This window comes from Tubulanus polymorphus, chromosome 5 (assembly GCF_964204645.1).
Source record: "Tubulanus polymorphus chromosome 5, tnTubPoly1.2, whole genome shotgun sequence".
NCBI lineage: Eukaryota > Metazoa > Nemertea > Palaeonemertea > Tubulaniformes > Tubulanidae > Tubulanus > Tubulanus polymorphus.
The window spans coordinates 23,775,939-24,058,210 of NC_134029.1; the positions used below are offsets into that span (position 1 = coordinate 23,775,939).

A 282,272-nucleotide genomic window follows, 5' to 3' on the forward strand; every position below is an offset into this window, starting at 1 on the left:
TTATCCCTGTCACAACAACCTTTAATAAAACAACACCATCTACGCATTTTCTGCATTTACCTACTTTTCTCTATATGTGGCTGAGGAGGCTGAGGCGTGGAAAACCTGGTACCGATGGTTGAATTGTTGAATTTACAATCAATTTGGTCGATTGTGATAATTGATCTGACAATTGGACGGAAAGTCGACATGACCCTGGTGGGCAATACGCACAGGATATAATATGTAAATTGCAGTGGCATTACAACAAAATTTCGGGTTGGTACCTAATAACATATTGAACCGTTATAATAGAGATTATACCTATGTACTTTTGATAAGTGTGCATGAGACTTATGAAGCTGTCAACAAAACGTCAATTAAATCGTACCCCAAACTGACACTTTATTCAAAATCCCAACTGTTTCTAGCGAAGATATTTCGTACAATTTTTCATTTTTATTATAAATCATCCATGTATTGATGTATTGGACACTTTAGTTGGAAAATCAGTTTTAAAACTATGGACAGCTAATCGTATTTCCCTGGGGTCAAGAAATCCATTAACTTTACACGACCTCCGTTACCACCTCAAAACAATTGTAACTTATACGTGTGTGTTTTTATCCGCGTGATGAAACAACCGTTGTTTTTTGTACATTAAGTTAATAGAAAGGACGCGGCGTGTTGTGCTTCACGGATCTATACCCGCCTGCACACGCCACACGTATCACTATCCAATACCCCATTAACTTAATTCGGTTATAATGTCATCGTGATTCGGGTTCAATATGAAAACCTTTTAAAACGGTTGCGTTGATGTAATAAAGTGCTTTCTCCGCTCATATCAATCACTATCTCGTTTGTCTCTGAAAACATTTCGCCGTCCGTTCGCGGCTCCGTCGTGCTTCACGGCTGTGTCAATTTCATCGGTCATTTTTCTAATGTCAACAGATATTTTGCCATTTCAAACCCTCGTGACACGAGAAATATGGATGATTTTGTTTTTCTTCTTAAATTCTTCATAACATTTTTCGATACTGAAAGAAAAAGTTGAATCGGGCATTTTCAAAAATGGATTTCTCAGATTATCTTGGAAATTAATCTCTATTGGCAATTTAGAAAATAAAGAAATATTTTAAAAAAAGAAATTGTGCATTTTCATAAATGGATTTCTCAGAGATTATTCTACAAGTCAAAATTGAATATCGACAAGTCGAAATACAATACTATAATCGATAAAATGCATCGTCTGTCATATTTTCAAAATGATCAACGCATCGTTAATTGTAAGAAATCATATTTGGGATTGTCGCAGCTGGTTCTACTCAGAGATGGAAACAAATGTTGTTTCTGCAAACACTCTTCCCCTCTCAGTCTGTTTCACGGCTTTCGAGGAGGTGAAGGCAATATTACGAGCAATGGGACGCGCGACATGGCTTCATTTCTTGTCTAAAGAAACTGAATTCATATACACTTGACGTCACACAAGCAGACGATAGGAATCTATGCCAAATAGACCCGCTGTAGATGAGAAACTTGATACATATTCAGATTACATTCGCGGTCCACACAACTTGGCTAAGTTCTATATTCGATATTGACAGTTCCTTGCGAGGAGGCCACACCTTTTCCCTCCAAAATACCTATCTCATATGCATGATCCCGTCAGATTCTGATAAGACAAAATAAAAACTACTCCCCAATTACTGTTTAATGAAACACTCTGTACGTGATAATCAGAGAATTGCACACTAATAATGAAATAATAAAGTCCGAAATGGTTCCTTTATTCAATTCAACAATGATTGTAAGTGTACAAATCAAATCAAATCAAATCGAATCAAATCTTATTGGCCCGTAATGCAAAGATTTACATTCTTGGGATGAACACAATAAAGATAAAACAGACAAACAGAACAAAGATTAGCGGTACAAGTACAATTCAACATTTCGACTATACATCCTAATGTTCGTAACTGAAAATGTTGTTATACACCTAAGTTGCTTCACTCCTCTTGATTACTTGATTTGCCTCTGTTCTTGATGGTAGGCCTATTTGTACGTACCGGTAGGTATTCCTGTAAATGGCTATTACGAACGATAAAGTCAAAACGTTGAAATAAAATATAGGGCTCAAGGGAAACATTTATTTTTCATTATTAGTTTGGGATTCTCTCTATACATGATCATCATGTCTTCTAGAGGAACGTGGTCATAAAGGCTTCCGGCACGAACGGTTAATCTTCTCGAAGTCGCGGTCGTTTATCAGATGTTGAAGCAAATCAACGATAGACGAAGTAGAAACTGCGACAGAGAAACATAAAACATCGCGTGTTCGCTACATATATTAAAAACGGCCGCCCAATATTCCGCGAGACCATCATTAAACCGTGTTGTCAAATTAATCCGTACCACATACAATATCGGTAAAAATCATTTGTCTTGGCGATATTCAATAAAGTATTATCCGCTTCGTTAGAAATTTTAATGAACGCAGAAAATTGATAAGTCCCGCACGGCGAATCGTGATGCCAGATGACAATAACAATCGATCGCCGGGGAATTCGTTTTAAACTGCACCTGTTTTGAGATAAATTACACGCGGAAAATAAAACTAAGAAAAATGCAGCCGCCTTCATTATAGACTGGGATATTTTTATTATCGGTTTTCGTATCGGGTTCCATCGCCGAAAATCAAACCTTTTTTTTTCGGACTGTAGCTGAATACATCGACTTCATTATTCAGTTCATTTCAGTTCGGAAAATTGGAGAGTTGCGTCTGGTTGAATTGAGAGTTTATGTCAACGACTTGGCGTCCATTATAACTGAATACTTGGTCGATGTGAACACGCGAATGAATGCATTCAAAAATATATATTGACAACATACGTGTGAAACGCATATTTTCATGTACGTTCTCGCAGTCAGTATTTTACCGTTATCAAGACATGTATACATCTCCTCTTGAACGGTATCACATTTTATTTTTTGCCTCATTCTATTTCTGTTTATTCTTTTGAGAATTTACTTCGAGAGCTACAGAGCGACGATCAAAGAGTTTGAAAATGTTTGAAAAAACGCTTTCAAATTCGCCATTGACGAAAAAAGTACCCCTTTATATCTCATTCCCTACATTGCGTCGGTTGTCACTTAAAGAAGAAAGGATAAAAAGTGGATATTTGAATAGTAGCTAGTGCGCGCGGTTATCCTCACTGATGAGGGTATCCCAGAGGTGTTTCAGGTACTGGTGTCAGTAACAGAAACTCGTCTGTACGTGAAGTGTGTCGGATAATCCATGCGTTGATTCAACAAAAGGTTGGCAAGAGAGCTTTGGTTCTTTGATGACAAAATCTCGACAATTCTCCAAACGGTGTGGCATATTGACAGATTGTGTTTTTGTCGAGGATGAGAGGAAGATGTGCCGCGGTATAGCGCGATGAGAGAGTGGTATACGTAGTTGTAGGGTAACTGGAGGCTGCGATTTGCGCGTGATGGATCGGGCATCGTGGATGACGCTGAAAAAAATTACATAATTTCGCTCTTATCTATCGGCTATTTTGGTCAATACAAAATGAATAGAATAACAACAATTAACTGAAATAGGAATAACTCTTTTTAGGACTTATCAAAGGTCCACCTGAAAAACAATGTCGCCTCGAAGATGTTCGCAGATCTGTGACAAAACGAGCTTTATTTTATTGACTCATTGGATCAACCACGGACTTCGTTTCAGCATGGACTCAGTCCATGGTTTCAGAGTCCATAGATCAACGGAACGGAACCTGGAGAAACCTCAGTTCACAAATGCGCCATCTATCTGATTTAGTCGAATTTAACTGGTTGAAGATTGCACCCGTGCCAAAATAAATATCGAATTGAATTGAATTTGTAAGTAGCTAGCCCAGGGTAGTGAGTACTCCATTACGTCATCGTTAAGCCTCAAGATGGCGGACGTGGTGCAACGATTTCGTTTATTTTGCCGAGTTTTTTGCTTGTAATTTGACATCTCTGTTGTATCGGGCGTTGTAATAGCACGAATCAAAGCGGGAACGTTTACCTTCTAACGTTACAATGATGAGTGAAGAGCGGGATGCTCTCAGTTTGACGGATGATGATGACGATGATATCGAAGATGATGGAAATAAGTCGATTTTGCAGGGTATTTTGAGTAAATGGACAAATTATATTCACGGTTGGCAAGATCGATTCATAGTTCTCAAAAATGGAATGTTGAGTTATTACAAATCAGAAAATGACACCGCGTTTGGCTGTAGAGGTGCAATCAGTTTGCAGAAAGCCAGTCTTACTGTAAGTTTAACAAATGAATTTATGGTTGATGACTTTCATTCCTGTCATTGATTTAATAATTCTCCAGAAAATTAATTTCAGTGGTTTTCTAAAATGCCTATTACAATAAATTTCACACTAGAATGTATTTTAACTCTTAGGATCCGCACTTAGAAATTTGAAGGTTGATTTGTAATAATTATGCTAAAGTCTTATTTGCAAATAGTTGGTCCCCTAGCCAGGTGGCGAGGTCGGATAATATATTTCAATGATAATCCATATGATATGAATCCATATTCAAATTTTACTTTTGTTTCGATTATGACATTTCAGATTTTCAGAAGCTGAATTAAACAGAAAATCCATTGAATGCGTAGAATTTTACAGATACATTAATTTGAAATAATTTCAGATAAAAATAGAACCCACCTACATGATTGTACGCTTAGGGGTAGGGTGTAAAGTTTTAGATTTGGGAAAAAGTATTGAGTCAGACTCGGATGATGTTTGTGGCTTATTCCGATGATGCTAGTTAAGTATTACACGTACTACTTGTCATTGAGAAATCGTATTCATTTCTGTTTACGATAAACTGATTCATAAAACGTGTAGTCTATATGGCACAATGCCACAGGTTTGTGAACGCGCCAAGTTCACTGAAAATCTTTCATCCAAAAATTATCTTTATGTGTCTTAAGTTGAAGTACAATTGATAAACGGGTCTAGCGATTATAGAGCGAACGAATTCTTATTTTCGAAGTGGTTTAAAAGTATTTACGTGAAAGCGAAGGACTTAGGCCTATTATTATCATTTCTAGTTGAGACTTAAAAAACAAACGTTCAGCGTTAGTTGAACTTTCATTGGAGAATAAGTTTGACCTACATAGTTCTAGGTGCTAGGCCTATAATATGAAAAATTTTCCTGACCAGTTTTTTGTTGTTAATATTCAGTGTACATGCACTCATTTCATAGTCAATGGTGCATTTTAATGTTTCATTAAAACTTAGTATAAATATTGAGTCAATCTGAAAAGTCATTTCTAGGTATAATGGTATATATCCGCGGGCCGGTATAGCAAATTCTTTATGCGTTCTGGAATTGATTAGTTTCCATCAGTTTGAGACACAATGAAAATATGAAATAGGAAAATTCTTTGTATGAGTTGATAGTTTATTTAGATCCTGGTTACTAAAATACAATAGTTCAGTCCGATGCAATAATATAAAGGTGCAATGTTTTAGAAAACACTCTATTCGTGACTCTATTCATTCAATCTAATATTAAATCCATAATGTGAAGGATGAAATTAACCGATGCAGAGGCAGTTTGCAGATTGTTAAGTTGACAGTTGACGAGTGCCGGGTCATTAAAAGAATTTAAAATTTTTTGCATATAGGCCTAGCACCAGCTTTATTTGTTCTTTTTTCAGGGAAGTCGCTTTTAATAGCTATTTTCTCATCTTGCACTGAATTCGATTTACATGAATTATACGTTCTTCGCTGAATTATTACTGGAAAAGTAAATGGACAGTGGTATCAACCAGTTTCTATTTCAAATTTGTGTAGAAGACTTAGTTTGAATTGGGTGGTAAATTTACGAAACTAGCTTTTTCTGAAATAGCCTAAGGCACCGAATAGGGAAATGTAGTTGATGCGATGAAACAGTTTAAAAAAAAATCTTTTTAGAATAAAGAGTGATTATAAAAGCAGTTTGTAGATCAAAGCAAACAAACTTGAACGAATACCCGTAAATCTAGGGATTGTCATCTGGCCTGTAGCCAAGTAGTGTAATCCATAGACAGATTGCCGAGTACTGGTTTAATAGCTGACTATTACAGTAGCAATTTAGATCTTATTAGCAATTATGGTAATGATTAAAGTAGTATATCATGTTGAAATGTGTTTCGGTGTCATCGATAGGACATTTTACAGGAGCAGATAAAACAATGTTAATTTAGAGTACAACGTCTTATCAGATTCAGTGACAGATTCTAGATTTGGCGTTAAAGTAGAATTCCATCGCATTAACTCGCAAATATCCCAGCCATAACATAGATAGAAATTGCTAGAATGTAGTTATGTCATGCGTGTATAAAAATGCTTTCTCTCAGGTTTTTCATTGAACATTGACAATTGAACCACCTTAGAACATGATTCTGCCGATATTCGTCGCCGAATCTAAGGACTGTAGGTGCTGTAGTTTAAGAGGAGTAGCGTGACGAACATATCCTCACCGCCAATTATAGTATGATTTATACGCGTTGCCAACCGATAAGAGAAATGAAGATATGTTTGTGACAGGTCATTAACGGTGATTGTTCCGATGAAAATGTCAACTTCTTAGTGAATTAATTCTACCGCTGTCATTCAATGCTTTCATTCGCTAATGTTAATTACTCGTTAGTAATCGAGTACAGACAGTTGAGAGACGTGCTGCGTTGATTTTACTTCGAACAAATTTTTTTGCTTTTAATGTAAAACTCGATCGATGAATTGTTAATGAATTATTGCGGTTTTTTTTTTTGTAGCCGCACGAATTCGATGAATGTCGGTTCGACGTGAGCGTGAATGATTGTTTGTGGTATTTACGAGCTGAAGATGAGGAAACGAGACAAACGTGGATCGACGCTATTGAAATACACAAGGTACTGACGTCAATTCCTTCAACTTTAAAACGGTTGTAATCACATAGTAGTATTTTAGTAGTATTTATTTATCATTTGGTTGTTACATTATTACGTGATTGATATTATATATAATATACATTGAAAAATATGTAACAAGAAAATGTGGGCTACACCTACGAGCAATTATCTAATTATCACTTAGATAATTGCTCAGGCTGCACAGAGAGATCTACATGCGTAGAACTTGTTATAACGCACTCATTATTGAACCGGCCCAGACACATCTTCACCCGTCAAGGGATTAGAACCCACTACGCTAAAGCTGTTCCCCGAACCCCTTGACCTCGCGAGTCGTTGGAGTCGTTACTAGCCGACCAGAATCCGGTCGTACCAATCACAGCGCTTGTAACAAACCGTCAGTAGACTTCTGTTGGTTTTCCCGTTAAATAGACCAATCAGCGAACGTTTTACCGAACGAGGAAGTATTTCGCAAATCGATATATGACGTCACGCGCAATAGCGCCAGTAATGAAATCACGCTTCGTGAGGCCAGGGGGCTGGTGGAAGCGAGTTCGGGAGTGATACCGGACCCCTGGCAAGCGAGGATGGCCCAGACCAGACCTGGTTCAAAAACTGTGGCTGCTATGAATTCATCTCGTGTTTTACCTGTGTGCGATTATAGTATTATTGTCCACTGTTATTCACTAATCCGTTATATCAGAGATATATCATGTAATCCACACAATAGTTCATCGACCCGTGACAAATTATAGAAAGATCCTTTTGTATTTGATTTTAAAATCCTATTGAAACCGAAAGAGATTTCGAACTGAATGCCGACTGCCTGCGTGACAAACTGTGACAAACGCTATAGTGGATTATCTTCTAAGAACAAGTTAATACCTAATGATTCTATAAAACAAATACATGTCACCCCATGAGAGATCGGACCATATTAACGCAAGATAACCGTGAATGTTCATAGACTCATAATCACAGTCTATTGGCTGTTTAACCATGGTTTACAGGGTCTACACTTGCATTTAATTCATAGAAACACTGTGTATAGCAGTTAAGATTTTAAGATCCCGACTTTGAGGATTTAGGATTTTTTACCGATAGATTAAGGAATTGATAACTGAATTTAAACGATGTTTTTTGTGGATACGTCATCTGTACCCGGGTCTACGGAGGTTAGTATCGACGACTGTATACAGGAAGGAATATCCAATACATGACAAGAATAGAAACTGTTCCTTGTTGCATGTTGGAAATAATTATTCATCATAATAATGATTTATCCTTATCACTTGAACATCCATACTGATTGTATAACAGTGTTTATGGCTCACACTCTTATCATCAATTTCCTATTTCTATCATGCATTTCTTTCTTGCAGCCTGAATTTAATTAATATTGTAGGAATTATAAATGTGTTGTTATTTTCGTTTAACAGCAAGCAGAATCTGGATATGGCAGTGAAAATTCTCTACGGCGTCAGGGTTCAATCATGTCCCTCACATCAGCCGCTAGTTTATCCACTACGTCGGCTTCATCTTTTAAAGTAAGTTGTGTTTCGCGGTTTAAGAACGAATCTCCACGTCTGAAATACGCAAAAACCTCCGTACAAAACTACGCTGACATCACATATAGTATATCTTCATACGTTGTGGCTAACACGGGACTGACTGCATTCAGTCAGTTACAGATCGATTGAAGTCTGAACAAAATCCGTCAAATAGATTTCATGTACTATTTATTTATGCTAACGATTCATACTGAGTGAAATGTGATAAAATATTTATCCTATCAAAAATGGCTTTTGAAATAAGATTTTAAAATCATGCAATTATACTTTGAGGGGTAGTTACACTTTTACGACTGTCAAGTTCAAAAACAACTTGCTATAGAACAAACATGGACATGGTACAGAAAGGACCCAAACTAAATGGCTGATAATTGAAATGTAGAGGGTAATTGGCATTGCGGTAACCCAGTGCCACAAGTGATCCTGATCCTCACTTCCCTCAGTAGCCTTGCCGGTGGTATAGCCATGAAGCCTGAACAAAGTCAGTAAACACTATATGTCTACGCAAGAGAGTGGGTAACATCGTTGAATCTGTCGGATTATCTGAGCTTTTCTTATTTCAACCATTCATAATACGAGCGAATGTTGCGAATATTGTATGCATTGTTTTGGTATTAAAATCTCATTCCCGTTGACAATGATAAATACAGCACAATATGTATTATAACTATTGATAAATGTATGTTTCTATTTCTATGAATTATTATTTCGTATGAAAGCGTATTTTCCGCAGATGTTTAAGCGATCGATTGGATTTAATTTTTTTCGTCTCAAAACGTATTCATTTTGCGTTCTCTCGCTCGGAGACCCTGGTTTTATAGAATTCTGTTAGCACAGGTGCTCATGATTCATTTCTGTATCCTGGCTATAAAAATGGTTTAATATTCAGATGAAAAACGTTACATTTTTGGAAGTTAATTGAATTTGAAAAAAATGTTGTCCATAAATTTTCTGCTAGTTTTTTGAATAGATCGAGGTCTTTATGTTCATAGATTTTTTAATATAGGTATATAGACTAAACCGTTGACAGATTGGATTCGAACAATGCGACCATGAAATGTCGGAATAAATGCATGTATTTATAGGTTTATATGTATTACTCATCGGTCTCTCGATGTTCGGCTGTCGTCCCGTGATGTAAAGAGAGCATATACGAATGAAACGATGATTTTTTATTTTGTTACAACCTGCTGTTCGAGTCTCGCGATAACATTTATCTATTAACTGAATTTATCAATGAATCCTTGTACATTGATCCCGACAACTGGACTTTGAAACCGTATTTTTGAGAGGAAATTTCAAACCCTCGAATTTTATTCGGCACAAATACGAATGATAAGATTCAATATCGTTCATTTAGAGTGTCTCAATTGGCAATCTGACAAATCATCAGTCATCTTAGTCGGTTAGAATTCCTCGCAGGAAAGAAACTTTCAATATCATCGCTTGAAAAAGATATCCGACGAAAAACGCCTGCTGAATTCGATGCAAACAAAAAATAGAGGAAATGTACTGTAAATGTGTGACCTTGAACCCGTTGAGTTTAACTAGAGCGATGTCTCTCAACATTATATCCGATATTTGCGCTGTGTGTGCGTGAATTTCGCGTGTTTCATTTGTTGTTAATTCAGACGTAGTTCTAAAAGTTGATACGCTTTTATTGAGATTGAATTATAAGAATAATTCGTTGTACCAATTTTTTTTTAACGACAGGTTTTGAGGAGTGTCAGAGTGTGAAATTGCAATCAGGGGGGGGGGGGGGAGTTCGGGACTAGAGTCTCACATCCTACACAATAAACAACACATAAACTTATATGAAGAAAATGCAAAATTGTTGTATAATGATAATACTGAGTTAGTTATTAGTTATATCAGATGATTGATAGTTCGATATGGTTTGATTATCGAGGCATAATTAACGCAAATGAAAATGGCAGGAGTTTCAATAATGATTCCAACATTTATCCAGGATTTTGCTCAATATTGAATAATGATGATTATCAATGATGTAATATTTTTCAGCGTGGTCGAGGGTTGAGAGAGAAACTCGCCGAGATGGAAACATTCCGAGATATTTTATGTCGTCAAGTCGACACGTTACAGAACTATTTCGACGCGTGTTCGGAGGCTATCGACGACGAGGGAATTCACGAGGGTACGTATTGATAAACGGATTCGGCCCGTAAGGGGTTAATACGTGATATTCCGCCCTAATTACGCCGATATTACATCAAATATTGGCAGAATTTTTTGCGCGTATGTCGCGTGTACTTTTTATATCGGTTATTCTTCACAATGGAATGAGACTAGAAAGCATAGGCAGCGTTTATATGCATGAAAGACGATCTGCTGATTCTGAGACTTCACACGTAATGACATTAACAAAATTTACCCGTACACGAATATTTCTAATTGATCAGCTCATTATTGTATACGTGTTTGCTGCTTACAAACGAACCACACCTGTCTGGAACAGGCAGCTCACAATCAGGATTCAATGTATGAAATAGATGATAAAGTAAAGCGCGTAAAAGATGATTGAATTTACTGAGTTTTTGGTGTAAATGGAAGTATATAATTCGGTGAACAATTTACCATCCTGCGTCGGTTTATTTTTTGACAGTTAATTCATATGTTTAGATCGATGAGGAAATATGTTGATGAATCATCAATTAAACGCCGGTGCGCCAGTGTTTTCTCTCGCGTTAAATGAAATGAAAATAATTGAAAATCGATATAGAAAGAAAGTAAAACTGTTTAGATTGACGGCAAAAAAATGAATGATAAAATACCGTGTAAATGATATTTTCATTGTTTGTAAAAGGTGATCACGATGATATCGACGATGTTGATGATTTCGATTCGCCGGTGCCCCTCACGAGGATCGACGCGCGAGAAACTATCAGTCGAAAACTACAAGAAAATCATAAAGATCACAAAGACCTTCGTAAGTATCTGCGTACGGTTTACAATTCAAGAGTGAAACTCCACCCTTCATTCAATAAATGAGTCAATGTTTCTCTGAGGGTTCAGCTAACCTTATATCCATAAGCGACAACAATATAAACTGTATGAATTTTTGGAGCCAGTGCATCTCATACTATTTCTCAATAGCTGAAGATTTTCTTTTTTTTTTTGCGATTTTTATAAACAGATTCGATATTCCAAAGTCATGGAGCGCAAGCGATCGATTTTAAAGGCGAATCCTATACGTTTAAAGCAACAACTGCTGGTATCCTAGCAACACTATCGCATTGTATCGAGTTGATGAGTCAGAGAGAGGACGCGTGGAAGAAGAGAGTTGAGAGGGTGAGATATACGGGTTCCGTAACGCTGCGCTTTAAACAATCCACATCCGGGGAAGTTACGTTTTTGATTTTTGTTTTATAGGAAATTGAGAAGCGTAAACGAGTAGAAGATTTGTATCGGGCGTCGATTAACGACAGAACGAAACCTCTAGTCTTAGGCGGTCCCGATTATGAGGTAAGCAATTGAAAAATACAAATTCATTGTCGTAATCCCGTCTATACATATAGTGTCGCAGCTTTTAGTCAAGATCAGATCGGCCTTTGAAAATTGTAAGTACTAATATTTGTCATGTTTTGCTGCGTTACGATAGGAAGGTCCACATTCTGTTATGAACGAAGATGAATTTTTCGATGCGGTTGATGCAACTTTAGATAAAATCGATCAGGAAACTGATAGAGTAAGTGTTTAAATCAATTCGCGCTCGATCGTTCTATAATGAATTGTTGCTGATTTCGTCGTTTATATTCGTTCGTTAGAAAATTTTACAACTGACAAAACCGAAAGTGATCAAACCTCCACAGACTTCGCTGTCACCAGTTCACCCGTTATATCAGGAGGTATGTTTTATCAAATATTATAAGCTGAATCAGGGTCCCTACAACTCCTTGAATCCTTGAAAACTCCTTGATTTTTGAATATATTTTTCAAGGTCCTTGAAAATCCTTTAATTTTGAGGAATATCCATAAACTCCTTGAAACTCCTTAAATTCTGGGAAAGTCCTATTAAAAATTTTCAAAAGGTCCTTTTCAAAAGACAGTGTATTCTATTATTCTTCATTGTGTGACTTGTGAGTGAAAGTTGTTTCACTTTGAGATTTAAAACATTTAAACATGTAAAACCAAAACGGCACACACAACAACTGATCAAAATTTGAGAAAAACATGGACTTGTTTTTGAATTTTCGACTTTTTTTCCTTATATGACCACGAAAACCTCCTTGAATTTTGAAAATCACTCCTTGAAAATTCCTTGCAAAGTCCTTGAATTCTGGATACCAGGAATTGTAGGAACCTTGTGAATTCAGGCTACGTTACTTGGAACGTTCTTAATTTAGTCCCTTCCAATTAAGAATGGACCAAGTATTCGCACAAGTGAAAAGTCATTTCTGAAATTAGTCCGTTACGTTTAAGAACAGACCAATTTAGACCGACCAAAAAGACCGATCCAGGTCCGTTCTAACGCACAGCATTGATTTAGTCAGTTCCGGGTATATGAATAAGAATGCACTAACACGGATTAGCTCCTCAGTATCTGCAGGACTAGTTGTCTGTTTATGTACTGTCTCACTCACTTCGTTCCTGTAACAGCAGACGCGGGGCTCTCATGTTCCTAACAGGCTTAAGCAGCCTTTTGGTGGACATACCTTCAGTGTCTCAGCGGTATCCCTATGGAACTCTTTGGATGATAACCTCAGAAACATTTCCAATTTTAATGATTTCAAATGAGCGCTTTAGATTTTCTTGTTCCTGCTTACGACCTGTGATAACTCGGTCCATGTGCTGATGATGATCATTGGCCACAATGAAATACGTAGGCGCTTTACAAATGTCACAGTTTATTTATGATTATAATTAACTAGTGATAATGTGAGCGTAGCAATAGTTTAAAATGTCTTTAACTGGTTGTAATGAGTAAACATGATTTCTATTGACAGATTCAGGACGTGGTCAGTGGACACATGCAATTCACTGACTTTGATCTCACTAGTTTCGAAGCTGCTGACTGGCAATTAATTGCCGAAGAGACTGATTTATGCGTTTACAGGCGAGAGTTAGAGGAAGATGGAATGATCGTAGATCCGTTGAAAATTGTATTTACGATGAAAGGCGTAACGGGTCACGAAGTTTGCCAACAGTTCTGGGATGTAAATTACCGAACCGAGTGGGAAGGTGAGATATCTTACTGATACAAACTTTAGGGGTCTGTCAACCTTTTCATTCGTCTAAGGCCTCCTAAGACAGGCTGGTTCAGACCTGACTGCAACAACTATTTGAGAGTAGAACTCAACCGCATCCAGAAATATCAAAACATCATTGCTCTCATTTTTTGCGAAAACTACTATCAGATAGTCTGCTCTGCTGGTCTGTCAACTTGTTCATCAGTCCTCCTAAGATAAGACTGGTCTTAATACGTTAGATTTTTGTATTACCGAAATGGTCTCATCAGTGGAACTGACTTTAAGGACAGATTTCACGGAATGGGAATGGGTATCTCGATTTTTATCTCTAGGTAAAATTGCTTAATCTAAGGTATGAAACCTTGGAAAATTCCCCGTATCGCTAGAGACTGTCGACTCAACGCGAGAGATTTAATCTGATTGTAGGAACGCTCGAATCGATGAAGGTTATAGAATGGGTTTCAGAAGACACGGTTATAACATATCAAACGCATAAACGTATTTGGCCATCGACTCAGAGAGATTCGTTGTTTTGGTCGCATATCTGTAAGAAACAATGCGAACACGAGGATGACTCGGACACCTGGCTCGTGTGTAACTATACAACTAACCACGTCGACGTACCAGTAAGTTTTATCACGCTATCGCAAGTTACTCCATCCTTATTTGCCCCATTCCTGGAGAGGAACTTATCAATGCTGTGCATTCATGAACGTTTTTAAATCAGCTGTAATTACTGGTCCAGCTAGACACAACACTGATTCACAATCAATTAAAGCTACCATGCACTAATGCAAAAGTTTGCACTTTTGAGGATGGTCAAAGTGCTACCTGTCTTCTCATGGTTCATTGATTTGACACCACAGGTTAACATGGCTCCTCTACAAGTCGGCTATTACACGATTATTAACAGAGTATCAGTTCTTACTGTTTGATTATTTGTTTTTCAGCCGAACAATAAATTTGTGCGTGTGAAGTTTAATATTGCTATGCTGGCTACGACTATCATCGATCCTCCGGCAGACGGCTCTGAAATCACACGAGATAATCTCACTTGTAAACTACAATATTCTGCTAACGGTAAGAAAAAAAGTACATTGTTTCTTCTAGCTCAGGGTCCCTACGACTTTTTGATTCCTTAAAAACTCCTCAATGAATTTTACTTTTAAATAGGTGCTTGAAACTCCTTTAATTTGAGCAATATGCCTAAAACTCCATTTAAACTCCTTCAATTTTTTTAGAAACTGTTTTTGTTGTTGTATTTGCAGTGAATCCTGGAGGTTGGGCTCCGGCTACCGTTCTCCGAGCAGTTGCGAAACGTGAATATCCAAAATTCATCAAACGTTTCACCCAATACGTACGAGATCGATTAGATAACGCACCAATCATGTTTTAACTCAAGACGCACTGAAAATCCAAGCCACGTGAAAATGGGAAACTCGCAACACCAGCTTCCCCCCCCCCCCCAGATGGCGTGGTGCGCACTTAGTCCACTAATCAGTTGATAATCGATCAACTTTAAACTGAATTTTTAGACTCCCGAATCCACACATAATCACAGGACCCAGTAATGAATTCATTATTCTACTCGGTGATTAAGGTATCGTAAAATCGATTGATTTGAAAGTTCATTCGATTTTTAACTAGAATGTAGCAGAAACCGTTGCCCAAAGACCGAGTAGCTCGCTGCTACCAAAGATTAGAGATCCTCGCTTGCCGAAAGTGGATTCATCATCAGTGGTTCCCTATTGCAGTTAGTTTTGAATGTCTGATCATTCAGGCAGTGATGATACGTTATATGAGGGCATTGTAAATTCACATATTGTTAATTACAGAACTAACTTCATCTGATTGTATATTCATTTGAACGAAGTTCGGTTAATTTCGTCGTCGTTCCGAAGAAGTTGATTTATTGCGTAATATCGTCACAATTATTCCGCCAATCCAAATTTTATCTGCTGTAAAAGATTTGCTCCGCAAAATTTCCCAATGTGAAACATTGTTTTGTTGATTTTGAAAACTTCCTCCCGGCGCTGTGGTGAAAGCTAGTCATGTGTTCTAATCATTCCACTCCCCCATTCAGTGTATAGATATATATATATATATATATATATATATATATATATATATATATATATATATATATATATATATATATATATATATATATATATATATATATATATATATATTGACATTGAATATCTTTACTTAGCTGTTAGCTTTAGTTACATATATAGAACTTTTTAGGAAACGTTTTACCTCAATTATTTCAGGGTTTCTTCAGGGATAATTGGGGCAGTCCAGAATTAGATTTTCTGTTGTGAAGATGAGAGACTCGTTGTTTGAGAATACGCTATCCATCGTCTAGGGAACTAGTGACCGTGGAATTCCGAGTTTGAAATCTGAGAATTCTGGATGCCCCGATCTGTGGCAGCCCTACTCTTCCTACACTATCGGAAGTAGGTTCATCGTGAATTAAAGTTGAATATTATCCTTATACTTCCCTGCACCTTCACTAATCCGTAGAGTACTATTTCATCGATATGTTTAAGATCTTTCTCATTCGTTTAAAAAGTTAAGTTAATGGAAAAAAGCTATAATTTTTTATTGTATAAATATCAATACGTACATGTGATATAGAATAATGGATGTGATACATGTGTCAGTTAGATACTCGTACTTCCCGGAATACTTGCTGGTTATTATAGCTTCCTATATACTGTATTTGTTAAACAAACACCGCTATGTGTCATATGTTCCTTACTTTGCACAGAATGAATATCCACAATGTTGTAGCTTGTGTCTCGAAAGCGATGTGTTCATTTTTTTCAAAGTTTTATTGAATGAAACCTTATCGTCGAAAATGGTTGTTTTACTTTATTGACGCAGACAGAAAAAAAATGAAAATGAGAAACTTCACAAATTTTAATTGAAATTGCATGTTTTCCGCAGCTTGTCTCTCATCGAGAAATTTTTATTTCGATTGTTACAGTTTTTCAGTACAGTAGAATAGCCACGCTCGCATGTAGAGGTTTTTCAGTTCAGTTACATGCGATACAAGGACAGATATTTCGTTTGTAAAGAATTTTTACGTGATTTATATTCTTCCGCTTGATCGGTGATGATAAATTATTCTCGTGTTGTGCACGGATCGGATATGTTGTAATTTATATTTAATATTTATTTACGTGACTAATTGATATCGATGTTAAATATCCCTCCAACTACACGTGTGTGAAGACTCCATCCATTATTTATTGTGTGCTACGCTGCTTGTCCGACGACGTTTTCTTATCCACAAATAATGCTTTGAATGTGTATTTGCTACTCGATTCTTTTTCTACTCTCGATATATTTTTTTGTTGCTACAACGCGTATATTTTGCAAGGTTATTAACAATTTGTGTCGTGATTAATAATTTCATTCGTGTATGCTCCGAGAACGTACATGTACACTCGAGAAAATATCAACCATTTCAGTGCTTATTGAATCAAAACCGAATGCAAGCCTTCTGGCAATTATTTAATTTTGTATCTGCAACCGCTAATGATTTTACCGATATTAAAGGGTCCATTTGTATTTTGCTCATAAAATGGAATGTCTTGACGTTGTCACTCATCGGGCGAATCATGGATTCCAACAAAAACCAACTATTGAAACATACTTTTTGCTGAAGTTTATCCAAGAATACACTGTATACATTATTTCAGAAACGATTGTAAAATTATTGTTTATAATATGAATATATGGAATCTTTTGCTAATTATTATTATTATTATTATTATATGTTGATAGATTTGTGTACAGTTTAAACGGATATATAGAGATATAAGTGAACTATTTTTACTGATATACATATATTTAAAACAAACCACTGTAAATACACGTTGAAAACTGTGAGAAAAACTTTTATCGTTGTGAAAAATGTTGTCGAGTTGGTTCTATGTTTATTTGCCGAGAAGATTAACGTTTATATAGTGGAACCTCGTTATAACGAACTTCATGGACCAGAAAATCTGTTCGTTATAACTGATGTTTTGTCTGGTATGGAATCCTATTTGAGACATTAAATTCCGGTCTTTTCAAAACTGATAAATTGTTATATCCAAAGTCTGTTAAACACGGTTCTGCTATAGTCAAGAAAGATTCTTGTGCATATGTGCTTCTTCACTTTACACTCAACTTCTGCGAGGAGACAAATCAAACGTTGACATTTCTTCCCAAAAATCATACGGATACCAGGTGCAACTCTATATTTTATGTTGTTTTGTTTGTCAAATTCTAGATCTTAACAGTTTTTCACGGTAAAATGCATTTGTTAAACCATTAGAAACATTAAATAAACTGCGAATAAATGATATCTAGCCCGCAGCACTTAATGTCATCTATGCAGCTTTCGGTTGAGAAAAACTAGCAACAGACATGCAAAGATTTCTGAATACTATGAGATTATCTAATAGAAATTCTTCCTTGATGTAACCCGGTTAGCTGCAGTTACAAATTGTTCTTACTATGATAGATTATCGGCCGATTGTGAAGATCCACAGAAGCCCAAATCTCACCGATATCCGATGTATGAAATCTAATTCACAATTTGTATTGGTCACAAAATATTGATAGCTATGGTTGAGATATCGAGTAGTCAGGGTGGTGATATTGCACAATGGGGTCAGGGTCGTGATTCCTGCAGAATTGGAAAGAGAATGAAGTAGAACGTACAATAGATGTCATGTTTTTGTACATATGAAAAGAAGTAAATAAACAAGAAATATCTTCTCTACAAAAATTGGTATTTTATTTTTTCCGTAACGACTCCAAACCACTAACATAGAACCAGTGGGCAGCCACTGAAGTTGGCACGATCCCAAAGTCCCCACAAGGTACATACAAGATAAGGAAGAATTATTCCAGTTGACATGTCATGAAAAACTGGGACATCAAGTGAGAGGATTTATAGTTAACATGACACAAGTACTGGCAATACAAACACAATCAACTATTAGGAGTCCTGGGGCCAGTTTTAGACTGGTTTAACTTTAGCCCAGGCGCTATCAACTCAATGGAAAATTAATTGAGTTAGCCCCCCAGATTAAAGATAATACCAATCTATAAAACTGGGCTCTGTAAGCTCTGTGCAGCACTCTGCTTCTGGTACTAATGTAGCAAAACTCAAATGATACACAGTCTGGTAAAGCATGTCTCTAATTGACGATAAAACGTGTTATCGAGATAAAAGTTACACGAGAATCATTTCCTTTTAGATTTCGCTCGTTTGTTTCTGACGACGCCGGCGTTACTTTCAATTTTCATCGGTTTCTGTTTGATTTGATTAAAACCGATGATCCGTTCGCCGGACGCCTCTAGAGTTTTCGTAATCACCCCCGTTAAAGTCGTGATGTGGTTTTCGCGTACGGTGAATCTAAACCCGGGCGCGACGACCATCGGTTTCCTTAGCAACAATCGACAAGTAGCCGCTTCGCCGGGCATTATCATCATCCGATCGTCGGTCATCTTTACGCACACTCCCATATCCCATAAACCGCTGTACATCACTTGCATGTAATTATTCATGATCGGTTTCGAGCGACCGCCTTCGGTTTTAGTCAATACGTAAACTTGAGCTTCTAAATCTGTAAACTGCGAAAACGAACCGGGTTTACTGATATACATCCCGCGTTCGATCATTTCAGGACGAACGCCTCTCAATAATACGCCGACGTTATCGCCGGCCATACACGACGCAACCGACTTACGAAATACTTGTAAATCACCGACGTTCGTCGAGATTTTATTACCGTGTCCTAAAAGTTCGATTTTATCTCCTTTATTTAGAACGCCGCGTTGTAAAGTACCGATAGCTACGGTTCCTCGACCGGGGACGGTGAATGCCGATTCTAACGGCATAAAGAACTCTCCGTCGATATCGCGATCCGGGGTCGGAACGTGTCGATCGACGGCCGCGATTAATTCCACTATCGATCGTTCTCCGATTTCGGGAGTTTTATCGTTTAAAGCGTTCAAAGCCGAACCGTAAATAACCGGAGTATTATCGGAATCGAATCCGTAAACATCTAACAAATCACGTATTTCGATTTCGACTAATTCCAGAGTCTCCACGTCGACGAGGTCGGCTTTATTCACGTAAACCACCAGATGTTTGACGCCGATTTGTTTCGCGAGTAACAAATGTTCGAGAGTTTGAGGCATTTGTCCGTCGGTCGCCGCGACGACGAGAATCGCTCCGTCCATCTGAGACGTTCCGGTGATCATATTTTTGATATAATCGATATGACCCGGGCAATCGGTATGAGCGTAGTGTCTATTCTCAGTCTCATATTCCACATGTGTAGCGTTGATTGTGATTCCTCTTCGTTGCTCCTCCGGGGCTCGGTCGATGTCGTCGTATTTCATGAATTTAGAATTGCCTTTAGCCGATAACACTTTAGTTATTGCTGCTGTGAGAGTCGTTTTACCGTGATCGACGTGTCCTATAGTGCCGATATTACAGTGAGGTTTCCTATTGACGATGATATCATCAGTTTTCTGCGCTTTAACGTCAGAAGCGGCCAAAGATCGTCTTCCCAGTTGTATTTTTCTGAACTGTTGAACGGTTTTCGGTCTCACTTCACTTTCTAGAAGTCTCCCGGTGATTTTAGGGCCGCTAAAGCGAAGAATATTCGACCCAAAAAATAAAAATTTTCTCATCGCGTACGCCATTGCTCGACGACCTTGAGGTGCCGAATTGACAACTTAGGTGGCAGCACCTTACGAACCGAAATAATTTATTTCCGGGTTCTGAGTGTTGTCAATGAAAACATGTTTTTCTGCTAAAAATATACTTCGTTTTTGTTATTATCGGACTGATTCAACGAAATTGGATAATTTTAACTAAGGTAAATCAGTTTAAATAAAAGAATCGAGAAGACAAACTGTCATATCATATATGTCAAATAAAAAGACTTTTTGTCTTCTTGAGTCTGACTACTTCCTCTCAACTAATAAGTCTCTTATTCTCTCAGCCTTGTCCTATTTTTAGAGGATAGCCATGGATCCTAATCAGAAGAAGAAAGGTGCTGTTGGTGCTGGAGCTAAGTCATCAACAAAGCCTAAGGTAGGCATTATTTTAAATGACAACGCGGGCCAGAGCCGAGGGGGGCTTGTCACAAAATCTGGGGGTCGAAATTTATTACAGCAGTGTCCTGAGAACCACCTTTAAAAAAGAAGTGCTGCCTTTTCTTTTTTCATAGGTGGTAAATCTTTGATTTAGTGACGAGTCCCTGCTGGATTACAGTCCTGTTGTCGACCGCATACAAAAAGTAGAATCCTTTACATAATTATCTCATTCTGTTGGTCAAATTGTAGACTCAGAGTAAAGCTATTGTGCCTCGTCAGAGTGGAGCTGTTGCTCAGAAAAAAAGTTCAGGTCCTCTCGCGAAACCTGGGCCTGGAGATACAGTCCTATACGCTCCAAAAGGTAAGAAGATCAATTGGGGTAAAAAATTCATCGAGCTCAATATGGATTCTACGATTAATACCGGTAGATGTATAATAATATAAACAGGGTATCACAGACGAGAAGTGAAACCAGCTGCGAATTACGATGTCGTTTCATTCGCGAAGGCAATGAACGAAGATTTCGGAAGCAAAGTGAAAAAACTGTTCGATCCAGAAGCAGAGGCAGCAATTGATGCACAGAAAACTGGTAAGAAATTAGGAAATAACTTTTTGCCCGAGTTACGGATAAATTCAATGTTCTATTGAAGTAACTGTAATTGTAATGTGCATGAACAAAAATTCATGAAGAGTTTAGTTTTTGGTATAAATGTTACTCGGTTCGGGTTTTATGTGAAGTATTTTTACGTCTAGGAATCTACATCGGCTGGAGGTGCAACGATTACAAACACGACTGTCAAAGAGTTGGAAAAAACTCTAAATGTTTCTGCGGTCATTTTCTCAGTGAACACAATAAATATAATGGTAAATATTAAACTTTCAAGAATCGGATTGATGAATTCAGGAATTTTCACATTTTTTCATATCCTTACAATTGATTTTTTTCGTGAAAAATACAGATTTTCCACAATTTTCCAAACAGTAGATCCATTTTAACAATTTGACAGCAGCAGTAATTAAGATTATGAATATTCTCTAAATGCTGATTTCTAGGTCACAGCGTTCGTGTTCCATGCGTTCAAGCCGGTTGCGTTTGTAAAGGTTTCGACTTTATCCCGGCGCGACCTGAAGACGTCGGTGAATTTTGGTTTCAGCGCAGACGTAACTTCGACCCGAGCACCTGGCGTTGTAAATGTCGTTGTAAACACACTCATGAAGAACACGATCCTAACGGATTGAGACGATGTAAAGCACGAGGTATTTCGATTAATTCAGGTCTCAGAATTACACATCTGGAATACTAAGATATTTAAATCAATCATATATTAGTAATAGAAGATTTAAGAAGCCCACGATTACAAAATACTCATTTGATGAAGATACTTTTCATTTGAAGCAAAAACTCATTTTTCTTAAATAAACTAGTTAAGATATAAAGTAATATCGTTTCTACATTTTACTGAAGTAAAACTGATAGTAGATTGACATGGCTCAAAGCATTTGAGTGATAATCATGGGTTTTTTCCAATCATATATTGTATGATTATGATAGACATTGTATTATAATGTCTATTATTGGCTCGAACTGATTTTCATATTAAAGGTTGTGGATGCAGTGTATTTGATTCCGCCTCTGTTTGCGCAGCTTGCGATCGACACACTCAAAAACATGAAACGTTCTTCGAAACGGCTGAAATCAGGAAACAGAATGGTTTTCCAGTTGGTAAGTTTGGGATGTTATAGAAAATTCCTGACTCAGAATTATAACTCCCAGGCGCGGATCCAGGACGAAATCTTAGGGGTAGCACAAAATCAAAAGGGCAGGTAATATTTTAGAAGGGCATTATCCCCTTCAGATGCAATTTCCAAGCACTTGGGATTCTATTACCGGGTAAATAAAAACATAGTAATAATTTTCGGGGGCACATAGAAAACCTAGAGGGTAGCACGTGCCCCGTGTGCTACCCACTAGATCCGCGCCTGACTCCATATTTTCTTGACGATATGGGATGAGTGTTTCATCAATGGTTGTAAAGCATTGAGAGATATTCTTCATGATTTCCTGATGTTTTCTGGTTTACTTGTAGGTGAAAACTATTTGCCATTTGCTGAAATTCCAACATTAAGAAACATGGCTTTAACGGGCGAGGAAAGCGATGAATCTCAATATTTACGTCTGGTCGAAGGAGAAGGTTCGATTCCAGAACGTAAAGCTATCACTGGTAATGATGCTCCTGTTCAAGGTTACGGAGCCTCCAGTGGATTCCGTCCCGTTTATGACTAAATCTCTCCTGATTTCAATGTAACAATCTGACCGTGATTTCAGTAGACTCCGCTTGCCTCGGATTTCATGGCACCATATAATTCTCTCCAATTTCCAGGGCAGTAAATAATCAAAGACTTCGGGGTAAACAAAGTCTACTGTAGATATTCGACCCTGAGGCCGGTTGCGCAGTCATTGCTTAGATTTAAGACAAGTAAGAGACCATTTAAATTCTTATCTAATAACCAGTCTTGGATGAATTAAGTCTTGTCTATTCAACTGATAACTTGAGTCAAGTCTTGACTATGGAACTGGCCCTTGATTCGTTAAATGGCTTAAACTTGCATTATGTGCAACTGAAATGTAAATCGGCAAAAATTTTAGCTTTCTGTTATTGTTATGTAGAAGAGTTATTTCTCTGCCATCTTATTGTAAGACTGTGATATTTACCCTAATTCTAATAAATGAACACTTTTATATTTAATAGCGATGCAATATATCTCCTCATGTTTACCTATTTCCGTCCTGAATATGAACTTTGCTTTGTTTTTCATTCAAATAATAATAATATTTTTCTGATATAAAATGAATGTCTGTTGTTGTTGTTACTTTTTGTAGCTGCGTCGACTGATTGTCCAATATAATCAAAATATCCGAATAAACGAAATAACTCGACGTCACACATGAATGATGGTAAAAAGAATTCACTATTCAAAAATATAAGCATTTTATAAAATGTTTAGATTTTGACAACATACATCATGATTGGAATAAATTAATATATTATACTTATTGTACACCTTTAAGAGTTAAGTATGAAAACTATGCATAATTCTACTACTGTGCATACAAGAGTTTATACGGTATCTTTTATATCTTGGATATGCAGTGAAAAATAAAATGCTGATCTCTACGGAATATTAATATTCAATAAACTACATCAAAATATGATGATTTTGAGAAAATTCTTCTCACGATAATCTACAAATATATCATGTAACGTGTGGTGGTCTATTTTAACAACAAAATGGTAATTTGTATTGCAGAAAAGTTCAATGAAAAAACATCTTAGAATTGAGTCGATGTTACACGCGATAGTTCAGACAAAATGAGACAATATGCTGCAGGAGGGAATGAAATAAGAGACGAATCCTTCGTTTGATGTTTTAATGAATCACATACCGGTCCTGATAATGTCATCTCTATGGTAGAAAATATTTCGGTGTACTCATATGATAGTGATGAGTGTAAGGGTAATGATGTCCTTCTTTGTACTCGCCAAACCTGTCAAAAACAACCAGAAATATTTATCAGAATTTTTCAATTCATTTTCTAGAAACTTAATGTTTTATTCTCTCTCTCACCTTGCGTTAAAGTGTAGTTTTGAATTGACCTTTGAAGGGTCAGTTGTAAGCTTCGAATTGTCTTTGTAATTTTTACGATTTTCTGGAATGTGGAATTTAGCCATCTGAACTTCGGTATCGCTGAGGCCTCCATGAGATATACGCGCGTATCCCAACCTAATCATTCAAAAATAATCAAAATTGTTTAAACAAGACTAAGAATCAGAATTCCCTGATCTGTATGAACCCTGATATCTGATGCTTTTAATGAGTTTAATAACAAACCTGATTAAATCTTTATACATGATATATTCGCACCAGCGGTCTCGATCTGTAGAATCAATGTCTTTAACTCCGTTTGAAGTTAGTTTTTTATAATCGCGGCTGAATGGTGCAGACGTCACGTAACCCAGGAAAACGGCAGGATTCTCGCTGAAATAGAAAACAACTTTCGAATATTTCCAACTGGCAATAGGAATTCCCTGGATGAATCTTCTGCAGGAGCAGGTGAATGGAGAAATTCTCTGAGCGAATTGAGAGATTCAAATTCCCTGATTATTCAGATTCCCTGTGTTCTCCAGTAACCACCCGATCTAATGAAGTAGAATACACGATCCATTCTATTTAAATTATTGGAAACTTACGTATTTTTCAGTTCGTCGGACAGGAATTCTGCCTGTAGTTTTCTATCTAAAACGTCGCGATCATTTCCCATGTGAGTGACGACAAAATCAACTAAATTTCCGGTGAAATTTACAGTCGCTGTAATAGCCGGTGCTAATTCGCCTGAAACATATCAAAAGCTTCAATGATTTTCTTTCGAATAACAAAAATTTCTAAATAACATAACATGAATCATAAATGACACAACATAAATAACATCGATCGTTTATGGATCTAGAGCTTACCATGTGGAGAAGGTAAGAGATGATGTTTAGATTTTACGATGGGATATTTCGACAAAATCAAATTCCTGAAAAGGAATAGACAATAATGTAATCTTATAAACGTGACATGTACTACTACGGTAAGCCTAAATGGAATAAGATGAAGAAGTTGACATTCATATTAACTAGTGTACAATAAAAAACAAAATCAAATTCCTGAATGGAAAAAAGATTCAATGTGATGAATATCGGTAGTGATTCGAAGATGACATGACTTGCCCACATGTATCACTTACCCCCATGTATGATCTTTCGTAGCTGGTCCGAAGTCGACGTACATGCCCAGTTTCTCACCGAGCCACATTCCTAGATCATTGTTACCGAGGAAAGGTTTCGAGGCATCGCTCTCTAACAGCGTAATGAAATCAGCGCCGGTAGCTTTCAATAACGAAGCAGACCGATCTAAACTCGGCCAGCCCTGGTTGTCGTAACCGAAATGATACGTCCAAATAGCCGCGCTGAACTGACGAGGATTCTCCTAGAAAACAAACGTTAAATAATGAGCAATTTATGCATGAAACAGTAGACTCCGCGCTTGCCATGGATCTTGCAAATTCCTGACCAGTCGGAGCGGGGATGGGTCACTTACTATTACGATGATTATTTGAAGAAAATTTGGAATATATTGTCAGACGGGACAAGCGCAAAATCTGAGGCTGCAGTTGAAACTCATATCGAAAAGCAAAACTTACCGAGGTGTGGTTTTTAACTTGCGCTTTATGTCTCATCCCAAATCCGGCAACTCCAATCAAAAACATCAAAAATATTCCTGAAACGTAAAAAGGACAAAGGATTTATAGAAGACAAAGTGTCGGAGAATTTACTTCACCTTTGAATTGATAATAAACGGTGGGCTTGTTTTTACCAGTTCTTGCTCCAGATACGACTTTCTTTACTTTCTCCGAACGATCTTCTTTAACTGTTATTTTTGCTGAAATCAATACAAATGCAAACAATCTTATGACAAGTTATGTATCAGTGCACAACGCACAAAACTGTGTGTATAGATTATCAGTGATGAAGATAATGAATAATCCTAAATCAATGATATTTCAAACTTTTTTTATCTAGACTGGAACTTCAAAGAAACATTTTGCTCACGAACCATTTCCAAAGTTGTGAGTTAAGATTTGACTCGGAGTTAACTCATTGAAAATGAACTAATTCTAACTCAGATGATATTTCAAAGTTGCTTTATCTAAACTGGAACTTAAGGGAAACATTGATCTCGGATCTCTATGTACGTTAGATACTCACACGTGAACAGTCCGAGTGCTATTGATAACATGACTATCGCGATCAGATAATCAGTGTGTTCTCTGGTATAAACACCACCGGGTACGAAGTTATACGCGACGGTCCACACCCAGAAAAATATCTCTACTAAATAAACGGCGATTGATAACACAATGGTTCTAGTCGGAGGACAACCGCTCAAACGTTCAATCATTTCGGGCCAAATCGACATCGTGTAAACTCCTAAGACAGCGCCACCTATTGATGAATTGAATAATTCAATATGAGCTGATATGAAATTCAAGTTAACAACCTAATTCTATTCAGGGTTCTTACCGATCAGGGAATTCAAAATTCGCATGTATTTCTTTCAGCCTTGGCCAAAAATTCCCTGATTTTCCCCGATCTATAAGAACCCTATTTATTTTGTTGGTAATGATGAAACTAACCAGCGTATGCTTGCCAGCTCGGCAGATAGTAAAGAGCAGCGAAAGACAAGGCACCGAACAACCACCAGACTTTACTCTGAGCGTAAGATCGTGGAATGAAGCAAACCCCGAAACAAATCGCGAATAATATTCCCAATCTGAAATCAAACATCACATAAACCTTCGATAAAACAACACATCCGAGTCTGTTGTGATATTATAAAATCCCAGAAAGAGAAACAAGTGCGAAATGTTTTCAGCATTCATGAAGATGACTATTAACAATGTCGTTGAAACATTGTATCAAATCAACAGCTCAAGAAGGAAACATTTCCGACCTCATTTTCTTACTAAATCTTATTGTCGGTTTTATATCAACGTTTTGCATCATATAAAATCATCGTAGTTGGTGGAGATGATTTCTAGCAGAGATCATACATACCCGTACGGATAAGGCTGTGGACCGGGGTCAGGATACCCGGTAACTAACCATCGGCTCACTAACGATACTTCACCAAACACCCAATGTGTCAGATACAACAAACTTCCAAACCCGAGACCGGTGAAAATCCAATAGGATTGTCTCTGTTTCACCGGACGGTCATCTTTCGGCGCATCATCACCTGAATCAATTCATCAAATGTTAAAAGTTTCGTTTTGATTTGGTTTAAAGTAATAGACATCAAATAATAATCAGTTCTTTTTTTTTAATCACTGACCTGATATGATTTTATCCAATGTTGCTATGAGTGACAGTGTTAATACAACCGAATTGGAGTGATTATTCCACCAGGTTGGAATAAATGTTGTATACCAAATACGCCCAACAAGAACACCTATGAAACCTAGCATCAAACTCCACAATGAAGTAGTCCTAAAATAGAAAACTGGTGGAATAACATCTACGGTTGTTTCAATAACTGGTGGTTTCACATTGTGTGTGACACTATTGTAGTGTTCTCCACGATAGGTTTAGAGGGGCGGCCAACCCTGTTCAAAAATCTGCTGCCTCTGCACATGAGTTGTTGTCAATGTTCTATCACAACTTACAATGAAAACAGTGAGTTAAAATTATGCTTAATAATCCCCTGACTTTTCTGAGTAATTACACAAAATTCCCCGAGTGAATCAGAGAAATTTCTAGGTTTAAAATGTTTCAATTCATTCATTTTTCATTGAATCACGTACTGATATACATGATCATTACGATTATCTAAATTCCCCCAGTTTCGCAGGACTGGCCACTCTGAGCTCTCCCTCAGGTATTGAGAACACTACACTGAATGAGAGACATGAACAAACCTCTGAACGTTGGATCTACTCCAGAAAGTCGCCGTGAACACGAGCATCGCTGCACCATTTCCAACAGCTAAAACGACTAATCGATTCAACGTGGTCGGCGCCTGGAACGACGCAACGCTCGCCGCTACAATCAATCGTAAAACACCTAAAAACCATCGATTCTGAATCAGTCGAAAAACGAATCCAAACGCGGTAATAATCGGCATGAACCAAAACGCAGCGTACGCCTCATAGCCGGATATTTCTAATTCATTCAGAGGATAGAACCAAATCATAGGCCCTAAACCTTGAAATAAACTCCAAAATGTGAAACCTGCAAAAATAAGACAGCATTGCGTACATATGACGATTGAAAAGGAAGGCGTTGATAATAATTGCCCAGTTTCGACGATTTAGAATACATCACACTAGACAACATTATTAGTTTCAATTACCGGCACCAGGTGGCCGAGGAGCACTAAAATGACAGATATCAGCCACTTACCCAGTATTGTTTCACGTAACAACAAACGCGAAGTCCCGATCATTGTTACAACTATCTATTCAAAAAATGATCTACAGTCGAATTACTCCGGAAACGGTTTATTTCGGCCAAATTCCAAAGCGCCTTCACTACAAAGTTGCTTGCGTGGTACGACGCCGGTGGCTCGACGACCTCTAGAAAACGCCACGTAGTCACCGAAATACTCACTTGCCACAGTCAGCATGACTTAGTAGACTGGTTACAGGTCTACTCCTATCTTCCATAGAACAGGCAACCAGTCTAGACGACTCACTTGCCACAGTCACCTCAATACTCACTTGCCACAATCAAATTGACAAGTAGTTATGCCAGGGTTTTTTTCGTCTTTTTTCACACATCGAGGCCGTTACTGCTCATGGTAAGGGAAAATGATTGATCGTTTCGCTTCAAATATAACAAATTTAATTCCTCTAAACACTGAAATAGACAGCAGTAGAGGAAACAAAAATAGACGAACTGTCATTCAGTCGAACTAATTACCGAATAAAACCTACAATGAGTTGTTGACTGTGGTGTAAATGAATGCTGTTTTTTTCAGATGGGATACTGCTGCTGCTGCTGCTGCTGCTACTTTGTGGAAAATGGTTCATGAAACGGTGTTAATAAAATGGCGTGTGGTTGCACGAGTCGTCAGACGAGAAAAGTGTTACCGGAACCCGGTGCCGATCACGACGACGATATCTACGCATCTATAGAGGTCCGCGCTAATCGATATTTACGGGTTATTCGTGTAAACGATTCATCTTCAAACGGTGCTCCGTCGCGGCAAACACCTGAAAAATGCAGTATTATCAGCAGCGGAAAAATCAACGAGTTCGAAGAATCAACAATAACCACGGCAACTAGTAGTAATAAAGACACTGTGATATATTTCCTCCATGGAGTTGGTGGTTGCGCCGATGTTTGGCGTGGACAGATCGCGTATTTCTCAAATCTCGGATACGATATAGTAGCTCCGGATCTGATCGGACACGGTCTCAGTATGGCGCCCGATGATAAGGATGCGTACACCTTCGAAGAGATATTTGATGATATGTTAGCGATGTTTGATAAATTCAGCAAAAAGACTAATATTCTCGTCGGCCATTCCTACGGGTGAGTATTCACCTGAGAGGTGCAGTGGCCGAGTGGGTTAAGCCGCCGGTTTCGTCAATCCAGGGTTTATGGGTTCAAACCCTGGTGGTGACTGAGTTTCTTGGTCGAAGGGTTCTTCTCTGGTCTCTCCCCAAATTGGGCAAAAGAAGCATCGAACCCGCTTATAATGCCCTGCGTGTTGCTCAGTGGGTTGAGGGTGTAAAAAAAAATGAAATTGATTTGCCTTATGATGACTCAGTAGCTAAAACATTGCTAAATACAAATCACTTCTAACAGAAAACTTCATGGTTTCTCGATGTATTGCAGGATTTTCTACTTATACGGGAATTGTGCATTGATCTTATTGATTCAAAAAGTTAGATTTATTTTTTCAGAATTTCGAATTTTGGATTCTTTTTCAGAACTGCTTTTGTAACGAAACTTGCCGAAATGCGGCCGTTACTCGTGAAGAAATTGATACTGATTAGCGGAGGAGGACCTACAGCACTGGCACCTCAACCCGGGATATTCACTTTACCTATCTGTCTCCTCAGTTGCGTTCAACCTGTGATGGTTTGTGGATTCATGAGGTAAATATGAAGAACTTACAAACTGAAAAATGAATGGAAGAACTGCTGGGCCTAGTTCTACATTTAATACAGATTAAACCCAATCGAAAATGAACTGGTTTATTTTTAAGTTAACTCGGAATTGGGCCGTGAATGTTCAAAATTTTCATATTTTAGGAGTGCATTTCATAAGAAAACTAAAGACATTCCGATGTCGAAAGCTTTTGACGTTCCGACATATGTGTTGAGTCATATTATGCGTGGTCAGAATTGGTTGGAAGGAGATGAAGAATATCACAAACTCATATCGACCTCAACTTTACTCATTTACGGCAATAAAGATCCATTAGTTACGTTGGAGGATGAGTTAGAAATGGAAGATGTAAGTTTGAAATATGTGTAATCAATCAGTATTATGTTAGTTAAGTAGGGGGTCAGGAGTTGATCTAGGGGTCATTTCAAACATAGTACCAATATAATAGGCACAAGATCTTCTATTTATTCTGAATCCTCTGTGACAGTTTTATGGGAACTTTCTGGGGTATAAATTACTTAAGTTTAATGGCACAAAATGGGTTGAGTAAATTTGTGATTAATTAATTGAAAAAGGCTTGGCCGATATCTCGACTATATGTACTACCCGCTGGTCATTCAGTGCTGTATTAATTTCAGACATTACCCGAAGCTAAATTGGAAGTCATACAAAACGCCAGTCACATGGTCATGATCGAATATCCGGAAAAAGTGAGCGAATTAATTCACAGGTTTATCACCGATCGTGAATCGACGCGGCGCACGCTATCGCAGGATTCGATACAGCTTTCACCGAGACATCGACGTCCGAGTTCTTCAGCGAGATCGCGTAAACGTATCCCGGCACCCGGTAGTCTGATACGGGGTAGTCTTACTATGTAACACTGCTATATGTTAGTCCAGCGTGGAGGCACCGAGAAAAGCAAACCGAAGAACTTCACGCGCTGAAATCGGTCGCTATAGATAATATGTTCGTATTGGAAGAAAAACCCACAACGTAAAGAAAAACTAGAGAATTTTAAATTTTAAAAAAAAGGCGCAAAAGAATTGAGTTGAAACGTCAAATACTCCGTTGACAGTTTATCCGCATATTTTGGGTTTTTCTTCAATTGTGAATCGGACAGTTACTCATGTAGGAAAACTAACATTGTGTAGTTTGTATTCAGTGGATCAAAATCTCAGCCTCACAGCTTCAAAAAAACGAAATTACAAAAATAAGCGCTGCATTTGGCAATTTATGTTCCTAGTGAACAACACGGGAAAGTTTATTTTGTACGATTGTTTATAGTATATATTATGAATCTATTTATTACGGTTGGGTAAAAGTGATTACATTAAACCTTGCCTAGCTCAGAATTAACCAACTTTGGAATTTACCTCCCTGTGACAAAAACGAAATGATAAGCTTTCACGATCCTGAACTCGGACCAATTTTACCAGAGTTAGGCGAGGCTTACTGTATTGGCGTTTCGAGGAAAGTCTTCTGTTAATGAAGGATTAGTTGAACGTAGATAATTAGAAACTGTTGTATTAATTGATATTGTATAGATTACAGTATGTTTTTTACATGCGTTGTTATATTCATTCGTGCTGGTCATGAATCAATGAATCTCTGTTGAATATTTGTCGTTAAATTAAATTGCACTGCTGATCGTTTATTTACATTTTGATACATACAACATATAAATCAAAAATAACGTTCATTTCAACTTTTTCTATTGCATTTTCACGTATGAATCATCATTTTATAAAATCGACCACTGTTGTGGTATATTCGTATTTTCTTCACTTTTATTTTTCGAAATGAATCTCCAAAATCAGATAGAAATTAGTCTTGATTGAATGTTTAGATTTTTGCTGGCTAGTTATCCGTCCTCTTTTGTTAAGTATATTTTACTTAAACTAGTCAGTAATCTGTCTGTGGTTTGGTTTCACGATCGGATATTTTCACAAACCACATATTGTTGCGGCCCATCCAATTAATTAGGTAACTAACTATCCTAGCAGTCACTGACTCTGTTCTTTTATTTTGTGTCGTTTTATTGCTAATGAAATGGCTTAGCAAATTTTGTTGTTCAGAAAATAAATCAAGGCTTCATATGAAAACTGGTACTTCTTTAATTATTTTTTTGAAATATCTTTGGGATTCGAACACCCAGTGCTATTTTCCAAGATGGCCGCGCCCATGGATAAATTCATCCCGTCCGAAATCCAAAATCTAGAATGAAAATCCGATAAAACAATGTCACGATTAAGAGGATCTCTAATGCATAGCACTCTAATATCAAGATTTAATCTAGGTGTTGTGAGGTCGTCCTCTCAAAACTGTGGGTTTCATGTAAATTGGTTTAAAGTCGGTCGAAGGTAAATTTTCGTGTGCTCAATTAGCAAATTCAATACAAATCTATCGATTTTATTGATACAATATCTTACATATTCGTTATCTTTCTTTATTTTCCCATTAAAGACTGTCTTCATCATCTAGTCATGAATATATATTGAGAAAGAAGGTAGGTTTAACATAACTAACCTAGGCTTGGGTGTGTGGTGATCTATTTATAAGAGTAGAGCAATCATAATCCAAGAACTTTCTGCTCTATTTCCAATTCCAGGAAACTTTGGATATTTCTGAATTTCCAGTTGAGCGTATCAGAAATTTCAGTATCATTGCGCACGTAGATCACGGAAAAAGTACATTAGCCGATCGACTATTAGAATTAGGAGGTGAGTAGTGAATAAACCTGCGGTCAGTGACAGTGGTAGTTAGTTACCTAATCGTTGGTGGCAAGCTTTTTATAATTGGTTGGGCTTATACCAATCTACTAGACCAATATACTTATACCACTTTATATGTGGTTTGTGAAAATATCCGATCGTGAAACTAAACCACAGTCAGTGGTTGCTAAATTTATGACTTCCAAAATAACCATCAACATTTATGTCATTAAGCAATATGTCACTTTCTGTTGCAGGAACAATTTCGAAATCAACGAAAAATGAACAAGTATTGGATAAATTACAAGTTGAAAGAGACAGAGGAATAACTGTGAAAGCTCAAACCGCTTCAGTGATATATACGTATAAAAACCAACGATATTTACTGAATCTAATTGATACACCGGTAAGCAGCGCTTTACATCACAGTCGTCAGCCATCCATAGACGACTTGATTTATTAGTTCATTAATTCTGTTTTTAGGGTCATGTGGATTTCAGTTATGAAGTATCCAGATCATTAGCTGCTTGTCAAGGTGTTATACTTCTAGTTGATGCCAATCAGGTGAGTGAACCAGCATTAGTTATTGACCTAATCATTGGTGGCAAGCTTTTATAATCAGATTGTGTATAAATTGTATAAAATGACAGTTTTTGTTTTTTTTTAGGGCGTTCAAGCTCAAACTGTTGCCAATTTCTATCTTTCATTCGGAGCTGATTTAACAATTATTCCAGTTTTAAATAAGATCGATCTAAAAGGCGCTCAGCCGGATGTTGTGGCCGGACAAATGAAACAATTATTTGACGTTCAACCGGAGGAAATAATCAAGGTATTCAATGAATCATCAGTTTACACGACCTCTTGAAAGTTGTTAATCTAATTAGTCGGTTATCGGTTATTAGGTCAGCGCTAAGAATGGAACAGGAGTTGAACCACTGTTTAAAGAAATCATTGAACGTATTCCACCGTAAGTAAATGACCAAGTTTAAGATATGAAAATTCCACCTGTTGTTTCATATAGTATACACAACATGTCTATTGTGTTTCAGCCCTGATTCTAATCCGAATGAAGATTTCAAGGCATTATTGTTTGATTCCTGGTTCAACAGATACAGAGGCGCTTATGTCAATTTGGCAATTAAAAATGGATCAGTGAAAAAGGGTATCGTCTTGTCAAATTTTAACCACTTGCTTCACATTTAGTCGCAGAACATTTTTCGTGATCTGTTCTTCTCTCCAATGTAGGTGATAAAATTGTGTCTGTTCAGTCGAAGAAAGTTTATGAAGTTCAAGAAGTCGGTATTTTGTACCCGAATGAAGTTCCAACCAAAGCCCTGTACGTCGATAATAGATTGTAATCTATGAGATGTATCGGTGTTAAGTAATTTATCCCGATGTGGAAATGTTTTATTATAGATATGCTGGTCAGGTCGGTTATCTTGTAGGTAACATGCGCACTCCTCAAGAAGCTCAAATCGGCGACACTTTGCACCATCAAGATAAACCAGTGGAACCATTTCCTGGCTTCAGACCAGCTACTCCTATGGTTGGTTTATCACTCATCAAATCTATATGATTATTGATATATTAGTAAATCAGTTCAGTTGATTGTTTTGTATCGATTTGTAGGTTTTTGCTGGTGTTTATCCGGGAGATCAGTCCGAATATCCAGCATTGAAAAAAGCAATCAGTAAATTAATACTCAATGATTCTAGTGTTTCTGTGAACAATGATTATAGGTAAACAACTCAGTACTGTATCCTGTTCATACCGCTATTATCTAACATTAAATGTATATCTTATTATACCCTAGTCCAGCGTTAGGGCAAGGTTGGCGACTAGGATTCCTTGGATTATTGCATATGGATGTTTTTGGACAAAGATTGGAGCAAGAATACAACGCAAATATCATCATGTCCTCACCAAATGTTCCTTATAAAGGTTCGATATATTCACTTACATTTACTTTGAATATAACTAAATATAATCTTCAGTGATTGGATTTTGCATTAATTTTATTTTTCAGTCACTATCAAAGGAGCAAAGAACATTAAGTTTTATGGAAAAAGTGAATTGACAATATTGAATCCCACGCATGTAAGTTAAACGTCACGTATCGCACTGGTTGGAAGATTGTTCGAATTAATCGCAAACCAAAATTTCCAATTATATACTTCAATGTAGACAAAATATTCTATAAGTTCGATTGCTGATCACAACTATATCACTACTTCAATTTCCGTGTGATGGGTTTGTAACGGACACCAAAGCAAAACAATCTTCCGATCAGACAATCCCTCTTTCAAGATCGATAAGTCTTGTATCGTAAGCAGTTAATAATATTATTGATATATTTTCAGTTACCAGATCGTGATATTATAGTGAAATATAGAGAACCAATGGTGCGAGGTACGATCATATCACCAGTAGAATACAACGGCAGCATAATGGCTCTTTGTCAAGTAAGTATCCTTCAATAATCAGTTGTTGCACCATTCATTACCCTCCCAGTATCGATGATTGCTTTGATTTTCTAGGAACGAAGAGGTGATATTTTGAAGCAGGAATACATCGACGACACCAGACTCATGTATACTGTTAGCTTTCCACTCAATGAAATTATTATCGATTTCTTCGATGCTTTGAAATCAGTCACGTCTGGTTATGCTAGGTGAGAATTAGGCAGGTTTCGATTGGTCTCTTTAGAATTCCAGAATTCTCTTCTGGTCCCTTAGTATTCCAACAAAACGTTCAATCAAACCCTGCCTCAGACAAATTTCCTCTTTTACAGCATAGTTTGTTGTTAACGCTTATTTTTATTTTTAGTTTTGATTATGAAGATGATGGATATAAAGATTCAGATTTAGTTAAAGTGAATCTGTTGTTGAACGGTAAAGAAATAGAAGAATTAACTAGTATCGTACACGTTTCGAAAGCAAAAGAATTCGGGAAAAGTATCTGCGCGAAACTGAAAGATTCCATTCCAAGACAATTGTTTTTAATCGCAATTCAAGCAACGGTCAACACTAAAGTGATCGCACGGGAAGATGTTAGACCATTGAAAAAAGACGTTACTGCCAAACTGGTATGCAGCCCATCAAGTGATGAGTGTTTTGAATCTTCTGCAGTCATTTAGGCTAAAAAAAATTGATACCTTGTTTCTCCGTTCTGCTGAGCTTAAATGTTGACCCGGCCGGCCGCCTATCTACCCCATACATTACTTTTTTTAAAATCGTGATCAATTTTACCATAATAGACCCGGCCGCTATTGAAATGAACTGTTTATAAATTTTATCATATTTTACTAAAATGACCCGGCCGCTGCGGAGAAACAAGGTATCATTTTTGTTTAGCCTTATATCAGGTGTTTTGATTTCTATATTTCAGTACGGTGGTGATGTAACTAGACGAATGAAATTGCTTAAACGTCAGTCAGAAGGAAAATCTCGCATGCGTAAAATAGGAAATATCGACGTCCCTAAAGACGCTTTTATCAAAGTTCTCAAACGAACTTAACACATCGAAACTGTGATAGTTATTCATATGTAGACATTGAATCTTGTGTAGAATTTTGTGAATATTTACCTTATTTAATAAATTGTATGAAGAAAATTATTGACTATTGTGCAATTTCTGACTAAAGAGACGACGATTGTTGTGGAGGCAAATATAATTTCCAGCCTAAACCGAAAATATAAAGAAACAAATTGTAAATGTATATTTTAGGAAGCATCATATATTTACACAGATCTATATGATAATAACGAATAAAGCATTGAAATAAGTAACAAGTACATTCAAATTACAGTCCAACAATAGACTCGACACCAATCCTCGAGAAAGTGATTGAACTACTGATTAATAGAGACACTTAAATCCCTTGGAACATTCTATCTCGTATTCAGCTGTCGACTTTCTTAGGAAGAGCTTTCCTCTCTGATTCTGTGACCATCTGATCCCACATGACAAATTCTTTCGATATTAGATTTACCTGACGGTGCCATCAAGGAAGACATTGCAGATGTGATATCAGCTACTGCAGTTACAGGTTTTTTCTTGGGGATTATTCTACATTCTCGAGTACCAGTTTTATATAAATATTGTGCGTAAAAGTTTTGAGAGAAATTTCAAAAGGATACAACACTTTGATATTGGTTTAGCAGATCTTTGGTTTCTTCAGAAAATTCTGCAACTCGATCCTGGAATAAGATGAAATAAGATATAAATTTAGTTCTGTTTTTAAGACACCGAAAATGACTAATATAATTTTAGCCGGCTGCCGGTAGATATCCAGGGTCGCTGCTTGATATATGGAGAAATTTTGCGCATTTCTTTTACAAGAAAATTTAATGACTTTTGAATGTGTGATACTGAGTCAACTGCGGTGTACAGATGGACGGAATTGCAGAAATGACTAAAGATAATGTGGACATTGTTTACATCGGGCAGACGCCATGCCACGTATACTCGGGTAACATGTGTTTACTATAGTGAAAAGAACATTGTTGTAAATCAACAAACACAGGTGTTACTGAAATAACCACTCCAAAAATAAATGCGTAGTAACCTGAATTAAATTTATTAGTTTGGCAATAAAATTAGTACCGATCCTTGGACACATTTTGAATATTTTTTTCCACAAAGGATTGGTTTATTTACTGTATTAATCAATCTAGTTGGTTCAGCTCTTTGATAATCTATTCTCACCTGTTGCTCAATATGTCGTTTGGTCAATTCTTGGAATTTCTCATTAAGACTAGGAATAACTGGAATCGAAAAATGGTGGCTAGAATTTAGCGCAAATCCTTACACCGAATGACCTCAAATGTACGAAAAAATCCAAATAAATCAGAAATCTAGAATTTTTCAATATTCAGTAAAAATTCTCTAAACAAATCAGGATTTTATCAAGTTGAATTTACCTTTAAGATGTTCACTATCAAGAATTTTCTGAAGTTCTTGTAGCCTCTCTAGGTCAGCTGCCTGTTTCTTAATCCAATCTTCCTCTGAATAAAATAGCAATTTTCAGTTTTTTCTCCCCCGGAGGAGGCTTATGAGCTAATGGGATAGAAATGAAAACAAAATTAAGAAGTCTGGTAAACTTTTCAGTAACTCACCTGCTAAAAGTATGTCTAATTTAGCAGGATCGGATAATGTCAATCTGTCGGTGAACCCATGGTCCATGTAACGCTCTACTTCTGGTACTAGAACAAAATCGAGCAAAAATTCTAACATGTAAACTTAAGCCTAGCGCACATCGACACTGCGATTGGAGACAACTAGTTGCTACCGAACGATTACCCCGCGCACATCGAAATCTAGTTACAACCGGTCAGTTGCAGCAACTGCATGGCGCGTGTCGATCGTCGAGATCCAGAGCGCGCACATCGACGGATATGACTGCGATTGAGTACAACCAGTTGCTCAAAAGTAGAACATGGGCAACTGGCTGGAACTGGAGATAGATCGACGCTTACCAATCGTAAGCTCGCTCACATCGACACATTCAAGCAACTGATCGTATCCAGCCAGTTCCTCTCATGCGCCGAAAACTGCCTTGCAACTAGTGGTCTCCAATCGCAGTGTCGATGTGCGCTAGGCTCTAGTAATCGTTATGCACGAATGCAAGATGGCTATAATAACTTTCAACAATAGTTCAATAACTTGTTCTTTTGACTTACGTCTATTGAGTATCTTTGCAAACTTTTCTTTGCCAGTCACTCCACTTACAAGTTTTGTATTTATTGCCCCCAGTGTATCAATACACTGAAATAAACGAATAATTGCTGAATTATTAAAGAATCAGAAAAAAATGTAAATCAAACAAAGAGATTTTTCAGAAAAATTATCAAATGCTGTTGTTAGTGTTAAACAAATCAGAAAAAGGAAGGCTTTATGTATTATAAGAAAAAAAGTGTATGTGATGTTTCAGTTCAGTCGAGCAAGAACAGAAAACAAAAAGAAAATTTTGATGAAAAATGGTGAAATGGCATAAAGAAGAAGAATTATGTTAATATAACCCTCAACCAGGTTCATAAATGGTGAAATATAAATGCGTATATATCGTATTTTTTATTTAGTGCAATATCATATGGAATTAATATATATATATAAAGCATGTTGATTTCACCGAAATTGGATTAAATAAAGCAAACTGGATCCCCTTTAGCACTGAATGCGGTATGCATGGAATCCCAGAACCATCATCCCTATAAAACCATTTTATAAATAACTAATGTTCTAAAACATTTAAAAAGAAATTACGACCCATTTGTACCAACGAAAATATCTAAATTCTAAGACCTTTTGAATGCATCAATTTGTGACCGCATTTAAAAATGGCAAAATATCTAACACCTCATTTTGAAAACACCTTGGTTACATTGGATATGATCAACAAACAAACATTGGACGCATCAACAAACAAATAACATAGTCACTGCTTAAGAATTTTTAAAAATTTCTTGACCAAAACTAAACCAGCAAAATGATGTCTGTCATTTAATGTATTACTTGAAAGATCCATAAATTGTTTGTTGATGAATGTTAAATATAGTTTTCATAACTATTCTAAATCAATGAAGTAGAAAGAATTACCGGCTCAAATTCACCCATCTGAAATAAATCACTCACTGTGTTATCAATAATCAAGAAAATGAGATTCCGATGCCATTTATTGCATTGCAGTTTATTTTTACAAGATGGAGGGATAGTAGGCCTGCTGTAAAAAGAAATGACCTAATTTGTTTTAACATACTAAACATTGGTATTTGTGGAATTGAACAGAGGAATAAGGACAAACATTCCATAAATGGTAACGAGATCCAGCTGTAGATCGTTTCAGTCATGAATTCTCCTTACACTTCCGCGATTTGTGGGTTTTACCGAACCCGGAAGTAATTCGCACACCGGATTCTCGCTCGATTCTCTCAATTCCTGCTCATCTCAACATTTTTAAAGCGACTCATTTTGATAAATAATAAATCGATGCTTACGCGGGGGTACATTGCATCCTTATCATTGTCACCAAAGATGAATTGTTCCAGTTTTGCGACGCGGTCCTCCACTGTTTCGAGCCACACGTCCGCCATTTTGAGATCTTGGTGAGGGGCCGTCTCAGTCCGAGTGTACTTAACCTAAAATGCTCCCTTTTCAAGCATTTATAGTTTAACGGTCCAAGACTACCGAAAACATTATGATTTGAATATTACAGTAATTTATTCGAGAAAAAACCGTCTATGAATAATGATTTTTGGTCTGGGGATTTGGGATTATTTAAATATATGACATGACCCCTTCGTCAATGACCTGAAATTACTTCCGGGTTGGAAGGAAAATCCTTGACGGCGGCGTGACTTCCCGAAATCGGGTCGTTTTCCCACGATTAAAAGCTTCAGCGTTGTGTTTGCAGTTTCGCCGAAATTGTAGATGTCCAATGAGTGAAGTAAGTGGCGAAACATCCGTAAAAATGGCGTCGAACAACGAAGAAACATTTAAAAACTTGGTAACATCTGGCGCCGGAGAGAGCGGTGCAGCGATGACTCACAGTCATGAATCGCATGACAACGCGGCCAATAATGATGATGCAAGTGCATTAGCAACTGTCAGTGACAGCGAAAAGGCAGTTATAAAAGAAAGATCACCAGATCAAGCTCATCACAGTAATAAGAAGACTACAATCATGGCACCAGTTCTCAGAGTTGAACAACATGAAGATGGTGTTGTTGAGAGTTCTGTCTATTATGATAATGAAATCCCTACATCGCATGAGGTCGAAGTGTCGCCATCGGTTTCAGATCAAGAAAGTATTCAATCTGGTAAGTAATTACGTTAAATTTAAACAGTTGAAAAATTAAGCGATAGGGGTTTGTGCATCAAGTTTGGGAATTTTGAAATGGAAAATTTTGCTTTGGTCAAATTCAGTCAATTGAATTGATTCAATTTTGATCTTTGTGGAGTTGAATTTAGCCTAACGCATTTATTTCATTTCTCTTTTCAGACCATTCAGCGAAAAAAGACGTCAAGCAAAAAATCCTGCCCGAATTAGTTCTGCCTGACGAAGAGACGAGAGACAAGATCATCGCTCAGGTCGAATTCTACTTCTCCGATGAAAACATCCTGAAAGACGCGTTCCTTTTGAAGCACGTTCGTCGTAACAGACAAGGCTACGTTAACATCAAACTGATCACGTCTTTCAAGAGAGTGAAATCGTTGTCGAAAGATTATCGCGTCGTCGCTTACAGTTTGGGTTTCTCGAGTAAACTATCGGTGAACGAAGAAGGCACGAAGGTCTGTCGTAATCAACCGCTGCCGGAATTCGACGAGACGACTCCGTCTCGTACGGTCGTCGTCGTCAACCTTCCGCTCGAGAATCCGACCATCGAGAGCGTCGCCGAGATATTCAAAAACTGCGGCGAGATCGCGCTGGTTCGAATTCTACGTCCGGGAAAAACGATCCCCGGCGACATCAAGAAACACAGCAATAAACACCCGGAGATCGGGCAGACGATGTGCGCGGTGGTCGAGTTCGAACAGCACGACTCGGCGAACGAAGCTTGTAAAATGACGGTGGAAGGAAACGATATGAGAGTCGCTTTATTAGCGGCGAAACAACCGAAGAAAGAGAAAACACCGAATAATAACAAGCTCGTCGCTAAACCGAACCACGGTAAGAAAATACGAATTCCGACTAAGGAGCTGGACGCCAGGTCGAATGAGTTCCGTCCCGGTTACAAATGGAGGGACGGTAATCGATCGGATTCGTCGGACAAAAGCGAAGGCAAACCGGCGAAGAAAGTTCTCGAGAAACCAAAGATTAATAAACCGGACGGCGATAAATCGGACAGCGACGCTGAATCGAAGCTCGCCGGATGGAAGGACGTTCCAGCATCGGGGAAGAGAAATAAAAACAATAAGAAACGCTGGAATAAAGATCACCTGACCGAAGCAGACGTGACGTGTAGTAGCGGTTCAGAGATCGAGATGTCGTCTTCACCGAGCGAACGCGATAATAACTGGAGGTGTTCGCTGAGTCCGGGAAAACCCGTCGATAGAAATCACCTCAGTCCCGCTAGTACGCCGGCTTCCAGTCCGCGAGGTAGTCCGCGTTCCAGTCCCGGTCAGAAACGCAAGACTATGCCGCAGAAGTCTCCTCTGGCAGCCGAAGGAGGTCTCAGTCCGCGTCAAAGTCCGAAGCCGAGTCCGTTGAGCAGTCCGGAGTCGATTAGGCGTAACCGCGCCGATTCGAACGAGGCCGTTTCGCCTGGTGGAAGTCCGTGGGTCCAGAGACGTCTGAAAGCCGCTAAAGAGATCAGTCCGCTCGTGTCGGCGATTAGTCCGTCTGGTAGTCCTCTGATTCAACGTAAAGGTTTAGACGATACAGCGCGTATTACGAGACAACCACGAGGTCCCGATGGAACGAGAGGGTTCGCGTTCGGTAGAGGTAAGCCTTTATTGACCGTCGAAGCTTCTTAAATGAAGCGTTCGATTTCATAAATGTTTTGAATTCAGCTGGAAACTTTGATCGCTCGAAATAATTGTGAAATAATCTGATTTGTCGTTGTCTGTGACACTGCAGTTTAGATTAGAGTTGTAGTATACATACTATAGTTGCACTAGTGATGAATTTTACTCGGTCTATTCAGGCAAGCTATACTACCATACAGGGCATGAACAGCCCAATATTTAGATCTGCTCTATCAGAAAAAAGCCGCAATCGCGTAGCGCTAATTTCGATCTGGACCCAGTTCCACAGCTGTGAGTTAGGGTTAACTCTGAGTTAAAGTTAGTTCATTTTCAATCAGTTAACTCAGAGTCAAATCTTAACTCACAACTGTGGAACTGGACCCTGGTCTTTTCATAAAAAACCAAAACCTTAGGAATATCTTAGTGAATTGAATCTTATTGAATTATCGTAAATGTGGTTTAATAGATTATTATGTATACTTGAACTCGATTGCGGTGAATCGTTGGTTTCCCCTGAAATTCATTCGTTCTCGTAGCTTTTCGTACGCGACCATAAATCGTTTGTAGTTCGTTTGGTGGCAGCCATTAATCCATCGTTATTGAAAATCAATGTGTGTTTTTGACGCGCGTACGAAAAATTTGCTTAAAAACTGGAAGCTGGATTTCTTCTTATAAACTCGGTGTGCGTTCATCATCTTGTATACGATATTTATATATTTATAATGAATTTCATTTTATTATTGATTCTCAGTCTTAATCGTGTTACTACTATATCGGTTTTTACCGTTGTTTGAAGTGGTTTGGTTATATTTGATAAACTCTTAAGGGAAACACCGGTCCGTCGGGGGTTCCGTCGCTCGAAATGTACCGACGATATTCTAGAGATGATTCGAGCGTGGAATTCCCGGCGCTGCTGCTGCTGCTGCTAGCATTGCTCCTGGTTTGTGATTGATTGATTATACATACATAGTTTAAATCGTGTAATTTGGTGAATCGTGTAATTTGGTGAAATGATATTTTTTTTTAAAGGAAACAGATAATTTATAATTTAATACTTTAAATCATGTCACACGAAAGTATCCACCTTTTTAATGTGTATTTGTTTTACATTACGTATTTTACAAACTGTTTATGTATAGGAGAAATGAAGATATTTGCTGCCTGGATAGAAATTCATGAACCTCTTTCTCGATTATCATTTAGCAATTGTTATTTTTGTACTTTGTCGTGCAACAATTTTATCCGCTTATCGTATTAAAATCCATTCCGACTATACTATTTTCAAAAAAGGCTCATGATTATTCCGGTGGCGAGATCTTATTTCGAGGCTATTTTTAACCGAGAAAAAACCAAATCTGCGAAAGAAGCGTTTAATCAATTTAATAGACGAACTTCGTAGCTTTATATAAAAATGATTGGCTGAGATAACGATGTTTAAAATGTTGACACGTTATAAGCACAAATACAGTGAAGTTTTTAAGATGGATAATTAATTAATAATGTGAGATGTAAATCTGCCCTTTGTCGCGGCTTTTCTCGTTTTCAAACTGCCGAAATATCGGCAAAATTTCGAAACAATGAAACGAAACTTTCGCGTAGACGGGGAACGCCGCCGCTGTACAAAGGTTGTGTTATTTGAGAATCTAGGAATCTTCTTAGAGAAAATGACGATAGATAACGATCAAAGCTAAACATGAATCACCTGCGTTTTTGTTCTTCGAGTTGTTTTTTTTTTTCTCATTTTTATAACCGAAGCCATGAGCAACTTTTTCAAGCTTTGTACGTCTGGTATTTTCGCCATTTATCTGCACAATTAATAAAACTGTGCGCAGAGAAGAAGAGAGGGTTCAGAAAATTATGTGTATTTTTTGTGTCACTTTTTACGGTTTACTATCGTAGACTTTTTTTTACAAGTGGAATGTGCATGCCAATACTTATTTACGATGACAGAATATGCATTTTAAGTACTGGCTCGGAAAATGTGGTATATTTTACAATGTTTACAATGTTTATGTGATCAAAGGACAAGGGTACTACTATATACAGTGCATTTGCGATTCAACCAATTTACAAAAGTGTTTGGAGTCCAATTATTCATCTGCAAAAATGATAGAAAAATTGCATTTTCTCGATTAAACTTTTATCCATATTTTCCTGATGAATGAATGCAGGTATATGACTTTATTTGTAATTAGGTGAAATATATCGCTGAAATCTAATCAACGGATATGATCAAATATTGTAATATTATTACAACGTTTATTACTGATATTTATTATCAGTTTATTAATGAAAGTTTTAAACGATTAGGAGTTTTTAAAGGTGATTCTTGTTACGCGCTATTAAATAATTATTTTCGTCGTCAGTTGAACATCGTAAAATGAATGATAACACTTATCGCAGATATTGTTCTCTAAGACGGCTTCGCGGCTGCTGATCCAACCAAACGATAAAACGGCTCTGATTTTTAGAGTTGACGAACAAATGCTCCACGTTCCTCGGATCACTGGCAGCTGCGATGAATCTAATATCAAATCTTCCTTGTCTCATTCGGTGTTCGGTTGAAATACGAATTGCTCGGCTCGAAGCTGAACTCGACTTTGTGTTGCGAGACAGACACACAACGTCAGTCCATTATGTTGTTGTTGTGGGTGTTAAAAAAATCTTTTTATAAGGCAGCATATTATCCATAAAAATCGTACATTACGATCGGCGATAAAAATTGATTTTAAAATGTGGCAAATTCTTTCATCGGAGTAAAATTGTGCTTGTTTTTGATGGGATATCCGATCACGATTGATGTACGTTCGATGTTTATATATCGCCTGGCTAAATCTATAATTGATTTTTACATCTATTACGTAAATTGCATTCCTCGTTAATGATTATAACGATCTTGTATATAGATATAATATAAGCTAATTAATTATATTATTAATGAGCAGATTGTTTATTGTAATAATGTTATATAATACTGTGACTGAGTTGTTTGTTACGTAAAGAAGAGACAAGCATGAAATCCATCGTCGGAGAAAGATTATTCTGTACTTGAAAAAAATTATGAAAAGAAAACAAACAAAAAAATATTGAAAACGTTTAAAAAAAAGAAAACAGCAAAAAATTGTAAAATGCTTTTTGCAGTGAATTGAGTGATGGGAACATTTTGGTTTATTGTTCGCCTTAGCCCTGTCTCATTATTAAAAAAAAAAAATGTTTTGATCTTGTTGAATGGAATTATGGATTTGGGATATTTTTTTGCATTAAGAAGGTCAACAATAATCTATGTATGAAGTTCCACCTGATAGATGATGACACTAATTCGATACTCGTTATTTTTAAGTACTCAAAGATGTGGACTTTGTTATGTGTGATTATTTATGTCTCATCATATTATAATAAAATGTTGATGTTTTGATGTTTGGAAATTTTAAAGGTTTTATTTTGTTGTCTATGGTTTTTGTTTTTCCCAATCAGGAGATCAGTTCTCTTGTAGGAAATGTCCATATCAGGTTTCGAACGCAGTCTCACAGCTTAAGGCCAAACATTTGATATCGAACAACAGAATGGAGTGATGAATAATGACAAGAGATGTGAAAATGAGCTCTATTGGAGTCCGAAGTGATACTGTTAACCTCAGAACCTAACGACTATCTAATGGTGATCTCAGATTTTATGTCTCGCTACAGAATGTACCGGTAATTTAAACAGTTATTTTATAGTGCTTCAATCAATTCTGGACTTATTTGCTCGGATTTATTAAGGAAACTGAATTTCACTGGCTTCAACTGGACACCTTAATATTTTAATTGAGTCTGGAAACTGGTTCTAAATACACCGACAAATTCAGCAGAATGAATGACTGTTTAGGAGGAATGTGAGGGGGGCCGGGAATGGACTGAGCTAATGCGGTCCGGTCATGCGTTAAGTTGTTATCTCGGATGAGGTGGCTTCATACATGTTAGTGTATAAGATGGACAACGACATGTCGCAACATTTTAAATAACGGGTTTCAATTCTTTCATTGGTCGATACTGGGATCGGAAAAGAATGAATTTGTGAGGTAAACACAACGAAACCAAGTTAACGAAACCAAGTTAACGAAACCGATGTAATGCACGACAATAGAATTATTTATTTCTATTTGAACTGTACAATAACAATTGGATGATAAAACAACTTTCATACTATAAATATGTTTTACAATCAATTAAAACAACAAATACAAAGCAGAGAAAATTCTGCTGAAAACTAACACGTTATACAACATTATTACGAGCAAGTTCTTTAATCACATATAAACTGATTGTTAACACAAACTATTATTTCGCTCATATCATTCTTCATCTAATTCGCTGCTTTCATTGATAAACTTGAACATTAGAAATTGATTATCATTAAAAATTAAATTTGTGCAGATATGAATCTATATATATCATATACCCTTAATATTCGTTTTCGTTGATTATCATCAAAAATGAAGAAATTAATGCAGATATAAATCTCTATATCAAACCCTCCAGTCGTAATCGTTCTTTAAGATACGTTCTCATAATGTCATCAACGCGTAACACTTCAATCACTGAATACTGAAACTCGCTCAAGTCGTCATAGCTGCAACAATCATTATTGTTGAAGACTTATCCTAACGACGACTTACGATTAGTAGGAAATACCAATTCACATCTCAAAATAGAGTCAACTGCTGCAACAAGGTGATGACTTATTCGGTGGTGATATTAACCGAGTTTGACTTTATCTTGACATTAATAAAGCTAGTATTTATCATTGAGTAACGGTAATAACTTAATCTGTATCAGAAATCACAAAACAGAATCAAGACCAGAAAGTCTCGAAATAGGAAACAATTTTTAATAATGAAACCGAATATGAAAAGATTTTTAAGATAAGATGAATTAAATGCAACAAGTTGATTGGACAGATTAATGATTGCCGTGATTAATTCTCAAATATTACCATTTCAGTGAAATCAACGTACGACGTGTTTATTTCGGGAATTTGAAGTATTGTCCTGCGCCGGCGCCCCCGCGTGGTGAATTATGTCGTTGTTGAGGTGATGAATTATTTCCTCGTTGTAGAATGACGACGTTCTGCTGCGGTGAATTATGGGATTGCGGAGGCGATGGGGAATTGAAATTCGGCATCTGCCGAGGCCCGTACGGAGAATGATGCGGGTATGAACCCGGAAACACAGCGGCCGGCGGAGAACTCGAATCCGACCCGCGACTCTCGCAATTACGTTCAGCGCCTTTCGGTGGAATGTTCGGTAGTCGGTCCCACAATGCGATTAACTGTTCCCCGACTGTCGGCTCAATTTCCTAAAATTAATGAAGATCTATTCAGCAATCATCTATTCATAATGATGTGACCCATCGTAGCTCAAATTCGCGCAGTCCTGCCTGGCAGTGGCTGTCTCCACAGTGTATCTACGTTGCTCTACGATCCTGTGTAACCACCCACCCAGACACGTTCATTCAAATTCGCGTGACTTTTGCCGACACAACTACTAGCGGCATTTTTGCCTATGTTCAAACTGCGATATCTCAGCAAATAAACAACCGATTTTGATAAATAAACTATCTACACTAACCTGGTTTAAAGTCACAGTGATTTAAAAGTATTGAGAAAATGTCGTTCGTGTCTTAGTGTCTGTGGTACATCAGACACTAAGGTTCTTGGTGAAAGCTCAAACTGCCTCAGAATTTGCTGTATTCTAATAAACTGTAATTCTTACCTGTCCATCACGACTCACTTGGACACGCCTATTTTCATTCCAAGGATTTATCAAATAATGCGTTTGTTGAAATGGTAAATTTGCTCTATGACGAAATAAAGATAAGATCAGTTAACTGTTTCTGGGTCAGATAGATACCGAACGCGAATCATCGATCATTTGAATACCTCTTGATCCATTCGACGACGAAATTTGAACCCTGTCCGGAGCCGCTGAACTCTTGCGATCTCTCCTTCCCCGGCAGGGATATCATTCGTGCGTAACCCTGGAAATGACCGCTGCCTTGAACGGAGAATACCAGATAGACTTCTTTACCTTCCTACAGAAATAGAAATACATGTTAGAAACATTTCAGTACATGTAGCATCACTACTACAGGGTGGCCACTCATTATCTTTCCCTGACTATTCCCAGACATGTAGCGTATTTTCTCAAACTCAAGAATTCACATCAACTAACACAGTCAAATACGTAAGACATAGGCAGAAACTGTTTGACTTTATGCGCGATCTAGCATTCTCAAAACCTCAAATTCCCTAACTAAAAAGAATTTTTCTAAGAAAATCTTTTCTATAAACATTTCCCCGACTTTACCCTGATTTCCAGTGACCACCCTGTACGACATAGTACTCGTAAAAATGTTTGAAATCTTGCCTTGTAATATTTGATAAGTTTAGCCTCTTTAGCCTGCGGTACTGCCCAGATACCCTTCATATAGGAAATATCCAAACTTTTGTGATTGCTGCTTTTAATCACGAAAAATCTACAAAACAAAACGGAAATTCATTAATACGAGCTACAAATAAAAGGTATTCGTCGTAAATAGAACAACTTTCCGGCTGGAACGAACCTAGAAGGATGAAGTAAACTGCCAGGATCGGCAAATCTTCCCGGTGAATTCAACGGTTGTGGACTAGTACACGGTGTACTAGAGGCACTACCTCGTAGACTACTCTGACCACTTCCACCGCTCAACGAACCATGACCACTCCCACTACCTGATCTAACAGACGACATATCAAATCTCTCATCGGAACCACGTTCTGTAATATCACAAATTATTAAACTAACGCCCGAAATGAGTCGGTCAGTTGTTAGATACTTCAATAGAATATTGACATCCACTTGAGTAGAGGCAGCAGATATTTTAGAAGGGGTGGCTGATTTTCAGAGGGGTGGATGTAGAAATGAAAGGGGTGGCTGCCCCTCTTAAACCTACTGTGGAGAAAACTGCAAAACTTACTGAAAAGTAGATCCTTGCGTTTCGGAGGAGTTGCAGATCTCCACATTTTGCTATTACTATCCGAATATGGGCTGCAACGCCAGTTTTTACTGCCAGACGATGAGGAATCATCAGATGTAATATCTCCGTCGAACGACGCACGCCAATTACTATCACCAGCTGCGCATTCATTAGCTGAAACAAAACATACATCATAAGATAAAAAACCCACTGTTTACAAATTAAAAGAAATCTACAATCGAGAATTTATTTGTTGAAACAATCTAGAATGTAAAAATGTTTTAACAAATAAATTCTCGATTTTAGATTTCTTTTAATTTGTAAATAGTGGGTTTTTATCTTATCATCTGTTCACCAGTTTGAGTGTGGTTATCATTCTAAAACATACATCAGTAATAGTGTGTGATTACGTATCGATTAGCTGAATTAGTTTGGAAGACTTCAATCAAACATCTCCTGAAGACACACTTACACATAGGTCTTGGTCTCTGTCCGATTCCGGCTGGTTGCTGTAATCCGAGCGCTTGTTCTTCGTTAGTTAATACGTTAATTACCGTACGAATAACGTTCTCATCGACCGGCGACCACGGTTTAGCCGGAGCGCGCATCCTCCGTAAGAATAATGAATGCCATTTCTGTCTGAGTTGCAGCGCCAGTGAGGCAGCCTATTAGAATCATACAACAGCTCTTTAGTAAGTTACCGGTTACATGGAATACATCAGGGGCCATGTTTTATAGACTGGCATTAGGCTTAAGTTGATACCAGTCTTCTATAAAACCAGACCCAGGAAAACAGGGTCTCATTGCGAAACAGCGAGTTAGATATAACTTATAGAGTCAATTCTCAATCATTTTCAACCTTGGAAACTATAACTAGTGGTAAATATAATTTGGACACAGTTTCACCAAAATAATTAACTGAACTAATCAAGGAATTGAGAGTTTATCCTTATTGTGAAACTTGGACCTTGTTTTCACTTTGAGTGGAATCAGTTCGTTTCAAAATCTTAAAAGAGTCAAATCTATGTAGAATAGGGTCTGAAGGTTTTACGCACCTCTGAGTCAACTTTGAAAGCGATGAAGTCATCGATTTTGATCGTAGTTTTAGATGAAGTTCCTTCGATTTCGTTTTCGCCATCGCTTTCACTACTCAATACATCACCTGTATAATAATCACCACTTCCATCTATAAAACACATACAAAACCAGTTTATAGTTTCAAATCATTAAATCTACAGTGTAACAAATGAAGGGAGAATCAGGGTGACGCCACTTTTATTTGACTTGCTTGTTCCCTGACTATTCCCTGACATGCACGTTGTTTTCCCTGACTCGATCTGCTAAGAATCCAATCAATTAACACATTCAAATACCGGTACTTAAGACATAGACGGAAACTGTTTGATTTTTTACAAATTTACTTTACTTTTTTCCTGATTTTTAGCTTCTTTACAAAATTCCCTGACTTTTTTAAAGAAAATAAAATTTCGTGACTTTTCCATGGATTCCCTGATTCGCAGCAGGTAGGTGGCGACCCTGAGACTGACGATTAAAACATGAAAGAATGATAAAATGATAATTACCGAATCCAGGAGGAATATGCGGAGGTAAAGGCATCGATTCCGTCGTATTCACGGCTTCTACCGGTAATTTCGCCGGTCCGGTAAAAATACAAACGGCGATCGGAGAAACAACCGAACAACACCTGACGTGAGCCATCCTGTGAGATCGTGTCATTTCCTCGAATAACAACCAATCAGTCGGTAACGACTTCACGACGTCTCGATACGAACTGTCGACTCCTGGATGTAGAACTGATGAATAATGCAAGCGAACTTTACTCTCCTTCCTGAAAATTCATTAAATTTCTTGAAAGTTAAAAGGGTAAATAACTTGGTTAACAAGCAGGACCCAGTTCCACAGTTGTGAGTTAGAGTTAACTCTTAGTTAAAGTTAGTTCATTTTCAATGAGTCAAATCTTAACTCGGAACTGTGGAACTGGACCCAGGTTCTACTAACTACAACAGTTCAAAATCATCTTTCTCACAATTACTTACAATGTTGTCAGTTTCTTTTTGTCCTGGTCGACCCTGATCAAGTTCGGGTACATGCCCGCTAACAACGCCGCTTTCACGACGGCCCAGTTTTCAGAATTCGTATTCAAATCGCGTATATCGCCTCCTCCGCGGGCGCGAACGAACCCGGACGCCCTCAGCTGACCGAGGAGTTGAGTTCTACGAAAATAAATATACCCTCAAAATATCATACGGGTAACATATTGAACAGGGCAGCCACCTTTCCCCGAATTTCGATAGAAATCGATATTCATACCTCATTCCTAGAATCATCTCCATCGTAGCGCCAGAAATGAAGTTCTTGTCGCAGAATGATTTTTCCCAGCCGTCTGCGCGGGCTTTCTGCCACGACTGGAACGCTCGTAGTAACGCCATGTGATCGCTGAAAGTTCCCGCCGCGAAGCTCTTGCGGGAAAGCATACTGGCTCGCTTCTGTGAGGGCTGAGTGGCGAGATTAACTGTAGGACAGAGAAAACTGTTACATCATAAGAGATCGTTAAAACTCGATTTAGAGATTGTTTAGAGCTAGCGAAGTGGAGTTATTTATCAGTGTTTGATAGACAGTGCCTGGTAGCCGGGCCCAAACATTGTGCATTCATTGACCAGGTACTCTTGATTGTACCGGACATCAGTTAAGGCACTTTAATCAGAATTCATTCGTTACAATTCATTCTCATTTTGTGACCAGTCGTTTGTATTGAATTCAGAGATGAAGGTTAAGACGACTTACACGGGTCTCGGTACGCAAGAGCACAGGATATCGTGAGAACTGGATCGAGACACTTCAACACAACCGAGTATAAAACCATTTTACCGTACTGCGGTTCTACGGGAAGGTCAGCTAAATGATGTCCCAACTCGGTTAAATCTTCCCATTGATCCAACGCATCGATTTGCTAGAATCAGAAATATTCAAATGTATTCGTCATGTTCATCTAATTTCACGTAGCCTAAACTAACGGTAATCGTACCTTCAGCAACGTGACAGCGTTTCTCGTCAACAGGAACGCAGGTGGTTCGGGTGCTTTCGCTAAGAAATCAGCAATAGGAACCCCAGACGGAGTTAATAGTTTAGTGTGTAAACAGAGCTCCTGAAAATATGGATGAAATTCATCTCGAAGATTCACGACAAAGTTTTAAATTCATCAGAATTTTACAAACCTGCAGCGGATATCGTAAGATTTCTGGTTCAGGAAATTCCTGCATGATTCCGAAACGCACTTTACTGAACAGATGATAACAAACTCCAACACGACATCGGCCGGCCCTGTTTATAAAATATCAATTATCGATATATCATCGATTCACTCAATCTAAGATGTATCAGTACGTGTACAGTATACTTACCTTCCTTTTCTCTGTATCGCTGATGCTTTCGTAATCCACTGTTTTTTCAACATAGTCACCGAAGTCAAAGCGTCGTAAGATTTCTGTAACGGAAAATAGAATAATCGAAGCTTTACGTAGTAGCGCTTTGAACCGGATACAAGAACGGGCGTCGTTTTAATTTTTCTACCTCTTTGACTTTTCCAGAGTCAATAACGAACACTACATCGTTGATAGTGATACTCGTCTCAGCGATGTTTGTAGCGAGAATCTGAAAACACGACGATCAAAATCACATGAATTCCTGTTAGTCGAGATTTGATCTCCACGGAATATTCACAACTTACAATTTTTCGAACGCCCGGAGGAGAAGTTTTGAAGACTTTCTTCTGGTCCTGAGTCTGCATCGCGGAATGCATCAGAAATAGTGAATAGCTCCTGTAAATACAAACATCATTTAATATCTATTTAAAACATTCTTTAACAGTCTAAATTTTTTACGGCAAATCTTACCTCGAGTTATCGCCAAAACATTTTTCATCGTAGATAATTCGATTGCGAAGATTGACAATTTCCATATAACCGGGTAGAAAGATCAGGATGGCTCCTAGAAATTCAAAAACATCGAAACAGCTTGAATTGTTTCAGTAAAATTTCATCGAAATATGAAGGAAAATGTTCAAATCAATCAATAATCAACAGTAAGACCCTCAGTAACATCTTTCATATATCTGTACACATCAAACAAATCAAACCAGTATTTCTTGTTATAAAATAGTAACAAATACTGAAAATCAGGATCCAGTTCCACAGTTATGAGTTCGAGTTAACTTTGAATCAAAATCAGTTCATTTTCAAAGTTTCGAGTCAAATGTTAACTCAGAACTGCGGAGCTGGGTCCTGGTTACTACGACACATACCTTCACCCATAAACTGATGAATTTTAATGAGTAAAGTCATGATTAAATCTAAATCAACTTCTTCATCATCGAATGAAAGATGATATGCGTTTAACAGATCTTTTTCTTCCGGAGTCAGAGCTTGCGACTCTTTCTTAACTAACAACGCTTCATCGTGTGAACTGTCTGAATTTGCGGCTCTAAAAATACATGAAACCGTGAAGTACAATGAGAGATATTTCAAATTTCTGGTAGCCTTTCTGCCGTTATAGACTTACAAATGAGCTTCTAATAGTTCCAGTACATCGGTGCGATCCATTCTCTTCGCCCAGTCCATAGCCGTCCAATCATTGCGAGCTCGGATGTTCACGTTAGCCCCGAGACTCAACAACTGTTCAACGATCGTGTAAAACCCGCGACCGGCTGCGACCATCAGCGGAGTAACTGTCGTCTCAGTCGACTGATAATCAACTAATAATCAATATGAGAAATGAAATACAGAATGAAACCTGAATGAATGACAATATGACAATATCCGTCGAGTCCTAGGTAAATGAGAATCCAACAATTACACAACCATCTGAACAACACTTCACTCCTTGTCTCTCAGATTGTATCATCGGAATTGATTTGGCTGATGTGCATTTGATAAATTGTCCTCCAGGGGCCGGTTCCATAGTCGAGACTTAAGCCTGAAAGTGGTCTTAAATCTTAAGACTGGTCTTAAGCTGTTAGATTAGCTATATAACTAAAATAGTCTTAGACTAGTCTTAAGTCTAAACCATGACTATGGAACCGGCCCCAGAGATGTAAATGAATAAAATTCCCGCAGACCCATCTGATCTGGCAGACGTGCATTTGGGACATTAGCTAGGGTTAGGTTTAGGGTTAGGGAATTCCTTAACCGCGACCGCAACTCATTCACAAATACACAACTTACCGCTGACATTCTCACTCAATATCAGATGAAAAATCTGATCGAATCCTTCATCGTTTCCGGTCAACCAAATATTCGCCAGTAATTCGTCCATCTCGGCGACGATCCACGGTTCCAGTTCGTCTTTTTCCTCTCCCGCGTCGGTAACGCTGTCCTGTATGGCGGCGCGATAACTCGCGATCTCCGGCTCGTCGGACGTACGATCGGTGATCGTCATACGAGCGCACATCGCGTTTAACAATCTCTGCTGATCGCCGAGACGGTCAGCCTCTTTCTCGTATTTCTCCATCGTTTTATTCGTGTATTTCGTCCACTTTAGAATGTCGCCGAGGAAGAATTCTTGTACGTCGAACAGTTTACCGGGGATATTAATCACCGGGCAACCGGCGAAATAATCGACGAACAACTTAGTATTCAACGCGGCGCTCATTAGGATGATTTTAATGTGTTTGAATCGAACGACGATGTCACGAATAGCGATCAACAAGAAATCACAAAATCTATCTCTTTCGTGAACCTCATCCTGGAACGGAAAAACATCGTTGAATTTTGAAATTGTTGAAAGGAGTTTCTCAAAATTAGAGATTTGTTGATAATTCTTCGATTTAGATGCCGTTTCAAGGAATCAAGTAGCACGCATTAGAAATGATTAAGGCAGTGTTCCCCACAAGAGGTTTTGGAATGGTGGCCTTTACATTCACCTTTCTGAAAATCAGCCAGCCCTTATGAAATATGTGCTGCCTGTACATTTTCATGTCACTGTTCTATCAATACCGATAATTACTTTGTAAAGTATTGAGTAGATGTGAAAAATAGAAAATTGCACCAAAATTGGGTTTAACTTTGTATATTTTTGGGGTATCAAAAGCTTTGCTAGAATGAACGCAGTAGAATAGAACGATAACCACACTCAAACGTGGTGAACGGATAATAAGATAAAAACCCACTATCTACAGATTAAAAGAATTTAAAGACAAGAATTTATTCATTCGATCTAAAATATATAGAATACACGACGTTTCGATCTCACCCTGGAGATCATCGTCAGGCGTTTAAATTCTTTTAATCTGTAGATAGTGGGTTTTTATCATAACGAACGCAGTCTGTCTAAAATTCTCTGAGAACGCTCTGTTAGGTAATTATTAATGGTGAGTTAATAAAGAAATAAATACCAGTAGAATATGAGTGACAGTTGACATAGAGTTCTCTCCGCCTCCCATTAACGTTCTCAACAAAACTCCATTCGTACAAAATGTCAATAATGTCTTCGGAGAAACTCTACAATTACAAACATCAAAGCGTTCGACAAGTTTTCTAAATGATGTCTATAGAAAATACTGAATAATAGACACACGAACCTGCTCTCTAATCTAATCTGATATCCGACTGTTTGACCGATCTTTTCACCTCGCTCGGCAGCGACTCTCTCCGCTACCGATAACGCCGATATTCTCCTCGGTTGAGTACACAGTATACGACATGGTCGGCCATTCATCGCGCAATCGTCTAAAATCAACTGAGGAACCTATTGAAATAATTGACTTCATTGTTTAGAGTTTTCGATCAAGTTCTGACTGTATTTGCTGATTCTAGTACCCTGCTACAGCGCTTTGAACTGCATGAATCCAGAATTAAGAACGCCCAAAATGAAATGAATCAAATATGACAGCATGAACTAGATTTTCAAGATTTTCTGGGACAACACCTTAATGGCCCCTTGGTTTTGCATTGACCCCTGTATGCGTCGAGGAAAAACAAATGATTTACTCTCCAAGATCGATTGCTCCTATTAATGGGGTAATTTTTTAGGAAAATTTATAACTGCAACGAATCCTAGTGACCTGTAAATTTTAAGTTAATTAATATTCATTCTCCATAAGTTTTAATTTACTATTTCATCAGCTCATGTTCATCTTATACTGATGTAAAGTGCGCTTATTAAAATTTGTAGGAGTGCCCTATATAAGAAAATAAATCATTATCTATTATAAATTACTGTCTAGTAAGAACAGTGATATGAATATTTACCTGTGTAGTTTTACCGGAGCCAGTTTCACCCGATATCAGCATCACTCGATTATTGTTCAACGTCGTCAATATTTCATCCTTCAACGCCATTACGGGTAAAGTCTCACGGAAAACGGTCAGGTCGGATTCACTACGTTTAGGAGGAACCTGCGGCACGCCATTATTCAACCGTCCCGTCGTAGTTTTATTCAGCTCTTTGGCGACACCTATATTTAACAACAACAACAACACACTGACTGTAACATAACAAACTAACGTATCATCAGTGTCATGGAGAGGTGCAGTGGCCGAATGGTTCAAGCCACCGGTCACTGGTCTCGTCAATCCAGGGTTTATGGGTTCAAACCCTGGTGGTAACAGAGTTTGTTGGTCGAAGGTTGTTCTCTAGTCTCTCCCCCATTGGGAAAAGAAACATCGAACCCGCTAATAATGCCCTGTGTGGCGCTTAGCGGGTTGAGGGTGTAAAAAAAAAAGAAAAAGTTTTCAAGGGCTTTTCAAGGAGAACATTTCAAATTTCGAGTAGTGTCTGCATCACTTTCGCATCTCAATTACTGGCGACTCGTTTCGGTTATTTTTGGTTTAGAAGGAGTTTTCGAAGAATCGAGGAGTCGTAGAAAATAATGAACAATGTTGCACAGATTTATCTAAATCCCTCATCTTCACAGAAACAGTTCTCATTACTGTTTCTGTGATGATGAGATTTAGATAAATCTCGTAAATGTCAGAATAATACACTTCAGATAAAATCATCAATTGTAGAATTGTTCATTACACTTGCAGACGTCATTAAAATATATCGGTTAACAAATGATGACTTACAATCAGTAATCCCGCGTTCAATTCTCGGTTGTAAATCCTGGCGTTCTTTGTTCGTCAGAGGGAATCTTTGAACTAACATGTGAATTTGATGTCGGGAATTACGAGCCAGTTGAAACGACGCCGATGCCTCGACGATTTGACTGCCATCTTTCTTACTAACAGTCAAATATCTGTTACTCCCTTTCCTGAGACAATAAACATAAAATCAGACATTCAGAGAGAGAGAGAGAGAAGTTTCGATGATTTGATTAAACTGGTTTTGATTGATGAGTGGATGGATGGGGATGGCTCAAGGGTGCCTGCCTTCCCATTGAGTTTTCCCTATTTGTCAAGACAGGTTTCGTTAACACCTACAAATTTGACACTCATCTTTTCAGCGGGAAATTGCATCTTTGCTTGTGGCCTTCAGCGTGGCTGCATTATTCCAGATATGCCTATTGATTACGTTGATCCTGTTGATCATCCTCCCCCCGCAGGGATTCGAACCTGATGGCATCGAGATTGCCACGGCACGAAACCCTGCCATAATCGACCGTGTGCGCAGATACATGCGCAGTTCAGATGATGTGATTTTTAGCCAATCAGAAATCCCGTTTTATTTTAGCCCGGGTTTACCCATTTATAGTTCTTCCTTGAAATTTGCCTCAACGATTATACAACGAGCAATCTGATTGGTGCCGCCAGTTTTCGTTCGGAAAGCTGCGCATGTACCTGCGCACCCGGTCTTCTGATGCAGGGGTTCGTGCCGTGGCTGAGTGTAGCGATGCCATCAGGTTCGAGTCCCTGCAGAGGGAGGATGCCTGTTGATTGGTATGAACTCACCCGTGACTACGTGATTTCAGGCTGTATTTCGTACACAAACAGTGAATGTACGCTCTTTCTGTCGACGTCAAAGAAGAAGGAAATTCTAATTCTGTAAATAATTCGCATCGATAAAGTGGCATGATTTTTGTAAATTTAGAAATCGCCCACAATAAATAAGATGTAAAAATAAAATTAACGATAGTATCATTGATTAGGACCCAGTTCCACAGTTCTGAGTTAAGATTTAACCCCGAGTTTACTAATCGAAAATGAACTAATTCTAACTCAGAGTTAACTCTAACTCACAACTGTGGAGCTGGGTCCTGGGTTAGACTTAGGTTGAGATTTGAGACCACTTTTGGACTTAAGTCACGACTGCAACTCGGCCCTGGATTTATTGTCTATTTCTAGTTTATTTTTTTACCTTTTTGTTCTTCGTTTAGTCGAAAACGTTCTAACGCGATATGAACGGAAATTTTCAGTTCTTCGCCGACGCAAATGTCCGAGATTCTCGGACGTTTACCGGTGCTGCGGCCGCTGCTAGCGTTACTCTGTACACTGCTTACACTGGATGGTCGCGGTGACTCGGCGCAGCCTCTCTGCTGCTGCTGCTGCATCATCATCATCACTGGAATTAAACAACATGAAATTCTGAAAATCTTCGAATCAATTGTTCTATCTTTGGTTGTCCGTGTCATAGTCAGTAACTAGTTAGTTACCTAATCGTTGGTAATTTTCACAAACCACATATCTGTTGGTATAAGCCCATCCGATTATAAAAAGCTTACCGCCAACAATTAGGTTACTAACTATCCCTGTCAGTGATTGCATGAATAACCAGGCAAACTGTAGTTTTTCTTCAACTTGTTTAGCTTGGTAACAACTAGTTAGTTACCTAATCGTTGGCGGTAAGCTTTTTATAATCGGATGGGCTTATAGGCCTACCAACAGATATGTGGTTTGTGAAAATATCCGATTGTGAAACGACAACCAGACAGGTTATTGACTAGGTAACAACGGCCCTGGCCTAGATGCTAGCATAAACCAGGGCAAGCAAATTGGGCCAGCCCAGAGCCAAAGGCAGAGCAGGAGGTCAGGGGCACGAACGTCAAAACTGTGCAGTCAAAAGACAAGACAAGTCAGTGCAAAAAACGGAAAATTTCACCCGTCCCAAGCCCGTTCTGTTGTCAGGAAAATAAACTACTATTCTATGAAGCATTCTCAGTGGCTATTGAATAAGTAATGCATGCTAACAGGTAACTTTAGGGGAAATTCTACCTTCAGGACATTTCTATCTATTTTGGAAATTTCATGTATTTGGAAACTGGTTAATTAAACTGCAGTAGTGCAGCATGTTCCGTGAGAGGACCAAGTCCCAATGTAAAATGAAAAGTTTGCATTTTATAGACGAAATGTCGAAAGTAACTGAACTCGATTGTTTTACTATATACACTGAAAATAATGTTAAGAACATGTCAATAATCTAAATTTATTCGTAATTTGATTATAAGATATAAGATATCGTCAAATCGAAACATTAGATGTAATGAAGATCGGACCAAGAGAATACAGAACAGCTATCGATCGAAAATTAAGGCCGTGAATGTATCTTTTGGTGCCATTCACTAACCCAACCGTACGAAATATTCCAAAAGCTTTAAATGTGAAGACTTGTGTTGGTGTGAATTTTTAAATGAAGAGCTATCGGTCGGTATAGATTATGAATTATTCTAAGATTTAAGAACAAAAAACAGGTGGCGCCTAAATTAGGTGGGGAGCTGTTGGGAATCAAGTAATTTATTTTCATGGCCTTTTCTAAAGTTCCACGTTAATGTTCAGCTGGCTACTGGCGCGTATTCAACTGGGCAGTAGAACCTTTTCATTCAACAATAGAGACACAATTGCGGTTTTTCAGAGTTATTGATATCATTTATACGCGCCATTGAATACGTCACCGGCTGACCACGGTGTACACAAGCATAGACCATTCACCTCTGCACACTCACACTGTGAACATGCTACCGTGGATTCTCCTCCTGGCGATTTTCGCTGCGCTCCCGCTCCTGCTCCTGTTCCTGCTTCCTGAGGAACGACGTCTTTATGTTTTATGTGTTACTGTTCGTCTCCGTGCTGTCCTGTACTGTTCCGTGTTTATTAATCCATTCTATTTTTCAGGTTCTAATCCGTTTAATTTTTCAGGGCCGATTTCTCTGTCGAATTTCAACGTTTGCTGGAACAAAACTAATGTCCGAAAGCGTCAGCTCTCCTTCGCCGGTCATGTGTCGAGGATGTCAGACAAAGAGTCGGTCAGGAAATTCTGCCCTCTTCACGCCCTCATACGGAACACGAAAACCAGGATGACGAGGCCTCACTGCCCCCACCTATCTACAAAGTGTGCTGAGTGATGTCAATGACGGGCATATCTGCGGGATTGCGCGGGATACAAATGGAGCGGTTATACTGGATTGTCACGCTACTAGCATTCATTGTGTCCTTGTGACCGCCCGGATGAGGGATGATTCTACTGTCACGCTCTTTGTTTCTGGTATTCTGAGTCGGCTGAGGGATGATTCTACTGTCACGCTCTTTGATTTCTAGTTTGAGTACTAGTTTTCATTGTGTCCTTGTGACAACCTCGGTCAGTGGATGAAGTCTCTCGTCGGCTTGTGAGTGCTAGTTTCATTGTGTCCTTGTGACAACCTCGGTCAGTGGATGAAGTCTCTTGTCACGCTTTTGAGTGCTAGTTGAGATCCTGAATCTCAACCCGGTCAAGCTGGTTGTACTGCGCTATTTGTGTTTCGTGCAATTTTACAGGTGTGTCAGTTACTGACGTCGCCCAGTACATCCTGCAGTTAGATGGGGAATGTGAGGCGTTGTCATTCTGGTTTTCGCGTTCTGTGTGAGGGCGTGTAGAGGGCAGTATATTCCTGGCTGGCTCATTGTCTGGTGTTCTCGGCATGTGACCGGCGACGGAGAGCTGAAAAGCTTTCAGACGTTAGTTTTGTTCCGTACCAGGTTTTCATCGCTCTTCTCTTTTTTTCATTTCAGGACTCCCAAGATGAAGAAGATGCTGAAGGTGACTACAACGAAGACGATGCCAAAAAAGAACACTGAACTCAGCAATATTGAAAGTTAAGTTGATACACATGTAAATTACGATGCATGATACGGAAAGGATTGTGTAACTACAGAATAGCATTCTTTTACTCATTTCAGGTTAATCCGGAAAGGCCCATCTAAAAACTGCCCACCAGAAGTGACCACAAAAGACTCCACCTTGAAGTACCACCAAACACCGAAAGACCTGCCGCAACCGAAGCTGGCAGTCTTGACCTCATCCTGCATGGCAACAGGAGTACATACATAAAGCTAAGTTGATTTTTCATATCTGGGGTAGAATGCATAGGCGCTGGTCAAGCTCACCATCTCCGCACTACTTTATTGAAGCTCTGTGGCCGGTAGTGAATTGAAATATAGCTAGGCAATGATTGCTTGAATATTTACAATATTAGACGAAATGATTGAGTGAGGTCCCTTAAATATTCTTTGGTCTGATGATTAAAATGTAGATTGGTCAGTTATTGATTAAAAGATTTTGTAAGTACGTACAAGTAAGGTAAATTCAATATCTTATGTGACATTTGAAATTATTCGAATGTACCGTAGATATTTCAGGCCTCATATGACTATTGTTTAACTGACAATCAAGATATAGATAGGACAATTTACTAATTAGCAATTCAATATCTTGTAATGTTTGATGAGACATTCTTTTGGTGTAGATATTTCAAGGCCCCATATACATTTAGGCTGGCTTTACGTAAAGATATATCAATTAAACTTTATCATCGGTTAATAGATTTTTCTTTACAAATAATATATTGATAAATTTATAAAGATTGAGGCCATACTTTATAGTATACACTGTGTGCTGCCTCACACATAACAGTAATGAATTTCATAAGATAGTGTCCAGGGCTCTATCGAGGTCTGGTGTTATATGGGGAAAACTTTGGACTACGGGTCTTTATGAAACAGTGATTTGGTCGCAACACTTTGATAAATCCAGAATAAACCAAAGCTTTAATTGATTTAATTCATTCCTGAAACACTGCGTCTTGTTTTGGGCGATATATGTTTTGGATGATAATTGTTGTTTGACTGACATACAGCCAGGAAAAATGGCTTAGATATTCACAATTAAGATGAATTCAATATTTGATGTTAGATCAAAAACTTTTTATATCATAAATATTTATTGAAATATAGCTGAAATATATAATATATTGAGCACATCTATAAGTGAATCGGTCTCATTGACTGATTAGTTCTGTATCGCCAACTGCTGCGCTTACGATGACTAGCCATGCTTTTCATTATTGGCAAAATTTACTCAAACCTAACTGATTCAATTAATATCTAAAAGCCATACTGTGTGTCAAGTGACGCATATTAGATATAGTTTAACTGAAAATTAGAATCTAAGATGAATTACTCATTAGCGTTTTACTTAGATCGATTAAGGTTAATTCAATTGTTATGTGAAATTATTTCTAATTCCATGGACATTTAAAATGTAGCTGATACATGTGTATCTGAGCACATTTATTTATCTGTATCTAAGTGAACCTATGGTGTCTTCATACAGCTGTATTAGTTTTGATACATATTGCCAAAATCATTTAACGCAGATTTACTTCTGATCGAATCTGTGCACAAATACATTCCTGGATTTGGAAGGGGGAATATTTCAATTTCACTGTGTATGTCAGATTGAAAGCCTTATTCTGACAGGATATCCTAAACTTAGGTCTTATTCCTCTTGCTAATAGCTCTCTTTTTCTAACCCCTCTCCTTCAAACTATTTTCTAGCATCATGACTCGCACCGCACCAGGGAGGTCCGGTCATAACAAGGTCTTTTGGTCCTTATACACAGTGTACTATATAAGGGAAATAAAGATTATATAGCCATTCGGCTAAGGGAATTTCACCACTAAAAATATGTTTTTTTATTTTTAATTTCTGATGAATTCAAATAGTGACGAATTCACCACATCTGAAATTCTACTCATGTAGATTTTCAGGCTCCATATAAATATTGTTCAACTGACAATTAAAATATAGCTAGTATGATTACTAATTAATGGTTCGCTTAAATACCTAGAATTTAATTAAAATTAATTCAATGTAATGAATATAAGTGAAACTTATTCAAAATTGCACAGTGGATGAGACGACTGTATCGTGCAATGTCGTCTGCGTCTAACCGGGCCACATGTGTGTGTGTGTGGGATCTGTTGAATCAGTTAGGTTTTGGGGGATTCTGGGTTAGTTAAGCTAGGTATCAAAAGCTCTGATGCAAAATTAGCAGTTCAAATAGTGATTAATTCAAATTCGTACCGGATCTGAAATTCTTCTCATTAGTTATATTATCATAATTACAAAATCATTGTATATGTTAGGAGCAATATTTAGAATTAATGAAATGGATTAGAATACCATTCACTGGGTACAGATGTCGCCATCTGTGGGTAGAAAACATCTCTTAAGTTTAATAACTGACGATGAAGTAAATTTGATGATACGAACATGGTTTAGCTGACAATCGAAATATATATATGCTAATATTACTAGCAGGTTTGCACTGTATGATGGGCCTGGGTTTCAATAAAAGACACATCAAGAATTTCAAGAAGATAGAAGAGAAAACAGTTCAAAAACGATTTGATAAGATTGATTATGCATTACTAAATTTGTTGTAACTCTGGTATTCCTAGAGATGACTATAGATGCTTTAGTTGAATTGTTGTTAAACTATAATAATCAACCATTGCTTAGATATTTAGAATATAGATGAATTACTATATGAGTTGAATTTCATAAATATCATTTAAGACTATTACTGAAATCTATGTATCGATCTACATTGCTGATCTTATATATGAATTGACATGATAATTATGATCAGTGATATTCGAAAGGATTTTCTGCTCAAAAGGTTCTGATCTTTTCTTCAGCTTGCCGTTTCAGACTGATTGGAAGATAGTTTGAATGAACCGGAATCGAAATTCCCAATTATGTACTTCGATTCCAGACATAATCGAGAAAAACTTTAACAATAAACTTTAAAGAATTAGACAAATTTAAACGGTGAAAATGACAAAAAAATTAAAGTTAGACAAAATTCTCCCACCTTGTAAACTTTCGGACTAGTTACATGAAAAAAAGACCAAATATTGTAGAATATTGTTATTTCCAAAATCTCGATGTCTTAAATTAGGCAGAAAAAAAATAGATAAAATTATTCAACCTTGTAAACTTTCGGATAGTTACATGAAAAAAAGATCAAATATTGTAAAATATAGTTATTTCCATAATTTCGATGTTTTAAATTAGGCAGAAAAAAAATAGATAAAATTATTCAACCTTGTAAACTTTCGGACTAGTTACATGAAAAAAAGACCAAATATTGTAAAATATAGTTATTTCCAAAATCTCGATGTATCAAATTAGGCAGAAAAAAAATAGATAAAATTATTAAACCTTGTAAACTTTCGGACTAGTTACATAAAAAAAGACCAAATATTGTAAAATATAGTTATTTCCAAAATCTTGATGTATTAAATTAGGCAGAAAAAAAGTTAACCCAAATCAGTCACTTAATATGTGCTTCGACTATTTAAACGGTGAAAACGACCAAAAAATTTGAAGTTAGACAAAATTATTAAACATTGTAAACTTTCGGACTAGTTACATAACAAAAGAAAAAATATTGTAAAATTATCTTCACCCTTGTAATATAGTTATTTCCAAAATCAGAATTAGGCTGAATAAAAGATTGTTTGAATGAACCGGAACCGAATTACCAATTATGTTCTGGGACTTAAAAAAAAAAGATCTGTAAAAACGACCGACGATCACGCAAGTATATCTGTACTTCGATTTCTGATTTTGAAAAAAACCGCCGTTTCGCTCCCGGCAGGTGTGGTAGGTTTGTAAGGGACGCCAACTCGAAAAGTCAAACGAGAGTTTGAGGTCAACAACTCATCAAAAATCTGCCGATTAGAGAACAGTGCACAGAAACCAACCGACTTAGGAGATCCTCGTCAATGATGAAACCAGCAATCATAAAAGGTAACTTGATATACATGGAGTTATTACGATGATTTCTAAATGTCGTGATTACAAGATATATTTATTTACTCATTGCAGCTAAGTTTCAACTATTAGAAAGAGACCAGCTTAAAATCAACTACTCATCTGAAATCTACGGATTTGAACAACCCACAGAAGAATCAAACTCATTAGATGGAAATTACCGGTATATAGAAATTTCAGGCCTCATATGATTATCATTTGATAAGTAATTATCATCGAAATCTATTTACCTGTCCACATGGCTGATCTTAGAACTTTTATCTTTACTAGTCTTACACCTTGGAGTAATGAATTTTTCAAATGATTTCTCCAAGCTTAAACATTAATGAACTAGTCCTACTACTGCAATTGTTTATTGGGGTTTAAATCGGCAATTGACGTCAATGAACCTAATTCTGATTTTGGAAATAACTATATTAACTAAGTGAAAAACACGGTGGCTTGTAATTTGAAATGACATGTAAGTTATGATAAATCTGTCTAAAATGTTTTGCTTTCTTCACTTTGTTTCAGTCAAACTACATCCCGGAAATAATGGCCTGAAGAAGACACAAGTAGACAAATACCCATGGACCCATTTGCTGATGAAAACTGCCGAAGCCCAGATGAGAAGTTTAGGAGCCAGCGACGGATTAATCACTCAACGATGGAATCTTCTACAATCGGTGGTTGATTTCTATAAAACATTTTATCAGGAGCAGCAGAGATGATAGTGTATCTTATAAACACTGATCCGCGCAGCAAAGACAATGGATTATCTTATAAAATCTGATTCAGGATAAACACCGAAGCAGCAAAGACAATGGTTTATCTCATGAACACTGAGATCTAGCAGCGGCAAAGACCTCTGTAGTAAAGTATTGATTTTTTTACTAATATCACCCTTTTTCAGACCAGTCTGATAGGTAACATAGTTTAAAATATTTACCTGATTGCGTGGAATGGAGTATGAAAATAGTTGTTGAGTCGAATATTGAAAATAGTTAGATAATTAGTTAGATAATTAGGTTCCTTCAGCCTGAGAAAGGTTTGAATATTTCAATATAGAGAAAACTATTTTATAATGAGTTAGTAAAAAGATGTGTCATGTGTTTTGCAATGTGACAGAAAAATCCTTCTTAGAGTGTAATAAAAGCTAAGCTCCATTAATTCACGATATTGGTCTTTGATCTTTGGTTGATAGATAAGTCGAGTTAGGTTAGGTTGATATTTTCGAAGGCCCGTGTAACCAATTTGAGAAATGAATCATATATGTCGATTTTCACATGGAGTTTTAACTTTGAGCCTCCATCAATCTGTTCGATGCTACGTATTTGAAAGCAAAAGCTTTATCTAAAAGGAGACCATTATTTACATTTGAGAGGTAAAGCTAAAGTTAAAGCTAGGACTAATTTTGAACGTTTCAACATTGTTTATAGCTGTTTGAACTTCTTTTATTGTAATGGGTAAATCGTTTAAACGAGATGGCTCTCGTGAGTTATCACTTAGCTTCAAATCGGGTGTATAATGATTATTAAGAAGCGGCAGTGAATAAGTAGTGCTTTTTTAAAATGGGCCCAGAACTTTACTGTGAAAAAATGCCTGCAGTTGTAAATAGAGGAGTATAAATAATACATGATACAAAATACAAGTACATGAATAAATAAGAAAAACCAATAAATGAAAAATTATAAATAATAGATAGTAAATAATACAAAATACAAGTTCATAAATAAATGAATAATATTTTTAAAAAAAATAGATATAACAATAAGCAACAATACAAACAAACAACAAATTAATACTCTATTTACATGAAAAGGCATTTTTTCAAATATTTATCGAAAAGGTTTTCTCATTTATCGAACAACCTTCCCTAAGTATAGCGAACACCCGAGATCTTTTCTGTTGTTGATTTTAAGCATTCTATCAACTCAGTTATTGTAATAAACAAAACAAATAACCATAAACCTTAACTTAATCAAACACACTAAAAAAATATCTGTTTCGATAGAATGCTTCTAATAACTGATGAAAGATCATGCGTCCATTTACCTATATATCACACCCTATCACTACTGTAACTGTTAATTGTTTTAGGGATAATATCTGGGACATTTTATTCTTTTTTAGAAAGAATGTTGAACAGCCATAAACGTGATTAGTTATCGTTAGTAAAATTATTGTCATGTTTTCCCTGAAATAACGTTGTATTAAATGAGCGAACTGATAATGTTTGAAAATCTCAGGCAAAGTTAGAAAAACTCTAGTTATCTTGTAAAACTCTAGTTATCTTAAAAATAATTTTAATGAAAATGAAAATAAAGATTGATTAGCTAATCTCAAGCTTTCCAGAGTTAATATTTAGGTTTATCTCTGATTTTAATGCTTTTATGTTGAACTGTTTTTTTTTTTCAAATACAGTTCACCCATTGGTTAACGAAGAACTGATAATTCCTCGAATCCAAAGTAAAGTTTGCAACATTTCAGTTTTCTTGTAAAAATAATGTTAATGAAATGAAATTAAGACTAATTAATTGATACTAAGATTTCCAGAGTGAATCTGATTTTCTCATTTCTAGTTTTAATGCTTTTATGTTAGAGACTGTTATTGTAACACAGTTTGCATGTTTGGAAATTAGGAACATGCATGATGATTCCTCGATTAAGATATTATTGTTGTGTGAATAAAACGATGTACATTTTCATCATTCGTGTTGAAACATTTCAGTTGTTAAGTTTTATAGCAACAATTTCACCTGGTTTTGATGTTTTTATATTGGATACTGTTTTTTGAAATACAGGTCATGTTTTTGTAAATGACCGAGGCACTTCCTCAAGTACATAAATACTTATCATTTAGGTATAACTATTGTTGTGGGGATAAAACGACATGTTCATGTCAATCGTTCATATAACACTGATTCAATTAGGCCCTAATCGATTCTAGTTGAGCTTTTTCTTGATAATTAAATGTCATTTGAAAAGTTGACATGATAGATGCATATTTCATGAAATATAACTAAGTGCGGTTATATTGACCTCATGAATTGTCAAATTCATAATCTTAGACTTTCAGACTAGTCCAATTTTCGGTGTTTTATGGATCAAAGTTTACAATTGTGTATTTTTGTTATTTTTCTATTGATGCAAATTGTATAAATCAGCTGTAGTGGAAATGTATCATATATAAAGACTTATAAATACCTTACATGTAACTTTTGTGGTTTTTTAAAGTTAGTACAATTTCATACATAGTAATAGAAATACAATTACTATTAAAATTTGAGAAAATAGGCTAAAAGTTAACAATTTGATATGTGAAAATAAAATGATGTAAAAATGTAAATCAGATTGATAACTTAATCTTACGCTTTCCAGAGTATTTGGTCAGGTTTATCTCTGGTTTTAGTGCGGGGGCCATGGGCAATTGAGTCCATGGTTGGGCCATAAGACTTTTTTGTTTTAGAGTATATGGTTGCACCATGGGCGTATAAACTCTCATATATAGTTTATATGGTGGTTGGACTAGTTGTTTTTTGAAAGTCCACGTGTTTGAGGAGCTTACATTATAATTCCTCGAGCACTCCTGGTATTGATTGATTGATTTTGTATGATTGTTGTATGAGAATAAATATGATTGATTTTGAAATTTGTTAAGTTTTAATATAGCAACTCATGGATAAAGGCCTAAATCGATTTAAGATAAACTGAATTAATAAAGAAATTAAATCGATTCAAGTGTTAAACCTTTTTGTGAAACTGGGCCGTGGGCATTGTTGTTGTCCAATCAGTTTCACCCAGGGATCCCAATGGAGTTTTAGAAAGTGTAAAAACGATAATCTGTTAATCCAATGTCTGTTAATCAACAGTTTTTATACTACCTACAACTCTGATACGAGCCCCTGTGTTTTATTCTTGCGATGTACTTTTTCAACCCAATAAATAATCCCAGTAACTGCATAGTCCACCAGCAAACTTTTACACGTTCAGAAGACATGATTATGTTTGGACTAGTTACATGAAAAAAAGACCAAATATTGTAAAATATAGTTATTTCCAAAATCTCGATGTATTAAATTAGGCAGAAAAAAATAGATAAAATTATTCAACCTTGTAAACTTTCGGACTAGTTACATAAAAAAAGACCAAATAATGATTATATATGATTCAATGGCATAACCAATACGACTTTGCACATTACACCGGGCCCGTTAACAGTTGTTGACGGAAAAAGTCGCACAATTCGAATTTTATATGAAATGATTTATTAAAACGAAACCAACCGCGTTTCGACTGTTGACAGATCAGGTGGAATGACCAGAAAACGGAAGTAACGTAGCATATAAACTGACAGGACATAAACAAAAGAAATATGTCCGAACAAATGTAAACAGAACAAGTGAGAAATGAAAACAACCAGCGGTACCGTACCGGAGAAACCACAAAATATAAAATACCTGCGTGGTGAATTCATATCCCCTATTGTCCCCCCTGGCCCTGCAGTAAATAAGAATTTATCGGTAGGCCTTTATCTATTTATAAATGAAATCAAATTGGAAAATGTAATAATTACAATCGATGGTTGAATTTATTTATTTATAATCGTGAGAAATGTTACTTCATTTTTCTCTTGAAAGACTTTTTGTGTAAACGCTAGAAATCCCACAATAAATACAGCCAAAACGAGATGATGGCTGTGGCAGTCTTCAGCCGAAACGTTATTACTCTTTCTAACTGTCAGCGGCGGATGATGGTCTACCGAAATCAAATTTCTGACTTTTCGATAGAATTGTTGTTTATATAATCTTCTATTTGTATATGATTTTTATGTAGTGAGCTTTTATTAATAGTGCTATATCTATTCACCACGTCCGATTTGAAGGTGCGTAATCCACTTTTCTCCAGTCGTGGATCTACTGCCACCAGAACGGCCCGCCCGGCAGTTGGAACTCGGCTTGTTCGTCTCGGCTGGATCTGATTTCGAAAAACCAATTTACGAAAATGTTTCAAACATTCGTCCGTCCGTGAAGTAATGACTTCCGTGATCGATACGACAGCAGTAAGAAGTGTCGCATTTCTTTCATTGACAGCTGTTTCTCCAACCTTCATTATAAACTACTTCACTACATTGCATTACATACTCGTGCTGGGGAATATATATGTATTTCCCTTTTTCAAAATGAAGTATCTCTGGTTTTATAGGATTCCGTCCATAACTGAAGCCAAAAAAATACGCAAACAGTCCTCTTATGTAGGAGTAAAATCCTAAAATAAATAAATTGATGGCTATATAGTATATTTTTGAATAAAATGTTTAGCTATCAGTTCATTTATTGTGGGATTTTACTCTTATCGTTTTATCATCGGATATTGTGATCTACAAAAGATGTATATTCTTACAGAAGTGTCTAATTCATTGCACGCACCGGTTTATATTTCATCGAGTTAAACCCTTAGTACCCGTAGTAGAATCAGAAGTTCTTGCCGGACACGTTTTCAAGAAGGTATATATCAAAACTTGACATGAAGCATCGCACAAACGGAACCCTTCAACGAATAGGATACATCGGGAAAGTCAGACCGCAACAAGCGCTGAAATATTATACACCTAACGTTTTGAAATATTTACTCTTGAAAGAGGCGCAATATTAAATTGAATGTCACAGTAGCATCAGGTGATCAAATAGCATGAATTATACGCGGATACGCAGATCTGTTGCGATAGGAGTTAGTCAGGTGATAGGACAGAGCACTTGCCACATGACGAGAGTGCGTGTTTCCATGAAAACACACACGCATGCGATAAGCACTTGCACAGTTTTTCAATTTGTTTAAAACGTAAAAAGCCACGATAACAAATATATGATTTATGGCAGTGATTTTAATTGAAGTTTTGTTTGTTGTACACGCGAACAACTTTTAATTGTGGTGGTAATTTCCAGTCATCGCAAATTCAGTCGTCACCAGTTGAAAAAGCGCGATGTGAATATTGCGTACTGTTTGAAGTTGGTCACAAGTCGCGAAGATTTCATTTCTGTGCGTGATTTATGATATTCAAAGATGAAAAAAATCAAAATGTGGGTAAGTGAAAATTTGTTAATTAGCTGTGATAGAAGTGTGATTATAATTTAGCTTATGATATTAGTAATTTGTTTTAGTTAGTATCATATCCTTCATATTATTCAGTGCCCATCTATCGAATATCTCCTACACTCTATTTTCATCACATATTTTTCTATAATGGCAAGTAATTAATTACAATAATCACGTGTAATTAATAATTCATTAGTGATCATTAGTAAGTAGTTTGTTAGGTAACATCTCCTCTGTCACATATGATCCATAATTATTCATTCACAGTTATTCATGTTTTGCTCGCGAGTCTGACACACTAGACCCCCCTCCACCACCCCGCGTCCCGCTATTTGTTAACCTATACTCGGCATTCTGTGAATAAAATTTTTAAGCCATCCGCTTCGTTAAAGACTGGAGTTAACCCGGGTTGCAGTTGACCAATCTTGTGAGTTTGAGAGTTAAAATCATTTCATTGTCAGATCTTCATTATTTGGAAATATATTATAGATAAGTCGATGCGGTCGGTGTGGTTAATAGCTATAGTTCCCGCGGCGCCATTTCGCTAGATCTCACCGGCTGGTTACACTTGGAATCAGGATCCGGTTCCGTATAGTTGTAGCATATATGCATCAAACATTTCAATAGGCCCCGGTAGCCATACCGATTCTATAGTCAAAACATCGGCAATGAATAATTACAACTCGATGGTCAAACACGGTGGAACTTGGTCTAAAAATTCCCCGATTTAAATCATTCGAGGGTATATTTGTTACAACTGGTATAAGCCACAAACAGCCGACAAAAACAGCTGGACGTAGAGAGAACATATCAATCAATAATATTGAAATATTGAAGTATCATCGGCCTTTTCTAGGTTTCTATGATGACTACATTCTGATGATTTTCGATCATTATATAAAATAATTGAAAATATGAATATGAAAAAAATTAATGCCGGTAAGGTTTTTACGATACCGTACAAAAATAAACCATAGGGGATGTATTTTTGATGTCACGCAATATCTCGTGTGAGATTTTTATTGTTGGTAGCGGACGCTCAGTCAAAGAAAAATCATATATAGAATTCAAACTAAACTCGTAATCTATGCCGGTTTTCGTATCGAAAGTAGCTCTTTTGATTCACTGATTTTCATTTTCAAACGCTGATGCGCTTCGAAACAACGATTAGTCCGAGGTAATGAAATATGGACCCAATTTCGCTAAAAGGTCTAACTTCTAAATCGATTTTAACATGAACTGAATTATTGAAGATAATTTAAATTGTTTTTATGAAATTCGACCCTAGAGACTATACGGTCTAAAATAATGTCATGGGATTTATAGAACTTTATAGCTGGGTCTGATTTGATAGAAGTGCTCACATATAATGCGAAACAGCGATGTATAAGTCAATAGGAAATTGGAACTAGTTGCCTTGATTCATTCGAGATAGAGAGTCCCTATAAGGCATTTAGGAAGAGGCTGAAATCTATGGCTCGACATAGTTTTATATTTATATAATCTTATTGCTTATTTTGTTTCATGTAAAGCGTTACGAGTCCGTAAAGGGAATAACGCTATCTTTAAACATTATTGTCATTATTACGATGATTATTAGCTGAAAAAAATGACATTCGTTTTAAAATTTGATACAAACAGTATCAATATTTGGCGCCGAATCGGCTCGTACGGGATAGATGTAGTTAACCTTTGTATACCTGTCTGGTGGATTCATTCAATTGCGCTATAGTTGTGGTTTATTAACGCAGTGTCGATATAAACGGGGGTTTTCTGTTCATCATTTGTCAGATTGTTTTGTTGATTTATCAGTATTGAAAACACACCAAACTTGCACTCATTACTGAATACAGATCGCCGCAGCTGAGTTCAATTGTCACATTCTGCATTACAATGATAACATTTTCACGGTATAATATCCCGTTGAGGCTCAGCAGTTACATTGTTCTGATACACGAGAACAGAGAGGAAAAGTTCATTATCTAACGATGTTTCCAAACAAAACTCTGCGATTGATGTAGCGATTATGGGTATTTGAATGTTATTCAATCACTAGTCCTTAAAAATCAGCTGCCACGATCGTCTATTTTTAATAAATGGTGTCCATTCGAGTCCCATAAATGGATGAATAAAACTGAGTGAATCACTCAAAACCAGGCGACATACCACAACGGTGTCCATGGAAACTGTTAAAATGTTCACCGGCACGCGACCAACCTGTTGTTTTTATGTGGATAGACATTCAATTACCGAGGGGCATTCAATATAGTTGCAAAACTCCCAAATGTATGGTGTAATCTCCGGTCCGCAATGCGATTATCATATTGTCTGTGTTGTTTAAAAATGCAGCGCTGAATTATGTCTCAAATATTACAACGTTACAGCAAAGTTTCCGTCAATTGAAACAAAATATTAAATGAAATGTTTATTTAACACTTGTCGTCAATATTTGCCTCGGATAGAGTCATCGTTATTAGGAACAGTCCGTACAAACAATACGTAGAATCAACTCATAGAATATGAGATTGTGACGCTTTCGAAAAAGTACCATATTTTTTTCATAAGAATTATGGACAATTCCAAAGTTTGATGTCAGGGTCAAATTTTAATTCGCTTCCGTGATTGAAACTAAGTCCACAAGACTGTAGTGAACTTATGTAAATCTCAGTATAGTTAACGAATAAAAACTCATGATCTGAAGATGAGGTTTAGTTTTAACCTCGAAACCGTTAGGAAATAAACTGTTTCTACAAATCTACGGGTTTTTATTCGTTAGCCCACATGTTCCATGTTCTCAATCTTCCAAAATCTTGATATCTTTTCCGAGTGAATTAGTGCATATACGTACATCTGTTAATGATCTAGTAATCAGTTGTGATCTTCTAATTCATTTTCAGACAGCTATAGCAATGCTGATTGCTTGTTTTGTAGGTAAGATTCGTGCGATATGAGAATAAAAATATAACCGAATGTCGATTCAAAGACAAGACATGAGTAAAACTAGTTCGCGAAATTATTTTCTTTTTTTGTATAATATTTCAGTTGCGGTTGAGGCGGCAAATTTCACAACTCAAGATCCCTATGTAACTAATGAAGCAACGACGTCAGCGGAAAGCTATCAGAGTTCAACACACGCCACTACATCTGCTACAAACACTACTACAGCTGCAAACACCACTACAGCTGCACCAGATACAACTCACGCCACTACATCTGCTACAAACTCTACTACAGCTGCAAACACCACTACAGCTGCACCAGATACAACTCACGCCACTACATCTGCTGCAAACACTACTGTAGCTGCAAACACCACTACAGCTGCACCAGATACAACTTACGCCACTACGTCTGCTGCAAACACTACTGTAGCTGCAAACACCACTACAGCCGCACCAGATACAACTTACGCCACTACATCCGCTACAAACACTACTGTAGCTGCAAACACCACTACAGCTGCACCAGATACAACTCACGCCACTACATCTGCTACAAACACTACGGTAGCTGCAAACACCACTACAGCTGCACCAGATACAACTTACGCCACTACACCTGCTACAAACACTACTGTAGCTGCAAACACCACTACAGCTGCACCAGATACAACTCACGCTACTTCATCTGCCACAAACACTACGGTTGCACCAACAAGTTCAGTCGCCCCATCAAGTTCAGAAACCCCAACAAGTTCGGTGGCCCCATCAAGTTCAGTAGCCCCATCAAGTTCCGTCGCCCCAACAAGTTCTGTTGCCCCAACAAGTACAGTAGCCCCAACAAGTTCAATCGCCCCAACAAGTTCAGTTGCCCCGACAAGTTCAGTAGTCGCAACAAGTGCGACTTCCTCAACAAGTTCAACTTCCTCATTAACAAGTTCGACTTCCTCAACAAGTACGGCTGCAACAACAACTGTATCGACGACAGTTCAAAAACCACAACAGACGACCACGGCATCTACGGTGACATCTAAACCTACAGCCAGTAAAGAAACTGAACGTCTAAGTGGCCAGTCACAAGCACTGGTTAATGTAAAAAATGGCGCAGAATTAGCTACAAAAGTTAACAAGATCATGAGTGAACTCAACATCAGACCTCCATCGGTATGAATACACTTGTATCTATATCCATCTCAATGAGTGTTTTAACGTACGATTTCTTTACGAGACTACAATATAAAATCTAAACCACCATCTTTAAAAATTGTGAGCATTTCAAATTTTATTTTAAAGCATTAACGGGGATCAATTATCCGTTTTTAACACGTTTCTTTGCATCATCCACTACTATTGTAGAATACTACCACGGATAATGGACTACAGGTTGATACAAATGCTGAGCACTCCTTGCGGGAAAAGGTTCGAAGAAAAAGTTTATTCTTTTCAATAATTTAGGACATGAAGGGGCCTTCTTTCAACAGTTTGAAATGATTATGCATGGCTACTTTCAGATCAGATTAGATGCTGTAACAGCCATCGACAATTTTGCTAAAGTAAAAAAGACTGATCTTAAAATGATAAACAAATTATCTATTTCATTGGGAAAAACGACATCAAAACAAGAGGAACTTTCATCAGCTATAATGGTAGGTCACACTGTGCTGGTCTAATAGTTTTAGCCTGATCGTTTTAATATCGAAATACAGTGCTAATTCATTCTAAAGAAAAATGAAGCAATACAGTGCTAATTCTTTCGAAGGAGAAATGAAGCTTCAACCTTCAGCAACTCAAACCGCGCCTCCAAACTTTCAATTTTACAAACTAAAACCAGACTTTTAGACTTTTATCACTCATTCTTGTCAGGGAAAAGGCATGGATGCATCTGACACCTTATATGCAAAAGGAGCTGCGCTTGTGAATTCAGTTCAACAAGTGGAAACTTTAACAAACGGTAACGATTTCACTTTAACCTCTTTACTATCAACTTCAACGCATATATCTTACATAAACCAACCATGTTAATATCAGAGAATATAATTGGCCCGCCGATTGTCGCACCGCCTTTAAATCACTTTAAATACGACGTTTTTTATCATTGTATATTGTTCTGTCCGTGTTCTGAATGTGAATGTACACTGTATTTTCCAGAAGTGGCCGCTACACCGGATAATATCATCGGAGCATTGGTTGAAAAACAGAGTCAATCGATTAACAAGAACAGCGTCATCGATCAACAAACAAAAATAGAGGTACAGAATCATTGGCCACACCGTAGAAAATAAAAGATCCAGTTGCTGAGAGCACAGTGTATATAGATTGCAGTATGAACACGGAAAATAATATCTGTATTTGAACATGCGAGATGAAAATAGAATACACAACTATACATATTTTGATTAATATTTACACAGCGATGACGATATTATTCGCGCACTTGTTTATCGTCTGAGCTGATGATTCATGTTTAATTGTTTTCTGTTCTTTTGAATTGAGATTTTTAATATGGGAAATTCCCTACAAACGAGTATAACATGCTATTCTATCGAGCCCGGTAACTTCTTCTATTTGGCTTGTAGGCGAAAAACGTGATGGAAAAATCGGAAAATCTAGTGAACAAAATGCAAGATCTTATGCTGTCGAAGATTGAGACCGCTACGGAACGAATTGAAATTGTTAAGTCCAATTTTGCTATCACAGTCGCTAAAATGGACTCGACGTCATTGACGAAAAAATCGTCGTTTCCCGCAAAAGCTGCGACATTAAAAATGCCAAGTGACTTATTACAAACATCATGGAAAGGAAAACTTCATATAAAGGTATCAACTTTAAAATGAAATGAAGATTGATTTCATTTATTTACGTCAATGTCTCATTTTCCTACTTGATTGTTTAGGTTACATCGTTTACCAAGAACCCGTATCTGTTCGTAGATAACTCCGAACTGGTCAACTCAGCCGTACTGGTAGCTGACGTTAGAGATGAAAAAACTGGACAGCGCCCGCAGCCAGACCTGTTCCGTTCAGATTCTGGGGTTTGTGGCGGCGTGCTTTCCTCCCAGGGTGACAATTCAAAACCGATAGTAGTACCCGTAAACGGCAGCTTCCCGGCATTAGGCAAATTACACACCTTCACATTCTCCAGTCCGCATCTGAGTTTTCGCTTCACGTACACGAGAAAATTTCAAGGATCGTTCGACTTGATTGGAAAATATACGACAAACAGCGCGCTAGCGAGTACCGGCCGACTGGTACAACCGTCAGAACAGGATTACGACTTCCATCTGGTATCGGTAACTGATCGCATTCAGAACAAGAAAATAACGACCGGGTGGCAGGATATGATAATATCATTCAAAGATGATAAAAATCTCGTCATTTTTATTCCATCATCAGTGGTCAGAAAACCCGGTAAACTGCTTATAATAATAAAGGTCAAATTGATTCAAATAGGTTTGTGTTATACTTTGCTGGCCACTTTATCAATTATAGTTCCACTTTCCCAATAGTCTTGAAAGTTAATCTTTTTTTTACAAAAAGGTCAGTTGCGGAAACGCCGGGCCGTACCTCTTGATCCCAGGTATATCATCACTCCAGTTATAATGCAGCTTAGAAATTGGAACAAAAAGACTAATAGTTGGGAAACAGCAGATTGGATTCAGGTATAGTCAATTTCTTTTTAATTTGGCTTACGTGATTCGTGATTCAGCCTGATTCATTTGATTCTGTTGTCTTTTAAGTTTCATTTTACAACAAAAACAATCAGTAAATAACTTAATGAATTGATTTCTGAAAACTTCCAATGTTCCGATGTAAATAAAAAAATTTATGCCGAACACAAATTGACGAAATGTTAGTAAGAATTTTTCTAACTCGAACCATAAATTACTGAGAAAGAATGTAAAATGTGGAAATGAAATGGAACCGATGCTGATTCCATGATTTCTAAAAAGCACTGGTTGAATGGCGGACATTAAGTTGTAGATGCATTTAACTGCAGCTTGTGGGAAAACTAGTAAAACATACACAATAACTACAACAAGAAGAGTTTTACTGGCTGAAGATTGATGATGATCTGTTCTCTTCGCTCTCATCTCAGATCTCTTATTGCGTAATACAGCAGTTAACACTGATAATATTACAATCATTACAGAAGGAAATATATCTTGTAAAAATGTTTTTACAGCACTCAATGATTCTCTAAACCAAACATTTGGATATCTCATTGTCTGATCACATGTTAAATGGTCATATGTTTCATTGTATCTGCGATTTTTGTGGAGGTTAACACGATTGCGTATGATTGCTGAATCCAAGTTCATAAAATACGCCCAGAAGATGACAAAACCTACTGCAAGTTTACGCCGAGTGACGGTGAAATGTTTCATATGAAAGAAAGGAAAACGAATAGAAACAAATCTCTCGATAGCAATCACTATGACTGTGTAGTTTGATACAGATATTGCCTGGTTATAAAATAGGTTTGAAAATATACACGAAGGAAACAATCGTCTGGGCAGATAATAGAAATACTTATAGAAATAGTAAAGTGATGGACATAGTTTACTGTGTTTAGCGAATGTCAGAAAAGTAGTGCGACATTCTCTATAAAATCCTAGACGAGAAACCAAAAACGTTTTCAAATGTCGTGGAAATTTCTCTAACTCAAACAGCACGACAAGTTGATCTGAAACCGCCAGAGTTATGAGATAGGGGAACGTGTAACGAACTGACTGATATCTGCGACACTTTATCAGTAAAATTATTGTCAGAAAGTTAAGCACACTTCCCGGCGGAAGCAAGAAAACATATCTGAATATTCTGTTATATTTATAAATGAAGTCGGTGAATCTTCTAAAAGCTATGATATAATCCGGTGTCTTCACAACAGTGCGGTATATTCTACGAGTTGTAGTGGTGATAGTGGTGAAATTATCCATGAAGAGAACAGAACAGTTTGATGCGACGATCTGCGTGGAGTAACTGCTTCTCTCACATTGTGTGTTACTGCGGAATCACAGAACAGAATTTCACACTCTATAATCATCTAAACATTTCACACGATGCTGTGTTGAAATTACTACTTGCATATTTACAAAAAAATCAATCTAAAATTGCTGTAGAAGTTACATACGAAAATGTTGCAATTTTTAGACGCGAATTTATATACATATATATTCATTGCCAACTGTAGTTTTGTTGTAAGTACATCGCAGTCGTCTCTCCTGTCTTTACAAGGATACATAAGTTTCGAATTCTGAAAGTTGACCAAGCACCAATTTGACTTTCAGAATTTGACTATGTGTCAATCTGCTATCTCCATCTACCTTACTTAGTTACATAATCTGTATTCATTCTGAACCATTAAGAATTTCTGTGGCATCTACGGCACCCCGTGATGTTTTTATTGCTTGGTCTGTCTGACATATAGCTTCTGTTTAATCCATCATCCTCATTCAGCGAGTTATTATATTTTGTTACTTGATTTTCTGGTCATCCCGCCTGATGATGGCTCTTGAGTCGACGGCCGAAACGTTGTGATGTAAGAACCAGGGACCACAGGAATCCCACCAGGGACCACAAAAAGTGACCACACTAAAGCGGTCACTTTTTACAAAGAAATATAGTTTAAAAGTTTAAAGTTTGGTCACTTCCACCCGTCGTCAGTCTAGAACCACCCGGAATATCTTAATTAAAAGAAGTTTCAAATGTTGGATTTTTACATTTCTAATAATTTTTCAGATTTTACCGCCAAACAGTGGTTCAGCTGTGCAGTTTAAGAGTAATTTCTTCGGAACGTTTACGGCCGGAATGTTCGCACCTCCAAATACGATTGATTTTGCGAAGATATTTCCGGATTTTTTGACGTTGCTGTCGGACAATCCTTACGTACTGATAACAGTGTGCATATCATTGAGTTTGTTTTTATTATTATTGATATGGGCTCGTCGTGCTGACCGCAACGATCGACTAATGGTGAGTATCGTTCTTTTCATTCTTATCTTGTTTTTCTTTATTTTGGGAAATCAAGTATCCGAATCCAGATATATTCGAAACTTAACAAAATTTGTTGAAGAAATACCACTGTATACTCAAGAAATATACCTCCTATTGTACATTTTTCAATTTTGTATATATGACATTCGTGTAATCTATGATTTACTTATTCAATCAGTGGTTGGCGGCCCCGTTATTGGACAACGAGTCAGTTGATCAATACTCCTATAAAATAACAATTCAAACCTCGTCATTAATGGGGGCAGGAAGCACTGCGAACGTTTTCATTATGCTGATCGGAGACAAGAATGCTTGTAGACCACATACTCTTTTTGATGGTTTTCGAGAAGTAAGATTCCCAATATTATCCTGTTACATTTTTCTTCGTTAACTTGTATTTGTATTTGTAATAAATCTAAATTTAAATTCCAATAAGTTTATCTTGTCAACTAACGTTAGATTTTCCATAAATTGTGTGTAGGCTAGATGTAATAAGTGTGGTTAATATTATGTTTCAGAATTTCAAAAGTGGTGCGATGAATACGTTTATATTGAAAACTCCGGAGGAACTCGGTCACATTCAGTACATATTCATCTGGCATGATAACACCGGAAAATCGCCGGCCTGGTTACTGAGCAACATCACAGTCGAGGATATTCATACTAAAAACTCGTAAATATACCATATTACAGAACCCATTAACCAATTCATCAACGCTGGTCTAATCGCGTTGTAAAATCTTTATGATCCATAAAAGTCATTGACGCAATAAAGATTGAAATGAAGTTATGACTCTGGTGGTGTCTCCTGTTTCATCCGTTGTGAAATTTATATAACATCATTTGATTTTCAACTGAAATAATTTTGATTTGGTTCTAGTTATTTCTTCATGTGTGGCAAGTGGCTATCGGAGGAAAGAGACGATAAAAGAACGAACAAACTACTAAGAGTAACCCATCCGGGAAACTTGGGTCAAGTGCAGAAGATTTTCGGAAAACATTCGCAACATTTTTTGTTCGATTCGCACGTTTGGTTCTCGGTGTTCAAAAGACCAAATAAGAGTCGTTTCACGAGGGTTCAGCGCTGGTGCTGTTGTGTAGCCTATCTATTTCTGGTAATGGTGACCAACGCTATGTGGTTTGAAGCCGGTACGACTAACACATCGTCAGGGTTGACTATCGGACCATTTAGAATCTCGTTCCGAACTGTTTTCGTGGCGCTGATGTCGAGCGTGATCACTTTACCTCCGTTGATTCTGCTGATTGAGATTTTTAAGAGACTCAGACGACGGAATTATATCAAAACGTCCCCGGAATTCGATTCCTTGTCATCGAAAGCGACGAAAAAGCGCAAGAAAACTCTAATGCTGCCCTGGTGGTTCATCTTCATAGCATACGGGCTCGTGATCATCTGTATATTTCTGGGTGCATTTTTCAGTCTTTTCTACAGTCTACAGTGGGGCAAGCAGAAATCGTGCGACTGGCTGGCGGCGTTATTTTTGTCGTTTGGTGAAAACGTATTTCTCATCGAGCCGTTGAAACTATTGTTTATCGCTGGTGTGATGACCTGCATCCTGAAATTACCCACGCACGAAGACGACGATGATCTCGACGAAGATTTTTTGAAAGTAGAAACGGCACTTTTACCGAGTAAAACTGACGAAATAAATAGTAAGTCTGCAATCTCATACATTGACCAATCATAGAGGTATTAGTTGTACCCACAGTGAGAACGATCTTACTGTACCAAAAACACTGATATCAGACATTATAAAGACGAATTTATCGAAAAATACATAATTCTTGGAAAGTTACTTGACAAGTTTAGGGTACTCAATTCCGGGTATCCGAAGAATAGGGTATTCAATTTTGGATATCCTTTGTGAGTTATTGGGTTTAGTTGCAACAAATAAGACCGAGATGCATACGAATGGCCGCAACATTTTTCTCGGGTATATTCGGGTATATTCAGGGTTACCGGTAAGGCAGTACCCGAAGTTGAGTAGTACTACCTTGGATGAATGTGCCGAATATTATACTTGAAGAGTTGTTGATGTTTCGATGAATTCGCCTTAAAGTTCTTGGTAAAATATTGACCACGTTTTTGCACTGATTATCAGAAGTTTGTGTATAAATCCTCAACATTGAATTTTGAATTTAAATGAAAAATCATCAACATTAAATTCAGATTTCGCAAATTGAGTCGATTTTTAAAGCCTCCCTAATTCACCGTATGGGACTGAATTATTACTTCATGTTGTATAATTACAGTACCGAAGCCGACCGAAATTCCCGATCTACCTGACGACTTGGACAATTGCTACGAGAACGAACGAACGCGAAAACAGCGAGAAAAACGGGATAAAGTGTTGTTTCATTCGGCAAGACGAACTGGTTTACAGGCTGTATTTCTGTGCATGGTGATCATTCTGTGCACGAGTAATCGTAGCAGTCAATTTTATCATCAGAACTGGGCGATGACGAATGTGATATCGCTTCAATACGAAATAAACGGCATTAAACACACGGTAAGTCTTATCAGAGACACAGCGTACAGTGTCACCTTTGAAACCAGAAACGGTTTATTTTTGCTATATTCCTAGATAAATATTTATTTTGAATTTTACGTTGGGTTTTTCTATTGTCCGATCTGTGTCAATATTTGGTTAGTTTTCATTGCAAATTTATAACTGCAGTTGCTTAAATTCGAGAACCGACAGCCCATTTTCGGCGGTTCTGTCAAATAAGACTCTTCGAAGTTTTAGCGTTGATTTCGCAAATTTACTTCTTGTAGTTAAGCAACTTTGATGATATCTGGAATTGGTTGAATATCAATGTTTTGCCCACAATTTACCCGACCACGTGGTACAATGGTCAACCGATGTCCGCCATGGACCGGCAGTTTATCAGTAATATGGACGGCTTACGGATCGGACCAGCTAGAATAAGACAAAGTCGCGTTGAACACGGTCAGTCCTGAAATTACACATACAACTGCGGTAGTTCTTTGGAGATTCGCAGAGGAGACGTGTTTAACTGGTGTAGAATAAACACAACGAGACGGATAGCACTTTATAGGTTAACTAGTTTATTAGACGCACAATGAAAAGCTCGTGATTCTAAATAGACTAGTTAACCTATAAAGTACTAATCGTCCCGTAGTTCTTCGTGAAGTTCTTTGAGTAATAGTCATTAGTTTAAGACATATTTAATTCGAATAGCTTTCTAAAAAATTCATTATTGTCCATTAGATATTCCCATACGTATTTGTTTGAAATGGAATTTGAAAAAACAAGCGAATCAAATCATTTTTAACAATCTATTGCAGTAAAATGCGTGCCGCATCTGATATACTCATATATACCGAACTGTAGAATGAATTACAACTTGTTCAACAAGGAAACAAATAACTTTAAAATCTGTAAGTAAAAACTACAGAGCATTTTATGAAGCCTATGAAGGTTTACTTTGAATGTTGTCCTCGTGAAGATCCCAATAGCAATTATACAAATTATTTGAGGCTTCCTTTTCGTGAAACCCGACTTTGTACTTCGTAATTTTCGTTTTTTATTCTATAGTCTGGCGACCCATGAATGGATCACCGGCAGGAAAGACGCCTTTCACATATAGCAACCCGGCTACAAATGAGTTACCCATATCGGGCAAATTCTCCACCTACGATGGAGGAGGATACGTAGCCGAACTCGGTCAGAGTGTCGAATTGGGTCTTTTAGTTGTAAATCAATTGAAACAAACCAACTGGTTAGATCAGTACACCAGAGCTCTCTTCGTCGAAGCTACAATTTACAACGCGAATACGAACTTATTTTCTTCGTTAAAATTGATGGTTGAGTTACCTGCCGATTCTGGTATTTTTCCCAGTATCTCGAGCTGGACATTTCGCCCATACCCGTACGTCAATGTGTGGGACCTAGTACTACTAGTACTTCAGATAATCTGGATTATAGTCGTTATAATAGTAACGATTATGCAAATACGCGATATGGTTGTGATGCGTAAGACGTATTTTCGCGACGCTTGGAATTATGTGCAATGGATGAATATTCTGCTATCTTTCACCAGTTCGGTTCTATATGTTCTGCGTACTGTTAAAACAGTGAAAACCGTTGAGGCCACGCTTACTAATACCGGTATGTAGCGGTACAAAGGAACAAAACCTTTCTTTTTCAAAACTTTGTTTTGGATTTTGTAACCATTTATTTAGTACTTTTGTAGAGGAACCGGGTTGACGAGTAGTACTATATAGGTTAACTATTTCATATGACGCACGAGCTTTCGCTTATATCAGCTTCATCAGGTGAATGAGTGAAATGTAGTGAAAGCTCGTGCGTCAATTAAAATAGTTAACCTACAGCACTACAAATTTAGCACTAAGGGATTCGTGTTTTGGTAGTCGAATCTCTCTTCTTGCGAAATAAAAAAACAATTTGTATTCTTTTTTTTCAGATAAATTCGTGTCATTTGATGAGATCATGTTGTATGATGATCTGTTCACGTATATGCTGGCGGTTGTCTGTTTTATCTCAATACTACAGCTTCTGCAACCGCTTTCTTATAACTATTTCTTCGCGCTATTCAAAGTTACGATCAAGCGATCATTCCGCACGATCATCTCGGCGTTCGCTTTCATGATGATCTTTATCGTAATGATCGGTCAGGTGATGGTGATAACAGTCGGGTATTCGGCACCGGGGGTTCGTACGATCCCGTTGGCGTATTGGAATCTATTCCGCCTAATGCTCGGGCATATCAAATACGCCGAGATGATGGTCGACGTGTCCGATGTTTTCCGCGCTTTCACCTTCTCCGCGTCGCAGCTAATTTTGAACCTGGTGTTTTTCAACTTGTGTATCTCGGTGTATATATCAATGTACGATGCGGTGCGACGTTCGACCGAGGATCCCGATGGCTACGACCGAGTAATGAACGAACATTTCTGGTCACGGTTGCATATGTTATGGGCCGCGATCACGAACAAAGATCCGTCCATGTGGTCGTATGATGTCCAGAGAACTCTACACGAAGAGCACGTTCCCGGACATCACGGTAATACCAGAAATACAGCCGCGTGAAGTCTTACAATTATGACACTGATTAAAATATGAAATATGATTTTGACAGATGATACCATGGCTTTGATGCCAGAGCAGCGGTATGTCCACGAAAGTCCGAATATTTCGGCCTTTGAAGTCGTCAGGCTGACCAACATGGTTTGTATGAAATCTACATTGAAATCTTAACGCTTCCCAAGCGTTTGAAAGTTCTTAAACACATGTTTATGTTTATGTTGTTACGTTTAGATCGACGGAACTTTATCTCAGTTCATTAAGACGTACAGATCGGATATGGAAAATGTAAAGAACGATGCCAAACAGGCTCGACGAATGTCTGATCTTGTGAAGGAACAACTTAAACATACACAGGACGAATTGGCTAAAACCACGCAACACGTATCAACATTGAAAGCAGTAGTGAAATCCGCTGTGAATAATACAGATCTACTCGCACACCGGGAACTCTGGAATACAATCTGGTAATTTATTTCAGGTCTTTTAAAAGCGCTCGAGTATCTTTTATCGGTCTAGTTTGGGTCATTGTTTAGATTTTCTGTCAGTCTCAGATATGAAGAAGATGATGGTATAGCTTGTCAGATGCGGAGTATGTCGGATGAGATGTGCGGTGATGGTGCTATTGCAGTAACCAGAGAAGATGTCATTACACCGCAAACACCTATCATTTCTCGTGTATACGGCCCTGCTCGCAGATTCAGTTTGAAGGTTTATCACGCGGCTAAAGAGGTACGCATAGACAAATACGAATAATTTACCAAAATTTTCATAACAAGAAATGATAGCCAAAATGTATCGTCGTATTCCTGATCTATTTATGATCCGTAAAGAAGATGCCTTTTGTAGTAACATTGCCACTTAGAAATCAAAACCTGCCCTAGCAAATCCGTAGTGGAAACCAGAGTCCCGGGTTCAAATTTATGGTTAGAACAAAGTTATACAACGTCAATCTCATTGAAAAGCATTCGAAGTTTTTGGACGACGGAGCTTGGAAATTCTAGTCTGCCGATCTGGACAAGCCATGCGCATTTTTCTATTCGAATTATTTTGCCTCGTATTTCAACAGGAGGTATTGTACCTAGCGATACCTGTATCCAAAACACCAATATCCGATCATGAAGAATTTGTTATAATGGTGAAAAATACGAATGAAATTGACCACTGGCAAGAAATGCCATCGACATTGGAGAAATTTGAGCTAGCACCTGAGGATCAAGAGTTGTGTGATGTAAGATTTTCGGGATTTTGATTTTACTCGCTACTTTATCTGCTGGAGTTCGTATGTGTTATTTGTTATTTGATGAATGCTTATAAAGATAAATGGACATTTTCTAGGACGAATTTTGCGTGCTAGCTGCCTTGAATAACCTGCCCCTTTTAGCCGTACCAGTTGCTATTTGGAAACGTGAACTATTCATGGCGGAACCTTCAGGAAGCGTGTTCGATTCATCCGTAAATAAAGGAGTCAAAATCTCAGTACCCTCAAATTGTTTTGATTGTCCGACACCGATCACGATGCATGTATGTACTTCTCCTAGAGAATATAGATATTGTATTATTGAATATTCTTTTCTTACTATTAAATATTTGCCTTGTAGGTGATTCCAGTCGATAGAACTATCAATCGTCTCACCCAGGAGAATATATGTATTTCACCAACTGTTATTGTTCAAATCACAACTACATGTAACCGAGAAGTCCAATTCATTTTACCTTTCTTTCGTCCAGCAAGTGATACAGGTATATTTCTAATCTAACTGCTTATCACTTGAATCTTATTATATACTTTTCATCTATAAACATGTATATATGTGTATATCCAGGAACCAACTTTCGGTATCCATTTTTACTCACGCGAAAAGAATGTGGTGAATGGATCGATGAGGTTTCTACCGCTGGAGTGACCGTCATCGCTGATTCGGTTACTATCAATCTGAAAGTGCCAAGTTCGTACGTAAACCGCCAAATCTAAACGATATTGAATATGAAGATATATATTCGGTTTTTTAAAGGTTTCGTTACTAACAGAGGTTTCCATTACTGTTACAGCGTGACGTTTAGTTTCTTTGTTAAATGTCGTGATGGCGGCTCATGGGTATGTACGGAAATGCAGTACTCGTTCTGGGAATCTGCTTTTTTGGCTCGGGTAGGATTCAATTTTGCTAGGACGTATCATCGGCTCTATTCTATCGCCTTCGTTGTAAAGTCAAGGTTTCAGTTAGTTAGTTATCTGATGTTTTTAACGTATTGTCTCGCACTGATGATTCACCTTTCATACACAATTTGCTTCAATGCTGAGTTTTTATAGGAAAAGAAAAACATTCTAAAAAATGTTTATTTCATTTTAGTTCCGTGATGATAGAAAAGGACACCGTTTAGGTAAATGCACCATGCAGTGGCCGGTTGCACAGTTTTAGCTTAGATTTTAAGCCTGTCTAAGCCAAACTTTGTTTTATACCCAATCTAACAACTTATGTCGAGTAGTCTAAGATCTGAGACACGTTTTGGACTTAGGTCACGACCGTACAACTGGACACAGTTTTCGAAAACGTCTAAATTAATACAGATATGAGATTATATGTAAACGTTAAGGTATGAAATGATACAGTGAAATGTTTCAGATCCGGTAACGGCAGCATTTCTGGCGCATATCGGAAGTGATATTGGCTCATCGTGGCGTGAGATGGGTGTTTACCTTCAAGTCTCTCAAACGTTGCTGAACACGTTGAAAAGAAATAGAACGATGAACAATATGCAAAAAGCAAATGCTGTCTTATCGAAGTGGCTCGGTACACAAGAGATGTCATCTGATAAAGTAAGCTCTGATGAATCGATTTCATACCATATACACAATACATTAGAAAATCAAAGTAGAAATTTTTTTTCTAAAATGTATTTGTATTTATTTGCAGTTGACTAAATTGAGACAGAGTATGGAACTATGTCGAAGATATGACGTCATCGAAACTATTGACCAATACTCGAGGGAATTCAAGAAAGTGACGATGAAAATGACCACTGGTTAGTGCCATCTTTGGGGTCTAAAATAAGGGAGTTATACGTCTCAATTATGCGCTATCACATTTTTCAGAATCCAATCTAACGAAATCAATAAATGCCGTCATAAAAAGTAAAAGGGTCACAGATAATTGGAGATTGCTAGCCGAAGGGCTAAACATTTCTGAAACATTCGTCAAATCTCTGGATGACGCTGTTCCGCCTATGGCCACGACAGAGAAATGCTTCGCCGTGTTGATAGAATGGAAAAATAATGACCCGACAGCTAATATCCATCAGTTACAACATCGTTTATCAAACATGGACTGTAAAACGATCAGCAGTAAGCATTCGCAGTAATATTTAATGAGGGTGAATCCACCACACAATATGATAAAAGCTATAAACTCATCAATCATTTATTACTGTGCTATTAAATTCATACGATGAAATGGAAATATTCATTCTACTTTTGCAGACACTATGAACCGATTCACCTGATCAGAAGTCCATTCAGAGTTGTGATCAACCGCGCGTGATTTATTCCGTTAATTTGTATATTCAACATATCTTTAGTTAGTTAAAATAAATATCTTTTCAAACGAATTCTGTACAAGTTCAATATTCTTAGTTGTTGGCAGTTTGGCAACCTAAACACCGGACAAAACGGAGCAGATGTTAGAAAATTGCCAAGGCCGGCCGGGGTCTAGCGGATACGACCTCGGTGAGACCTGTTCGGATGCGGCCGCCGTTGGAAGCCGTTCTGGGCTCGGTGTTAGATATTTTAGAAGAAATCAACGCTTAACGATGCAATTTCCGGGAGTATGCGTGTCAAATAGGCTGGGACTGGTTTTTAGACTGGTCTACCTTTCAACCCCCTGGGCGCTTACTCGAATTGTTGAGTTTGCCCCCGGGTTAAAGGTACCGGTCAAAACCGGCCCCGGGTTTTTATCTCTCCTCCGCCCGTTCACAAGTCTGGTAGATCTCAAGACTGTCCACTAGTTTCTGATTTTGACTAGTTTCTAAGTTGTGCACCGAGTTCCAGGTCAGTCACCCCTCATTATTGATATTGACTGCAAGTCGCGGCCAGGGATGATGCCAGGCAAGCAATCTACTCACCGACCCCCAACCACCAGCAAAATCCGTCCTACCACCGACTCGACGCATGGTACCCTAGCCCTGTTCGTAAAAAGAAAAAATAAATTCTGTTTTTATTTTCGAAAGTTTTGCGGTATTAACGCCCCGCAAAATAATCGTGTCCGTGAATATTGTTACGCTAGCTGTATTCGCATTCCGCGTCTGAATCCGCGTTTTTATCTGCAATAAGTAAAACATGGTTTTGGAATTTACGGACCGGACTATGAACCGGACTGATCAAACATATCCTATGTAAATAGCAACAACATGATGACATTTGATTCGTGAACACACGTATCCCGCCACAACTACAGTTATTTAGACAAAACGGGTAATACAGCATGCTAGATGGCTGGCTCAATTTTAATAGTTAATAGAACTGCTTCTTGGGGTGCAAATCGCAAGTGTCATTTCCACCAGAAACTTTTTTAAGTCCCAACCAGTCCATCCACGGTTTCGCCCCCAAACAAAGTCCTTAATCTGTCAGTGGTTTAGTTTCACGATCGGATATTTTCACAAACCACATATAACCACATTGGTATTAGCCCATCCGATTATAAAAAGCTTGCCACCAACGATTAGATAGCCTAACTATTTCGTCCCTATGCCCTGAATACGTCAGTCGTTGTTACCGGTTCCCTGTTGTTTGTGAAACGACGGCTAGTAGGTACTGGGGCGAAATAGTCTAGTACCTAGCCGTCGTTCTACAAACAACCCGCAGGGAACCCGTAGCTTGTAGGGAACCCATAACAACGACCGGTATTCAGACTAACTCCTTTCCTGACACTGACAGGTGCTCTATTGAAAAACAGTATAATGGAAAGTGCAGCTTTTAACTTGACTTGTAAAGCTAGTTTGTTCAGTTGAACAGATTGTAGCTGAGTTGAAAAGTACAGAACACCGATGAATCCACAATTGCATTTGCGTGTTTGAATAACTAGTTCAGCATAGTTAAAAATCTTTGGCTTCCTGCTGTTCATTTCAAGTCACGAAGAGTCAAGAAAAGATTGATCTATGATATGAATAGTCACTATAACCATTGATGAAACACTATAGGCCGTGTTGTAATGATATACATAGAGAATCTCACACTAATAAAATGAGAAAGATGAAGTCCGAAAAATTTCCTTTTTCAAGCTCTGCCCTAATAATTTATAATTGATTCGTCGTTTCGACTCTAACCTATTAGTCATCTTAACAAATCATCTTAACAAAAAATTAGTTCAGTTTTAAACGATGTTCAAACATCCGTGAGGGCCTATTCACCCTTACTTTTAGGACCGTGGGCTCAGTTTTACTTCTCTTAAAATAAAATCTAGATTAACGTAATTAATGTGGTACTGGTACTGGAAATTGTTTTTTGTAAATCTTGGCCTAGGATTTGAGTTTGAACCTTCTATCATGAACACGTATTAACGGCCTGTCAAACATTCAAACCTGAGCGAATGCTTTATGTAATCGATACCTTAATCTATTATTTTTCTGATTCCGCAATATTTTGATAGACTTTGTAAGAAGATGGCTACGAAATCCAGAGCTAAAAGGAAATCACGGGATTCATTGATACAGAACTCTACTGAGGATAGCGATGTTATAAGTGGTAAATGTGGCAAAAACCTCTTGATATATGATATGATGATATGATGTATCTATATGTGCTTTCTGTTTTTGTTAGGCACCAGAAATGAAGGCCTCGTTTCATCAGCAAGTAGTTTGATATCAGTACAAGAAGCTGAAGAGAACAATAAAACTGATAATGCACCAGTGAGTCAATCCATCATACCAAATATTCATAAAGACTACTTAATATGATGGTTAAACAAAATATCTCGGAGATTCTCCATCATTGGTAGATATGGCTATGTTCTCAAATTGGCAAAGCTTAAGCCTTTATTTTCAAAATCTCTGGGCTGGGACCCCCAGTTACGTTGAGTCTTCGGCCGGGATCAAAATTTGCCCTTAATAAGATCTCTATCTTCCATGTCAATGTGAAAAATACTATTAAAAATATTGTCTAGAAAATCCCTGGGTCTTCCCCCAGGTATCGAATTGGAACTTTGGGAATCTGAATCTGCACTTTGATCATGGTTGGGAAAATCAGTCTGTAAGATTTCCTGTTTTACTTTTGACAGAAAAATGCCGAAAAACTATCGAAAGAAGGGGCGAATGAGGCTGAAAAACGAGAAAGCCAATTACGAAAGCAGCAGCAGAGAAACGTAACGGAAAGTGTAGAACTATCGGAGACACCAAATACTTCTAAAACTATCATGGATGGTGAACGTTCAAAACCGAGCACGCCTATCGGTAGTAAGATTGACTTGTTGAGTGGATTGAGAAAAAATGTCGTCCATCCCGCCCCTGTTGGTAGCTCGGTTTCTTTGAAATCAGACGCAAACTCTAAATCAGGTATTGTAGATATTATCAGAGCTGTGGCAAGCTTATTTCACATACAATTATTTACATTGAATAAAAAATATAGTTTGAAGTAAATGAAATAAATGCAATATATGACAAGTAAGATTTGGAATGAAGTCACCTCTCACTACTTTAATGCAGTGATCCAGTTGTAATAGCACCAGGAATTATGTAAGATTATATATAGTCAACAGGTTGGCGCCATTTTCCTGGAAATCGGGGAGATTTTTTCATTAGCAGTCGGGTAATAATCAGGGAATTTTGTAAAAAAAGTTTTAATCATGGAAAAGTCAGTGGAAAAGTCAGAAAAGTTTGTTGAGATTGCTAGATCATGCGTATCGTCGAATAGTTTCAGTTTATGTCTTATATATTTGACGGTGTTAATCGATCGGATTCTTAGCTGTTCAAGTCAACGTGCATAATAGGGGAATAGTCTGGGGAAAACAAGTCAAATAAATGGCCACCATGATTAAGTCAGTAATCATTTTAAGAAATACAATAGAAAAAGTCAATTTTTAAGAGAATTTAAGAAAAATAAATCTACTAGGCCCAGTTTCACAAAAAAGTTAAACTCTAATTTTTGTGTCATTTCATAGATTTGAGGAGTTTATTTTCGACGCGATCGGAGACGGAATCGACGTTGATTCCTCGCGGTGGAGATCAACACGCGTACGTTCCGTATTTATACGCGAAGAAATGCGTCATCACGATTCTCGATGATATGCAGAACATGAAGACAAAACACGTCGAAATTATCCGCGACATCGAAGGGAATTTTCGCACGATCGAGAAAGAATCGCAGGTAACGCATCAGTTTTAAAAACATTGTCTAATTAGAAAATATATTTTATTTAGAGTTTGATGTATAATAGATTGATAAATAGATTAGAAAATATATTTTAGCGTTTGATTTATAATAGATTGATATGACCCTGTTGAATAAATTATGCAACTGTTAAAAACTGTTCAGATTGTCAAGATTGTAAAAGAATCTAAAAGCAATTCTACGGTTGTTGTAGCTAGGCCTTAGACTTTATAATTGATATTTACATATGTCCTCTAAAAACTAAATCAGAAAACTTCAATTTTCTTTCATCAGCAATTTAAACCTGATCTTTACTGAGAAAACTAAGAAAACAAGAAATTCTTACATATTGAACGTATTCTTGAGTTAATTCTCGTGATTTCTCTTGTAAGAACCAGAAATTTGAAAATATCTGTTGCTACAAATTAAAACCCATTAACTGTTAAATTCTGTTAAAGTGGCTCGGCCAGTGTTCAATTGATTTTGTGAAATTTGGGCTTGCTTCAAAATCTAAACAAAATTCTAACCAGTGAGCTAAAAGGTAGCTCAGACGAGTTAATTCCTGCGATACGGTTCGGATTGCTCTTCAAATCTTAATCAATTAAATCTATTTTTCCGTAATAAATGAAGCGAAATATTTCACCGATTTCGCTATCCAATCTCTTAATCGCATCGGGATCGAGCTGCGCTTCGTTGTATAGTTGATTATACGTGTTGAGACAATAATTATTCTTCCAGTCGAATTCCCGGACACAACTTGCGTTACGTTGATTGAAGTCGCAGTGATTCGGGAAGGTTATCATGTTCGTTTCGATGTGAATGAGTTCTGGGTGAAATAACGCTACGCCGTACGGTAATTTCTCCGTATAATAAGCCTGTTCTTTCATATCGGCTTCGACCTGATTCGAGTCGCACGATCTGTATACGAGATCGATGAATCGCGATTGCGGCTTCGCGATGACGATTCCGTTGCTAAGATACTCGTCGTATTGCATTGCCATTGTTGTATCGTACGTACGAAGCGCGGCGAATGATTTTAAAGTCATCACGTTCAAATCGACGTAAATACCGCCGTATTCGAATAGAACTTGCAAACCCATAAAGAACGCTCGATCAACGGCGCGCAGCAGTTTCATTCCGAGAACTTCACGCGGCGTCTTTATCCGTTTAACTTTTAAATTCCGTATCCACAAAACCGTTTCCGACCACCATTTCCCTCTGGGAGGTTCTTCGCACCAGAAATAGATCGTCTCCGGTTTATTGAACTTATACGCGCTTAAAACGCTTAAGAAATGAACGAAATGAAACTGTCGGTTACTGGAATCATTCGGCCACGTGTAATGCATTATGTTCGGCACGATGTATTGTTTATGCGGAGTTGGTTGATAGAAGTTGTAGTAGATCAGATGAACGGCTTTGATTCGCTGTGACCTATACGCCGGATTTACGCTCCAGTTGATCACGTAAAAGATCCCAAAAACTGCACAGAATAGTCCGATATAATTCACCGCATTTCGGTATCTTGTCCTCATCGTCAGCGTCGAATCCTTCATCTAGAAATAGTAATACACGCGGAAATGTGATATTTCACAACCTAATTTATGTTAAATGTGTAAGAACAACTAAAAAACTGATCCTGATAAAAGTTAAAATGAGAAAAATATGCTAACCTGTTTAAATCAGAGTTTAAAAACGAAATACCCGCTAAGTGCCTTTCAGGCGACAAAATAAGACAGGAAGTAGAAGATTATCGATATCCTCTCAACCTGATTACATATACATGACATATAGTAACTGATACTAACAGTGTATTACACAATTGACATATATTGCCACATGTTGCATTCTAGGCTTCTAGTTTGGTCATCATTGTCATTTAATGAAATGAACCTATTGATTATGCTCATAGTGTTTATCATTACTGAGGCTTCTAGTTTGGTCATCATTGTCATTTAATGAAATGAACCTATTGATTATGCTCATAGTGTTTATCATTACTGTTTGAAGTGAAGTGGTGGTCTAGTCAGTTGATTTTACTCTTTTAAACAAAGCTATTCGTAATAATGCAGTCACAATAGAGAATGAGGTTTTAATCCAGGTACAGATTTGAATTTTATCAGATAAAAGAATTTTAAAAAACTCACGGTTTCAGACATTTTAAGCTCCTCTGATGCATTCGAGAAGAAAAAGACTTGCTTTGAATTATTGAATAAGAGAAATTGATTTCAAGGAGTTTTTCCATTTTTTGTAGAACCAGTTTAATCAATTCATACTGAGTTTAAGACAACAATATGGCAAGAAGGTGACAACGTTCCGACAAGTAATCGAAGCTCACAGGACTGAATTGCTGAGAAAGGAACATTATTGGGATGAAGCTTTAATTGTAAGTAACTATATTTCTATTTCAATATCGGTTTCAGTTTACCAGTTGATAGTTGATGGAAAGATACGTTATCTTATGAGCAACTTATCATCGAGTGATCCTTTGGTCCGGTTCCATAAAAAGGTTAATCTGGAATCAAATTTTTAAATTTCAACTTGAAGAAAAACGATACCAACTAAATCAAACATTTTAGTTTCTCACGGTGGGGAAGCTGAAATATCGACCTTACGTATTTAAGGCAGATGAGCCGTGCTCAAATTAAACAACAGAAAAAAAAGAATATTTATGACTTTCGCTTATTCATGAATATTTTTTTAATCAGCAGACTGTTATGATGATAGAAGTAAGAATGTATTACCTTTCTTTATATTCGCACACAGAGTTTGAGTATGAGAAACAAAACGCTATTGGAGGAAAAACGCCGGTTGTTGCTGTACATACAATCACTTACTGCACGCGCGCTCATTGAAAAACAGGAGGCAGTCAATAGTTTAACGTCAGACATCGATGACAAAACTCAACAGCTGAATAACGGTGTGTACTGTTACAGTTTTTGGATATACAGATTTTTGTTACGCTTTATGATTCAATTTCCTAATCACGATTGCATTATGTTAATTGAGATTGTTCTAAACGAAATGTTTCGTTATGTAACAAATGATTTTTTATCAGCGCTTGCCAGGTTCAACTTCGTTGTCGGATTCGATTTTGTGATTTCTATTTTTCAGTTTAATCCTGTTTAACCTACAGGATCTAGTTCCACAGTTGCTGAGTTAAAACGTGGAAAATGGACTCAAAGAGAAAACTCACACTCACAACTATGGAACTGGGTCCAGAAGCAATTCTTGTCATTAGTTTACTGAATTAGTTTGATAGCATCCCTGTATTGTTTAAAATATTTTGAATACATTCTTCTGCTGGTTTGATTTTTCTGGCAATATGGGGCACCACTGCTATATCTTGCGTGCTGAACTGAATAACTTTCCATTAGATAGCAGTTACAATTCATGAATTCTGAATTCAAATTTAAAACGTGCCCAATAACCAATTCTTTCCTCATGCATCTGATATACCGGTACAACTGCACTGTTGTAGTTAGAATATTATACAAACATTGCCATAATTTATTGATGCCATCTATTCTAGTTACACAATCATTAAAAGAACGTGATGAAGAACTTCTGGCAAAGAAAACTGAAATTGAAAATTTCACACGCGATAAAAAAGTAGGTATTTTTGCAATTCAATTTACTAGTAATGTAAGTGATCATTTTTCATTAGTTGTCAGCAAAATGAGGGTCTCAACTATGACTACATCGAATCAATGAATTTCGTATCCACATACAACTAGACACATTTTTTTAAAGTATGGAAATTGTCCTTAAACGATAATCTAATTAAGTTTGATTTCTACATACATCGGTTGCATACATTTTTTAGTGGAAAGTCGTCATGTTTTGATTGCAATCTCTATAGATATTACAAGGTGAACTCGATGCTGAAAAGTCTGAAGTTGCCCGCTTGAAATCCGAGTTAAATGAAGCACTAAATGCAGTTACAGCAAACAAAGTAGAAGTTGTCTCTACGACAGCTGCTGTACCTGTTCCTGCTGATGTCGTAATTACTGCTAGCGATGAAGTAGATACTGGTGCTGCTGCACCTGCTGCACCTGCTCTGCCTGTAGATACAGGTGCCGCTGCACCTGCGTCCGTAGATACGGGTGAAATAATCAAACCGGTTGAACTCGTACCTATACCGGCTGTTGCTCCGACGGTCGTGAAGGTTATCGACAATCATCAAATCGATGAGTTGACTCAACGCTTGGAAGATTTAGAGTCTGATCACGAACAATTGTCAGAAGAAAAAAATAGAATTCAACAAGACTTGAACAATGCAAACATGGTACGTTAGTTAAAGATCTTTGAAATACGTGTAAATGATTTGAAGTAACAGATAATTTTAAGTACCGTACGATTCTGTGAACGTGGTGAGTGGTGATCTAGGGGTTGACGGTTGTTTGGGTGGAACACATATTGCTATTTTCTAAACTGAATATAATTTCAGTTGATCGCTACGTTGGAAACTAAGAATGAAGTATTATCTGAACGCGTGTCAGATTTCCAAACTCTACAAGCTCAAGTAACGGTTTTAACAGCTGCAGCTGCTATCGTTGATCAGGAGAAAGCTGATGTAAGTACTGATACATTTCAGCTTTATCAATAGTTTCCATTATATCGTCATAATATCATATAGCGTTTTTTTCAATTTAGGAAAAGTTAAAAAAAGTTGAAAACGACAAAGCGTTGATGAAAGAAGAGCTCGAAAATATCGATAAAGACTTAGACAAATGGGAAAGCGAATTTAAAGATAGAGAAGGAAGGATGCCAACTGAGAATGACAGGTAAGTGAAAGTCATGAATAAAACAGTTAAAGTTATCCTTCTTTAAATTCTTAGAATTACGCTTAAAATGTATGATGTATGTATGTATGTAGGTCTGAAGGGATACAAGAGATTTACACACAGAAATATGAAGTGGCCGGGATGGTAGAGAATTTGAATAAACAAGTTGAAACACTTGAACAACTGAAAAGTGGCCAGGTCAGTACAAACTGCACTGTCATTATAGTTATAGTGAATGATAATAACTGCATCTACAGTCTGTACGCTTTATAGAAAAAGTAGCTGTTTTCAGACTGTGTTTAAATACATTCAGATCATCAATTGTTTGTGTATATTGATTGTAGATCCCCGAAGCACCGAAACCTGAAATTGCTGCTCCTGAAATACAAGTGAAAACAGTTGAAGTATGTTTTAAACAGCGAGTGAATGAGTTCATTTCTCAAATATATAAACATAAAGTATAGATACCAAAACATTTTATGATTAATTGCGTATTAATTGAAAATTTACATATTTGTCGTTTGAAATGTATGAAGTGAGCTGTGAATCACTGTTAACTATAAATCACTTTCGCAGGTTCTGGTACCCGATCCAGTTGTTTATGAAAAACTGATTAAAGCTAAAGAAAAGCTGTCCTCGCAACGTAAAGAAATCTCGAATTTAAAGAATGAATTGGAAGTTGCTAGAAAATCAGCTCCAATTGCTGATAGTGTTGTGGCCCCGCTGGTTAATCCTCCCATCTCAACTGCTTCTAGTGACAATACAAGCCAGGTAAAATAGTCAAAAAGTTGAGCAATCAAGCATACCCTCTAGGGCGTGTCCAAGGAGTCTGGATACCCTTTTAATTTTTGATTGACCTTACCCATTGAAAGCACTACGTGTATTTGCAATTTGTATACCAATACATGTTATATTACCTGGAAGCCTGTTTGAATGCCTACTTGTACCAAATTTTCGGGTACGGATCCAGATACCTTCCTTTAACCTCTGGAAATGCCTTCATCTTTTCCTAAATCCACCCTCACAATCGATGAATATAGATGTATAATTTCAGGAAGCACGAGTCGATGATAATCGTATAATCGAGTTAGAATCATTGCTCGCTGAAGAGCAGGCTGCACACGCCGCCACTCTAGAGGAACTGGAAATTCTGAAAGCTCAACAAGATCAAGAAACTGTCGCTGATAGTGAGGAGGTTATAGGGGTTGTAGAGAAAAATCACCAGCAAGAAATGAAAACCAAGGAAAAGGTGCATACCTGTGTATATACGCTGTGATCGTCTGTTCATATTTTGATTTATATGGTTTTGTATCACGACTGACAAATTGTTTATATCGAATATTTCAGGAAATTGAAAATCTTAAGAATGAGATCACTCAGTTGGAAGATGAACGTCATAAATCATTACCAGCGAGTGCTATAGCTGAAGTGAAGAAACTAAGAGAACGTGTGGTAGGCTTTTATTACGAGTTTTGAATTAATGTATATGGTTCAGTACTCGCAAGTAACTTGTCGGATTTTTAAGGCTATACAAAATCAATCCTTTAGTTTCACAAGTAACGAATGTGATGTCAGAAAAACTTTTGAAATCATTTCTTGTCAATTTTTAAGGCTAGACAATATTGATCGTATCTCAAGTTGTTGAAGCTTAATTGAAAATTTTATATTCATATCTTAGTCTAAGGTTGAGAAAGAAAAAGCCGCAGTCAGTGCGTCGAAGAATGCTTTGATCAATTCTGAGGCACAGATGCAAATGAGAGTGAAGGGCCTGGAAAGACTTCTGGAAAAACAGAAAAAAGATGCAGCAGCTGCACCTGTAAGATTCGATGAATGATACTTATAGAGGGAATCTTTGTTTGAATTCATAATCGTTTTCAAATATACTCCAAATATACTCTATTCTTTTGCTATATAGAAAGTTGGCAAAGATTCTGGAGCTGGTAAAGATCAGAGTGCTGGCCTTAAACGGGAAAATACCGAACTTAAAGACCAGATTCGGCAGCTGGAAGCGCAACTGAAGAGAGCGTCTGCACCTGGGGCAGGAGCTGGTGGCATGGATCTAGTAAGAACTACATATAATAAACAGCGAGTTCTCTGCGATAGATTGAACATTGAAATGATTAACACTATTTTCTTCCATTGATAGAAACAACAGAAAAAGCAGGAGAAAGTATTGAAGGAGTTAGAGAAGAAATATGAGTTGGAGAAAAAGAAAGCTGAACGAAATGATGATAATTTCAAAAAACGTGATGAAGAATTTGTGAATTTGAAGAAGGTATGATTTTTGAAAATCTTTATAAAAAGATAATTTGATAATAATTGAAATTTGAAAATGTTTATTAGTTGTAAATCGGTAATTAATCGAAAACACTTTTTGTGACTTTTCTTTATGTAGGAATTCGATGATATACAGAACAAACTGATGAAATTAACGACCGAGATGGCCGCCCTCGGAGAAGCAGCCCAAGCCGGACAGGACGCCGCTGTGAGGTTGAAAGAAATAGAATCGGAAGCAAAAAAATTGCGACAAGAGAACAATGAACTGGTTGAAAACTACAATAGTGAAAGGGTGATTACAAACACTAACAGCAGCTGTTTGAAAAGTATGTCAAATGTTAGTTTCTGTTAGTTCAATATCTCAGTGATGTATTCACAGGTATTGAGAAAGAAGTATTACAACATGGTTGAAGATATGAAAGGAAAGATTCGTGTATATTGTCGAGCTCGTCCGTTGAGTAAATCTGAAACTGGTCGCGTAAGTTTCACGGCGAAGTTTACATCAATGGGCAACCCGCATAACCAGCTATCCCACCAGATGGCGTGATGAGCAGCAGGGCGAAGTTTACATTAATTTGTTCGTCAATCTCATATTGATTTAATCGTTTATGTATTTCAGGGTAATGTGGCGATAATCAAATCTCCCGATGAATACACTATCAACATCAATTCAAATCGCGGTCTGAAAGAATTCCAGTTCGATCAAATCTTCATGCCCGAGTCATCTCAGGAGAAAGTGTTTGAGGATACAAATGTAAGTACCGATCGTGATGATGAAATTAGAACGTCAAACTGATAATAGTAAAAACTGAAAAATTTAAAAGCATCAAAAATTTAACAAAAACTCTGAATTTTGAGGTATGTTCGTCATTCCTTGAAAATGGTTTTTAGTTGAACGCATAATAGAAAAAACCGAAACTTATCAAGAATCCTAGAAATAGATTAAAGAAAATTTGGAGTTCTTAATAAATTTTTAATATTTCCAATGTTTTGAGACTTTTTCAGTTTCGTGTTTATTGTGAATTTCTACCGTTCCATTAATGAGAAATGGCTGTAATGTTTTAATTGTAGAATCTGATACAATCTGCAGTGGATGGATATAATGTATGTATATTCGCGTACGGTCAAACCGGATCTGGTAAAACATTCACAATGATCGGAGATCGAGAAGGCAATTTCCCGGGTATCGCTCCGCGAGCTTTCAACAGAATATACGATCTCATCGAAGAGAACAAGTAAGATTGAAAGCGTTATTCATTCGTGTGCGTTTGTATTCGATACTTTCATCGATTAATTCTCTCTGAATTTCAGGTCAAAGTTCACATTCTCGGTGTCTGTTTACATGATGGAACTTTACAACGATAAACTGCTCGATCTGTTTAGTAAATCAGGAGCTCATGATGTAAGACTCCTTTCATTTACTAGTGACTTCTCAAAATTGATCCAGTGTAGCCTCTGACCTCTTGGGAAACTCTTGAAATTTGACATGCTTTTGACCACAGCTTTCTTTATCATGATTAATTTTAAACCAAGACATTTCTGCTGAGATATTTGATGGAAAAATCGGTGAAAACTTAAGGAATAAGGAATCTGTAAAAGGAGGAAAGAGGCTAATCTATCTATACATTGTTTTTGAGTTTAAGCTGCATGTTCATTCCTCTTGGTTTTAGGATCGTATGGATATTAAGAAAGACAAAAAAGGTCTCGTGTTCGTTCAAGGTGCCGAAGTTAAAATTGCTGCCAATGCAAAAGAACTGAATTTCATCTTTGAGGAAGGGTCTAAAAATCGTCACGTCGCGTCTACTAGTAAGTCATTCTAACTTTTTATCATCACATCACTGCTATTCCTATTCTCAGTTTGATAATTGTTTTACCATCGTTTATTAGAAATGAATGCTGAAAGCTCCAGATCACATTTGATTATCGGAATCATCATCGAGAGTACTAATAAATCCACTGGTGCCGTCCTTAGAGGAAAGGTCTGTTAATAATGCACGTCGTCATCTTTTTTCAAAATAATCCAGGAATTTTATGAGGCTCTTTGTTACTGATGTTTTACTGATATTTTCTATAGTTGAGTCTGGTTGATTTAGCTGGCAGTGAACGTGTGGCTAAAACAGAGGCCAGTCCTGAACAGCTTAAGGTAATGAGATTGATTAACTAATGTCTTCTCAGTGTAGAAAGTAAAGAACAATTCCACAATTGACCGATACTTAACGTTTATCATTCTAATGGTTTTAAGATTTATCTAAATCTCATCATAAGAGAAACAGAAATGATAACTGTTTCTGTAAAGGCGAGATAAATCTCAAAACTGTCAGAATGACAAACATTTGGCATCATCTCAGATCGTTCATTACATTCTACACTGAGAATCGATCAGTTTATTGTGTCGTTGTTCGTCTAAATCTCATCATCAGAGAACCAGAAATGATAGCTGTTTCTGTATGAGGATCAGATTCACTTAAATCTCAAAACTGTTAGGATTATAAATTTAAAAGATATCATCAATTGGCCATAAGCTCGAGATCAATATGAAGAATACAGTATTCAGGGATTATCAATCGGAAACTAATGTTTATTTTGTTCGATATTATTTCAGGAAGCGAACTCGATTAATAAATCACTGTCTGCTTTGGGAGATGTGATTTCGGCGTTGTCGAGCGAACAAAGTTTCATACCTTACAGAAACAACAAGCTGACGATGTTAATGCAAGACTCACTCGGGGGAAACGCAAAAACATTGATGTTCGTCAATATATCGCCAGCTGATTATAATGCAGATGAAACTGTCATCTCTCTCACGTAAGTTCCTTTAACTATAGTAAACTTCGCCTAACTCCGACATCACCAACTCATACTTATGTCCGATGATGTTGTGAGTTAGTATTGTGAATATAAGCTGTCCTGTCAACTGTATGACATTTACTGTGTATTCAAGTTTCATGATAACATGATCATAACATTTCATATGACGTGCATTTTTGATTCTTGAAGTTTGTGAGAATAAATGAAATGTTTTGGTTATTTTACATATTATATGTTATTCTAAATATTATACGGTTGAAGGGTCAACTAACATTCATAAAACCTTGCCTAACAGTACTGCACGGACCAACTAATCACTGATCTCAGTTTATCCTGAGTTAGGTGAAGTTTACGGCAGTGAAAATAAATCGTTTGTCGTTGAAAGCCATTTCTTTGAATAAAGCTGTGAATTAAGAGAAGGCAAAACAATGTTTTCAGATACGCTTCGAGAGTCAAATTGATCACTAATGACGCTTCAAAGAACGCCGACAATAAGGAAATCGCTCGATTGAAAGGGGTAGGTTTACTGTTCAGTTGATGAATATTGGAGTAGGTAAAATCTCTTGTCAGATTTACTCATCAAGTTATGATATTTCTTTGCAGATAATTGACAAAATGAAGAAAGGAGAATCTGTTGACGAAGAGCTTTAGTTTGGTAAACGCACAGTTCAGACCTTACGCAGACTACGAGTGGTTTAAAATCTCTTTGATTTAAGAGCTGATAGCCTACAGTATATGTTATGTTATATTCCTAAATGTAATCACATGTTTACTAGGAAACACACTCTGCCTATATGTATCTTTAGCTGATCTCACGCTTCATTTAACCGAAGTACTGATAGTAAAAAAATGATTATATAAATATTTAGCTGATGATTCATGTGCAATATGATGGTGCCAGATTTATATGAATTGGTTAACAATTCAATTCTGCAGTAAAGCTGACAAACATTTACTATTTGAGCAATCAAATCAATTCCGTCCACAATTATATGACATGTTGTAGTATTACTAATTTTAGATCAAGTTAATGTTCTATGATTGATCTCTTGATTTTATATCGATATCTTTTACAAAATATCATGTGCAATAATCATATGTGAAATGAGCCTAAAAGTATTGAAAACTGGTATTACAAATAATGCTTCAATTAAAAGGTTTATCAGAAAGTGAATCTGCTGTGATGATTATTATCTGCTAGATGCAGTACATTTTCTGTATAAAATTGTTTAACTAAATCTTATGAATAAAATCAAACACAAACCGCTGGTCGGTTTATTATTAGTTTAGTATTATTGTACACACAAACAATGTTTTAGTCTTCTAAATTCTTTGTTTCACAGAGACTCGACTCATACATTTCAGGAAACAAAAGGAACTTATTTCTCTCTGGGAATTTGATGAAACACTGGCAAATGGTGTGTATGTTGCCCGCAAATCGTCTTTTTTTCTCTATGCCTCTTGTCTAGTTTCTGTTTGGTCAGAGCTGGTCACTTGGTATGCAAATCATCCACATTCTTAACCCAAATCCTAGCCTCTGATTGGTCAGAGCTGGTCACTTGGTATAAACAGACTCCACATGCTTAACCCTAACCCTAGCTTCTGATTGGTCAGTGCTGGTCACCTGGTATGCAAATCATCCACATTCTTAACCCAAATCCTAGCCTCTGATTGGTCAGTGCTGGTCACCTGGTATAAACAAACAGATTACCACATGCTTAACCCTAACCCTAGCCTCTGATTGGTCAGAGCCGGTCACTTGGTATAAACAGACTCCACATGCTTAACCCTAACCCTAGCTTCTGATTGGTCAGTGCTGGTCACCTGGTATGCAAATCATCCACATTCTTAACCCTAATCCTAGCCTCTGATTGGTCAGTGCTGGTCACCTGGTATAAACAAACAGATTACCACATGCTTAACCCTAACCCTAGCCTCTGATTGGTCAGAGCTGGTCACCTGGTATAAACAGATTATCACATGCTTAACCCTAAACCTAACCCTACCCTCTGATTGGTCAGTGCTGGTCACTTAGTATAAACGAACACTTTACACTGGGAAAGCTTACTGCTACAGAAAACTGGTAATTGGGTTGGAAATGGAAAAGATCGTGATTGCCGTGTGTAAAATCCTTCAAGCGTTCATCATCTAAACCAAAAAGTCTTGCTCATTATGTTTACGATAGATTTTTATTTTTTTGACTTTATGTTAAAAACATTCATATATACATTATTTTTACCTCTTACAACATAATCAAATACAATTCCCTTTTCAACTAACTCCCCCCGAGATGCCGCTAGAGATATTTTACACTAATCATTCAATTCACTTTAATAAAATGCAGGATGAACAGAAATGTAAATAGTGTTCACGGTCTCCACAGTTTCAGCAAACCATCTTCCGAGAATGTGGCTATCATATTTTGATGGGGATGATGGGCGATACCGATAACATCTTTTTCATGAATCTGGAAAATTACAAAAATATTCCTCGTAAAATGACTAGATATTTTGAAACGAGGTTATTGTAATAATAGCATTAGTTGTCGAATAAACACTATAATCCGTGTATACTGTGGATAAATGAAGAAATCCCACACTTCGCATTTAAAATTATACGATCAAATTTATTATTATGAAACCACAACATTTCGGCTGTTGACTAACATTCCACCTGATGATGGCCGTTAGTCACCAGCTGAAACGTTGTGGTTTCATAATAATAAATTTGATCGTATAATTCAAATTCGAAGTGTGGGATTTCTTCATTTATTTAATAATAGCATTCTATTCTAGTCCAACTCACAGTCAGCGTTCTTTCTAGTTTGCCAGTGGTAACACTGAAACAATAGAGCACCATATCCTCTCCAACGCAGTAGATCCATTCACCTCTCGGTGACAATGTACACGAGACGAAATCACCACCTTCACGTTTACCACTAGAGAAACTCCTGACAATCTGAAACAAATACGGCACGCATTATTATATAGATCTTGGAACTAAAATCGCACGATCAGTACGGATTTAACTTACTTGGCCTTGCATGTTCATTATAGCGACGATATTAGATCGATTACAAACGACGAATTGCTCGACGTTTCTCGGAACTGGATGTATGCTATGAACGGTCGTATCTCCGGTTCCCGTACCTCCCAGAGACTTAAACGTGTTCGTACATTCCGTCGATTTTATCGACCAAACTTTCACCGTTCCGTCTGAACTAGCGCTGTAAAATAATAACAGAAAATTAGTCAGTAACGGTATTCTACTACCGGTAACTCATAATGACTTTAAAATGCCACTGTTCAGTCCTTTATCATGCCACTGTTGGGACCACTGAAAAAGATGGCATTATCACAAATGGTGGTATAAAGAATGGTTGTATATTTCCATTGATTTGAGTAAGATTCGGCAAATTTGTTCTCTGAAAAATGGTGTCATTAAAAGAGCAGTGACATTAAAAAAGATAGCATTATAACAGACTTTGACTGTATACGGTACCTCATTATATGATGACCATCTGGTGCGAACACTACATCATTAACAAATGACGAATGACCACGAAATTCTTTCAATATTTTTCCCGACTTTAAACCGTGTATTCTGTAATAATTAGATGAGAGTTTTGTTTGTTAATTGAAACTGAAATTGAAGACTGATTCACATCGTGTTTGAACGGAATCTTCTACTACCTGATATTCTGATCGAACGAAGCGCTCAACAATTGACCGCTGTCTTTGGAAAAGTTAACGCAGGTGACTCCTTTTGTGTGAGCTTTCTCGTAACGTCGTAAACATTGACCGGTCTGTATCTTCCATACCTAACAATTAATCGATGATTTCGAGCAATTTATGAATTTATAAAACAGCAACTAAACTCTTTCGTTTCCTAAACGCTAAGATTGACCGTATCGCATTATGTAAACTCAGTGGATCTTCATAGACAGTAAGGTGCTGCCCTCTTTTAAATACTAATTGCATAAACGGTAGGTGGTTTTTTGGTCGAACATCGTAATTTCATTGAAGCCCACTTAAAATATGCTCCCAGCATAAATTAAATCGGTACCTTGATTTTTCCATCCTGTCCGCCGGTTGCTAACATCTCTGAATCGCGACTGAAACACATACACAACACGGCATCGTCCATCATCATGAACGACTCTTGCGCCTGGTATTTCAAATCTTTACGTATTTTACCAGTCGTGAAGTTCCAGACTTCGATGAATCCATCCACAGAACCGGTGACTAAATATTGTCCGTCGGGGGAGAATTTTGCGCATTCAATGTGCGATTTCTGACCAAACTGTGAACAAAATCACAACATATTGTTTACTGTCAACTTGAGGCAAATGACAAAAAATTTCCATACATATTTCTCAAATTTCTGAAGATTATTAATGATCCAAACACAAATGGCTTTTGCAGTCAGGGTTTTGACGGATGAGTGAATCCAAAATTCGACCTTATTTTTCCTGACCAAAGTATTCCCTTGATTGGATGATTGAATTATCCCCAGCTGGCTTTTTTCTTAGAAATAGATTCCTTGTATGCGAATCATCAGTCAGTAATTGCAGCATTTACCAAAAATTTGAATTCCCAAATTTTCCCCCCTGATTTTCGAGTGTCAGAGAATTCTCTGATGTTCCCTGATCAGTAAGAACCCTTTGATACTGTACCTTAATCGTTCTATTGAGTTGTGTTGGGTATTTTTCATCCTCTTGTTCGCGTACGGCTGCTTTACCTCTGAATACATCAATAGTTGTTCCCGGTGGTAACAATCCTTGGTGCTGTTGCCATTTCAACGCTTGTCCTAATAACGCTAGGAGACGAGCTGGCGGTACAACATTTACTTCTCCGGATAACGCTTGCGCTATCGCTGCTCGGCGCCTTTCCTTCGTTTGTCCCTCGGGATACGCCTACGAATAAATACACAACGCCCAATTATAAGTACCGGTAAACATCAGTTAAACAGGTTGACCACATTCACCCATTTACAAATCCCCTGATTATTCCATGTGATTACACAAAATTCCCTGAGTGACTGTAGGTTTAAAATGAAGCAATTTAATCATTTTTCATGAATCATGTAATCAATAACATTATCCACATTTCTTCACATTTCGTTTTCCAGGTCAGTGGCTCTCCGGTTAAAACAGAATATTGATCGCCGAACTGTTGATGGAACTTACGTACCTCACGAGGATCGAAATACGACCTCGCCAACATATTCTCGAGGTGAACGTAGCGTTCGGCTTGTGTGGATTTCATCATCAACATCGGATCCGTTTGACGTAATAAAGACCTCGCCGCTCCGAGTTCACGTAACTCTATCAGTTCTATTACAATCTATATAAATAATACAAACAGTTTATAATTCATTCGACCGTTTCACTGCATCGGAAACAATGTTACTGCAAGTTAGGATCCACCAGCTACCAGCGTTCTATCCACATACGTTTTTCCACATTCTCGTTAAAATTGAATAAACTTATCGCTTTAACAGATCAGTTAATGAAACTTGACGAAGTTCATCTTAAGATCAAACTATACTTCCATCAACACACCCGGGAAACTTTCAAAAGATTTTGAATCTATAACTTCTCAACTGACCATTATCATTGAGTTGGAAGGGAGGGCGCTATTTATATTCGTACCTGTTCGTAAAGATCAATTAGTTTAGTATCGGGAAGTTTAAGACTCTGTATAGCCTGAAGTACTGTATCCCAATGACCATTGTTTATATCTGATACGAAACTATCAACAGAATCGACTGTATTCAGTGATATACCACTCTCTTCCTGTAAATAAAAATACATCAACGTACAAATAGAAAATGATTGATGAATCAGCAGTGTGGAGTATTTGAACAGACTTTGGGTGCTTCAGCTGAGTCAGGTTATGGAGAAAATAGGCTTAATGAATCAATACTCAAAGTTAACCCTCCTTTTAAGACCCATATCATCTGGTTTTGTAATGACTGGGCTCCTGAAATCTGTTCAAATAAATAGAAATAAGAGTATTCGATAAATGTAGTTGGGCATAAATACCTGTAAAATGCTCAAGGTTCTGAACAAGTTGTTTTCTTTTAGATACTGTTCGATTAAACGCACCACACTGAAAATAAACAAAACAATACATAAAATCAACGAGATCATCATCACTCACACGTCCACAGACACAGGTCCCGACGTGACCACAACAACATACGCAGCTGGCATGCACCCACAGAGGGGCTTGTCACATTAGCTGGGGGCCAAAATAAAAAATTCGACCCAGTTACCCTGTGCAGTGGAATGCTGGCTTTGATTATAGACCGGAGTTTGTTTCAGTAGACGCTATGCTTGTTTTGCCTTTTAGGCGATTTAAACTCAGACTACCCTAACCCGAAATGTTTGCTCGATTTCCTCAAAATCTTCGCTAAAATTTCACCTAAAACGTATTTCACACTGAGATATTTATTTGAAAAATCGTTATGAATCCTTGAAGAAGGGTATCATTGATAAAATGAAATAAGTATCAGCAAAATAACATTAAAAACTTACTCTGTAGACTCGATTTCCACCGCCATAGTGTTCGATTATTCCGCCAGATGGCGAGTGGAGATACGAGTCATTTAGTTTTGAATATTAACGAGTTTATATTTGTATATTCTTCTATTTACATACATTATCGTATGAGAAACTATCAAATGATGATGATAGAAGAATTAAAATGATTTTAATATATCTTCAAAGGAAATATGTATTGATGTTTCAAATGAATTATTGAACTATTTTGACCGAGATAAAACGGACTTCAGTAGACTGGTTCCCTTGAGATTCACTTGCCATAGTAACCGTTGCAAGGTAGCGACGACCAAGGACAACGTTACGGACGGCGCAATACACCATCATGGCAAATGAAAATCCAAAGGAAATTGTAATAGCAGCAAAAGAACGAGGTATTCTTAAAAATAAACTAAATAGAGAAAGGCTCTATTGAAATTGATGTAATTCAAAACATAAATTTCATTAAAAATTAAGTATCCAACTTCGGGACTGGAGGACTAGTCCACTGCGCTACGCCGGTCTCGAGGGCAAACTCATTTCAATCTTTTCATTCAGGGGGTATCGCCTCTTAAAACAATTATTCTTAAACTTTTAAGACAGCAAGCGCCCGAGGGAGGATTTTATTCTTTGGAAATCTTTTTTCAGGTCCTGGTCCTGGGCGATATGGCCTTCCATCAACCTGTGGTTACAGTGATCATGATTCAACCAAACGAGTTCAGCCGGCTTATACCTTTGGTCAACGAGTAAAAAATCTATGTTAGTAATTACTTATCGTCTTGCTTTCTGCATCACAGTGAAAATGTTTTTCTAATGTATATTAATGAGTCTTATCGTGAATAGGCCCTGTCGTTGGTATGATAACATTTCTTTTAAATATATTTTCGTTGTCAGATGCAAACGACTGTAGTCCGGGACCAGGTTATCACATTGAATCTTCTATTACTCGACACGGCAAAGACGGAACTCCTTCGTATTCTATTCTCGGTCGTCCAAAAAATCTTAGTAAGTTAAATAACGGTTTGTAGAAATCGATAGATAATTAATTTCAGTTTATTAACGAGGTCACGAAGGTGGTAAATTCAAAACCAGAATTCAGGACGAATGATAGTTTTTGGGAAACAGAAAATGCTCAAAAAGACTCATAGAATTACTTAAATCAACTGTGTGGGTTTTGGCTCATTAAATTCTGCTTGATCAGTCACTTCTCGGTACGATGAACACAAATATCTATAGAGTTGCAGTCTTTCGAAGTTACCTCAAAAGTTTTAAAGTTGTAAATTATACTCTTTAGTAAAAATCTATAAATTTCTCAAACTTATTTCCAGGATATGATAAAACTCCGGCTCCGGGCGCTTATTCACCCGAAAAGGTTCATCCTCAAGGAGAAACCCATGCGCCTGCTTATTCCATGTCAGCGCGTACTAGGTACCGTAAACGAGACGCTAATCCGTCACCGAATATTTACCGTCTACCTCCACTGGTCGGTCCGTATCAACCGAATCGTCGTTCAGCGCCCAGCTATTCTATGACCGACCGCCCGATTGTCGGTGGTTTCGCCGAAGATCTCGCTAAAACTCCCGGACCAGGACGATATAACAGCATCGAACCGAACACGATGAAGAGTCGAGCGCCGGTCTATTCGATGCTCGGACGCAGTTTTATGCCCGGCGACAACACGAAGAAACCGGGACCAGGCGCCTATCGTCCAGAATGCGTACATATCAACCGAGCTGCCCCGCCGAAATTCTCGCTCGGAATTCGCCACTCAGAATACGTCACGCCGTTAATCATCGAAGTCTCCGAATAGAAAACGAATGACGTCACTCATGCTGAACTTACAGAAAAAATTACATATTTATTTCATTCGATATTTATCATTTATACAGTATTTTGAGCTTTATAAACATGTACCGATACCCGAGTTAACTTTCATCCAACGTACTATGCCTTATTGTTACACGCAATTTTCTGCGCTTTCGAATAAACAGTAAATTATTGAATAAATGATGAAAAATGAGATATTTCACTCCTTCAGTCGGATATAGATTCTCAACGCTCCAACGCTGCAACACAAGTTTGGAAAATCCTCGCAATGGTCCAAATAATGTTTTTATTGTTTGCGTGGAATAGGTGAAGGAATCATAATTAGTGAATATTACTTATTTGAATCAATACAAGGCCGGCTGTCACTGAAAATCCATTTTATTCCGGAGACACATTGTGCGCATTGAAACCGATTGATCGATGCATGTTTTGTCCATTTCGGGACGTAATAACCTCATAAATTATCGTATCGTATCAATCGTTATTTCATCGAGTCCCGGTTTATATTCAAAGCTTTGATTTGAATCGACGATGCGAAGGCGATAAGAATATTCATCATCGTTAATAAATATATGATTGATCTTTACACCAGCTGGGTTTCCAGAAAGCTGAGAGAGTGCCGCTTTTATTGCATCGCGCCAATGACCATAAACAGTAACGAACTAGGGGATAATCTATCAGTGAGATATCAGTCACACGGTCGATTCGGCTAACATAGTTTTCCTCAATTTATCTTTACGATTACAATTGCGTATCGATAGACAACAGATTATCAACAATATCACCGATAAAACGCTTCCTACAACATAACAAGAACTTATCACCCAAAACGCGTAATTATACAACCACGGATCGCAATAGATCGGGTCGCCTGGTTCATCGCGAACAGCGTTAAATTTATTCTTCAAACGATATACCCACACATTACCTGCCAATAGAAAACAATACAGGCAACTATCAGGAAGAACCTCATTTCCAACTGATATTCTATGTATCCAAACACACGAAGTTAGGCCATGAAATATCCAATATATAGAATCGTTTGATAATGATCAATTTCAATTTTGCTTTTTGGATGAAAATCTGGCAAGCGGAAAATCTTTCTTTCGTCACATTGTTAGTCATATAGTCTTATGTAAATACTGAGACATTTACTGATCGTGTATTTGTAAGTAAACATGTGTAATGGTCAGAGAGATTCAGGATTAATTCCGTATATAACTCACCGGCCACGAACACCATCAAACCGAGTATATTTACGAATGCCAGTAAGGGACACATTTTAAAGATGCAATTCGTCAGCGGAGTCGCGTGAGGATCGTTCGTACGGAGTGGTTTACATTCGAGTCTTTGCATGATAATCAATGTTATCATCAGTACAGACGGAACTAATGTGACCAGTATTCCTGATATTCCTGCCACCAACATAAATATAGGAACGAACTTCTCCGCTGGACACTGGTCGAGATATGAAGTACCTACAACCAAAAATGAAACATGAAGATGCATAACTCAAAACTCAAAACGCAGCATTTTTTGACTACGTATCTTTTCACTTTTCAAACTATTTTTTAGTTTTTGTAACCAATTCATTTTCGCGATTGAATTGTGGCCCACTCACTCACCTACGATAAACATTGATATTGGTAATGCTGATGATAGACCTAGAGGTATAATAATCCAAACTGAAATATATAACCGTATAACATATTATTAGCGGTATGGATGGATTGTATCCGACTAAATGTATTTGCTTTCGGTGCTTCCTATTTACTCACAAGAAGTACATAGAATAGTTACACATCGTCGCAGGAATTCGCCTTTATCTTCCGATTCTTTTAGCGCTACCTTTATTCGTCTGAATATTGACTTGGATTTCGTCGCTTGATCTTAACACGAAGAAACAAATGGAAAACGTTTATATAGATTATCGATAGAAAAAGACCAGCACCAGCAGCAGCAGCCGAGAGTTCCATCTTAGTTTGAATCATCGTTTGGATCTAAACTATGTATTTTGAAGAGAAATTAATTATCTAACTAACTGTACCTTTAGTCAAGGAGGTATATGACTGTCGAGTCTTCATGTGCTGCATAATATGGTGACCATTTCCTAAATGCTGACTGTATCTCAACTGTGCCATATCCTCCAATCCCAGTTCACTTCTGCGACCAACTAACGGACTTTGCTGCTGAAATTGTTCGCTTGTTGGTCGATAATCCCGAGGAGACAAATTCTCGGCAGTTTGATGGCGATATTCACGAGGATGAAGATAATTCTCAGCCGGGTACTGACGATACTCTCTCCCGGAGCTGCTATCTGACGATAATTGATGCATTTGACGATATTCCCTCGTGAGGCTATCCGGTAATCCAGGCCGATACTCGCGTCCCAGGCTCGAACCTCTTACACCGCCAGCGTAAGCCGATCCGTAACTACTACTCGACATCGTTGGTAGCTGTAAGATGATCGTATCGAAAAATTAAATTAAAGATTGTCTGAAGTTTGAACGCAATCCTGAGGTAGATATATACTAGCAAACGAGACTGCACAATTATAACTTCCTCCGTGCTTGTGAATTAAACTCGAAAGTGGTTTTAATAAGAGTCAATAAAGAGTCGCTCGAGACAAACTGGTTTTAATAGTGACTTTCCTAAATAATTCTCGCACAAAACAAGTTCCCACCAATAGCATGAAGCGCATTAGGTCGATAGGTAAAATATTCATTTTTCAGAAAATCATAAATCATGGAATATTTCGGAATAGCTGCGCGCTGCGAATATTGCAGTTTCTGTTTAGCACGAATAGTGCAAATATATACAAGTACTTCGAGCTGGAAATCATTTACTGGTGCGAGAATTATCAAACAAACTACAGCTCCTTAGAGGCTTTCGAACAAGATTAATTTCCAAAGTTAATCATCTTAATTTAGCTCATCTCGGTCATTTCCAGTTCCGTAAGAAACACGTTCCGTATTCACATCATTCAGTTTTAGCTTACCTTGTCATTTTGTTTCGGCATCGAGGGTGGGCTGCCGTGCACTTGCAGTAGTTTTTCGCACTGCTGTTGATCCTGGTGTTCCCATAACGAATAATCCGGAATCATCATGGCACCACAGACCATTATATTACACTCCTAACGAACCAAACAACCGGCTACATAACACATAACACACGTACGTGCATAGTGCTAATTTCGATCGTCAAATTGAACATCTAGAGACCAAATGTTACCATTTAATTGCTACAGCACACAATGATTATTTGAAAGTCGAAATCAGTTTATCAATGTATCCGTTGGTGTGAAAATAATGTGTCAGATCCCATGTGTAATAAGCGATCTATTTGTTTTTTGAGGACTTGTACACTAAACTAACATAAAGATTAATGTAAATAATTGACCAGCTTGCGTACAGTGTATTAAATAGCGAAAATAACAAGTCAGCGAAAATTGTGAGTCAGCGAGATTTCACTGTTCGTTTCGAATACTACTTTCATAATTTTGTTGCCAGTCAGTTATGCTTTTTTCAGTGAACGTTACAATTACTTCTTGATCAATGGAAACAATAGAATTATTGAGGTTTTTCTCGTTGAAATTAAAGTGCACAAGAAAATAAGCGGCCTGGTCATGGTTAGGTGGGCCTGGGCCTTCTAACTGTAATAATGTGGCTAGTTAAACAGAATGCACCGATATGCTATGCGGGGGTCTGTAAGTCATCCTAATTACTTTTAACGCGGACATTAAGGGACGTCACATATCATGATTATTTATTTGAAAGCCAAAATTGATAGGAATCCCCTTTATTGTAGCAGGGATTAAATTTCTACATGTATAACGTTTAATGAATACATCGTTAAATCGAGTCATGAAAATAAAAGGTGATTTCCAGGACTCAAGTTTTTTGGAGTGCCCTTTTTCATTTTGTTAATTAACATGGATGATTTGTGCATTTCAGTGCGGAAGAAGCCGGACTGATATTGCCCTTTTGGGACTTGTCAAGTTCTTCATGATTAGCCCCTCTGTCCGAGAGTACACATCTAATGGTTGGCGGTCGGTTCAGCTTTTGATCCTTGATTTCAGAAACTGGATTTCCCATGTTGCCCTGCAGCACACAGTTCATCCTCCAATACCATCAAAATCTTGCTGCAGTAAATGAATGACTAAAAAACGAGGCAATTCTTTTTCAAGATATGTTTATTTCATAAAATTCATAACTACAACTACTCAGTGGATTCTAACTGAAACGCACCCTCCCCCGGCTGGGATTCGACCCTGATGAGGCTGTCACTTTCGTGCCGAGTCCAACGATTCCATCAGGTTCGAATCCCAGCCAACGGAGAATGAACTAAACCATATGCGCCGTCCTATATTTCAGTTTAAAATATCTTATTTTTTGTCCAGTAGTGATAGATAATACATGTATATCAACACTGAAAATGTCGATTAGTTTAATATGTGTTGAAATAAATAACTGCTAGTAACAAGACGGCTTTAACTCTATTCACTTCTATTACTCGTCGGATGTTCGAAAGTCTTACATTATAAATTTAGAAACACAAAATACATGCATTATTCATCTCATCATTTTGAAATTAACCACGATTAAATCGACTTTTCATAAACAATTCAAATTCTATCCTATGATTCAAGATCTAGACATTCGCCTACGAAATGAACTATTAGATGATAAGTGATATATTTCATCTTGGGTCAATATAAATAAAAATAAAGTGTATTTCCGAATTTTTTTCATTTGAAAGAACCTTGGTTACATTTTGTATATAAATATAATACGTACAAAAATATTCTTTAAATTTAGACGTTTACCATCAACATAGAGAACATACGATACAGACCGACCTCCCCATCTATGAGATATCAAGCATTACAAACATAGGGAGAAGTAGCAAGTATTGATCCCTTCCCCACGGATCAGTAGGCTTTCCATTTCATTATGAACGGTACTATATCAGATTTACATAAAATGGACAATCGAAAATTTTAGTTCTGAGGTAAAATATATGAACGGTTAATTTTCATATTCGTCAAAATTGCACGAAATAAATTGTCCTTGTTTACAAACAGTTGAAAGAATCTACTGTAATCCCGACTATCCAGTATCAAATATAGTAACATGGCCAGAAATTTTGTCAAGTCGGAAAATCTCAGGTTTCAAACGCGTTTTAATCGCAATTAAATCTTCAAATACGGAGTATGATCGCACGACATCTAACGATCAAGTTCAATCATTTACGAAAATCATTCACATCTAGAAGAGATTTATAGAGAAACGCTTCCCATTTTAACAGGAGGATAACATGCATAGGTTTTCATAGTTTCACGACAACATTCCAGGAAAAAATCTCACGCATTGAAATATAGGTTGTATATATATATATATATATATATATGTAACATGAAAGGTATTTTCATCATTTGCAGCTCGATGTATTTGATTTTTAAGTAAATCTCATTCTCACTAAAATATGTGAAGCGAGACGAGTTTAATACGACAAAACCTCAAACGCACCCAAGATATAAACATTTATATAAAATAGTGAATTAGACATTTTGACGTAGACTACCTCATAGCAGGTTCAATTGAATGAGGATCTATTGCGACATGTCATGATCTATAAATTTCAGCAGCGCACGAGACAAATATTTAATTGAATACGGTATTTAGCAGTTTTTAATGCACAGCAATGAAGTAATCAAGGGTCGATCATAAAGAACATACGCAGATTGTGCTGAATTCAATTAAGAATTACGTGTTAAATCTTGTGTTAAACAAGTGTTAAATCTTGATCCCTCATCATTGGATGCGTATGTACTTCATGACCAGCCCCTCGTAACGATCATTCATATATCGGGTGTAGAACAATGGGGAACGATGATAGGATCAAAAAGCGTTCTCGAGAACTCTCTCGCTAAAATCGTGTAATTTCTAACCCATAACTGAAGCGATACATCCAGCACAGCACATACAGCAGCAGATGAACGCTAGCATAATATAGGTGGCAGTAGTGATCCAGAATGCGAACCAGTACAGCGTCGGATGACAATAGAGATTACCGCTAGCAGGATCGGGTGAAAATGTCCTGTGTACTCGATAGATCCACACGTTACCTGGAAAAAATGAGAAAAACATTTCTTTTTCGTGCCAATGAATGAATCGCTTTCATATGTTACTCATCAGAATTGTGGATTACATGAAAAACACTTTAAGCGTATTTCAATCGGAAACAAAATTGTGTCACTGGACCACAAGATAACAAACAATAAACCAGTGTCTCGTAAACACTGATAGTTGAATCTACAGGTTTTTATATTCAAGCCGTTTGTAAAGATTAAACCTGTACGACGTGATTTCAATGTGAAAAGTAACGTCTGGCGATTAAACGAGATTTAAACGCAATAAGAGATAAACGACAGTCTGTTACTGACGTACTCACTGTCTACCTGTCTGTCACGTTATATAGTATACACATATGATGTAAATAGGTTTGGAAGGAAATTTTACACTTCTGTAAATCTAACAATCAGACATGTACTAAAATTTTACCAAAATGGTAGAGCAATTTAGGCAAATGATACCAACGTCAGTTCTCCCTAATAATGACTAATTGACAGTCACATAGATCCATCCAGTCTATGGTTTATGATACTCATTCATGAGATCGTAAAGCCTAGCTGGATTTAGTACTATATAAACCTCATCATTATTACAATTAAAATCAAAATAGTTCACGAGTAAAAGCTTACCAGCGATAAACCAGGCCAACAGGAAGCATGATATGAGTCCATCAAACGGGTTCGACTTCGCATTTTCATCGTCATTTTTTTTCCGATGGTTAGAAATTCTTTGCGCTGTCGTGGAGAGATTTTTGATGACGCCGAATACACCACCGACGATCAGATAGATCGGTATATAAGGCTCGATCGTACAATCGTGCAGATATATACTACCTGTAATACAAAATACCGCTTAGTTACAAACAAAACAACAACAGACAGTAGAACCTGGTTTATTCGGATCATTTGGGACAGATGTAATTCATCCGATTCACGGGAAATCCGAATTAAAAATGAAATTTCCCAATAATTTATGTAAAGATGGATTGTAAATAATACACAGAGGGAATAATAGAATATCGAGGTGCCGATGATTGTCATGTATAATGAATATATAACTAGTTATGAATCTATATTTGTTCTTTGATAATTATCGAATAAATCAAATTGAAATATCCTGCTTAGAACAGGAATATGAATTAAACTGATTCAAAGTTAAACGGGTTTCAGTGTACTAAATATAATTGGAACAAAAGGTAACAAATCACTAGAATCGTTCTTTAACTAGAATTTGCATACAGTAAGGAAAATTGAATTTCAAAAATAGCAACCACACTGGGGCAGGTTGCAGTCACGGCTTGGACTTATGAACAGTCCACTTAAGACCAACTTAGTTCTATAGCCAATCTAACAACTTTAAAACCACTTTTGGACTTAAGCCACGACTGCGCAACTTGCCCCTGGTGATTTGCACTGAGTAAATCTTTGAAAATATGATTAACAGGGGTCTTTTGTATCTACAAATCTAACAGAACTACAAAAAGTGTACCGAACTTCTCCAGTTTTCAAAAATTATCCCTTAACCACAGGGAAATTAGAAATTTGTAATTCCGTGGTAAAATCAGCTTTGAAGATAACGAATTCACCGTTCGTTCAATAATCTATGAATTAATCATCAACTACGACTCATCTTTCAAAAATTTCAGGGTATACCAGATGGTCATGAAACAACTGCAATATGCTTACCAATAACTATCATCGCTATAGGGATCGCTAACACAAGTGCCACCATGATTGTACATCCCACTGAAACATTTCAAAAGAAAATATTTTTCAGAATTTATTATGAATCGATGCGTTGATGGTGTAAACTAGAAAGAATACTTACATGTTCCAAAAAATATGACGATGAAACTCTTCACAAAATCGAGGCAACTATTTGAGTTTTTCTTAGCATCGCGAACTCTTCCAAATAATGAATCATACGACGGCGGTTGATCTGAAATTAGATAAAATAATCGATCTATTATTTACACGACGGATTAATGAAGAAAAAATTAATGAATAATTCATTTTCATCTAGGCCAACTCGGATACAATAAAAGGATATGCAAGCTTGAATACAGGAACAAATCAACTTCGATTGATAAATATCAAAGCTATCGATTAGAATGTTATAAACACAATTCATTGTAATATTTCATTTTTTTTAGATCATTACAATTTACTGGTTAAAAAAATACAGAATTTTCGATTAAATTTCTATTTATAAAATGTAGAAGTGTTTTATATAATAAGAAGTGATATGAAATATTTGATCTCAGTCGCGATAAAATGAGGACGAGCAGCAGATGTTCTCCAGACTATCAAAAAAATGGTTTACTCACAAAATAGGAACTCTATAGTTTTTGGAAAAAAAATCACCAGAATTAAAACATTCCGCAATAAATGTTTTTATTTGAAGTTATGAAGTCAAATATTTCTGAGTAAAATCTGCATATGAGCTGCACTCAAACTATACCCTAGAGCTGGAGTTAGATTCCAAGAATGCCCAGCTCACTAACCTGTTGGGTCAATGACATCGTTATAGTTTGGAGGTGCCTCATTGTGCGCGCCATATCCAGGAGCGGGATCTGTGTAAGATGATGGTGCTGGACCTGGGTTTACTGCCTGTAATAACAAAACATATATCAAAACATGAAATAAACCATTTTCGCTTCAAGGTATTGGTATTTTACTTTGAAATTGAAACTCATATTTGTCAATTTGGACTAAACAAAAAAAGATTAGTGAAATTGAAAAAGTGCAAGACATTGATGATTATTTTCTGTGAAATAATACTTGTGACATTAAAGATTAAGAAATACGGTCAAACTTGTTGAAAGTCCTCATAGTGGGGACGATCAATCATTACATTCACAGCTCGACAACTTACATTTAGTAAATTAAATTAGAAATACAAATTGGGATGCAAAAAAAGTGATGACTTTAATGATGATGACTTTAAGTTTGACCTTGTGAACGAAACAATTAGAATTACATTTGAATTGATATTAAATAGAATTTTTCCACCGCACTCTATTGTGAAATACCGTTGATTAATCGTTAATAACTAAAACCATCAATAAAATAGTGACAGTACTGACGAGATTGTGGGTACTGTTACCAGCTGTGTTCATAAACTGTATTTCAATCTGAAAATCATTTAAGTAATAGATCTATTACAGTATACACCAGTAATATACACGGTCATTGTATTCCATACACGGGTTACCCATACACCTATACCCCCATACACCCAGCAGTCAGTAGCAACTCTCACTGATTTTTTCTGAAATCATTTTTCAGGATTGGTTTTAACGCGAGTTCACAGATTCCTACTGAAACTTGAATTTATGTTAATTAGGTTTTTTCCTAAGATTGAATCCTTTGAATTGATTGCTATCGTAGATATTTATAATCAAGCGATTACAACAATATTTGCTACACTTTGAATATAATTCATTTCACATTCATTGCATAATTTATTGCACAAGCTTTCTATAGTAATGTATCCAGTTCACAGTTCAATTTGCAATACCATGAAACCCGCATGAACCCCATGTTAGTAGGCCCCTATAGACTAAACAATAAATGCATTCAGCCCAGTTCAACCAGTTACTGGGTTAAAATAAGATCATTGCAAATGATTGAACCGTAATAAGTCTAATTGTGTCTATAGACTTTATTGTGTCTACCTATTTTACCGAAATTAGTCCATTTTAGATTTGGGTTAAAACTCGAATGTAGAACCAGGTCCTGAATCTCATGTCACGTATACCAACTAGGATATAGCCTAAGCACTAATTAATCAAAAGGTGATAAGATTGATTAAATCTTAATGAAGCAAAGAGGTGATTATGAATTAAAGGCCTATCTCTATAGGCTGAATACACTGTACATCATATACATGAAATACCTCATCTTGCGGTAATGGAGTAAACATCTGGAAAGTGAATTACAGAAATCTATGTACAGTCAAACCTAAAACTGACAACGTTCCAAACTTACCGCCGGTACCGGTACTGTACTATCCGATTTACACTTTTAATTATAAAAATAAATCAGGTCATGACATGTCTCCGACAGGCATGATCAACTGAAAATTACAATTAGCCTAAGAGGTTTTTCGAGGCAACATGATTTTGAACAACTTTTAGGACAATAATTTTTCATTATTATTGGAACCAAAACTTAGCACCCACTAGAACTAGAAAAAGAGGAGTGCTCCAGCTATGAATCGTAGGTAGCCTTAAATTCTGGATGAAATTAAAATACTTTCCCAAGTCGTATTATTTTAACTCTACAATAACTAACCTGTGATTCTACATCCTTCTCTGACGATGCCATGTTTGAATTGAACGAACCATTAACTAAATAAGACCAAAAACGACGTTTAACTTGACACTTCCGGGTTCATTCAACACAGTTGGAGCAGTCCTGGAAATGTCTGGGAATGAGGAACGTACCGGACAGTAACCCGGACACGCTACACGTTTCGGACTGTGCCCGCCGCATTACGCGGCCATCGGCGGCACAAATCGCATCATAAAAATGTTTAAATATAGGATGAAATAATTGTGAAAATCTTATCATTTCAATACGCAATGATCGTGCCGTGAATAAAGTGCGGATTCGAGTTCACACTCGTTGGGAAGCTTGGCGTCGGCCTTTTAAGTCTTTCGCCTGGACATGGCTACTCTGCCCGGCGCGCGCTGGCGCCGTCCGGGCCCGGGCTGACCAAAAAGCCGTCGCCGGTTCGAATCTTTGAATAGTCTAACATCGCATCATCGGCCTAGTTCAAACTGTGGCCACAGATATAAATCAAATGACGTCGAGAGTTTAGATAAACTGGGCCCCACCCATAAAGAGTCTTGTTGTGACGATCAAAGTCAAATTTGCGGAAAGTCTACAAAGCCGGCCACACCGTCGTCAAATTTCATTTTGAAGCGTAGGCTCTCTGCATTGAATTGGCAGGTCCTGTTCAACCGCGCAACTCAGTGCCGTAGCTGTGGCAACAGTTGCCAATTCCTCGGGAATTATGTCTCAAAAACCTTACGGCGTTTTTGGGAAAGCAGAATCAGTCGCAAAGAAAAAGCGCATTGCTGCATCCCGTAGCCTTTCCGTCGGACTCAAAGCGGCTATAAGTCTCGGCAAAACCATAGCTAGTAGTGGTAGTTTAGCTAGTTTGGAAGATCACGCAGAGATCGTGGAATTGGATGAACATGCTGTAAATATGCTGACGGCAATGTACGCGTTATGGCAACAGAAACTGGGATGCGACATTGTTATCAGAGTTGCCAATGTACGGTTTCTAGCTCATAAAACCATCATGGCTACATGTTCGGGTTATTTTCACGATTTGCTTCTTCGATTCAACGATCGCCCAGTGACTGACCGCGACGGCCGCTGCGACGTTACTTTATCCGATATTTCTTCAGGAGCATTTCAGGCTATTTTAGAGTCGATATATTCCGGAAAGATTCACGTCGATGTCAACAATATAACCGAAATATTAGACGCAGCGAATAAATTAAAGGTTTTGCCGATTATCAAAGTATGCGAACGTTTTCTAAGAAAACATTTGAGCAAAGAGAACTGTTTGCGACTAGCGTCACTGGCTTATCGCTATAACATGGTCGAAATCGAAGAAGAAGCGATAAACCTCGCCGCTGCTAATTTCATGGAAGCGTCCTCCACAATCGACTTCCTCGATATCTGTTGCGATCAATTATTGAATCTTTTTGGTCGCGATGATCTTCGGGCTGAAAGTGAACTGGACGTTTTCTATCGCCTGTTAGACTGGCTCAGACACGACCAATCGAACCGCATGAAAAACGCGTCGAATTTGCTCAAAATGGTGCGCTTGCCACTTTTACCACCGAGCGTTATTGTTGACCACGTTGAATCCTCACATTTACTGATGGGTATTCCGGAATGTCAGGAACTAGTGAAGGAGGCATTACATTACCATTGCCTTCCTGCTAGGCAAAGTATATTACAGGTAAAATATTCCTATCACTTTAGATCCATGGTAAAGTTAGCATAATCTTATGCAAATGATTAATTATCTTACAGTCGTCTAGGACGGTTCCCAGATCAACCGTACAGTTTCAGTGTATTGTAACAATTGGAGGAGCACCGAGACTGAAGAATCAACTCATATCACGCGAAGTTAATTATTTGGATCCAACTGATTCTAAATGGCACCGTTTAACTTCACTGAACGAACCACGGCATCACCACGCAGGTAAAACTGGACCATCCGAAATCAGAGAAAGTCTAATTCGTACGCCTGGCCAATGTTCAAGGCCTCCAACGATTTCCATTAATTGTAAATCTTTGATTGATATTTTATATTGGAGGACAGTGGCAGTTCTTGGAGGATTTATCTATGTAGCTGGAGGTGAAATGACTAACGATCAGCGGTCGCCGTTGAATACAGTTTACCGTTACGACCCCAGATCCGATATCTGGCTACAAGTAGCTAGTATGAAACATCAAAGGGAAAGTTTTCAACTAGCCGTATTGAACGGCCATCTTTATGCTATAGGTAATTAACGATAAGGGTTTCATCGCCGAACATGTTGTTGATTTTGTTAGGAAGTAAACATATTGTCATTTGTCCATCATAAGGAGGACGGGTGAACGAAAATAAATCGTTATCGACCGTGGAATGTTACAACCCGTCGGTCGACTCGTGGGTGACAGTGGCTAGTTTATCTTCCTCTCGTCGGAGTATAGCGGTCGCGTCTTACAACGGTCGCATATACGCGGTCGGTGGATCTGGTGACGGTAAAATATGCGGCAAGGTATAAAACTTACGGATATATAAACCGAAATTCTAACCATCTTGTCCTATACAACTGTAGTTGAATGTTTTTTTTTCAAGGTTGAAAGGTACAACCCGCTATTGAATAAATGGGAAAGCAGGCGACCTTTGAAAATTCCGCGTTTCTTTGGACTTCTGGCGCCCGTTAAAAACCGGCTATTTCTCATCGGTGGCGCAACTCTAGACTCAACTGGTAACGTATGAAAATGTACAAATATATGAATTTTATTGAAATGCATTTTCTTATTTACAAAGCAGAACGATTCGATCCATTATAGGTAATGTCATCTGCGCTTCTACAGTTGAATGTTATACGCCACTCAACGATACGTGGACGACCGTGAATCCGATGCAGGAGCCGCGAGCCGAGGCCGGTCTAGCCGTACTCGGTCACCATATTTACGTAATCGGTGGCTACAGTTGGGACAAAGGAAAGAGATTGGATTCGGTCGAAAGATATGATGCCGAACTGAACAGCTGGGAATCCTGTACTGGTTAGTTGATAATTGCCAAGAGACGCTCATCAACGATTATCATATCTGTTACAATGAGTCGAGAAGAAAACACAATATCCGTGTATGATGAATAAGCGCGAGAAATCCCGCAATAAATTCAGCCAAAGAAACTTGAATAGAGGAGTATACATTTGCGCAACTATACTCTTCTGTTTAAATTTCTCGTTTTTGTTGTTTTTATTGTGGAATTTCTCGTTTATCGGTACAATGTTTTAGACTTATTCAATAATCTCTACGTACAATATTTATTCTCTGTTTCTATATTTCAGCTATCGATAAGCCGTATACAGGAGTTGGATGTTGCAGCGTGAAACTATATCGACGAAAGATTGATAATAATATGTCATGTCCCGTACAAGACACGTTTATTCCATTCACACAGTGGGAATCGCTGGGAATGAAAGAATCTGCCGTTGCATCGGATCCCGATAATAAACCGACTACACAGCCTTACAAACAACAAACTCGAGAGAAACCGCCGCCCAGAAATTTAAAACCAGCGGCAATCAATGCGAGATTAACTAAGTCTAAAATAACAGCGAAACCATCCGATTACGAACAACCGTTTAGAATCAAATCACAACCGACGGTCGTGAAAATAACCGAACAACAAGATTCTGATTCAACCGTTTCGTTACCAGAAAATATTCAAACTGATTTATCCTCAGAGTCAATCGTCAAATCTACGACTCAAAGTGAATATAGTAAAACTTCAACCGGTGCAAACAGCTATGACGTAATCATGAACACATATTCTCATTCATCAGACGACATTTTATCATCGACTGAAAGACGACCAGACGAATCAGCATCAGCAGCAGCAGCAGCATCTTCTACTTCTAGCCATATATCAGACGTTGACGATAAGATTTCGCAAACATCCTCCTCGAAAAACGCAGCTATCGGGAAGAGTATTTCGGGCGGATCAGTATCGGATACGCGCGAAGAAAACTATTCAGAAACATCAAAGCGAAGCATTAGCGCCGCGGAAAATAAAGCATCCCCAGACGGCGAGACTGAACCGCAGCAGCAGGAAGTTGCGAAATTATCGAGTTCCGAAGCGTTCCAACAAATTCCCGATGACGAGAAAAACAAATGCGGTATTGTTTAAATAATTTAACAATAAATACATTTATTTATCAATCTTATAATCATTTTACACATAAGAAGAAGTCCCAATTTTATCTTTTTTTCTGCAGAGATTTTTTCGTTTAGAATAAAACGTCTTTACATTTTCGGAATGTTTTCAATGTTATAAGGTTTTGTTTGTCCCAAGTATTCACTGATCGGTGTGCTGAAAGCAGCATTCTTCCTGAATGGAGAATCATGCGTTTTCACTTGGCTTACTCCTGTTACACAGTCTTTATGATCGGACCAGAATGTCACCGGTTGCTCGCTTAAATTATGACTCTGAAAAAAATGTAAATCACACGGTCAGGACTTTCTGAATAAATTTTTTTTTCTAAATAGATGAAATTCCGAGTTTCATACCCTCGTATATTTCGCCTCTTGGGGTACGAAATCATCGATATTGAAGTCTTTTTGAGTGACAGATTTAAACTCAGTAGGTTCTGGGGGTGGATTAAATTCTTCATGTACTTCTTTACTGAAAATAGATGATATTTTTTCAGATATAGTGTGACCAAAAAGGAAAGACTTGAGTGTCTAAAACAGAGATAACATACCTAGCTTGGTCGTATATCATTTGCATCAACAGTTCTTTCTTTTTGCCTAAAAAATACAAAATATTCGATGATGGTCTTTTTTTCCTACTTCTATTTCTGAATTTTTACAGGAAAAATTTCGATTTTTTAATGTCATTGTATTAATCCTTATCAGGATATCTCAACACATAATCAACTTAACATCAGAGGCTGTTATTCAAAAATTGTATTCATCACTATTAATTTAACTTCAATCGTCATTTTAAAGCAAAATAGAATGAGATTTAAGTCACTACACCTACCCATTGTTCGTACTCCTAGTTGCGCAGGAGCTTTGTACGAATCTTGACATGTTGATATTTTTTCTGGTTCGGCATCAAAATTTGTCGATAAAATGCCTTTATGTCCCGCTTTAGTGGTTTCATCCAGACCAGGAGATGGATCAATTGTCATAACAGCACGCTGTCCAAAAAGAAAATCATTCCAAAGGCTTGTTAAGATGTAAACAAAAAACAAGATTTCAACAACTGCCTTGAATCCTCGATGAAGAGAATCGAAGAAAGCAACTGAGGCGAAAAATGACATTATATGTTACCTCTTCAACCCAATTTTCCAGCAGACATTTTCCATTTGAATTATTGAATCTAATTTCATTGCGTCCTTGATTCGACGTCGACATGTTAAACTTTGAAATGGGCAATAAATCGCAAAAATAAGCAAATAATTTACAACCCGGAAGTAATCGGTATCTATGGACGCTCCCCACAACACTCGCTTACCAGAGCCGAATACAGCGCGGGCACGGACGTACGGAACAGATTGGGACTGCGAATCGGACTATCTAGCGCGACAGCGTCCGGCTGCGAAGCCTTCCATGTTTTACTCGAGGCGGGAAATACAATAGATAACACGTATGATATCACCGTTATCGGCGCATATTCACATACCGGGTATCCTTTCTCTGGTTTTGAGACAGAAGCTTACGTAAACGTACCTAGATCGGCATTATACGGGTGCGCGTGTCCCGTGCTTGCTGCGCGGCCACATTAGCTCTCACAGAAAAGAGCCGCTTTACGGCTGAAAACTAAGTGTGGACTGACTGGTCGACTGACCAGTGAAACAAGGGCGATCAAATGGCGTATCCCTAATCAAAGGAGGCAAACACTGACTGGCCAAGCGATTCAGTCGGTGCGGGTACTAATATTTCTCAATTCGACAAAGAGCTACACAAAACCATAGCAACCAGCCTTTAAGCCTGCCGTCTGTCAGAAGATGAATCAGGCGGAGATGTTCATTACTCATCGGCTTTGATCGTGACGTCACACAAGACGTGACAAAAATAACGCGTCAAAGCCGCCCGATAGTGATGCTGTTACATCTCGTCTGAAACAACGCGACCTTGAACTTTCCATTCCAGTGGACACACAGAACGATGAGCATTAAGACCTATTTTTAGCGAAGAACTGCGCACTAACTCAACTTCAAAGTGAACAAGTGTTTTTTTTGTAACGTTCGATTTCTTTTTAGCCCCGACTAACAAAGAATTCAGATCCAACTTCACCGCGATTGTCGGCGCGCTTGTAGTTAGAACTGTGAAGCGATTGCTGCTAGAAGTGGTAGTGTCTATTAGAGAGGAAAACACTGTATGCCAATGAATTAGATGGGAAAAAATTAATCCTAGCTCTTCGATAGCAAGACCGTCGCCATCCCAGGGGTTTACTTAATTTGCGCGAAATACAGAATTTATGTGCTTTTTAGACGCTTCCCGTCCCCCAAAATTGTCTCCAATATTATATAATATAACACTGCATTAAATCCCATGGCATTCAGGATTCTATACATTGCGACAATCTCCGAGATGATAGACGAGTTTTTTTATGAAGACAGGCGGCGCAATTTGCGCTGTAAATGACGTCATATACGGCTAGCGTCTGCGCCACAAACAGCGTTTTAACAGCAGGAAAATGAGCGGAATTATTATCGGTCCGGCGTGTTCGGTTAGTAAACCACAATACCCTAAAAGTGCCCGCGACCAAGGCGTAGATGCATCCTGTATGCACGCAGGTAAACTATATTCAAATTTATAACCGTTATTTTATTTTTTTGAAAACATTTTTAAACATAAAATACGAGCAGCGGAAGTAGGAATTTCTTTCCTTGGACGCTCGTTGCATTCGTTCTAGAGCCACTTTGTCTTCTTTGTTTGATTATCCTAACTAATTAACTGCTTAATCAATTAGTAGCTCGTTTCAATATCACTGAGGCTGCGTCATTTTAATGAACACTGTCGCAGTATAGCGATAAATAGCGGAGGTGGCGGCGTTTAGTTCCAGGGTAGCGTTATTCACGACAGTCGTGTAATCTTCCTCACACGAATTATTACTTTTTTTCTGTACCGAATATTCGAAAATAAGGAATAGAATCCTCTATATACCGGTTTGAAACATATTCAGGTGAAGAGATAATTGATAAAATAGGGAGAGTCCAAGTCTTAAAATGTTCGAAAATATTCAAAAATGTAAATCATTTTTTTTTCAAATTAGCATTAGCCGAATACCACAAAGTAGTGCCAGCAATAACGAAAAACTAATTTACGTAAACAGTTTGACGTACTTCGATGACGTATTCTTGTGTTGCGAATAGTTTCGTCTCTTTCTCATTATCATATCGATCTTTAATGCACTATTTACGAATACACCGATGTATTTATTTACAAGTTTTCTGAAGAGTATCTGTAAACAGACGATCAGTAGTCATCGATCCGTTCATTACATTTCATCTATATATGTATATAACCGAGAGCCCTACGGCTCGAAATTAAATGTCACAACCGATAATATGTGGCAGAAGACGCAACGTAGAAAGCGATAAACAAACACTAAAACCGGCGACAGAGTTCAGTGAATATATAGAACATGTATATAGTACAGTGGTTATAATTCGTTTATCATACAAGTATAAATAAACCTACTCGAATCAAACTTATCAGATTCGTCGTTGAGTTCATCGTACCTCGACAAAATTTTACATATATAATTCGTTATATTATAGACGCCGACTAGGAATGACTAGTATATGTACAATCAAATATTTAATATATAGCTATTCGCTGAGGGCATTTTATAATTCCATACCATGTAAATTATATAATTGGCTAGTTACGACAATATGAATAATTCAACAGTTCATTCGGTCAGACAATAAGACCGCTAAGCGTGAGGGCGCCGTGAGGTGATGGACACATTAACCATCAATACTGCATATGGTCGGCACAGGCGCTAGGCATTCTGAGAATCCGTTAATCGAATGTCTTCCGGGGTAAAAAGTAAAAACAATCCCCCTGTTTCGTTTCGGCAGATTCGGTGGGTTTAAACGGAAATTCAGTCGACGAGGTGGTACAGACAATTCCTTATTTCAAGATTTTAAAAAAAGTTGAAAGCAAATAAACTTGTTGATATGATGAGTAAACGGCTACTCGTTATAGATATGGTTTTAAAGCATCACATTCTCCAAATATGTCGCTGATACATAAAATGAATATATTAAAATCAGATCTTGGTGGATTCTGAATTTCGATTTTATTCCGTCGAACAAAAGCAATCGGTTGAATCTTGTTGTTTATAGTTTTGATATTACTCAACTCAGCAATGATGTGACCACGTTTGAGCCAATCTTCTTCTGTCAAACGGCAGCGCGCATCAAGTGATACGATAGATTTACTTAAGGCCGTCATAGTTTCATATAACGTATTAGTCATAGACTATTTTATTTATCGCTTGATCACTGGAACGAAGGAGAGTCATATACACAACAGTTGTGCAATAATTATGAACACGTCACATACGACAAAATGAACCTCTCATCGAGGAAGGCGGCGAAATTGCCAAATCAGATAAACCCATTAGACATAATTGTAATTTATGAATCGATTTCGTAAAGGGCGTGTGATGAAAACAGCAGGGGGATAGCATTTAGTCCGTTGCCTCGATTTTCAGTATCTTGAAAAACTTAATCAATTAGTCACATTAATTCAAACATCCCTAGGAGGCAATGCGCAGCGACTTATTTACAGAAAGAACAACCTATTTTTTACACACGTTTCGCAGATCTTTTGAACATCAGCAGCGAGATTTCACTGCGACTTTAGTAACATCGATATCGCCGCACATATCACGGCACAAACTGTGAGATCGATGAACAATTTCTCGACCGATTGTGAAATTAATGCAGAATATCACGATATCATGAAACGTATATCAAAAGAAATGGAACATAATGGAAACAGCTGCAGTAAATGACGTATACAATAAATGTGACTTAAGATATTCATGATATTGACACCGAAGAAAAAAGTCTTGTTTTCTTCTGTCCAGGTCACAAGAAAACCCCGCAGATTGCTGGCAAGAAATCTGACGAAGGCTGCTCTCATGTTCATGTACGTATAGAGAAGGTCTGATGCAAATACGTAATTTTCGAATAATTGCAAATGAATCAGAAAAAAAGTGAATGACGTAAAAGATGAAGCAGGCGTCGACCGATAATATTTTCGATGCACAGAAATTTATGATGCCATAAAATATTTTCTTTCGGTCGCATATGTGGAGTTTATAAAGCGCTTTCTGTGCGTTACTTTCGCAAACGAGATCCAGGCACTTGATTACTTTTTCGTGGAAAGAATATAACATCGGATTAAGTCGGCGATGTCTGCCTCTTCATCTGTTTCGAACGTTGGAGAAATCCGTCTTTGTTTCGTTTCAAATTTAGAATTGTGACGACAACGTTCGTAACGCATTACATTAATTCGATATCTGACCGCGCCGTTAATTATTTTCTGTTTTAATTGCAGGTGAAACACAAGCATCTGCCAAAACAGGACAGCAAAGGAAAATCCGGTAAGAGAAAAGCATGGTGTTACCATGGTTACTGTATGTAGCGCCAGTACGAGCTCAAGTGTATTATCACATTCTCAATCAACTGTTTCAAGAATTCCGTGCCAGATATTGACGACAACCACGACGGAAATGGACTTGTGTTTGTTTTATTTCGAGTATACTCGGCGCTTCAGCGTCGAATGCAGCTCGATGTTTATAGTCGGACCGATTTATTAGCGTAATAATCATTCAAACTCAATTACTGTTCCGTAGTGAATATAAATAGCCCTCGCAGGCTGAACGAGTCGATATGCATTTTATATTAGATTATATTAGATTAGTGCCACATGGCAAATAATCATTCATAGCCTATGGTTGTTGAGTTTTTTTTTCACAGACACTTATTAAAAACCGAAAGAATGGAACCGAAAAAGAGAGATTTTTCAATGATATCAGTTCGATTTTGCAACATTTCGCCGTTAATCGGAACATGATTTATTGCACCACGTGACCCCGGGCTGCCACCGAGAGTTATTTATTTCTCAAAACCCCTCGCACACGTTCTGTTGATAAAATTCCTTCAGTATCTCAATGATCAGGAAAGGCAGACGATCTGCACCTCTCCGCGAGATGCGATTTATTTTCGCCCGTGGTAGCATCTCACTGCAGCAAGCGGTTTTTTTCTAAACAATCATTTATAATCATATCAGTATCGTATCATATGTAGAATTCTGATTTTAATCTTTCTCCGAGGAATTCAAAACTCTTTTCTGTGTCTTTTCTCTCGTGGCATTTACGGAATGAGCACCATTTCGCCCTGACTGTTCCTCTGCTTTTTCTAGCTTAAAGCTAAAATGATATTGCAAAAAATTACTGGACTAACTAAGAAAAATTCATTGATTTACTTTCTGCCATACATATTGAGTATTTCTCTGTGTTTTATCATAAAAAGATGTATTACTTTTATATACGTCCATAATCTAATAATCAAAACGTGTATTTTACTTCCAGGTGCGGATAAAGTCAAGAAGAAGTGAGAAATTTCTTGAACTCTGAAGTCGGACGAATATAGCACGACGCTGTATAAACAATGCTGCTTTATAAATGCATAGTCAAACTGGCTGTTCTTAAAGTTAATAAATATATCTTACACATTCGGGTTGTTTCGGGTTCTAATTAACTATAAAATCAAATCGTTATTTCAACCCGATAATTCCTTTCTTCTTTGAATTGTGAGATTTACTTATCCAAAAAGTCATAATCCATTCGCAAAGCTTCCTTCTGAACAGCCAAACTATGTAAAATATCACTATACTTTATCGGAACATATTTTCCTATATTTATTGTATGTATGTTATATTAATTGGACAATATCTTAATATGCAATATCATTCTGATTAATGGTTCTCTCTCTCTCTTCTCTTCACTCTCCTCCTCCTTCTCTCATTATTGAAGCAATGATATAACACTTTTCATAAAAAAACACCAAGAGCTATGAGAAATATCGGTGTTATCAATTTCCGTTTGAATTGTAATTGTTCTTCTTGATAAATAATTTATTTTGATTTGTATATATTTAAAAAGGAAACTCTTCCTGATTCTTACTATTGAATAATTAATGGAAATGAAATATACACGTAATTCGGTAAAATGAACATAAATATATTATATATATATATATACCTTGTGCAAATTGTCTCTTATTTCCCTGTGTTACGGATTCATATTCACTGAATTCTTAGACACCCCTCGTATCTTCAGGCGCGGCCGGATCTAGGGTCTGATACAGGGAGGGGTGCAGCCCAAAATAGGACGTATAATTAAAAGGGCACCCCGAAAGAAAGCTCATCGGAAAACGTCGAATTGTTTGGAAATACAGAGTATAATTTCATGAATCTTTTATAGGCATCAATTTAATATTTTTCCTTTTCCAGTAAAATTTCAGGGCAACTTAAAACTGTTAAGAGGGGGTGCGCAACCTCCCCTTGGATCCGCCACTGATATTGAGCATCGGTTGTAAATTTAATGAGATCTTCAACCCCGAGGTTTTGGTGTCAAGGATTACGTTGTAACGTTTGACTAACCGATGGTAGATGGCAGCACCTTCTTCGAATCTCCATGTTTCTCACAGAGGCTCGTATTTGAAGAAGTTTGGTAGTCAATTACCAATATTACTAATATCATTTTTTGGGGATATAGGATGACCTAAGTTACTATACATCCCCATACACGAGCCCCTGTGATGCCTCTGTTCAAACAAACAAGACTACTCACAAAAATTCATTCAAACTCCATCTTTATTTTAACCATTTTGATTCCGATACAATAAATTTGTTGGTAGAATTCATGTTTTCAGTCAGCGGTAAAATTAAATCATGAGTCATGATTGTTAAATTATAAATCCACGCGACTTTTGAAGCCGTATTTCAGATAAAGTCTTTGAGCCGGATTCTGTAGTTGTGTAGTAATCAGTTGAACGCTATCGTAAGAGTTTCTGCGACAAAAATTCACCGCCGTTTCAATCAACATAAGCCCGATTCCCATTTTACGACGACGTTTACAGACGGCCATCCGTCGTAGGAACGCCGTTTTACCGAGGGGCGAAGTGTTCTCGGCTACAGCGCCGTTAATCGCGAGGACATCCTCGCGCGCAACAATCGCTACCGTGCCGACGATATCGCCGTCGAACTGCGCTACCCAGAAATTCGAATAGGCGTCGCGCTGATAACATTTCTCGATGTCGTTCAAATCCGAACACGAAGCGTGAAAATAAGCGAGCGCCGCTATTCGAATAACCAGATACACGACACCGAAATATCCGACGATCGCCGCACCAATTATCATCAACCAGTCATCGATAATCAGCGAAAACATCGAAAATAACAAACTCGCGAAAATCAATGCTTCTCGACGTAACAACGCATTTTTATACGCCGGCCACATATTTGTATAAACTCCGTCTAATAATACACGTTTAACAGATTGTTGATCAGACGGCTGATACTGTCTGATCAATACTTCACAAATAACAACCATTATTGTTCTGTTTCATTCGCTCATGCAGTTTTATATATACGAGAAAAACACGTTTTTTTCTAGGGTTTTATAAATATTTCTAAGCGGTTGTCGACGTTTCTTCGATAACCGGTTTCGGAGCGGTATATTTGTCTAAGAACTCGGATAGATCTCGTCTCATGGCGTACGCGTCTTCACCGTCGGCGTAATACTTCGGTTCGATTTCGCTGATCGAGAATTTCAGCGTGCTCGTGTAAAGATGCAGCGCGGCGCGGTTACTCTTACGAACGTGCAACGAAACGTATTTCGCGCGGAAACTTTCGACCATCGCTCGCGACGCTTGATCCATGAGTTTCTGAGCGAGGCCGAGACGACGATGTGATCGTTTCACGGCGAGTGACGTGATGTGACCGTGCGGAACCGAGTCTTCCGGATCCTCTTCCATTTTCGCCAGGACGTAACCGACTATTTTTCCGGATTCGTCCTCGGCGACGTACGATAACTGCGGCCACGATAATCCGTGATAGAAATAGTATTTCATCTGATAGTTTTCAGGCAGGCAGAGTAAATTACAATGCTGCATATTCATCAGGTCTTCCGGACATGCATTACGGATATTCATCGTCGATACTAGAAAAGAAAAATATAATTTATAGATATGTTCTTAAATACCGAAGCCAACCTTATGGGTTACCCCTAGTGACCCAGTGCTTCAGAAACACAGCCAGGTAGTTCGGCAAACGTTTGTTTTGTTTATCTTACTTATGTAGTGTAATCTAGATTTGTCCTATTGTTTTGATCATTTACAGGATTTCTCGGTTTTAAAAGTATTTACAGCTTAATTTTTGACACACCGTCCGATCGCAAAAAGTTACAATAAATGAAATGCATTTGTATTTGAGTTTATAGCGTCAATTTAACGTTTCAGCGATGTATTTCATTAATTATGAATAAAAAAAGAAATCAATCGACTTGAAAATGAACCCATAATCATCATAGAAAATGAATAAACTCACCAAATATTAGATTTCAGACAAATTTAAACAAAAAACTGGTAAATTTTACAAAACAGGAGCCGGGTGGAGCATGTTTTACTCAATCACATCCGTCATTTCCCAGTGCTGCGGCAACCAGTCTATGTTCCGCTAACGTTGGGAATCCCCGTTGAGGGCGCCAGCGGCTAAATTACTTCCGGGTTTGTCATATGATTTGAAATTAGGCCGGAGAATGAATAAAATAGGCGTGTTTTACGGAGTTTTCTTATTCGTTTGTGTATTTCATACACTCACAGTCTCACAGGTTCCACCGGTAAGTCGTTTGTACAGCTGTCATATTTTTTTACTGTCTAAAAAGTAGGATTTTCGACATGAAATGTCGACTCGTAGTAGTTTCATATTTTGCCGCAGGAGGGCGCTGAATGCAATTATTAGTCTTAATTTTTTGTTTCAAAAACCTCACAAGATTCATCTTAATTTTCAGTACGTTGAAAAATGTGAGACTGGTTTGTACCCACCACCTGCCAAGTAAGTATCGAAAAATAGCATGTCAATAATTGCCTTTGTATATGGCCTATGGATAAGACTGATCGATAAGATTTTAAGATAAGATGAACTTAAACAGTTTAATCCCTCCCTGTTTAAGGTACACAATCAGATACTCATTCAATATAGAGAAACCAAACATAGAATTAAAGTTGTGATAATGATTTCCAGTACAGTGAGGGTTAAAAATAACGAATGGACCCTATCCCTCATTGATTTATAAAACATATTCATCGTATCTCGCACTTAAAGCTTTAAAACTATATTTACCCGTTACAACTGATTGTTTTCAGACATGCTGTTGCTTCGCATATTGTAAATTTAGATTTAGCACCGGCTGAAAGATGGAGAGAGACACTAAAAGATAAGACACCGATGGTAAAAACTGATATTCAAAAAACTTCTTTTCAAATTACAAAATGTTTCAACATTTGATTTTTAAATCCATTAATTATTACATTTTCAGTTGAAGAATCTGATTGCGAAATTCAAGGAGTTCATCATTGATTTCAGCGGTGGTTCTCATTTCTTAATTGACCTCGTTGACAAAGATTTTGTAAGTGAATTAACCTTTCACACCTTGTTTTCATATGGGAGGATGAATATGAAGATGTGTATCTCTGTTTTGCAGGTTGTGTTGGTGGACACTTTACCATCACCATTCAAAGAAGAAATTAAAGGAATAGCCAATATAACGGGAATTCCTTTGGGTAAGAGACAGTCGATGATAAACCTTCTGTGGAAATAGTTCTATTGATATTCGTAAATCTGTAAATTCTACTAAATACAAACGACTGGAGTGATGCATAACTTCTCTATTATCTTTTCATGCATTGTGTATATTTCATTTCCTTCAAAATAAAGCTTTTAGTTATTTCTTGTCACCTTCGATATTGAAATGGTATCTTGGTTTCTGTTTTTCAGGAGAAGTCGTTCTGTATAATGTGTTCTACGAGATATTTACAGTTTGTACCTCAATTATAGCACAAGATAGCAAAGGTTATTACAATTTTGAGTTATGCTTCAGTATATATACCTGTACTAGTATTGTAATACGCATTTGTTTTTCTTCTATTTAGGAGTCATGTATCATGCCAGAAATCTGGATTTTGGTCTCTTCCTCGGGTAGGCTCTACGTTACATATCAATTAATAATAAAGAAATTTATGAAAATACAGTCACACTCTCTAAAGTTGTTATTAACTGGGACGATCATTAGGTTTATGTCTTATATATTCAAATGATGACTTACACTTAGTAAATTAAATTGGAAATATCTCGAAAATAGAGATGACTTGTCATGACTTAACGAATTAAGATAGTTTGACTGTATACCTTGTTTCATGTAATTTTAGATGGAAGAATCACAGTTGGGTGATTACGAAAGCTCTTCGTCCTGCCTTAGTCCAACTGGACTTTCAATCAAAAGGAAAAACAGTATTCAAATCTGTAAATTTTGCCGGATATATCGGTGTTTTAACAGGCATGAAACCAGTAAGTTGTTTTTAAAGGATCATTTATTTATTACGTACACAGGAAATTTGAATTTTCCCTCCCCTTTCCTCCCCTAATGCATTGTAATAAGGAATATTAATATAGCACCTTTCCATGTTGCCATGCTCAAAGCGCTGTTTCTCCTCAGTGTTTGTGGAACAACCATGTTTTGAGCTTTGATTTGAAACTATTGATTGAGTCCGGTGATTTCAAGCTCGCAGGAAGGGAATTCCAAAGTTTGGGTCCAGAAGCCGAAACCCCTAAAGAGAATTGATGTTGTAATTAAATGTGTTTATTGATTACAATGTTTTACTACTGATTTCAGGGAGTATTTACACTGACAATGAATGAACGATTCAATGCTGATGGAGGTTATATCGGAATTCTCAAGTGGATACTCGGTGATCGTAAAAGCGTATGGATGGGATTTCTGACGAGAATGGTTCTAGAAACGGCTTCCAGTTTCGAAGAGGCCAGATTTAGATTGGCTAATACTCCGATGTTGGCTCCTGCATATTTCATAGTCGGTGGCAACCAGTCTTACCAGGTCAGAAGACTAGTACACAACATGACCTAGTTTCATAGTTTCGAGTTGACACTGAATCAAATCTTAATTCAGAACTGTGGAACAGGGTCCGGTGTGTATGAAAAATTAGAATACAGAGTTCACGATAATAATGTATTTTTCATTTGTTTACAGGGTTGTGTGATAACTCGTGCTCGTGATAAAGCTCTAGATGTTTGGTGCATGAACAAGACAGATTTCTACATTTTAGAGACTAATTACGATCACTGGGAAAAACCGTTTATTCTGGACGACAGACGAACTCCGGCTCATAACTGCATGAACAAACTTACGGCAAAGGTGAATAATTTGGACTGAAAATGGATACTGCATTGATGGAACTCTCTCTCTCTCTCTCTCTCTCTGTCTCTCTCTACAAACATCTATATTTTCTATTAATTTAGGGTGTCGGAATTCCTGGATTGTTTAATGTCTTGTCATCAAAACCTGTTTTGAACAAGGTGGGTTTAAAATGCGTCTAACAACAGGCACTTGAATACCGGACTTCGTTACTGTGGGAAGTATTGAATAATTCACGAGCTATAACTTATTTGTGCTTCAATCACCCACCATTTCTAATAATGAATTAAACTATGACGCAATTTACACCCCTGTTCTATCCGTACATTATGGTATAGGTAGAACTATGCATTGCATCATTGGTAAAAACAGTTGCATCATGTATCATTCAGAGGACGAACCATCATATCAATGCGCCAAACACTGTCAAAGCCCATATTCAAGTGCCCGTGTCCTAACATGGTAAAGCAGTATTAGCTCCATCCAATGCATTTTTGGATGAAATTTTGATTTTCTGTTTTAGTTGACGACTTATACAGCATTGATGCAAGTAAACAGCGGCCATATTGAAACATACTTACAGTATTGTCCGGAACCGTGTTTCCCGTGGTAAACCAGACTGTTCGTGAAACATTCCCAAAAAATTCTAGATCTTGTCAGAAACTCATTGAAACTATTGGTTCATATTGTGTAGATGTTTATAATTATTTGAGCCCTTCTTTATTTATGATTGTAAATTTGTTAATTAGCACGATTTGATATGTTCGTTTTACACATATATATAATATTGTGGTAAGATAGATCTAATGTCTCTAGAAACTGTGATACATTATTTTGAGTTGATGCTCAAATGTTTACTGCTATTTTGTAATTAAGAAAACTTGAAGATAGGACACGATACATGGGGGTACTGTTATATAGCGTCTGTCTATTTGGGCTCAAAATGTTCATGTTTGAAATGATTGGCAAGCCTGCTTTATCTTTGCAATTAAATGGAAATTATTTTGTAATCTTTATAAATGAAAGAAGAAAATAAAACATTTTGATTAAAAGACGTGTTGAATTTCTGGACTTAGGAATGATGATTGAGCCAGTTAAAAAGCTGGCGGCGACCCACGCGTGCTTCAATAACTACGACACTCCGGCTAGCATCGTGCCTAATAAGGACAGCCTAATCAATGATATACACATACGGACTTGATGCGCTAACAGAATATTCGGGATTCGAACCGCATCGATTGCTTATTACAGGCGCCCACAAGAAGGTAGCGGAACCAGTCTACTTAACTCGGGGAATCCCTTACATGAAATTCGCCAATAAACTTAATTTTTAGTCCAGTTTCTGATGTCAGAGCCGTTGCAGAATCATATTTCAAGGATCAGAACATTCTTACACGTTTATCGATGGATTTCAGATGCGTATATATCGGTGAGGGCTTCAGAATTCACTGAAATATGTCGATTATTGCAAGTTCTGATACCGGTACACTACAGTGAGTGGGTTCGAATCCCGTATTGTCAGACTCATTCACTATGTCAATATTCGTTTTAGGATTTTTATGTTGACGATTTATGGGGAAAAATTCCTGAAAAATGGAGACCAATCCTTGAAACACTTGATACTGTAGCTTTATCAAAGTTGTTGGACAATAATTGTGGGGACTGCGTTCAGTACGGGTAGGTCATATGCGCTTCCACAAACCACTTATACAAATGCTATTATGTATGAGTATGAAGTAAAATGAAAATAAATTTCTATTTCAGGGATGTGTGGCCTCTATCGTTATTGTGTTATAAGGCTACGGCTTCTAGTTTGTCTTTACCTCGGACTCACTACAGCAGCAGCAGCAGCAGCAGCAGCAGCGCTGATGGAGATGCTGGGAAACAACATGTAACCTCACTTTCACACTGTTACAGAAAACATGTGAAACCTAAAAAACAACATGAAATCAAACAACTCGCGAAGGTTCGTCATAGCTTTACATGTATTTGTAGCTTACTTGAATTTTGTGCTAAATTCTAATCAAATTCGATGAATTTTCAGGAAATTAAGAAACTCAGCTCTGACTTGAACCGATCTCACGTTATCGATATCGGAGCAGGTCAAGGTCATTTATCTCGTCTGTTGTCATTTGGATATGGATTACCGGTGACGACTGTTGAAGCTGCCGGTTGTCACGCGCCAAAAGCTGAGAAATTTGATAGGTAAGGATTCAAACTGCACCGTCTAACAGTTTTACGAGTGCCTGTTCGAGAATGGAAATACTGTAGTTGAGTCTATTATCTATTTTCAGAGAGGTCAAGCTTGATATTGAGAAAGGACAGAAAAGAAAGGTATTTTCTACTCAAGTATACAATGGAACTCTTAATTTCGGATAATTGTTTGGACCAATAGAATTAATCAATTTTAAAAGAATTCCGAATAAGATATATATTTATTTATAGATGGTACTGAAAGTAATATCTGGATTAGATCGAAATCCGGATTAAGTGAGTCCGAATAAAGTGGGTTTGATACGTTGAATAACCCCTTACATAATTTGACTATAATATGAGTGTGTTTGAAATAACCAAATACCAACTCCTTACTTTGAAAAAAATATTTTGAAAGTATGCAGTTATATTTCGGTAGTCATTTTAAATTATTTGCATTGTCGTTCTTTCTTTTTGTAGAAAGGGAATAAGCAGGTTTTAAATGGCGAAGTTGGCGCAGAAGATCCACCGAATGATAGATCAAAAACAGCTCCAAATCATATCATCCACACAATCGAGCCTTCAATGGCTGTAAACGAGTTCATCTCAATAGTAAAACAATCGCACGCATCACAACATAATCAACAACAACCCATCAACTCAAAACCTCAACATCATCAACTTATAGATAACAATACTCATCATTTCAAATCATGTAAGTCAAATACTGATAATCGATTGAATAACTGTACACGACATGTATTCAAACGTGAATACGATATTTTACAACAGTCTATGATTAATCAGAGTTCATTTGACGAGCCTGATAAATCCTCAAATTTCAGACAATCACTCGTGAGAAATACAAAAACAATCACCGATAAATCGGGCAAAGCGACAAAAATAGATAATCGAAATATGTTGAAAACTGATGAAGCTTCATCGAATGAGACGATGATTTCCATAAATAACAATTACAACTACTGTAGCGGTGATTTTATATTGACTGGTTTACACGCCTGCGGAGACCTTACACCGACTATCATACGTGTTTTTACTCAGTCTCCACAGATGTCAGCACTAGTATCAGTTGGTTGCTGTTATATGAAAATGACCTGCGGCGAGTAAGTTGATCGCGTACTGACGCCGTATACAACAGTTTCTATTAACGGTTACTGTACTGAGGTTTCTTATTGTAGAGATTTGAATGGATTTCCTATGAGCGACTTTGTGAAAAGTCTTCCCGATCATGATTTGAGTTTTGAGGCTAGATCTTCGGCTTGTCATTTCAATGAAAACTATCAACAAAGGCTAATAGGTGAGTATAGATAATGAAGATGAGTTTTTAGTCCTCGATTGAAGGGATCATTCATTAATTACGTACGCATAAAATTTGAATTTTTCAACCCCCTCTGTACGGAAAATTGGCAATTTTTTCATTTACATTAAGCATTACAGTACGCAATTGCACTGACCCCTCCCCCTCCCCTAATGCGTACGTAATAAATGAATGACCCCTTAACTTTGTACATGTATTTTACCTCTCTATTTCTAGACAATCTTCCGGAATTGAAATTGCACAGTTACAGAGCAGCTTTACAGGTAATCATTCGTAACAGAGATTCTGATATGATTCACGGCGCCGTGAAAATCTGTGCCAAGAAATATCAACACGCTTCTTTCACGGAGTAAGTATTGTCAGGAACGGATCGGCGGATTGCTTTCGAAGTTTTTTGAATGCATTATGGGCATTTGTCAGTTGAATCTTTGATTTCAGATATGCGAATATTGGCTTGAGGAAATTAGGTATGGATGGTGAAATAAATGAATCCGAATTGAAGATCGCTGAACAGAATTTACTGAGTTGGAAGAATGTGGTAGCTTTCAATGTACTTCATCTCATGTTGACACCAGTCATTGAAACTTTCATTCTATTGGATAGAGTTCTCTATCTTCACGAACATGGTGAATAGAAATATATTTCTCAAATATAATTTTTCATGAGCTTTTTATAAAGGCCTGCTCAGTCTGTGAACTGTGCCATAATGAATTAGTTTTTTTTTCAGGGATTGCTGCTATTTTAAAGCCGATATTCGATCCAAAGATATCACCCAGAAACTTTGTACTCCTGGCAATGAAATCAAAGAATGACATGAGTTGACTTCAAAATGAAAATCCCTGAGATAGGAGCGTGCTGCTTTGGATTATTTACTTATTTTTTTAATTGATAAACTGATATTTACTTGGAAAACTTACTTAGTGACAGTTTGCTGTGTTGGTGATCAGCATTTGTATTTTTTTTGTTAACAATATTTTTAAAAATCTCATTTTCAGTGAAATACAGATTTTATTGTAAAACATTAGTTTGTTGTTGGTCAGACTGGTCCATGCTGGGCTAACCAGGATACAAGAGAGTCTTTACTTTTGCAGCGAGAGATACAAAAACAAAGAAACTCCATCGACAATCTCATCTTTTTATGAAACTCTTTCTGTGTTTTATTCTTGCGATCTACTTCTTTGTTTCAACCGAAAAAAATAATCCCACCAACTGGTCTGCCGACAAGCTTAGATGGGATTATATCAACAGCACAAAACCATGTTCCGACGCTGCACATTATACTGGGCCCGTTGACATTCAACTCGCAACTGGCAACTACTAAAGCAACTGGCAATGTCGTCTCAGGGCTTCCATAGATGAAACCCTGGCAAGTGAAGAAGATTACCCTAATGTCACCGCTTCACTGGCGCTTTATTTGGGATTCGAACCTCATTCTTATCTACAAGTGGATGATCACTGCACCTTGTGAATAAGTCACTCCTATTCTCGATAGCGCTGATTGTATGGAGGAAATTTCTGATTGAACTCGTCTGACAGCTGGAACTGATTCCGAATTTAGTGACTACTAGACATTCTTTATTTTTCAAAAGTTAGTAAGCTTTAATCAATAGTTCATGATGCCCTATTTGCGGATTTGTTTTACGTGAAATCGATTTTGAAGCGAATTCACGTAAAACAGCACGAACGGCCTAGTTTCAATGCAATGAACCAGAGGATGGTCGTGCATTTTTGTATACAATTAATTTTATTGAAGCTAAATCTAATATAATATAAGCTTGTTGATTAACAAAAGATGGATATTTAATCTTTTTTTGTGTATACCACGTCCTACACCACGTCTTTAATGAACAAAAATGGTAATGTCTTATAGTCGAGTCATTATTGGCCAAGTTTAGTTTGGTAAGAAAGATTCCAGGATCTGGTTTCACACAAATCACAGACAGTGACAGTCGCGTGTTAGTATTGAGTTAACTCTGAGTTAAAATAAGTTCATTTTCAATGTATTAACTAAGAGGAGTCAAATCTGAACTGTGGAACTGGGTCCGACCATTATTACACGGGTTTTCAGAACTCTGATTTAAACACTTATAACATCCTAACCAAGAAGAAATGAAATCCTATTCCAGATTGTAGATCTTTACCTTCCATTAGCGGTAACCAGTTAAAAACATTAGGATTGATTCTGATATCTTGCAATGTGCCTCTGGCCTCATTTGATTTGCTTGTATTCCTTTCTAACCGATGGAAAAACAACTTTGGTTGCATTTTTGTGGCGCACAATTATAAATTAGTTTAAGCCAGTGGTACGTATCCTTGACGCTTTGTTTTAATAAATTCGTATTCACTGCGCTGATTTTGGATGAACATGAAATGATGATGACAGAACTTGGAAGGTTTTTATTCATCAAAAGGTAAGATATTCCATTAGTTCGTTTTTATTTGCAAATTTGAAGTTGTTTTTCCGTTTCGAGTTAGGCCTAATACAATTTGCCAAGATTTTGAGTAAATTTTGGGATAAAATTTATTTCTGTGGTGTTTTTGTTTTTCAGATGATTCGACGATTGCCGAAGAAGACCGCCATTTATGATATTCTTCATAAAACCGTTGTAACGTCTCTGATCGGAATTACCGTGATTGGAACCGGGGCTCTAGTCTTCCGCGCTTATAAATTTTTCACAGGTAAGCTCATTGTTTTCAGAACTGTCTGGTTCTGTAGTTCATGTAGTAGCTGTTTCAATTTCGATTAGATAAAGGTGTGAGGTGTGATGTCCTGGGGCTGGTTCCATAGTCGGAACTTAGACATTAGACCAGTCTAAGACCATCTTAGTTTTAAAGCCAATCAAACAATTTATCAGTCTTTAGATCAGTCTTTAGATTTAAGGCGACCACTTTAAGTCACGACTTTAAATGTCTTGAGAGACTAATGACTCGGTCCAGAGCTCCAGTCAGATTCGGCCAATATTCAACCAGGTTGAATATTGGCCGGATCTGACTGGAGCTGATGTTGTATCGCGATGATGCTGTTCTGACTGGAGCTGATGTTGTATTGCGATGATGCTGTTCTGACTGGAGCTGATGTTGTATCGCGATGATGCTGTTCTGACTGGAGCTGATGTTGTATCGCGATGATGCTGTTCTGATATTCTAATTTGTTGTTTTAGTTTCACGACCGGCGTTGAGAGAACGAAAGCAAATGATCGCCGAGGAAAAACTAACGCAAAAACAAATAGAACGAGAAGCGGAACTTTTAATGCAACAAAATGAGGCTGAAAATCTACGCGGATAATTCGAAAATATCACGGGTTAAAAAAGACTTGAAAATCGTTATTGTAGGATTTAACATCGTGTGGATTAATGAATAGCTTGAAAAAAGTTGTAAATTATGTGTGAATAGTTATAAGTATTTGATCAATGATTATTGATTTATTAATAAAAGCACCTGTCTGCTGAGATTCTGCATTTCTTAAGTTTATTTTTTCACTCTCTACGATTTGACGTGAAATGAGGAATTCATGAATTGTAGGATCGAACCTGAAATATTACACGTGATGTCATAGTTTGTTTGACTGTGCATGATAACAATAACACACCTGAATACGGCTACTATTTGAGAGAAGTTACTACTCCTCTTTTAAGAGCACAACTAGTCCAGAAAATATTAAAATACTCTCAAAATCAGAATTATTTCTAGTTCAATTTCAATAAAACTTGCCATTTTTTATATTAAATTTCTCTAATTTTTGATGAATATTACTTGTACTGCAATTAGAGATTTCAGGTTGTTTGGTCTACAATAATATGTGGATTTACATACATACTCTCATTCTAAAATGGCATCGTAATACTTGTAGTTGAACCAGAATGATATGTTTCTATAGGCAGTGAATTCTCTAACTTACAGACATTCAATAAACTATGGCCGAACTAGACGCGATCAAAACAATTGATGAAATCCAAAAACTGACGGAAAATACGCAACGCTTGGATGTGGCGAAGTTATTCGATCTCGATGATGCAAACCGGACTGATGCTTATTGGATGAAGTTAATTCGATGTTTGATTAAATTGACTGAAATTCCGAAGTTTAAAAGCGACGATAGGGAATACGACAGGGATGACTTTATCGATGTTCCCGAGAAAAGTGTTTCCAGTTTCGAACTGATTCTCGTAGTCATGGATAAGTACAAGCAGTATTCATCAACCAACAATGTTTATCAGAATCGTACAAATCTGAATCAAATTCTGCCGGAATTATTAGTGTTTTGTGCTGTACATTCAGATATGAGATTCCTCTGGACGAATGAGTCGGCTGTGGAACTGTCTCAGAAACTGGAATCAACTCTCTGTGAGATTCAACGCGTAGATTCTATTGAGAATCTGTTGATGAAAAGTATCGAAGGTTCTGATACTGTGTATGGCCTTATAAATACTTTATTAAAACCATCACTGACGAAATTAAACTGGAAGAAAAATCCATCCGTGAAACACGTATTTTATCATTACCTACTGAAGGTTCGTCAGTTGAGTGAATATTTAGATTTTCTGCTACCGGTTTCATTAATGATGATCGATGATTATAGATCGGAAAATAAAGTTCTCGGAATCAACAGTTTGAGTCACATCGTTAAAAACAGTTCTAAAGCCGAGCTCGGTTGGTACGGACGCGTCGACGTTATTTACGACGCTTTGCGACATCAGATGTATACTCACGAACCACTGGTTGTTAACGCTCTTCATCCGTGTTTACTCGATGTGTTAGCCGTCGTCGAACCATCGCCGAAAGAACCAAAAAATCAAGCGCGGAAATGGTGCCGGTAAGTGTAAAAACGGTTCAATTGATTCATTAAATAGAAATCCCTGCACACTAAGAATGAAAAGAGAATCCAAATGTCTCCTTGAGCTAGTACTAATTTGACATACCGGTATCAACTATATCCTGATTTTCATCTTTAGGAATACAAATGTTGTGACAAAATACAGTCCAGAACAAAGAGACTAATTTAGTACCCGGTAATAAGATGTGATACAAACTAGGAATGATTTGCGAACCCATGGACACTTTTCGGACTTATTGTTCATTGTTAGTGTGCTACAGCATGGATTCAGAGTGATTCATATAGTTTACATGTTTGATATATTTTTAGGTACGACGATGTATTTGAACAGTTTATGCAAGATATGCGTTTCGAGAATAAGATTATACTGCGTAGAATGTACAGCGAATACCTAGGATTATATATTGAACGTATGGGTATAACAGTTACCAAACATACAACACACCTGACACAGGTAAAATACTCTGATTTCATTGAACTGATTTTAAACTATAGTTTTAACGTGCTGATCTGTGAAATGATTTCTTCTTCTAGGTGATCACCGATTACCTGGAGCAATTTGACGGATATGAAGAGATCGCCAGATTCAATATTCTTTCCTGTTTGAAATCTTATATTCGTCATTGTTGGCCGGTTCTCGATTGTCGGCAGACGGCGACCATCGCGAAATCGTTGTTACAGTTTGTGTTTGATTTGTCGGTCGATTCGTCGCTTACGTCGTCAGAAACTAAGAGGGATTTAGCTTCGCGAGCCGCGGAATGTTTATCGTCGCTCGATCGCGCTAGCTGCGGAAAAGTTCGTGAACTTTTTACCGAATTGAAAACTGTGACGGATATGAATGAAATGTGCAAAACTTTCATTAATTCAGTTTTTACTACGAATTCAAAACAAAATGGACGCAGTGAGAAAAAGGCTATAGATATCTGAGCATTTATTTTTAAAAACTCCTCTACAGAAATTTCATTGAAATAAAAATGGTTTTTATATTTTAATGATGATGTCGTTCAGTGCTTCAGTTTGTAATTATTTTATCTACTTTTTTTTCGCGAATAAGGTATTTAGTAGTGCAGGTGATTCTTGCCTTTGGTTTCAATAACATGTCATTCAATTCATCCAGTGAATTTCTATTTTATCTCTTGTTAAGTTCAGCTCTAAAAGCTCCATTACAGTTTTTCCTGTAGTCTGGTAGGAGGGCTGTGGGTCTTTCCAAAAATAAGCATTCAATACAAGTAACATTTGGTGGAAATAACCGGATATTTTGTTGTTGTTACAGTTTTAAGAGATGTTCGATGAAGAGGCGTCTGCTATGAAACAGTTACCGGCATCAACTGTTCGTCTGATAACCAGTACGCAGGTTATAACCTCAGTTTACAGCGTTATTAAAGAACTCATTGAAAACTCACTTGATGCCGGAGCCACAAATATTGAAATCAAACTCGTAAGTTGACGATTTTCAAACTTGCTCTCTTGAATTCATGCTATTCACTGCTTAAAGATCAAGTGTAGCCTATTCATCAAAATGCTTATTATGATCTCATTCAGTAGTTAACTTACCCATATATATATCAGTAAAACATTTTGGGGATTTCAGATGTTAGCACTTGCTTGTTCCCTGATTCACAAAAATTACCGTTATCTAGCAATATTGTCACCGTTTCTCTTTTTGGGAGTATCTGTGACACATAAACCACACACCTTTATTCATAGGATGTCAAATCACATGTATCAATGCGAATTACAAGATAAACATACCACTGGTACTACAAAGTATTCTTGAATAATCGTCTTCGTGGGAGAGAATGAAAAATTCCCATATTCAAAAAGTCACAGAAGGGTCTGGGTTGAGGAGTATTCATGTTTCACTATCTGTATCTATAGGAGAATTATGGACTCGATAAGATTGAGTTAAGAGATAACGGATCCGGAATAAAGAGAACCGACACTAAATGGATGGCGCAGCCGCATTATACGTCTAAAATAACTGATCATAATGATCTGGATAAACTACTGACGTATGGATTTCGAGGAGAGGCTCTTGGTAAGAGCACGTACACCACATGAGGAGTCTCTACTGATCCGTGTTTTTGGTATCGATGTTTACATGATTTATTTACAGGTGCTTTAAGTGCTGTATGCGAACTGGTTATAACTACTAAAACAACCGATGATGATCTGGGAATGACTTATACTTTAGATAAAACTGGGCAAGTAAAATCATCGAAACCCTCCTGTCTAGGTGAAGGTATGACTCCCAATTGGTTCCCTAATGTCAGGTTTTATAAGGCTAAAAAAAATGGATACCTTGTTTCTCCGCTCTGCTGAGCTTAAATGTTGACCCGGCCGGCCGCCTATCTACCCTATACATTACTTTTTTTAAAATCGTGATCAATTTTACCATAACAGACCCGGCCGCTATAGAAATGAACTGTTTATAAATTTTATCATATTTTACAAAAATAACCCGGCCGCTGCGGAGAAACAAGGTATCATTTTTGTTTAGCCTAAGTATGGTTAGTTATGATTGAATTCGAATACTGAATGTGTTTGTTGTGTTTTCGTTCACACAGGTACAACTGTCACAGTGAACAACCTGTTTAAAAATCTACCGGTGCGAAAACAGTTCTACAGCACGGCGAAGAAAAAGAAAGAGGAATTGAAGAAAGTAGAAGATGTTATCATGGCGTTCGGTATAATTCATCCCGGTATTCGGTTTTGGGTACGACACAATAAAGAGACGATCTGGCAGAAAGGATTCCAAACCAATCATCGGAATGTTCTCATGGGAATACTCGGTATCAACGCTGTAAATAGCCTTCAATACGAATCATTATCAAATAAACAGGTCAGAGAACCTTATCATCAATTAGTGATCTGTATTTTGTTGTATGTGTTTCAATAGTTTTCACCGGTGTTTTGGAATTATTTTCAGAATATGACGATAGAAGCGTTTCTACCCAGTAAAGATTCATCTTCGCAAGTAACGAGTCGAGCTGTAAACGATAGGATGTTTTGTTACATCAACAAAAGGCCTGTTACTGTAAAACAAGTTGAAAAGGTACCTTCATTAGAAGCTTAGAAATTCCCTTAGGCAGGTTTCGATTGAATGTATTCCAGTTTCAGAGTATCCATTACAAACCCTCTACTGACCGCTTCTATCAGGTTTACAGATTATGCTGTTCTGGAATAGAAAAATAGATATTCTGGTCGAAACAAACGAGTCAGTAGAGAATTCCGGAATCGTGGTATAGAGACCGTCAATCGAAACCTGCCTTAATTCGTCGTTCAGATGAAATTTGATTATGAATCGTTTGTTTGTTTTGTAGTTATTGAAGCAGTACTACGTGCACGGCATGCGATGTGAAAATAATCGACATCCGATTGGGTTTATTAGCATAACTGTGCCACCAGAGGGCGTTGATGTCAACCTCGATCCTAATAAACAAACTGTGTTACTGCATGATCAGGTATATTCACTATTCATACATTCGTATTCGACAAACTTTCTCAGTCTGCAAGCTGTTTATCCATTTTTTCCTGCAGGAAAAGGTTTGTGATTTACTGGAGAAGATCCTCCTAAAAGTTTACGGTCCCCTAAAGAAGCCTGAAGAGGATAAGAATCTTGATAAATTACACGGCGTGAGTTGTTTGGATGATACAATAGAGGGCAGTACCGCCAGTGAATCAGAGTGCGATTCATTCAGTAATAAAACTGACAAACGTCCTAGGAATGATAGGCGTGAATTTCAGATACCCAAATCCCGGAACCGTGCAGATTTCTCTGCTCCGAAGAATTTGGAAGTTGCTGAAAATAGTTTAGAAGATAAGAACGATACTATTTCATTGATCAATGAAAGCAATAACAATAATTTACGTTCATCAGAGCAAACCGTACACCCAGAACTCGATGCTGAATCTTGCCCTGATATTTTCGCTGATGGGTTTTTCGATGATTGGGAGCCGTCTTTGAGTTTTGATCGTTTAAAAACCGACGACAATACATCGAGTACCGGTATTACTGATACCGGTGGAAATAATACTGATAGGAGTTTACACATAAACCAGAATGAAAATAATCAAAGTTTGTTATCGAAAGAATTACCCACAATGGAGAATACAGGACGTGCAAGTCAAAACTTGACTACACCACCGCTGATAATAGTGAATCATCATTCAGAGGACAGCGATCGCTCAGATCCTGCACCAGTCAATATCGTACAATCATCTCGCATTAACCCATCATCTCCTGTATCAAATAATTTGAGTGTTTTAACACCAGAAAATTCAGGAGCATCGAACACGTTTAATGTAACAGCAGAAACTTCATCTACAGTGTTTGACAAATCCTGGAGCACCGGGCGTGTATTAGATAAATCAGTTCAGCCGGTTAAACTGTTGACACCTGGATATATTCCTCTAAAAAACCAAACGTATCTCTCACCGTCTGGGTCGTGTATAACTCCTACGCCGTCGTCAGGCGAGAATAATCGGTCTAAAAAACAGACGAAATCCGCGTCTTCTGCGAAACGGAAATCATTATGGGACAATTCAACGAATCAGAGCAAATTATTCGATGTAATTCGTGAGAAGCCGAATAGAAAACCTCTGACAGCATTTGAGATATACGTGAAAGAGAACAAACAAAGAGGTAAACCGATTGGTTAACACGGTTTCAGTGTAAAACTTCTGTTTCAGATTAAAGTCTTATTTATACGTATTGTCTTTTTAGCACTGGCAGAAAATCCTGAAATCGGCGATGATGATGATTGTTCGTTGATTAAGATGATGGAAGACGAATGGAGGATATTGTCTGCTGATGATCGATTTGAGTTTGAAGCCAAAGAAATTAAAGAACGAGAAATGTATGAAGATGAAAACATCTATTCATAGTTAGTTATCTAGAAATAACGTATTTCTGTAGATTAGTGTTTGATTGCAGGTTTTGGAAGCGGTCGATGGAAATTAAGAAACCCGAAATCAGAGAACGGGAAAAATCACCGGGGATAGACTATCATATAGTGAAAAAACGAAGAGTGGAAGATGTTGAGATTCCTTCGAAGTCATCAGCGTCATATCTGTCAGAAAAACCGATCCAGTTTTCGATGAACGACTTGAGAAGAAAATTCAAAATAGGTTTATGCAGTCAATATACTCAGAGGTAACTCGTTTTGGACTTGAATAAAGGCTGTCATTCTTTAATAAGTATTACCCAGTGATTATAATGAGTGAAAATTATTCCAGCCGATGTATCGACAAACAGCCGGGTCGGAGTGAACCAATCGGCGATCTGAAATCAGTGAATTTATGGGCAGTTAGTCACGGTGATGAAGTATTCGTTATAAACCATTGGCGCGTTCAAGAAACGATCACTTTTCAACATCTTCTGCTCAACCACAAAATAGTTGCAGACGTCCTCCTTGATCCTATAACATTAGTGAAAAGGTAAACATTCAAACTCGGTAACTGTCGTCATCGGATAAGTCATTACTGAAGTCATCTCTTTCTTGAGTCCCAATTTGTATTTTCAATTCAATTAACTAGCTATTACTTTTATAGAATGTATGGTGATAAGCCGATATTATGGGATACATTGTGTTCACTTCCGTGTCGTTTGTTACCCGGGAAACCGTGGCCGATGCTGATCGATGACCGGTTGACGAATAATGGATTCATTATTCACAAAATATCCGGTAAATGAAAAAAAATCGAAGAAAACTACGTCCAATGATAGGTTTTAAATCTAGAAAATACGTATTGTCATTATTACAGGAAGCGGTTGTGCGAGTGATGTAGAAACTACTTTTCAGATTACATCAACTGCTGGCTGTATTCCCGGTTACGGCGTCAATGATCTAAATTCAATTCTTGAAGCGATCAATCGTTCAGAATCATCCACTGGTTCGCAGTGTAGACCTCCGAAAGTTATTGAATATCTAAAGGTGAATGAACTTCTGTGATCCGTATATTCTTAGAAAATTAAATCGGTTGTATTGTTAAGTTAATAAATCTGCGTATATTTCAGAGTGAAGCAGTAAGAATGGCCCGCCAGTTACCAAAACATTTAAGCAGAGAAGATGTGCGAACATTAATACACGAAATGGATTCTGTTTTGCCGGCAGGAGTTAATAAATGCCTTCATGATAAACCATTATATCAACAAATGTATGACATGTCTAATATCCCGATGTCTCAAGTGCCAAAATAAAAACCTCATATTTTTACACCTTCAATAAGTCTTGTAGTATCTACCCCAGTCATTCCTGGATATAAGTAGTTAATTCAAGGAGCTTTAGGCCTGAAGGAGAATATCTCAAATTTCGAGGAAGCATCTTCATATCCCATTACAATAGACTACTGTAGAATCAGCATTGTTTATCTCAGTAAACCATTACAAGACATGTAAGCAAATTCTTAGCCTTTACTCGACTAAACTTGGTTTCTAATTCGGGAACCTCCTAATCGGGTAAGAAAAAAAAAAAACAAACACAAAGAAATGATTTACAGCCCATTCAATGATTTAATTCATAAAATACTTTCAGTACAAAAATCACAATGTGCAAATGACTTATATATAAAATAGTTTGATCGTTTCATTCAGAATTCTGATCATCGTCGACACGATATACAACACTTAAAACTAGCGCTGTGGGTTTACCACGATGTATATATTAAAATTTATATGAATAACAATCTATACTATATTTATGTATATGTGCGAGAGTGATTGTGGTGTAAAAGACGACAGGTCATTTGTCTAAACATCTTTGCGTTAAAAGCCATTGAATATATATAGCATTCGATTGATTAAATCACACTTCACCTGCACAGCACTGAACATGGTTCATTAAATTTTCTCGTCAATCACAGGGGCCGGTTGCATAGTCATGGCTAAGATTTAAGACTGGTCTAAGACCAACTAAGTTCTATACTCGATCTAACAACTTAAGATCAGTCTTAAGATTTAAGACCACTTTTGGACTTAAGTTACGACTGTGCAACTGGGCCCAGATGACCATGACATTAGTAAATTCACTTTTACGAATTACATGTGCAGTGGTCCCAATATCAAATACTGGTAAATCATAATCTCCTACATAAAATACATAACTTATTGTTACTGCAGCTAAATTCCTTATTACACAGCAGACACATTGGTCCGGAAAACTGTTTAATGATATACTACATGAATATGTATAAGACTATGACGATATGCAAATGAGTGTCCTGTCTACATAAGTAATAAGCAGAGTAATAAGCAATAAGCAGGGCCCGGTTTTAGAGACTGGTATCAACTTTAACCCGGGGGCTAACTCGATTCATTTTCAGTCAAGTTAACCCCCAAGGTGAAGTTAATACTAGTCTATAAAATCAGATGTATATACGCATATCACATGATATTGGGATGTGAATTTCCACGCTCGTATTCATAATTATACTCATATTTTCGAGTAATTATTTGCTGCATCATTTTTAAGTTTTGCAACTTCAGAACAAGTATATAAGATGTCCTGTAATAATACGTATACATGTATGGCATATCTGATGCCGGAATCAAAAAGCAGTATACAGTGGAATCTCAAAGATTCATCGGATATAACAAACATAGAATTTTGTCCCAATAAGACAATTTCAATCATTTCATACTAGATATAACGAATTACCGGTTGATGAAAATATTTGCTGGTCCTGTGAAGTTTGCTGTAACGAGGTTCCACTGTATCTGACTATACAAAATAAGTATCTGTTTTTTTTAAGTACAGCTTTACAGATTTTCACGATTACTATGAAGTTCTCAAAACTAAAAAGTCAAACAAAATCCCATTAAGAAACTCAAAATCTCCACAAAATTCTAAATCTACGAACTTCAAATAAAATATAGTATCAAAATTAGTTTTGATTGGTGGCCGGGGATTTATTGAATGTAGTTACTGATTTCATAGTTTGATTTTACCCGATACGATGTGATCGTATATTTCTGTCGTCAATATGGAATACGTTGAATTGTTTCCGTCGAGGAAATACAAAGCACCGTTAATTTCATGCGGATTAAAACCTTCGTCGCGTAGTTGCAGCTTGATGTGTTTAAACGTACTCGTCACTTGAATTTCTTTGTTGACGCGTAGAAACATCGGACGCGCGTAACTCGGTAAATATTCCACGCAATGCTTGAACAATTTCACGAGTTCAGCGTCGCACAGAGTCAACGCATTGTTCTTCGTAACCATAGTGACCATACCGGCACGACCGTCGCAACCTAGATTGAAAAACCAATGTTAGTTTACTCGAGCCCAAAATTACAGTTTAAAACCATGCTTCTCATAGTAAAATGAATTCATAATTCCCGAGTATTTCAAGGATGATTTTTCAATTTTCCCAAGAAAGGATGATCAGGTTAGCAAAATTTTGATGAATTGGCTGAAGTATTATGTACAAATAGGGAGAAGTGGTTAATTTCGACCCCTTCAAAATATCCTAGATCTGCTCTTCCCCATTGCGGATGTGAAAGTCAATAATGACTGACACCTCAAAGTATTTGTAAGAAATTCTAAATAACCACCTGGTACTTCGACACCATAAACATTACACTCATTTACAAATTCCAGTTCAGCGATGAGATTTCCAACTTCAGTAGTCGACACGTTTTCACCTTTCCATCTGTTAAAGAAATATGAATTCATGCTATCAATAAAACTTCGCAGCAGAACGAATCATCAACAGTCAAGATCCAGTTCCTCCATCAGTTCCGAGTTAAATTTGACTCTCGACAATGACCTAATTTTGACTCGGAGTAAACTCTAACCGGAACTCGATCATTATCATGATCTACGTAATTAAATGACTTAGTTTTAGTTACTGTGAGTTTCACTGATACACACCTGAACGTATCACCTAATCGATCTTTAAAGAAGACATTATAATTTTGGTCCATGTAAAGCAGATCTCCAGAGTTATAGAATGCGTCGCCGTTTTTGAGCACATTGCGCAAGATCTTTTTCTCATTCATTTCCTTCTTTCCTTTATATCCGTCAAATTCTATACCTTTTTTCTGTTTCAGCATACACGTATATATACCGGCTTCACCTATCATACAATAGCAAACATACAGTTATTAGTTCCGTAATGACAGACTCCGAGCTCCTTAAAATCAGAGATTCCAAAATTCTCTAAATTGACCAAAAATTCCCTGATCCCCATTGAGGGCTGTTTCAAGAGGTTCCTTGTGTCACTCGTCACCAAGACACCAAGAATTCAAATTCAACGATTAAATTATAAGATATCATCAGTGGGGGCTGTTTCTTATCAAAAGGTTCTTAGTGTCACTCGTCACCAGCGAGAACAACAAGACACCAAGAATTCAAATTCCCTGACTTCGAGTTCTAAGATCAGAGATTCGAAAATTCTCTGAATAGACCAAAAATTCCCTGATTAAATTGAGATCCTCACTGAGGGCTGTTTCAAGAGGTTCCTCGTGTCACTCGTCACCAGCGAGAACAACAAGACACCAAAAATTCAAATTCCTTGATTAAACTATAAGATATCCTCAGTGAGGGCTGTTTCTTATCAAAAGGTTCTTAGTGTCACTCGTCACCAGCGAGAACAACAAGACACCAAGAATTCAAATTCCCTGACTTTCTGATTAGTAAGAACCCTGATTGATTAAGTACGTACCCGGTTTAGCTAAAATACACAGGCCATTCTGATCTCTGGCTGGTTCTTCAGTATTGTAATCGTATTTCACTAATGGTGAAGGGTGAAGCATATTCTGAAGTTAAACGTATGAGAAAATGACTAGATACTTGAACGACGTAAACTTCATAAAGTTCGACTGAGTAGAAATAATAACTAATACTAACCATAATACTAGATTGACGTCCAACAGATCCAAAAACATTGTTAAGGTTCATGTAAAATCCGACACCTTCAGTCGCAGCGTAAAACTCACGAATCTGTTCGATTCCGAAGCGATCATTGAAAGTCTTCCACACGTCCGGCCGTAATCCATTACCAAACGCCAGACGGATGCCATGTTCACCGTCGTTTGGTAACTGAAATTAAACAACAGGGTGGTTCATCGTGGCGTGTTTTCGATCCCTTGAAATTAGTCTGGTTTTTCAATGCACATTCATCTGGTTATGCCATTACATCGGACCATTCAGGCAAAACAACCAAAAAGTGCTGAGTGGAGATTTGAGATCCTACACAAAGATATTTTCATATGAAACAATCTGGACAGCCTATTGAATGAACATTTAGTTCACTGGCCTCCATTTTTCCAAGAGCTTTCTTAAAAATTCAAAGCCTTAAAGATTTTTTTTCAATTCCCTGCTTTCAATGCCTGTAATGAGCCCTGCACAATTAGGGGGTCAATTCACAAAATTTGTCTTGTATCTATTTTTTGTTTTAGTATACTTTACCTCTGGTCGAGCGGCCAAATAACGACATAATTCCCCAATGTATTGTATTACTGTGACATCATATTTACGACAGTCATCCAGAAACTGACTAGCTGAGAATTTCCTTCGAAGCACCAATGTACAGCCTGACAGTAGATTCATATTGAGTAAAGATAATTCATAATACAGTCAGTTATACTACCAGACTTGGTGCGAGTAGATTTAAAGCCTTGCGTACATGAGAATAGCAAAAACTGATCTTATGGAGTTGCTAGTGAGCCAGAGAGTACCTGGTGCACATCGAAAAACTGGAGAAAACCAGCAACTGCATGGCTGTTGCCAATCTCTAGATCTACAGTGTGTACATAGATGGCAACTGGGATATCTTATCTAGCAAATATTTATGAGGACATCCGAGGCACGTGTCATACTGTTTTATTCTAGTCAGTTCCACCAAATGTTGTTATGGAGCGCGTGCATCAGTAGATATCGCCGTAACTGATTACAACCAGTTGCTCAAACCACCATTAATCCACAAATTCAAGCAACTGATCGTATCCAGCCAGTTCCTCTCATACGCCAAAACCTGCCCCGCAACTAGTTGTCTCCAGTTATTTCGCCGATGTACGCTAGGTTAAAACCCGCTACGCTATATATACTAACGAAATTATCTTAGTAAGTTAAAATGATTTAAAGACACAACATGTTGGTCTCTCACTATCGACCATTGTCAGGTGGTCACAATTAACGAAACACTTACCACTATCTATACAAGCTCCGAGTGCTAACATAATGGCAGCAGAATGGTAGAGAGGTAGAGGTGAATACAACACATCGCTCTCTTTCAAATCAGTTCCGTGTGAAACAAATATACCAGCAATGCTTCGGAATTGTGATATTATAGCAGGTTTCGGCAGACCTTTAATCAAACAAAAATCATCTGCACTCTAAGAATTTGGAGTTCAAGACATGGAAGCATTGAGCATGTTACTATCAATACTTCGAAAGTAAACTCTGCATTACTTACAGTGGAACTTTGTTATGACGATTTATCAGTTTTTACAAATCTAGAATTTTGTCCCGAATAGGAAAATGTTTCAAAAATTTCATACCGATACAAAGAACTATCGGTTATAACGAACAGATTGTCTATATGTTTAGTCCACAGAAGTTTTGCTGTAACGATGTTTCGATACTATTCGGAAAGGCAAATTATATTCAATATTTCGATGACATTTTGTTCAAGTACCTGTTGTTCCTGAGGTATATATGTAAGCAAACGGTGTACGAAATGTTTGTTTATTTCGATGAATAGATTTATTAATAGGAGTTTCCTCAGCTTCATCTATCGTTGACTTCAAGTTGATGAAACCTTCTTTTGCATCTGAATCGTCTAAGATATAAACATCAGCTTCCTTCAGCACGTCATCGCGTATTTCATCAACTGCTTCGATCAAATCCTCTACAAATCGGAACATAATTTCTACAATTCACAATCCAATCAACAATGAAGACAATCATTAGAATAAGATAAAAAATAGGCAACAGTCGAAAATAGAAAGTTGTTAAATGAAAATCTAGCAAAGTCAACTGGATTATATAACAAAACTAACAACTTTTAATACATGCCATTTTAACAAATTGAAGCAGAATTGAAATTCTTCTAAAACTTTGGAAATCCACGTACGGCAAATTTATAATTCAATATCTATGATAAAATCTATCCCAACCAAACCTTTAAGTGACTTTCTTTCCATGTCAAATGAATGACAGTGCGTATGAATATTAAATATAGTTGTGTGCGCACAAACTTTTTGTACAAGAACTCATAGCTTCACTTAAAAAGTCTATGAATGATGGGTAGACATAGTTTTGGAAGTTTAACAGAAGCGCCCGCACGAATTTTATACCAAAGCAAATATCTATATAACTATGTAATATCATAATATTGCATAACTTTGGTTAAAAAGCTGTAATAAGAAAATTGTTCTCTTAAAATCAAAAAATAATGTAGGCTATCATAATAACGAAGCAAAATAAACAGTGTAAGCACAAAATAGATTCTTTTATAACAATTGGACTTTGATCACTCACCGGAACGTCGATATCTCTAAATTGAATTTCAAAAGTATAATAGTAATACATGTTGTTTGGCTGTTTTTAGAAAGTTATAAAATACAATGCTCGAAGTTTTCTCGGATAACAAGTTATCAGGTCACGTGAAAGGAATTAGGAAAACTTTTGTGAATCAAAGTTAATCACTCTATTTTTAGTTTATGATCGAGCGATGAAATTGAGAAAAGCTACGAGATAAATAAATAATTATGGGTTAGGCCTGTTATTCAAAAGAAATCTATTTTTTCACAGTGTACGTACCATGAGCAACAAACAGAGCACAGGCTTCAGCAGACTTGAAACAATGCAGCAACGTTTTCATACGTAGATTTGTATTCAATAATGCAGCAGCTATTCCGAGTTTAGCAAAACCTGTTTAGAAAATAAATCACATCTTCAAGAATCAGGGCAGCTGTACTTGAAGGATTTACCAGTGTTGGCAGGATTTTACGTAGCATATTTTTCATTATAAGTCTCTTGTCTACACAGAATATGCATCCTTCAGATTATTTTGCTGGGCATAGTGAAAAACGGGTCAGTTGCATAGTCTCAATACCAGGCGTTGTTACGGTCCCCTTGTTTGAAGAACAACGGCTAGGTACTAATAGACAATAATTAGACAAGTCAGTTGCACAGTCATGACTTAGACCAGTCTGAGACCATTTTAGTTCTATATTTAATCTAACAATTGTAAGATTATTCTTAATATTCTAAGACTGCTTTTGGACTTAAGTCACAACTGAGCCCAGGGGCCGGGTTCCATAGTCGAGACTTAAGCCCGGAAGTGGTCTTATGGAACCGGCCCCAGGTGGCTAAACTCCTTTGTACTCCGTAGGGGTCAACCCTAATCAATTAACTAATTTTGGAGCAATCTGCAATTTTTCATCTCAACTCCTAGTTTACATAGCAATACTCATTGTAAGCATCGATAAAATTTACTTCATCTCAATATGTGAGTTTCTCGCGTTGATATATCGAGGGGCAGCAGATATTTTAGGGCGTGGCTGAGTTCAGATGTAAAAGTGAAAGGGGTGTCTATGTCCGCTCCTTTAAAGCACCTTGTACAGATTCCTGTGCGATAGGCCTATCACAATTTATGTTATAAACTTACCGAGTAAAATCCAGATGAAAGCGGGATCATTATACATCAACAGGGTCACCGTATCACCTTGTTTAAACCCCTTCTTCAATAAAGCGTTAGCGAATTTCGTCGCGCGTCGATCGACTTCTTCAAACGTATACGACCGGTCCCCGAAATGTAACATCGTTTTCTTCGGGCATTTTTTAACCGTTCGTTCGAACAGATCGATCAGAAAACATTTCTTACCGACCAAATATTGACAACGCCCCAACAGAGTGATCATTTTATAACTATAATACAAGTCAGACCAGATCCACGGTTTGAGGTACGTTAGTAATATTGGCACAGAGCCAACTGCAGCAGCTATCACCACTGACCAGCTCATTGTCATCTCTCTCTGTCACTCGCTGTACAGCCCACACCAGCAACTGACGACTGTCTCTCCCGTAAAATATCAATCACATGAATACCACGGTTACAAGCAGCTCCTAACTTTGAACAATTTCAATGAGGCTATGAAGTCGGTTGCCTTGTCTTCAGGAATTCGGGGTTGCGACTAAATATAGGCAGCAAAACAAGTTTTTTCATGAACCCGGAAGTGAACAATAAATATATTGAATTGAATTTGTGAACGATATATCCAATCCAGCGTAGCCCGCCTGGTATTACGCAATGTTTATTTGGATTGCGACCCGGACCGTGTACGGCACCGGACCCTTGAGCCGGTTGGTGGCGCGCGTTACGAACTGACTTCGGCAAGAACTCATTAATGAACGATGTTAAAACAGGGATATTTTACGTAGAATTTAAATCATCTCACATACCAGAGTTAGGCCACTTTCCTCCTGGCCAACCGCAATCCCCAGAATTAGAACCACTGGAATCTTCGGTTCCGGGCCGTGTGCCGTGACGGCAGGCCCACGTTCAAATGTGGCCCACCCAGTTCCTTCCACCTTTTAAGTAACGATGTTTAGAATGATTGAAAATAACCTTTCAATTTTTGCGTGTTTTTTTCTAATGAGAAGCAGGTTGTTGCAGGTTGTTGCATTGATTAAAATGATCAATCTCGCACCACAGCAAGTGCTTCACCTAGTTTTCCGATCTTTGATTTATACATGTGTGAATTTACATTGATACAACATCTGTCGCACTGGCGAGTCGTTAGTGTGTTTTATGGGCCCGTTGGCCGGGATCAACCGGGCTCTTATCACCCGAGGTATTACGATAAATCCGTGCGCAGAAAGGGCATTCTCGAGATGCTGATAACAAGTGCCTGTGCGGTGTGGTATAATGCGATTTGTAGCGAGGCTGTCGCGCGAGGTACCGCCTGTTGATGATAGATCAGCTGATTTCTAACAAGGATCAAAACCGAAACTTCGAGTGCATTGATTAATATCAAAATGATAGAATAAAATAAATCGATTTCTGTAGATTATTTTACTTTATCTGTAGCGAACGAGCTTTAGAAAAAATGATGCGTGCGCAGCATAAGATCGCCGGGCGGCTGATTTTTAGCCAGTAAAGGCGCAGATTCAGGAGGCAACAACAAAACTCAGTTGGAAGTTTTTCTCTTCAATCACTGCTGTTTCCGAATGATCACCAGTAGTAGTCGTAGAGACATGATCTTAGCCGCGCGGCGTAGCCGAACGAGGTCTCTCGGTATTTACATAACTGGTGTTCCTTCTCATCAGCCGTAAACATCTTCTATTTGTATTGAAAAGTGATATCGCGTGTTGGTTGCGTCGAGCTGTCGATGAAACCCCACGTAATCTTCAAAGTTATCAACTAGTAGAGTTTATCTTACATACGTCTCGGATAGCGGCACGCGAGAAGGATTCTTTTTTAACAGGTAAAGTACACTGTTTTTGTTGAATATTGAAATGATAAGAGGCCGTGTGCTGTATGTTATTTCGGGTAGGAATTCCTCATAAATGCTATTTGCAGCTTTACTAAATTACTTTTCTTTTATGAATGAATTCTAGGATTTCTATTTTTTCTACTATAATTACTGACAGCCTTGACACTTAATTTGCGTTACGCTTGAAAGTGAAAAAATTGTGCTTTAGTTCAGTTGAATCAGTTCAGTCTTCACAATCACCGAACACTAACGATTACATCAATTTATATGTTGGATTGTAATTTGACATCTATTTACTTACGCTCCAATCAAATTATTTGCGGTACTCTGTCATTGCGGCAAACTTCATAGCAATTGATCAAGTAATGAAGTCTGATCGAAAAGCTTGAGGTGACAGTGAATTACGGTTCGGGGTTTAATGAGTTTCCCAGGTCCAGTTTTAAGACTATTGGGCTGAGATAGATTAGGCAGCCAATAAGACACAAATCCCACTAGTCGCTTGTCCGATGAACGAGAATTTTCTTACTCGATCTAGAACTGAAATTTCCATTTATTTACTACGATTTAAAGCATTAAATTCCGATAAATTCTATATTTTGTACTCTGAAACCTAAGCCCCCTATTTCGTTCCCAATTTGACGGGTTTGTGAGACGGAGCACACAAAACGAACATGAGCATGATCCTGTATACATTAAATGTTACTGTCTACCACTGAATCTATGCCGGTAATTAACCGGCCAGAAACATCCTGTCGGTAAATCGACATTATCATTTTAAAAGTGCTCGCCAGTGTCTCCAAAGTGGTTACGGGATATCTTGTGAAACATGGGGAATGTCCGCAATTTGCAGACACAGGAAACCGTGTAGACTGGATGTCTATATACCGCTCGCGTTGAAATGTAAAACTAAACCGACAAAATCCAGATATTCTAATGATCAGACAAGATTTATTGAGCTACGATAAAATTCGAAGAATCTGTTAAATGATTTAGTATGATGTTGTCGTCTGGGATCAGAACACTGTTTGTTCTGAATCTTTCTCAACACGCAGTATGATGAGTTACACCGCGAGTATATAGATAACGAAAACAACATACGTCATTCGAGCAGGATTCGATGTATTTGCGCTAATTTATGAAGGTCATCTTTATCAATCAGATTTCCTCGACGTATAGCTAATTGTTTCAGGCAATCGAACATCGATCATTTACTGCCACGAGTCCTGTAAAACGACGAATACATTTTCACAACAAGAGATGTCACAGCTCTTCCTGCGGTGCGACGGAAGCACGTGACTGCCTCTCCTGTAAACTTTACTTTACTTTACTTTATTTGACAAACTCTTGGTCTTAATACAAAGACAAGTTGAGTGATATATGCAGTACATAAAAAGATACATTTCATGCGACGTACAGTAGGTAGATACCTAATTAAATGTTGGTTTACATGCGAGCTATTTTTAAGGAAAAGTGAAAAATCTCATTATTTTACCGATCATGAAAATACACAATTTACGAAGTTCGGCTCTGTCTTTGGTTTGCATTAATAACTTATGTTTGAAAAGGTTGGGGTTCGTATAAAATCTGCTGCCTACGTATAATTCGCTACTATCATTTAAATATTTACGCGATTTCGGCAAATTAAGCAATGTGACCCCTCAATCGAGTGTTTCATCTGCTTTTATTTGTCTGTTTGTTTTGTGACTTCTTTCAAACTTTCGGTAATGATTTCACAAGATATTGAAATCGATTTTCGTCATAACGGATAGATAACGGTTCCGATCATCTACAATGATTTATGGCGTTTGAAACATACTGTTATCAACGGCCAATTTATCATAAAACAGACTTTAATAAATGCGTGACAACGCATAAGATGTGTAGACATCCGGAATTGTTCAACCATTAATTTTCCGCTTCAGAGAATTTCGAAACCGATGTAAGTCGTCTCAGTTGGGACAATCATCATGTTGACTACTTACTGGTTTTCATATATCGATTTACACTTAGTAAATACAAATTTGAGACTTAGAAATAGATACGACTTCAGTAAAATGTGACTCTATGATGATTTGGTCGAGTTTGACTGCAACATGTCGATCATGTTCAAACAAGTGGAACTGATTCAGCAAAAATGTCGACCGTTATGTTCACATTAGCCATAATTCCGAACTGCACTTTGAAGTATAGTGTCATTTTGCTTGTTTTTCGAAAATAACTCACGGGCGTTTGTACATAATGTATTAGGAGGGGATGTTTGTTGCAGAGATATCACTTTCCAATATCAACACGAGAAATGTTCACGCTATTTTTGAAATACACGCCATAAATAGCAATATTGATCGATTTACTATCATTTTAGCGAATTTCTGGCTATTAGATCGACGCTTAATGTTGCCAGAGAAAACAAGCACAAATCACAAACACAACGCGTAAATGGAATTGCGGGTGAAACCATCCAACTCTATTCGGTATTCAATACGTATTGCTTTTTCGATGTTTGCGTCGAGCAAATAATAACATATTCAAGCGAACTTCGGTTTGCGTGGTTCTGCGAAAAAATGCGACGAAAAACAATTCAACAAGAAAATTATTGAATTGATCGAGCACCGTGAAGTCATTTAGATTATCGAATTGAAGCGTAGAACGTGGTTGAATAGAGTGTTTCACTGCATAGCGAATAAATATCACACTTTTTGAATGGTTGAGTTACGAAGAAAATAACATTCGCGCAACATCTGTTTTCAGTGTTAATCAAAGCAAATCCGTGGACTCGTACTCTATTGAAATCTCGAGCATTCGACGATTCTTTTCGCCAATACATACATCAAACCAGGTCGGTTTTTCAATTATTCGTGCATTTGAATAGAATAGTGAATTCAGATATGCTGTCAACGCTACATTTCAGACCAGTTCTCGAAAATTCGATTGAATCTGATTAAATTCCAACACGTATTTTGATTAAATCGATGTGTCTGAATAATGCGTATAAGCAGAAAGAATGTGTATCTCATTAAATCATTCTGAGTATAGGAGTGATTTGGCCTTCAGTACAGGTTTCAGTTTTGTAGACTGGTATTAGCTCCCGGGTTAAAGTTAATACCAATCTATAAATAAACCGGGCCCTGAGGTTTGACGTCATATTGGCCTCGTATTGCCCGTAAAGCGAAAGCGGCTCTAACTGGAGTTAAAAGTCACAATATGACGACCATTCGATGTCCAATATGACGTATATATGTAAATGAGGCGCGTGACGTCCGTGCATAACCCTCTAAAACCATGATTGTTTTATCAGTCAAATTTATATCTGATGAAGACGCATAAAATCATTTAGACGCTGTTGTCAAATGTTGTGATAGTTCATCTACATGAAACGTGTATAGACCTACGTATAGGGGTGGACGTCACACGTATTGTTCATGTGCGTCATGTTGGCCGTAAAATGGCAGTCAGCTTAATTTTTTCTGTGGAAGTTCACACAGAAGAATGCAATCTCTCGGATTGATGCTGAACGCGGTGCATTTTTTGCGAGACCAAGTAAATGAACCCGCTGTGATTAAGCGTGTGATTCTGGTAACTCTGCGTGTGTTCAATCAGATGATGATTACCATCAACATGACGATTTATCGAATCCGTCTATTACTTGCTGTTCAGTCGTGCGTATTGTTCAGTGTCCCCTGCGCGCCATCGGTGAAAAATTGAGGAATTCAGCGGACAATATCGGCGAACTGCTATCAGATGAGAGGGGGGGGGGGGGAGTTAATTAATTCTTGCGCCGTCTGGTCGGTGGTAGAGGTTGACAAGGTGCGCGTGCGCGGCGCAACAGAGGGTGATAAACATGAATGATTGAACCAAAAACACATCGTGCACCATTTACAAACGTGATCGATTACTACTCATTACCATCGTATAATAAATCATTAAAAACGCATTTCAAAACAATTAACGCATGCGATTAAATGATTACTACAGCTATAGTGTATTGTGTGAGTAGTGGTACTGATGGATCGTTCAGGAGTAAGGTCTATTTACTGAAGGACACGGGGACGGATTCTGTGAAAATGGTGAGATCTCTGTCAACTGAAGGTCATCAACAAATATCCATCAGTTTTACGGGTATGATTGATATAGAATATCGATCAACTAGCTGTTGATTAATCCTTACCGTATGATTAATCATTTTCACATTCACGTGTTAATCCGATAAACCAAATTAACGCACAGAAAACATAAAACATGGTAATAAATGGATTTACGATATGTTTTTTCTTCATTGGCGGATCCAGGAGTAACGGTGGCCCAAAACTTCCTGTCCAAAGTTTTATACACCTCATGGTATGTGGAGAGCCGCAGCGCCTTAGGTGTGAAGCCCTTGAGGAAGGTTGGGGCGCAACCTTAGAAAATTTGAAAAATGTATCATCAAAAGTGATTCTAAAACAAAATTACCACGCAGTTTTTGTGCTATCTTGGCAAAAATAAGAAGTTGGTCTCAGTCCAGGACTCGCACTTAATCCGTCCCCGTTTTTTGATCGCCGTCAAACAGCCGTTGTTTAATCCTGGCACGTCTGACCTGTTTTACCGGACGGAGTCTATTGGCAATCAATTAACGATATCGAATAAAAACCATGTTTTTTGTTCCTCTGAAGATGAGGTTTAGTTTTAACCTCGAAACCGTTAGGAAATAAACTGTTTCTACAAATCTACTGTGGGTCTTTATTCGTTAACTATACTGAGATTTATATCGGTCCACAGTCGTACTAACGATATCATTTTCATTTCAGGATGTTGATTTCGTCATAGTAACCACATATTCACCAGTAGCTATGGCAACGACGGTCGCATCAACCGGAAATGGGTCCTCGGTTTCTGGAGGGCCCGTCGTGTCTGCGGTTGACTATGTCGAAACGAAAGTAGCCATTGACATATACAAGTATTTCGCCCCTATCATTATTTCTGTCGGGTTAATTGGTAATTCTCTCGCTATATGCGTTTTGTCTCGCGGTAAAGTAGGAAAGCTAACGACATCGACATTATTAATAGCTCTAGCGGTGGCTGACACATGCGCACTATTGACCGGACTCTTGCGCTTCTCCATCAAAGCACTAACAGATCCGTCTATTGACGTGCGACATCTATCGGGGCTTTCCTGTCCGATACACACGTTTTTCGTCTATTTCAGCGTACATATGGCCGTGTGGATTCTGGTTCTGGTGACGATAGAACGTTTCATTTCGGTCATATTCCCCGTAAAAGCTAAAACGTTGTGCACGCAACCGCGCATGTTGGCTGCATTAGCCTGCGTATTCACAATACTGCTACTGGTGGACGGCCACTTGCTATACGGCGTTCGATCCAACGTGGACGAGGTGACACAGAAAGTCACATCGTGCACTCACGTTGATGGTAACTATCGCGGATTTTGGAATCAAGAATGGGTTTGGATCGATCTGTGCGTGTTGTCTATCGTGCCGTTTTTCGTAATTTTAATCTGTAACATAATGATCATTTCCAAAGTACGCGTTTCGCAGAAAAGCATAAATAAACTACGGTCAACGAACCCCGGCCACGGAAAACAGCCCGAATCAGTTTCTAAAGTTACAAACATGACCGCCATGTTGTTAACAGTAAATTTTGTTTTTCTCATAACCACTTTACCATCGTCTATATACTTAGCATTTTGGACGGATTTACCCGTAGATTTAACCGATCACGAATTAGCCATTCACGATCTCGTGTTTAGTTGCGTTAACGTGTGGACCTACGTTAGCAATGCCATCAACTTCCTCCTCTATTGCGTCAGCGGTCCGCGGTTTCGCGAACAATTCGTCGCCTTATTCAAGAGAGCTCGTGTACAACCGAGTAACGAAGAAACGTACGAGAACGAACAACCGAACCATCGACCACGATCGGCATCTAGCGACGCGTTTACAAAAGCGATCCCTAATGGCATCGATAGATCTAATACGAGATCGGTGTTTTTAGTAGATTCGTCTAACGTTTAGTTCAATCCTGGAGATTACGACAACTACTTGTAATTCGAGTGATTGATTAATTATTATTTTGGTCATTAGATATAATATCTTCAACTCTCTCCCTTCTCAATTTACCTCACCAACCCGGACATTAGCTTCACGTGTTTTATGATCACGCTACTTTACAATAAAATCAGCAAAATGCGCACAAGTAAAAGCTATAAGTTTTGTCGACAAATCTCCGGGCGACTTGTGAGAGACAAATCTCCGGGCGACTTGTGAGAGACAAATCTCCGAGCGACTTGTGAGAGACAAATCTCCGAGCGACTTGTGAGAGACAAATCTCCGAGCGACTTGTGAGAGACAAATCTCCGAGCGACTTGTGAGAGACAAATCTCCGAGCGACTTGTGAGAGATGAATCTCCCCGCGACTTAAAAGATATATATCGAAGAATTAGCGTGTCAAATTCTTTCCAGTTATGTGATTTATTCTAAAATCATATTTCTGATGAGGTCTATAAAATCACTATCATTATTCAAACGTTGATAGTAAATATATAAGTGTTTTGTACTTGGTGGATTATATATACCTTACTGTTTGTGTGGACAGGTCGTAAGATAAGTAACTACATATTAGAACTTGTTACATAGAAATCAGGCGGCCGTGATAGTACAAAATCTATCTTACGTAATTCAACAAGACGACTGTCACACCGACGACCAGCGCACCCACAGAGAACCCAACCGATCTGCCCGAGTTACAATTATTCTTGTCATCACAACATATTTTCATTGAATTGGTGATTTGGTTTACCCCGGAAGACGCAAGAGATTCTATTTCCTTTTGATCTGAATCATTAGCTGTTTCTCCCTTATTCATCGCACTGCAGTGACCGGCGGCTGCGGCTGATGCCCCGGCACATTTCTGAATATAAGCTTTTTTATCGTTGAATTCAAAGTAATATTTCTGAAAAAGAATAAGTTGCTTCTGTATACATTGGGTCTAATTGTGAATTCAGCTCACAGCTGAACCATTCCAACCGGATAGAAATCGTGTCACGTGACGCTTACCAGACATGTGGTACATTGAATCATCTTCGGTTGCGGACAAACAGGGACGTTCTTACACACATTCTCAATACAACCCAACCCCTGCGTGCCTGAAAGCAGTTTCATATCATATACTTTTTGTATCCGGTTCCGCGTTTATTCGTTTTTCGTGGAATAGATTAAAAGAATGCACAACAAGGCGTTAGATTGAAACTAGTTGTCGCACTGTTAGTAGTTTATTCATGATTAATGAAAAAACCTGTTTATGCAGCACAAATATATTAAACTTGATACAATGCCAGAAATCTTATTTTTGTGTTAAGATTCTTCGAAAAGCTTTTGTATGTTGAACTATTTTTCACTTTGATCTGTATTTCATCTCGGTGACCATAAGCAGTCACTCCACCGTATTTGCAACACAAGCGTTTCCACTATTTTCAATCTATTTTAGATTTTTCGACGATTCGAGTCTGATTTCCGATATCGGCGATTTTTAATCGAATAGCCCTTCCCCTTAATTTGGCTCGAGTCGTCCATCTCCCTTTTCGTCACAAAGATTAAAGGTACGTATCGTTAAAAAGGTGTGCCCGATTGTTGCAGCCGAGAAAAATGAAATAAACACCATCAGAAAATAGGAATTGTCACCTTTAACGATATATAAGTTTAATTGTTATTGTGGCAAAAGAGACATGGGCGACAATAAATCGCGCTTAAAGTTTGACTATGAAAAATGTTAAAATCTGTCCAGCAACGCGGGTTCTTACCTTCATAACACAGAGCTGACAAAACTGTAAGGATGACGATTCCACGTACGAGCGACATTTTGACTGTTTTCAGTTCTCTTACAAAAGATCGAATGTCACTTTCACTTTGTTCAAAAGGGTATTGTAATTGTTAACAGTGGTACGTATGAACTATTATGATATAAAACATATATGCTGGTATATTGAATATAAAATATATATGCTGGTATATTAGATAAAAATTAAAGAGATTCGACGAATAAAAACTGGGGTGAACGCATTAGAAACTCCGATAAGTTATCGGAGTTGTCGTTAGCGATAAAACTAAAGACGCGGAAGGGAAATAAAATCACATTTCTAATCAGCAGGGCCCAGGATTACAGTTGCACTTTCCAGTTTAGAGTTACAGCCTTCAGGCTCCGGGCAGTAGTCCATCGTAGATAATTATCTAAGAAGTTGTTATATTATGTATTAAAAGTGTCAATCTTGTAATGTGCATAAAGAAATGTTTAATTTTGTATTTGTATAATGTATTGTTCTATGAAAAATAAATCAATCAATCAAAAAGTACACAAATCTAAACTGTTATTGAATTGCATGATCGGCTAGTGAACCCGGAAGGTCTGATTGTACACCGAATAAGAGACCAGTCACTATTCAAATGTGTAGTAGGCCTCCATGTATATAAAATAAATGTCACTATTTCTGAATGCAGAATGGAGGAATACCGGTACGCCTTTGTTACTGAAACCAGGGAAGTGTAATGAAGCGTCATTACACTTCCCTGCTGAAACCAACGACTGTTAGAACAATAAGGAAGATCATCTGCTTGGTCGGCTTCCGACCGGAACAACTGCGTAGTACAAACTGCAAACTAATAGTATATCTCATGTGTCCTATTCTATCTCAACTTTGCCTTATATATAATATTCCCACATAGTAACAAAACTTAACAAAAGCTTAATAGACAATTTGAGCAACAACAAGCATTAAACAAAGAGAGTGAGGCATATGACTAATTACTTTACAAACACGACTGACAAATACATTTCTACACAAAATAAATAACAATAAATAAATAACAAGTCGCTATAACTGCTTATTCATGTTTTCAAGTGGCATGCATTGTCGGTACAAAATACTATAGAACCACATCTGAGTCGGTGTCGGCGTTCCTGCACACTCATAGTTAGAAATACCAGGTAAAACAGTTCGACCTGTAGTTTAGTTAAAAAATCACAAACAAACATCAAATGAAATACGTCACGGAAAACAAATACACCAATTTTGATCTTTTTTGGACGGTTGAAGATGTGCGCGCGTCGCTCCGTTGAATGATGTCCTCCCGATGTATGACAATGAATAATAAATATGAGCTCGTTATAATCTAGTGATTTATTCATCATTATTTTGGTCATTAGATATAATATCTACAACTGTCTCTTCTCCATTAACCTTATAAACCCGGACATTGTCTTCACGTGTTTTATGAACACGCTTCTTTACAATACAACCAGCAAAATGCGCACAGTGAAAGCTAAAGTTTTGTCGACAAATCTCCGAGCGACTTGTGAGAGATGAATCTCCGAGCGACTTGTGAGAGATGAATCTCCGAGCGACTTGTGAGAGATGAATCTCCGAGCGAAGAAATATATCGAAAAATTGGCGTAACAAATTCTTTCCAGTTGTGTAATTTATTCTAAAATCTTATTTCTGATGAGGTGTATAAAACCATTATTATTATTCAAAACGTTGATTAAAAATACATGTATAATTCACTAGTGTTTTGTACTTGGTGGATTATATCTAACTGTTACTGTTTGTGAAGACAGGTCGTAATAAATAGGTATCTACATCTATAAGAACTTATTACTTACAAATCAGGTATTATCATCATAGGTGTGTGCGTATATTATTTTACTACTAGAGTGACTTCAAAATCTATTTTATGTAATTCAAAAAGACGACTGTTACACCGACGACCAGCGCACCCACAGAGAACCCAACCGATCTGCCCGAGTTGCACATTTTCTTGTCATCGCAACATATTTTCATTGAACCAGTGATTTGGTTTTTCCCAGCAGACGCGAGAGTCTCGATGTCCGCTATATCTCCCACATTAGCTTGTTCTCCCTTATTCATCGCACTGCAGTGACCAGCGGCTGCGGCTGATGCCCCGGCACATTTCTGAATATAAGCTTCTTTACCGTTGAATCCAAAGTAATATTTCTGAAATTTAAAATAGGTCATCATCTTTCAGCTGATTCATTCCAACCGGGTAGAATTATAATCATGTTACAGAGATGGCGCTTACCAGACATGATGTGGTACATTGAATTGTCTTCGGTTGTGGACAATCGGGGACGTTCTTGCACACATTTTCCATACAATCCAACCCCTGAGTGCCTAAAAGTAGTAATGTAATGTAATTTATTTCATCATCAATAAATCACAATTACAAATAGAATAGTTTAATAAGTTTTATGACTTATGGACCTCCCGAAAATGGCACCGGTAACTGGAAAGTTCGCTATTCCATTTTAGTGACCGGAAAAAGATTTTCGAAGAGGAATCAGAGACAATTTCTTCTCGTTTTAGATTTTTGATTTTCTAGCAACCTCATTTGCATATCAGGAATTTTACGTTATGGTCCGATTCAGCCATGTTCCCATTTGATATCAATACACTTTTATACTATTTGTCTGTTGGACCATTCATTCATTACGCACGTATAAGATTCCGATTTTAACCCCCCCCCTCACCCCTGTACGCAAGCATCCGTTCAGAGCCACCCCCTCCCCCAGCGTCTGTAGGTACTATCAACAACTCGTGTACAAATAAATATATACAGTATAAACTATTCATTCGTACACTGTTGTCTCATCAACCAGTTGATGTTGACAGTGAATCGGAAGAGAAGATGAAGAATCTGTAACTTACCTTCATAGCACAGAGCTGATAAAACAGCAAGGACGACTATTCCACGTACGAGCGACATTTTGACTGTTTTCTGTTCGTTGTTGAATGATCGAATGTCGGTTAAGTATAAAGTTGGTATATATAGTATCGGAATGTCAATTCCAAAACTAGTTTCTGTTAGGCCTACTACAACACTCTGTGTATATGCGCTGAAGAACTCCTCAATTGGTTTTAGGAGTGTTGCAATTATTGACAATGGCAACGATTGATTTGAAACACTTAATGTAAAAAAGGTATCTCCTTGGAGATAGAGTAAACATAATGTAAATAGACTCAATGAACAAAAATGCTAATAATGGGATGAAGTGAGGACGTGCATGGGAAATAAAATCATGATATTTCCTATCAGCAGGGCCTCAGGACTACAGTTGCAATTCCAAGTAGGCCTACAAAAATTTCAGCAGTCTTAATATTCATACGGGTCTTGACTTGTAAGATTGGTCTCTAATTGGTCCTTGGGGCTGGTTGCATAGTCATGGCTAAGACTTAAGACCAGTAGTCTCAGACCAACTTAGTCCTATAGCCAATCTAACAATTTAAGACCAGTCTTAAGATTTAAGACCACTTTTGGACTTAAGTCACGACTGTGCAACTGGCTCCTGATTTCCAAAATATAAGACAAATCATATGACGCAAATATGATTTATATTTTCTCTCTCGATTTACATTGAATAAAACATGATTGTATATCAGAATTGACGTCAGAAACCAGTCACAAGTAAAAGCTATAAGTTTTGTCGACAAATCTCCGGGCGACTTGTGAGAGACAAATCTCCGAGCGACTTGTGAGAGACAAATCTCCGAGCGACTTGTGAGAGACAAATCTCCCAGCGAATTGTATGATATTCACACTGCCTGTGTGCATCCTCCAGAAATATATGAATATGGGAAAAACCGGAGCCGCCCAAGCGACGGCCCAAACACTCCGAAAAGGCATTGCAAAAAACCCGAGAATAGTGAGAGAATTACATCGAAGAACAAGCGATAACAAATTCTTTCCAGTTTTGTGATTTATTCTAAAAGCATTATCAATATCATTATCATTATCATTATCATTATTATTATCAAAACGTTGATTGTAAAATATATATATTAGTGTTTTGTACATTGGTGGATGATATTTTACCGTTATTGTGTCAACAGGCCGTAATTAATACGTGACTACTACATATTATAGGAACTTGCTACATAAAATCAGCATGCAATCAATTTAATGAACAAAACCCACAGTTTATCTTCATGATATAACTAATTATTCTCACGGTTGCGAAGTTTAGAATAAACGGACAATGTTAGTTTCTCTGATGATGAAGTAGTCAAGATTTCGAGACTGTCAGAAAATATATTGTTTAATCATCAACTGTTGGTTTTGTTCATTAACGCTGAAATAAGATTATATCAGTTTATTACCAATCATGTGATACATTTTCATATGGTGAATACACTATACTTTACTTCTACTGGCTCAGAAATCTATCTTATGTAATTCAAGAAGACGACCGTCACACCGACGACCAGCGCACCCACAGAGAACCCAACCGATCTGCCCGAGTTACAATTATTCTTGTCATCACAACATATTTTCATTGGATTGGCGATTTGGTTTGCCCCGGAAGACGCAAGAGATTCTATTTCCTTTTGATCTGAATCATTAGCTGTTTCTCCCTTATTCATCGCACTGCAGTGACCAGCGGCTGCGGCTGATGCCCCGGCACATTTCTGAATATAAGCTTTTTTATCATTGAATTCAAAGTAATATTTCTGAAAAAGAATAAGTTGCTTCTGTATACATTGGGTCTAATTGTGAATTCAGCTCACAGCTGAACCATTCCAACCGGATAGAAATCGTGTCACGTGACGCTTACCAGACATGTGGCACATTGAATCATCTTCGGTTGCGGACAAACAGGGACGTTCTTACACACATTCTCAATACAACTCAACCCCTGGGTGCCTGAAAGCAGTTTCATATTATGCCTTTCATTTCTAATATCGTGTTTATTCGTTTTTTCCAGGAATAAATGAAAATAATGCACAACAGCACGTTGAATTGAAACCAGTTGTCACGCACTGTGAAGGGGTGTATTCATGATTTATGAAATAATAACTGTTTACAGTACAGATATATAACCTTGAGACAATGACATTATTTCAGACATCGAATTTAGGCGCAAACAGAAAAGCTCAGTTTAGTCTTCTTTTTGGAATTGTTTAGATTTTTCGCGAAAAGCGTTTGTTCATCTTCAACTAAAGTTCGATCTAGATTTTTTTTCTCGGTGTCAGGGCGTTTCCTAAATGGACACGTTTTCAATCCTTTTTGACCGGATAAAACAAAGAATTGCTTTTTTTATTATCAGAGTTTCCAGTTACTAGGTGCCATTTTGAGGTGGTCTCGTGGGACCCGCGTTGTTGGATAGATCTATACATGTTTTAAACTAAAACCATATGCACGAGTCGCCCATCTCTCCCTAGTTAAAAATAGAGTTATGTGTCGTTGGAAAGGTGAAAATTTCTATTTTCTGATGAGGTGTGTTTAATTTTTTCGGCTGCAATAATCGAACACAGATATACAGTTTAAAAGAAATGTCACTTTTAGTATAAGAAATTGTTTTTTTTTTGGGTAAAAAATGTTAAAATCTGTCCAGCCAGTGCGACCCAAAATGGCACAACGAAACTTTCCTATTTCATTTCAGCTACCGGACTAAATATATATTCGGAGAATCATTTTTCCTTGTTTTAGATCTAAAGTTTTCTAGCGTCCGGCCCGTAACGGCCCGAATCAACCACTAATACATTCCAATTCAGTGTATGTAACTTACCTCCATAGCACAGAGCTGATAAAACTGCAAGAATGACGATTCCGCGGATGAGCGACATTTTGGCTTTATTCGGTTCTCTCTCGAAAGATCGAATATCGGCAATGTGGGTATAGGGCAACCATTCACTAAACTAGTTTCATTCAATTTCAACACAATGCACTGTAGAATTCACTTTCAGAAGGGCTTTGTAATTGTTAGCCGTGGTACTGACGGTTAATTTGAAATATGTAATGCAAAAAAGTATTCGCTTGAGATCGAGTAAACATATATAAATAGATTCAATGAACAAAAACCGGAAGAGGGGCAAAAGTAAGGAGGTGGTAGGGAAAGAAAATCATATTTCTAACCAGGCCTCAGTTTTACAGTTGCGACTTCAAGTACATGCATTGTAAGATTAGCTATAGAACAAAGATGGTCTTAGGCTGGTCTTGAAGTCAAATTTTGGCTATCTTACAGGTCCCTGAGTTCACAAAAACGAGATTGACAAAAATGAGGCAAATCATATGACGTAAATATATTCTATATTTCTCTCGCGATTTATATTCAACAGAAACGTGTTTGTATAGAAATGAATCGCCAGAAGTCAGTCAGAATTCAAATGTGTATGAAAAATAGATGTTACAATTTCCGAATGAAGAATAGTAGTACGCCTTTGTTACTGAAACCAACGACTGTAAGAACAACTTATTACAAGGAAGAACCCTGCTGGCCTTCAGTCCAAATATTGCTACATTACTGACACACAGTCTGATACGGAATCATTTCTATTACGAATCCAAAATCAAAACAAAATTAGGAAAGGCGGACATGAATTCATTAATCCCAACCGACTGGAATACCCCTCTTCTCGTTATGGCCTTGTAGCCATTCATGAAGAGGAGCAAAATAATTTAGAATTGCGGATGCATCTAATTTTCCACGTGAACTTGGGTCAAAGTCTTGCATGGTTTCTTGCCACGGAAGAGCAGCTCCTTTTGACAGCATTTCTCTGGAAAAGAAAATAGCACCAAACTGTTTCCTGAAGAGAGTCGGATCCAGCGCCGGAGTTGACATACGACGCAGAGTTAACTCATTGAAAATGAACTAAAATCTAAACTCCAAGGTAACTCTTACTGGCGGCCCTGGAACTGGATCCTGATTTGTTAGACAATCGTTACAGAAGGACACCTGGTATACTTACAGAAATTTATTCCCAGCCGCTTCTGAACCATATATGTCGCAATTGTGAATCGGGCCGGTTTGTCGGGCACAAGAGCAGAGCTTTTTTTGGAATTGGAATTGAATTATGAAACTGATGAAGTATCTGAAAAAGAAACGATTCTTGCTTTTCAAATGAAACCAGGGTAACAGAATATACTTGATATGGTAAAATTCCAGTTTCTTTATTTTCAGGATATCCATCTTTACACAATCTAAATGCGTGGTGTTGGAAGAATAGCCGAACTCTGACGTGGAAACAGTTTAAACCCAACTATATAGGTGTGACCTGACGATCGAGAGTTCTCGTAACTCCATTATTTTGGTTTATTGAATTTTGTTTTTTATCTTTAAAATTCTCTGAATAGTGGGTTTTGAACTTATTATACGTAATATTGTATTTTTACCTAATATATGGTGTAAATTGAGCCACATGATACTTAGAAATGGCGTCAAAATCGTTTTCAGTGCGTTCCACTGGTGGACCTAATCCCTGAAAATATTTCCTGCAATAAACCCAGTTTATATGTTATTATCCATGCTGATACCTTTCATGCATTCATTTTTCAATATGCAATAGAAAAATTCGTAATCGTTTTCTAATCCAAAGGAAAGAAATGAAATTTTAACGATCAGAAATATATCTTCAGTTGCTATAGGCTAACCTGTATTCCCACCAAGCTTGGTTGTAATTCTGCTCAGAAATACTACCGTTAAATACAGCCCAGCGCCACGTCTCAACAGTCAAACTATACGGTAGGAAAATAATTTTGGCCATAGCTTGACGGAACAGATAGTTGATCATCATACCATCTAATGAAGAAATTTAATAAAATCAATTTAGAACTGTTAGCGTTCGTTTTTAATCTCAAGGAGCCGGTCCCATAGTCATGGCTTAAACTTAAACACTGGTCTAAGATCATCTTAGTTCTATAGCCAATCACTTTCGGACTTAAGTCTCGGCTACGGAATCGGCTCAACATGTTTTATAAACTATGCAATATTAACTTACAATCGTCAAATCTATCGGTTTCAGCTAATAAGCCAAGTTTCTTTAGGTGTTTAGGCGTTGTAACAGATAGCGCGATAGTATCACCGACTGCCTCGTGAAACCCGGCGTTGGCTCCCGATCGATATAAAGCAGGTAGATTACTGTACGCCATATAATACTGAACGTGGCCCATCTCGTGGTGGACGGTCTTCAGGTCATCCATGTTGATTTTTGTACACATCATTATCCTGAAAACATTGACGACAATAATATCAAATTTATGTGTATTATGTCGATGGGTGTGAATGGTGGTCCGGAAAGTGGTTGTTAGATGGAAACGGCGGGGTCTGATGTGATATGTAGAAACCTGCAAGTGAAACGCGACAGTTTCTTTTATTACCATTAATAAAACATGAAGGCGATTCGTGATGACGAAGACGAGCTTTTCAAGTAGAGAGTAAATTAGAGAAAACCTATTGACCTTAACCGTTGCGCGTTGGCCAGGTGTGACAGTCCCACGCCTGGTGGTGGACACTTTTACCAGACCTATCTCTGTTTATTGCGGTTAGAAATGAATGACTGGGATGTTCTTATCATTCGATGAAAAGTAGTTGTCGGCTCGGTTTTTAATTTCACCAGTACTAAAACGTATTTGGAACTCGTGGGAATCAATTTAAAGTCAATATCGCGATGAAGTCTACAACGCGTGATATATGCTCGAGATGGATTCACACGAGTCCCAAATACACCTGGGTTCCAGTTATGTATCCAATGCATCGGGGAGAAGTGAGTTACTATAGGTCTATACCTGTAATCATCCCTATGCGGAGAGTTCATATCCCATGCAGTACCGTGACAATTTATCCGTCTGTTCTTTGGTTTTTGGATATCGCTATTTTTCCAAAACTTGCTCGTCATTTCGTTCATTCCGATCGATTTGTAGAAGTCTTCGGCCATTTTGAACATGCGCAGTGGAGTGTATTTCTTCTTTTTCATTGTATCGCTTACGTCTAGAGAGGGGGCATTCGGATAGGGCCACATCAGGTCTACAATATCCTGCCAATTTTGAGCCCACATATTACCTGAAAGGAGGATTCATATAAACACATTCATACGTCTTCGGAACAGTAAAGGTTATTCAAAACAGATAGAAATAGATATGAAAAATGAAAAAATTGGTCAAGGAAAGAAATTCTGCTAAATTACTTCATTTCGATTATATTTACCCAGTAAATGAGCTGGAATAAGACCTCGGGCGGGGATCTTATGCGGATAAACCTGACGTAGTTTCCAGCGTACGAATGCGTGCAGCTGTTCGTACAACGGTTTGACCTGTCGCCAAATATTCAACGATTCCGTATCGAAACGTTTGTTAGCGGTATCGCTCTCGCGCCAGAACTCACCGTAATCCGCGTAACCTGAATATCAGAAAACATTTATTAAGATGAATAAGTTTATGATATCAAAAAGTACATTTTTGTATCATACAACGCAAACACATAATATTTTAGGACGGGTGGAAAAATCTGATAGAATTTACTTAGATATTCAAGTTTCCTTGGAAGAGTGATTGGTTCTGGTGGAACGGTCAATGTTTGCACAAAGACAAGTGAAAAAGTAAAAGATTTTTGAAAACGTGGACAAGAGTTGACGAGGAATATGTTCAGCATTGACCATAATCATGTTGGACTTTCCTCCAGGCGAACTAGTGTAATTAGACAGAAACTCTTAGCTATCCATCGAACAAAGTTAATTAGTCAAACGCCTCCAGTATCGAATTGATTCTTTGATTCAATTAGTCAAACGGGTGTCGTTGATAAGGTCCCGTTCTCTGTGTCTGTGTTCCCTGAAAGTCACTGAAACAGTTACATCGAAATCCAAGCAAAATACCGAGAAAACCATGGAAAACTCTCATATATGTGGAATTCATAAAGACTACAAAAGTAATTCCTCTTCAGGATACAATATTTTCTTTTTTGTCGAAATCATGTGCGGATTGCAGTTATAGCGCAGGTTGTTTATTTAGTCGCCAGCTGTGTAAGTGTAAATATACCGTCTCCGTTGACAAAATAATGGCCTATTAGAAAGCACATCAACTCACCAGTAACACAACGACAGAATGACCGCACGCTGTTTAGAAACGTGTCATCGCAGAACAAGCATTTACTAAAGGGAGCCATATATAAGAAGTTTAGCGTTTGACTACAATTTAGCCTCCTGTGAACACCGGGTATCTAATCACAACGATCTTTTCAGTTTACATATTCAAATTTTCAAAAACCGAATTCACTACGTAATTTCCGGTAAAACCGGAAGTGAGCGTACCACGTGATCTTAGCCAAGAACAATTACACGCCTGCACAATAAACACAATTGAACGCGCTTGTGTCAAGACAAACCAATCTCATTGGTTTTGAGAGGAACACGGCGATGATGAGTTGATTGCGTGTCAGCAAATAACGCTATTTAGTTAATTGCTCATACGGCAAAGACTGCAAATATCTAGTCTGTTTCTGAGGAAATATTCCACATTTCTCGGATTCACCGTTTTCTATATACAAAAACTTAAAAGTCTTAGATACTGACCATGTTCGCGCGCGCCTTTGTTCAATAATTGAACAACTTCTGGGAAGAGCTTCCTTGATTTCGGTCCGGTCGCGTCTCGCCAACCTTTCCAAACTTTCAGCAGCTTATCATAGTCTCGAGAATTGGACAAAATGTCCGACAAATGGGTCAAGTGTAAGCAATCTTTGGTCCCGTCGTCATCGTCGACGCAAACCGTTGCGTCATTATAAATGACTTCCAACTGTTGCGATAGTTCTTCCACTATCCTGTGCAAAAAAAACGCAACCATAAAATCGTAACGCACTTAAGTGTGAAATATAGAAACATTAAATACCTTCTAAACGGGTGAAACTTACTTGACATCATTTTCACTATGCAATGCAGCTGATAGAGTGATGAGTTTGAATTGTCTACGGACATCATCGCTTAAATGCATGAAACGAGTGGTGAAGATCTGCGCTTCGTTGACTTTTCCCTTGCACCATTCAACAAACTGAACTCCTACATCCAAACTCTAACAAAAGCGAATCAAAAATTAATTAATTATATGAAATAAACTACAATTTACGGTAGATGAATTCGCTAAGTTTCGAATATACATTCGAAGTTCAACGTCCTATTTTACAATATTTTGTACTAATTCCTACTACTTTAAATTTTCATTTAATTCGTAAATAAAACATTATAAGTTACAATCAAAATTAATTAATTATATGAAATATACTACGATTTACGGTAGATGAATTCGCCAAGTTTCGAGTGATTTATGACACTTTCTCTATCCAAACGGTGTTTAGTTAGATTCGATTGAAGATATCTTACTATTTTTCTTAGCTCTTCATTACCGAGATCGTCGTCGGCGTTAAAATCAGCTATGGATTTTCTACGCTTCCAATTGGTTAGACCTTGGTCGTATTGTCGCAGCCATTCCTCGGCACCTTTAAGGTGAAATAAGACGTGAACGCGATTGGAAGTTTAGAAAATTCGACACCGAACAGTTATTTTAAAGGCCTGCTGTTAAGTAGCACCGATAGTGCAATGAGCTTTATGTCAAATGAAATAGATGGACTCGATTTTGCAGAAGAAGTTCTTTGGAACTGCAGGAGATGCGCTCCGCTGCGGTTTATAAGAAAACACCTGCTACTCGGTATAGACAGGACAGATTAGTTATTCAACTTCAAGACTTCCAAGTGGAAAACACCTGGAAGCTACAATAATTCAATTCTTTACTCAACGATAGTTTCACCGAGGTTTCCCGACGTGATCACTCGAATATCACTAATTCTTGAGCGCTGGTTTAGGTCACGGAGAAAGGGAATCGCGCACACTGGAAGTGTCTCTGAATCAACTTACTTTCCTGCTCACGTAGCACTCTTTCAAGGAATTCATCTTCCAACCTTGTTAATTGGCTGCATCGTATTTCCAGCAAAATCAACGACACACATAACAAACCAATGGTTAATCGAATAAATCCATGGTTCATTTTATAAGTTCGAAACTTCTTTTCTTAAAAGTAGATCTCTGAAAAAAATGAATTACGATAATATGATGTTAAACTATTTCTATTACTATGATATAAACGTATCATTAAGCCTTTTTCTCTCAATAGGCCTGAACGTCTTAGTGATTGTACAGCCTTGAGGGCTCTGTTCAGGTCCTTATCATCAATCTACTAATTCTGTCTGTTATTTTGTAATCGATTTAATTGATGATGAAATACATCATTATCATTATCAATACTATCATTATTATTATTATCCTCAAAGAAAACGATACCGACTCGAACTCACTGAAGTTACGCAAATAAGAGGAGTATATTTTGCTGCTGTATTTGGTTTCATGAGTTCGGAAATGTGTTTATTTCAACATGTGGTATCGACAACTGATTCGTCGAACTCGTAGTTGTTCAAATCTCTTCATACGCGTTCGATGCGCCCGAAATGCACGTAGCTATCCACCGAGAACCATTTATAGGACTTCTCCGAAATCATTGATAAGAGACAGGATTTCAACCGTTTCTTTACGCGGATTTATTTTTAATCACAGCGCTGCTGAATATATATACACGTATATACAACTATCACGACACGAGCTGACAAAATAATCTTTGTTCTAAGGAAGTTGTGACCGCCATCGAATTGCTAAATACGACACCGCTCCGCAAACACGTATCGCTAAAGATTTCTGGCACGAAATAGCCTTCAGACGAAATCGTGGTCCGATTATCGAGAGGTGTCGGATAATTCTTCAGTGATGTACACACACACAAACACACGATGTTTTTGAGGGAAATGTTTATTGCTTAGGCTATACAGAGAAGATGACAGGATCTGACGATGAAAGGGATTTACCAACATAGCGCGCCTTTAATCTGACATTGTTTTTATCTCCACACCGACTGCTGACCGGCCGACGCGACAGAATCCTATCATCGACGTGTAGCTAGTTCTACTTGTCTAAGAGACGAAGAAAACTTTGAAATGAAAGCAAATGTCGCCTCGAAAATCGGTTTAGTAAAGATTGTGGACAATCTATTTATAATTCCATTTAACAAATGAAATTACGAGATGAAAGGAAATGCGCCTATTTGATTATTAGAACGGACAGTAAACCGGATAGATTCGCTTTATCCATATCTCTATTATTATCATATAAACATGCAGAGGAATTTATTCTAAGAATTTTCCCACAGGTAGAAACGAGATATTTACGAGTAAAAGATGGCAATATATATTCTGAATATCAGATACAGATAAGTAGGCGACCGTATAGATTGACACAGAACGCGAACGAATAAAGATTGCTGGAATCAAACCAAGAAAAAAAAACATTTCTGGAATTTGATTGGTTTCATTTCCATTATATGTGCAGCTGATATTTGGATATAATGGTGAAATAGAGTAAAATTCTAACACAAAAAGTAAAGCCGCATAATTAATCGGTCAAATCCGTTAGAATATTATTATGTGGTAAATATTCTGCATCAAATTTTCTGAATTATCAATTCATTTAATTGTCAAAATGGCAACTTGTGCGCGGTTTCATACGCGTAATTAAACTATATTTCATATAGTGGATTTGCATTATTTTTCGTGTGCGATCGTTACTTTGTCATCGAACCCACGACCGTAAACTTTCAACAGTATTCGCAAGGTCGAGGTATAACACAAAAAATGAAAATTTTGTTTTTTTTTCTTCATAATTATAGATTGAAAATGAAAATTTCGGTTATAGTTAAGCCTACGACTCACTCATTCTCATCACCATAATCATTATCATTAACAGTATTTTACAGAAGCTCCATATAAACATTAGTTATAGATTAACGACTTCTGGTATTTATTCGATTCACCTGTTTCAGCTGTGTCAATATTGGAACGAACAGCTATTGCTAAAGTGTATGACCAGCAGCCAACAATCATAAAACCATGGAGAATTTGATATCTAACGTTAGAAACGTGCAACGAAACGAAAATAAATCTCTTATCATTGTATATTACTAGGTTTACTAAAATGGGATATGAGCTAACATCCGTAGGAGAAAGTTTCTCGAAGTCTCAGAGTTATCAATCCGATATATAACGAATACTTCACTAAAACTATATTCAGAAATGAAAATTCTTCGACTGAAATTTTATAGATGATTCAGAACTGTACAAAAATTACCCCCGAGTTTTAGATCTGCGGATATACAAATCATTTACATTGCGATCGCTGATAAACTACGTACCTCATATATACGAAACGTTCTTCACGTTCGTTCGAAAAATCTCTTAAACAACTAAAATCCACGAGAAACTTTCATCAAACTGATCAGAGAGCGAAACAGTATTTTAGATGTCAATTATATCCAGAATGAGCGGCGTTTACAGCTGTGCTACTGTTTAACGCGCCTATTACGAGCTGTTTATATGATGAACGCGACACAACCAATGATGATCGAGCTCCACGATTCAACTTCAGTTCGAATCACAAGCAAAAGAAAACATTTCCATATTGAACCATCGTCGGTAGATGATTCTCAATTACTGTCGTGTAATTTGGATAAAACGTAATTTCTAATATCAGTTTATGATATGATATGTGATATGATATGATTAATTTTTTTCATATGAAATCTTAACAGAATCAATGAATAAACAGTATATATGTATATATTGAAAATGTAATAATATTAGATGAAAGACTGCTTTGAAGCAACAGTTAGCTTGTACGAGAAAGCAGCCCTAGAAAATAAGGAAAATGCAATAAGATAAAGAGAAGAGAAGACAATTGAATAAGAAAAACGACATATAGTTTAATACGAGCAAGCTTAGACGGGCTGAAAAGGCTAGAACAAAAAGGGCAGCGACTACAAACAAAACAGGATGAACTCGAGATACGTACATTTATTTAATTATGATGATTGAAAACATTTTTAGAAGATAGAGGATTTTAGACAAAATCTAACTGTGAACATAACTATAGAAGGATTCAGTATACCGTCATTTGTTTATTTCATGGGAATTAGAAAGGACTAAAACAAATGTGCATTCATTCATTTATTCTGACTGGTTCACATCAGGAAATGTTTACCTTGACCGGAAGTAATAGCCGGGTTTTGTCTTCGTTGTTCTCAGTTGACTCTCGACTATTGCTGTGGTGAATATACGCAATACCTCCAGTTGTATTATACCAGACGCGTAGAAAATCATTCTTATTCATGATATATTCTTATCAATCTCAATCGTGAATTATTTGATTCCATGACAAAAAATGACGTGGAATGCGAAATTTCCTACGAGACCCCAAATTGATTCTTCAGATTAACATCAGAAAAATTTCAAAAAAGTAAAAAGTACCAAGTAAAAAAAAAGCTTTAAATATTTTAATTAGTAAAGGCTTCAATACTCAAAATGAAACTAAAACGGGAAACTCGTTTAACGGTTATGCGGTGTACGGCACCAATACGGTAATTCCGGTTAAATATTTGGACTGGTTAATGGATGCATATCAATATTCATCTGGCGCTGGCCGTCATTTTATCAACTGATGTTCGAGATATCCCCATCACGTGGCTAAAAACGTAATATTTACCGAACTCTTATTGAGTAAATGACTCTCGCGAAACTCAGCCGATGCCCATCGTCAATCTCACGGGGATCGAAACGTTTTATAGGGAACACTTCGGAAAATATCACAGCCGTTAAAACTATAGTGCGTTCTCTATATTTGACTATAAAATATTATCTTATCGGTTGAATTGTTTTGACGGAATATTATTACAAATGTTATTGGTGATTAACAGGCATCGTTGATGCAAACGAAATAAAATAAACCCGGATATTGCTGATTATTCGTGAAGCAAAGACTCGATGGGATACAAAAACGACCAAATCGGTCCCGTAATGAAACGACGTTACTGTCGAGTGAATATATCATGTAAATATTAGATTTACACAATTCTAGCGAGCAAAATTTCATTACTTTAATCCATTTATTGATTCAGCCAGAAGGCGAATAAATACACGCGAGACTAAATCATCTTTAAAAATGAGAATCGTTGATTACGTAAGGTATTCAGTACTTTAATGCCGCAAACTCATTATTCAGTTCACTCCCGCATTAACGAATCGTAGTGGTTTTTTTCGGCACCATTTTCCCGCCTATGTAGCGTTACCAACGGATACTGACCCGATTCGGTCGTGCGCGCGAAACCGTGAAGCGTAAACTTATCTTAGAGACCTTCTATTTTCGTAATGCGTATTAGCAGAAAAGTACCGAATCATATACACGTAAGACACATAAGTCTGATATTGACCGAATTGTCGAGGAAACACGGTTTAAGCTCAACGAATAACATCACCCACCAGTCATCATATATATGTAGGATCTTACGAGAGCGGCTTATTTCGGATCAACCGATTTTTTCTTTCTCGGAGAGTCTCCCTTCATCTGGCTGTCTGTTTGCGCGATTTGTGAACATAAGCCAACCTTAAATATTAGATAAACAAAGCGTAGAGTGCGTACGTTTCTCTACCGGAGACGGTTTCGATTTTTGTAGCTTAGATTAGTTTCCTGTAGTTTCTTCATCGTTAAAACGAACTAAATAACCATCATTTGATCGAAGGTTGCCACTAATTCGTTCATCGATATGTTTATTCGGGTTACGACGGACGGAAATAGAAAAATCAGACGACACTGTGTAAATTGTTTGCGCAGTCTTCTTACTTTGACTTGAAACCGTAAATTTTTCATGACTTACTGAAAATTCTACGTTCATTTCTATGATATCCCCACATTCATTTTTATGGACTTTTGCGGAGACTGTTTCAACCAGTACGGTGTATATGGTGTAGGACAGAAGACGAATTAATGGCGATGTGAGACAATAAATAATCAGGGGTAGATTTAAGGGGATTTCGAGGGTCGGGACCCACCTTATTCCAAACTGACGTCGCCCAAGACAGAAATCGTTATAACCTGCCAGTTTGACTCTTATACTCTCGAAAATTGCATCTTTTCTGACGCATTTCATCAAAAACATCTACGTTCACTTCCTATTTTCCTGCACATTTAATTTTTGTAGATCTATCCCTGATAAACACGTTACTAAATGTTCACACACGTGTACGATTTTCCGATGTCTTATTTTGAGATTTGTTCGTCTGACTTTCCTATAAATAGTATCATAATACGTATATCCAATGATAGCTCATTCAAAGCGGGACGAAAAGCTTTTACTCTAATCATCATCGGAGAATTCATACATAATAAACACTATCAAACACGCTGCAGCTCCCTCCGTCATGCGCCAGTGTCCGCCGATAATAATAATGATCATAGATTATTAACTGATTCTCGTTTGTGAGGAGAAACTGTGGGTTTTAGTGTAAATCTGTATAATTGATACATCGTGTATTGTTTCGCTATATTGTGAATACTCAGTTTCTCACAGAATCGAAAACAAAGGAAATCATTGTATTTGACAGTGGAACTTCGGTGGAACGATCTTCAGTCACTTCAGCCGGTCCAGGCTCGATCGAAGATTGTTTACACAAACCGAAATTTCCACTTTTTTAAGAAGAAGGGAAAACGTTCGAACTCGACCATTGACGTAAAGTCTCTTGATACATTAATGATTCGACCAATCGTACAACTTTATATGTACTTCGATTTCCAATTTCAAATATCCCGTTTAGTTTCCGGTAGGTGTGGAGGATTTGTAGAGGACAAAAATCCAAACCGAATCAAAATTCGGTCAATCATCAAATGTAGAGGGGCAATTCCCGCTCATTCAAGATCAAATCTTCACCTTTTCGCACAATGCAACGCTACTAGCTGAACATGGTCGACATTTCTTGGAAAATCATTATATAAACGTTTTTTGGTAACGTAGTGAAAACTGGTGGAATAAATTGAACGGATATTAGCTCAGTGACTATCCGTACACTCGCATGATAAGCTTCATAATACAGTATACCAATTGCAATTGGAATCCAAAATATCAACATCGATCGGTAACTGAAGAGGTTGGATATTACACCGTTCTATTTACTGTTGTTCGATCCGGTAATGTACATATATACATATTTCCAGTTTATTCGAAAGCTTCGAAAGCGTGATCGTTTTCACTACATTTTATCAGAAGAAATAAAGATCGTATTAGTAATTTCTGATGTTTTACCTTGTGGTAGATTATTCGCTGAACGAAGTAATCGAAGTATATCATCCCAGTTCAAGCCGATATGAATTCAATTACTAGCGCTTTAATATCGAAGAACGGCCGAATCGACAGGAATAAGTAGCTCTTCTGTGGAGCCGTAGATTCGGAAATGTTGACCTACCATGACAGACACTTCAGTCGCTGACTCGAGAAATATATATTTATACGTATATAGAATAGACATATGTTTCGTTACCACAGCGAGCGAGTTGAGTATTCATTACGTAACACATTGTGTATCATACAGACAAAGGCATTGGATTAGAGAATCGTGTTACAGCTTATTTTCTGATTCGGGCGACAGAAAAAAGCTCGAGTTGAAAAGGAAATATAACCTATCTCTGCTGCGTATGTAAAAAGTATATATTAGGTATAAGTGACCAGAGAGCAAAGTGACGATGGCCAATTTGTTGGATACCAGTCATATTTTGAAGGAAGTTGAATCCTACCTTTGGGCAGGTACCACACTGACGAGTTATCGGGTATAATTCCATTTACAAGTTCAGTAACGTCATCAGTACAAGTCACACGGGCGATACTGCAGAGAGCGGAAACGCTACCTTCTGGCAATGTGTCATTTTCTCTTCTCGATATTCACAGCTGATATCAGTAGATTAGCAAAATGAAGCCAAACGAAATCTAATTGGTTTCTCTATCGCAAACGAAGTTGACATTAAGCATCGAGGAAACCAATTGAAAATCGTTAACAACCATTCATTATTACTGTTTAAGTCACCAGTGCGTAAATGTTTGAAGTTGAAAAAAATTTTTTATGTATCAATTGTTTTAGCCTAATGTTTATTTATATCTAACTCGCCGTTGATTGACATCAAAACAATTTACCAATATGACTTATTCATTTCAATATTCGGATACTCGACCTGACTTATCGAAAATGTACGATTGTGTAGTAGGATAACCGACAGCGAAACCTTGTTATAACGACTTCAATCGGTTTAGAACGATTTATCTGCTTTTACAAACCCAGCATTTCGTCGCAAACAGAACAATTCTAATAGTTTCGCTCTAGATCTAACAAACTGTCGGTTATAACCAGGGGCCAGTTGCACAGTCGTGACTTAAGTCCAAAAGTGGTCTTAAATCTTAAGACTGGTCTTAAGTTGTTAGAATAGCTATAGAACTAAGTTGGTCTTAGACTGGTCTTAAGTCTAAGCCATGACTATGCAACCGGCCCCTGCAGTCTCCTGAAGTTCGTTGTAACCCGGTTTAACCGACAAGTTCTTTCCTCGTTTTTGTTATTACTGAAACACCGAAAAGCATCTTATTCTACCGTGGAACCTTTTCACGATTCTTGTTTTAGACGAAATCCGAAATTCATCACGACGATTTCCAGCATCTCAGCTATGTATCTATATCAATCGAGATTTGGATGTACATTGTACGACCATCGTAATAACGAGCTAGTTCCACTGTATTTGACGATAGAAAACCTCTTACTGAGAACAGAAAGATCCAAAGCGACGTATAACGTAAAATACCGGACAGTTTTAGATTTATTAAAAATAAAATTCATTCAAATTTTATACATTTTACATCATTAGATATAATCATTTAATAATACGATAATATATTGTTACTTCAGGGTTATCTATATAATACATATTTACATCGTGCTTAGGGAACACAAGCCTATCAAAATTCTGTTATATATGAAACTTAAACCAGTGTTCTCCGTATGCTGGAGTTTTGAAGCATTTATTGATAAGTCTAAGACATTCGTAGCTGCTGAAGTAGCGAGGCTATCGATCCCCCTAAAAATATAGAAAGTTCGAGCTCAATGTTTGGGTTATCCGCTACTTTTCGCATAACCTCAATATATTTCCAAGTAATATTATCAGCACTCATAGAATATTGACCTCCACGCTGGTAGAGGCAGAAGATATTTCTTTAAGGGGTGGCAGATTTTCAGAGGGATGGAAGTGAAAATTGAAGGGGTGGCCGCCCCCTCTAAAACCTGTTGTGGAGAACACTGGCAAGCTGAAACTGATAGTGATCAAATCACCGGATTATTAGATTTTATACAAGTATTTTTGGTGCGTCTTCGGGAAACGGTTTACTGAATTCCAGATATAATTTATTAGTTCTTAAAAAGATACGTACATTTTAAACATGTAACCGTTTTTACACATTCTTAGCTAAGAACTCAAATGAAGTATACAAAAAGATTTTCAAGCGCTTCGTAGCGCGGTTCATCGGAAAAAATGATGGAAGCCACGAAGACCTTGTACCTGTATAATCTTGATGAGCTGTTACAATAAACGCGTCTGAAATATTTCCTATAGCTACCAGTTCATTTCGACGTATCAACTATATCCTTGTAGTCAAACAGAGAATTCCTGATGATGACTAAAATAATTGAATATAATCAAAACATCGAAATAAACTACATTTCACAGACTCATTTTTTCTTTGCGGTATTCTATAGTACCTTGTACCCAGTGAAGGCTGATAGCGAATTTATTTCATCAGCAGATATAAACAAGCATTTTTTTTCCATTCACAAGCAAAATCTACAGACAACTCGAGGAATAATTCTACCAAACCGTATCCAATACCGTCTCAAAGCGCCACAGACACGAACGAAATTATAGGACATTATTTATAGGTAATGGAATCTATTTGACTGTAGAACGTTTCAAGCAGACGAACTTGGCCCCAAGTAGCACATGAATCACACGTACGATTGTAATCGACGAATTTGTTACTTTTCATTAGCAGCGAACACAATAATTGATATTCAGTGATATGAATTTTCTTTTTTTAACCCGTGGAAAATATGGAATTTTACAGTTAAGACTGGATAAACTCGTTTATAATATATTACGATCAGGTGTTTATACAGTACTACAGTGGGTTGAATAATCGTAGACAAAGAATCACTCTGAATTTAGCGCGGTCAAATAAACCGGCCCTGAACGATATAAATTCTCTAGATCAAAAGATACTAAATATCGGGTAAACAGGTCCGTTTTCAAAATATCTCCGTTAAAACGACAGGTCGCACATAATTGACCGATTTATTCGATTTCGATCAAAGCTTATCAACCAGTGCACAATAAGCCAATCTGAATACGATGCAAGAAGCAATTCAATTTCAAAAGCTTGCATGCACATCATATATATATATATATATACACATACATGTATACCGGTACATGTATATATATATATATATATATATACACTTCATATACATATAGAATGCTATGATAATAATTTTTTAAATAGTAGTGAACTTATCTACACAGACATCTATACACGTGTTCACATCCATAGCTGTTTAAATAATAACAAGTAATGTTTATTCAAGGTCTATAATTTAATTCAATTAGCGTTTCATATATTCATAATCACTGAACTGCATATGGCGCTTCTAAATAGCCATGATTATACGACATTTCAGTGTCGCATGCAATCAGGGCTAAAATAACTCCAGGGGCCTAGCTTTCCCAAAATGTATCATTCTTATCAAATTCACGATATATTTGTACGGTTATAAGCTTCAGATTCACATCCAGTTATACTTTACTTTACTTTGTTAATTTCTTTACTTTTTCTCGAATTTCGATATAGTTTTATTAACTTAGTTTTCATAAACGTACAAATGTACATGTATGAATAAATGTACATGTACTCTTTTAATTTCTATTCCGGTTTTCCTCAAAGCAATTCTGGGTACCGGGTATATACGATTTAATACATAATTGCATATCTTTTTTTCTTCCATACAAAATAAATAAATCCGCATCATGTCGTCCACCTGTTTATCGTATATTTGCCTGGTGATTTAAGTATGATGTTGCAGGTTTCAGCCTTGAACATTATATGTGCATCAGCAAGAATTGGCCAATTCGGCCGCAGCGTAAAATCTGGTGGAACACAGGAGTATGAAAATATTCCATATGAAAGTTGTGCCGTGGTTCCTGATATTGATGCCTATTTCTACCATCCCCATCTCCCGTGAATGCACATTTTACTGAATGAATGGCCCAAACACCATCAAATTACAATTTACAAAAATCTCTTCTTAATCAGGCAAGAAAATAAACATCATATATGCGCAAGTGTGCATGCGACTAGTTCGCGCGTTAGAAACATAATTTTCTCAAAGTTATCACAATCGAAATTAATGAAATAAGCTGCAGTTTTTTAATCCTAACTAACTATGATGAACAGGTCTAGATTGGTGTATAGTGGAATTTTCAAATCGTTGACAGTAGTTGAGGCTATAATTAATGATTATCCTTCACTGTAGGGACAAATATTAAGCTTGCAGATCATCGAGGGTTCACTGTATATCCGAGATTAAATTTACAGTTGATTCGATATGGAATTTTGAAATGTACGAACTTCATAAACACGATATAGACTAGGCACAGTAAACATCATAACTAAATTTGTAGGAAAATTATGCTAGGATTTTCCAGTAATTAGGAAATTATACTCGATACTCAACACTTTCTAATAATTAGTTATAGTTTTTAATACTCTTCGTTACTCGTTTAAAATATTCTAATCATTTTTGGATTTATTTGCATCGGTTGATGTTTCGTCGTCGATGTCAGAATATTCGGTTGGAGATTCACCCGCTTTCAATAACTTCCCAACGTAATCGTACTTTTCTGGAAAAAAAAAGATAATTAAAATAAATATCAAGTTGGTCAATGTTCGAATTTCATCGAAAATGAACCAGATTTTCGTTTAGGAATAACCAGGCCAGGGTTACATAGATGTGGGATGATGTGGAAGAAAAATAGTCCCTGGGAATGTTTTGAAATTCGTCAGTTAATGGTTAATTCATGGTTTCTCATTGTTACTACGGAGGTTGTCACCCAAATTGAGGATTTACCCCTAAGAATAACTTTGATACTCAGTCTATGAAACCGGGCCCAGGTGTTTTGTTGCGCCATCTGGTGAGTGCCAGTATCACATTCAACTGATTCAATTCTTCTACTAAATCAATTCACACCCAGTTTTACGTAAATCTAAATCCAATTAGAAGCAGTTATCTGGGGGAAGTTGCACGCTAAAATTTAGTGTAGACCCTAGATGGGCTTAGACTGGTCTTAAATCTAAACATTTAGAATGTTTAGATTTAAGCCCATCTCAGGTCTAAATGCAAACATAAGATTTAAGACTTCTTATGGACTCGAGTCTCACCCTAGGGTCTAGTTTTGAGTGGAATTTTCAAATTTTTGGTATATTGCGATAACGCGATGGAATCTCTGCAAGGAAATTGTAATCGAACCTGTAAATTGCATTTCCCATTCTCGAACGCTTTCCATCTGCATACTGTTGAGATCGCTGAGATCATCGATATCATCCTTCAATACGTCAGGAGTTAGAGAGAATGTCGCTAGACCTCTGGAAGCATCGCGTCCAGCAAAAACACCGTACGGCCCACCTGTATATAAACAAACAATACCATTTACAATCAGTGGTCAGTGACTGGTGTCTAACCATAACCTAACCATAACACTAATATCACTTAGGCCTATGACACTAGTGTAGTGGGAAATCAACCCAAACACCAGTTAGACAAACTTAGCTAAATTCGACCAGCTTATAACTCAATGCATTAATCAGAAAAACCTAAAGAAAAGGAGCCCTGAAAGTGCACCAAATATGAGTTAAGATTTCAACTTAATATTTCCTGGGGCAAGGAAAGATATCTCCAATAAAACTGATATTAAAACACTTGTTTGAAGCTTAGAATTCAGTTGTAATTTAATAACTCCTGTAGTTTTATACTTCAGCTGATCAGGGGTCCGTTGAAATAAAAAGCATATACAACGCTGTTGGATGGGTGAACATGACAAATTTGTCCAAAAGTGGGTAAGAGTTAACCAATGGATAGTTGTCTTGGTGACAATATTGTAAGCTCACTGTTCTATGATATTCAACCATTGGTTGCCGTCTTTGAGCAACTGGCCCCTGATTAGAGATGCACGTGCCACTACAGATAAACTGAAATATCTATGAATTTAAATCGTCTGGCATCTGTCGCACGTATTTTGACTGGTTTGTTGTGAATATTGGTAACAGGTGTTTGAATGTTTATCACACCCCGGCCCGGGCCTGCGCTGCGCTCCAGGACCAATTAACATTTAAACAGAGATGCAAAAATAGGATCATCACTAACCTGGTCCGTAAAATCGTTTTCCACGAGTTACATCGAATACTTTGCCGTTGACAGCCATCAGAATTCTGCCGTGTTCACCAGTGCCGTCAAACTGACGTAATTCGTTCAAATAGAAATCCCGTTTCTTCAGTTTCGGTATTTCTGGTTTTACGACCGGTTTCGATCTGTTGCGGGAAGAGAAGATTTTATAAATCAACACGAGACATATTACTAGTAATATTACGTTGATCGGAGACGTCAATAGTTCGGCGAGAACGTCCGCAACTGCTCCGTTTTCTGACGTGTCTTTCTCGATCGGTTTCGCCTCGTCCGCCATGTTGTTTTATTCGATGACGCTAAGGGTTAGTTCACACCTAACAGCGCAGGATCGATGAGTTGAGTTCGAGTCCCGTTATATATTATGACACTATTCCGATTCCGCCGATTAACGGTACGTATCGAGTTTGAGTTAAATAAGTTTAATTTCACCACGCCGTATAACGTTGCGGTCACAATTATTAAGTCTGAATCTTTGACAATAATCCTCTAACGTTACCAAATATAGGAGCCTACTCATATATTCAGTCCTCCCCTTGTCCCTCGCGCGGCTGTCCTCGAGATCAGCCGACTACGTTTCCCCGCCCAAGACACGTGACTGTGACAAATCTATAGTGGTTCTAAACTGCAGTATACTTTAGTGCTCGCTTCGACAAATTTTGAAAATCTAGCCATGTCCATAAAAGGATGGCGGCCAGTTGTATCCAGTGTGCGCAGAAACTTGAACTTTTTGCAAAAAAACAAATGGATTCGACCGACCCTAATCCACAAAGATACGTCCATAGGATACTCGCGTATACTTACAAATCCTGCATAAATACATATATACTTACGCCATCACTTTTCTGGGATTGAAAATTGAAGAATCAATCTACAGAGAGACCTAGTAGTTCTATCGACAGCGCTGTGGTAACTGAGATGATACGCGAGAAGATCTCATCGTGTTGCCAACCGTTCAAGATCGATAGCTACGTGGTATACATAATTAGAAAATTCCCATTAAGTTTACGGTTTTTGTTAATGTCATCAGAAAAGGTGATTTATTTCTATGAAGCAATTTGTCAATTTTATGGTCGTCTAGTTTGTGAGGCACGTAGTTTTTACCATATTCTGCTGTATTTCTACTCAATGGAACCCAGTTCGAACTTCGGTGACTCGATAGTGATGACACCATTAAATCATCAAAATATTTCACTACTCTAATTTATACGTCCATGGATAAAGCAATGCCGGTGTGGATTTGGCCAAACCTGCGTACTAGGGTACCTAGTCCTATAAATCAGTGTTCAATATGAATTGTTTTCTTTTTGGATCTATAAGTGTACTGATATACTTATAAGTCCATTACGTACGCATAAACTTAGGCCCAGGTTACGTTCGCCACAGATTTTTTCGCATTCCCGAAACCTACGCGCTATGATAATCAAAACACAAATAACCCGCACTGAAAGCTTCCGTGTTAATGTCTAAGAAAGTGTAGACCCAGTGTAGCTGGGCGAGATTTTTCTGATTAGCTGTTTTCCTTTCATCAATCATCGACAGTAGTAATTACTACGTCATCTCAACCAGCCTTATTAACGTACCTGTATATATATATACCTTTAATGGATTTCCTTTCATTCTCAGCCGGGTATGAAACAACTGCAACCCATTCAATGTACATTTCTTGCTATTCCGAATAAATTCGTTGAAGATTCATTGATCAGTGTATATCATTGTGTACGAACAAAACATGGTTGGATAACTTGATTATCGTCCGTATATTTTCCTTTCACTCCGAGCGTATGAAAAACGCATAGTTTTTTTTCTTTGGGGCAGGGTTTGCGTCCACTCCATCCACTGAACCGACTTGGAAGGGTCTATTGACGTGCAACTTTCGGCTGAGTGTAAAATACAGGTGCAAGATTGTAGGAACATATTTCATACGTTAGTAGTGAATCGGATCTTCATTTTGACGTGATTCGAAGATTCGCCGACTGTGATACCACTGGTGGCTGGGTGACTGGGTGACTGTGTGACTGGGCGACTGAGTGACTGGGCGACTGGGCGACAGGGTGACTGGAACTTCTTAACCGCGGATTCTAACATTTGACCGTTTCTTGTGTTCAGAGTACACCCATATGAAGAAACATCAGAAACTTTTAACTATCACGGACATCTCAACAATCTAATCATCAATGCGAACTTGTTGAGCAACTCATATGAACTTTTCATATCAATATTGTAACTAACAATGTACCTCGTAGGCCAGACTTTTCCCATCTTGTTACCGAGTTTTACAATCAACTAATATTGATATCTATTTATGCTCGTGTGATTTTAAAAAGTAGCGGTGAATCTTGAAACAGTTTTTTTGTCGCAAGAAAATAGTGGCGCCGTATTGGCTGCATACAACTAAATCGTTATCGCTAAATAATTGATTATGGATATCTGATTCATAATAATGGGCATTATGGATTATTAATAGTTTTTTATTTGCTGAGAATAAGGTTAGAGGAATAATGATGTCATCGACATTTCCGAATCAGTCGTCGAATAGTGGTAACGATTCCACTATTGCTCTCGTCGACCCGACCTACTATGGCTTGCCACTTTACACGTCCATTGTACTGGACACGCCGCGCAGTCAAACTGCCACTTCTTCTATGCGTTATTACAATCTGATCGTGCTACCAATCGTCGCTATAGCCGGGATATTCGGTAACATTTGCAGTTTTCTCGTGATGACAAGCCGTAAATTCCGCGTTTTCTCCTACTCCCAGTATCTCGCCGGACTGGCTGTGTTCGACATGATCACTCTGTTCGCCTATACAGTTCCCTTTCTGAACTACGTATCTTTGCCTCGCTTCGTTATGACATACTCCAGTAATATCTCATGCGCCGTTCACGAATATATCTGCATGGTGAACGACACTATCAGTTCTTGGATGGTAATCGTTATTACAGCCGAACGTTTCGCTATCGTAGTCTGGCCATTTTCGGCTAGAACTATCGCAACGCCTAGCTTCTCGCGGAAAGTCGTCGTCGCCCTGGCGGTCATCATCTATTGCGTCTATATCTACTTATTAATCATAGTCGAATACAAGCATCATATCAACAGAAAAACGTGCGTCATGGCGAATCGATGGAGAAGCGTTCATTTTCAAATAGCGACTGTTATCACGGTTTACTTTCCCACATTCTGTATCCTTGCTCTTAACGCTATGTTGTCGATTATTCTGCGACGAAGCCAGTCTTTTGGTGCTGGTGCCACGAAGGCAGCTTCGACTAGGAAAGCGACGGTTATGGTAATGACGGTATCCATATTATTTGTAATTTTCACCTATCCAACTGCGTCGTTTATGCTTATTTCAACATTTATTAGTATTTCACCCGAAGCGATCATGGTCGGATCTTCGATTACCGGTAGTCTATACGCCGCTAACAGTGCCATCAATTTCTACGTGTATATTCTGGCCGGGGATGAAGTGAAAAACTTCGTGGTCGAAAAAATCCGAAGTTGGATCGACTCAATGCGACACTTCTGTAATCATTAGAAAATGTACACGAAACATGAAATCTATGTACAACATATAGATACACTTTTTAAGGAGGAAAATAGCCCCAGGCGATGTTTGGATGTTTTTGATATTCACAGCTGGTATGCTTAGGTTAAAATATCCCGAAAGTTGGAAAATATAGATTTGATAAGTAAATTACATGCTATTACATGTTTACAGTAACGACAGGAGGTTCACAATTATGTATCATTACACCGCGAGATTGAAACATCGGACCACAAACATAGACACGCGAACTATCGATTGCAGAAATGGATTCTTTTTTAATGTTATTTGAATATTTGATTAGGAGTCAGGTTAGTGCATTGTGAAGATCAATAGGTGTTTTACATGCGTACATGAAGTACATTTGGACAACAACTAAATATCCGATATTATACCAGTTCTGTACGAATAAAAGGGATTGTCTACTTTATAATCAAGTTGAATAAAAGAAAAAGCCCTCATTTTGTGAAATTTCCATGCTAACTATATAAAGTTGTGGGGTCACAGCAATAAAATCAGGGTGTCTGCGTCGGTAACATCAGATATAAAGGTTCGTGGTCAATGTCCGCCATACTTGCTTCGAATCTTTAAATGCAAAAATTGCTCAATGGAAAGATTGAATAAACGAAGATTTGAAAAAAATTCAATAGAACTGTTTATATTTTGATCAAAATGATACCGTCATGAGAATGGTGTTCACCTCAAATTGGGTGATCGAATCATTTCGCACGAAATTCATCTAAGTTGAGAGACATGTGTTGGATACATATCATAAAAACAGAACGAAATCGTTCGTATTCAATTAAACCACGTTTGAATCCGTATCTTGAATACAGCCTTAGACCTGCTATTTGTTCGGTCACCGCGGACAGGTGAATCCTGTCATAGTTATTCTGTTTACAGAACTCGACGCAATGATCCAGTAATTTACGACCTATTGATAAACCTCTAAACGATACATCAACCACCATTCGCTTCAGTTCCGCTATTTTTACATCGCTATCGACATCGGAATCCAGTTTCCCGCTGGAGACGTTTCTATATTTCGAATATTCCTCCAACCGTTCGTGCAAAGAATCTTCATTTACGATAGCCGCATAACCGACAATTCTACCGTTTATTTCAGCTACGAAAAAGTTCGAGTCCGGTTCTGATTGATAAACATTCTCTATATCTCTCAAATCGCCGCAACAGAATCGAGGAAAAGCACCGAAATACAAGCAATAGTATAAAGTTCTTACGAATAGAAATATCAGCGGTGCAGCTAACCCCAGTAGAAATGAACCAGTCACCGCAAAAGTGACCAGCGCCAAAGAGAGTAAAATCACTTGAATATAAGTTTGTTTCACGGCATTCGGAAGTCCATCCGTGTAGCCAGTTCGATAGTTATTAGCGTCCAATATATGAACTATCCGTTTTATATCGTCGTAACCGTGTCGATAAGGACGTACTGAAACTTCCAATTGATCAGAGGCAGACATTAAGCTTTAAATCAAAAGCAGATCCTACTACAAGTGGACGGTTACTCTTCAAGCCTTTGTGCTTCTATAATCTGTGACCGAAATAAAAACAGCACCAACGACCCTATACCAGAACGGAGCTTTATCTAGACTCGTGATCTAGACTATATATCTATAGATTCTAGTCGTGATCTAGACTAGTGTCACGGCCATATAGTGCCATACAAATGTCAGTGTATGCACTTGACGTCATAGTGCACCTTATTGGCAAACCGCTATCCGAGACAAAGGTCAGAATAACATCAACTCAATATGAATGAATTTTCCGTATTGTTACTAGTCTAAATTTCGAGTGAGTCAAATAACTATGGCATAGATATCCTGTCAAAATTAAACATCAAATTCACTCGTCAAACTTTCATATTTTACCCGTCAAAATTAAACATCGAATTTTCTCGTCAACTCAACATAAAATGGTCGTCAAAACATCGTATTTGACGCGTCAAATATGATCTCGCATTACCTAGTTGCTATCGTAGATATACTGTCAAAACTCGTTATCATTTGACGCGTCAAAATCGCTATCGTAGATATACTGTCAAAATTCAAACTTCGTATGTACCAATTACCCGTCAAAATCACCGTTTTTACCCGTCAAATTACGCATCAAACCACGTATTTGGATGGGTATTTGGACCAGGTTTTGCACGGTGGCGCATAATTAGGAAGGCAACCAGTCTATTGTTTTAGCATACGGCGAATCTAGAAACATTAAAACTCGTCAGTTTTGTATCATATCAACGATATTCCGTGATCCATTCGATAGATTGTTATTCGTCGATTATTGAAAACATTTTGGAGTGATAAATTCAATTGATTCAAATACCAAGATATTTAGCATTTCGTTACTTCGATTTTACAGCAAGAAATATTTTTGACCTTTCAACTTCGGACCAATAGAATAATCTAAGTAAAAATTCAAAAAACGTTCAAATTGCTTGTTTTTGTTTTAGTTTTAGTTTTGAATTTATTTTGCATTTCAAAATTCCATTACAAAATAGAAAAATTGACAGGGTTTCGTGTGAATTAATTACAATATAGAGTAATAGTGAAAATGCAGGAGACCCAGAGAAATCAAAAAGTGACTTACACGAATCCGGGCCCCCTAACTCGAAAAAGACGCACGCACGCACTTAATAAACTTATTCTATTCAAACTATACTAAACCTATGCGCGATAAGACTGACGGCTGCTACCGCACGAGGTAGAACGAATGTAAGACAAATGAATCAAGTTGATTTCGTGGAATTGCTTTGATAAGAAGAACACTTTATTTCCTTCGAACGGCGAGAGACGTAAATAGTGCAACTAGAATAAACCAGAATTCATCATGTGATTTCCATAAACCGGTTATCAATATTCAAACAGAACAAAATAAATATGAACGAGTTGACATTTATTGTTCTTGTAAATTTCCTGGACGACGACCGCATGGATTGTAAGGAGGGATCATTCTAAAAGTAAATGATATTACGCCAGAAACGATAAGAGAAATGTAGAGCACAAGTTTTGCACTAGAAACGAGACGCGATATTCAAGTATCTTGTGACATTACAGATAACACGATCATCTTTGGAATCTAGTTAATTCTACTGATAATCTAAATTACTATCACCACTGTGAAGTATTTGCCGGTAATTTTCCATTTAACCTCAAAGCTATAAGTATCTGAACACATCAGACGCTTTCTTCGTGCTTTAAGATTTATCAATTAAAGATAAAGACATGTGGTGCATCCATACCATCAGTATGTGGAATCTCTTTTCACATTCAATAAAGTCTAGTTTAAATCCATATTTTGAATAAAGCCTTATGGCTGCTATTTGTTCACTGGATGTAGTTAAATGAATCCTGTTATAGTTATTCTGTTTACAGAACTTGACGCAGTGATCCAGTAATTTACGACCTATTGATAAACCTCTAAACGATACATCAACCGCCATTCGCTTCAGTTCAGCTATTTCTACATCGTTATCAGAATCTAGTTTTCCACTGGAGACGTTTCTATATTTCGAATATTCCTCCAACCGTTCGTGTAAAGAATCCAATTTCGTAATGGCCACACAGCCGACAATTCTACCGTTTATTTCAGCTACGAAAAAGTTCGAGTCCGGTTCTGTCTGGTACAAACCAGCGATATTGTTGAAATCATCACAGTAATATGTAACTAAACAAAGAAATGATAAATTTGTAAATTGTTCTCACGCAAAGGAACGTAAGGTACGCTTGCTATTCCTAAAATAAGTGAACCAGTCATCGAATAGATAGATAACAATATGATGAAAACATACGCGTGTGTAGAAGTCCTTTTCAGCGCATATGGAAGCCCTTGTGTGGACGGAATTCGACAGATACTTGTAGTGTACATAGGAATTAATTCGTCGACATTGTCACTATTGTTCCCGTATGGACGTACCACCACATCCGTTTCAGAATACACTAATTCACTAAACAGATAGACGCACCGTATTTTTGGTTTTGAACGAGTGATTTAGAAACGAGTATATACAATCACCTGGATTAGCTTTCATCATCTCAAAATCCAGAACAGAGAGGTCGGAAATAGTTGGCAAACAGGTTTTGTACACATGCCACAAATAGCTGATTACATAAAAAAGCTATTTAATCTGCACCCAGAAAAAGTGATCAACCAGGACATAAAATAAATATGGTTGATTCCGATTGTGCAGTCTATGTACTTGTTGGTCTTGTCTAGCTGAAATTACTTCAGCTAATTACATGACATGAGACTGACTTGAATGATAATGATTTCTCAAAATGGTATTTTATCTACTAAGAGATAGAGACATGCGATGTGCATATACATGTAATACTGATAAACTGAATTCAGTTTTTACTGAGTCCAGTTTGAATCCGTATTTTGAATACAATCTTTGGGACGCTATTTGTTCACCAGTTGTCGTTAAATGAATGTTGTCATAGCTGTTTTGTTTACAGAACTCGACGCAGTGATCCAGTAATTTACGACCTATTGATAAACCTCTAAACGATACATCAACAACCATTCGCTTCAGTTCCGCTAATTTTTCATTGTTAACAACATCGGATTCTAGTTTTCCATCGGAGACGTTTCCTTTTCCTTGTATCGAATATTCCTCTAATTTTCCAGGCAAAGATTCCAAGTTTACGATGGCTGCGCAGCCGACAATTCTACCATTTATTCTAGCTACGAAAAAGTTCGAATCGGCCTCTGTTTGGTACAAATCAGCGATGTTCCGGAGGTCATCGTAACAGTATTTCATATAATAAAAGTAAATCATGGATTTATATAAAGTTCTCATGCACAGGAAAGCGAATGTGGCTCCTAATACTAAAATGAATGAACCCGTCAACGCGTAGGTTGATATTGATAGAATAAGTAAAATCACTCGAATATAAGTGTGTCTCAGTGCGTGCGGAAGCCCCTCGGTGAAAGCGATCTGGTAGTAACTTGTTTTGAAAATACGGATGATCTGTTCAACATTGTCGCCTTGTCGATAAGGTCGTATCATAATTTGCGAATCTGTAGACATGTTTAGCAGGGCTTATGTTAATTGGCTTTGGCACCAGCAAGCAGAAAACAGGTCCGTTCGAATCTAAAATGAACAGATTAAGGCCCGATGAAATTAATACCTTCATATCCAGGTAACGATGGTTTTCTCCTAGCGAGGAATTGATATCTCCATAAATTGGGAGAGTATTATTTTATAGATTGCAGATTGTGCGCTATATCTACGCACAACATTCATTAACAGAAGTTTATATGCTTATCAGGATCGAGTTATAGGAACAGTGTAGTAGTTGGCTTGCATATACATGATCACTGTTGGCAATATGGCAGTAAAATGATTTGGTATCATGCACCAGAGTTTGCTATGCTCGGAAAAAAGTTCAAAACATGCCATTTGACCAGTAAGTAGGTCATCAGTTGGCCATCTTGAATCGCACCTCCCGTTAATGGTTCAATTACAATTAGTATCACTGTTTCAGATTCAGAATGTCATCAGGAATTCATTACAGTGGTTTATTTTATGAAATCTCTACTAGAAGGTAGATTTTTAGCCTGGATTTTGTCTCGAGATTGTTTCGACCTTTGAACCAGACACCATATTGGATGGGTCAATCTAAAGTGATAGAATATTTGCTGAAACAATGTTTCATGACCCATTCAACTTGAGGAAGAAAATAAAACTTTCTTGTCAATTTCAACAATTGCATCAGACAATTTGGCTAGCATCAATAACCCCGGTGACAGTTGACAAACATTGGATTAGTTTTATGCACTGATTACCCTCACGTCGTTTCAGCAAATACTGAAGATAAATCATCACTTCAGATTTCCCAATCCAATATGGCGTCCTATTGAATGATCGTCACGATTCTGAGATAAAAACCGGGCCAAAAATCTACTTTCTAGTGAAAGTATATCATAATATAAAGCAGTGCATAGGATTCGGTGAGACTTTCTGAAGCTAGAACAGTGATTGATAATTCAGTAAATTGCCTCAATCACGAGAGGTGCGGATCTGCACTTTTACACACAGCGATTAAAAAACACATCGCACGAGTAAACGCACATTTTTGAAAGTTTGACGGTCTACCACAGTGTGTGCCTTTATCACTTCATCCTGTAAACTATATCACCAGTACTCAACGTTATAAATAATTACTTACTTCGTAAAATAAACGCTTAACCAAAAGGAAAATTGGCCCAAAGAATCGGCCTGTTATAAGTCGAAAATAGTGCCAGTATAAATGCGCGTGTGCTTCGCCCAATGGTAAGTGTATATAGGATAAGAGACATCTTCACCTGTCAAGGGATTCGAACCCACTACGCTAAAGCTGTTCGCCGAACTGGTGGAAGCGAGTTCGGAAGTGATACCAGACCCCTGGCAAGCGAGGATGGATAAGAGAAGAAGGGGACAGACACAGACAGGTAAACAGGCAGACAGTAAGTATATGACCGGGTATACGTTTGCGTGTCCACTCTACTCCAGTCAAAACAAAAAATTCAACGTATTTGCTCTATTGAAGAAAGGTAAAGGCTCTAACAAAACCAAACCTGCTCCTGAAGTTTATTCGTGTGTCCAATATTCTACCCTGCCGTGATGATTTGTTGTACAACAGACTGAATGGGGAAGGCAGACGTCCTGACTGAAAAATTATATCCAAAAAATTACCTACATTCATCAACGTCTGAACGATAGAAAACTATTTTATTTGTGCCGGACATACCAACAAGAAAAATAAAAGAGGGAATTGATAGAACAAGTTTATAACTGAGTGAAAGAGCTTGTAGTGCGCATATACCTATATAAAACAGGCAATATCCTATTAACTCAAGTTTGAATCCGCATTTCTTATGCAACCTTTGAGCTACTAACTGTTCGCTTGCGGTAGTTAAATGAATCAAGTTATAGTTGTTTTGTTTACAGAACTCCACACAATGATCCAGTAATGATCCAGTTTTCCACTGGAGACGTTTTTACGTATTGTGGAATATTCCTCCAATCTTTCGTGCAATGAATCCAAGTGCACAATAACCATTCTACCATTTATTTCAGCTACGAAAATGTTAGTGTCCGGTTCCGTTTGGAATACACCAGATATATCATTGAAATCGTTACAAAAGTATAATATATAGAAGCTATAATAGCTCATCTTGTAAATAGTCCTCAGGAACAAGAAAATAAGCGCAGTTGTCGATGCGAGAAGAAATGAACCGGTCGCAAGGTAAGTTACTAGCGCTAGTGCGAATAAGATCACTTGAGTTCAAGTTTGTTTCAGCGCGTGTGGTCCCTCAACAAAAGCGATTCTGTGGTAAAAACTGTCATTAAATATCTTTATTATTTGTTCAACGATGTCTCCCTTTCGTTAAGGGCGTATTGTAACTTCCGTTCCCGAAGACATCTTATCCGACCCGATATAAACCCAGTACCTCATAGCATGTAGTAAACCACTAAAAATCACCTTATCCCAGCACACGATTTCACGAAGAGAAAAAATCAGTTCTACGCAGTTACGTATATTCTACGCCTGGATTCAACGACTCATACAGAAGCCAAATCATCCAAGACATAGAGACATGTGATGCGTGTTTACGTATAAAAGAGGCAATAGTCTTTCACATTCAATAAACTCAAGTTCAAATCCATTTATTGCATAAAATCGTCGACCGACTACTTGTCCAGTTGTGGAGGTTAAATGAATCTTGTCGTAGTTGTTCTGTTTACAGAACTTGACGCAATGATCCAGTAATTTACGACCTATTGATAAACCTCGAAACGAAACATCAACCACCATTCGCTTCAGTTCAGCTATTTTTACATCGCTATCGTGGTTCCCACTGGAGACGTTTTTACGCATCGAATATTCCTCCAACCTTTCGTGCAAAGAATTCAAGTTCAAAATAGCCACATAACCGACAATTCTACCGTTTATTTCAGCGACGAAAAAGTTCGAATCCGGTTCTGTCTGATACACACCAGATATATCAAACAAATCACTAGAACAGTATAACACGAAGAACAAATAGATACCGAATGTGTATAATGTTCTTAGGAGTAAAAAGGCGAACGCGGATGTTAATCCGAGAAGAATTGAATCAGTCGCCGCGTAAGTTATCAGCGCTAGGGAAACTAAGATCACTCGAATATAGGTTTGTTTCAGTGCGTGTGGAAGCCCCTCGGTAAAAGCGATCTGGTTGTAACTTGTCTTGAAAATACGGATGATTTGCTCGACATCATCGCCTCTTCGATACGGACGTATCAAAACCTCTGTTCCTGAACACATCCAGACAGCGTGTAACCCTGCTAAGTCGATTACAATGGTTAAAGGTTATGCTTACACAGCAGCTGCTATGTTTTTATATCGAAGTCATCAATATGAACTAAGTGCAATGCACACTGAGTTATACGTATGATAAACAGGTGACCCTTATCATTCAATCACTGATGTCATTTTGTTCACTGATGAACAATATCAATATATGTCAAATGGAAGTTCGTTCCAGGGTGAATGAACCCCATTATGGGCTCATTATTGGCTGTAATATCATAAAGCTAGAAAGAATAAATGAGGTCCTGTGCGTATCTTGTTTCAGATAATGTTTGGAAGTTCTTCAGTAATGGCAATCCAGTTAAAACATTCATTTCAAAAATGTCACCTTCGACAAACTAAAACTTTTGAACATATTTTTCCACACTCGAGTCGTGAATGACAAACAATAACACGAAGACTATTAACCTTTTTCACGAGTGGTTTTATTTTACTGCTCAAAGTTTCACATCTAAATTATACTGAACCAAGAAATCTGTGGGACGAAACGTTTATTGAAAGTAAGCCTAGCCGGAACTTCGCAGGTTGCTAAGTCTTTAAAAACTTGGAGATAAGTTGAGATAAATTACTCGTGGCCTTGTCATTTCTTGGGACCGAGTTCTTGGGACCGAATACTTGTTTCTACTGTGTTTGGCTGTGGGCTTAAAACTCTCTTTCAACGTGGACTGTTTATCATGATACATACAGTCAATGAAGCATCATTAATAAATATGAAACGATCAATTACTACAAATCAAAAGAACATTGGATGAAATTGTAACTAAATAAGTTATCGCTGACGCGACTTTACTTTAGTACAGATTATCAGTCGCTTGAGGTTATTGAATAAATAAAGACATGTGATACACGTATACGTGGAATAGATGCATGAAAATATCACTTTCAATGAAGTCAACTTTGAATCCGTATCTAGTGTACAATCTTTGGGCAGCTATTTGTTCACCTGTTGTGGTCAAATGAATCCTGTTATAGTTATTCTGTTTACAGAACTTGACGCAGTGATCCAGTAATTTACGACCTATTGATAAACCTCGAAACGATACATCAACCGCCATTCGCTTCAGTTCCGCTATTTTTACATCGTTGTCGACATCAGAATCCAGTTTTCCAGTGGAGACGTTTCTATGTATTGAATATTCCTCGAATCTTTCGTGTAAAGAATCCTCGTTCACGATAGCCGCGCAGCCGACAATTCTACCGTTTATTTCAGCTACGAAAAAGTTTGATCTAGCGTAGGGTTGTTGATATACCCCGGCTATATCATGAAAGTCATCGCAACAGAATTTAGTGTAGATTACATAAGCGATACTCTTGTAACAGGTTCGAATAGCTATACCGATCAATATGGAGAATAATCCAAGAATATACGAACCGGTCGCCGCGTAAGTGACTAAAGCTAGAAAGAATAATATCACTTGTATATAGGTTTGTTTTAAAGCGTGTGGAAGTCCTTCAGTATGAGCGATTCTGTAGAAACTTTCATTAAATATCTTGATGATTTGTTCAACATTGTCGCCCTTTCGATAAGGGCGCACTAAAACTTCTGGTGTCGGAGACATTTTTACACTGTAAAATGGAAATAGACTGAGGTATTTATTCGTTGCGTAATAATAATTGACAAGAATCAACAGATGATAAACAAACGTTATTAAACACTAAGTAATTACCTCTGGTGGATGTAGTCCTACTGCATGCAAAGGCAATGTGAGCATTACGTCCCAAATCAGCAGACAAACGGTAAAAAACAAGGTTTAGGGTAAACAAAAATGATACCTTGTTTCTCCGCAGCGGCCGGGTCATTTTTGTAAAATATGATAAAATTTATAAACAGTTCATTTCTATAGCGGCCGGGTCTATTATGGTAAAATTGATCACGATTTAAAAAAACCTAATGTATAGGGTAGATAGGCGGCCGGCCGGGTCAACATTTAAGCTCAGCAGAGCGGAGAAACAAGGTATCAATTTTTTTTTGCCTTATCACTGACGAAACTTAAAAAATGCAGACAAGCACGTGATAGTTGTGTCTAAGTGTCATAACTTTATACAGTCGGTATAGATTAAGTACCCATATCTAATCAATAGGCAATATCGGCAAGATAGAAAGGGCAAGTGAGTTCAAGGATATAATGAAATCGTCAGAAATATGAGACTTTAATTATGATGATCCTCCATCTTTATTTGAGATTTAAATACATGTTATGTATGTACGCAAATGCGATATAAACTCTTACACGTACAATGAAGTCAAGTTTGAATCCGTATCTCGAATACAATCTTTGGGCAGCTATTTGTTCACTGGATGTAGTTAAATGAATCCTGTTATAGTTGTTCTTTTTACAGAACTCCACGCAATGATCCAGTAATTTACGACCTATTGATACACCTCGAAACGAAACATCAACAACCATTCGCTTCAGTTCCGCTACTTTTTCCACCTTCGCATAAGAATCTGCCTTACTACGGTACAACGAATTGTTTTCTAATTTCTTGTGCATAGATTCCTTATTAACAATAGCCAGACAGCCGACGATTCTATCATTTATTTCTGCTACAAAAAAGTTCGAATCCGGTTCAGTTTGGTACACACCAGATATATCATCAAGGTCACCAAAAAAACAAAGAATGTAGAAGACAAAGCCACCGAATTTGTAAATAGTTCTCAGAAACAGGAATACGAGCGCAGCTAATGAGCCTACAAGAAACGAACCAGTCAACGCGTAGGTTGATATTGATAGAATAAGTAAAATCACTCGAATATAAGTTTGTCTCAGCGCGTGTGGAAGCCCCTCGGTGAAAACTATCTGGTAGTAACTTTTTTTGAAAATACGGATGATCTGTTCAATATTGTCGCCTTGTCGATAAGGTCGTATTACAATTTGCGATTCCGCACACATTTCAACTCCTAAATAGAAAAATGTACAATGAACTAGGATTCTGATGACGTGAGACATTAGCGAACTCTTCGAACTTCGTCAAAGATATTCTGAAGACGTTTTTATGTACTTACCTGTGTTCAGTTAAAAAGTGGGTCCTTGTGTGACGTTATAAATCCCTAGTATTGATGATTTTTAAAGCTTTATCGTATTGTCAGATAATGGGAAGTTAGTAGTCAGTCGATAAAGATGGACTTTGATATGCTCAAAGTTCAGATGTCCAGAAACGACTGTTAGAATCATTCCATGGTTTCGTGATTTTTTTCACCCGGAGAGTAGTAACCTATTCTAACTTCAGCTATACATCAAAAATATCTTATATAAAATAAAAATATCTAATATTCTGAAACAAAGACGAATTGTTTTATTCGCTTATTACTATCAGGTGTTGCTTACGAACCGAAGATAAAATACTGACGGTAGAATACAAGACCGTCTCGGAACTGAAATAACAAGTCGTCAACAACGAAGATTTGTTCATAATCCTTTTAAGTTTATGTAAGGTTTAGGTACATGTCATGTATGTATACAAACAGCACGGATAATCTTCGGCTTTAACAAATAAAGTCAAGTTTGAATCCGTATCTTGTGTACAGTCTTTGGGCCGCGATCTGTTCACTTGTTGTAGACAAGTGAATCCTGTTATAGTTATTCTGTTTACAGAACTCGACGCAATGATCCAGTAATTTACGACCTATTGATAAACCTCTAAACGATACATCAACCGCCATTCGCTTCAGTTCCGCTATTTTTATATCAATATCAAGATCATCAGAATCGAGACTACGGTACAGAGTATAATGTTTGAATTTTCCACGCAAAGATCTTTCATTGACAATAGCCGCGCAGCCGACAATTCTACCGTTTATTTCAGCTACGAAAAAGTTCGAATCCGGTTCTGTCTGGTACAAACCAGCGATATCATTGAAATCATCGCAGTGACAGGAAATAAAGTAGATATAGTTGCTAAATTTGTATATAGTTCTCAGAAACAGGAACGCGAGTGCAGCTGTTAATCCTACAAGAAATGAACCCGTCAACGCGTAGGTTGATATTGATAGAATAAGTAAAATCACTCGAATATAAGTTTGTCTCAGTGCGTGCGGAAGCCCCTCGGTGAAAGCAATCTGGTAGAAACTTTTAGTAAACATTCGATATATTTGCTCATTATTGTCGCTACGTCGATAAGATCGCACGAAAACTTCCGATTCTGGAGACATCTTTAATTCTGCCAGGGAAGTGTATCACACTTCCCTGATTCTGCAAAAGACGAAAAGCGCACTACTGCAACACACGCATCTACCTGGTATCCACTAACGCCATTGGTTAGGTCTTCTTTTTTCACCCAGAAAGCTGCCGCGCGCTGATTCTTTGTAGCTGTCTCGGTATTACAAGCGGTATAGTGAACTACTTCCAGACTGAATTTACTCAAGCCGATAATTTAGAAAACATTTGTCCACCTACCTGTGTTAAATAGGTCTACGCGTAAATAATCATAGCACAATCCCACTGGACATTCGTTATCTGTCATTTGACCTTGTTTATGAGTTCAAAGATTTAACACTCAGTGCCCAAATAGGTAGGTTTATTACCAGCACTACTAGATTAACTTCTTTATTCTCATTTTTTAACGGATAATGACCAGTAACAGTGACCTTTTATCTAGTTTCCTAATTGTTATCTTGTGACGTTATTTGGCTTCTTTTTAGTGATTATTATGATTCTATCCGATACATGTATTTATTGCTGAACGGTTGTAAGACTAGATGCCGCTCTGAGCTTTCGGGTTCCACCTCGATCCCTGTCACTGACCTCTGCGGGCAATCGAATCAAAGTTCAAACGTCGTGCATTCTCTCCTATTCTAAAAGGTGGCGCACTATGTACAGCTCGAATTGGGACTTTTGAAAATACAAAACGATGCATTAAAATTATTGCGAAAAGCTTTTCCGAGTTCGTAGACGAATCGGTCGTGTTTGAGCTGTTCGATATTCGAACAACATTTTCAAACATTTTCCATCGTAATTCATCTGACCTTTGGCAATAATGTTCACTTTTGCAGGCGCGCCATGTCAAAGGACGCGTTCAGAATTTGCTGGTTGATTTTCCTGTTGTTTTATTAGTATCCGGCTTTTATTGTAGCAGAACGTGATATCGGCTACATAGACTCGTCGCCAATCTGAAATTAATGTCCACATATTCATCGGCGGTCGACTCCGAGATTATGGTATTATTTGATGGACGATTTTGGCGATGATTGCAACATCCTGTCGACTGGTGCCGTAACCCGTCCAACTTCGTGTGATCTACGGCGTCAATGTCCGGTATTGTGTATGTTATTCATCGACGTACATTTCCCGCTCAGTACTGGCGCTGGATTATAAATGCGAATATTTCGGAATAAACGCGATTTGTCCGTGATTTATGGCGCTTTGAAAAGCGATTATTCGCTTGCGCTGCGCCGCGAGATGAATTCCGTTTATGACAGAGAGACGACCATTTGTCGATTTACCATTTACAGACTAACTGTTTTAATCTTCTTCGGAAACGTATTTGCATATTGTTGAAAGATGTTTGCCAGAGAAAATGTAAAGTCGGCTCAAGCAGTGAATGATATTTTCTGATTAACCGAGTCGTTGTGATTTATTACAGGCAATACCGGTGTTTGTGCGCCGGATTTTTTTTGTGTGGCCGTGCACAGCCACTGATCAGTGACGTCTCCAGTACCATACATCTATTATATCCCTCACAATATTTCAACCAGACGTTAAAAATGAAATACACAACACTTCGCTCAAGTCTAATCTTTTGAGACCGTAAAAATGTGTCCGATTTCAGACTCGTTGGATGTTATGTATTTCATAAATAGTGTCACAAAAAATATTTAAAAAAAACAACCGAGTTGAACGGTTAACTCCGAGTTGAATGGTTAACTCCGAGTTGAACGGGTAACTCCGAGTTGAACGGTTATCTCCGAGTTGAACGGTTATCTCCGAGTTGAACCGTTAACTCCGAGTTGAACGGTTAACTCCGAGTTGAACGGGTAACTCCGAGTTGAACGGGTAACTCCGAGTTGAACGGATTCGACTTGAACGGAGTCTACCGTAACTTGTAAACTATAAAAACAAAAGAAAGTTGCGCAATGCTCATGAAATATGAAACTCCGCGCGGGCAACAAAAATAATTTTCGACTCGACATCCATTAATACAACAACAAGTCTATATGTTGGAGGCTATTTATCATCGTTTTGCGAAATAAACGTCTCTAGTGCACTGGACCCGCAGAGACAACAATAAATCATCAGCGGTGACAATATATCATTGTTGATGAGTTATCTTAAAACGCTATCAATAACTGATTTGTTCGCGAAAATTTCCTGGACACATAGCTGGACAAAACGGTAACGCACCAGGTATCCGAGGCGATACCGGTCGCTGCCGAAATCATCATCGAGCTTCCGCGACTGTTTCGGGGCTTAAAACAACAAATCCATCAAATTATAGTCACTGTCACCATCGGAGATGAATAGCGTGTTTTCATTATGCGCGCTTCCTTTGTGATATTTTGTTTTGTCTTGTACGTTAGTTTCTTTTTAGACAGTCGCTCGGTCCGCGGGAAATATTGCGGATTGTTCCTTTAAATTCTATCTAAATGAGGCGTAACTGATCGCGTCAGAATAAAACCACACGTTTCATACGCGTAGAATTTAACGTTGTAATAGTTTGTCATTCGATAGTTTGAAAATACCGATCATCTAGCAGAACTATATTTGAATAAAAATGCAATCCCCACTGGTCTCACCGATTCCACTCGCCCCGGATCCACTGGTTTTACTGGCCCTACTGGCTCCACTCGATCCACTCGATCCACTGGCCCCATTGGTCCCACTGGTTTTACTAGCCCCGTCGGTTTTTTTTACTGGTTTCACTGGTCCCACTGGCCCCACTGACCTTCAATGGTTTTACTGGCCCTGCTGGCCCCACTAGCCCCACTGACCCACACTGGTTTTACTGGCCTCCATCTTTAGTTTGACCATCTATTCGAATGTTGATGGATATGATTTGTTGTATACAAGCAAAGAGCCAGTAGTGAAATATACCTTACCTTATGCGTGTACATTCACATATAGATGTTAAGTAATGTACCGTGTATCAAGTTTGAAAACAATTGGATGAGAAAGAGGGATTCGATTTGTCGATGTAACTGATGGTAAGACACGGCGGTCGCTGACGCCTGCGGTTTATATTTTACCGGCAAAATGTGAGCATCCTGTTTTGATATATCACCAGAACATCAACTAGAGAAGGACTAGCCCGCAGACATGTAACCAAGTCCATTCGTGAACAGCCACAAACAGATCGGATGAAACTCACTCGTTAAAAATGTTCCGTTCGGACAGTAATTTGTAGGCCCTCCAGTAAGTCATTAGATGCACGATGTTACTGACGGGCTTCAGTACTGACAGCTAAAACTAAAGCTACATAATGAAAGGCAAGATTACATCGGAAACAGTGAAACATCGCCAATATGCCCGATAGGCATTCTTTCCATTTTCCCGGTCTGTATGGACGTAAATGGATATCTCAGAATTGAAATTGACAATGTCAGTAATAATCCCAAAGTCGGCAAACTTGCGCAGTAATGCAATCAAATGCCAATGTGTTGAAAACTTACTTCTTTCTTCATACGTACATTGCGTATATATATATATATATATATATATATATATATATATATATATATATATATATATATATATATATATATATATATATATATATATATATATATATATATATATATATATATATATATATATATATATATATATATATATATATATATATATATATATATATATATATATATATATATATATAATATATATATATATACATTTTTTCGAAGAAAGGTGAGGAGCAAAACGTGAAGAAAGACAGTACAGCGAAATCACAGATAAATGAAAACGTGAATAACTTTCCAGTGAAAATAAGATTAAAGTATAATTTTATATCCTTTCGTAAGCTATCGATAAGTATAAAGAAAATTCACAGTTTTGAATTAAATCAGATTTTAATTTGGAAAAAATTCCGAAGACTCATTCTGCGTGATCGGTATAGAGTGCATTGTCTGAATGATTTAATGAATCTCTTGAAGCGCGGCTGTCTAACGGCGAATGAAATATCTTCCGATGGTCAATGAGAAAATCGTATTTATCGCCGATACTAAATCTTTCCACGTCGATAATTACCAAACCCGAGACAGAAACACGAAAGAAAAATAATAAAACGCTTTGGTCGCGTCGGCTATTGTGGGAGCACTTTCAAAAAACAACGGTGAACGGATTCCTGCGCGTCTCGGCACAAATGAATCCAAGACAAGCAGCTGGTCCAGTTGAATATTATAAATGCATCGCGTATGATTTGAGATAAATCCTGACTATTGTCAACTCGTAGGCCGAAAACGTCGAAACAATTCCAAACGGATATTTTCAGGTATCACAACCGCTATTTTATTTCCGATGGCCTTTCATCATTCAATATACTTAGGTCGGAGAAGGTCTTCGGGCGGGAGAGGTCGTCTGCAAGAAGTGCCGTCGATGTATAGCCGATAGAAAATATGCGATAGACTCGAATGAATGGAAATTCAATATACAGCATCGACAAAACAATAAATTGTACCCTCCCTCGACGACGTCGTTGTCAAATTTTTCATTCCGTCAGATATTTTAATGAGATATAAATAAGCTTTTCATACATCAAAAAATAATCGATGAAAGGAATTTCGCCAGATGCGCCACATCTGAGCTGTGATTGTGCGTAAAAATCTGAGACCCGCCGATGATATTATTTTTAGAAAAGCGATTCGAATTTTTTGAATCATGAGAAAATGATTTTCCCGATTCACGTTTGGCCGGTTTTACATATGAATCGTAAAATTTTTCATACATAGCCAGATTTTAAAACGATGATTAATTCACTGTGAAAGGGTGTGGGCCGATGAAATTCACGAGATACCTAATTATCTGACGACAACGTGTAATCACTTTTCACCTTTAGATAAACTTTATTCGCATTTTCTCATCAACACTTGTATCTTCATGAATATTATATTTGCTTCGATGAATAATCAGCCTTTTGTTTAAGTCAATTCAATTTCGATTCAATTCAATTTATATCATATTAAGAGAAAGCATGATGTTAAGATTTTAGATTTAGTATAAACGAACACATAATCCAAGTGATGAAAAATAATGACATCAAAAAAAAATTAATAAAGAGATTGGAAGTAGATTGAGAAGGCTTTCTCGTTAGCGCCGATCAAAAGCCAAAAGGAAACTGCGCAAAATAATGCAAAACACCCCCTGGTGGCCACTGCATCCAAAATGTCCCTAATGGCTTCATCCGAGGAGTAGGAAGTGGGATGAAGCGCCCCCAGTTAGTCATCATGCGCTAGTTACACCCTAAAGTCTTTTAGAGCAGGTAATACGCATATCACAAAGTCGGCCATATTGGAACTGCGTCCGAACTCAAGTGACTGTATACTCATTCGCATTTCCAGGTTTTAGTTCGGACTAGCTGATATTCGATTTCACTTAGTTCGACTATGGTCGACTCGACTAACGACGAAAACCGAAGATCGAAGTTCATCCATTCTGTAAAAACAGAGTCAGAAAAAGACAATGATGTATAAAATGTTTCGAATGAATGGATTTGAGAGAAAGATATTCATCATATTTCCATCTAACTGAGAATTAGCGAAACCTCTGACGACTGTCGATCTCACGACTGTCGATCTCACGAACACTTCTGCGGTTTCTAATTTTTACTTCAATCGATGCCGCAGCGATCACCGAGACAACAGCAGCAGCATCAGCAGCAGCGGCAGCGGCAGCAGCAGAAATAAATGGCAATGTTTCCAGATTAGACACTGTTTGCAAATGAAAGAGAATAATAAATTTGATTTGATGTATTTTCCGATATCGTAATTGCTTGAATAGGATACGTAACGAGTAGTAATCATATCTATCCATTTCTCTTAATATCCATATTACACACGGTCTCCGCCATCGTTACCGTCGTCGCTACCGCAATCGCTTTGCAATTGCTCTCTGAAACCCGGGTCTATGATTGGAAACGTTAGTTTTATCATTGATACGGACAAAAAGCGATGAATCCACAACAAGCGCCGTCAGATCGAACGTCGAGAATTTGAATCCATGCACCGATAAATTTGCCATAACGCAATAATCAGTGTCGTTTATCAGTTCTCGATTTGTTTCTCGTTGTCGTTTTTCTTGAGAAAATTGCTATCACTGATATTAATAGATTTATATAGTTTTTGATATGTTTCGTATGGAATTTCATTTGTCAATTTATGAATGATAGAAGATCTGTTTGGAAAGGATGTAAAGAATTTCATCATCGAAGTCGAAGTTCTGAACTTTCTCTCAGAAACCTCTTTAATGAAAATGATTACAATACTTTTATTGCTAGATTAGTGAGCTCGGTGGGTTCGAACCCAACACCTCTAGGTTGTGAGTAATCCACGAAGACAGGGCCTTTTAGGTGATCCTAAGGTTATTCGATTAATCCGATTTCAATTTTTTCAGGAATTTTCAAATGCAACCCAAAGCGCAGTGAAGTGATGGAAGAAGATGTGGTTTGCGCACGTGCATCGCTCGCGCCCAATTCAATAGTGAGTTTCTTTTGTTAAAGAATTATCTTCCTTTGGATTCTCAAAGAACTGAAGAAAAACTGTCTTTGTAACTCGAGGGGACTGGTTGAAAAACCACCTCGTCAATGAAAAGTACGTACTCGGTGAAAGTTGATCTGAAGTTGATTTCATTGATCTTAATCATCGGGGTGAAAGTTCACGAAATGATAGCTGTTTTGAAATGTAGTTTTTTGGCAAATCGCTTACGAGTGATTTGAAGAATTCTGGATCCCGTTCGCTCGTATTCAAAAATGGCGATGAAAATTTCGGATGACGATGAACAATTTGAAAGTGAAATTTGAAGTCGTTGTATAGATTGGACACCCGTAAACACGAGAAACAACAGGCTCACCATAACACCAGGGGCCAGTTGCTCAAAAGTTGGCTTGAGTTAACCAGTGGATAGTTGACATAGTGACAATTGAAATTTCATTGTTGCTATGGTATTTATCTGCCGGTTATCTTTAACCAACTTTTGAGCAACTTGCCCCAGACTTGCTGTTAATGTTACTAAACTCGTTTGCTCCAGGGATTTTATGTCTTACGCACGTGGAATTTCCTTCCCCAATCGTTATGCGAATGCCTATCATTGTTTTAAATCCGAACTTAAAACTTATCTTAGCTTATTTTCAAACTATTTCTGCTGATTGTGTGGTGTGGTTTGTTTTAGAATATCGTCTTATTTTCTCATAGGATGTAAAGTGCAGAGATTATTATCATTATCATTTTTATCATTACTATTACTATTATCATTATCATTTATTATCGTTGGTTTCCGTGTTTCCCTGCGTCATGAAACACGCGCCGAGAGAAGTCGTTGCTATTTTCATGCGGAAATGTGCCCTATCGTCTGGAGTCATGGGACTCATTTTTTGTGAAATCGATAACGAAGCCCGATAGTTTATTGTGCGGAAACCAGCGCTATTTTCCGATGTAAATGGCAAAATTAATGAATCATGAAAATGCTGGTCTCTTTGAATGGCCATTACATTAATAGCAATGCTGGTGCGGTTATGATAGAAGCGTCCCGGAGGTATTCCTCGCTATACGCTTTCTTGGGCTGCGGTATTTTAGTCGTTAACTCGATCACGTGTTCTCTTAATTAACCGTATTCACCCTAGAACTGCAGTTTTTAATCTCCGATGAAAAAAAAACCCGATATGATGCACACTCGCGTGCCGGGGTCGGAATTTCATTCATAAGCGCAAAAACGTCACGATCGAATTGAGAATTTTTTTCGTGTTTATGTTTCATGGATAGCAAGGAAAGGAAAAATATATATTGGCTGTAGGGAACAGTGCGAGAGCGCCCCCCCCCCACGTGCCTTACTGTCTCAAAAATCTGGAACAACCGTTTCAGCGCATTGTGTCTGATAGCATCAAGATGCCATCAAAATGCATCGTGGATCATTAGATTCATTTTCAACTGACAAATCGACCCTGTTTTGTTGGTGCCCCTGCGTCCGACCCTGTATGGAACTTGATGATTCTGGAATTCGCTGGATTCGATTCCGTACCTATGACTATTACAAGACAGACAACTGATTCATTGAGTAGAACTCGGTCATAAAACGCCCAATGGACTGCGCTAAGGTCACGAGCGTTGAATTCACCATTATTTTTATCGGCAGCTCATGTGTCATAGGTTTAAGTAGCGCACTTGTCACATACAATCGCCGGTAAATACAATAATACCAGTAACTGCGACAGTCAATGCTGTTAACAATACAAACTGTATAAATACCCTACTGCGACAATTGGCCGTAAAAAGAAGCCATAAAACGGTATCATTCTCGATGCCAGTCAAGATGCGATTTATCGAGATCGCGTTGAGCGTTATTGTTGCAATTGGCACTCAATTGCCGTTCAAATAATAACTCGATTGTTGCCGCTGTATAGAGTTAGCGGCGGCGGCGTTTGCGTCTCGTAGTAAAACGTTGTCGTGTGTAGTACTGACACCGGATTCAGCGCTGAAGTTAAGACGGTGCAAATCCATTACGCTTCGCTCAGCGGCGCTATACTAATAAAACAAGTGTTTCGCTCATCGGTTTCTCTCTTTTTTCACCCTATTCGTCCTAACGTGGAAAAACGGTTTTCAAAAATAAATACTAAATATCAAACAATCTCTCTTGAACGTATTTGTAACTGTACGCATAAACCCGAGTTAATACGTCCGCGAATGATGTACGTAACGTTACGTTTCTTTTAGATCTATAAAAATAAGCATAAACTATTGTCTGTTTTAATTCGCAATACGATGAGAGCTGAGCATCATTAAGAATCGCAGCGCATAAAAATATACACATCTATACGTGTTAACTATGTATAATTGACTGAAACGAATCTTGTTCACGCGAAAGACATTTTATCAATCAGTTTCCGAAATGGAAATAAATATAATGTGACCGAGTGCATTGCAGTCTTAAAGACACTTCAATTGCAATTATTCGCGCAGTGACTAAAAGCCATGCTTCACCGAGTAACTGATGAGTATACTTTGGTAGTGAAACGTTGGAGAGATCTGCACCCGATATCACTCGAAATGACACTCGAGCCGAGTCAATTTGAAATAAGTATGAATTCCAGTATCAATATTAGTGCAATGCGCGACAACTTTACATTCAGACTTATTACGTATGTTACTAATTTAGAAATGTTTCAGTTGCAACAAGTGACGATGACGATGACGATGAAGATGACGATGACACCCGGATTTATAAGACTGTAATATTATCAGTCATCGTGTTTTACAATAAAGTATTTCCGAATGCATCATTTCGTCAATAATTTCCTCGGTTCAAGAAATTCTATACTCTCTATATGAGAAACGCGACGAGAAACATAGAGTTTATTGGTGTAGATCGTGAATGATATTCTGCTGCGGAGAAAGATGAAAAGGAGAAGGTTAAACAGTTGTTGAGCCATAATTCTTCTTGAGAAAATGAATCTTTTTTTTATTACGTGGCATTGAAGTCCGGAGCATTCTGATACTTCACCCATGAACTCTAAAACGTTCGTTGGTTTTTGAGTCCATGGTCAACCTTAGAAAATGCTGGGTGACTTTTCGTAAGATGGTTGGAGAAAATGAATATCTTTTCTATAATCACAGTGACTGTCTCCACCATGTCTTCAAGATAAACAGAAATAGAGCGATATATTGCATGGCATTGAAGTCCGGAGTATTATTTACATCGCCGACTCTAAAAAATGTTCATTGGTTTTTAGAGTACAGAGTCCACCTAAGAGAATGCTGGGTCCACCTTTCCTAAGACTGTTGGTTCCTGTGTGAGTTTAGACAGCAGTGTATATACATATATGATGAATTTGCTAATCAGTGCTGTCTCTCATTCTCAGACTCTCCTGTGATCTAGCCAAACGACACATATCGATTTGTTCCGCAGATAGAAGAACAAGTCGGTCGACTAAAGGAATGGGATTTACTTGCTAATGATAGACAAACATTGCACAATGCTCACAAATGAGCAAAATTAAAGAGCCGAAGATTCTGTCGCTTGTAACGATACATGAATGAAGTCAGCGTGTTACATTTGATCTTCAAACGAAGAAACGAGCTTTATTAAGACTGCCATTCAATTAGAGAAATATCGGGGCTCGCGACGGGGTCTTTTGACAGACGGTTTTGACGTCTTTTAAGAGTTGAATAAAAGGTAAAAAGACGTAACAAGGAAATGTTTTCTTTGATCTGAGGACGTGTATTAAGGACGCATCCTGAATGCTTACTTTATTGTATTCCCCCGAGCGCATTTCTGGTTGTAAAACCTCTTTCCTTAATTTGCCATCGCAGTGCTTTCACAAGCTATTTGCGACGAGATCGAAAATCCTGACGGCATAAACTGAAAGATACAAATAAGGAAAATTGGTACTTTTCATCTAATTTACTTTCGATGGTTCAGATTATAAAACATGAAATGACAACGATGAAATACCGTTGGAGATCAGGTATAACCCTTATCTTTATTACCTACTCGACGGTTCAGCCGAACGAAAAGCATCCATTTACAAAAACATATTGCGGTGAGACTGGCGAGGCTTAGAGGTTAGCCGAGCTTTTTAAGGCTTATAACTTTACCTGGAGAAAGTACGCAGACATTCTTATTTCAATTACTGTCGGTTTGATAACTTTGATAGGATTGCATTCTTTGGCGCTCAAGAGGTATTCGATTAAATCCATTTTTGCTCTTCGACGTTTCGTCTAAGCCGCCACATGTTCTTATTTTCATTCCCCATTATGTGATTTGCCATGCGCGTTCTAAACGATGCGTCTCTCTTACTTCCAGTAATCCGAAGATGCATTTAACAATCTAATTCTACTCGGCTCTCTCCACCGCGTAACCTTTGGTCGTCGTCATCGTCCGACTTAAATAACGTTCCCGGTTTCTCGGAAAATATTTCTATCATTATCACCGACCCATTTTTTTTAAATCTTAAAATAGGGATTGTCCCTGTTATTTATTTGGTTGGTAAATTTCGTTGGATTTTTTTGATTAAGTGTCCCTTACAGACCCACCACACCTGCCGGGAGCGAAACAGGGGGTTTGATTTTGAAATCGGAAATCATAGAGTAGATATTTTCTGGTTTTTCTTTTTTTAATATCAAAAACTGTGTTACACAAATACGACAAGCTTTACAAGCATTTTCAAGTGCATTAATTTTATTGGTCTTCTTCGGGTGTTATATCAAGTACGAGACCCCGGGTTCGACTCCCGGTGAATGCGCGTTGTAGAACCCAAAGTTGATCTCACGGTAATACCTCATCCCGCATGGACGATAGGGAAGGTATCTGTTAATGTAATAATGATACATATTGATATAAATCTAGTGAATACAGCTGGAATTAGAGTGTAGGGCTGTAGTATAACACATCAACCTGTTCTATCAACCATCGCCTCTAAATAGTTACAACTGATCGATCTTTCGCGCCGTGGACATAAATACGTGCGCGCGAATCTTTTGAGACGGATTTTATCTTGAAGGGAATTGGACCTCACAGAAAACTAGCCACCGCCGACACTGCCACCGCTGCTGCTGCTGCTGCTGCTCCCGCCGCTGTTGTTATCAGTTGACCACTGAGACACATAACATATAAATTATTCATTATTTCGCCATGTGATCATAAAATGACTGCGGTTATGAGATCGAGAAATGACTGTTTATTCATCAGCGACGGTTCCTGCGACGATCTGAAGCAGACGTTTCTTTATAGGTTCGCGACAATCATATAAACCTCTGATAACACGCTGTCACGATATCAACCGGTTCGGTAACGTCTAGATAACGTTAAGGATGAACCAGTCTTAATTTTACATCAATAGTCACGAATTCTATCCGAGCTCAGGTAATATTTCTTATGTTTGTTAGTGTTTCACTTGTGTATCACGCTAAGACTTTCTACTGTATCCGGGGCCTGCGAGGCGTGGAATGGACAGAGATCAGCGCAAAGGGCGCTTCTCTATATCAGTGGAAATTAGTTGCCCGTTTCAGTAAATCCTCGTAAGACGATTGTCAACTGGGAATCTAGTCCGATCTCATCCATTTGTTTTATAATTAATGGCGATAATAGAAGCCAATCGATCATCCTCAGTAACAATTCCACAAGAGGTCAAGAAGAACTCGCGTCGCCACATTCATTATATCAAATGAATCCTGCGCATAATCGAGCGAAAAACAGACAGTTTCCAAATATATTTGCCGCAATATCGTTCGTTTTGTCGCCGAAATGCAGCCGTTTCTCGGGAATTTCAGGTCGACCTATCTGGTGAGCGTGTCGGTATAGTGTGTCATCCATCACAGGGTGCATAATCCAGAAACAGAGCAGTTAATAACATTCCTTTAACCTTTATATCTCATTATATCATGTTATATCATTTTATATCATATCATATAAAACGGTCGCAATTAATTCTAATGAATTCTTCAATACTTCCTATTATCGCAATATAGAGTAGAAGAGCCATACTCAGTCGTGAGGAATATATCATATAAAGTTTAAAATTCACTATGTACAAATCTAAAAAAACAATTTTTTTTCAAATTAATCACTCAGAAATGAATAACAAAAGACACACGGACGTTCTTGGGACATTTTGAATTCAAAACGACTCTCTAAGTTCCCCGGAAGATATATAATCGGCTAAACTAATTTCAAATATTATTTCGATAATTCAGCTCTTCATATTTTCAAATATGTTTCTAATGCGGTTTTGAATGAACTTTCATCTCGATGCCTGTCGAATGAACTCCTGCGCGCGTATATTTCTACTACTTTTAGTGGCCGTGAATAAATAGGGCACCGGAACATAAACCGGATTAAAAATAATGCGCGACAGGCGTCATCGAATTTGCAACCGTTTTTTGTCGACTCTGAATGTAACGATTCGAATATAATGTGGAAAACGGTGATTTATTTCTCAGCTTAACTCCACTGTGGTCCCCTCGTATTGTGACAGTTTGAATTGTGACTGGAAAAAACGATTTAATTATTTTGACTACAATGACGCGACTGAGCCGCGAGCGTGACTAATTATCTAAAATTTCGCATAATGACGCAACTTTTGAGGTTATTTCTTCTCGATTTGAATAGCGAGCACTTTTTTCATGCAACGACGCGACTATTTCTATGGGTAATTGAATCGTCATAATGGCTTCTTTTATTGTGCGATGCTCTTTTTTTGAGAATCTAAAAAGACGCAATTCCGAAAAGGTGACATCTGTGCCGAGAAATCGCGTAACTCGTATTCAAAATCGTGGATTGTGGGGTACAGCCTGACCTCGTCCGGACTGAGGCGGCGACGTCTTCGAAGACAAAGTCGTATAGAGCATCGCCTCGAGGATATAAATCTGTGCGCGTTGAACACACCCCGCGCGCGGATCGCCGCTTATTCACGGATCGACAAAGTGCCCGTCGTTCCAGCTCATCAAATCCAAAAACTCTTGATAATATCCAGCAGCTGGTGTCATTTTTTATCGGATACACGTTCAACCGCAGTTATTTTTTGGGCCACAATAACCACGCGAACAATCGGTTACTATTGTACGGTCGGGTCAGCGCCATCTTAAAAACGATGAGTGAATCGCGGCGCTATCCTCCCTGTAAAGAAGAGACTCGCTTATAAATAACTGTAATATCAATTTTCTTTGTCACCGCATTTTTTCTATTCGTGTCGTTATTACAATGGCTACACTCAGTCACGCGAATTATTGTTATACTATAAGAAGGACATTGACCGTTATTCGGGATGATCCTCCGCCATCTGGCAAAGATTTCTTCCATAAAACTCTGTTCTTGCTCATTAATTCATATATGCACTGATTGTGGAGTTCATTCATTTAAGTGTAGTTTAATGGGTATTTGTGGCGATTGTCTGTTTTCTAATTTATGATCATTTATGCCAGATATTTTTGCTTTGAATTTTTCAATTGAAGGTTTCTTTAGAATTTGACATTCCCATTCGCTATTAATGCTAAGTATTATGAACAGATCAAAGAAGAGTCGCTTCGTTCTAATTATCATAATTTGTTTTAATCATTGAAAATATTGATCAAAAATGTAAGACTGTTTTTGAACACAATAATACCGATATTTTTCAAATGAATTTTTGAAAATTCTAACAATATGATTTACTAACGTTCTGAGATCAAGGAACCTACGGTAGGTAAACCGACGGAAATCACATTACAATCTCGTGTATTTCTCCGAGATCTGCCAAACAATGAAATAAACCTTTCCGATGTTATTCGTTCTCGGTTACATGTAATTTGTAATACGATACACTCAGTTAAACAATGGATCTTATTAATTCTTGACAATTTGAATTCGAAACTGCAGCATTTCCAGTGCTGTTTTAACAATTAAGCAGCATTAAAACGAGATTCACTTTCTACCGGTTAACGGACAAAAGACATTCCGTGTCTTATATGCGAGCTTTTGTCAATGTTTACATCAAAATCATTCAATGTCGCCCGCTGACAAGAGAGCACGTGCACACAATCATTGGGAAATGGTCCCTCCTCTTCAGTGTTTCATTCAGTGATTTCGACCAATAGCGCGAGGCGGCTCTGCTTCTACTTTGCTATTACATGCCAGCACGTCCATGTGCAAACACAGATGACTTGTCACATGCGTGCTATGAACATTATGAATACAATGTTGAACGGACGTACGGCGCTCAGCCCTGGGGCTTCGCCTCCCCATCACGCTATAAATCCGGCCCTGTACCGCGAAGATATTCAGCCGCTCAGTCTGAAGATGGAGAAACCTAGTTACAGCAGTCCTCCGCCGGTCGCTTCGAATCACCCGGATAACAATGTTTGTAAAATGATCGAATACCGGGGCGCGAAAGTTGCCGCGTTTTCAGTGGACGGGCGCGAGCTTATCTGTCTGCCCCAAGCTTTTGAATTGTTTCTAAAACACCTGGTCGGCGGACTTCATACGGTTTACACAAAACTGAAACGTCTGGAAGTTACTCCGATCGTCTGCAACGTCGAACAAGTTCGAATCCTGCGGGGATTAGGTGCCATACAACCGGGCGTCAATCGGTGTAAACTCATCTCGTGCAAAGAGTTTGATATTCTTTACGACGACTGCACGAATTCAAGGTAAGACAATATTTCCATATTTCCTCTTTCGAGCTGACTTACAAAACAAGTAACGAGATGATTCATCTTAATGAAGGTGTTCATTAGTAAGCAAAATATGTGTATAATCTTAAGGTAAGCTGGGACCAAAGTTAGGAATAATTGGAGAAATTATCAGGTATTCTATTAGGATGAACTAATATTCAATTTAAACGACAGGATGATAAATTACGTGTGTTAATAAATGAACTGACGGTCGCCCAGCGCGTGTCGGGTCAGAATAACCGTTCGGTAATGAATAGCTAATTTTTAAGCGCGCGACACCGCGTATACGTATCGACTGTCAACGTCGTTTTATTAACATTATTATTAAAGTCGAACGTTTTAACGGCCGTGAAAACTAACAACAAAAACTAGATGGCAAAATGTAATTACACGTTAAATCCTGACTAATCGAGTTCGGTAGGTGTCGATTCATATGGAAATATCATTCGCGAAGAACAGTCGAAATATAGATTAACCGAGTGAATAAGAGAAAATCATTTCTATTATTTGGTTATTAATGGCGTCGGAGGATGTTCATTTATCATGATCTATGTCGTATTAGCACTATGTGGCTCGTTTCTTTTGTTGATAATTGTCGGTTGCCTAAGAAGATTAAGTCCTAAAAGCGTCAACGTGCACCTCTACCCCGTCCCGTATCGACGATCTACGACACTTTTTCTTCCTCAACTCGTTTGTCGGCTTGCGTCACATTCATTTATCTTTTTAGTACGAACATTTGAAAAAATAGCGCTAACAGATTGACGGTTTTTGAATGTTGCTCACGAGAAGATGGAGATTTTAGAAAGGTTTCCAGTTGATGACTTAAGACTGAGGACGAATGACGAAAGTATTAATGACTAAGTTTACCTTTGATGATTTGGCATGGATTTCAAATACACTAGATTTGAGATTTATTTACCTATTTACAGCAGGTGATAGGTATCACGTAAAACCAGTTCCCCGCAGCACTATATAATGCCTGAGCGCCAACGAAAAAAACTTCACTGGGAAAAAGTCATAAACATGATGATTACAGCAGTTTGAGATGTTATTTCTTAGTGCGAACTGAATGAGGCGAGCTATTATTCTTTTTGACATCTCTAGTATCAAGTTTTCACAGAAACAATAAGTTTATTTCGCCTCGTCGACATCTTTTCTTTATCTCAACTATTTGTTTCGTTTTCCGGTTGGTTTTGTGGTTTTCTAACGAGGAGCTTATAATATAATAAAGAGTTTCTTCAGTCGGATTTTTGACTTCCTCAATCTACAATCGTCCACTATAGGCAACAGGTTTTCTGAGGAGAACACAGCCCATTTCGATTATTTACAATTGTTTTAATTGTAATTGTGGATGCGATTGTGGTTCTCATTTGGATGGGAACTCGATGTGAACTGCATTTGGCCTATAGTTGTCATTTTATTACCCATCAAAAAGGGAACCTCAAAATATAAGACACTAAAATGATAACATATTCGACAAGTTTACTCACAAAAGAACATTCAACCAAAAGTAAACTCTGTATACAATGACGGGTTTCTAATTATCTTTCTCTGCATTGCGCTGTTGGCTTGAATAATTTCCATAGATATTGTTTTTCGTCTTTTAGACTTGGGTAAACATTTTTTTCTAGATTAAGTATATCTTAAGTATTCTTTTCTTTCGCGAAGCACCGAATACTTATCGGCTGGCAGAAATCAATGAACACGGATACTGCAGAATGGATGCTCGTTATTATTCGTATTTTCAACTCGACATAATTATATTTTCAATAATTCTTATTGAAGTACTGCTCTAACAGCGCGAGCCTGCTGACTATACATAGCAGTGCTTGTGATTTCATTAATTAACATTCCGCGTCCTGTCACCCCTACCGACAACGACTGCAAAAGTAATCTTTAAAATCTTCGGCATCGAAAAATTCAATCCTCTCTTAAATTTTCATATTTCAGTCCTTTGTTATAAGTGGTGGTAGTTGCAACGGAGTGATAGGCATAAATCATGTCAAGTTTTGTCGCATATTAGAAGGCAAATAATAATTGTAAACATCGCCTGATAGACAAAACGAAAATATTGTTCTAAGTATTCAGTTTTGAGTGGGATTTGTTGTCTTTTCTATTGTGAATGTAGCGCATTTTGAACAGTACTTAACGCGCGATCAGCTATTTCGTTCAGTTTGTCTTGTTTGCAAAGCACTAGACAACATCGACAGAATAGCAATGTAATGTTCATTCGAATTCAAATTGAATTTTACAGATTGACGTAAAAATGTTACTGAAGGGCCTATTTATAAAAAAGAGTTCGAGTTACAATGCCGATGAACTAAACAGCGTTCGTTGTTTGGCCAAGTTTGAATATAAAGGAGCTGCGCCCGACGTTACAACATCTGTCGTGAAAAAAAAAAAAACAACTCAGTCGATTAAAGGAAGGAAATCCGATATATTTCTTGTCGCGGTGAAACATCCGCGTAAACAATCATAGATAAACCGAACACACGCCTATTTTCATATACATTGAAAACAAACTTCGTTCCAAACATTCGTGGAATGAGGCTCGAAAACTATGGCCTGATTTTCCGTGAAAAAAAAAAACAAACATTCGAACAAATCAATAGCGATTCAATAGAATATCAACACATTATTCGTTTTGAATTCTGACTAAAACTGCGGATAATTTACTGTCGAAACGTTTGAATTGTAACAGACTGTAATTGATATTCTTTACGTCGCTATTTCGTCTTAAAAACGATCGTCGTTATTAGTTCTATTTAAGGATAATTGCACGAATTCGAAGAATAAACTCGAATTCTCGAAAGAACTCAAAATACATAGATCAAAATATTCGTGTGTTGTGTGAACACACACATCTCTCGCCGTCCTTGCACAATAAAACATACCTGAATAACCAGAACATGCCAACGACGTTATTTGCTAAAGAAGATTTATTTTCCTTTTGCACAAAAGTCAAAATTACTTTGACTGACTTTTTTATCGCATAATAAAAGTCATCCCGGTGCAAAAGTAGATTGCCCGGGTCGTTTTAACATTTGAATGATCCCTGTCCAACGAGCGCGGGCTTGACACTTCAGCGCCTTAGAAACACTTCATTTCGCGTTATTCGAACTTATTCCAAACTAGGTTAATTGTCATAAAATGCATAAATATGTAAAGTATATATTTATTTTTGTGTGAATAAATCATGATATGTTTGATTGTAAGTAAATTGAGGTATCTCTTGATCCAGTTTTTACCATACTGCGTCATCGACTCTCACACGTTTTAAGTATGATATACACCGTTCAGAATTGACCTCTTATGCAGCCGCCAAAGCTTTAAGATTCAGCCGAGCCCAAAGCGAACTTCGGATGAATAAAAATAAATAGAAATGTGAACGAGTGAATAATCTATTTCGTCGAATCGGTTTAAATATCGTAAATTTTTCATATGAATTCCTTCGAATTGACTCGAATATCGTTATTTGTAATTTTCGAATGGAAATATTTCAGTGCTTTTATAAAGTGCTGATATTCTGATTCGCTTAATGATAATAACAATACTAATAATGCAGTAACAATAAATTACATCGATCTGACAACATTAATGAAAAAAGAAATGTCTTCAAACCGGTTCTATGGAAATAGATCTCGTTTCGCGTTTGACTCATTCTATTTTTCGGGCACGTTTCAATCGTAAATTATGATTATTTTCGTTCAAAGGAAAACAAATAAAGAAATCAACTCGAACAATTGCTATTTGATATAGATAAACCTGAAAAGATATGCAATGACACAAATATATCATTGACTCAGGAATGAAAATGTGTTCTATTCAAATCTTTAAGGCATTCGTAGTTCGTGACATTTTGCTCCGAAACAAGTTTCAAACAGTGATAATATGATTAGTTTCCTGCAGGGAGGATTTCTAATCTGATAATCATTCCGTATTAATCTTGTCAATGTCCAGAAAGGGGATTTCAGTTTTTAGTATCGATCGTCAATATTTTAGTTTTTATATCAATAGAATTTCCATTCACTTATCGCCCATTCATAGTCTTCAGTTTACGTGATGCGTGAATCGTCGATAATTTTCCATTCGACTTGAGACCTGAGCGCTAATTCTACACAAGTCATGTCTACAGTTGAGCAAACGATTCTTCCACCGATCTGCTAAAACGTTAAAACCCCTTATTTATAGAATTACTACAATAATGTCCCTTGATGATTTTAAATACGCAGAAATGAATATAAATACTGACCGATTTAGTGTGTGTTTATCATCTGAATGACTGAGCATTCAGTTCATTTATATATAATTCGCTCCTCTTTCGCGGGGCTCATTAATCTCTTCGAAGTCACTGGAAGCACATTTTGTATCAACAACTTTGCCGTTCTAGCCTCGAAACTTAAACACAAATGAATAAATTAATTTCACTGTCTATTTGTTTACGTGATCAATAATATCGTAGCGTATCCGTCATTAACCAACGGTGCGTCGGGTTCGGAACGTTAAAACAGGATGCCACAAGATTATTTTGAGAAATAAAGATGAAAGGTCTCTGCTTAAGTGGCTTCGAGTGTAAGCTGTATGCCGTGGAAGTTTTTGTGTCTGTTGGTGGCGCTCAGTGAATGCGCTGTAATGATCGAATAAAAATGAAATAATTGATAGAAGGAATGTCCAGTGCAATGACAGTGAAGTGGTCACTATAGTTGGTAATTCGGTCACACGATTCGCTCTTCGCTGTTTAGTGGTGAATATCATGTGCACTTTCTGAACCTGCTCACTCGACATAGGACACCTATTTCTTATACTCTCGTCTTTTTCATTCGTATATTTGTTGATTTGTCATTACCGGTATAAGGGTCGACGAACGTTCACTGAGCTGGTGTTAAAGATGCTCAGAGACAGATGCTCGAGCTAAAACGCGGGCGAACGGTTAGAAAGCATTTCAATGTTTGTAAATCAGAAATTCGCCTCGGTTTCTATTGCCCGATAAACAGATGAATGTTGATGCGGGTTGGAGTTATTTGTTGAGTCAATTTGATATGTAAACAATGATCAAACCGGTGACAATTCCGAGTCAATACGAAAGCCGTTGACTTTGTCGTTCAGTTTCGGTCATTTCTTGCTAGTGAAAGCCGACAATTTCGTACTAAGTTAATTGATGAGTTTCGACTTTGTCACGGAGAGCTCTTTGTATTGTTTCACTGGCTTTGTTTGAAATAACTAAATAGCGGCAAAGACGAACAAAGAAACTCGAAATCGTTCCACAATTAACAGAAAGCCAGTTTACCTTTCCATACGTTCGTTTGCTTAGATAAACAAATACACACGGCTCGCTAGTTTCTCAAACTCACGTTGTTGTTTTGAGAGTAAATTTTGTGCTAGTGATTTCTATTTGTTTGAAATCTAATGATAGTGTATTTACGTAGGTTAATAATCCCTAATGGATATATGCACGAGAGGCTTAGTAACTTGTGACACTTTGTGTTAATGAACCCCACCTTGCGTTTGTTGATTCGGAGGGATTGTTTGGACCGAGCGTTCACATGGCGACTCGATACTCAACATCACCGAGAAGTAAAACCCATATCGAAAATTGGACACTCATTTTAAGGGGGTTTTGTCTGGGCTGACCAGAGGGGTCAGTAGCACAGTCATAGACATCTAAGGCCAGTCTAAGACTATATTGGTTCTATAGCAAATATAACAGCTAAAGACCAATCTTAACCATTTTCGGACTGAAACCAGGACTGTGTAACTGGGATCTGAAAAGCGTCTAGATTTCGTTCTCATTACGTCTGCTGACGACGCTGCATCATTGATGACGTCATAGAGTGGCGACGGATGCAAGTGCACACACACCAAACGTCTGCCCGTTTTGTCAGAACGAGGCGTCGACGTGCAATTCAATCTTTTAGCAATATTATTATTAATTTCAGTGGATGATGAATGCGATTGCGTGAGCGAAGCCATGCACGCCCGGTCGAGTTTACCGAGATCGAAATCGGAGTAATTTATATCAAATCGAATTACAAATAAAAACGAGGCCATTATAACGTATATACGCGTAATAATCAATCATATCGCGGTCTATAATGGAATTCTATATCTTACCGCATTGCCATAGAAAATGACTTAAGAGTTTGTGTTTCAAACGGCAATAAACACACGCTCAATAATTTCCTCGGTGTATGTCGTGCAGATCTGCAATGTTTAATTGGATTGTTATTTTCCATCTGTTTTCGCCGGGGCCATGATTAATTAAATCTAAACAAATGAAATATCACTCAACCGATTCTTATTCATTATAAATGAGTTCGGGCCATGAATTGTGTTTGATACGCGTGCGCCGCGCGCACACCGAATACTAGAAGAAGCGCGGGTGTGTGCTTCGAGGCGCGCACCGTGCCCGCCGGAGCGCGGAAATAGAAAATATCCATTGCTTTAAGATTGATTAGTAATAAAAGGATTGGCCACGCGTTTTATTCCAATTCATTTCTGTAGATTGTGTAAATAATTAAACAGCGATAAAGGTACAAATATGGCTGCAGCGGCGACGACTGGTGCGCGGAAGGCTGCTGCGCTTGTCACTATTAAAGATTGATTTTCTCTCGGCGTTTAAAAGCTTTTTGAGTCAACATCAGGAATCAGATTTTCCAATTTGTTCATTCGAATTGATGACTGTTTGATAACGTCGGATTTCATTTTTACGCGTGTCTCCGTAACCAATCTATCGAAATTATTTACCATTTAGATTAAAGAAAAATCCCTATTTATTATTCATTTCGTGCTTTGTGAATTGTAGAGTCCTGAGTTGTTTGAGATAGAAATCTAGGATCAACGAAAACAATTATCTAGCCTGCGGTCTGCAGATTATGAAAGTTCTAGAAAACGGACAATCATTCATCTCATTTTGATAGCGGCGGATTCTGTAGACACGGAAAAGGCTACGTGTCCACTCGTGTTTGCGGTTCAGAATATTTGAGAATTCGATTGTCGAATTCTAATCCTGGATAACACGTGTTCTATCTCTCTATCTCTCTATCTAGTTTTCTTACTTCTCTTCGTTTCATGAGAAATCATCGTTATATACCCGGCGCGCACCTCAAACCCCGATAAGAAAGACGTTTTTACAGTTGTTATTTTCTTCGTTTGAGCCGAAAATTTATCTTCTCTCGCGCGGATTAAGCAACGAACGAATCGACGGTATGAATACGATTGGCGCGCGGCGTTATCCAAACCACTGCGAGATTAGAAGCTGCGGTCATTAATGACTATTTGATCGTCGAGATAGAACTCGAATTCTAGAGCGATATCGTGTCACTGATGCGTGTGATATTCACTCGAACTGCGCTCTCTAATCTTCGATCTAAACATCGACTCCTCAAAACACGTGTATATAAAGAAATCAGTAATAGTTTTTATTCGTCAATTAATCAAACGTTGAGTGAACTGTAAAGCGCCTATTGCCGCAAGTATCTAGATAAAAACGACCGATTTATGTTCCGATTCCACCTGTCTGTGTTATAGTAAAGCGTTATGATAAATGTAATAAACCACGACTGTTGTTATGTAATTACCACCAACTCTCAAGATTTTCAGACGTGAGCAGTTTTTTTTAACGTTCATTTCTGGTCTGTATCAGCAGTCGATAGACGAGTGAGCAAAAATATCACGTCTTCTCAGTGTCACTCGGTGCACGATAAACTTCACGTTAAAAGTTTAATGTATAATATCGAATAATCTCAATATGTATGTGAGTGTCTGTATGTATGTGAGTGTATGTGTGTATGTGAGTGTATGTGTGTATGTGTGTGGAATGGACAGATGTGTGAACGGGTAATTGCTTCAATTACTGTAAAATCTTAATTTGGCGGTGAACAAAAAACTAAAACAGATGGGCCGTGAGTCGGCTTTCCAGTTAAATGGCAATTAAAACGGATAGAAATCTTAAGAATTTTTCAGAACTATTGAAATTGAATGCTAGAATAACAATGAATGCGGTTTTCGGATTTTGGATTTTATTTTTCGCGTTCTCGTTCGAACAATGGATACATTACTGCTAGGCTACTTTACAATAAGTGATGCCGCGGGTTTATACACAGACAAAGGCGTGATCCTGTTGGAAAAATCACAGCATCTGACAGATTCTAAATAATAGCTATTTCGTTTTTTTCGTCGATTTATTAATGTCTACGTAGCCAACGGTTTACTGGGACAATTGCGGTTTTTAGACGGCCCAGTTCCACAGTTGTAGGTTTACAGTTAAATCAAGATTAGTTCTTTCAATGTTTTAACCCTCGAGTCAAATCTTAACTTACAACTGGTGGAACTGGTTTGGATAGAAATAACCGGTCTGATGAAACAATGACAAGCCTTCGCACGATTAGGGTTAATTGAAAAACATTTCTATGATTTAGTCGTTATATTTTCTGGGTTGGGTCTGTTAGTTCTAGGTATAGTTATAACGACGTGACTTCTTGTCTTTCTTCATTGGCTTAGCATCGGAAACAATCGAGTCGCAGTTGAAACGAATTGACAGTATGATTCCTGTGTAAACAGCAATCAACGTTTTTCCTGTCGAGCGGCATTCATTCAGTCACATTTCCTCAATTAATTCGACATTTCGCCGAATCATAAAATCATATTTGCTCGAGTTCTGTATCTGATTTCGCGACGTCGCGCACTTGATGGAATCGTTTATCAATCTTTGTAAATGTAGACGTGTTTGAGACTTGACAGCGAATATCTCTTAATGGTATTTAGATGAGAAATTTAACTATTGAATCTCATCGAATCGACTTCCGCGTTGTTCCTTGGTAATGGAATATTCAAATATCAAAACATTCAGACGTTTCTTTTTTGGTAAAGGTCTCAGTATAAGAAATCCGTATGATTTATGCAAGTATTCCTGACGAGCATCGAGAATATTTTTACCGCGAAACACTTTGTTCTTCTAATAGCAAAGCGATGTCACGACACAATACACAACTATTCCGACTTCAGACGAAATCTTTTAACAGTAAAAACAACCGCCAAATCGCAACATTTATGGCTCTCAGTTGGAAAAACTGTTTTCGTTTGGTTTCTGAAATATTCTCGGAAACGCCGCGCGCGGCTCATGCAGATTAATTCGATTCGTTGCATTAGAAAAATAACTACTTAAGACTTCAACTTCGGAGTGGCTCAGTTTGCCGCGGCGGAGAAAATATTGTGTTACATTTTCTGCAAAGCAAATGGATTAAGAGAGGTATGCTTTAATGGATCAATATTTGCATTTGATAGAAACCTTACTATCTTTCTCTCGCTGTGATTCAGCATTTTGCAAATAGCTTTACTGATACGGATGCTATACGCGCTTATTAATTGCCTGTCGAGTGATGATATTCGTTTGATTCGCGAAAGCTGTATTTTTTCCGAAGTGACAAGATGAAGATACGTTCACCTGTTCGGTGTTCACTAGCGCGTAACCGTATTGATAAAATGATCCTTTCACCGGCGCCGAATAACTCTTATTTCAGACGCAGATTTGATTTTGATCGTCGGATAATGATCACGTGCAGCGGGCGTGATCCGGTCAGTTGATCTCATCCCATTCCACACACAATCAACAGTAATTTTGACGTAGTAAAAACCTGTACAAAAATGTTCCATTTCTAACTACTCTGCGTTATTCAAGGGATTGTGTGTATGTCGAGTTGTGCATTACGTCATCAATATTGGCTTTTCAAAAACAATTACGATTGTGGAAATTGGCGTTAATTTCACAATTGATTAAATCTCAGGACACTTTTTTCCTATTCAATAAATCTTCATATTTTGATAATGAATCTTGAAAGCAATGGAAATATTGTGGATGTGCACTATACGTCATCGATATTGGGGCTAGGCTGTTTGCCAATCAATTCAATTGTCGATACAAATTCAAAAGTAATTTACTGATCTTTTATAAGATGTTATCCATTTTTGACGAGGTGTGTTAGTTTTCAAGGCGTCAATAGACTTTCAGGTTTTGTTTTTTTGTTGTTTATCACATTTAGGCTGAACAAACAAAGACCGAACTGCACCAGTGGAGAATTATTAATCACAATACGAGCCGCCGAGAATTATTAACACGACGAAAATGCGGTTTATATTCAGTGATTTATGTTTAATTAAAAAAACTCCCAATCAGATATACGATAATAAAAGTCATGAAATAATTCACCGATTCTACGATATTACAGGTAATAATCAGACCGTCGACACACCCCTGCACATCAGAACTCTTATCTTTTGCCATCTAACGCCATTGTGATATTTCCGAGTGGCTTTTTAGTGGCAAATTAATCCGCCATCGTCATCATAACAATAATTTACAGGGTTTGGAGTTATTGCTCGTGAGTGGTGGCGTAGGCCAGATTTAGCGGAGTTAGTGTTATTATTATGCGAGGCCAGATGACCGTTCTCACGATATCACGCGTGCTAGTCGACTATCCGAATCGAGCACAACTCGCAACCAATCTGACATTGCGCAGTTCATTTAGCAAGATTTATGGCGAAACGACCAGAGAAGTTATTATATTAAAGAAAAGAAACAATAACGGCTATTATTACGTTTCCAGGTACCAAATGCCCGTGATGTTTGGATTGGCCATAAAAATAGTTCGAACGCGAATAATTGGCTGCCGGCGATGATTGGCGTAATATACCGCCGAAATATAGTCTCCGTGGTCAACGTCAATGCATTTCTACCCACTTACGTTATCACGAAGCTTTTTCTAGATCTAAGTCAAAGTTCCATCTTGTTATATTCGCGACTCCAATGCGGCCATTTTGAAATCGATTATCAAACTCGGAACGTGACTTGTCGCCGAGAATTTCATATCATATTATGAAGCATTACATTCGAAATTAAGATTTATCATTTATATCATTTATACTTCTTAGAAGTTGCTCGTGAATATCGCTGAGCAGATATTGAATTTTCGATGCCAATCTTGTTATTCTATTATCTCGCATTATGGCGTTTTACGACGCTATAACTACGTGTATATTTTGACCTCGGCAAAATGGAATACTTTGTAATGCGCAGTGCTAATAATTATATCCGACGACATTTATTTCTCGAGGCATATGATTTGTTTGTGATAGGGAACCGGATTGCCACATAACATCTGATTTAAGTGGAAAATTTATACGCCGCCGAAGCCCTTGGAACGATAAATTAATGGTCCGACTACAACAAAGTTGACAGCCGAACGCCGAAGACTGTGCGTCTCTTTGAACTCGTAGCCGACAATCCTCCGGAATCCGAATTATTGCGCTTTGTAGTGCGATGATTGACTCTGCCTCCACTAGTTCTCGCTATTCGACGCTTATTAAATATTTTAATTGAATTTCGTCTGTCTTGTCGTTTAATGGCGTAATACGATACGGCTTAACCAACGCCCCACAGCATCAGACACAACCGGTGTCTGCGAAAACAAACCCAACGTTCTTTCATTATTTCTCGAATATAGCCTGTTATCAAAGCGTCGTCTTGTCTTCTTTAGGAAGTCTGATCTGCAGGTTGCGAATAGTTCTTTCGATATCGAATTTCTTTGACCGATTTCGGATTCTCAGGTCGAGGGGATGCGTGTACTGTCCGATCAAACCTTTTCCAATATCGTATAGCCTTTCTAGTTTTCCTAAATGTTTTCGGCTTAAAAAAACAATATTTTCCACGTGTGGCGTTTTATTTCTTTTCACAAAAAACTATTCGATACTAATCTGAGATTATGAATTGCGTGTTGAAATAATCTGTAATCTTGAGATCCAATTTCTGAGAGAAGCAACTCGAAGATTAACTCACTGATTGAAGGCGCAGTTTTAGTCGCTATTGTTCGTACGGATTTCTTTGTGTAATCCGAGAGACAAGATTTATTTCTTTTCATTCGACGATTGAAAATTTGACTTTCATTTCAATAGGTTTTAAAAAAGATTTCGGGTCGTGCGAGTTGCGTTATTTGTTCAATTTAGAGTCCAAATGTTACCAACTCGTATCCGATTAAGGATATTTTCGTTTCGATGCTCGTACGAGACTGAAGCGATTTGATGAATGGGATTTGAAGCAAAACCGGTTTCTCGAATCTGAAAAATAACTGCCTTAAGTAGCTTTTTATCTACACGACCACGTTTGACAGAAGCTATAATTCTTGCAGCAAAACGCGAAATAGGACAAGACAAAATTCATAGAATGCGCAGAAGCATCAAACGTTGTTTTTTTCTATAATGTTTGCCGCAGAAAATTTAGATGACTCAAAATGTAAACAAAATGAATTCGAAAAATTCAAACCCTAAACGTGACGAACAATAGAATCATAAAATTAATGTATTTCTGGTATCGTTGACACGCCAATTCATGTCGACACTTGAAAAAACCCCGACGGTGCGCTTTCTTTCCACGCAAACTCATATCTACGCATTCGAACACAGAATACTAGAGTACACGTGTAAAATACTCGAAATCTATTGTATATCATGACCGTTGCTGACTATTATTTACGATCTTTACCCTTATCAGCTATTCAAACCGGGAAAAGAAATAAAACTAAAATTCACGAACGAGCCGGAATGATTTTTTGTTATCATTATCGGCACTCGGGGTTTTATTTGTGAGCCATTAAATTTCATGTTTTAATGGAACGGCTTTAAAAAACGCCAACAGATAACGAATAAAAAGCCTTCTGTTTGTTGAATGCAGTTGATTTGCAACTGATAAGAATTTATGGACAAATGTTTTTATTATAGCCAGGCGTCGGGAGATAAATGTCGGTTTTATGAATTTCTGTAACTAAACAGTTACACTAACCCAATCACAAAATATACATAAAGTTCTGTTCTCTACTTTTTAACTCGTACTAGAATATCTAGGATAGGGAATTTATCCTATATCACCAGAGCAGTGAAGATCAGATCCGTTGTACACATGGCCCGGCACTCGACCATTTTGGCCATATTTAATGAATTATGACTTGATACGATATGAAAGATTTATCAATGATAAATTCAGGCGTGAGTTTTACCAGATTAATCTTATTTAGAGTTGAATTGACGTTAATAATAAACGTTGCGATGGTCATTAGTATGAATTCTAATCGCTGCAATCATTCATATGCTTATTAGAATCTTCAATGCGCGTAGTTTTGAAATTATACGGCGACAATTCCGGTATAAGCCGCTTCCATCTGAAACACGGTAACTTGAATGATAAGCAAATAACATTTGTAGTTACGATAACGAAATAGAAGACGCGTTTGAATAGCATTAAATGCGGCTGTATTTAAGACATTAAGTGTTTGATAAACACACCAGAATCTTTCCTCCACATCCAACGTATTTAATTGCTATTTGCCATATTCAGTTCGTCAATTATCAAATAGTAAATATTAAATCGTTCTGTATCTGTGTCATTGAAAGCTTTGACAGTTAGTCGCCAAGTTTTCCTGACTTCTAAAAGGAGTTTGAGAGTGTCACCTTTACCAGTAAAGACTTACAAGACGCAACCTCTCGTGTTGATATTCATGGCAAGTTACCCCACTGTGAGGATGCCTTTTCAACAGAGATACAAATATATCTCATAGCTTTACAATTTGGTAGAACTAAAATTTTCTTTGTTTCGATTTTTGTTAGGGATGTAATGAATCGACCTTGACTCTATTGAAATAACCAATAGTGGACGACCCCGAAATTTTCCTCGAATTTATAGTGATAGGTATCTTTCTGATTTGGATACAAACTGATAAGTTTCGCTCGCATTTAGAGCCACGTACTCAAAACAAATGCGACGTTACTCGTCTCTGTCTCTCTCTCTTCGTGTATTTCATATTTCAAAGCAATAAAATAGAGCTACTCCAAATACACGGATATTTAATTATCGGAATAAGACGAACGTTTTTCACGATATAAAGAAGACAAAGTATTTACATTTATACTCGACGAAATTGTTTCTTCAAACATCGCGCTGTCAATATACAAAAACTAATTCAATCACCAATTGGCTCATTCGTGAAGAAGTTTATTTACTTCTCCGGCGAAAGTAACTCTTTACGAAGACACTCGCGGTTTTAAATTGATAGCAAAGCGGTGTTTTAACGGTTTTCGCGTCGCTACTCAATTGCTGATAGATATTAAGCGAGGCCACACAATTGAAATCCGTGTTTCTCGTCGCATTTTTCCATGATATATCATAGTAAAATTCGTTATTTGTGCTCAAATGTTTATTGCAAATTATTCATGACGTTAACATTGAGAGATATTCTCAAGTTGTTTTCTGATGAGAAACACTTTAACGACGGTGTACATGCCATTTCGGAAAAAAGGGAAACGCAAATCTACGATGCGTGGCCTGAAAATTTTGAAATTAAAACAGCACAATTTTATTGGATAATTCCTGATATTTTGAGTGTCTGTTTTCGCGAGATTTGATACGACGTTTGCCGAACATGAATTGAAGAACTTACATTTCATTAAAACGTGAATATCGATCATCGATTGTGACGTCTGCCGCCGAGCACTGACTGGCGCGTCATCGCGGACGGCTCCGTTTTAAATGAATCTCGTTTTTCCGACGCGAGAGTTGCTCTGATTGCATTTCAATCGCTCAAAATCATCTCGTGTCAGATGCGCGTCGATACAAAAGCACATTGAGAAACATTGACAAGATTAGAAATTGTTTGAATTTCTCATCATTAATTTTTGCCCGTGATTAAAATCGATTTCGACTAATGATTTGACACGAGAAGGCACCGGTGACAATCAAAAAGAGACGGCGCCTTGTAAACGATTTTTCGCGAGTTGAAGCTTTGCAGTTTTTTTCTAATTGAAAGAAAATGACTCGACTTTGCGTCGATTCACAGAAAATCCGATAGGCTTTGATGAAAGAACGAGGTAAATTTTCTTTAGTTCCTCGCAAAGATTTATTGTATCGTATTTTAAAAATTCTGTCAAAAGTCGAATAGGGGTATACGTCTCCCGGGTTTAAACAAATCGAACATTCGTGAGAAATGCTATATTTCAATTGTACAATCTTTAAAAACTAAATACAAACGTTCGTTTCAATTTGATTTAAAGAGGAATTAAAAATAACGAGACGTTTTTACAGCCATAACCGCACTCGAAATGAGGCCGCAATAATCATAAAATGGATTGAAAACCGCGCGATCCGTTCAAAGAACGATCATCGAAATAAGGCGAATAAGAACGTTAACGAACAGTCGTCGGGATTTATTGGGGTCGTTTTTGTTCGAGATGTCTCGAAACTCTTTTCGAATATCTGTCTCTGTGAATAGCTACCAGTCAAACAGGCGCACGATGCGACCTCGTTTAACTGCTATTAAAAAAAAAAACATTTGAGACTTTTTTACGACTTTGTGGCCGGGCTGTGACATATCATAGAACCGGGCCCGGGAATTTTTAATTCAAATGTAACAATTTAAATTGTAGTTGATTTACGCGTAGACGATGACGTTTCTATTGTAGCGAGCGTTGTTTGGTGTCCTTGGTTGCTCTAAGAACCCGTATACGTGGGATGAATATTTGTTGCGGTTCTTTTATCCGCGTGAAAAGAAAAGAAGAACTTTTGATGCAAAGCCAGAAAATAGACTTTTGACGTTATTTATGAATGGTTGTATAAGTGGGTGTAACCGAGAGCCCGGTCACCGACATTTGAAGTAGTTATTTTGATCTCAATTCACGACTGAAGTTTTAACGGATATCGTAAATTTCTAAAGAATTCAATTTTTAAACGGTCGTTTTTGAAATGCGCCGTACTGGAGACCGGTCTTATTTCCGTGCGAGTTGTATCTTTGCGACAACAACGAATCATCAAACTCATTTTGCGTTCGTTGCTGTTCTTTTGTATGTAAAGTGTAGCTATTTAACGTAGTACAGACACAATCGTGCGCGTATCGTCGTCGTGTGTGAACTGGAATTTTCATAAACCGACCAGATGTGTCTGATAGACGGAAATTAATTAGTTTTTAATATTGCAAATTAAGAAACACCAAGACATAATTTCTGAAGCTCATTTATCAAATACGAGTCAATTAATATAAAAGCGTAGCCATCTGCATGTTAGCAATGAATTGGACTGCTGACTATAGGAGTTTTTCAAATGATTGTTTCATTAATGTATTTAACCTCAGTCACACATCGTTATGACACAACACCACCCCCGAATGTGAACGAACTGAAGCCACGCTGTCGTCTAATTCTTTCTAATTAAGGACGACCTCGTCTCTGCGCATTTTACTCTCAAAGAATGACGTTTTTCTCGCGCGTTCTCCATTTTCTCGAAACAATTATTGAATACAATTCACCAGCAACCTGTTTCACTTTCTATACGTCCTATTCTAATGTGGCGACAGATTGCCGCCATTATCTTATAATCAACTAAACTTATTAATTCAAGTTTAAAACGAATATTTAAAAGAATACAGATTCGGAAATATGTCGTAGACGCATTTGCACTTTTTTCATCCGACATTACTAAGATTTTCAGGGCAGTCATCAACTGTTTTTTTATCTACGTCAACATCTAAAGCCACTGCGATTAATTCTATTAAGCCCGAATGACCCTTAACGATCTATATTAAGCACCGGTAACGCAATCAGCAAAATTCCTGGCTAGCACAAATGATAATTGGATTTTCAGTCAGCCGGATGGTCGATACTGATCATTACCTCTGACCATCGGTTGTTGATTACGAATCGCAATTAACGTCGACAATTAGTCAAATATGTGCGTATATTTGTTACTTTCATTTGTCGATTTGTGTTGTAAGTCTGCAGGACGTGTCAATATCTATTCGTGCGGCCGCATGTCTCGGTATAATGGCGCTCCTCGGCTAATGAGAATTAATACAATTACATCGATGATCATCCTATTTACTTATTACATTTGTTCTGATTTTCTATTTCTTGCCTTCATTTTCATTTCTGGTCCTAAATTACTACACGATGCTTGAATGATGATCGGTCAGATCAGATTTATAGAATCTATTTCTCAACTGTTCGTCATAAGTTCCCGGTTTTTTCATGAATACAAATATCGTTTTGTTTTTGCAGTGCTCGTCCTGGTCGTCCTCCTAAGAGAAGCCCGGCAGTTCACGCCAGCCCCGACACTCTGGACAAACTGAAGAAAAGTCGACTGGATACAGATTATCTTTACAGTAATCGTCTTTTAGGTGAGTAGTACACGCGAACCCGATATTTCTTCTCGCCCATCGTCAACAACGCTCTTCACTGAATAGTTCCTTCTGAGCGGCGAGGAGATTTCCTCCTTTTTCTCCGGTCGCTCCTTAAGATTAATTGGAGAAAAAGACGTGTAAATTCCCGATAGGACGAATTCGCACATGAGTTTTATCGTATTTTCTACAACGAACGGAATCATTGGTGCGGTCTGAGATCCGATTACGACACGGATGCCAAACACAATTTGTTCGCGGTTACACAATAATATGGTTTTGTGTGCGTAGCATTTAGCAAACCATCATTCGCGGACAGATCAAATCATATGGTGCCATAAGTACATCTCAATAGAGCTACGGATTGAGTTATTGGAGGTGTCATCTTTACACGGGTTTACACGGGTTATCCATCGCGCTGAAAGTTTAATATCGCATTACTGCCACAACCTGTAATAAACGAAATGGACACGCCGTGACCATTGATGCTTTGATTTGCTGTGTAATGCGTCTTTTTTATCAGAAGTCCATTTCTATTATCGTCGACAGTTACATCGCCGCCGGCTGCGGACGCCGGACACTTTCCGTAACATCGTAAGATCCATTCTGCGACCATCAATTCTGTGATCATCAATTGATTTAATTATATCTGATATAATCAATACACGTCGATGTATTCTTCTCGCTGCTCTCAACCATTTCCCGAAGTGTTTCTCTAAAACTGTAAGAGTTGTAGATGAGGAATCGTGTTAACCCGGTTATCAGTATATACGTGAAGACCGATAGTTCTTTGTAGACGAGGTTGATTTTATGAAAAATATAAGTGTTCGGTACAAGTGTATGGTATAGTTTATCAGGTAAATGACTCATTCACCCGATGAAGCTTCTATAAACTAGTAGCGAAAGCTCGTTAAGTTAACCTGTAAAGTACTGTCTTCGCGATTACAGATCTTAAACTTAAAAACTTCCCTTTTCACCTTCGCTACGCTATACTAATCTGATGAAATAGTTTTTGCAAAAATGATGATCATTCACTCACAGACTGTGCTCGATAGCGCACGTCTAATACATCAGATCCGTCTCTTCTTTTGCTTGCAGCCGAAAAGACGCACGGGATTCCGAATGGGTATCATCACTATCCTCCTCATCTGGGAATGTTACCGTTTTTGCCGGTTAGTTATTCGCACATGTCGTCTGCCGCGTCGATGGTTATGAACCACCCTCATCTGGGAGTCAACATCGATCCGACGCTGAAAGAACGAACCCGCGCCGACGTAGATTCTATTTCACCCAGGTAAATATCACACCGGTCAGAATCTGATAATCAAGGGTCGTCGGTTCTACAGCAGTGAGTTAGAGTTAACTCTCAGATTGAATAAGTTCATTTTCGATGTGTTAAATCTGAACTCACATCTATGTGGAACTGGGTCCTGGACTTTATCTCAGGGTTGAAATTATTTCATTTTCAATCAGTTAACTCCTAACAGAACTCTTTGGTCATTTACACCAATTTCAAACTCTAATATGAAATATAACTGTGCAGAACCGCTATTGATTTCAGTCGTCAATTTTCTTGTAGTTCGCACGGTGAAAATCATCCGTTCGACGAACATCATCATAGAGAGGATATTCAACATCATCATATCAGACACGACGCTTTACCAACTTATAGACACAGTCCTATTGATAAAGAATCCGGTAAGAATCAGCAGTGAATTAGTTTTTAAAATCAAATGAATGAAATTAGTTATATTGAATACGATTTATTTATTGGTTTTGTTTCCAGGTACCCCGAGCGATCTATCAGTGAACGGGCCTATCGATTTGAAGAAACACGTGACCACAGGTTCGGGAAGTAAACAGGAATCAGACCGAAGCGATGACGATGATGATGACGATCACGATGATATGGATGGTAAGTGTGATCATCTCCATCGTGTGGAGGAATCGTTGTTGAGTTGAAGTTTGTGCAGTGTTTCACGTGATGATATCAATACGCATGGTGCTAGCGGTTTTAGTTATTTCTTCACACCTGACGATTGTCTAGAGAAAGAGAGAGTCTGAAACCTTGTGTCTTTTGATTTCAATTTCATTTTGATGTTTTATTCACGAATTAAACTACAAAAGAAAGTAGCATGAGTAAATACAATATATTGTAAAATGAGATGAATCTCATTTTTAATTCATCATTGTATATAAATGTGTTTAAATCCTATAGTCAATTCTGCACGTCTCCACGTGAGTGTACCGACTGTCCTACTATCAATAATCCATTTTTTTGATATCATTCAACACTTTCAATTCCCCTGAAACTAATATGAATATATCCAGCTATTTTTACGATTTTGTATCGATGGTTTTATCGGTATAATTATAGTTAATTTAGTCGCGCGCGTGTGGTTCACATCGATTTCCAAAGGTTGGGTCCTCGGTTCCCGCTGTGGAGCTGCGCAAAATATCGGATCGGAATACGAACGTAAACTTCCCGTCGCCGCATCGCGAATCATCCGAACAAAAACGACCCGCATATTAGTTCTTATTTGTAATCGATGACAACAAAAGCATTCGCACAAACATTTATGGATAAATCTCAACTCAAATATTTCTCCACGTTCTGTGGCGTATTTGAGGTAGTGAAGACGTGTTTACAATACCACCTGACAATAAGCAGGAAGCCGACCCCCTGAGACGCGATAGAAACCGATCTACCGACAGATCAATGCGATTTGTTGAAGAAAACAAATGTTTATCATGCATTCGTCACGCGAGCACTCTTCCCCTCTCTCTTTCTCTTTCTCTCTTTCACATATGGATATTGAACTCGTTTATTGCTACGGGGATGTGGTCCAAGAATATATTGGTTATTTTACCTTTGTCAAACGAACCAATAAACAACTTAATCTAAACAAAACATACGCGACCTGCACATAATATATAATTCATGTATGGACACTTACTTAGAATTCTCATCCTTACTGTTCACAGTTCACTGGCTTACCGGTCAATCCTACTGGTCAATCCTACTGGTCAATCCTTCTGGTCAATATATAAACTCGTCATATCTTACATAGTAATCCCTTGAAAACAATTTGTTTTAATAAAAAGCCAAAAAGCCAAGGAATTCTTAATAATCTTCTTTTAAAATTTGTCGGTGTTTTAAAACGTTTTCGTGTTCTTACGGTAGTATTATATCATTTTTGTAATGTGTGTATTAAAATTTCAGCGTCACCCGTGACGGTAAATCCTATAGTTCAATTCGATCTCTTCAGAATTATTCATTTTCATAAATGATTTTCAGATGATTTAGATCGGGATTCGACGTCACCGAACAGAGATAACAATAATGGCGTCACAAACCACGAATCTCATTCGGTGCATTCGCAGCAAAAACAATTTCCGCAACCGACTAGTAATATATCCGCCGATGACCTGCCTCAAGGACCACCTTCTTCGTTGGAAGCATTGCTGCTAAACATTCAAGGTCTTATGAAAGTGGCGCTAGAACACTCGAAACAATACGACAGACAAGTTCACATGGAAACAGGTAGGCAAAACAATACACTTAACGATTTCACCGGCGAATACGAAGGGGGGGGGGGTCAGTTGCTGAAAGGACGGATACCGTTAAATAAATAATCTTTCAACTTTTGATTTTGATTATTACGATTTCAACTATCCATTCGGTATCTCTAACCAACTTTTGAGCATCGGATCCCTTGATTTATTTTGGCCCGTTCCCAGGTAAGAATCGTCTCCCGTTTATAAAGTACCACTAATGACAAATCCAAGCGTGTTTTCCACAAAATGATCTTGAAAGATTACGTTGAACAACGACAGCAGCAGCACCAGCAGCAGCACCACCACCACCGTCACCACCACCACCAGCAGCACCACCACCACCGCCACCACCAGCAGCAGCAGCAGCAGCAGCTGCACCACCACCACCACCAGCAGCAGCAGTATATGTGGAATCTTATATTGTATGTTTAATATTAACAGGGAATTTATTCGAATCCTTCAGATATCACATTGAAATAATAATTCTAAACGGCGTCCCCCTCTATCTCTCTATATCTCATTGCTGAGTTAGTCATTAATTCATATCGAGTTTTTACTGAGTGGAGTCTTCTTGAGATTGTCGTCGTGACGAAGAAGCGGTAAACGTTATGTAATTACGGAAAATCGAGTGATGTAGATGTCGGACGGGCTTTCAACGAATAATTTGACGCTCGTATCGACTACCGTTAATTGTATGCTCTGTTTGAATTCAGTTAACACAGAATGTTGAATTTGTCAGCTCATCGATTCGGCGCCGTATTACAAAATGCGGAATATTATTTTACTAATCATTCGGCCGTGTTTTTGTCGCGCCTGGAGAGAGGCCTGCGCGCCTTGTGTGGTCCGAATGGATCATTCGTGTTATAAGTAACGATTACTGATGAATCGACGTCTTTATGAAACGTCTTCAAACGCGTTTCTGGTTTCAGAATAAATGGATAATCGTTTTCTGAAGAATTCACACGAGTCCCATTCTTACGACAAAGCGAGTCGGTATTCTAACAATATCGGGTCAAGGATTCACAAATTAGTTTCTAGTTTCAATAAATTTGCCAATATCCCCGAATCGACATTCATTTCATATAATCACGATACACAGTGGCTTAATATTGTTATTAAACCTACACTGGCTTATTGCTGCTAAGTCTGTGTTTGTTTTAAAGAATCAAATGAGATATGTGCAGGTGGCAGTTGATTAAATTGCTTTTGTTTTATTCGCGATGTCCGTAAATCGACGATTCTGTCAGATTTATAGAGTCTTTTTCAATACATATCAGCATTAAAAGACATCTGCAATCCCTATTTTTACAATGATTGAAGAACTAACTGCCTATCACGCGGATCACCGGCGTTCGGTTTGCCTCTGATTAAAACCGTCTGATTTTAAAACGCCGAATAAATCATATCTCGAGCCAATAATAAACTAGGAATCACTTATACACAGATGCTGCTATCAAATGGGAGGAAATAGAACTAACGTTCAATTTCGAAGTCCGGGCGAATCGGTTTTTGATGTATGATGATTGATTTGAATCGGGATATAAATTTTGGATTAGGCTAGCTTCTGATGTAATAAGAAATGGAAAATGGCGGTAAGCCTAGTGACAGATGGTTAGTGGCCGATGGTTCATAATTCGCTCGCCTTGAGTCTCCGCAGCCGTTTGGTGATTCTCTTATCAAGATCGACGACGACCGGGTTTTTCATTTTGAAAAAAAACTACAAAAGAACTATTGCCAGAGATTACGCTGTTTCGTGACAGATATAAAAATCGTAATTATTACGGTGAATGTCTGAGAAAAAACAGATGCGAATTAAAAAACGTAGCATTTCGCCAAGTTTTCTGCCTAAACCACAATTCGACTGACTGACTTACCGACTGACTTACCGACTGACTGACTGACTGACTGGCTGGCTGGCTGGCTGACTGACTGACTGACTGACTGACTGACTCCCCCTGTATTGACTGACTGACTGGCTGGCTGACTGACTCCCTCTGTCTTGACTGACTGACTGACTCCCTCCTGTCTCACTTCTACATAAACCCGCTTTCAACTCGACGAAAAATGGTTTATCATTTTTTCGATTGAATTTCGTAAATTAGATCAGTCGGTATTTTTACATTACGTGGTGATAACGGCGCTTTTTGCGTTAGTCGGAAAACATCTCCCAAAAGAATTCGCGCTTACGCGACACAAGAGACGTAAAAACGACGCCTTAAACGCACTGGAAATGACCCATTAGTGCAGAGTGAGAGAGAGAATATTGCATTACTTCACCTGCGAATTGTCGCTGATACAAAATATGATCAGAATAGAGGGTCATCGGATGTGATAGTTTATTCTTTCATCTTCAATTGCCGAGATGGATCTGACGAGAAAAACCATTTACTAAACGGACAGAAGAAAAACCAGGAAAAGATATTAGTTACTCATGACTTCGTTTCGAAATCCCATTTGATGTCAGTCAGTTGATATTTAGAAATTAGACTTAGGAAGTTAATGGTTCTTACCGATGAGTTCGTAGAACACCCGAGCGATTTAAGATATTTCGTTTCGTCTATTGCTACATCATCTCGGATGTAACTTACCCGGTTTGAAGAAGGTACGCATCCTAATGCAATTCGATCATATTATAGTTATGTGGATGAGAAAATGAACGCCTGGTAATAGGGAGGGTTTCCATTTACTGGGCGATGATTTCCAACGAACGGAACGAGGAAATCGGATGAAATACAGGTATCAGATTTGACCCGTTCGCCGGTACTAACCTTAACGAGACTTTTGAGAATATATTCGTGTCAAAACGCATCGGAGAAGAAAGCAACGAACGAACACGATACCGAAGCATTATGAATTGATAAGTTCATCGGCTCTGAATCCGATTAATCGAATGTCCGTTTCTGTTTCTGTCTTTGTAGCTGAGCTGAAAATGGAGTACTTACGACAACGTGAGCTTCGCGAGAATCTTGAACGAAGATTAATGGAAGAACAGAAATTAGCCGGTCAGTATCAATAGCATTTTTATCATATTGATGATTTCTTTATTTGCTTTGATATTGCTTATTGAAAAAAACCGTACTACCGACGGGAAAGATTGTTTAGCGCGCGGCACTTGACATTCAAGACGCATCGAAGCTCATCCAGCACTTTTACGATTTTACTTATTGCACATTTTTAACACAGAAACGTTCCAAAAGCGATGGAAGAAAGAGAAAAAGACACGAAGGAAGTTACAAGAGCAAATCGAGGCGAGGAATAGCGTAGCGGCGAATAATGTGGTGCTTAGAGAACAAAATGGTGCCACGCCGACCCCTAATACAGACGAGCCCGCTCGTATGCCTTCTCTATCTCCAGAAGACCATCAGCGATTTATGATGAATGGTGAGTATTGATTCTAATAATGAAAGATTAAAATGTGAAATCGACCCAAAACTGAACTGAAATCAATATTCAGATCATTACCGATTGCGGATTACACACGGAACTGTGATTCATGAACTCTGTAATTCAAGACTAGTGAATATATCTTATCTTTTAATTTTCGTTTATTGACAGTTTTCTCGGCGGGAACCAGCGTCACGAGCACGACCTCGAATACAGTTCAAACAAGTACTCACAGTCCGTCAGTGATACAGGCCATCAAAACTAACGGATGATTGACGTGGCCACAATGGCAACTTTATCATACGTGGAATACAGTATTCGAAAGTGAGTATATCATTACCGATAAATACATAAGAAACTAATTACAATCGATATATAATTACACTTATTGTTTTTACACTGATGCAATATTTGCTAAATGATCTGATATGTCTGTTAGCCCTATGCCTTATTTGAACTGATAAACCAGTGCAGTCATTGTAGGTAAATCTTTGTTGATGATCTTTTTCAGAATGATGAGAGTCATAAATAAGATCTGTCGTTGGTTATTGCGATACAGAAGGTCGACTTAATAGAAATATTACTGTCAAGCTGCTCTTCGGATATCAATTGGTTTCTCAGGGACTCAGTACAATAACATCCCAAAGCTTACGACAATAATGGACAGAATTAATTTCCATTCAAAGAAAATGCTAAAGCGAGTATAGAATCGTTTCAGTCGCTACCTGCTCGCTAAACTTTTAAAACATAATCGGTGACCGAAGAATCCCTTGTGTGACTCCAAAACTGTTTATATCAAAATGCTCATAATAATAAAAACAAGCGAAGAGAATGAGACATATCATCGTGTAGGGTATTCCTGAATGTAAATAGATCATGTAAAAACTTAAGGAAAAAGTTATCGTTGAAAATCTGTACAGTTATATTATATTAATCGATTGAAATTTAATTAAATGGTTATCGAGTACGTCATTGTGTATGATAATAAATCGGTTTTGTAATTAATAAACCATAATGGTTAATAATTTAGCGGAAATGAGAGTTGCAATAATGTGTATATATATGTACAATACTAATGAAAGAATAAGGACTGGTCGGTTTTATTATCTCTTAATACAAATGACAAATTTAGAGAATTCTGAATGAAATTTTGAAGAATTACTCCCACAAATCATGCATGCATATCAATATTTTTGCGCGGATATGAATCCGTTACGTGGCAATGATTCGTAATGAATGCCGGTGCTTTTTAGAAATTGTACTAAACTTCGAATGGTTCACGAAGTCATCTACCTCTGAGCCAGATTTCGATTAGTTTTATCGTCATTTCAGTTGAAAACACGAATGAATAATTGATCGATTCTTAATTTCCTGCGCATCAGCGGCAGTCATTTCAATTATTATATAGTATTATGGAATAGTGTTCGCTATAGGCATATCTCTATTATAAAAATGGTATAAATCAGTTAAATGTCTACAATTATGCTGTTCTTGTGAAAAGATTATGAAATTTTTATAAAAATCAGACACGATATGAATTGCTTGTGTATAATAAATTATAGAATATAAATGTATTGAATATCTGTGTATTGTTTTTGTGCGTCTGGGGAAGGTTTTCTGGTATTCATGATGTGAATGGTGCCGTTACAGGGAAGAATCCCACACGAAAAAGAAAACAAAGTCCGAAGTGTTTCCTTGAAGTCAGTTTCGACAATACTCTGATTGTCATACCGACAATGACTATTAGAATATAGTCGTCACAACACGGCCAGTGTATAAAGTGAAAACCCACAATAAAATTAACAAGAAAACAGATCTTGAAAATGGCTCATAGAATTAAGTCGAAACGTCAGATTATCATTTAGTTTTTTCCATGTTATTGTTGGGTTTCGCTTTATTGATATCAGACAGCCAATGTGTCATTCAGTGAAGAATATGCCTTGCTGCGCTAAGAATAAATTAACTGCGCGCGAATAAAAATTAGTAAATTAACTTTGAAAAGAACGAGTCTTAACGAGAAGAACACATTGCGTGAATGAAAGCTTGTCTTTAGTCAGACTTTATGCGGTATAAACCTTACACTGATGATTTGTGGTTTTGTTAAAGCGCCCGAACAACATAACTCTTGCTTTATTTCTGCAAAATTCAATTGTTGTAGACGCCAATTAAAGACGTTAATCCGACGATCTGGAGATTCGATTCATCAGTCGAGCGTGATTCATTCATCTTCTTCACAATTCTACTGATTTAATGCCGAATACAAACGTCATTGGGTGAAAACGAATTGCAATAATATCAACATCAACCGTGGTCGTTTGTTTCCGAGTTTGCGCGCAATCATTTTCCAGAGATTCGTTCATCGCGCGAGCGTCAAGTCTGTCACGGATGACAAATGTAATCCTTCCTACCGTGGAATCCCGTCGCCTTTATCTGCTCGAGAAATCGCTATAAACTGTGACAAGAAATCATTTTACGCTTCGTCTTATTTAGAGAAATTATAGACGATTGAAGTAAATGTGCTGAATCGGGAATAGAAAATAGATCCTCGTTCGAGGAAATGAAACCAATGAAGTGCGTTCGTCACAATTCTGAGCATCTTTATACCGCGAGGCTGTAAGAATATGTTTAGAGAACAGACACAGATATTCGAAAGAAACTTTTTTATATTCTGGTCATTAAAAACTATTAGCATCCGACAAAGAATTGTACAAAATTGAAATTCAGAAAAAACTAAACACGGTCGCTATGCGGCAACAAGAAACAGGAATTTGGACATATTTATGAATGCACGAAATTTATGATTTTACAACAGGGTTCAACGTTATTGTAATTCTTTTGTTCAGAAACATCGCTTTTGTTAAACAAAGATCAAAAAGTTTCTCGTACGAAAGAATTCAACGATTAAATTCATATGAAAAGTTTCCGAATGCGCGAAGGTAGTTTTACATCTTTTTAGAACTTATAGTTTTCGCCACATGGCAAAACAAAGGTTCGAGTCTTTGAAGATTTACCACGATCCGGTTTTCAAAGCGCCGCCAGCGGTTTAAATCAAATTAATGAATTCATTTTAATTCACGACGATGATGTTTTCTCTACTGTGGAAATAAAGTTATTTAACCGAAACCAAATTTTGAATAATACCGCCATCATATTTGACGATACGATTGTTAAATACAAAGCGAGTCACTTTGTAAATGGTTTTTGTTCTCAACGATTCTAAAAAGGTCAGACAGTACACTAGAATCTTATCGTCGGAATGAAACCGATGTTTATCACTCAACCGAATGATATCAACTTGTTTGAAATGAAAGTTTCAGTGTAAGATACTGTGATACCCATGAGTATGAAATTAGCATCGGAACGTCATTAGCTTTGAATCATCGGTCATTAGCACCTAAAAACCCGTGAAAATATCTATCATATTTTGACATGCTTTAACTTATGGAATATAACGATGATTTTAATTCGTCTTAAACTTTCATATGAAAACGACTTCAATCATTTACGTGGTCCAAAGATTTGAACAAGAACAATCATGATTAAGGCGTGTTGAATTTGCAGAATAATGTGGGTGTACCGGGGTAGGTGCAGTCGTTCACGTGAATTGAGTATTTCAAAAATTAAAAATCTTTTTAACGGAAATTGTTGCCATTTCTTCGTGATGTTTTCATCAACGTGGGTTGTTTTTAATATCGAAATGAAATCGAAATGAAATCGAACGAGGCGATGCATTCGGCGCATGATTCCTGATTCAACTCTTCAATGTAGTTCTCGATTCTCGCTCGTTTAATAGTGATTAGCGGTCGACGCGGATTGTCGGCTCCGGACAAATCCGGTGGTCAGTGAAGGCTTGACCTCAGGGGCGGATCGTGTCTGTGTAACCTAACAAACCCAACGGCTTTGTCCTTTTATTCTATATCTCACGCGACTCGCTGCCTTAAGGGGTCGGCTCAAAAACTTCGACACATTAGAAGGGGCGGATTACCTGAGATCTTTCTATGAATTCTGCATCTATTGCTGACCCCTAAAATCTAAAAGCAATTTATTCGAATGAAGTTTAAAATGGCTTGGATTTCATTTATTTTCATCACTCCATTGAAATTTTCTTAATTTATCTGGAAAAGTCATCAGGCATTCCTCTTACCAATACCAACCGATTTTCTACTTCTAACGCGGATTACCATTTAATTCTAAAAGTTTATAGTCTTGGTGAAATCAATTTTGAAACTGCCCCCTTTTGCTATACGCGGGGCTCAAGAACCACTTTATTCGAATCCTCTGTCATTTGCAGGAAAAGATCAGTCAAATCCGGAGCGAGCTGTTTAAATCAGCCCCAACTCAGCGAGGATACAATCGGACGTGATCTTTCATTGTATTCCGTGATAATCGAGCAATCCTTCCCCGACCGAACAGATCTAAAAAATCGGCAGATCTGTCAAACGAAACGACGTGCGATTCTTGAGCGGCTGGCCGATTCAATGCAGTCTAATTTGGTTAATGTAACTTACGGTCGGACTGAAAAACAGCCGAGATCTCGCCCAGCATAACTTGTTCAAAGTCAGTCGGATTTAACGGGATTTAACTGCTCAACCGGGTTGATGATCCAACCGTGCCGACCGTGTTGGTAAATCGTAAGAAAATCGTGTCAATTGATGACACTGGTAATTAGTGTGTGCAGTCTAAGTATTCACGAGAAAGTCGAGAATGATCCGGTGAGATCCCCGTGTGTGTGTTTACAGTTTATCAGCGCTGTTCGATTCAGACAATCGATGATCCGTTATTCCACGGAAGAAATAACCGAAAAATATATCGCAATCTAAATTAAGGTTTTTGAAAGCGTATTCAGTGATTGTTTACGAAAGTCGCGTTTTGGTTCTATTTCACAGGACGCAGGGAAACACGGTAACGCAGAACCAAACCTGTTAGATCTCGGAAAAATCATTTCCCAGAAATCGTGTTTCACGTTTCCTCGTGAACGCACACGACACGGGGAAACGCTCGGAAACATGTTTCCTCGTTTTCCTGCGTGCGCCGGGTGCGTTCGGCTTTACAAACAAGACGCCGGGAACTTCATCTTGAAGTCGATGAATTTTTGAAACGATTCGTTCGCGGTTTTGTTCCTTGTCTTATAATTTGTTTACTCTGCGTAAGATTGCTGAAATCGTAAACTGTGTGTTCGTTTGAAACATTGACAAATGGCGCTGTCTCCATTCGGCCCGTACTCGACTCATTGTATTACAAATTATGAAACATTGGCTATAACACAAACCATCTGTCAACGTAGAAGGCGATTATTTCTTTTCTAGTTTATCATCCGTCTCAACTAATCCAAAATTTATATCCCAGATTCGAATCAATCATCATATATCAAAACGACTTTATAACTTTACTCGGCAAATGCAATTCCCATTTCCTATTTGTGATAGTTTCTCGAAGTGCCGTTTATTATTTTAGCAGCTGGTCGCTCGTCAATTGATTAACGTCGGCTAATGTTTTAAATCTTATTCCCGCGAAGTTTTCTGACATTTTCCGGTAGAGAAATGTTATTTCTGTTGCCGTCGGTTTCTTTTTTGTTGAAAATAATAATTCAACCTTATAGTAGTAGAAACAGTTTACTCATGCGTGGTGTGGTCGCTTTCATATCATACCAATTCTATATGAGGTCCTTTGAATACTGTAGTCGTGAAGGTACGGGATTGTAGTGTGGCTCATTATCAAAACCTTGAGCTTCGGTCCATAGTAATATAAGATGTTCTATTTCTTTATCCAAATGATAATTGTGAACGAGGAATATATTTCTAAGCATAAACATTCATCAGAGATTAAACTTAGAGAACGCTAAAAGTTTCTCTATAAGTTCGAAACCTCATTTTAATGATTTTTTTTTTACAAACGTCGAACTTTGTTCATAACGGTAAAAAAATTTGAAAAACACCAAAAAAAGAAATGTTCCCCCCATGAAATAATTCTTATTATTATCATTCTGCATGCGGTTTTCTTTCCTTTGACTAGGCTATAAATCATATAACAAAAACTCATTAGTTTGCTTTCGATGTCATGTTTTCTAAGTGTCCACATAACGATAATGACGAACGACCTTAGCCCGCGTTTTCAATAGGACATTTTCGGGTCGGACTGCACCCGCACGCGGCACCGCGGCATCTGGTGCATATACAACTTCAACTAGCCTACAAAAATACATAGCATCAAAAACAAACGAGTCTCAGTCAATGAAGTAGCATTCTCTCTTCCTTTAAATGCATAAAAAGCGATGCCCATGAAACAGCTTTAGTTTTGTAATATTTTCTGCGTTTGACAAGCCAATGCTACCAGTTGATATAGCACCCTGAGCTTCATGATTTATGGGTGGATCTGGCGGTCGATTGTCCGACGGCAAGCTTATTATAAATAATGCTACGTCTTTGATAAATGATGACAAATCGTGATTCTCCAGGTGCCCGCGCGCCTCTAAGACTTTCTTTTAGCGAAAATAATATCCTCATTCTAGGCGTCTGTGTCTGTCTACCGCTTGTATGAACGCGGCCGCCGCGTAACAGTTCAAATTCAAATCGATAAAAATTCAGTGCACCTCATCAACGCGCTTGCACGAGGCAGACGTTCTGACGATATTCAACGAGTACGTTACAGACAGATGCAATTGATAGAGAAAAATTAATGAAGTTTTAATTTTGTAAATTAAGGAAATGCTTTGCAGAATAACAAACCTCATTTGTCATAGTTCGTTTTCAGAATGAAGAATAGGCTGATCGACATGGAAAACGTAACATATTGAATCATGAAATATGGCTGCGATATAACTTTCACTTGTCGCCACTAGGGGATATAAAACATCATTTCGTAGGGAAACTGATTATCACGAATTATCTAACCATTAGTCTAATACCCAAATCTCATCTTGGTCAACGACTACTGTAAGTTTCAGCTATTTCAAACTGTTTGATGGTACTGAATTACCTACAATCGAGGTTCTTGAACACCATATCCATGCATGAAATATTGTTAACATTTGAGGAATGGGGTCATTTTAGTTGTGAGGAGTTGTCTCTGACTTCTGGAATAGTTTGACAAGAGGCTTGAGTAAAAGTCCTACATATATAGTCGTGATAGACGGATGTCATTGATCTTGGTAATTAACAAAAAATGGTGAATTTCCGATGACGCACATTGAAAGAAGGAGAGAGAGAGAGAGATAGAGAGAGAGGGAGAGAGGGAGTGAGAGGCAGAGAGAGAGTCTGAGAGAGAGGCAGGGAGAGAGAGAGGGAGAGAGAGAGAGGGGGGAGAGAGGCTGAGAGTGTGTCATTCTGTTAGAATGAATTACGAGACGAATATTCACCGGATATGTTCGATTATTATTCTGTATTCACACTCTCGTTTAACAAATGGATTATTACAAAGAAATCATTCATATGGCTTTGGTTTTAATAACTTTGCATGGATGGAAAATGCGGAATTAATAACTGCCTTGAGACTATTCCTGCATAAATGAAATTAATTCGCCCCCTTAGCTGACAAACGATTTATCTTCTTCCCCAACGTTCGTCGGTCGGAGAAAAACTGTTTAAATGAATACAGTATCACTAAGTAAATTAGAAATACAAAATTTATGACTGCAAAGGCAAGAACCAGATTAACGACACGATACTGATAGAAAACCATTAGCGTCTTTGAAGTTTATGTCGTTTTAAATTTTCATGGAATCGAAGACAGGTGTTTTCATTTATTCACCGTGCGCGTATCATATGACTGACTGAAAAGTCGGTATTTGTTATGAAATGACGCTTTGAAGTGGCGCGCCGGGATCACCTGGGTCATACGCTGGATGGATAGCATTTCGGAATTAAAAACATCTCTAAAAAAGCGTGCATAATTTACTATATTATCTATCTGTAGAAAGGAATTGAGAGTTGTTGTGTACGGGAGAAGTAAACGATATCGAGGTGGATAAAGTGGATTAAAATATGCTCAAAACATGAAATGGGATTGGGCACTTTAAAAGAGCTAATTCAATTTATCATCAACAACAAGAAGGAAAAAGTAATCCATCAAAATCGGCTTTTCTCGCATTTCGGTTTCAGTAGCAGCAGCAAAAGCTCGGTTGAAAGTAACCGTGCAATTTTGTTATTAAAGATGAAACGGAATTATATGAAATGCTTTTCGTTTCTCGGTGATATTCAGTTCAGCGAAGTTAAGAATACTCGGTATTTACTTCCCGCTGAAACATAGACTGTATGTGATTTCCCAGTTTCGTTTTCTTTTCTTATCCGAAACTCATTCATTTTCTCTAATTAAAATATTCACATATATAACTGTCAATCGGGAACAGTTTCAGATTTATCCGGTACTAACCGCCGTCGCCGCCGCTGCTGCTGCTGCTGATGCCACGACGAAGGTCGGGTCAGCGCTGATCGCTTCATTTCGCGGGGAAAATCGCGAAAAACTTTCACCAGCTTGAAGACGTTTATAATCTGCCCGTCTAGAATGAAATAGAGAGCTTGTGTCACCGAACGAGCCTCAGTAACGACAATGGTATCAATATACTTCTATTTTTCTCATTCTAGCCGGTGATTAATGGTTTTTATTAAGCCCACCGACCAGAAAACACATAAATCATCAGCGAGCATATTGACGTGAGATTTTCAGTTTTGTTCAGACAATGATGAACAAGAGTTGAAAGATAATAACCAAACCCATCGGAGCCTTCCCTATCGAGAGGGAGATAGATATTCATAGGTAGCGATCAAAATGCGGGCGCCGGTTTTTAACTGTCGTTTTAGAAGTTTGAATTGTGTAATCATTGACGAAAATATGAACGCGAAACATTTTTGAAATCACAATATCCGTGTTTTGTAGTAATAAAACCTAAAATTCCAACAATTATAACTGAACTAAAAAGTGGTAATACAGAAATAGTTCGGGTGACTGCAATTAACTGATATCAATCTCAGTGTAGAGTTAACAAATAAAAAAATCTAACTGTTGGTTTTTATTCGTGAGAAAATTGAAAGATTGATCAGTATTTAGAAATTGTCATTTTAAAATCGAATCCATTTGTGCGAACGGAAGTTACGACTATTTCTCCGCCTCTCCCAAACTCTCCCTATCCGCCTCACATTCAGTTATGAAGATTAATGCGCAAAATGAAATTGATACGCGCAGAAGAATCGAATCTATTTCATTATCTGCCGTTTTAACGCTTATTGAAAACGAAGACGTGATTTGACGACGAGGAGAGAGAGAGAGAGAGAGAGAGAGAGTCAGTGAGCAATACAGTAAAACCAGCCGACGCGCTAGAAACACTAGAATATCTCTTTTGCTGCAATTATTAATCATCACGACTGGCGCTCAGTCGATATTTCTCAAACGATACTGTAATGATTTTGAAATTAATTTGCCAAGTTCGTGTATGAAATATCGCTCTGTCATTAACAAACTCGTTTTCGACGAACTGGAAGCAATAGCAATACAATTATGCATTCTCGTTTGGGTTTTATCATTAAATTTCATTGATTTCTGCCGACAGTAAATGCATCTTGTTTCAGCGCATTCGTTTTAATTCGACTTTTGTCTCCGAGTGTTCGGTTCTCGTCGACGCGAAATCCATTGTTTTGGTGCAGATACGTTTATGAAACTTGATCAGGCCTTCGGATTTCACGGTTCCATTTTGAACAGACCCGATCTCTCGGAGGGAATATCGTTTAATGCAAAACGCTCATCGAAGATCACCGGTATAGACGAACATTATTTTTGCGGAGTTTACGATTTCGAAGAAACGTCGTAGAGCAAAGTATAAATCTCTTTGAAATTAATCCCAAGCGACAGCACAGAATGCATAATCCTTCTGATTTAATTTCAATGGCTTTCAAAACAGACGCGTGATCGTGTTCTCGTCGATTCCCGATTGAAACCCGCGCCCGCGGCTCGGGCCAAGGCTGCTTCGACGAAACACGTGTTGGATCTCTTAATGCGGACTACTTCTTAATGGCGCAAAGTGTCTGACGGGAATTCGACAACATTTCAATCTTCCATTGTCTTAAAGAGGGTTGAAATCTGTGTTTTCTGTTCGTTCATGAAAATAACGAATCATAGAACGTACGAACCTTTCAAATATAGAATCCTCTTTTCTATCTTTGTGATCTCCCATCGTTTAAGCTACATTCGACTTGTTCTCTTTTTCGAGTTTATAATCATTTTCATAGTTGAGAAGTAAGCTTTCGGAAAATATGAGTTTTATTCCAAAATTCTTATTCAAATTTGAGATAGGTAATCTGGGAATTATGACATTTTGATTTTGGTTTCTATTTTTAAATGAGTCAGGCTAAATACATTCTCAGCATTACAAAGAATTCTTACAACTGGCTGAGAAATTGAAAAACACGATCGCTAACTGAGCCAGACCGCTCGCAGTCCGTTTAATTGGATCTTTATTTCTTTAACTGACGCTCTCTGTGAAACACGCGCTTTGTTGTAGGAACGTAATATCGAAAATAGCTCGGATTTTCATTCCAGTAAAAGGCAATCAAAACACTAGCAACATTTTATCCACCATTACACAGACGTCGCACAAACGCAAAGGTGAAATACAATTCGCTGATATTAATGCTTGAAGGTTTGTTTTCTTTTGACGGCGATGTTTCTTTTCCTCCCCGAGCGCTCATCAGAGAAAAGACACCCCGCTGTCTTTGTGGTGAAGGCTCAGAGGTCAGTGATGCGGTGAGGGATGGAGAGGGCTGAGTGATGAGTGGTGTGGTGAGGGCTGAGTGATGAGTGGTGTGGTGAGGGCTGAGTGATGAGTGGTGTGGTGAGGGCTGAGTGATGAGTGGTGTGGTGAGGGCTGAGTGATGAGTGGTGTGGTGAGGGCTGAGTGATGAGTGGTGTGGTGAGGGCTGAGTGATGAGTGGTGTGGTGAGGGCTGAGTGATGAGTGGTGTGGTGAGGGCTGAGTGATGAGTGGTGTGGTGAGGGCTGAGTGATGAGTGGTGTGGTGAGGGCTGAGTGATGAGTGGTGTGGTGAGGGCTGAGTGATGAGTGGTGTGGTGAGGGCTGAGTGATGGGGAGTGAGGGGTGAATGTTGTGGTGAGTGGTGAGTGGTGAGTAGTGAGGGATGATGGGTGAGTGGTGAGGACTGAGTGGTGTGGTAAGTGGTGAGGACTGAGTGGTGTGGTGAGTAGAGCGTGGTGTGGTGAGTGGTGTGATGAGGGATGTGGTGAGTAGAGAGTGGTGCAGTGAGGGGTGAGTGGGGAGTGGGGGAGTGTTGGGGTGAGGGGTGAGTGGTGTGGTGAGTGGTGTGGTGAGGGGAGTGTTGAGAAGAGTGGTGTGGTGGGTAGTGAGTGGTGTGGTGAGTTGTGAGTGGTGACTGGTGTGGTGAGTTGTGAGTGGTGTGTGGTGTGAGTGGTGTGGTGAGGGCTGAGTGATGAGGAGTGAGGGGTGAATGTTGTGGTGAGTGGTGAGTGGTGAATGGTGAGTAGTGAGGGATGATGGGTGAGTGGTGAGGACTGAGTGGTGTGGTGAGTGGTGTGGTGAGTAGAGCGTGGTGTGGTGAGTGGTGTGATGAGGGATGTGGTGAGTAGAGAGTGGTGCAGTGAGGGGTGAGTGGGGAGTGTTGTGGTGAGGGGTGAGTGGTGTGGTGAGTGGTGTGGTGAGGGGAGTGTTGAGTAGAGTGGTGTGGTGAGTTGTGAGTGGTAAGTGGTGTGGTGAGTAGTGAGTGTTGTGGTGAGTGGTGACTGGTGTGGTGAGTTGTGAGTGGTGTGTGGTGTGAGTGGTGTGGTGAGTGGTGTGTGGTGTGAGTGGTGTGGTGAAGGGTGAGTGATGCGATGAGTATTTTGATTCTCACACAACGCAATATCACGTGCATCATAACGAGGACGCTGACTCTTAATGGAGAAGGCAAGAAAACTGTAACAACCGGTTGAAATTGCACTTGTTATCTGCAACATTTGATAACGTGTCCATTAGTCTCCGCGCCGCTGAACATATCGAGTCAGTAACCTTTTACATTGTTACAGTTTGTGCATTTCTATCCAATGGTTTTGCATTTTAAGTTCGCAGAAATGAAAAATTGAAAATATATTCGGGTCAGTCGAGAAGTTATAGATATTGTTTTTTTAGATATGGCTCAATTCTTCTTTCTAATATTTCTTGCAGTTTATCCATACCGACATTTTTCAGATACTTATACTGAATTGACAATTCTAGTAATAAATTGCTAAAAGTGATATCTTTCGTAAAAATGAACTGTCGAGCTGCTAAGGTCGACGTTTGAATTTCTGCCACTTGAGATTATACTTGTCGAAATGAAGTGAAAAATCTAAAGGGATAATATAAATCTCTCGTTTAGCGCCTCGGGGTTCGCCATATGTACAGAAACCGCTCAAAAACCTCCGACACAAAACATCGGTAACCAAATGCGTTTTGGTCATTAATGGACCGGTATATCTCAGATATAATCATATACTGTCAGCTTCTTTCTTTCATGTCTGTTTTTGATAAACCTCAGTTCTAGCGCTGGCCTTCTGTGCAGCCCGGCGTAAGCATAATATGCGATGTTTAATCAGAAATATGAAAGGAATTAATTGATTCGAACTTTGCTTTGGGTTTTTAAGAGATAATCGGTTCCGAGTGGCAACCATTAAGCCTCTCGGAAATAGATATTTCCTATCATAGTCCTGTGACCTTTAACCGGCCAGAAATAACGACAAAAAGGTTCTGGACGGATTCTTGAGGATTTGTTTTAAGAGCGCGGCACGTTCATTCGAATGCATTAATCGGTTCAATCGGAAGAGAAAAAAACAAATGGATAGCCAGATGGCAACAAAAAATCAATCAGTTCCAAAAAACTGCTAATTTCGGGTGCCGTCTGTTTAGCATTGTTTATCGAAGACAATATCGCGCATTTAAGAAATAAGTCGTTTTACAGTGTAGCTGGCCTAAAGGCGGAATTCAGAATGAAGCGGCGCGAGTTTTTTGCCGACCGCAGACAATCACTAGTTGTTCTCGACACGTGTCGGCATTAGCCGCTGCCAGGACGAACAAGCAAAAAACTGCGACCAATTCAATGTAAATCGCAGCATTGCGATGCGCATGACAACAATGCCATAAAAAAACTGACCAGCTGGGTGTACGGGTCGGGCCACGATGGACACAAACCCGGGGATAAAGCGATTCGAGCCGCTCACAGCGGTGCCGGTATTGTCTAGATATTTGGTGACACGAATGAATTTTGATCGATGGTCACTGAGGGACGACGCCGTGGCTTAGTACATAACAAATGATATTTGAAGCATTATCTTACATCTGCGTGCCATGAATATATAATAAAGCACGAGTCATAGATTTGGACGAATATTAAATTTCTATTTTTAGAATCAATTTTCATGTTTACATATTTCATCAGACAATCGCTAGAAAATCAAATCAAATCGAAGCGCGTTATTCCAGTATTAATGGTTTATATTCGGCCGAGGATTTACAGATGATTGAAATTATGACAACAGAAATAATGAAATGTCTCGCTTCAATTTGACAAATGCAGGAATCCTGTTAATGAAAACCAGCGAATTTAGGTTGCTCGTAGACAGCATAACTTCCGCATCAACTTCTGTTTCAATTTCCTATTTCTAACGTAACAGTCATATTATATTCCACTACCGTTAAAATGATTAATCACAAACAGAGAAGAAAACCGGTCGAAAAAATGAAAATCTCGTTTCCCGTCGTGAGACAAGATGCATTTTGTGTCAGTTCGCGTTTCCACTAATTGACTTCAGTTCGTGATTAAACTACTGTTTTAAAAAGAGGCGCCGAATTAAAACCGTTACGTGCGCGATACTCTGATTAGCATTCTGTTGACCTTCTTAATGCGAGTGCGTTTTCGTGAAATGGATCGCTGCTGGGAAATTCATCTTGCGCATTAAATACTGACACTCGCATCCAAGTGTCAAATCTCCACTGAAAACATTTTAAGAAATGGCAGTCGCCACGTTCTGCACGCTATCAGTCGAATCATGCCAATAATGACGTCACGGAACCTTTCTTTGATGTCTTATTTTGTCGAGACTATGATCTTACTATAAGTATACGCGTATCTATAGTACTGCAACGGATCTGATCTTTCGTTTCTTCAAAATTGCAGCGAAAAACCAGGAAAACTTATTTTTGATTAACTTCTAGTGGAAAAAAAACGTTATCAGGAAACAAAGGTTAATTCTGGACATTTTGGCTAAATTTGACTAAATTTATCAACGATCAAATCGCCTATTCAATGGTAGAACAAAAGAAAACGGTAAAAGGCTCTATCGATCTGCAATTAGAGATTATAAAAATGTTATGTGATGTTTTTCAGAGATGGTGGCGTATTTGACTGATTGGTGAGTGACGGGTTTTCAAACGCGCAAGATGTGCCACAATGTCACATCATACACGTCACTGTATTTGTAATGCGTTGCGTTAAAACATTACCACTTATCCGTCATTTGCAAATGGCATTCATATAACTAACTCGTTTTGACAATCTTGCCGTGTCTCGCGCGCGCCGAGTCAGACGAGTTTTTAGACGCAGAAGCAGCAGAAAAAGAGAAAATATTTTATTAGTAGAATACGTGTCACGCGAATCATTTCATCAACTATTGTTCGTGCGTCGTCTTTACAAATTATCAAGTTTCCGAAAAAGATCTGACGCGATGACAACGGCGCCAAAATATGATCACATCACCCAGCTTCCAGTCCTCCTGATATTAACCACAAAATATAACCAGTTTCCCCTTGAGTCCGTCAAATATTCCATTTGATATTCATTTATTTCGATCATCACCGCAAACTAAAACTATACTTGCGTCGATCCGTTTAAATAAGAACACCAGGAACCAGTTCCACAGTTGCCGAATTCAGATTCCACTAAAGAGTTAACTCATCGAAAATGAACTGATTTTAACTCGGTCTCACAACTATAGAACCGGGATCGGAATAATATGGAGAATGATGCATTCTATTAATTAAAACCGTATTGAAAAAGATTATTACTGAAGCACTTCAATTCATTGACTAAAAGTCTCAACGGTATTTTTATGGTTAATTCCCGCAAAACAATTCATTAAAAAAATGAATTTTTTTCTCCTTTTTATCTTTCGGATTCATTTGATATAATGAATGTGGCGACGCGAGTTCTTCTTGACCTCTTGTGGAATTGTTACTGAGGATGATCGATTGGCTTCTATTATCGCCATTAATTATAAAACAAAACTAGCGAAAGATGTATGACTCCCCGGTCGACAATTCTACATATCGGTAACTGGGGTCTGTCGAAAAATCGTATCGTATTAAAACAGTTGGTTCTTATCGTTAATCAAGACAAAAATTCATTTCCAATGAAACGCTCCGAGTTATTGTGACGATAATCTACAAAATTCAACACTAAGGCTAAACAAAAATGATACCTTGTTTCTCCGCAGCGGCCGGGTCATTTTTATAAAATATGATAAAATTTATAAACAGTTCATTTCTATAGCGGCCGGGTCTGTTATGGTAAAATTGATCACGATTTAAAAAAAAGTAATGTATAGGGTAGATAGGCGGCCGGCCGGGTCAACATTTAAGCTCAGCAGAGCGGAGAAACAAGGTATCAATTTTTTTTAGCCTAACCACAAAACAAGTACGAACTGTTAGCTCGAACTGATAGATTCAGTTTTGCCGAAATGTCATTCCTCAAGGAAACATTTCGAACTTTCTATTTTTACTTCTATTCATTGCGTGATTTTCTATATGATGTATTATTTATTCTAGTGAATGCAGCTCCAGATTTACCTATTGGTTTCCGAGCGTTATTAGAAAACGTGCTATTCTTATTCTCCTTTCAGATGTCATTTGTAATAAGCTTAATGTTATGATTTCGGATACACGCATCTCGACGCGATGCGCCGCGCGGGATTTGTAAAAATCTCTCTCATCACAAAAACTAGCCCCACGGTGCACTCATCATGTCTGCAGATAAAGCGACCCACCTGAGAATAACGTTACGGCGATAAAATCACTTTCTACGCGATATTACCGAAAGCGCCGAACGAACCGAGATAACAGGCCGACCGGGAGACCATCACCCCGCGGAAGACGCACAACCATATTTCTTTTATTCAACCATCAAACCGACTCGACAGAATAACATTCATTTCCAATCGGCGGCTGATGAGTGTTTGACACCCGCGCATTCCATGAATACCCCGCGTACGGTAGAATAGTGCGGGATATACGGGCGGCTCCGATAAGGTTATAAACCGCCCTCCTCGAAACGTCGAAAGGAAATGATAAATATAAAAACGGTTTTATTATTTCTGCATATTTTACGGATTGAATGCGCGGTTATAGTAATGAAAAGACGTGTCGCTGTTATATGAACCGCTCGTTATACGAGATCTTCACAACATCAATTCACTTATTACGATTTTAATCACCCACGAAATATGCGCCCGTTCAAATCCATAACCAGCGCGAAACGAGCGCTAAGAGAGAGTATATTGCCATTTTTCTGATACGGCGGTCGGTGTATTTTATGACATGAATTATTCAGACGATTTTTCTTCTATATTCGACGAATGACAGTCGGAAATATGTCGGTTTGACTCACTGCGGCTAAAAGTCATTATCGCTTCAGATGTTGGCGCTGAACGCCAGCCATCAAATCCACGTCCATCTTTATTACTTATTACTATTAAAGCGATGTATATTTGCGCATCTTAATCATCTATTCGCTGCTAATGCGACGAAATTGCACTGATATAACTGGTGTCTCCGTAAACATCTACTCACTCGATTATCACGCTCGAATGCTAGAAAAGGACGAATCATGGTGACGAGGATGACAGTTCCAGATAAATAACAATCGGGTGAAAAAGTCATTGCATATTCTTCAAAATAAACAAAAATTGTTAACAATTTCATCTTTCCGCGACAAATATCGCCAAATATTTTATGAATTTCACCAACCACCTTGCAACAACGTTTTTTTTTTAATTGTAGGCAGTGTAAAGGATTGGGCTAATTTTTAACGCCGTAAATATCAAAATCTCAGTCGAGAAGTAAGGGTTAATTTCAAAATATCATGAAATGCTTCTGAAATTTCTGAAATATTCCGCGTCGAATGTCAATTTCGAAATACTCATTAAATTACTTTTAAGTTTTCTTTGTGATATGTTAGATCAAAGACTTGCACTCAGACGGAACAGCGCTGTCTTATAGGAATAAACCGATTTTACAGTTAACACAACTTTTGAAATGTGACTTTGATAATTGGTTTACATTATACGTGGCGGGCTTTGATGATGATATTTTTCTGTATAATCCACCGACGAACAAGCGGTTCACTATTTCAGAAAGATTTTTCTCTCATTCAAATCCCCACAAAACAAACCAATAAGCCCCTTGATCATTGCACGAAATCGAAGAAGGAAGAACCCACAAACGGGCTTAATAATAGTCCCAGGTGGCGCCGTGTTTTACCGCTGCCGGAATCAGTCTTATATGTGCCCTCTTAATAGCATCATCTCTAGTTTAGGAAGGTTATTTCGTGTTTATGGAATTATAAAGCTTTTCATTCGAATATTACTGATGTTTCGAATCGCCATATTGTATCTGAGATTTGTTTCGCGTCAATAGTTAAAACAGCGCGCGTGCGCTTCGCCAACAATTAACGCGCGGAGAGCTCTTACGGTAGCGGCTTTGCCTGAGGGACAGGAGCAAAGTATCTATTCAGGATGTGCCTTTAAAAAGCCCTATCAGATCAAAGAAAGCTTTTCCATTTATACCTTTTATTTAATTCTAAAGATGCCAGAAACGGCTGTCATCGGGTACCGATGGCGGCAGATATTTCTCTAATTGAATGGCTGTCTTGATAATAAAGCTTGTTCTAGCATTTGATCATCAAAAATGATACGAACGACGGTTGAATCGTGTTTGTGTTTCATCGTTTCGCTTTCAGGTTTCATCGCTGAACGGTCGGTGCCCGTGTCCGTCTAATGATCACAAGTGCCGAAGAAAAGAGGTCACATTTTCTCCGATCGACGACAACTTCTGACTTGAAAGCTGAATATTATCAAAGACTTATTAGGATAGTTGAAAATGGATTGATATCGCTAATAACAAGGGACAAAACACAGTGAAACACAGCAGTTGAAAACGTTTGATGGAGAATCATCATTAGCAATCTTTGAAGCGACTTTAGTTCGATTCATCGAGGAGTCGCAGACGAAATGTTTCCTCTCTCATCAAAGCTTATACTTAATCGTAAATTTACAAAAATAGAAATGTTATAGATGTCCAAAAATCCTACCCGCCAAAAACATCGACAAGAGAATCCCAGACGAGAGCATTTAAAGGATCCGTTTCATCCGGTCTCCCCTGCCGGGTATGTATCTGATTTGAAATTCCCTGAAATAGAAAGATTAAAGTCCCTATCACTCAGTTATTTTCCAGAAACTGAGGAGAAAAGTCATTAAAAATCAGAAAATCTACGGGAACTTAAAAAGCCACGGGGATTGGCGAACACGTATCTCAATTTTGCCGGCGAAATAGAGGAAAAAAGAAAAAAAAGGAATTATGCTTATTTTTCAGTCGTAAAACGAAAGGTACGGAGGTCTCAGGAGAGTTTTGAGTTTGATAATGCTGTATGGCTCGTATAGAATCGTGGACAACATCAATATTTCAAAGGTGTATGCGTAGTTTTCTCTGGCGTTAGAAATAAGATGTTAAAGCGTGCGCAGATAGGCCCGTATGGACGGCAATCAAATAGGCATTAACTACATGACTACTCTACCCGTACTCTAGAGGTATTCTAGCGCAGAGTGCTATATTATAACGTCCGTTTATAAATACTCTGCGTCCGTACACGAAAAAAGTCTCACGCTTAAAATAAAATGATATAGTCTTGAATATATTGCTTGAGCTATAGGAAGTTATTTTTTTACGTTTCGACTTTTTCCTAATAAAATACTGACGGAGGAATTTAGAATGTATTTTTAATTCTCGGTTTGGGATCTACTATATTGTCGCCAAAATACGGACTCGGAGTGTTTCATCAATGGTTAATAGAAATCTTCATTTTTCATTTTTAAGTAAGTTCAGGGTTATCTATTTTGGGATACACATAAGACTACTTTTACAATCGACTAACTTAATTTTCAGCGAAACGCGATCATTGAGACTTGAAACGGTTCGGTATTTCTCGAGAAGAAATAATATCTCGATTTACAGAAACGTCAGTTCGATGCAGGTGTTTATCCTACGTTCAGCTGTATCGAAATTACGTTTCGTGTCTCGCTTTTATAGTCGCGCAAAAAGCAATCGAGAAAATCCGTACCGTTGGCGACTAGCTCGAGAATAGACCATTAAAACAAATACCCCTTCATAAACATCCGGAATCACTCGCATATTGCTCGTCCAGCTTCGTAAATTAATGTTTGAAATATATCTGCTCGACACGCGTGCTGGTAATCATCATCGCTTCTCCTATCCATCGCCGTCGCCGTAAATATATGAAATGAAAATTGCAGCAATGTTCTTCCATCTTTATCTGACATCATTATTGTTTTTAATATCAGTGGCTCCACGCACGACAATGTACACGATACATTGTAACGAGCTGGTTGTTTCTTCTTTAAACATTCTGCGGAGAATATGACGAAAATCCACGTGTCCTTTTTTTTAACGAATTACTATTCGGAACAAGCGAAAAACATTATCTACAACACGACTGGACCATTCTACCAGTCGTGGTCCAAAAGTGGTCCTATATCGTAAGATTGGTTCAAGAGTTGACAAATTAGCCCTTGGACAAGCAAAGGCTTTAACTGGTATTAACTCTAAGCCTAGACTGTGCTACTGATCATCAAATTAGTGAATTTCCAACGTCCATTTATTAGATTTTCCATCTTATTTTCAACTCTAACTATTCTCTGTGATTTCAGGTGTTTGTTCGTGAAGACCTGAGGCGGCGGCGGTTTTAACATCAGAAACACGTTTTATTCTCGTTGAAGGTAAAGACAGATAAAGTCGATTTCCGTCGCCATCTCCAGTGACCAATGATGATATATTCATTATTCCGATAAATCACTGAAAACCTCCATAAAACTGGAAATAGCAAACCATCCCGAGTCGTTTATCCGGAGTAAATCGAGATTAGTTCGTGTGCTAATTGCGTTGATGAGATCCACGCCAAATGGACATCGACAAATAAAGGAAATAGAATTCCGCCATTGCCTGTTTGTTATCAGACTGACGTGTCTGTCAGTGTTGACGAGATGTGACGTTAGTTTGGAATAAAGAAGAAATATCGTTTTGCCACAGTCGAATTAGTAGCACGAACAGGTTTCATATAGTTGTCAGTTGAGTTTGACTCCAGGGCGAGTTGTAAAAAGTCCAAGTTGTCTTAAATCGCAAGCTCGGTACTAAAGATCATAAATTAGACAATTGACCAAAAATGCTCGCGTAAAATGGTAACAATCAATTCATTCTCAATGTTGAAAAAAATCTTAACCAATGTTTCTAGTATCAGGGACTTTTTGATATTTAAGAATATTTTTCTCAACATGGTTGATTGCGTTGATCGAATCGCAGTGGGTGTTGCTTTCAAAATAAACTGACTTAAGTCCAATCCAGTTGAAATGTATACAACTTATTCTATTCGTGATACATGTATTTAAGTGTTTTTCAAGAAGACATGACGCAAAAACTTCAGCCGTCAAAAACCCTTTGAAAGAACAAAATAGTGCGAACAAACAGAACGGGATCAAACAAACTCGTCTAGCGTCGCGTGATAGAAAACTTTTTAATGAGTTTTAATTTTAATTTGAAATTTCTCGCAGAAAGAAAACTAATCCCGGTCGAAAATATCCCGAAGATGAGAATACTGCGCATTCAACATTTCACATAATAACGCCTTGGGAACGCGTACGGTAAGAAGAAGAAAAACTTCGTCGGATCTCACTTCAACAATTTTGCAGATCGTTTGTTTTCCACTCAAAGGACGCAATTGCCATGAAATTGTTTTTTATTCCAACCGGCAAACAACAATCACACGAAGCAATGTCCCGCGTTCATTCGACTGTGCAATTTCTCTAATACGAACCGGCAGTATGTTTGTAATTTCAGAAAACCTACATGCTCCGAGATGTCTGTCTTTTAATGATCTTATTGCTTATAGCATACTGAGCTCGTGTTGTCTTTGATGCCGAAGAAACAGAGGCAAGATGTGTGAAAACAATATCTGAATCCAATAATTTATTTTTCAACCTTGGGCAAGAAATTATGAAACATTGTATGCTCTGTTGCGTCTACATTTTGCTTTTTGCTCAGAGCCTGCCTTCCAAGACCACAATTAATTACAAATTTTCCACAAGATGTAATCGAATGGGTAAACTGTCTTTTCTCGTCAAGCGTTTGGCTGGCAGAAGAAAACAGTCCCCTACAGCAATCATCTCAGCTTTTGCAATTAGTAGATTTACAATTAAAGCCGAGTTGATATATTGAAACTGTGATCATCGAAGTTGAAAACTTCCATAATTCATCTGTCGGTTCGTCGTCGCCGATCCGCGTTTTATATCGTCTTTCGTCCTCGTCGGTCTTTCGATATACGTCACGTGTCACTTTCGAATTAAAAAACGCGCAGCATCGACTTTAAGAAAAATTACAAAAACCTTGAATATACAGAAGATTTTTTGTCAGATATCAGTGAAAAATCTTCACAATTAAACAATTTAGAGGAATATCTCTCAAGTCTCTTCCTCCTCCAATCCTTCAATCATTTCTTAGCAGCCCGGTTTCAGACTAGAATAGAACATGGAATAGAATATTTTTTATTGCTCACAAAAGTACATTTGCTTAGAGCAAAAGAGACAATACAACATGTTATACATACAAGATCAGAAACAAATTCTGTTTTATTTTGGATAGATGGTAGCCTAACGCTGCAGTTCCACCTAATTATATGGAACTATTTTAGGTGATCATAAACTCAAGAAGAATCAAATACTTTCAAAAAAGCTCTTCGTTGGAATATAAGTCTCGTTTTCTCGTGGAACTAATTGAGAGGTTTCGCTGAGCTCCACTCGTTCATGTGTTTAGTCAGACACATCTTCCTCCATTGATAATGAAAACAATTTCTTATTCTCTGGCGATAGATTTGATAATTTTTACGTAAATTCTGACTGATATTGGATCAATGAGTAATGCCAAGACGACACAGCAGTAAATCAGAGCCGATGCCGCGACACACGTTTTCGAATTATACAGAAACCATATTGTTCTAGTCACGGGACATTAAACAGCGTAAATGGCATCCAATCTAGCAGGAGATAAGCTATTTAGACATATTTTATTGGCTCGTACAGTTAACATACATATTAGACAATTGTCTTAGTCATGTTATGGATCAGTTCAAACGTATTGTACTTCACAAGTTTTTCCATAACTCACAACCTATGGATGTAAGCTGATGATGAATTATCGTTCATATTGGATGAATTTATTTTTCGATTTTTATACATTTTGATGGTACGTTTCATTATCGTCAATATACACGAGGGATTATAGAGAAATAGACCGAAAGCTTTAAATAACCTTCTCTTCCCAAATTTTTTTGTCCAGCGAGCGCATTAGGTACGATCCAATAAATCTAACATCGGTAGTGCGCCAATAAAACGAATATTACAGACATTTCATAGAGATTCCATCCTATTGAACAAATATACTCAGAACACAAACCCGTATCAGCTCAGACTGCAACAACAAGAAAGCAATAATATTCCCGGATTAAATTATGACAAGTAAATAGATGATACCGATAAAAGTGTTTATCTAAATGGAATACCCATTTTCCGGGCCGCTTGACGGATGTTTTCACTGGCATCAGCGGTGACAAGAAAAGAAGTTACCACTAGCGAATTTATGTGCCTGTATTGTGTGGTGAGGTCATTTCAATCTGGCGTTGGATTAGTATTTGCGGCGCTGCGTTTCCTAGCATTGACATCCGGTAAGCTGGTTAGATCCATCGAAACGACACATCTTGTAGACGAACCTGAACTTTTCAGTGACAATGGCGTACTGGTTTTCGTATTGTATCATATTTGAGTGATTAATCGGTTTTATTAAGTTGCTTGGTCACAGTGCGCATAAATCAAAACGCTATTTAGTCGTTTTGACGAATGCCGTTGCAATCCAGGTGACGTTTGATATTATTAGCTGTCATTTTACCCTCTGAAGCCATCCGATGCCATTTGTATCATACCATAGAAACATAGTGCAGAAAGAAGCATTTTCTGATGTAACTATCGCGGCCACTAACTGGAAAAAATGAGTCAAATCTGTTTGCGTCCATTGCATCTCGACGAGAGATACGTACCATGATATATCGACATAACCTTTGGAAGATGTATTTGTCCTTCTTGGGCATATAACCGAACTACTTTTTTTCGAAATAGATAACCCAATCTATTTCAGTGACTTGATAACCAAATCTGTTTTTGGCAACTGATAAGTCTCAGCTTTGCCATATCTAACTTATCCGTTTGATGGATAAGTCTGTCCGGTGTCGGATTAGGCGTGGTGACAAATTTGGATGGGGATCATATGATGGATGGGGCAATACTGGCGGAAACAATCGCTAACACTGATAACTACAGATGTATGTATATATATATATATATCCTTAGAACAGAAGTTGTTGCTTAAATTGTCAGAGGGTATATATATATATATATATATATATATATATATATATATATATATATATATATATATATATATATATATATATATATATATATATATATATATATATATATATATATATATATATATATATATATATATATATATATATATATATATATATATATATTGCACGTATGTTCATCAGTGAAAATATTCTCATATCTAGAACATTTATGAAATAATCAAACATAATTGTTATGAATATGACCAGTGGTTTTGAAGATAAAGACACGTTATGTTTGACCGAATCTCGACGATTTCGGGTTTTCTTTCCAAATAATTATTAGTTCATGCGTCTTGATCGCTATGTCTCGAGGTGTCGGTGATGTACGCGTAGTGTCTGCGAGTGTCTCACCTTTAGCCTGAAAACAGAAGAAACATTACGAATCCCTGTAGACCGCGGAATTGTGCGAAATGTAAAAATCTTCGCCACTCTCCAATAATCAATCGTATTCACTTCGAAACCGCATTAGGCAAAATGGAAAACTGTCCAATTTTGAAATTGTCATAAATCATTTTCGGTATTTTGCGGATACATGGTTATGTGGTCGACGCAGTTCAGCAATCCCCTTGCCATTTGCAAAGCAATATCATCATATTAGTTATGCGGTATTGTATTCCAAGGAAGACGTAAAAGTTGTTAATCATTCCCATATAAAGTCCACGGATGATATCAGGATATCACCGATTGCTAAATTGCATTTTATATGAATCACCCGGCGGCGCGAGGAAAGAAAGAACTATTATTGAATAGATATGCGCCAGGATTTATAAAGCAATAATGTAAGATCACTGGTCAGAAATTATTGAACTGTAAGGATGGGATTTGCCGCCGCTGCTGGTGCTGCTGCTGGTGCTGGTGCTGGTGCTGGTGCTGGTGCTGGTGCTGGTGCTGGTGCTGGTGCTGGTGCTGGTGCTGGTGCTGGTGCTGGTGCTGGTGCTGCTGCTGGTGCTGCTGCTGGTGCTGGTGCTGGTGCTGCTGCTGGTGCTGCTGCTAGTGCTGCTGCTGGTGCTGCTGCTGGTGCTGCTGCTGCTGCTGCCGCTGCTTAATGATAAAGGAAATGCATCTGTACTCCTCGACGTCATGCAATTCTTTCACTAATTCTATTAAACTCAGAACATTTAAGTTGAAGATATTTGAATTGTAAGGGAGCGAAATCTTCTTTAGTTTCAAATATCTAAATTTCAGTTACGACAGAAAAATGCACGGATGCATCTCGTGATAATCTCCGCCATTAAAAATATCAAACCCGCTTATTTGATGACTACTAGATAACGTGTTTTACTGGTGAGGTCTCTACCCCTGACATAAATTATTATTAAGATTCACATTAAATACAGAAAATGACATCTGACATTTGAAAATTACCGATTTCAATAATCTTAAAATATTAGTCCCTCGCCGCCACTGACATTCGGGGATTCGACGTGCAATGGCTCAGAGCTCTTGAAATCATTTCTTATTATCTTACGAAAACTATAAAGGCAGATTTTCACGACTGTTACCTCCCGTTCACACGAACATTAATCTGCCATTAATTACGTTGCATTTCCACAAAATAGAAATTGTAATCGTATCTCCATCTCGAAATGGCTTCCATCAACGGCGTGGTGGCTGAGCCACTCTCATTCAGATCAAAACAAATCACTGCAATAGAATTTATATAACGTTATATTCATTTATTTCTTTGTGAATTGTAATATTTCCTTTACTTATCTAAAGAATTACAATCAAAATTAGAAAATAATCAAATTACAATGCAGAAAAACCATTAAAAAGATTGCTGTAGGTAGTAAGTACAAAATGTTCGGTCGTGTAATCAGTCGTATTTGATAAACCTGAACTGGAGGCATGAACGAAGGCTTTCTTTATGATGGTAATGTGAGTTAAGGTGTTGTTAATTACACTGATCCACGAGTTGAATGAACTTAATTGATACAGGTATTCAGATTATAACAATTTCTTTTCAGAATTCTGGTGTCGGCCATTTTTTCTACCATATCGGATCTCAAAAACTAATAACCCTTGACAGTCGAGCAGTCGAGTCGGCTGAATCTCAACTTACTCTCTTCTATCGTATTTCAAATTACTGAAAATATTCCACGCATGAAAACACGTGACTACACTTTAACGGCTTCGATGTTTTAAAAATGAAACTCGCATAAAGAACTCTTTATGATAATTGCTCGTAAAGTGTAGGAAGCCGTTTAAATATTCAAAATAGACAGAACGGTTACTTAGAAATAACGGATTGTAATATGCAAGAAAGGATTTAGTAATTGGAAAATGCCTTGACATTTTCCTAATTATAGTCTTTGTTCTAAATATCGGACACAGAACTAAGAGGTGAAGGCATACAATAATAGCCTGTAGGCCTGTATGCCTTGTATATACGACAAGGTGAGCCGTGGTCCTAATCTGTTGAGTTTATCAAGCAAAAACGCGAAGCATCTGTCAATTCTATTTGCCGAAAATACATTGCTTTGATGCTCGATGAGAAATGAGTGTAAAAAGTCTGGCGGAATTAATCTCCTGGTATACACACAACATCTCGCGCTCTTTATCTTAATTCAGTAAATGCAATGCGTTACATTTACGGAGCTTCCAATTACGTCAAACACGAGAGAACATTTACCAAGAAACGAAATTAATTACGAGAAATGTGGTGGTTTAATTCTTTGTAATCGGAGAAGCCAAGCCGGTTGTTACTGTATCAAAGAGTCCGCCGTCACTGGAGGAAGGAAAATCAGTGATACAACGGATGAATGTTACTTGTTTAATTATCACGAGTGATCTTTAGAATTATTGTTTTTACGGTTTTCTGAAATCGGTTGATAAGTTCACGCGTCTCGGCTTCGCGATCATGTCACGACACCCGCCATTGGATCCGGCTCTAGACTCTCATAACTGGCCCGCACTGAGTGACGTCTGAACGCCGGACACCCGGACGCCATTTCCGAGCATCTTCTGTGACTTGACCGCCATCGCAATGGACGCTGTGGCGTTACGATTAAGAATTACAGCACCATTCTCGAGTTCCGTGTCAGATCAACGAACCAAATATGAATGAGCTGAACTTAATACAATGCCACATTTTACAGATTAAGATGTTTCAGTTCACGCGAAGTGAACCTATATCAAACGAAATGACGACTTTACAGACCGCCGCAAACCAGAATTCAGCGACTACACCTCGTGCCGTCTGCTGATCTCGCTACCTCCGTCTGCGAGGAGAACTCATAGCATCAATTATAGATAGCCAGGAAAGCGTGCGTTTAATTGCTTTCAAGAATTATATTTCTTAGAGAAAGTGCACCTAAATGGGGGTCGCATTATCTGAAGTCCCTAAAAGCAATTTTGCGAGGGGAAAGCCGTACGTGAGCCCCCGGCTGAAGAATTCATTTGCATGCCTGTTATTTTATCTATTTCCATTTGCAAGTAATTGAATTAGAAACCGACGTGCTGGGGAGCCCGATCCGCGATACAGTCGACTTCATTAAATAAAACAGAATAGCGCAATCTTAAAATCTCACGTCTTTCACTGGTTTTTCGCATATTTTTCTCTCACTTCAATCGTCTAAATTTTTATTCGTTTGTGCCAAGCGTGACGTGATACTTTACTCCAAGTCACTTAAATTTGGCTCTTTTCAGTTTATATATATGTATATATAACCTATGACTTAGCTAATAACATTCTTGTGACAAAAATGGTGGTTGATGGATTCATTAGTGTAATTTTTCTTTGATCTTAGACACAGTAAATGTCAGAAAACAACTTCCTTCTCGCGCATAATCAAATTACATATTTTCAACGCCCTTTATTGTTCGTATACCTGAACGTATTCAGCACCGAAATCTTCATTAATTCTTGGTTATAATTTCAATGCGTTAATGCACTATCGAATTAAAATAACAGTTTATCGTATAATCACGCAAAGTCTCGCTCACGGTCAACTGATACAGAAATACACTTTTCTCTGTCGACGCCCGGGAAGACGACTTAAAACTTTATGATATGAATAAACAAGTCGCTTAAAACGTTTCTTGAAAACGACAAAAATTAATCAAAATATCGACTTAAATATTCCGTCTATCTATATTGTTATTATCGAGACGAATAGAAGTTGGGCTGCAGCTAAAAACCAATAATTAAGTCATTAATTTAGCTACGATTCGCCGCCGGCTGAAAATACCATTACTATTGATTGCGTCTGTTTAATGCGGTTCTTCGCGCGACTGATACGCGCGCGGGAGGCAGAGGGAATCCCTTTTTAAAAAGATAACGCCGAATGATCGAGAAATAAATGGAATGAAAATTGATTTTCATCAACCGAGAACATTCCGATCTGCGAAATTTGTCATTCTCGTAATAATATCGGAATTAGTGTCCGACTCATTTTCACTGACTCTGTTTTTGAAAAAAAAGACGAGCGTGATGATAAAAATAATTCAGCTCTCGACAGTAGACCTAATCAACAAAACGGTTGATTTTATACTGAAAGAAATATTACATTCGAATGAAATGCTATTTGGTGACATTTAGTCAGCAACATATGTAGCGAACAAGTAGGGAGAATTTTTATCAAAATAAAAGCTTTTTGATTGCGCTACAGTTTTTCGAGTAGGTAATTTTCCATCTGACGGAATTCCAAGCACTTCATTAGGAATCTGACGAGTCGGACGCCGATTCCAATTTGCCAAAGTTTTAAATTGCAGGCGTCACGTTGCCAACTAGAATAAACCCTAGTCTTGTATGAATGCGATCAGAATGTCGAACGAGGCGAATGACCCGAGGCGCGCATAGAGAAACTGCCGAACAAAATCAGTTAGAGACTGATGGTTTATTATCATTGAATCGGATTGTTGGCATTTTTCTTGTGAATTAATTAAGGTGCGGTTTATGATTCTTCGAAGCGCAGCGGCTGAGAGCAAAAACAGAAACAAGTCTCAATTTCAAATAGGTTTAAATTTCAGGATATTGGCATCGACATTTATCAGGAATTCTAACCGCTTCCAATCGAAGATTCTGTTGCCTTAAACATGATTTCTAAGTACTTATAAAAAAGGCGTAATAACCGGGAAATGTAGCTAGATATCTAACAAAGCAAGAAGTTTGAGACGCATTCATGGTAAGGCCAATTCGTGACGTTGATCTTTGCTCAAAAATGAAATGATAAAAGATCGTCTGCACAATGCGTGATGGACATATTTTTATCTATAAGTGTAAGTAATTCAGCGTCAACGGTAATTTACAGGTAATATTGTGAATTGAAGACGAAACGCCCACCATGATTTGGTATATAACGGACGAGGCTAAATCCAGACAAAAAGATATTACGTTTCATTAGCTCTGTTAAGTAACGGCGTGAAGCTTGGTTAAAACTATACAAGTACATTGACATAAATCGATATTGATTCCGGAGAAATGTGTTTAAAAATGAAAACCAAAATCTAAAAGACTCGTAGGTGTGAAATGTCGATAGTTGACAATGATTGACTACGTACTTAGGACGGTGCGTTACATTTTTAAAGAAGCGATAGCGTTTTGGAGAAACTGACGCCGAAACAATTGAAGGCCATGTCGGGTCATCACGAATCTATAGGCGTAACTGATTGAAGACTGGATGTCCAAGTCACGGCCTATCGGTGGGCACCAATTCAGCGAGCACTTTCACGAGGAAATTTCGAACACGACGGGCACCGACCGTTAGCAGATTACCCATCATCCCATGTCGGAACAAACGGCAATAAGAACGCAGTGATTCCAATTTCCTTTTCAATTACTCTAATGGTCGTGGACAACGGTAATTAACAACCCGTGCGTAACAACAAATCGTTTCAGTTTCGCTCCCGCAAATTTATTACGTACGTTTTTCTGTCATATTGACCTGATACTTGCCGGTCGTAGGCGTGAATTAATATATACAAGCGAAATAAAGAAATATGTATTTCTGAGAAATGCCTAATTCATTACTTTTTCGCGATTACTCTGACCCTGATGAAATCGCGCGAGAGGCAATTTCTGAATATAGCTGCAAATTAGAAACGAAAGGACGTGTTAGCTGTACAGGAGGTTACTGGTCATATTTCAGAATCGTTTTTTATTCTATAATTTTTTTCTAAGTTATTTCTTTATTACTGGAATCGACGAAACGGCGGCGGCGGCGGCGGCGGCGGCGACGACGGCGGTGTCGCTCGCGTAGTGTTACTGCCTCCTGTTACTGCCTCCAGTCACTTCAACTGAAGCGAGACACAAAATCAGATAAATACAGCTTTGAGTAAATACGACACATCGATGAAACGGAACCCGGCAATCACAGCGAATCAATTTAACTGCAACTGCTTCTGTCACTATTCGAATGCAATAATAATTCTCAATATTTGGAAAGTTGTCAAGATTAAAGTCTTTCATCATCGACTGGTTTTTATTACAGTTTTGTAGCAATAAAAGGAAATTATCATCAATCTTCAGTCGGTGACGGATTTCGACCAGAAACGAAGACAGCGCCGAAGTTTAATGGCTTCGATTATTTAATTTCGAATGCGATTGACGCAATGCTAGCCTTTGTTCGCCGTGTCTGCGTCTTGGACAAAGAACAAGAGGAAACAGACTAAACGTGACGAATGAAACAGTAAGCAGACGATCGCCTCGCGACGGCGGACGTCATCAAAAAATCTATTCGAAAAAAGAAGACAATATTTCAAATTGTCAATAATCGCGATATAACAATAACGAATGATCTGAAATACTGTAAGTCTAATCACCAGAAAGGAATGATTGATAGCTCGAACAATCATCTAGAAAAAAATGTTTTCAATTTCTAAAAATAAGTTGTGATGATGAATAAAGGAGTCCTGAACTACGGGTCTGAACGAGAATCCCACAATAAAGACGAGAAAATGTTTCCTTGAGCTGATAGTTTATTCAACGTTTCGACTATAAACTATCAATAGTCATCTTTTTGGTATGAACCGTACCTTGATTTTTAAGGGTTGAACAGTTCGACAATAATACAACACTTTACGACCAGTCTAGCAATACGTATCATCAGCTTATGTATTAGTTTTTATCGACGAAACCCAATAAACAGGAAATGATATAACATAATAAAATGACTAATAAAACGGCTCAGATGAAGGATATAGAGATGACGGTAATTTATAGAGAGATGTTACTGGTATGGTTGACGTGTGGTAAGATTTGTGGTCCATGTGTTTTCACGGTACTTGCCGCAATCACAGTCGCTGAGATTATTCTGTCAATTTATTTTGATCTATTTCGCCAAAACATTTCGATATCCGGCAATTGCAACTGCAGCAATTGCAATCATTACCGGTCACCACGAGCAATAAAAATGCAAAACGTCCCACGAATACGTCTGCGTTTCGAGTCTGAACGCTGGAAATTTATCTATACCGATGATGAAAGTAAAACAGAACTATGGAATCTATATTTCAGAAACGGGTCACGTATGATAACGTACGATTATCACGTCTAAATTTGGACACGTTAAAAAATCAAAAATGTTCTATAAGATTGGAGAAGACATGGAAGTAATCGTTTGAATTAGATTTGAATGAAAATGCATTTCGCAATCACGACCTTCAATTCAACTTTAATTTCAATCAATGGATTGTTTTGTTTTTTTGTTCATATGTATCCGGATGTAAAACTTCCTACCTGCACTTTATAGATTAAAAACACTCGTAGTGAAATATCGAATTACGAATTTCTATTTCATTTAACTAAACAATACACATAATGCATTTTAAGTCGAAATAGGGGGATATGTGATTGAAAAACTGTAACTTGAATACTGCCGGTTATAAAGGAAATTCTTTGCATTAAAATCTTAAGAATAATTCGTAATTCAAAACATGCGCGAAACCCCGGATAAATGACGCACGCACGTCTTTCTTCTGAGCCGTGCAACAATAATTTCCATTTGGTCTTCCGACGGTGCAGGCGAATCAATGTATTTTATTTCTATTCGTTTTCCGAACTTATTTCATGCTCGGCAAGCGTACAAAACAAATGGAGAATTCGGGAATTCAGGTACTGCGCGCCAATGATTAATCGTCAATTCAGGAATCTCATTAAACGACGTCAACCGTCACGGTTGGTGAATCGATGGTAACGGACGACTTCTATTGCGCCGAGGAGACACAGCGAGTCTCCCTCCACGCGCGCGCGGCCACTAAGCATTCAATTTCCTAAACCTCGCCTTACTCGTATATTCGAGTCTGCCAATTCGAGACTTTTGACCGACTCGGACAAAAATGAACTAATTTTCTGATTTACCAACATATATTTATTGTCCGATTCTAAATTCGGACTTTCGCTAACCTAGTACCAATTTTGCCCGTACCGGTCTGTCCGATTTAAGCGGGGTTTGCCGAACAAAACCTTAACAAAGCTTTTGAATGATAATTTGCAGTTTATGTCAATGATTAATTTTCAAAATGAGAGAGAAATGACTTTGTGGAGCGTCTGGAGCTGTCGGCATGATGATTACTGCCGAGATTCAATGCTGAGCTATATAAACAGTGTGTCTGGTCGTCGCTTCCATCGGGCCGAGTCGTTTCTATTACAGGACAAGTGTAAAACGGTCAATCGGTGTAGTTAGTGTTGTGTGATAATGTTTATAAACGGATGGGACGGGTTGTTAAATTCCGCGCGGAACTGTTCAGAGAAAACTGCAGCAATGTGGAGTTTATTTACGAGTGCTTCTCTCAATTACCATCGGGTATTACACACACACAAATCAGAGCAATTGCTGAGGTGTG

General features: G+C 37.8%; 34 protein-coding genes and 1 long non-coding RNA gene across 43 annotated transcripts; 17 read left to right on the top strand and 18 right to left on the bottom strand.

Moving 5' to 3' along the window:
• The first annotated feature begins 3,930 nt into the window (after positions 1-3,930).
• On the top strand, positions 3,931-15,778 carry LOC141905093 (ceramide transfer protein-like). The gene is made up of 13 exons (XM_074793846.1): positions 3,931-4,290; positions 6,798-6,914; positions 8,354-8,461; positions 10,508-10,640; positions 11,310-11,432; positions 11,640-11,794; positions 11,876-11,968; positions 12,105-12,191; positions 12,271-12,351; positions 13,450-13,684; positions 14,119-14,318; positions 14,643-14,772; positions 14,961-15,778. Exons 1-13 carry the CDS (start codon positions 4,054-4,056, stop codon positions 15,086-15,088), a joined length of 1,827 nt encoding a protein of 608 aa, XP_074649947.1. The 5' UTR covers positions 3,931-4,053; the 3' UTR covers positions 15,089-15,778.
• A 2,694-nt stretch (positions 15,779-18,472) lies between these two features.
• Positions 18,473-20,411, bottom strand: LOC141905662 (elongation factor Tu-like). Its single transcript, XM_074794629.1, has one exon. The coding sequence runs from the start codon at positions 20,398-20,400 to the stop codon at positions 18,943-18,945; it is 1,458 nt and encodes a 485-aa protein (XP_074650730.1). The 5' UTR covers positions 20,401-20,411; the 3' UTR covers positions 18,473-18,942.
• Positions 20,412-20,492: 81 nt separating this feature from the next.
• On the top strand, positions 20,493-23,591 carry LOC141905902 (protein FAM221B-like). The gene is made up of 8 exons (XM_074794990.1): positions 20,493-20,588; positions 20,732-20,806; positions 21,058-21,169; positions 21,257-21,397; positions 21,562-21,672; positions 21,862-22,065; positions 22,412-22,531; positions 22,896-23,591. The coding sequence occupies exons 2-8, from the start codon at positions 20,741-20,743 to the stop codon at positions 23,090-23,092; spliced, it is 951 nt and encodes a 316-aa protein (XP_074651091.1). The 5' UTR covers positions 20,493-20,588; positions 20,732-20,740; the 3' UTR covers positions 23,093-23,591.
• A 232-nt stretch (positions 23,592-23,823) lies between these two features.
• Positions 23,824-28,964, bottom strand: LOC141905301 (PGAP2-interacting protein-like). Its single transcript, XM_074794137.1, has 14 exons — positions 28,812-28,964; positions 28,328-28,640; positions 27,745-27,899; positions 27,468-27,648; positions 27,047-27,183; positions 26,619-26,855; positions 26,227-26,292; positions 26,054-26,130; positions 25,598-25,839; positions 25,323-25,387; positions 25,059-25,200; positions 24,700-24,846; positions 24,436-24,591; positions 23,824-24,355 (listed from the first exon to the last, which is right to left on the bottom strand). The coding sequence occupies exons 1-14, from the start codon at positions 28,852-28,854 to the stop codon at positions 24,274-24,276; spliced, it is 2,043 nt and encodes a 680-aa protein (XP_074650238.1). The 5' UTR covers positions 28,855-28,964; the 3' UTR covers positions 23,824-24,273.
• Positions 28,965-29,152: 188 nt separating this feature from the next.
• LOC141905807 (protein ABHD8-like) lies at positions 29,153-32,602 on the top strand. Its single transcript, XM_074794848.1, has 5 exons — positions 29,153-29,208; positions 29,389-29,945; positions 30,347-30,514; positions 30,671-30,875; positions 31,166-32,602. Exons 2-5 carry the CDS (start codon positions 29,458-29,460, stop codon positions 31,406-31,408), a joined length of 1,104 nt encoding a protein of 367 aa, XP_074650949.1. The 5' UTR covers positions 29,153-29,208; positions 29,389-29,457; the 3' UTR covers positions 31,409-32,602.
• Positions 32,603-32,709: 107 nt separating this feature from the next.
• LOC141906095 (translation factor Guf1, mitochondrial-like) lies at positions 32,710-36,811 on the top strand. The gene is made up of 17 exons (XM_074795290.1): positions 32,710-32,890; positions 32,994-33,036; positions 33,139-33,250; positions 33,499-33,647; positions 33,725-33,805; positions 33,909-34,070; positions 34,144-34,208; positions 34,291-34,403; positions 34,487-34,577; positions 34,658-34,787; positions 34,871-34,980; positions 35,055-35,182; positions 35,268-35,338; positions 35,602-35,703; positions 35,779-35,912; positions 36,068-36,326; positions 36,629-36,811. Exons 1-17 carry the CDS (start codon positions 32,769-32,771, stop codon positions 36,755-36,757), a joined length of 2,001 nt encoding a protein of 666 aa, XP_074651391.1. The 5' UTR covers positions 32,710-32,768; the 3' UTR covers positions 36,758-36,811.
• Positions 36,812-36,957: 146 nt separating this feature from the next.
• Positions 36,958-40,443, bottom strand: LOC141906097 (dynactin subunit 3-like). 2 transcript variants are annotated; one of them, XM_074795292.1, is made up of 8 exons: positions 40,237-40,443; positions 39,839-39,856; positions 38,923-39,007; positions 38,359-38,445; positions 38,164-38,247; positions 37,949-38,007; positions 37,381-37,440; positions 36,958-37,232 (listed from the first exon to the last, which is right to left on the bottom strand). In XM_074795292.1, the coding sequence occupies exons 1-8, from the start codon at positions 40,330-40,332 to the stop codon at positions 37,143-37,145; spliced, it is 579 nt and encodes a 192-aa protein (XP_074651393.1). In that variant the 5' UTR covers positions 40,333-40,443; the 3' UTR covers positions 36,958-37,142. The 2 variants fall into 2 exon arrangements, with proteins under 2 accessions (XP_074651393.1, XP_074651395.1); XM_074795294.1 differs by lacking the exon at positions 39,839-39,856 and having other exon boundaries at positions 40,237-40,440.
• A 92-nt stretch (positions 40,444-40,535) lies between these two features.
• Positions 40,536-46,131, top strand: LOC141906096 (la-related protein 6-like). The gene is made up of 2 exons (XM_074795291.1): positions 40,536-41,058; positions 41,241-46,131. The coding sequence occupies exons 1-2, from the start codon at positions 40,677-40,679 to the stop codon at positions 42,713-42,715; spliced, it is 1,857 nt and encodes a 618-aa protein (XP_074651392.1). The 5' UTR covers positions 40,536-40,676; the 3' UTR covers positions 42,716-46,131.
• Positions 46,132-46,871: 740 nt separating this feature from the next.
• On the bottom strand, positions 46,872-59,936 carry LOC141905480 (3'-5' RNA helicase YTHDC2-like). Its single transcript, XM_074794347.1, has 28 exons — positions 59,868-59,936; positions 59,014-59,217; positions 58,608-58,698; positions 57,786-57,970; positions 56,967-57,172; positions 56,297-56,463; positions 56,111-56,216; positions 54,942-55,461; positions 54,280-54,472; positions 54,023-54,201; positions 53,616-53,709; positions 53,450-53,540; positions 53,293-53,373; positions 53,124-53,206; positions 52,938-53,043; positions 52,748-52,867; positions 52,507-52,672; positions 52,033-52,234; positions 51,759-51,935; positions 51,285-51,550; positions 50,757-50,887; positions 50,174-50,366; positions 49,702-49,875; positions 49,309-49,501; positions 49,113-49,221; positions 48,626-48,777; positions 48,459-48,543; positions 46,872-48,042 (listed from the first exon to the last, which is right to left on the bottom strand). Exons 2-28 carry the CDS (start codon positions 59,213-59,215, stop codon positions 47,710-47,712), a joined length of 4,605 nt encoding a protein of 1,534 aa, XP_074650448.1. The 5' UTR covers positions 59,216-59,217; positions 59,868-59,936; the 3' UTR covers positions 46,872-47,709.
• Positions 59,937-65,267: 5,331 nt separating this feature from the next.
• On the top strand, positions 65,268-69,362 carry LOC141906098 (uncharacterized). The gene is made up of 3 exons (XR_012619304.1): positions 65,268-65,724; positions 65,803-65,911; positions 66,262-69,362. It is a non-coding gene; the product is annotated as an uncharacterized LOC141906098 (long non-coding RNA).
• A 5,370-nt stretch (positions 69,363-74,732) lies between these two features.
• On the top strand, positions 74,733-89,445 carry LOC141906341 (uncharacterized). The gene is made up of 31 exons (XM_074795588.1): positions 74,733-74,754; positions 74,866-75,926; positions 76,119-76,181; positions 76,274-76,408; positions 76,626-76,713; positions 76,911-77,011; positions 77,339-77,578; positions 77,656-78,211; positions 78,299-78,420; positions 80,501-80,734; positions 80,934-81,104; positions 81,274-81,428; positions 81,636-82,426; positions 83,027-83,283; positions 83,550-83,724; positions 84,084-84,176; positions 84,334-84,906; positions 85,223-85,822; positions 85,898-85,986; positions 86,077-86,309; positions 86,391-86,574; positions 86,912-87,073; positions 87,181-87,366; positions 87,444-87,585; positions 87,669-87,795; positions 87,895-87,940; positions 88,194-88,224; positions 88,467-88,660; positions 88,758-88,866; positions 88,937-89,185; positions 89,321-89,445. The coding sequence occupies exons 1-31, from the start codon at positions 74,733-74,735 to the stop codon at positions 89,341-89,343; spliced, it is 7,212 nt and encodes a 2,403-aa protein (XP_074651689.1). The 3' UTR covers positions 89,344-89,445.
• Positions 89,446-90,220: 775 nt separating this feature from the next.
• Positions 90,221-104,327, top strand: LOC141905115 (uncharacterized). The gene is made up of 30 exons (XM_074793882.1): positions 90,221-90,310; positions 91,485-91,579; positions 91,655-91,743; positions 92,112-92,385; positions 92,991-93,196; positions 95,451-95,582; positions 95,963-96,116; positions 96,729-96,808; positions 97,059-97,484; positions 97,647-97,772; positions 97,853-97,983; positions 98,076-98,181; positions 98,328-98,387; positions 98,560-98,754; positions 99,038-99,232; positions 99,331-99,435; positions 99,662-99,799; positions 99,899-100,045; positions 100,130-100,258; positions 100,379-100,552; positions 100,640-100,738; positions 100,880-101,014; positions 101,332-101,495; positions 101,572-101,662; positions 101,931-102,066; positions 102,148-102,239; positions 102,335-102,403; positions 102,863-103,065; positions 103,507-103,585; positions 103,672-104,327. Exons 2-30 carry the CDS (start codon positions 91,498-91,500, stop codon positions 103,717-103,719), a joined length of 4,065 nt encoding a protein of 1,354 aa, XP_074649983.1. The 5' UTR covers positions 90,221-90,310; positions 91,485-91,497; the 3' UTR covers positions 103,720-104,327.
• Positions 104,328-105,256: 929 nt separating this feature from the next.
• On the bottom strand, positions 105,257-109,644 carry LOC141905219 (WD40 repeat-containing protein SMU1-like). The gene is made up of 11 exons (XM_074794034.1): positions 109,610-109,644; positions 109,115-109,181; positions 108,722-108,865; positions 108,261-108,413; positions 107,744-107,983; positions 107,134-107,370; positions 106,761-106,888; positions 106,570-106,671; positions 106,102-106,294; positions 105,874-106,026; positions 105,257-105,535 (listed from the first exon to the last, which is right to left on the bottom strand). Exons 1-11 carry the CDS (start codon positions 109,633-109,635, stop codon positions 105,437-105,439), a joined length of 1,542 nt encoding a protein of 513 aa, XP_074650135.1. The 5' UTR covers positions 109,636-109,644; the 3' UTR covers positions 105,257-105,436.
• A 314-nt stretch (positions 109,645-109,958) lies between these two features.
• Positions 109,959-111,422, top strand: LOC141906163 (ciliary microtubule associated protein 1A-like). Its single transcript, XM_074795385.1, has 4 exons — positions 109,959-110,007; positions 110,261-110,371; positions 110,507-110,617; positions 110,941-111,422. The coding sequence occupies exons 1-4, from the start codon at positions 109,959-109,961 to the stop codon at positions 111,420-111,422; spliced, it is 753 nt and encodes a 250-aa protein (XP_074651486.1).
• Positions 111,423-111,566: 144 nt separating this feature from the next.
• On the bottom strand, positions 111,567-114,565 carry LOC141906342 (uncharacterized). The gene is made up of 6 exons (XM_074795589.1): positions 114,438-114,565; positions 113,487-113,895; positions 113,218-113,328; positions 113,065-113,124; positions 112,666-112,917; positions 111,567-112,367 (listed from the first exon to the last, which is right to left on the bottom strand). Exons 1-6 carry the CDS (start codon positions 114,558-114,560, stop codon positions 112,132-112,134), a joined length of 1,191 nt encoding a protein of 396 aa, XP_074651690.1. The 5' UTR covers positions 114,561-114,565; the 3' UTR covers positions 111,567-112,131.
• Positions 114,566-115,613: 1,048 nt separating this feature from the next.
• Positions 115,614-121,999, bottom strand: LOC141905877 (transmembrane protein 272-like). 3 transcript variants are annotated; one of them, XM_074794955.1, is made up of 7 exons: positions 121,869-121,999; positions 121,471-121,497; positions 120,077-120,182; positions 119,401-119,511; positions 119,259-119,318; positions 118,203-118,406; positions 115,614-117,566 (listed from the first exon to the last, which is right to left on the bottom strand). In XM_074794955.1, the coding sequence occupies exons 1-7, from the start codon at positions 121,899-121,901 to the stop codon at positions 117,385-117,387; spliced, it is 723 nt and encodes a 240-aa protein (XP_074651056.1). In that variant the 5' UTR covers positions 121,902-121,999; the 3' UTR covers positions 115,614-117,384. The 3 variants fall into 3 exon arrangements, with proteins under 3 accessions (XP_074651056.1, XP_074651057.1, XP_074651058.1); XM_074794956.1 differs by lacking the exon at positions 121,471-121,497 and having other exon boundaries at positions 121,869-121,998; XM_074794957.1 differs by lacking the exons at positions 121,471-121,497; positions 121,869-121,999 and adding an exon at positions 120,659-120,720.
• A 593-nt stretch (positions 122,000-122,592) lies between these two features.
• LOC141906343 (kelch-like protein 31) lies at positions 122,593-126,009 on the top strand. Its single transcript, XM_074795590.1, has 7 exons — positions 122,593-123,555; positions 123,630-123,801; positions 123,922-124,104; positions 124,188-124,363; positions 124,444-124,576; positions 124,662-124,877; positions 125,168-126,009. The coding sequence occupies exons 1-7, from the start codon at positions 122,593-122,595 to the stop codon at positions 126,007-126,009; spliced, it is 2,685 nt and encodes an 894-aa protein (XP_074651691.1).
• Positions 126,010-126,063: 54 nt separating this feature from the next.
• Positions 126,064-127,310, bottom strand: LOC141905995 (sperm-associated antigen 8-like). The gene is made up of 5 exons (XM_074795130.1): positions 127,158-127,310; positions 126,865-127,024; positions 126,584-126,629; positions 126,390-126,504; positions 126,064-126,308 (listed from the first exon to the last, which is right to left on the bottom strand). The coding sequence occupies exons 1-5, from the start codon at positions 127,239-127,241 to the stop codon at positions 126,126-126,128; spliced, it is 588 nt and encodes a 195-aa protein (XP_074651231.1). The 5' UTR covers positions 127,242-127,310; the 3' UTR covers positions 126,064-126,125.
• Positions 127,311-133,827: 6,517 nt separating this feature from the next.
• LOC141906344 (N-acetyltransferase 8F1-like) lies at positions 133,828-134,469 on the bottom strand. Its single transcript, XM_074795592.1, has one exon. The coding sequence runs from the start codon at positions 134,467-134,469 to the stop codon at positions 133,828-133,830; it is 642 nt and encodes a 213-aa protein (XP_074651693.1).
• Positions 134,470-134,543: 74 nt separating this feature from the next.
• LOC141905317 (N-alpha-acetyltransferase 10-like) lies at positions 134,544-135,575 on the bottom strand. Its single transcript, XM_074794156.1, has 2 exons — positions 135,465-135,575; positions 134,544-135,078 (listed from the first exon to the last, which is right to left on the bottom strand). Exon 2 carries the CDS (start codon positions 135,068-135,070, stop codon positions 134,549-134,551), a length of 522 nt encoding a protein of 173 aa, XP_074650257.1. The 5' UTR covers positions 135,071-135,078; positions 135,465-135,575; the 3' UTR covers positions 134,544-134,548.
• A 46-nt stretch (positions 135,576-135,621) lies between these two features.
• On the top strand, positions 135,622-139,372 carry LOC141905231 (acid ceramidase-like). 2 transcript variants are annotated; one of them, XM_074794048.1, is made up of 12 exons: positions 135,622-135,756; positions 135,928-135,971; positions 136,283-136,367; positions 136,456-136,545; positions 136,621-136,699; positions 136,914-136,988; positions 137,069-137,114; positions 137,345-137,483; positions 137,809-138,042; positions 138,184-138,348; positions 138,453-138,509; positions 138,872-139,372. In XM_074794048.1, the coding sequence occupies exons 1-12, from the start codon at positions 135,676-135,678 to the stop codon at positions 138,959-138,961; spliced, it is 1,185 nt and encodes a 394-aa protein (XP_074650149.1). In that variant the 5' UTR covers positions 135,622-135,675; the 3' UTR covers positions 138,962-139,372. The 2 variants fall into 2 exon arrangements, with proteins under 2 accessions (XP_074650149.1, XP_074650148.1); XM_074794047.1 differs by having other exon boundaries at positions 137,809-138,030.
• Positions 139,373-139,622: 250 nt separating this feature from the next.
• LOC141905674 (methyltransferase-like protein 25B) lies at positions 139,623-142,821 on the top strand. Its single transcript, XM_074794643.1, has 10 exons — positions 139,623-139,777; positions 139,901-140,025; positions 140,113-140,314; positions 140,393-140,553; positions 140,643-140,682; positions 141,022-141,665; positions 141,741-141,859; positions 142,097-142,229; positions 142,319-142,506; positions 142,608-142,821. The coding sequence occupies exons 1-10, from the start codon at positions 139,694-139,696 to the stop codon at positions 142,700-142,702; spliced, it is 1,791 nt and encodes a 596-aa protein (XP_074650744.1). The 5' UTR covers positions 139,623-139,693; the 3' UTR covers positions 142,703-142,821.
• Positions 142,822-143,357: 536 nt separating this feature from the next.
• LOC141905842 (TELO2-interacting protein 2-like) lies at positions 143,358-147,643 on the top strand. The gene is made up of 4 exons (XM_074794900.1): positions 143,358-143,468; positions 145,782-146,694; positions 147,025-147,169; positions 147,250-147,643. The coding sequence occupies exons 2-4, from the start codon at positions 145,796-145,798 to the stop codon at positions 147,640-147,642; spliced, it is 1,437 nt and encodes a 478-aa protein (XP_074651001.1). The 5' UTR covers positions 143,358-143,468; positions 145,782-145,795; the 3' UTR covers position 147,643.
• A 351-nt stretch (positions 147,644-147,994) lies between these two features.
• LOC141905578 (PMS1 protein homolog 1-like) lies at positions 147,995-152,917 on the top strand. The gene is made up of 13 exons (XM_074794497.1): positions 147,995-148,153; positions 148,594-148,753; positions 148,832-148,957; positions 149,283-149,518; positions 149,645-149,770; positions 150,039-150,179; positions 150,256-151,360; positions 151,442-151,574; positions 151,652-151,870; positions 151,954-152,154; positions 152,269-152,402; positions 152,482-152,651; positions 152,735-152,917. Exons 1-13 carry the CDS (start codon positions 147,998-148,000, stop codon positions 152,915-152,917), a joined length of 3,090 nt encoding a protein of 1,029 aa, XP_074650598.1. The 5' UTR covers positions 147,995-147,997.
• Positions 152,918-153,219: 302 nt separating this feature from the next.
• Positions 153,220-160,961, bottom strand: LOC141905746 (long-chain fatty acid transport protein 2-like). Its single transcript, XM_074794747.1, has 10 exons — positions 160,333-160,961; positions 159,483-159,593; positions 158,356-158,568; positions 157,867-158,025; positions 157,128-157,252; positions 156,567-156,758; positions 156,382-156,475; positions 155,589-155,793; positions 155,270-155,367; positions 153,220-154,966 (listed from the first exon to the last, which is right to left on the bottom strand). Exons 1-10 carry the CDS (start codon positions 160,691-160,693, stop codon positions 154,647-154,649), a joined length of 1,878 nt encoding a protein of 625 aa, XP_074650848.1. The 5' UTR covers positions 160,694-160,961; the 3' UTR covers positions 153,220-154,646.
• A 6,385-nt stretch (positions 160,962-167,346) lies between these two features.
• Positions 167,347-168,334, top strand: LOC141906345 (sex peptide receptor-like). The gene has a single exon (XM_074795593.1). It carries the CDS (start codon positions 167,347-167,349, stop codon positions 168,160-168,162), a length of 816 nt encoding a protein of 271 aa, XP_074651694.1. The 3' UTR covers positions 168,163-168,334.
• An 83-nt stretch (positions 168,335-168,417) lies between these two features.
• Positions 168,418-170,108, bottom strand: LOC141905251 (uncharacterized). Its single transcript, XM_074794070.1, has 3 exons — positions 169,947-170,108; positions 169,204-169,292; positions 168,418-169,099 (listed from the first exon to the last, which is right to left on the bottom strand). Exons 1-3 carry the CDS (start codon positions 170,002-170,004, stop codon positions 168,812-168,814), a joined length of 435 nt encoding a protein of 144 aa, XP_074650171.1. The 5' UTR covers positions 170,005-170,108; the 3' UTR covers positions 168,418-168,811.
• A 1,220-nt stretch (positions 170,109-171,328) lies between these two features.
• On the bottom strand, positions 171,329-173,083 carry LOC141905878 (uncharacterized). Its single transcript, XM_074794959.1, has 3 exons — positions 172,866-173,083; positions 172,240-172,331; positions 171,329-172,154 (listed from the first exon to the last, which is right to left on the bottom strand). Exons 1-3 carry the CDS (start codon positions 172,921-172,923, stop codon positions 171,867-171,869), a joined length of 438 nt encoding a protein of 145 aa, XP_074651060.1. The 5' UTR covers positions 172,924-173,083; the 3' UTR covers positions 171,329-171,866.
• An 802-nt stretch (positions 173,084-173,885) lies between these two features.
• On the bottom strand, positions 173,886-175,919 carry LOC141905818 (uncharacterized). The gene is made up of 3 exons (XM_074794865.1): positions 175,724-175,919; positions 174,770-174,858; positions 173,886-174,665 (listed from the first exon to the last, which is right to left on the bottom strand). Exons 1-3 carry the CDS (start codon positions 175,779-175,781, stop codon positions 174,378-174,380), a joined length of 435 nt encoding a protein of 144 aa, XP_074650966.1. The 5' UTR covers positions 175,782-175,919; the 3' UTR covers positions 173,886-174,377.
• Positions 175,920-176,236: 317 nt separating this feature from the next.
• LOC141905713 (angiotensin-converting enzyme-like) lies at positions 176,237-188,316 on the bottom strand. Of its 3 annotated transcripts, none has more exons than XM_074794697.1 (12): positions 188,143-188,316; positions 181,830-181,997; positions 181,299-181,414; positions 180,833-180,990; positions 180,498-180,742; positions 179,138-179,329; positions 178,720-178,993; positions 177,933-178,159; positions 177,586-177,733; positions 177,328-177,426; positions 176,904-177,026; positions 176,237-176,711 (listed from the first exon to the last, which is right to left on the bottom strand). In XM_074794697.1, the coding sequence occupies exons 2-12, from the start codon at positions 181,957-181,959 to the stop codon at positions 176,540-176,542; spliced, it is 1,884 nt and encodes a 627-aa protein (XP_074650798.1). In that variant the 5' UTR covers positions 181,960-181,997; positions 188,143-188,316; the 3' UTR covers positions 176,237-176,539. The 3 variants fall into 3 exon arrangements, with proteins under 3 accessions (XP_074650798.1, XP_074650801.1, XP_074650799.1); XM_074794700.1 differs by lacking the exon at positions 188,143-188,316 and adding an exon at positions 185,553-185,617; XM_074794698.1 differs by lacking the exon at positions 188,143-188,316 and adding an exon at positions 184,207-184,364.
• Positions 188,317-191,391: 3,075 nt separating this feature from the next.
• Positions 191,392-194,660, bottom strand: LOC141906346 (membrane-associated progesterone receptor component 1-like). Its single transcript, XM_074795594.1, has 3 exons — positions 194,345-194,660; positions 193,451-193,606; positions 191,392-192,824 (listed from the first exon to the last, which is right to left on the bottom strand). The coding sequence occupies exons 1-3, from the start codon at positions 194,658-194,660 to the stop codon at positions 192,715-192,717; spliced, it is 582 nt and encodes a 193-aa protein (XP_074651695.1). The 3' UTR covers positions 191,392-192,714.
• Positions 194,661-196,884: 2,224 nt separating this feature from the next.
• LOC141906347 (uncharacterized) lies at positions 196,885-197,916 on the top strand. The gene has a single exon (XM_074795595.1). It carries the CDS (start codon positions 196,885-196,887, stop codon positions 197,914-197,916), a length of 1,032 nt encoding a protein of 343 aa, XP_074651696.1.
• Positions 197,917-198,644: 728 nt separating this feature from the next.
• LOC141906348 (putative N-acetyltransferase camello) lies at positions 198,645-199,406 on the bottom strand. The gene has a single exon (XM_074795596.1). It carries the CDS (start codon positions 199,404-199,406, stop codon positions 198,645-198,647), a length of 762 nt encoding a protein of 253 aa, XP_074651697.1.
• A 7,303-nt stretch (positions 199,407-206,709) lies between these two features.
• On the bottom strand, positions 206,710-208,019 carry LOC141906040 (N-acetylaspartate synthetase-like). Of its 2 annotated transcripts, none has more exons than XM_074795190.1 (2): positions 207,950-208,019; positions 206,710-207,866 (listed from the first exon to the last, which is right to left on the bottom strand). In XM_074795190.1, the coding sequence occupies exon 2, from the start codon at positions 207,839-207,841 to the stop codon at positions 207,101-207,103; it is 741 nt and encodes a 246-aa protein (XP_074651291.1). In that variant the 5' UTR covers positions 207,842-207,866; positions 207,950-208,019; the 3' UTR covers positions 206,710-207,100. The 2 variants fall into 2 exon arrangements, with proteins under 2 accessions (XP_074651291.1, XP_074651289.1); XM_074795188.1 differs by having other exon boundaries at positions 206,710-207,848; positions 207,950-208,011.
• Positions 208,020-225,042: 17,023 nt separating this feature from the next.
• LOC141905358 (dachshund homolog 1-like) lies at positions 225,043-251,237 on the top strand. 2 transcript variants are annotated; one of them, XM_074794199.1, is made up of 10 exons: positions 225,043-225,546; positions 242,656-242,774; positions 243,849-244,068; positions 244,354-244,472; positions 244,561-244,689; positions 246,073-246,318; positions 249,251-249,334; positions 249,516-249,713; positions 249,888-250,040; positions 250,228-251,237. In XM_074794199.1, the coding sequence occupies exons 1-9, from the start codon at positions 225,056-225,058 to the stop codon at positions 249,986-249,988; spliced, it is 1,707 nt and encodes a 568-aa protein (XP_074650300.1). In that variant the 5' UTR covers positions 225,043-225,055; the 3' UTR covers positions 249,989-250,040; positions 250,228-251,237. The 2 variants fall into 2 exon arrangements, with proteins under 2 accessions (XP_074650300.1, XP_074650301.1); XM_074794200.1 differs by having other exon boundaries at positions 243,873-244,068.
• The last annotated feature ends 31,035 nt before the right edge of the window (positions 251,238-282,272 follow it).

What these genes read in the sequence shown, in the direction of transcription:
- LOC141906348 (XM_074795596.1), bottom strand. Translation starts at nt 199,406, where the DNA reads ATGTCTGCCTCTGATCAATTGGAAGTTTCAGTACGTCCTTATCGACAC.
- LOC141905995 (XM_074795130.1), bottom strand. Translation starts at nt 127,241, where the DNA reads ATGTCGACGTCGAATCAAGGACGCAATGAAATTAGATTCAATAATTCA. An exon ending in TGGAAAATTGGGTTGAAGAG is followed by an intron (nt 127,025 to 127,157) that starts GTAACATATAAT and finishes CTTTTTGGACAG; the next exon opens with CGTGCTGTTATGACAATTGA. An exon ending in ATGATATACGACCAAGCTAG is followed by an intron (nt 126,505 to 126,583) that starts GTATGTTATCTC and finishes ATCTATTTTCAG; the next exon opens with TAAAGAAGTACATGAAGAAT.
- LOC141905301 (XM_074794137.1), bottom strand. Translation starts at nt 28,854, where the DNA reads ATGATCGGGACTTCGCGTTTGTTGTTACGTGAAACAATACTGG. An exon ending in AGCACTCGGACTGTTCACGT is followed by an intron (nt 26,293 to 26,618) that starts GTGAGTATCTAA and finishes TATTGATTTCAG; the next exon opens with CAAAAATAACAGTTAAAGAA. An exon ending in AAGTTAAAAACCACACCTCG is followed by an intron (nt 25,840 to 26,053) that starts GTAAGTTTTGCT and finishes TTTGTTTTCTAG; the next exon opens with GAGAATCCTCGTCAGTTCAG.
- LOC141905818 (XM_074794865.1), bottom strand. Translation starts at nt 175,781, where the DNA reads ATGTCGCTCATCCGCGGAATCGTCATTCTTGCAGTTTTATCAGCTCTG. An exon ending in ATCAGCTCTGTGCTATGGAG is followed by an intron (nt 174,859 to 175,723) that starts GTAAGTTACATA and finishes AACTGCTTTCAG; the next exon opens with GCACCCAGGGGTTGAGTTGT. An exon ending in TTCAATGTGCCACATGTCTG is followed by an intron (nt 174,666 to 174,769) that starts GTAAGCGTCACG and finishes ATTCTTTTTCAG; the next exon opens with AAATATTACTTTGAATTCAA.
- LOC141905358 (XM_074794199.1), top strand. Translation starts at nt 225,056, where the DNA reads ATGACTTGTCACATGCGTGCTATGAACATTATGAATACAATGTTGAAC. An exon ending in TCCTATTGATAAAGAATCCG is followed by an intron (nt 244,473 to 244,560) that starts GTAAGAATCAGC and finishes TTTTGTTTCCAG; the next exon opens with GTACCCCGAGCGATCTATCA. An exon ending in ACAAGTTCACATGGAAACAG is followed by an intron (nt 246,319 to 249,250) that starts GTAGGCAAAACA and finishes CTGTCTTTGTAG; the next exon opens with CTGAGCTGAAAATGGAGTAC.
- LOC141905251 (XM_074794070.1), bottom strand. Translation starts at nt 170,004, where the DNA reads ATGTCGCTCGTACGTGGAATCGTCATCCTTACAGTTTTGTCAGCTCTG. An exon ending in GTCAGCTCTGTGTTATGAAG is followed by an intron (nt 169,293 to 169,946) that starts GTAAGAACCCGC and finishes AACTGCTTTCAG; the next exon opens with GCACGCAGGGGTTGGGTTGT. An exon ending in TTCAATGTACCACATGTCTG is followed by an intron (nt 169,100 to 169,203) that starts GTAAGCGTCACG and finishes ATTCTTTTTCAG; the next exon opens with AAATATTACTTTGAATTCAA.
- LOC141905842 (XM_074794900.1), top strand. Translation starts at nt 145,796, where the DNA reads ATGGCCGAACTAGACGCGATCAAAACAATTGATGAAATCCAAAAACTG. An exon ending in CAAGCGCGGAAATGGTGCCG is followed by an intron (nt 146,695 to 147,024) that starts GTAAGTGTAAAA and finishes ATATATTTTTAG; the next exon opens with GTACGACGATGTATTTGAAC. An exon ending in ATACAACACACCTGACACAG is followed by an intron (nt 147,170 to 147,249) that starts GTAAAATACTCT and finishes TTCTTCTTCTAG; the next exon opens with GTGATCACCGATTACCTGGA.
- LOC141905480 (XM_074794347.1), bottom strand. Translation starts at nt 59,215, where the DNA reads ATGATGATGATGCAGCAGCAGCAGCAGAGAGGCTGCGCCGAGTCACCG. An exon ending in ACGCTGTCACGTTGCTGAAG is followed by an intron (nt 52,673 to 52,747) that starts GTACGATTACCG and finishes TTCTGATTCTAG; the next exon opens with CAAATCGATGCGTTGGATCA. An exon ending in ACGCAAGGATCTACTTTTCA is followed by an intron (nt 49,502 to 49,701) that starts GTAAGTTTTGCA and finishes GTGATATTACAG; the next exon opens with AACGTGGTTCCGATGAGAGA.
- LOC141905877 (XM_074794955.1), bottom strand. Translation starts at nt 121,901, where the DNA reads ATGGCATCGTCAGAGAAGGATGTAGAATCACAG. An exon ending in AGAAGGATGTAGAATCACAG is followed by an intron (nt 121,498 to 121,868) that starts GTTAGTTATTGT and finishes TTCACTTTCCAG; the next exon opens with ATGTTTACTCCATTACCGCA. An exon ending in TATAGCGATGATAGTTATTG is followed by an intron (nt 118,407 to 119,258) that starts GTAAGCATATTG and finishes TTTGTATTACAG; the next exon opens with GTAGTATATATCTGCACGAT.
- LOC141905674 (XM_074794643.1), top strand. Translation starts at nt 139,694, where the DNA reads ATGTCAGAGCCGTTGCAGAATCATATTTCAAGGATCAGAACATTCTTA. An exon ending in AAATCAAACAACTCGCGAAG is followed by an intron (nt 140,315 to 140,392) that starts GTTCGTCATAGC and finishes ATGAATTTTCAG; the next exon opens with GAAATTAAGAAACTCAGCTC. An exon ending in AAAGCTGAGAAATTTGATAG is followed by an intron (nt 140,554 to 140,642) that starts GTAAGGATTCAA and finishes ATCTATTTTCAG; the next exon opens with AGAGGTCAAGCTTGATATTG.
- LOC141905713 (XM_074794697.1), bottom strand. Translation starts at nt 181,959, where the DNA reads ATGAACCATGGATTTATTCGATTAACCATTGGTTTGTTATGTGTGTCG. An exon ending in CAAGCTTGGTGGGAATACAG is followed by an intron (nt 177,427 to 177,585) that starts GTTAGCCTATAG and finishes GGTTTATTGCAG; the next exon opens with GAAATATTTTCAGGGATTAG. An exon ending in CAATTTACACCATATATTAG is followed by an intron (nt 177,027 to 177,327) that starts GTAAAAATACAA and finishes TTTCTTTTTCAG; the next exon opens with ATACTTCATCAGTTTCATAA.
- LOC141905578 (XM_074794497.1), top strand. Translation starts at nt 147,998, where the DNA reads ATGTTCGATGAAGAGGCGTCTGCTATGAAACAGTTACCGGCATCAACT. An exon ending in CTGTGTTACTGCATGATCAG is followed by an intron (nt 150,180 to 150,255) that starts GTATATTCACTA and finishes TTTTTCCTGCAG; the next exon opens with GAAAAGGTTTGTGATTTACT. An exon ending in AAGTTATTGAATATCTAAAG is followed by an intron (nt 152,652 to 152,734) that starts GTGAATGAACTT and finishes CGTATATTTCAG; the next exon opens with AGTGAAGCAGTAAGAATGGC.
- LOC141906344 (XM_074795592.1), bottom strand. Translation starts at nt 134,469, where the DNA reads ATGGTTGTTATTTGTGAAGTATTGATCAGACAGTATCAGCCGTCTGAT.
- LOC141906345 (XM_074795593.1), top strand. Translation starts at nt 167,347, where the DNA reads ATGGCCGTGTGGATTCTGGTTCTGGTGACGATAGAACGTTTCATTTCG.
- LOC141905878 (XM_074794959.1), bottom strand. Translation starts at nt 172,923, where the DNA reads ATGTCGCTCGTACGTGGAATAGTCGTCCTTGCTGTTTTATCAGCTCTG. An exon ending in ATCAGCTCTGTGCTATGAAG is followed by an intron (nt 172,332 to 172,865) that starts GTAAGTTACAGA and finishes TACTACTTTTAG; the next exon opens with GCACTCAGGGGTTGGATTGT. An exon ending in AATGTACCACATCATGTCTG is followed by an intron (nt 172,155 to 172,239) that starts GTAAGCGCCATC and finishes TTTAAATTTCAG; the next exon opens with AAATATTACTTTGGATTCAA.
- LOC141906346 (XM_074795594.1), bottom strand. Translation starts at nt 194,660, where the DNA reads ATGGCGGACGAGGCGAAACCGATCGAGAAAGACACGTCAGAAAACGGA. An exon ending in AAAACGATTTTACGGACCAG is followed by an intron (nt 193,607 to 194,344) that starts GTTAGTGATGAT and finishes GTTTATATACAG; the next exon opens with GTGGGCCGTACGGTGTTTTT. An exon ending in ATGGGAAATGCAATTTACAG is followed by an intron (nt 192,825 to 193,450) that starts GTTCGATTACAA and finishes TTTTTTTTCCAG; the next exon opens with AAAAGTACGATTACGTTGGG.
- LOC141905219 (XM_074794034.1), bottom strand. Translation starts at nt 109,635, where the DNA reads ATGGCGGTGGAAATCGAGTCTACAGA. An exon ending in GTGGAAATCGAGTCTACAGA is followed by an intron (nt 109,182 to 109,609) that starts GTAAGTTTTTAA and finishes GTTTATTTTCAG; the next exon opens with TGTGGTGCGTTTAATCGAAC. An exon ending in TAATTGATCTTTACGAACAG is followed by an intron (nt 108,414 to 108,721) that starts GTACGAATATAA and finishes TTATTTATATAG; the next exon opens with ATTGTAATAGAACTGATAGA.
- LOC141906040 (XM_074795190.1), bottom strand. Translation starts at nt 207,841, where the DNA reads ATGTCTCCGACACCAGAAGTTTTAGTGCGCCCTTATCGAAAGGGCGAC.
- LOC141906341 (XM_074795588.1), top strand. Translation starts at nt 74,733, where the DNA reads ATGCTGATTGCTTGTTTTGTAG. An exon ending in AGCACTCCTTGCGGGAAAAG is followed by an intron (nt 76,182 to 76,273) that starts GTTCGAAGAAAA and finishes GGCTACTTTCAG; the next exon opens with ATCAGATTAGATGCTGTAAC. An exon ending in AACAAATAACTTTAAAATCT is followed by an intron (nt 84,177 to 84,333) that starts GTAAGTAAAAAC and finishes TTTATTCTATAG; the next exon opens with TCTGGCGACCCATGAATGGA.
- LOC141905115 (XM_074793882.1), top strand. Translation starts at nt 91,498, where the DNA reads ATGGCTACGAAATCCAGAGCTAAAAGGAAATCACGGGATTCATTGATA. An exon ending in GGATAGCGATGTTATAAGTG is followed by an intron (nt 91,580 to 91,654) that starts GTAAATGTGGCA and finishes TGTTTTTGTTAG; the next exon opens with GCACCAGAAATGAAGGCCTC. An exon ending in ATTGGGATGAAGCTTTAATT is followed by an intron (nt 95,583 to 95,962) that starts GTAAGTAACTAT and finishes ATTCGCACACAG; the next exon opens with AGTTTGAGTATGAGAAACAA.
- LOC141906096 (XM_074795291.1), top strand. Translation starts at nt 40,677, where the DNA reads ATGAGTGAAGTAAGTGGCGAAACATCCGTAAAAATGGCGTCGAACAAC. An exon ending in TCAAGAAAGTATTCAATCTG is followed by an intron (nt 41,059 to 41,240) that starts GTAAGTAATTAC and finishes TTCTCTTTTCAG; the next exon opens with ACCATTCAGCGAAAAAAGAC.
- LOC141905662 (XM_074794629.1), bottom strand. Translation starts at nt 20,400, where the DNA reads ATGAGAAAATTTTTATTTTTTGGGTCGAATATTCTTCGCTTTAGCGGC.
- LOC141905317 (XM_074794156.1), bottom strand. Translation starts at nt 135,070, where the DNA reads ATGAATATCCGTAATGCATGTCCGGAAGACCTGATGAATATGCAGCAT.
- LOC141906163 (XM_074795385.1), top strand. Translation starts at nt 109,959, where the DNA reads ATGGCAAATGAAAATCCAAAGGAAATTGTAATAGCAGCAAAAGAACGA. An exon ending in TCAACGAGTAAAAAATCTAT is followed by an intron (nt 110,372 to 110,506) that starts GTTAGTAATTAC and finishes TTTCGTTGTCAG; the next exon opens with ATGCAAACGACTGTAGTCCG. An exon ending in CGGTCGTCCAAAAAATCTTA is followed by an intron (nt 110,618 to 110,940) that starts GTAAGTTAAATA and finishes ACTTATTTCCAG; the next exon opens with GATATGATAAAACTCCGGCT.
- LOC141906343 (XM_074795590.1), top strand. Translation starts at nt 122,593, where the DNA reads ATGTCTCAAAAACCTTACGGCGTTTTTGGGAAAGCAGAATCAGTCGCA. An exon ending in ACCACGGCATCACCACGCAG is followed by an intron (nt 123,802 to 123,921) that starts GTAAAACTGGAC and finishes ATTGGAGGACAG; the next exon opens with TGGCAGTTCTTGGAGGATTT. An exon ending in CGCAACTCTAGACTCAACTG is followed by an intron (nt 124,577 to 124,661) that starts GTAACGTATGAA and finishes GATCCATTATAG; the next exon opens with GTAATGTCATCTGCGCTTCT.
- LOC141906347 (XM_074795595.1), top strand. Translation starts at nt 196,885, where the DNA reads ATGTCATCGACATTTCCGAATCAGTCGTCGAATAGTGGTAACGATTCC.
- LOC141905231 (XM_074794048.1), top strand. Translation starts at nt 135,676, where the DNA reads ATGAATAAAATAGGCGTGTTTTACGGAGTTTTCTTATTCGTTTGTGTA. An exon ending in CAGTCTCACAGGTTCCACCG is followed by an intron (nt 135,757 to 135,927) that starts GTAAGTCGTTTG and finishes CTTAATTTTCAG; the next exon opens with TACGTTGAAAAATGTGAGAC. An exon ending in TATAGCACAAGATAGCAAAG is followed by an intron (nt 136,989 to 137,068) that starts GTTATTACAATT and finishes TCTTCTATTTAG; the next exon opens with GAGTCATGTATCATGCCAGA.
- LOC141905093 (XM_074793846.1), top strand. Translation starts at nt 4,054, where the DNA reads ATGATGAGTGAAGAGCGGGATGCTCTCAGTTTGACGGATGATGATGAC. An exon ending in TGCAGAAAGCCAGTCTTACT is followed by an intron (nt 4,291 to 6,797) that starts GTAAGTTTAACA and finishes TTTTTTTTGTAG; the next exon opens with CCGCACGAATTCGATGAATG. An exon ending in TCGATCAGGAAACTGATAGA is followed by an intron (nt 12,192 to 12,270) that starts GTAAGTGTTTAA and finishes TTCGTTCGTTAG; the next exon opens with AAAATTTTACAACTGACAAA.
- LOC141906097 (XM_074795292.1), bottom strand. Translation starts at nt 40,332, where the DNA reads ATGGCGGACGTGTGGCTCGAAACAGTGGAGGACCGCGTCGCAAAACTG. An exon ending in TGCAAAGATACTCAATAGAC is followed by an intron (nt 38,446 to 38,922) that starts GTAAGTCAAAAG and finishes ATTTTGTTCTAG; the next exon opens with TACCAGAAGTAGAGCGTTAC. An exon ending in ATTAGACATACTTTTAGCAG is followed by an intron (nt 38,248 to 38,358) that starts GTGAGTTACTGA and finishes TATTTTATTCAG; the next exon opens with AGGAAGATTGGATTAAGAAA.
- LOC141906095 (XM_074795290.1), top strand. Translation starts at nt 32,769, where the DNA reads ATGTCACGATTAAGAGGATCTCTAATGCATAGCACTCTAATATCAAGA. An exon ending in TCGACTATTAGAATTAGGAG is followed by an intron (nt 33,251 to 33,498) that starts GTGAGTAGTGAA and finishes TTTCTGTTGCAG; the next exon opens with GAACAATTTCGAAATCAACG. An exon ending in TGAATCTAATTGATACACCG is followed by an intron (nt 33,648 to 33,724) that starts GTAAGCAGCGCT and finishes TTCTGTTTTTAG; the next exon opens with GGTCATGTGGATTTCAGTTA.
- LOC141905902 (XM_074794990.1), top strand. Translation starts at nt 20,741, where the DNA reads ATGGATCCTAATCAGAAGAAGAAAGGTGCTGTTGGTGCTGGAGCTAAG. An exon ending in AGTCCTATACGCTCCAAAAG is followed by an intron (nt 21,170 to 21,256) that starts GTAAGAAGATCA and finishes TAATATAAACAG; the next exon opens with GGTATCACAGACGAGAAGTG. An exon ending in ACAGAATGGTTTTCCAGTTG is followed by an intron (nt 22,532 to 22,895) that starts GTAAGTTTGGGA and finishes GTTTACTTGTAG; the next exon opens with GTGAAAACTATTTGCCATTT.
- LOC141905807 (XM_074794848.1), top strand. Translation starts at nt 29,458, where the DNA reads ATGGCGTGTGGTTGCACGAGTCGTCAGACGAGAAAAGTGTTACCGGAA. An exon ending in ATGGTTTGTGGATTCATGAG is followed by an intron (nt 30,515 to 30,670) that starts GTAAATATGAAG and finishes TTCATATTTTAG; the next exon opens with GAGTGCATTTCATAAGAAAA. An exon ending in ATGAGTTAGAAATGGAAGAT is followed by an intron (nt 30,876 to 31,165) that starts GTAAGTTTGAAA and finishes TATTAATTTCAG; the next exon opens with ACATTACCCGAAGCTAAATT.
- LOC141906342 (XM_074795589.1), bottom strand. Translation starts at nt 114,560, where the DNA reads ATGGTCTGTGGTGCCATGATGATTCCGGATTATTCGTTATGGGAACAC. An exon ending in TGCCGAAACAAAATGACAAG is followed by an intron (nt 113,896 to 114,437) that starts GTAAGCTAAAAC and finishes ATCATCTTACAG; the next exon opens with CTACCAACGATGTCGAGTAG. An exon ending in ATATACCTCCTTGACTAAAG is followed by an intron (nt 113,329 to 113,486) that starts GTACAGTTAGTT and finishes CTTCGTGTTAAG; the next exon opens with ATCAAGCGACGAAATCCAAG.
- LOC141905746 (XM_074794747.1), bottom strand. Translation starts at nt 160,693, where the DNA reads ATGACAATGAGCTGGTCAGTGGTGATAGCTGCTGCAGTTGGCTCTGTG. An exon ending in ATATACCTCAGGAACAACAG is followed by an intron (nt 158,026 to 158,355) that starts GTACTTGAACAA and finishes GTTTGATTAAAG; the next exon opens with GTCTGCCGAAACCTGCTATA. An exon ending in TTATGGTGTCGAAGTACCAG is followed by an intron (nt 154,967 to 155,269) that starts GTGGTTATTTAG and finishes TTTTCAATCTAG; the next exon opens with GTTGCGACGGTCGTGCCGGT.